The sequence below is a fragment of the Heteronotia binoei genome, chromosome 6, assembly GCF_032191835.1.
Source record: "Heteronotia binoei isolate CCM8104 ecotype False Entrance Well chromosome 6, APGP_CSIRO_Hbin_v1, whole genome shotgun sequence".
Taxonomy (NCBI): Eukaryota; Metazoa; Chordata; class Lepidosauria; order Squamata; family Gekkonidae; genus Heteronotia; species Heteronotia binoei.
The window spans coordinates 24,036,787-24,325,144 of NC_083228.1; positions in this window are offsets into that span (position 1 = coordinate 24,036,787).

The following is a 288,358-nucleotide window of genomic DNA, read 5'->3' on the forward strand; positions in this document are numbered from 1 at the left end:
TAAATACATAAATAAAAGTTGATGGAGTTTTTAAAAAAATGAACATATAGAGAAACAAAGACAAAATCATCTTGAATAAAAAAAAAAAAAAGATTTCCCCACTTCTTAGGACTGAAAATATTTTGGGAGAGGGGACAGCTGTGGGAGACCCTTGCGAAAGCACGCATACCCAGATCATCCTTAATTTAGATAGGTCATTGTGTTTCCTACTAAACAAGGCAGTCATAAGTGAAGGAGGAGATACTTTGTGTATGTAAGGCACTTACAATAAAATGTAAATATTTTATGTACTTAAGGAATGTGGCCAGCAGTATATGAGCAAAGGGGTGGCAGCCACACATGAGGGGAAGTTGCAGGAGTGCAGTATGAGAACATGCACATACAATAGTGTGTTTGGCATTGCCGAGAATGTATGTGAATAACAAACAGCTTGTAGAGCATTTGACTGTGCTGAGTGCAACTTGTGAACTGAAATACCTGGGCGATCTCCCATAGATTCATTTTGAACCATTTGGTCTATTTTTTGACACCCTTGCTTTAGATCCTATAATTTTTTTTTTTTGGGGGGGGGGTTAACTTCAGTTGATGAGTTTATTTTTGTTTAATAGGAAGACCTATGGAAATTATTTTAGGGTAAAGATGTCACCATTCTCTTAAGACCATTTCTTAGCTGTGCTTTATTCTATGGCTCCAGTTGAATTTTTTTTTTTAAAGTTAATGCATACTATACTGGGGAAGCAGTACTTTTAAATGTGGTTTACTTTATATGGAAAGCCAAAGAAATGACAATCCACTTTTTTAAAGCTCACAATCCTGGTGCTTCCAAAATTTATGCAAATTCAGACATTTCATTGTTGTTCAGTCAAGTTTTCATAGCTAGTTTTGTCAAGAAGTCATAAAATGTAACCAAAAGGACAGTTTTTCTTCTTGTTTCCATAAATTCTAGACAGCTTGAGGGGCTTCCACCCCTGTTTTCAATTTTGGTTTTGCAGCTGTCATCTGTAAAGGTAAGAGAAATGAACACCCCCATGATTTGCAATAGTACTTCTGCAGACTGTAACAAAATATGCAGTATTTTTGGCACTACTGATTAATGTTTGTGACACAGACACTTCGTTTGTTCTGATTTAGTACAACTAGAAAAATACTTTCTCTAAACAAAAAAGAAAATGATCTTAAAGGAAATTATCAATTTTGGTCAATACTGATTATTTACTTCAGTTACTACACTGTGGAAGAGATGAATGATTTTTGAAATGTTACAAGTTTCAACAATCTGTCTTTTACGCAAAGGAATAGGTTCAAAAATCCTAATTTCAACCTACAGGGACGTTTGCCCAATACATATTCAAAGCTGATTTAAGAATGCTGCAGGAATGAAAAATAGTCTCTGCATGGTGTTGACCTACATCCTTGAAAAATATAATGTACATTTTAAAATAAATTATATATCTGATTATACTAAGGACTCAGCTCTCAAGGCCCAATCCTGCTCTTGAGCAATTCTTTTTGTTAGGGTATTTATATGTTCTGAGCAGAGTATGTGTTCCAACCCCAGAACTTCTGTATTCCCACCAAATAATATATATTTTTTAAATCTTGTATTTGGGACATGTAACTTGATGCTAGGTGTGACCTGGATAACCCAGGCTAACCTGATCTCATTAGATCTCAGAAGCTAAGCAGGGTAGGCTCTAGCTAGTATTTAGATGAGAGACCACCAAGGAATTCCATGGTCATTACGTAGCAGCAGGTAATGGCAGACCACCTTTGAATGTATCTTCTGAAAGTCCTTTGGGATTGCCATGTCACAACAGCACTTTACACACACACACACAACTTGATCCTGCCCAAAACAGCACATTTAAGTCTAGTCGGTTTCACTTGCTGAAGTTTGAGTGGATTGTGTCCATGATTTATTTTGTGTACCATAAGTACTAGGCACAGAATTTGCATCTTCAACAGCTGAAATGCCACTCAGTCACTCATAGGTGCAGCAGTCCCATAGCCAGGGCAACCAAATTATGTGAAGTTTATCATTAGAAAGGAATTGATATTTCATTGCTTGCATTAGAAGCCTATGGCAAAGAGTTGGCTGGTTAAGTGCAAATTAACGTGTGAAATTAAGTTTTGGGACAATTATGCATGCACATAATCCAAGCAGTCAAGCCTTTAAATTTGACTTTAGATTCTGTGCCTTCCATGTTGCCTTTCTTTTTTCTCTGGTGTATTTATTCTGCTGCTACAACCAAATAACACCGTTTTCCTTAACTGGGGTGGGAAAAGGCAGCCCTGCCAGAATTGCTGTACCTGGGTGGCAAGAGAGGACAACCCAGCTGGGATCGCTGTGCCTGCAGGGAGCCAATGGCTCTCCCTAGGTGCAGCTCTGCACTGCCTTCTCCCATTGTTCAATTTAAACCAGCGTTCGGAAAGGGCAGCCCAGGTGGCAGCTGTGTTTTTTTAACCAACATCTGAGACTAGCGATAGTTTCATATTGCTAGACTTATGCTGCTTGTAAAAAAAAATGAAATGTAAAACAACAGGGGACACACTGATAAATGGTGGAAGGTACAGAGTGGGCAGAATGTCCTGGATGTGGCTGTGGGTGTTGCACAAACCATCAGTGCCAAGAGTTGAGTCCCCAGCCCAATTTAAGGGACTCAACAGCCAGAGGTCTAAGTGAGGTGATCTGGAGATCCTTTTATTGTGTATTGATAGGCAAGGAGGAAAAACAACTCTTATCTCTTTATATCAACAACCATCCTTGAGTTTTTCCTCAGGTTTCCTTCTCAAAACATAACATATTTATACAGTTTTGATAACAAAGCAGGTCTAGTTGATTAGTCACAAAGTTCTCACTTCTGTCTTTTGGTTCAACTTATTGGTCCAAAGAATCCTCGCCTCTAGAGAAGGAAGATTGCCAGGATGACATAATTCCCTTTGGGGCTCCGTTGATCTGTACCCCAATGGTAGCTCACTGACATTAGGATGGAGCTTTGTGGTTTTCTAAGTCAAGGGAGTTTTTGAGTTCTGTATATTAGGAAAGGCCAGTTCTGCAGTGAACCCCCAAAGTGACTTTGGTTTGTTACCCTTTTATTCTAATACTGGTGATTTTCCTAGAGATGATATTAAGGCCTGTTTTTATTGATTTACCGTTCTTGCTGATAATATTCTTCTATCTTTTTATGTTTTTAAATGATGTTTCAGATATTTTTCAAATACAAAATAGTTAGTTTTAATTGTTAATTTTAATTCTAAGTTTAAAACCACTTCAGGCACATGTTGCTTGGAGTGCAAGGTGCAACCTTTTAAAGGTTTATTTAAAAAAAGTTCTGAAATGATATTAAAACAAAATGATGTTTACCTAATAAAACTAGAGAACCTGCTCCACAGGGCTAACAGAAAACAAATTGTGCCACATTGATACAATATACCATCTGGGGGGAGTTATTTGTTAATATCCAAATAAATCCACAAATTCAGACAAAATATCACTATTGCTTATTTTTTAAAGGCAACTCTTTCTTTTTCTGCAAGGTCCAATATTGCTTCTGTCCAGATTGCAGAGCATAGTGTAACTGTCACTTTTCACTTTTGAAGAGTTATTTGTTCTGTTTACCACTAAAATGCATCCCTATGAGTCCATCAGGCCTTATCCAGAAACTCCCACTATGATACCAAAACACGAATTTGATGGAGACAGAATAGTAAATCCTGCAGTGTTGTGGTGGGCACCCTCCTCTGCTGCACTCACCTCACCACAGCATTTAATTATTTAGTTAACTCACACTGCACATTAGCAATTCACTCACTGCATCTTTTTGCCATCCCATTAAATAAAGCATTCCTTAAAGCAGTATAAAGTAAAGCAATAGTTCTCTACCTGCAGATCTAATGCACTTCAGTGAACTTTAAGGCTGTTTTGGTTAATTGTAACTTATTCGGAGTGATGCCACAAGGTGAGTTGTTAATGAGGTGTTGATAACCACTGCAAAAGCACTGATGTGCAGAGGAGAAGAACCAAAGTAAAGCTGATTTAATCAGGAAGCAGTCAGCTATAGATCACTGTACTTAAATGTGGGGGTGCGAGGGAGAATTTAAGCTGTAGGATTTGAAGAGCACTGGTCCCCTTCCTGCAAGTAATTTTGGGACTGTTTATTTAAGAGCCCATAAGCCATACACCAAATACTCTTTTCATTACTGACTTGCTTTATATCATCATTAATAATACAATATAATGGATAGCAAATTTAGATTCATTTGCCTCGATAACAGATTCAAATAACATGTTGCACTGGGTCAGAAAATGTATGTATGCTGTATTGGGAGGCTAGCTGTTACTTCTAAAATTAATCCAGACCAATTTCACTCTAGACCTTTAATCCTTGTTTAGCCCTGTCCCTAAAATGACATTCTACACTAAAATCATAGAGTTGGTTTCTCTGATTCTATTATTCTAGTGTAGAATGTCAGTTTGGGGACAGGGCTAAACCAGGATTAAAGGTCTAGTGTGAAATTGATTTTCTTGTTTCTTCTGTTATCTATTTTCTTATATTTGGGGTGGTGGTATAATACATTGAGGCAAGAATCCTTATGTTTAACACTGATGGGATGTACTTTTTTTGCATCTTCTCATTATTGTCTGCCTAAACAGATATATGTAGGAGCCCTGTGGTGCAGAGTGGTAAGCTGCAGTAATGCAGCCCAAGCTCTGCTCACAGCCTGAGTTTGATCTCGGCGGAAGCTGGGTTCAGGTAGCCAGCTCAAGGTTGACTCAGCCTTCCATCCTTCCAAGGTTGGTAAAATGAGTATCCAGCTTGCTGGGAGTAAACTGTAAATGACTGGGGAAGGCAATGGCAAACCACCCCATAAAAGTCTGCCAAGAAAATGTCCTGATGTGACGTAATCCCATGGGTCAGTAACGACCTGGTGCTTGCAAGGGGTTACCTTTTCTTTTAAAACAGATATCAAATATGTATGCAGATTAGAAATAATTTAGAAATTAGGGATAAATATTTCTATTTTGCTCTGATTAGTTGATCAGTTATTCTAGCATCCCAGCTACACCTTTATTTAAAGGTTTCATTTTTAAGAGCTCTGTTTGGTTCTATTGGGAGCCACATTGCCTCTTTAACTATAAGTTACAGTCTACTGAAATAAGGGAAAGTTTTAAATTAATTTCGGAACTGGATGATGCACAGTTTGTTACAGTGTTACGATCCCTCTCTTCATTTGTATCTTTCCTCCTCTGCATTACTAATGTATAATGTGGCTTTGTAAAACACTACAAAAATTTTATGAAATCATATGTAGAACTCCAATACAGTTTCCCCTGAAACCCTGAAGGAAGACATGAGATGCTAACGTACAGATTAAATTGGGTTTATTAATGGCTAGTCTTCATCACACACACAAAAACACACAACATTCTTGGCAATGCGGCTTTGGCTCCAAAATCAGCTGGTGCTGCTTCCAGTCTTGATTAGCCTGAAAAGAAGACCTGTGCCAAGAGATGTCAAGATTCATTCACCTCCCTCCAAGGCGTACACCCTCTAATGGTTCTGTTGATATTGCTCAGCTCTAGGGCATCCCCTCCCTAGTCCCCATTGCTTGCAGCAGGATTGAGAAAAATCTCTCTTCAGCTGCAGTGCTCTGTGAAAATTTGGAAATAAAAAATGGAAGAATGGGGGATTTGTAATGCACTGTTTCTACATCCCTAATCCAAACTAAATTTCTGCCCTCTATTCTTTTTTGGGGTGGGTGGAATGCTATTATCTAAGCCAGTAAAAATCAGTGAGATTTCTATTCCAGAATGTTCAAGAAAGAAGCAATTTTCCTTGTGATAAGAATAGGGCTTTTACATTCATCACAGGAGCATATTTTACAGAGGAGACACTCTAGGACAGCGATGGAAGCAATCATGGTTACCTGGGAAAAGTTGTGGCATGGAAAGGGGGGTGAGAGAGCCTGCACTTAATATAGCCGTAGGCTACATTACAGAATGAGCGAGCACATCTGATTTCAGTGCAGTGTAGAAAATACAGGCTGCCCTCAGTGGTCACATGTAGGGAACTGACATTTGGTTGGGGTGACTGAAGCATGAAGGGGAGCTCTGCTGTTGCCAACAGGTGTTATGTGTTGGCCTCAGAGGTAGGCTGGAATGGAACTGATGTTATTGGCCTGTGCCCCCACCAGGAAAGGCACCTGCACTGTTCAGTTGTGTACCTTCCTAGCCACAATATGCTTCTGCAGCCACAAGGAGATGCCCTTTAGTAATGATGGCCACCATCCCCTTCTCTCTGTGGCTTCCAGCTCTACTCATACTTCTGCTGGCAGCACAGAAAACTGAAAGAGGCTATACAAGTTGGCGAGGAATCTAGATTTATGAAATCAGTTGCTCTTTGTCAAAGTTGATAACTTGAGCAGGCTTGACACTAGATAAGAACGTATAGATGGAGCTGAATTGTGCAGAAAAATAGAATTGTGGCCTTCCTAGAGGGTCAAATATTAGCTCCATATGCAGATTGGAGGTACTCAAGTGTTTCTTCTGAACAAAGGATGCACAGTGCTCTTCAGAACAAAGAATGCTCATTTGAGTGTGCCCTGTGTGTGCCTGGTTATAATGATTAAGAGTCCAGCCAGCACTCCAGCTTCCCCTTGAAACACTGAGCTAAAAAGAGAAACATCTTGTATTGAGCAGTCAAGGGAATTTATGGAAGATGTCTTTTTCATTATCATGCTTTTAAATGAATTTCAGGAGCACTCAAGAAAATAACCCACCTGGAGCTTGGTTTGGGTGGGGGGGGGAGGGGCGGTGGGAAGCCAGGCTAAAAATGCTCTAACATAAGAGACACAAGCAGTTTTCACCTGCACATGTACCTGTGGGGGATATGTCACCATATGCATTAATATGGACCTCTGGATGCTGTCTAGATGCATCTTTTGATATGAATGAAGATATGCATCTCTGTCTCAGGAGCACCAGCTGTTACACATGGCTCTTCCCACCTCCCATCCTCATAACCATGCTCTGATTCATCTCTTATTGAAAAGGTTGAAGGCTGGGGAAGGAAGTTATTCTCTTGGCATGCATTCAGTCACTTTGCAGCTAGACAGAAGTGGTATTTACAGTAAGAAAAAAGCAAGCAAATATATGGATGGAAACTTAAGATCTTGGCAATACATGGTACATGACTGGTACCTACAAGTGACAGGCTCTTCATGGAATGTGAGACACCTGTGAGACTTGTAAAGCTTCAGGGGCAGAAGAAGATCACTTGGTGATGGACTTGATGAAAAGAGGTGTTAGCTCCCCCTTGTAGACAATACTAGTGAGAAAGGGGGCAGTGCTGAGGAAGACGTTCAGATCTCAGAGGTGGACTTTTTCTTTACAGCTGTTAAATGTCATTCTTTTTACTTGTATTGTTTCCCCCTAGCAAACAGCTCCAATGCAGCCGACCCGGCACTTCATTTTGGCACAAAGATGAGACTTGTTACATGCCTGACATTAATTTCTCTTTATTGAGTTTCTCTACACAAGGCAGTTATAAAATGGCTCGTAGCAATCAAGATTCTAGTTGCTTGCCGGCTTTTCAACAGATAAGCACTTTTAAAAATAATTATTTTTAATAATGTCATTGAAATAGAGGTTTTTTCTCCTTCCCTCAGTTTTCCTCTTAATTAAATAGACATTTTAGAACTGCAAAATAGGTCGCAAACACAACGAATACATGGTAGCATATGTTTCTTGTATGCTTCTAATAGTGTTTATTTATGGAGTCATTGGCCTGTGGCATCTGTAAGTGATCGGGTTTGTTGTAATTTGTGCCTATACAATGATAGATTTTTCTGTTGGCTATATGAAAATAAATCCTATTGGTGTGTGTGGTGTGGGTGTGTATGTGAACCAGTCAAATAAGCTAATGAGCAGAATTTGATATAATAGGGATGAGCAGATTTCCCCCATTCCAGTCCTTTATTGGTCCAGAATGTCTGTTCTTCATTGTGTTCTACTCTTACTTCAAAGGAGAATTTCTAAAATTAACTTTAAAAATAAATCATACTCAGTTTTGCATAGTTTCCAGTTCCTCCAATATGTATTTCCCCCTCTGTGTGGCTAATACACTATTATTATTATTATTATTATTAGCCCTCCCCCTAAAGACTCAGGGTGGTTAACAACTCATAAATACAATTCTAATATATAAAGAGTGTGTATATATTATAAAACAACAATAATTAACTAGTCAGATGTCATATCACCTAAGAGGGGAGATAAGGAGGCCAGGTTTGTTGGCAAACCATTGCTCTCCTCAATCATAGACCTGGTGGAACATCTCTTGTCTTTGTTAAAACTCTGCAAAAAGCAACCTTTCCACAATTGCATATTGTCTCAAGATTCATTTCGCAGTGTGCATGTGCATTCTAATGAAGTGGTAGGAAAAATGCATGAAAAGAAACTTGTTCCAACTGTATATGCAATCACATTAAGATGGCCTTTTTGCAGGGTTTTATCAATGTGAGTGTACATACTGATAGCACAGAAGGGAACGGAGTGTATATGAAAAACTGTGGCAATCTGTGCATGCACAGCACTCTGTACAGAATTCAGAAATAAAACTGGAATGGAACAGCGGATGATTCATGATTCCTTGGTTCCATGTTGGAAACAAGACCTTTTGATCTGAAAAATGTTAAGGAGAAATTTGGGAAAGGAGAATGTCAATTTTTTTTTAATTTATATAAACTTATCCAATGCAATGTACTCTTCTTTAAAGATGCCTGGTAGTGGTACATCTCACATACCTCATCATAACCTCCCTATTAGAAGAGCTCTGCATCATTAAATTCCACCATCATAGACAGCTTTGGAACATGATTAGACAAACACATGCAAGTTAAGCCTTAGCCACCGCTATTAGGCAGGATCATTTCATATACGGAAACTATCAGCCTCTAATGTCATGTGATGTGCATGTGTGTATATGTGTGTGAAGTATTGTCAAGTTGTTTCTAATTTATGGAAACAATATGGATTAATGTCCCCCAGAACGTCCTATCATTAGCAGCCTTGCTCAGGTCTTATAAACAGAAAGCCATGATTTCCTTGACTGAGTCAATCCATCTCATGTTGGGTCTTCCTCTTTTCTCACTTTCTTCAGCTTTTCCTAGCATTATTGTCTTTTCCAGTGGCTCTTGTCTTCTCATAACATGACCAAAGTACGATAGCTCAGTTTGGTCATTTTAGCTTCTAGGGAGAGTTCCCGCTTGATTTGATCTACAAGCCACTTTTGGTGGTCCACAGTGTATCTGTAAAACTCTCCTCCAACAACACATTTTAAAGGAATCAAAAGGATGCCATGTACTAGGTACTAACTGTTAGGAAGACTTGTGGTCTGCTTGTGGTTTTATTGAAGGTATCCAGCTGGCCACTGGACAGAGTGCTGGATCTGAAGGACTTTTAATTCTTAAGACTGATATGTATAGTTATAGTAAACCTATCCATCACTTCCCAAGTTATTGTTCAGACTTTCTACCTGGGATATCTTAAAGTAAGACCAGGGCTTTTTTTGTAGCAGGAACTCCTTTGCATATTGGACCACACACCCTTGATGTAGCCAATTATCCTAGAGATTACAGAAGACCATGTACTAAAAGACCTGTAAACTCTTCAAGAATTGGCTGCATTGGGGAGGTGTGGCCTAATATGCAAAGGAGTTTCTGCTACAAAAACAGCCCTGAGTAAGCCACCAGAATATATCTGAGAAGATACCACTAACTGTATTTGAAGAAAACGTAATTCATCTACTTAATGAGTGGGGCTGTGTGTCCTTAAAGGAATAGTTTGGCTTAAAGGACACATTAACTGAGATATACTTACAGTGGAAAAGAGCAAGAGTCCAGTAGCACCTTAAAGGAAAAAAAAATTGTGGCAGGTTATGAGCTTTCATGGCCCACTGCTCACTTATTCAGACCATTTCCATTAATTTGGGCCCCTCCTGGTCAGGCTGCTACCACTGCTAAGGCCAGGGGTCGGGTTTGTCTCCCCGGAAGGAAGGGAGGCTAATGAGTCTTCCCGGCCATCCAGGGCTTTGGGAGGGGCGGAATAGAGCATGCAGTTGCTCAAAGCTCTTGGCCCACCCTCCCACCCAGCAGTAGTGCAGGCTTGGCTGGTCACCTGTTTCATGGTGCCGGGTAGGAATTTTTTCACCTCCAACTAGTTGGCTGTAATGGAGGTGTTTTTTGCCTAGCTTGCACTGCTCGTTAGAGGTTTGGAGTTTTAGAAGGGTGGAGCTTAAGTTCGGTCACTTGGCAGGAGTTAATGAGGTATGTATATTAATACCTGTGAGCACCCAGGGTCCATCCCAGTTTTCAGGGTAGGTGGTGGGCTTGACTGGCAGCTGGGCTCTGCGGTTCTCTGCTGGAGGTGCCCGCCACGGGCTGCCCTCCCCTAAGAAGGCTCCTTCTGGGTAAGTGAGGCCTAGATGGAGGAGGGCATTCCCAGAACCAGCTGACCAGGCGTTAGCCATTGCGTATGGCTCACGCCGGCAGGGTGGCTCGCCCTATGCCTGGCAAGGAAGGGTGTCATACCCTTGGCTTGCCCGGACTTAGTTTGCCCCCCATGCTGTTTAAAATATGTTTACTACAGTGGCCCTGTTTATTGTCCCAAATATTGAGTGTTTGCCTCATTATTCTGACGGAGGGGGGGGGGGGACAGAATCTACTGTAGTCCCAGAAAGAATAATGAGAGTCTGGAGAGGGGCTTAGTGCCCACTCTCTGTATAACATTCCATTTTAATTTTTGAAGTATTATGATACAGGTAATTAGGGCATCACAATGTACTTAAGTTCCTGTTTATATTTATGGTGTCTGCCAAAAGCTTTTTCTCCCCAGCTTAGTCTCTTAAAGCCTTTTTTCCAGTTAATCCAAATTATTTTGGATGTTGAATTATAAACACAGCTAATGCAGATATTGTTTTGTCTGTTGAATTCACTGATATTAACATATTTGATTCTTTGGCGCTATTTCCATTTCTAAACATTTGTGGAAAGGAAGGGGGAAAGCTGTTATGGCAACCAAAAAGAATTAATAAGGAATGCAAGCAGCTGAATTCAAATTTATTTAAGGAAGCATACCTGAGCAATAACCAGCAAGATAAAAGCACGTAAGAGAATATGTATACAAGGGTTGGAGGTTCCAGATTGAATAAGTTTTTAAGATGAAAGTCAGCCCTTTGAATTTTCCCCAGAACCAAATTGGTAGTTAACAAAGTTCTTTGCTGGTGAAAAGTGTTCACTTCCACCCTTGGCAGTTTGCAGCTGGCTTCTAAGCTGATGGTAGTTTCAAAACAGTTTTGATAGGCAACCAAATGGGATATATTGTAGGCAATACCAGCAGAAATATCATCAATGTATGGGTTAATTGGGGTGCAGATCATCCTTCTCCAGGACATAGGGTGACCATAATGTCTGAAGGCCAGCCAGGGACACCTGGGGGGGGGGAAGGTAGGGGTGCGCGCGCGCCGCCGGAAACAGGAAGTGACGTCACTTCCGGTGACGTCACTTCCGGTGATGTCATGCCACCGCCGGAAGCAGGAAGTGACACCACTTCCTGTGACATCATTTCCCCGCGTCACCGGCAGTGTTTCGAGCCCGTCCCTGTGGCATCGGTCTCATCATTGTGGGACCCAGGGGGCCGGCGCAGCGGCCCGCCGAAGCAGCCTGTCACTAATAACACAGGTCGAGATGCAGGACAGGAACCCGGAAGTGACCGACAGGCTGCTTCAGCAGGCTGCTGCGCCGGCCCCCTGGGCCCTACAATGATGGGACCGATGCCACAGGGACGGGCTCGAAACACTCTATAACCCCTCAAAAGAACAGCAGTCTAGCTGGCTTCCCCCGAGCCCTGCCGCCATAAGCCTCAAGGGGGCTCATTTTGCGGCATCTCCCGGCGGGAGGGTGGCACCCGCACGGGACACATATCAAATGAAAGAGGGGGCGCAGGGCTATCAGAAACAGCCGGCGGAGGGAGTCGGGAGACCACCCCACTGGGGGATCCGCACCCCGAAAGTGATGAAGGTGGCGCAGATAGAGCCAACAGAGCAAACAGGACAAAATAAATAGGCTGCATTATGCAGCACAGTTGAGAAAGTGCCTTATCCCATATACTGATGAAGTAAATACAGGATCTGAGAACAAAATTGCACCAGAAGACACAAACACAAAGCTCCCTTACACTGAATCAGTGCTTGGGTCCACCAAAGTCAGTATTGTCCACTCCAGTCACAAACACAAAGCTCCCTTACACTGAATCAGTGCTTGGGTCCACCAAAGTCAGTATTGTCACATAAGAACATAAGAGAAGCCATGTTGGATCAGGCCAATGGCCCATCCAGTCCAACACTCTGCGTCACATAAGAACATAACAGAAGCCCTGTTGGATCAGGCCAGTGGCCCATCCAGTCCAACACTCTGCATCACATAAGAACATAAGAGAAGCCCTGTTGGATCAGGCCAGTGGCCCATCCAGTCCAACACTCTGCGTCACATAAGAACATAAGAGAAGCCCTGTTGGATCAGGCCAGTGGCCCATCCAGTCCAACACTCTGCGTCACATAAGAACATAACAGAAGCCCTGTTGGATCAGGCCAGTGGCCCATCCAGTCCAACACTCTGCGTCACATAAGAACATAAGAGAAGCCCTGTTGGATCAGGCCAGTGGCCCATCCAGTCCAACACTCTGCGTCACATAAGAACATAACAGAAGCCCTGTTGGATCAGGCCAGTGGCCCCTCCAGTCCAACACTCTGTGTCACATAAAAATATAAGAGAAGCCCTGTTGCATCAGGCCAGTGGCCCCTCCATTCCAACACTCTGTGTCACATAAGAACATAAGGAGGGAAGGGAAGGGAAGGGAAGGGAAGGGAGGAAGGGAGGAAGGAAGGAAGGAAGGAAGGAAGGAAGGAAGGAAGGAAGGAAGGAAGGAAGGAAGGAAGGAAGGAAGGAAGGAAGGAAGGAAGGAAGGGGCCGCCCCCCGCCCCCCCCGCTTTCGGCTCCCTTACCTGATTCCAGGGCGGCATCCAGCGGCGGCGGCGGGGAGTCCTGCGGCGGCGGCCTCGCGGCGAGGGAGGGAGGGAGCTGCCGGCGCTGGCCTCTGGAGGCCTCCAGGGACCAGCGCTGGCCTCTGGAGGCCTCCAGGGACCAGCGCCGGCTGCTCCGCGGCTTCCCTGCGGCCTCCGCTGGTCCCTGGAGGCCCTCCAGGGACCAGCGGAGGCCGCGGGGAGGCCTTCGCTGGCCGGCGCTGGTCCCGGAAGGCTCTGGAAGGCCTTCCGGGACCAGCGCCGGGTGCTCCGCGGCTTCCCCGCGGCCTCCGCTGGTCCCTGGAGGGCCTCCAGGGACCAGCGGAGGCCGCGGGGAAGCCTTCGCTGGCCGGCGCTGGTCCCGGAAGGCCTTCCAGAGAGGCCTCCACCACTGCCGCCGGGCCCCGCATGCGGGTGGGGAAGGCGGGGAGTGAGGGAGGGAGCGTCCCTGCGCGTGCGCAGGGACGCTCCCTCCCTCACTCCCCGCCTTCCCCGCCGGCGCCCGCGGCGCACCGGCTCCGGGGCTGCCTAAACCGGGACCTTTAATGGTCCCGGTATAGGCAGCCCGGGAGCCGGGATTGGGTGGCCAGAACCGGGAATGTCCCGGGAGACCGGGACGGTCTGGCCACCCTACCAGGACATATGTTGCTGGAGACATTCTACACAACTCCTGTTTTCCATGTTAACTAAAGATAGAGTGTTTGTGGATTTAAGTAGTGTCAGAAAACTGAAATAAAAATGTTTCCACACAATGCACAAAATTATAGAATTAATCATTTCCCCCCTTGTTGAAACAGCTCATCCAACAAAACACAGTCAATGAAAGAGTGCTGTTGCGTAGCTTCAGAAGTTTCAGTCCCAGCCACTAGGTCAGTACAAGCTAAATATCAGAAATCTTTCCTGGAAGGGGACGGACCTCATTGTCAGCCTTAAGGTAAAGGTGATAAGAAATCACTGCCATTGGAATATCTTATAGACATTCTGCAGTCTTGCAATTATTCCCACTTCAGACTGGAACACTGCTTGTGTCTTGTCACTTCTTAGGCAAGGTTCTTTTTTTTTTTAGCTCAATGAAGGCTCCCTTTTTTTTCTTGAAAGGATTGTCATCCCTCTATGGGCTAATATGGGGGGGGGGGCAGATCATCTTACTCCAGGACACATATTAGAGCTGTCCAGTCTCTGCCTGTTGTTGATATGACTCCCAGTGTTAGTCCTCACTATGTATTCAGTGTTGGAAGTTTTACCTCCCCTTTTCTGTGGTTACCCTTGAGGAACCAAAAGGTGGTAGTGAAGGTTGTGTATGTGTGAGCAGGCCTGGATTTTCCCCTAGCCCTCCCCTCTTGTCTTACTTGGGTAGCAGCCACCATGCAAACCCCGCCCTTTCTTTTACTATCTGCTGTTTGAGGCCAGTAGGGGCTATGTGTCTTCATGTGAGCTACTACACAGTGCATCCCCCTTCTAAAGGTCTGTAGCCCAGTCAGCTGTATCTCTCCCACCCATAATCAGACAACACATTGACCACTAATCACGACCACTCAACACTGCAAGAAAAAGGACTCTACATGGACCCCTGGCCTCAATGCCACACTAGATCTTTACATATGTTTTTGCTGTGAAGCCCAAACTTTCAGGAGAGGCCAGCCTTTTCTTGACTTGATGGAGTGTGATTCTAGTGAAAGCAGTGTATTGATACGAGTGAGTCCCTATTCTGGAGCCTGAAGAAGCAACATATTCTAGCTAGTGGCCCCATTGTGAGAGTGGTGTGACCAGGTTGCAAGGGACAAGCAAGTCCCTGTTCTCTTTTGTTTTCCTGGGTCAGTCTGAAGAAGTTGGTTGAAATACAGCAGATCATTACATTCAGCAACTCCTATGAATAAAGCAATCTATAACATTGCCCCAGTGGAATCACAAAAGTGTCGACTTGCAAATTGTGTGTTTATTTTGGCTGCTTTGTGAGTGTATGTGTGTGTGTTCACTTTCGTTTAATGGCAATGCAGCTACTGGGGCAATTATTTTGGGAAACTACACTGCTGTATTTTTATTTATTTTAGGGAATAGGGAAGTCTCCAAGCTCCATCCCCAAAGTCCCCAGATATTTTCTGAATTGGACCTGGCAAACCTAATCAAGGCTTAATAGCCTACATGGAAATCATGCCTCTTCTTTGGAAGCCATTCCTTCAGTGGTGCTAGTTGCAATTGAGAATTTAGGAAGTGAGGGGCTAGTGTCATGGTGCACAGTAGTCCATGTAACCATGAAAGCAAAATGGAAGACCATTTTCCTGTTTGCAGTTTTCTTGCTTCAAAACACATCCTCTTGGATCCCCCCTTCCCAGTGTTTTGTTGCTCAGATTGCTAGCACCTGAAGTGGCTTTGCTTTGGTGCACTTTTACATTTATTACTATAGTTTGCCCCTAAGAAGAGCTGCCTAAATCCCACACTCAACATTAGTGCAGATGAGAAGAAGACAAACATGATTGCCTCCTTACAGCCCAGACTATGAGAGCACTGCTTAGGTACAAATTAACAATTGGATGTGTGGATTTTGGCACCCTTGTTTAAATGGCATTTATTTGAACAAATTTTCATTAATGAGAGAGACCTGCTTCAGATAGCAAGAAAAGTTAATTTAGGTGGCCAAATAATAAAATAATGATTATAGAACGAAACCATGACCCAGCAAATGGTTAAATATGAAGCAAGTTTATACAAATATTTAGTTGCTCAACCCAAGCCTCTAGTTTCTAGTAATTGAATGTATGCGTAAAGCTGCTGTACATGTGTGTGTGTGTGTGTGATCATATTCCCTTTGGTACATTTTTATTGCCTATGAAACATTGTAATTATGGGATGGCAGAAAAATGTTATCCATTATTTATTAACATTGATTTTTTGTATAAAAGTCCATTCCATTTGTACCCAGAGATTACCTCACAAAATAGTGTTTACCTTGGTTTTTTTCCTGTGTTAAGAAAATGAAATCTTTAATTATTAAAGAATCGTGCAGATGATTTCAGATAATAGAGTCTGAGAAAGGAATGAAAAATGGGTGAGAACTAGCCATAGGGTACAACCTTTTTTTTTACTGAGGCTGGTTCTACTAAATTGCCAAGGAAAAGGAAAGTATGGTATTGATGCTACTTTACACATCAAATTTACTATGTGTGCTTCTCCTGATTTGCTTGAACATCTTCTGCAAATGTGACTCTTGGTAGATTCACCGGAGCATGGATGTGGGTAACTGGAAGTTCATCATTGTGGCTTCTGTGCAGTTCCACATTGGGACTGCATGTGCACAGGCCAGCTGTGGAAAAGATTCCCAGTGCTTTCAATAGCCTCGGAGCACCCCTCTCGTCTCTGGTGTTTTCCCGCCAAAACACCATGTGTGAAAAGAAAGAGCTACTTCTAAGCCATCCTGCTTCAGACTGCAGGTGGGGCTCATGTTAGTCCCATGACAACACAGAGCAGCTGTGACCAAAAATACTGCTTGTCGAGAGTTTGTGGCTCTGACGATATAAGCTCTGTGCAGATGTTAAGCTGAATATATGTAGGTGGGAAAAGGGGCTAGCAGGAACAAATCTGTTCCCTTACCACAACCATCGTCTGCACACACACATCTTCTCCAGGGCCTGGTAGTTTTTTTAAGTGTAGGAAATGGTTTCTTACGCAGGAAAGTCCCAGCCAGTTTGAGGGGTACTGTGGTGAAATGACTTCATCACACCATTTTGGATATGTTTTATTGGGTTTTAAATAAGTTTTGGATTTTTCAAATGTATATTTAGAGTAAATGTTCTGTTACTTGAAACTGTTATATGGAAGTTTATGGGTTAGGAAGTTGATGGTACAGGAAGGGTTAAATAGCTAGTTCTGCAATGAGGTAGGGAGACCCCTTTTGGAATCTTGAGGAAAGGAGATGTAGAAGATGACAGTTAAGAAGCTACCAGTTGAAGAATGACAGCTAAAGAAAGGCAGTTGGCAATACAATAGTTACAGCACAATCTTAGGCAGAGCTATTCCAATCTAATCTCATTGATTTCAATTAGAGTAACTCCACAGAACTGAACTGCTAGAGAGATAGTGTACTTGCTGTGGCTGAAAACTACAGAGTTGCAAAGTCGAAGGAATTAGGTTGGAAAGGGTTTACTGTTAAAAACAGTACTGCACAGAAATTGTTCAGTGTCTGTTAAGAGTATTGAGGCTACAGTTCATCAAATGACTTCAGTGAAGGTGACCTTTGCATATGAGGTGCAGATTAAAGAAAAAGCTCGGAGTAGTGACAGCAGAAGTGGAAGAGGCAGTCGGTGGGCAGGTAAGAATCAGTGAAGTGCCTTATCTGGATTGGCTACCTAGGCAAATCAGACAGTTGCAGAGTGAGATGCTCCTGGTCGGTTTTACCATATTTGGTGGCAGTAGTGGTGGGATAAGGCTTGTTTCACCGCATACAGTGGCAGTATGGGGTAAAACCAGGCCTCGAGTTCAGTGGGAACTCACAGGAGCGCAGCTCCTGAACCTTTCTGAGAGTTCCACCTCCTCCTTCTGAGAATTCCACCTCCTTGTCCATTGAATAGTAGGTGCAGCTGCATAACAATCCCTGGATGAGCTCCACCACCTTTTTTTCTACAAAATGACCCCTGCGTAAAAACATTTTGCCACAGGTACAGTCCAGAAACCGTTATACTTCCTCCTCATCTAATCTTTGTGTGAATTAAAATGTAAATCAGTTCCTTTCACACACCTAGGGTTTCCAGCTCTGAACTGGGAAATTTGGGGGGTGAAGCCTAGGGATGGTGGGGTTTGGGAGGAGAGAGACTTAAGCGGGGTATAATGCTAAAGAGTCCAAAGCAGCCATTTTCTCCAAGGGAACTGATCACTGTGGTCAGAAGATCACTTGTTATAGCAGGAGGTCTCCAGGTACCATCTGGGGGTAGGCAACCCTACTCACACCCCATCGCCCATTTGCTGTTGTTCTGATTTCTTCGACCCCTGTGCAATCACCCTCCCACCTTTCATTCCCATGCCATGTATGATGAAGATGAAGATGAAGATATTGGATTTATATCCCGCCCTCCACTCCGAAGAGTCTCAGAGCGGCTCACAATCTCCTTTACCTTCCTCCCCCACAACAGACACCCTGTGAGGTGGGTGGGGCTGGAGAGGGCTCTCACAGCAGCTGCCCTTTCAAGGACAACCTCTGCCAGAGCTATGGCTGACCCAAGGCCATTCCAGCAGGTGCAAGTGGAGGAGTGGGGAATCAAACCCGGTTCTCCCAGATAAGAGTCCGCACACTTAACCACTACACCAAACTGGCTTATTATGTTCTAATGCTCCCCTTTTAAACCCTTGTTTTATACTTGCTGCCAGCATGGTGGCTGAAAGTTATTCCTGAGGGAAGGAAGTGATAGAGAGCACCAAGAGAGCTGCCCCCTACAAGCTTCCCAGCGCTGCACTGTAAGATGCTGCAGAAAACAGGTGCATTAAATGATGAGTTGTGTGTGTGTTTACTTGTGATACCTTGCATTTGCACAGATGTCAGCTTTTATCCTGGAATGTTGAACTTCCATTTTTTAACCTTTCAGGTTTTTTCCCTTCAAAACTGAGAGCAGAAATGCTCAGCCTTTCTCTGAATGGCCCCATTGTACAGATTTTTATTTCTGTTCAATAGGGACTAGTCGGGAATTAGATGTGACCTTATATACAGAACCATCTGTGAGTCCTCAGCAGCTGCCAGTGGTTCTAAAAGATGATGCAAGTGGCTGGAATAAAGATTCCTGTTCTTCCCTTATCCATGAGACCTCCCCTTACTCATGAGAAGTATACTATCAATAGAGCTCTCTCACTTTCGTGATAGGAGTTAAGAAAGGTAGGTAAGTAGCAGCAGGAGCAGAGGGGAGTTTGTGTGCTTGCTAGCAAGGCAATCATAGAGCAAGGGGAGGCCTGGATTAGCTGTCAAAACTAGCAGCCCTATTGATGCACAGAGGGTCTCATTCACCTTTTAGAAGCTGCTATATGAATCGGACTCCAATAGAATAAGCCTAAGAAATACGGATAGCTTCAACATTTATTGGTCATAATTAGTGCATGGGTTAGAATTTCTTGTTCACCCAATTTCACACAAATTACATTGCTTGGTGTTTGATAAAGGAGTATGTGAGGAGAAGGTAAGTGGTCATCTAAAGTAATCTGGATAGAAACGAGAGGACGCTTACTGGGTTCAGCCAATAGTCTCTGCTATCATCTGCCTAGCATGTTATTATGCTAACCTTACACCAAAGCGTTCAAGGTGGCATACATGGTTCTATTTTTTTTTTTATTTTACCTTCACAACAACTCTGTGAGATAGGGTAAATTGAAAAGGCATGAGTTGCCCTAAGCCATGGAAGAATGGAGAATTCAAACTCTGTCTTCCAGACTTCAGATGGATGCTCTAGCCACTGCACCATATTGACTCTCAACCATAACTTGGGATCTTGCATATACATGGTAGGAGACAGAACTTTGCAATAAGAAACAAGGGATATAAAGTAGGAAAGGTAGCATCCATAAGAGTTTGGGCATGGTTCTGGATGCCTCTTTACCTGTGGAGACATAGGTCACGAATATTGCCAAGCTGGCGTTTCTCCACCTGTGCCAAGTGCAGCAATTAGCCCCTTTCTTGCCATGCCCCAACCTAGCCTTAGTAATCCATGCAGTAGTCACCTCCAAGCTGACCTTGTGAGTGATCCAGAAGCTCCAACCGATCTAGAATGTGGCAGCACAAGTCCTGACAGGAATGCTACACTGACTCCCAGTAGAGTACCGAGTCAGCTTCAAGGTTTTGGTGTTGACCTTTAAGGCCTTGGTACCCATATATCTTTGGGACCACCTCCTCTAATATGTCCCTGGGAGAATGTTACACTTTGCTGAGAACAATCTACTGCTGATCCTTGGTCCCAAAGATATCTGGCTGTCCTTGACCAGGGATTTTTCAGCTGTGGCTCCAACCTTGTGGAACTCTCTGCCAAATACTGCCAGGGCCCTGCAGGGATGTTCTGCCAGGCTTTTGGCTGAGGACAGTAACGGTTTCCCATCATGGGTGGCATTCTTTTCCTGTCTTCCATCTTTGTGATTCCTCCTCCTCCTTACACTGCCTGCCACAGTTTGGAATGGGCTTAAGAACAAATTATTGATGCCATCTGAAGATTATTTTAGGAATCTATTAATTTTAATAATGTTTTGTTTTGATGTTTTAAACTTCTGTTGTATATCAGCCAGAGCCTCAGGGATTAGATGATTCATAAATTTAAAATACCAGTCAATCAATATGCAAAGGCCTGAATGTGAGTTGAAATATGATTATTGTTAGTTATTCTTCATTACTCTTGATTCTGTTGAATTGTGAGAGGTTTTATTTATTGCGGAGGTTTAAAACCTTCTTAATAGGCCACACTAGAAGCTAAAGGGGGATCTTGTTAGTTGTGTTCTGCAAAGCTATCTGGGATGATGAATTTTTCAGCATCAGTGTTTCAAAAAGGAATGATGTGGGATCTTCTTGGGAACCAGAGAGAGATAAAAGTAATTACAAGAAGAGATGCTGAGAATTTCAATGGAAGTTTTGCAGAATGCACATAAAAATAGAAGGGCCAGGACTGGAACAGGCACCTTAAACAATATATTTTTTTCTTTTCTAAATTTACATTATTAGATGCACAGTAAACAATAATATTGCCTCCTCACATACATTGGTACAGTGAATGATTATTTTTCTTGGCACAGTAATAAGTTTGAATAAGCTCTTCTGCACACAAGACTATCTTTTTCATATTTTAATGTTTTCACAATTAGCTAAGGTGAAAACAAGTGTAAATATATTTTGTCCTCTGGAATGTGATCTCTGTTAATTTTTGAATTGCCTCTTTTTGGGGAACATATGGGGTGATATATTTGGTTTGTGCTTTTGTATTATATTTTAATAGGTTTGGTTTGCTCTGTTGGTCTGAATCATCTGTCCTTTGGCTAGTGTGCAGGATGTAAAAATACAATAATTAATAAAATATAAATAAATGTGAAGACAACTGCTATCTCATTTAACTGAGGGTGATAGGAATTGAACCTGGGAACTTCTGTATGCAAAACACACCACTGAATCTCAGCATCAGTTATGATTTATGACTAAATAATAACAGTATTATTTCAAAGGTGGGTTGGAGTTGATGGGTTTGATATTTTTCTTAGGCTCATCGAGATACCTGGACAAAGGTTACAGACCTTCCTTAAGATTTAGATGACTTTCTTAATCTGTGAATTCTATGCTCAGATATGTACTTTGTTAAATAGTAGTTATACCAAAGTGCCAGTTCAATATTAACCAACCCTTTAACTATACAAGGATTTTCTAAGTTGCAGGCTGTGCTGTTGTCCATAATGATGCCTATAACTCCTACCTCAGTATCTAATTAAACTCTTTGACACTCCATTAGTCTCTGGGTGGTATTTGCTGCAGCTGCATGGAAATTTTTTTTCTCCTGGACTACAAAACCCACAGATTAGTAGAGGAGGGAGGGAATTATAATGTACCCTGTTTTCAAAATGTAAGATCAGTTCCCAGAGGAAATATCAGCTTGATCAATTTTCCATTAACGGTGACTAGTAGAGGAGGAGAAAATGTATTTCTGACCTTTATTTCCTACTTCCCAATCGGTTGCAAAGGCTTTGTATAAAAACCAGACTTTCTCTCACTATAATCCTCATAAATAGCCCACTAAAAAATTTCTGATGGACAAAATACAACTTTCATTCCATGTATTATTTGTACATGTATTTTACAGGTAGGAAATGGAAATAAACAATGGTCTACTCCAGGGGTCATTTTGTAGAAAAATAGGTGGTGGAGCTCATCCAAGGATCGTTATGCAGCTGCACATACTATTCAATGGACAAGGAGGAGGAACTCTCAGAAAAAGGTGGAACTCTCAGAAGGAGGTGGAACTCTCAGAAAGGTTCAGGAGCTGTGCTGCTGTGAGCTCTCCCTCTGAATCCGAGGCCTGGTCTACTCACTGTAGTCCAACACACCTGTAAGTGAGCTGAGATTTGAACATAGATGGCCAGTTTCAGTTATCAGAGGTCATAGGAACTGTATCTTCTTTTTCTAACTAGGTTAAAACCCGAAGGGATTGAAAGGTCATCACCAGACTGAGGTAGAATCACATCTTGTACAGCATCAGGCCAGAGAACAAACAGTTCACATTAACATTTGAATCATGAATTAATCCTCTTGGAGGTGTGAGACCACTCAGGCAAACTGCCCCTATATGCTGTCTTTTAGTCTCTTGGCTCTTCCTGCACTGATCATCCATCTTCCTGAGTCAAGAATACATGCCATACACTCTGTGCCATCTGAGCAAGTAAGTCAGTGGCAACAGAGGGATAATGAGTACTCAAAGACCCATTGTGTCATCACACCAGGAACAGAGTAAGAAGAAAAAAGGAGAAGGAGGAAAGAATAAGAAATGTTATACAAGACCATCATGAGTGAAGTTTGAGGACACTCATGGACTGACATACTAATAGGGGACAGGTTTTGAAAACCCTAGAAAGAAATATAGGGCAATTACCAATACTTTTAATGGGCAAAGAATATCTTATTATTCAGCATCTTTAGTGCCCTAAATGAAATACCCAAAATAAGTTACATCCAATGGGAAGAAAAAATGGGGTGAATCTATCTCTGAATACTGATGTCAAAATGTGAAGGAAATATCTCCCAGACTGCAGTCATAAACAGATTTATACCCTTCTAAAGTCAAGAGTAGAACTTTGCTTAGAATTGCACTACACATGCCATATTTCTACCTTTGCTGATAAAATAGGTTTGTTTGGTTTTTTGTGTATGATAGTGGTGGTTATGCCAACTGTGTCAGAACTTCCCTGTAGTAGGACTAGAACTCAGTTATAGAGTACATGTTCTTCATGCAGAAGATTCAGTCTCTTTCATTTCCACTTGTAAAAGGATCTTGGCTAGCAGGACTGGAAGAAATCTGTAGCCTGAGACCTTAGGTTGAGTAGATACTACTCATGAGATGAGGCAACAGTCTGCCTCAGTATAAGGCAATTTCATATTTCATACCATGTAATGATTGTGCAAAATTATCTGTTGAAGCAAGTAGGTAGTAGCCAGGATGGAGAGACAGTACATTGGAGCTGGAGGAAAAAAACATTGCCGGAATGATTTTTAAGTTTCTTGCTTGCAAATCCTGATGACCTCCAATTTTATCTAAATGTTTAAAAACTTGGTGAATATTTAGTATCAACATGAGATGTGCCGTTCTATTTTGCCTTTGATTTTATGATCTGAGATTTAATGTTGATAAACTTAATGCAGGCATTTAGTGTTTGTTAGCTGACCAGCAAGGCTGTTTATCATGTTCTCTGTAGTTTCCAGATGACATGCAATGATGCATGCCTTTTTATTTTATACAAGAGCATTTGCTGTTTTATAGAACTTGACAGCTGGCATGCAGTGGTATTTGATATCTGTTATCCATGCATGGACTACTGACCGTTATTTGATAGTTGACATATTATGGCACTGGATGTTTAACACCTGTCTAAAATCAAATCAAATCAAGACTGCCAACAATTCTAAAGTACTCATATTTGATTTTTTTTTTTAAAAGAACGATGACAACTTCAAATTCTGAATTTGAAATGTGGCAACATCTCAAACACAGCATTTTAAAAATGGATTTAGGAATCTTTTTGCCTGAATGGTAACTCCTTAGTAGCACCAAGCAGCAGCCCCTTTTTCCTAGACTCTGCTGTATATCAGGGGTTGCTGGGCGGAAGATATAATTCCTGGCCACATCCTGTTGACTTGATATAATTCCTGGCCACATAAACACAAACAAAGCAAGGCTTCACTGGTTTTTATCTGATAATAAATTCTAAGATCACATGTGAAGTTGCTAAGTTTTGTGCATTAATTCACAAATTATGGCAACTGTACCTGAAGAGTTCGTAAAATTTTTATCATTGTATTACTATTGTATTTTATGCCCGTTTGAATTGTATGGTGGTCTAAAGACCATAATAAATAACAACAACTACTACATCCTGTTCCCTCATGGATTGGGTGGTCCTTGTTTAGCATGGGTGTCAAGTCCCTTTGGGGAACTTGCTCCCATCACTGTGGCTCAGAGGGAGACGGAAAGCAGGCAAGTAAACAGCGCTGCCTGATGCTAGTTGATGCAAAGCCACTTGCTCATTGAACTGAATAACTGAGCCAATGATTCCAAGGCCTAGTTGGCCCTCCTTGATTGCTTACTTTCCTCCCTGACTTTCCCCCCTCTGAGTTCCAGTAGCAGCTGCTTTTAGCTGCCATAGCTTTTAATACAATTGGATAAGTAATTGTAGGGGCAACGGCCATATGCCTTCTGCTGTATAGCAGAGGATGGGAAGGGGAGGACCCATACATTGGCATATTGGATAGCATCATCCACATCCATGGATGGGTAAGAGTGTCCTGTAGAGGGGGGATCCTACCCAACTAGTACGACAAATGCACAGAGTGAGGGGAAAGATGGTTATAACAACAGACTTTGGGTCATCAGTGGACCATCATGGGCTTCAGCATCTGCCAACAATACCTACCTACCTACCATCTATCATCTATTCATCCCTCCCTCCATCTATTTTTATCCTACCTATTTCCCAAGGAACTCACAGTGCCCCCTGAGGTAGGCTTAGAGAGAGCGTTGTTCACCCAATATTACCCTTTGATGCCAGCCCTGGCCATGTTTAGGGTCTATTAAGATTTAAACAATAATTCTTTACTTTAATTGATTTGATCTGTGTTCAGAGAGCCATGTAACCCATCCCATGCATCTGTACCCAGAAGTCCCACCAAATACCCTGAAGTTGTAGCCAAAATAAATATGCATCCAGTGTTGTTGCTACCACATGAAAATCAGCAGGAACAACAGATCCTTCATATCTGCTAGAACATTGAGTTGGGTGAAATAAATCAATTCACCGAAAAAGCTGTTTTGCAGGAGAAGGTTGATTATAATGTTTAGCTCAATTGCTAGGCAATTTGCACTAGGCATCCACAGATGCAGACTATGCTGTAGTGAAGGCTGACACCAGTGGGTAATGGTGTGAGAAAAGGGCATCCTCTGCTCACTTTGCAAAATGGCTGGGGAAATGGACGATGACAGAAACCACAGCTAGAGCATTTATTTCTGCTGTTGTAATTTTCTTCAGCTCATTTGCAAGCCTGATTTGTGAGGCTACAATAAGAATATTGTACACAATTGTACTAGAAATTCAGTAATGTGCAGGTTGAGAGTCAGAAAAAATGAACCTTATCCACTGTTGCCATTTACTCAAGTTGCTGCTGCATTAAGCCATTTACCTTCCTGCAGAGAATAAATACATATTCCCCCATAACCAGGGGTCATTTTGTAGAAAAATAGGTGGTGGAGCTCATCCAGGGATTGTTATGCAGCTGCACATACTATTCAATGGACAAGGAGGTGGAACTCTCAGAAAGAGAAGTTGGAACTCTCAGAAAGGTTCAGGAGCTGTGCTCCTGTGAGCTCCCACTGAATCTGAGGCCTGCCCATAACATTCACTGAAGAGCACCGGTGGGAAACAACTCTTATAACCTTGCAAGAACATTCAGAAAGGGAGAGAAAAGCATTTAAAAAAGATAAAACCCTGCAGATTATTTTGGGAGAAAATTAGGCATTTTCTGATTTTGTGATGAAACAATCCATTATATCTGTGTTGATTGTACAATGTCTAGTTTTTATGCACAAGTGTAATAATGTGAGAGTCCATGTGGTGTTGCGGTTTGAGTGCCAAGCTAGGATCTGGGAGACCCAGGTATGAATCCCTGCTCTGCCATGGAAACTTGCTTAAGTGACTTTGGAGCAGTCACACACATGCTCAACTTAAGCTGCCTCATAGGGTTCTGGTGAGGATAAAATGAAAGAGAGGAGAATCATATAAGCCAGGGGTGTCAAACTGAAAATGAAATTGCTGAGCAGTCGGGTTAGAACGGATAAAAGGAGGTACTTCTTCACCCAAAGGGTGATTAACATGTGGAATTCACTGCCATAGGAGGTAGTACCAGCTTCAAGAGGGGGTTAGATAAAAATATGGAGCAGAGGTCCATCAGTGGCTATTAGCCACAGTGTGTATATATATGTATATACATATATATATAAATTATTGGCCACTGTGTGCTACAGAGTGTTGGACTGGATAGGCCGTTGGCCTGATCCAACATGGCTTCTCTTATGTTCTTAAACACATTTGTTATAAGGGCCGAATCTGACATAAATGAGACCTTGTCGGGCCGAGCCATGTGTGTAGCAGAGATACAAACTTTATAAAGGACACAGACAAACACAAAATATTTTTTTTAAAAAGACAACCTTTAAACATCCTTAAAATATTAGCACTTGATCTTAGAGGTGCTTTCTTTTAATTTCTCCCAGGGAACTGGGGAAAGGAAGCTCTGGCTCTTTCCTTCCTTCCCCAGGGAACCAGGAGGGGGAGGAGCCTCAACTAACAGAAGGAAGAGAGGCTTGGCTCAGTAGGTCTGTTGTGTGATTAAGAGAGCCTGGCAAAGCAAACTATCCCTCCTCCCCAAGGCAGGAGCCTCAGTCAGTGGAGAAAATAGAGGTTTTGCTCTGTAGCTCTTGTGCTATTGAGCAAGCCTGGCAAAGCAAGCTGTGATGCAGAAGGAAGCAGATGACAGCCAGTTGCTCAGGGGCCTGATAGGAGCCCTCCAGGGGCCTGGTTCAGCCCATAGGCCGCACATTTGACACCTTTGATAAACTACTTTGGGTCCCTATTGGAGAGAAAAGGAGGATACAAAAAAAAAGAATAATATTTGCTGATAACTTTCGTCTGGTGTGTTTTGTGCATTTTCCACCACCAGATTGTTTTCTCATCTTAGTGTGGAGAAAGGAGAATACACATAAAGGAAACCAGATTTCTGAAAGTTATTTGCTCATTCAGAACCACTGCTTATCATTTTTAAAAAGCCTGTGGTTTGCATGCACAAGAATGTTTTGATGTCTGAGGATGAGCTGAACGAGGCACCTAGTTTTCAATAGCCAATGAGATGCCTCTAGGAAGGTAGACTGCATCTGTACGTGGAGGTTCCATATAGCTGATAGTAGCTGCTACACTTCTTTCCAAATTTCTTGAATCCTTGCCTGAGCCATTGGGGGGAGGGATGCGGAATTACTGGTGTCTTACTTGTGATTGACATGGCCTGGCTCCGCAACAAAACAGGTTACTTGTTTTTTCTTTATATTGCAATTGTCAAATTTGTTTGAAAAAAATTCTACAATTTGAGTGGTTTTGAGTGATCCAAACATTCGAAGGGAATGAGGAGGCACTGGGCTATTGAGCTACTGAGCTGTAGAGAGGCCAGCAGTGGTAAGGAGCACTGTCTGCCCTCTTCTCTTGGACAAGTAAGGAGCTGCTGCTCTCCATGGTGGTTGTGCCAAGAGGTGACAGGCCTGGCTGGGCACAGTCCTCTGAGGTGACCCAATCCTTGCACTGTCCAAAGAGAGAAGGTACACTTGGTCAGGAAGGGCAGTAGAGGCAAATTGTCCTAGGACAGAGATGACATGGTGGGCCCTTCTAGAGCATTGTTTCCCAACCTGTGTGTCAGGATCCTAAAGTGAGTCAGGATCCTAAAGTGAGTCGCAAAGCCAAGATCTGACCCTGGAAACAGTATCTTCCATGTCATACATTAGTGGGTATTCTTTTCTTCACTGCATTGTTGATCAAGTAAAACATGTATTGATGATTACTAGAGTGAATGTCTTAGAATCTGAGGAAGAATAAGAGGGAGTAATGAAGGAGGAGGAGTGGTCAAAGGCAGGAAGTAACCTCATATACAAAGGCTGAGTATGTCGGAATGCTACTTGCTTAGGATTCATAGTGGGGGCAGCTGCACCCATCGTGTGAGATTTTGTAGGTTTCTCAAAAACATTTGGTTAGCCATTGTAGAAAGTGGAGTGGTGAGCTGGATGGATGCCAGAGTCATAGTTTGCTTTGGATCCTCCAAAAAATCAGGCCAGCCTTGGATGGGTCACCATACAAAGCAATTTGGACTTGTGGGTCACTGTACTGAAAAAGTTGGGAAATGCTGTTCTAGAGCATTGGGGAAGGTACCTGAAATCGGCAGTCCCTCACACTGGCTAGGCTATGCATTCACAGCTGAAACTTTAAAACCCTGTTTCTGTGCTGTTCAAAAAAGAGCAAATAGTGCCCTCTGTGATCTGTAGACCTAAACAATAGTCTTGTACAGCATCAGGCCAAAGAACAAACAGTTTACATTAACATTTGAATAATGAATTAATCTGACAGAATCAATGTTTGTGGACATGCTGGGAAGACAGAGAGGAGATTAAATTAATCCTATAAATTTTTCATGATGAAATATACTCAGCACTGTGACGTTCATTATTTGCCAGTCTTTTTGAGTACCAGAACCGAAATATCGATCCAAGTCAATATGGCTGGGAAGCTCATAAATAGTAGTCACTTTTAAAAACTGAACAAGAGAAAGTGGGGGTGAGGGGAAGGAACGCACTGTATGTGCACAAAAAGTGGAACTGGAATCAAAACTGCATTTTGAATCAACGTATTGCTTCCTCTGACATACACTTACAGTTACACAGAGGACAGAAAATAAATGGAGAGCACTATTTTTGACACAACATTTCTGAATGGCAGTACAAAGTTTCCCATTTTAACTATCCCTTATTTGAGTGAAACAGATACAACATTAAACAGAACTCCACCAGTCCTTCACTTGCATGGGCCTTGCTTTGCAGTTTGCCTCAGATTAATACATATAAACCAGTCAGATGCTGGTTCAGGCATCCACTTTTATTAAAAATACAGATCTGAGTAATATATTGTCACTCCACCACAACCTGTCTGCCAGTGTTGATACAGCATGTGAACTCAAGGCTCCTTGGCCATCTTTGGATTCTGTATTTGACAACTTTGACTGACACTCCTAGGCTGACATTGACAGAATCCTGGATGTTGTTAAAAAGCCAGTCGCTTGTCTCTTGGGCCCATGCCCATGATTGCTACTGAAAGCCAGCAGTGAGGGAATACAACCCCACTGGAAGAAATTATCAATCTGTCCCTAAATTCAGGGGTTGATCCAGGGGAATTAAAAGAGGCTGTGGTAACACTGCACTTAAAGAAATCAACTTTGGATCCATTAGATCCTGCCAATTATCACCCAGTCTTGAATCTTTTGTTTCTGGCAAGGTAATTGAGAGAGCAGTGGCAGAACAGTTCCAGAGATTCCTGAAAGATACAGAGGCCCTGGACACATTCCAGTCTTGCTTCTGCCTTGGTCATGGGACTGAGACAGTGCTGGTCACCCTCACAGGCAGTTTTCTCAGGCAGTTGAATTGAGGCAGGTCAGCACTGCTGTTATTTTAAGATGTAATAGCAGTGTTTGATATGGTTGGCCACAATCTGTTGACCCCACTGCCTCACTGACATAGAAATTTGAGTGGTGGCCTTGAAGTGGCTGGATACCACTGGCTGGATATTACACAATCCATATTGGTTGAAGGGTTGGAGGCCATGTTGGGATAGTTGAGGCAGAGCTGACTGAAACTGAATCCTTCAGAGACAGAGGTTCTGTGGCTGGCTGGATTTCTGGGCCGGGGTAGCAACTCCCAGCTCTGGATGACATGCCTCTGACACCAGTACCTACTGCCATTAGTCTGGGTGTGCTCCTCGATGCCTCCTTTTCAATGTGGCCAGCCTGGCAGTTCTCCAGCTATGCCAGATCAGGCAACCAGTCCACTACCTGTTTCACTTTGACCTACCCATAGTAATCCATGTAACCGTCACCCTCAGGCTAGTTACTGTAACTGGCTCTACACAGGGCTACCTTTGAGGCTGACCTGGAAATTACAACTGGTCCAGAATGCAGCAGCCTGGGTCCTTACTGAAACTCCACCAACAGCATATATCCAACCAATCCCTGGTCTGAGGATATCTGGATGTCCTCGATCCAGTAACCTCTCTGCCCAGGACCTCTCTGCCCAGTAACATCCATGCCCTGTGGGACCTAACTCAGTTCCACAGAGCCTGCAAGACAGAGATTTTTCACCAGGCCATTGCTTGAGGGCCTGTACAAAAGCGAAAAGCTCATGGCTAATTACTGCAAAATGTATAAACTGTACTAGAAAATGCTGAATAAAACGCTTATGAAAAAGTTATTGTCACCGAATCATTATATACTGTACGTGTACACCTTAGTGCAAGTTACATACGACCCTAATCAAAGTTCACAAAAGAGCTATTAAAAATAGTAAAGAGCCTTTCCGTGTGGGACTTTTGGACCAAGTGTATTTTGAATCCACATGAGCAACAGAAGATAGAGCATGGCTCCTTACTATTTTTAATAGCTCTTTTGTGGACTTTGATTAGGGTCGTATGTAAGTTGCACTTAGGTTTGTTTGTTCGAGTCAGCATTGAATACTACTGTCTGTGTACAGTATATAATGATTCCATGACAAGAACTTTTTCATAAGCATTTTATTCAACATTTCCTAATACAGTTTATACATTTTGCAGTAATTAGCTATGAGCTTTTCGGTTTTGTACAGTGTCTCATTACTTTGCTTTTTCTTGTGTATTGGTTCAATGCTTGAGGGAAGCAATAGTTTAATGTTGAGCCTGGCCTGCTTCATCTCTCCACTCCTCCAAGGAGTAGGACATGTATGGTTCAAATGCCATCTGAAATAGTTGATTTTATTGTTGTTTTAAATTTTTAATCTCTTTGTATAACTGTCTTTATTGAAATGCTATGATGTATTCACTGAATGTTGTAAACCATCCTGAGCGCTATCTGGTGGAGGGAGATCTAGAAATCCAATGAATGAATGAATGAATGAATGTCCATGTATTAAAATATGTTTAAAGTTTTTAATCCCTTTAAACCATAGTGGAATAGATCAGAGGAGTATTGTTGGTACAAGTACGTGATCTCCACAGTTGGTATTTTCCTTATTCAAATTGAGCTGTTGGAAGGTTGCATACCTGGGTGATTCAAATCTGTGCCTTGGATAGAAAAGGGTGCTTTTATACCAAGCACACCTTCAAACTGTCTTGCATGCTTTTTTTTTTTTCTTTTTTAAAAGTCTAAACTAACTTTGTTTTTTCTATCCCTTTTTTGTTCAGATTATTTCATAGATTGTTTCTCTGATTCAAGTGAAAACATTGTTTCATTTGGGTAAGTCTTCCCCTTGCATTCACTATTTTATTTTCCTTGGAGAAGATAGAGATAGTGATAGGAATAGGAATTCATAATAGTTTTCAATTTGTGGATAAAAACTTAGAAACAGATTTCCTAGTTTTTGAACTGCCAGTTGTATTTTACCAAAGCTTTTGAATATTTTATCTGCTCTGCACATACATTCCACACAATATAAATAATCCTGAATAATCAGTGTATCGGGTGAAGTTATGTCACAAACTATCAGTTGCATATTTTACAAGAATTTTGCTGAAACCCTCTGGAACTGCTCTATAATTAATCATGGGTACAGTGTCTTGGGAACAGCAGCCTGAATGCTTTGTCAGTGTAAATGACCAAACTGACAGTCAGCTGATTCATGCATATTTTTGGTTTTATAATGCCTTTTAGCTCAGATTAATTATTTTGATTGATTTATAGGCAATGTTCTTTTATTAAATAGCTCTGAGTTTATGCATAACAAAAATGCAAACAAGATTTGACCTCTAACATTTCAGTCATTGAGACCTCAGTTTAGACTAAAGAATAAGCACTGTCCTAGCCTACATTGTGAGGCCTCCCCACCTAATTAATTCCTGGGGCCGGCCCTGCCACTAGGCAAACTAGTATCCCAACCCTTCTCAGTATTTTTAGTATGTGATCTTTAAGGTTTCTTTTAAAGATGACTTAGGATATTTATGATTTTATCCTTTCAATCTGGTGTCTTTTATTGCTGATTTTAAAACTTCAAACAGTTCCTTGGGTCAAATTCCATTCCAAGGTCTTCTCACAAGGAGTTTGACGGAATCTGAGACTCAAACTTGGTATGTAAGTGCCTGGATATCTTTGCTACACTTAGAAATGAGCCAGGCACTTAAAGATCTATTTCTAAACGCTTGGATTGAGTCTCAGAGGCCAAGGAGATACATTTCAAGGCTTTCATAAGAAAGCTAGGCACTTAGAGAACCATTGCTAAGTGCCCCCGTTAAATCCTGAACAGAGAAGAGGGATCAAACACTAAATGGGGGTGGAATTTCAGGAATCAGTTAATCCCTTATAATTCCCTGCTCTCCCCCTGGATTGCTTATTAAAATAGGTATGCTCTGCTACTTTCCAGTCCTCTGGTAAGGAGACAAATTTTAGTAAGATACATATCAATGTTTCCACACTTTAGTTCTTTAAGACCCCTCAAGTATATGCCATTTGGACCCTGTGACATATTAATTTTTAACATTCAAGTGAACCCTCCCTCAGACTAGCAATTCCAGTAGGGATAGCTGTCCAACATCTTCTGCAGTGAAGATTGATGCAAAAAATTAATGCAGCTCCCTGCAATTTCCCTTTCATCTTTTAGCAATTCTTTCACTCTTTTGTTGTCTAATGGCCCAACTGCTTCCCTGGATGGTTTCTGGCTTTTTGTGTATTTATAGTTTTTAATGGTTTCAGCAATATGCTCCTCACAGTCTTGTTTTGCTTGCCTTATTGTTGACTTACAATTGTTTTTCTGGAAGCTGTGCTCCTTGTGTGCATGGTGAGGGAACCAGAAACGGGAGGAGAAAAGGACAAGGAACAAGTCATCAGTTTGGATGAAAGCAGGGCCACCACTATATTTCTCTGCAGTTCCCATCAGCACTTTTGGGCATTAACTAATGCAGAGACTGCAGATGATCACTTGCTGGGGATCCTGCTAAGACAAAAAGCAACAGAATATGGACAGGCGAGTCTCTGTGGAAAAAGAGTTCCAGAGTTTCAGTACCACAACTGAGAAGGCCCTTTCCTGGTTGCCACCTGCCTAATCTCAGAAGGCTGGGGCACCTGAAGCAGGACTTTGCAAGATGACTGTGGAGATTGGGTAGGTTTGCAAGGAAGTAAGAGTCATTCAGATATGCTGGTCCCAAGCTACATAGTGCTTTAAAGTTCAACACCATCACCTTGAAGTCTTCCTGGAAACAGACTGAGAGCCAGTGTAGATGGGCCACAACTGGAGTGATATAGTCCCTACAACCAACTCCTGCCAACTTCCTAGCTGCAGCATTCTTTACCAACTGAAGGTTCTGAACAATGTTCAAGGGCAGTCCCATATAGAGTACATTGCAGTAATCTAATCTAGATGTTTCCAGGGCATGTAGTGTTGCCCAGGAAAGGTGGCATCTGGCTAACCAGCCAAAGGGGTAAAAGGCACTCCTGACCATAGCTGCCACCTCCTTATCCAACAGTAGGCCTGGGTACAAGAGCACCTGAACTGTGGATGTATCCTTTGCAAACTATCAGGACTAACAGGCATCACCCCCTGGCTTCTTATGGTTGCTGCCTTATGTGGCAGCCAAGGAGCCCTCAGTTGTCTGCCCCTTTGTGACAAGATTAACATAAATGTTATAGAGGATTAAGAGGGGATGCAAGTCCTTCTTACTAAGAACATTGCCTGGTTGAAAGTCCCAGAAGAGGTCGTGGTATGTGTGGGGGAATTAAGCTACCTTTATATAGTGGTGGCCCTCTCATGAATTGCTGCCTTGTCGTGGCAAGAGGGCTTGTGCGGTTCAATGAGGCTGTGGGCTATGCCATGCAGGGCCACCCAAGATGGACAGGCCACAGCTGAGAACCCAGACAAAATGCGATCCACTGGAGAAGGAAATGGCAAACCACTCCAGTATCCTTGCCAAGAAAACCCCATGAACAGAAACAAAAGGCTAAAAGATATGGTGCTGGAAGATGAGCCCCTCAGGTCAGAAGGTGCCCAATATGCTACTGGGGAAGAGTGTTCAAGTAACCACAGAAAGAGTGAAGCGGCTGGGCCAAAGCCGAAAGGATGTTCAGCTGTGGATGTGTCTGATGGTGAAAGAACAGTTCGCTGCTGCAAAGAACAATACTGCATCGGAATGTGGAATGTAAGATCTATGAATCAAGGTAAGCTAGATGTGGTCAAACAAGAGATGGCAAGACTGAACATCGACATCTTGGGAATCAGTGAACTAAAATGGACGGGAATGGGTGAATTTAACTCAGAGGATCACTACATCTATTATTGTGGGCAAGGGTCCCGTAGAAGAAATGGTATAGCTTTTATAGTTAACAAGAGAGTGAGGAAGGCAGTAATGGGATACAATCTCAAAAATGACAGGATGATATTGGTCAGTATCCAAGGCAAACCATTCAATATCACAGTAATCCAAGTCTATGCCCCAATCACTGATGCAGAAGAAGTTGAAGTGGACCAGTTCTATGAAGATCTACAATGCCTTCTAGAATTAACACCAAAAAAAAGATGTCCTCCTCATCACAGGGGACTAGAATGCCAAAGTAGGAAGTCAAAAGGTGACCAGAACAACTGACAAGTTTGGCCTTGGAGAACAAAATGAAGCCGGGCAAAGGCTAATAGAGTTTTGTCAAGAGAACAAGCTGGTCATAGCGAACACCCTCTTCCAACAACCTAAAAGGCGACTCTACACATGGACATCATCTGATGGACAACACAGAAATCAGATTGATTATATACTCTGCAGTCAAAGATGGAAAAGCTCCTTACAGTCAGCAAAAACAAGACCTGGAGCTGACTGAGGTTCAGATCATGAGCTACTCATTGCAAAATTCAGGCTTAAACTGAAGAAAACTGGGGAAGCTGTTAGGCCATTCAGGTTTGACCTTGATCACATCCCTTATGGATATACAGTGGAGGTGAGGAATAGGTTTAAGGAACTAAAGTTGATAGACAGAGTGCCTGAAGAACTATGGATGCAGGTTCGTGACATTGTACAGAAGGCAGCAGTCAGCACCATCCCAAAGAAAAAGAAATGCAAGAAAGCAAAGCGGCTGTTTGGTGAGGCTTTACAAATAGCTGAGGAAAGAAGGAAAGCGAAAGGCAAATGTGAAAAGGAAAGATTCACTCAACTGAATGCAGATTTCTAGAGAACAGCAAGGAGAGATAAGGAGGTGTTCCTGAAGGAACAATGGGAAGAACAAGAGATCTCTTCAAGAAAATTGGAGACATCAAGGGAACGTTTTGTGCAAAGACGGCCATGATAAAGGACAAAAATGGTAGGGACCTAACAGAAGCAGAAAAGATCAGGAAGGGGTGGCAAGAATACACAGAAGAATTGTACAAGAAGGATCTCAATGTCCCGGACAACCATGACAGTGAAATCGATGACCTTGAGCCAGACATCCTGGGGTGTGAAGTCAAATGGGCTTTAGAAAGCATTACTAACAACAAAGCGAGCGGAGATGATGGTATCCCAGTTAAGCTATTCAAATTCCTAAAAGATGATGCTGTTAAAGTGATGCACACATTATGTCAACAAATTTGGAAAACACAACGGTGGCCACAGGATTGGAAAAGGTCAGTTTATATTCCAATCCCAAAGAAGGGTAATGCCAAGGAATGTTCAAACTATCGCACCATTGCACTCATTTCACATGCCAGCAAGGTCACATTAAAGATCCTACAAGGTAGGCTTCAGCAGTATGTAGATCGAGAACTACCAGAAGTTCAAGCTGGGTTTCGGAGAGGTAGAGCAACTAGAGATCAAATTGCCAACATTCGCTGGATTATGGAGAAAGCACGGGAGTATCAGAAAAATGTCTGTTTCTGCTTCATTGACTACGCTAAAGCCTTTGATTGTGTGGATCACAACAAACTGTGTCAAGTCCTTAAAGAGATGGAAGTACCAGACCACCTCACGTGTCTCCTGAGAAACCTGTAAAAGGGTCAAGAAGCAACTGTGAGAATGGGATATGGAACAACTGATTGGTTTAGAATAGGAAAAGGAGTTTGGCAAGGATGTATATTGTTACCCTGCTTATTTAATTTATATGCAGAGTACATCATGCGGAATGCTGAACTGGATGAAGCACATACCGGAATTAAGATTGCCAGGAAAAACATCAACAACCTCAGATATGCAGATGACACTACTCTAATGTCAGAAAGTGAGGAGGACCTAAAGAACCTCTTGTTAAGGGTGAAAGAGGAGAGCACAAAAGTAGGCTTGACACTCAACATCAAGAAAAGTAAGATCATGGCCTCTGGCCCCATCACACCTTGGCAAATAGAAGGGGAAGACGTGGAAGTAGTGACAGACTTCACATTTCTGGGATCCAAAATCACTGCAGATAGTGACTGTAGCCATGAAATTAAAAGATGTTTGCTCCTTGGGAGGACAGCTATGGCGATCCTGAGCAGTGTAATAAAAAGTAGAGACATCACCCTGCCAACAAAAGTCCATATAGTCAAAGCAATGGTATTCCCAGTAGTAATGTATGGCTGTGAGAGCTGGATCATAAGGAAGGCCGAGCGCAGAAGAATAGATGCTTTTGAGATGTGGTGTTGGAGAAGACTCTTGAGAGTCCCTTGGACTCAAATCGGTCAGTCCTAAAGGAAATCAACCCAGAATGTTCACTGTTAGGTCAGATGCTGAAGCTGAAGCTGAAGCTCAAATACTTCTCACCAAATGAGAAGGGAGCACTCCCTGGAGAAGACTCTGATGCTGGGAAAGACAGAAGGCAAAAGAAGAAGGGGACGGCAAAAGATGAGATGGTTGGACAGTGTTGCTGATGTGACAAACACAAATTTGAGCAGACTTTGGAGGATGGTGGAAGACAGGAGGGCCTGGCGTGACTTTGTCCATGGGGTCTCAAAGAGTCGGGCTCAACTGTGCGACTGAAAAACAACATATAGTGGTGGTGGACCTGAGAGAAGACCCATCTCCCAGGATCAAGCCATTCCCAGCAGTAGTTCAGGTGGGATGAGCAGCAGGGCTTGTCTTACTTCCCCTTGTCATGCCAGCCTCAATGAGACACTATGCTGAATGCAAGGAATCCTCTTTCCTGATCTTGGGCAAGGATTCCATATTTTTTTCAGTGAAATGATCATGACTTTGACTTTCCTTGGCATTTCTTTAATTCTGATTGTACCTTATTAAAGGTAGGATACAAATGTCATTGAGTATTACAATAATTCATCTCCTCATTTTGTGTGTGTGGGAACAGGAAAATCCAGAATGTGAATGATTACCATAGCATAATAGCTAATAATGGGTGGGTCCCTCCTAATTTTTGTTATACTATCTACCTAGGTTTCTATTGCTGTGGATTTAAATTGCTTCCAAATCTTCTAACTTCCTTTTGACTAATCCCTTCATGTCTTAAATCCAATGAAGATATATTGGACTTCAGTGACAATTTTCTCTTTACATTAATGGAGATCTTAATCACACTGTGGCCACCATTTCCAACTGGTTCAGAAATATATTTGTCTCATGGCAGGTCCTGAGCACCATTAGGATTAAATCCAGTCTCATCCCTTGTAGTCTATTTCATGATTAACTGGTTAGAAGCACAATAATTTATTGCATCTAGAAATTTTCTGTCTTTGGCAGGGACAAAATGTGCATTTACCTAGACATTGTGAGTGCAGTTGAAGCTGACTTTCTCCTTTGTTTGCCTCTCCCTTTTTTCCCATGTCTCAAGACTGCCTAGACTTCTGGTCAAGTTCATGACAGTGGGTTCTAGCCACTGAAGGACTTTGTGGAAGGTATTGGCACAGCAAATCTTTCCACACCTTTCCTTTTTCGGATACCCTGCCATTCTTTCTTGAAACTCCTAACTGAAGATGGGTAGAGCTTTGGAAGCAAAATGAGCCATGAGGAGGAGATCCAGCAATGAGGGGAAATCACATTTCCCCCTCTCTTCTGCTTATGGAAGAGGGGAAAAGCCATTTTCCCTGATTCAATCTCATTGCTGCAGCCCCTCCCTCAATTGTGCAACTCAGTTTTGTATATGAAGCTCTGCCAATCCTGAGAGAGAAGTTTAAGGACAAATGGCAGGCTGATTGAAGAAGGGTAAGGTTGGGAAAGATCCCCTCAGTTAACTCTCTTCCCACAACACTTTTGGTGAATCCACAATCCAGTATGATCCCTGTGTTAAGTAATTTTGGGTCTGGATATTTCTATCAAAGCAATTCTGTAGAGCAGTTTGTTTCCCTTAACTTTTCTATTGCTGCCTCTTTAGTTGCTTACCTTCACGACTTCTGTTCTTGTACTTTCTATAGTGTTTATATCTAGGGAAAATCAGAGATATTCATCAATTTTCCCAATTTAACCAAGTTTATGAAATGCCTACTCTAGCAGAAAGCATTTCAGCTTCCTCATCTTGGCTTGGCTATAACATTAAAATGAATTCCTATTTTTGCTTCAGTTGCATATAAATAGTGTAAAGTGAAAAAAGGTTTTGTACCTCCAGTTTATGTCTCCTATGATTGTTATAATCCTGTGTATTTTGTTTGGTTTGGGCTATATTTCTTTTTTTAAAAAAACTCAGAAACCTCAAGATTTAACTGTAGCTCTTTCACAAAAGGACAAAATTCCTAGTTTCTTATAAAAGAAATGATGTCTGTCTTTAAAATCTCAAGAGACCCCAAAGGAGTGAAAGATGATTTTGTTGGTGGCCAAAATACATCCTTTATTCTACTGAAGCCCACATCACTCACACTACGAAGGGCAGCAGTACAGTACTAACCCCAGGCAACAGAACTGACTCAAAACAAAAAGATTTTAAACCTCAGAAAACTGCAGTCGACAAGTTTTGCACTTATCTGTTTGAGACATACTACTGTGAATGTATGCCAAAGACAGCGCACTGTGACTTGAGCTACATTCTCTTTGGATAGTTTTGTTCTGCACTATTAGAAACTTCAACCACATATGTAGTGGATGAGAAGGAAGAGTTCTAGTGGTGATTTAACTTATAAAGCAAAATCATATTGTTGTCCTGGTTGATAGTGCTGACTGGCACTCCAATGTCACCACACTGCACAGCTTGTCCACCAAAACCATTTTCAGATATATTACATTTATTTATTAACAGCTGGAAAAGACTGGGCAGTCATCCTGAATGAGTCATAAGTAGTATGTGAACATCCAAAACAGCCTGATACTGAGCCATTGACCTTTCAAGATCAGTAGTCTATTCTGACCAGCAGTGGACCGCAGCCCCACTGCTAAGTTGCTATTGAGGCTTTCACATGGCACAAAAATCAGGGGTCCCTTTAAACCCTTGCTTTCTGCTCTATCCATGAACTGCCACATACTGTTTTGAAAGTTTGTGAAAGTTTCTAATGGTAGACTCGTCACAACTTCTGTTTGAGAATCACAAGCAGGGCGAAATTTATGATGAATTTTGCTTTGTGGTTCGGACTATGTACATCCCTGCTCTCCAGGGTCTCAGGTGGAGGTCTTTCACATAATTTAGAAGATATTGGATTTATATCCTGCCCTGTACTCTAAATCTCAGAGCGGTCACAAACTCCTTTACCTCCCCCCACCCACAACAGACACCCTGTGAGGTAGGTGGGGCTGAGAGAGGTCTTACAGCAGCTGCCATTTCAAGGACAACTCCTATGAGAGCTATGGCTGACTCAAGGCCATTCCTGCAGATGAAAGTGGAGGAGTGGGGAATCAAACCCAGTTCTCCCAGATAAGAGTCCGTACACTTAATCACTACACCAAACTGGCTCTATTACCTAATCATTTTAGCTGGGGATTCTAGGGATTGAATACAGTTGCTAGGCCCCCACAGGGATGTGGGATTGCCCACCTCATCAGAGGATCTACCAAGTGAAAGAAACAGTTCCAGTATATGACTTGCTACCAGATCAAGATGAAGACTTTGATTTGTGACTTGTGAGACAGGACTTTACCTAAGCATGAGAAGAAGATTCTTAAGATGGACTTATTTTTTGTTCTGACTCCATGGTATGATCCACTGGACAAACAGTTGGATACCTTTAAATATATTTGAACTTTAATGCTTAAGGGTTTTTTAAAAAGATAATGCATGTTTGAGCATTCCATCTCTAATCCCTTTCACTCTGTATCCTGCTTTTATGCTGGGCATCCAATTCCACATGCGGTACAGATTTTTGAGAGCAAGATTCTCAAAGACTTGGAAATACTGGAAAAGAATACCAAACCCAGATGGAGGAACTTAAATAATGATGAGAGGAGAGCTCTTAACAACTTGGCTCATGATGGAAGTATTATTATTAAAGAAGCAGATAAATAGGGGAACTATTGTTATAAAGAACAGGCAAGACTTTGGACTTGAAGGTATGAGGCATACAATATACTCCATGCTATCATGATTCAGTTAGGCATGCAAACTGAAATTAAGAACAAAAGGGTTAAATTCTATGGGGTATATCTCTTTATGAGAGTGACAGTTTCTTGATAACTCTAATCCCAGAACTCCAATTTTTATGTTCTGCCTAAAATCTCTAAGACATCCCCTCACCTGGGGAGACCAGTAATATCCATATGTGGTTCCATTCAGGAACTGCTTACTGAGCCCATTAGGGGAGGGCGGGATATAAATTTGATAAAATAAAATAAAATATGTAGGTTTCTTTCCTGTACCATGTGTCCCAATGATACTTTCTTGCATAAAAGATATCACAGATTTTATTAACAAAACAAGATGAAATAATCAACTCGAGGTAGAAGTTGTCTTAGTCACTTTGTATGTCATCTGTTTATACTCACAGGAAAATTCATTTTCAGTAATAGGGATAACTTTGTAAAATAGACAACATTGTTACCCACCTACTTCTTTCTGGATAGATCTCCCTTAAAAAGAGTTTTTTTTTCATTCAACAACAAAATTTTATTGGCAGATTAAAGGTATTGCCGTAGGGTCTTCCATGGTGGCAGAGGTTGCTAATTTATATATGGAAAATTTTGATAAGCTATTTATACATTCTAGTGATAAATCACTTTGCAAACTGCATAATTAAATGGTGGCATTCTCTTGATTACATATTGTGGAGAGGAAACCAGGACCAGCTGTTGATTTTTCACAACTGTTTAGACCAGTGAGATGAGAATATAAAGTTTAAATTACATGTGGATGGGCAGATAAATTTCCTGGACATCCTGGTTAACATGAAGGACAGGAAACCCTATACAAGCCTCTGTTTTTTTTTAAACCCTACAGATAAGGGTTCTGTTTTAAGGTGTGACAGTCAGACCATGAGAGATTGGTTTGCAGCATTTTCCCCAACTATATAATGGAGAGTATAAAGCAAGAGCATTTTCAAAGTGTTTCAAAGAACGTCTCGTCTGAGAGATCTACCAGTACACAGTGATGCATATTTACCCTCATCACACCTAGTTGGTCTTAACAGGAGCTAGCTGGTGGCTGGCTAGAAAAAAGGAATTAGAGGTGCTCTCAGTCCCTCTCCTTTCTGTTTTCTGAGGGCTTCACCAAATCTTGGCTGACAATATGGGAAAGAATTGGAGGGTGCAGCAGCCCTGGACTCCATCCCTGGGAAGTAGACCTGGATATCATGTTTACCTTATGATCCTTAGCAAAATAGGAGGTTTTAAAAAAGGGTGTACAAATATATATTTTTCTGCTTCTTTTAATTTTTGTACATGGTCAGAAGATTGTTTTTATCTTTATTTAAAAACATGTTTATGCTGCCTTTCCATACAACTTAAACCAGGAAAAAAAGCTTTTAAAAATACAGATTATAAAACCAGTTTAAAACAACAGTTAAGCAAACACATAAACACATAGGCCATTAAACAAAATACATACACCAGAAGGAAAGTCAGCGAGGGAACATCAAAATCCCCCCAGGTAATTCTCTACTCATCGGAGGAAGACAATGATCAAGGGTGACAAATAAATCTCCCTGCGGAGGGAATTCATTAATTTTTATGCCAGGATTGAAAAGGGCCTTTTATTTCCCTGCCCATCTCTCAAATGAAACACAACACAAGTTATGGGTTAAACTGAGGATTTTGTTTTTACATAAGTTAACCTGCACCATCTCATTAACACATTAAAGCACAGGTTGTATTGTGCTTGCAAAGCAAGCCTCCTAACAGGGCAAACCCACTTTGGGTCAGAGCCCAGTCTGGGATCCTTCTGGACCTTACTTGACGTGACCTGCATGCCCGTGTGTAGAGGGGACATTCTGGCCCATAACTACAAAGCCTTAAGACACAGCTGATGGACATGGCGGGGGAAGATGTGAACATTTCTGGACTATCTTGTACCAGATGCATCTTCCTAAAGAATCTTCCTACAGAAGATTCATGGTTCATGGCTGACTTAGAAAGAGTTCTGTGCTCCCTCCAAGATCATGGCCATAATTATGATTCTCCAACTAGAAGTGGACATAGGCAGCCTCCCTGGAGATTTACCTATTTATAGCAACCTGCTTGCTCACAGCTTTTCTAAGTTGTAAATAACAAGAGAGCCAAATTTCAGGTGGACTACTGAATTCTGAATTTTGGAAGGCTAATGAACTGGGGCGGGGCGGTAGCCAAAAGGGGAATGAGGTAAGATAGCCAAAGATAGATTAAATAGCAAATCACAGTTAAGAAGGCTAACTAAACATCTAAGAATGGGAACATCATCACTCACTTGGATGGTCCATTTACACCTGTCAAAGACAGGGAAGAGGGATATTTCAGCAACTACCAGCTGTCTTCATTCAGAATGCCTTTTAAGGTTTCAACTGAAAGTCTCAGACCATGAAAAGAAATTCCTCAGTTCACAAATTGGTAAACAGACTTCAGACAAAACAAAATAGAGGAAAGGCTTTTTGCAAATAAGATTTTGAAGCCAGTTGCTCACACGTATAATGGGGATTCAAGAAAGCAATATACAATAAAACGTTTTTTTTTTCTGTTGCTAGTGTTCATCGTTTCATGACACTCCCTACCCTTTATGCAATTTATTTCATTCAGTTCTCACTGGGTTGTGAGCAGAGATGCTGAGAACTTGGATGTGAATGTGATTGCCATATAAACTTATTTTACCTTGGTGAAAATTCTTGGATTACGTGCATGGGAACCTCAGTGTTTTTTTGTTGAACTTCATTTGTAGCATCAAGCTAAGGAGCTTTATGCCTGTACAGTAGCTAAAAAAAAAGGTAGTCCCCTGTGCAAGCACCAGTCGTTTCTGACTCTGTGGTGATGTCACATCACGATGTTTTCACAGCAGACTTTTTACAGGGTGGTTTGCCATTGCCTTCCCCAGTCATCTACACTCCACACCCCCCCCCCCCCCAGCAAGCTGGGTACTCATTTACTGACCTCTGAAGGATGGAAGGCTGAGTCAACCTTGAGCGATCTACCTGAGCCCAACTTCCACCAGGACTGAACTCAAGTCACGATCAGAGCTTGGATTGCAGTACTGTAGTTTACCACTCTGCTCTACAGGGCTCTTACTTGTACAGTAGCTACAGGAGCAATAAGTTATGCCATGTTAATAAGTAACAAATCTGTGTTGCAAATTGTGGCTACTCTTATGGAGTCTGCAAATTACACCCTCTTGATCTTTGGAGAAGAGGCATGTATCTCATGATGTTGTGGTGTACAACCCAGAATCAATTGTAATTCTTTACCGCTTTGCACATGCACAGTTGGTTGCATCATTTAATTAATCCTACAGAAGATACTTGGCCTACTTTTGTTGCTTGAAAAGTCAGCAGCATCTATCATTACATGACTGCAAGAAGTTATTGCAAGATTAGTCATCCAGGTTCATGGGGAGGCATGAATTGGTTGTCTGAGAAAGCATGCAGAGATACCAAAGGAGTGAGTTGACTCAAATATCTTAAACATTTCTTTTAATGATAATGCCCTTTAGCAGTTGAAACAATGGCAATAAGAAACTAGCAGCTAGGAGAAAATAATCTTTCAAAGGCTGGGCATACAAATGGATACATCCGATCAAAACAACCTGTCGAAAAAATGGCTACCTGATTGAAACTGACATGTAGCACACAAATTGACCTCATAGCTGGATATGCCTGGTTGTCGTATTGTAAGCCAAAATGCCCTCAAAACGAGGTTGGGGAATTGTCAGGTGGGCACCTGGCTTAATCAGGATCTTTTACCTGTGTATACAGGATTCCATGTCCAGAAATTAATGCTTAAAAATATTAGGGACTCTAATTAAGTAAAACAATTAAAATTTATTCCAGAAAAATATAGGCTTCCATACAAGATAAAATACTCATAAAATCATACACACAGTCCTAAGAAAATTAGATAGAGAGATAGGGGAATACCTGGGTAGACGAACAGGGTGATATTTACCTATCGTAGTCTTCAAGGAAGGCTCCAATGGTGATGAGCGAGGAAGTGGGAGAGGGGATCCGAAACTTGGCCTTAGAATCGGGGATGGATCTAGGCAGCGGAAATTGGGATACTGCTAGAAGCACACCTGAGTGGAGTTATGGTCAGAGGTTAAATAGACTACCTTGGACCCTCAGGAGATGGGAGGTACGAGGGAGGAGAAAGGGGAGTCTCTGCAGTGACCATAAGGGCTGGACTTCTGCAGTAGCCAACAGCAAGTTAATTGGTGGCACCTAATTGGGTGCCCATTAAATCAGATTATAATTAATTTGCTCCTGATCCGTAAAGAAGTAATTGGAATATTTGGGCACATAGAGCCAGTAGTGATTTTAAAGCCTACAACAAATAAAGTCTGTCAACTACTAATCGTATCATCTATCAGTAAACTAATATATAAAACAGGTAACTGTATATACAGAAAATCATGGCACTGAACTGTTGCTATGCTTCTCTTTGTGTAGCACTTTTTAACTAGGTTGCAGATGTCTTCTCAGGTTAATTGTTTTGCTAACTGTTAAAAAGGCCTTTTGCTTGACCTTGATATGTACAGATCCTATTGCCATCAAATTGATGCTTAGGTCATTCACAGAAGTTTGGTTTAAATTACTTCCCCCTCCCCCTTTTCTGCCATCAACCCCGTGTATGGTGACCCCATAGGGCAGGGATGTCAAACATGGTCTGTGGGATGAAAGTGGCCCATCTTATCTGACCCATAAGAACTCTTATCTGGCCCATAAGCAACTGGTCATTACCTTTATTGCCATATGACAAAGGTTGTCCATTATGTCCCTGTATACTGTCCCAATGCTCATGAGTAATGAGAGGTGGAACTGGGAGTGTGGGCATCAGGCATTTAAGGAAATACTGCATGTTTTGAGCATGTTTGTATTTTGCATCAAAAATTATATTTTTAATTGAGTTTGCCTGTGTCCTTTATAAAGTTTATATCTCTGGTACCTGACATTACACTTTATGGCACACAGAGTGTGGCCTGACAAAGTGACATTTATGTCAGATCCAGCCCTCGTAACAAATGAGTTTGATACCTCTGCCATAGGGTTATTAAAGCAAGAGTTGTTCAGAGGCGGTTTGCCATTGTCTGTTGGTGAGATGCATAAATTTGTCTTTCTCATTAGTTAGGGGAAAAAAGGATGCTGGCTGATTGTTACTTGTTGATTACAGTGGATATTCCTGTAGCCTTTCATGCATCATGACTGAACTTCCTGCTTCTCTGTCAGGTTAGAGAAGTACAAATAGTCATCAAAAATGTACCTGTGAATAAGCTTACACTGTTTTTGGATTTATATCTGGTTCCAATCAGCATAGAAAGGCTGTATTTTTCTATTTTAGATATCTTTAGATTCTGATGATTTGAAAGGCTCAAATGGTGGTTTGCTCAGGGCTGGTAACACGTTAGAAAGGTTCCCACTAAGAAACTTATGCCTAATGGGAAATGCCAACTGCATGGTACCTTTGAGGAAACCCCTAATGTGCCTATGAAAAGAAAAAAATTACACAATCTTTTACAGTCCAACGAAGTGGCCACTGCTGCAACCTGTTTTTTTTTAAAGGTATCCAGTCTTAGAACCTGATTCCAGTTTTTGGGTAGAAAGGGAATGATGCCTTTGTAAGCAAGCAGATGTATCTGCCGTTGGCCAGTCTCTGATGCCAGGAACCTCAGGTGGGAGAGGCTTGTCTTAACCATCTCTTTTTTCTTTTTTAAGACTGGCAGTGGGGCTTGTCTTCAAGGCTTTTCTGTCTTCCATACCAATAAGGTAAGAGTCTCCAAGAAAGCCGAGCTAGGCTCAAGAGTCGTGATGGAGTGGCAAGGCTATCAAAACTGGAGGATCAGCCTCACTCCGAGCCAATACCGACTACACAAACATAGCCGGCACATCCATTAGGCAGCATGAGGTGGCTGCCTGGAGCGTGGCTCTGAGGGGAGGGTGCCAGTTTCGGCACTCCTGCCCACCCTCACTTCCTCAGCAAGGAAAACAGCAAGCTCAGCTGCAGCGTGCATGTATGCAGCTTGCTCACTGTCGCTTTGTCTCTGGTGTCTGTGCTTCTAAGCACAGATGTGAGAGGCAGAATGATGGTGTGTGGGGGTGTGTGTGCTTGCTGAAGCCATAGCCCTGCTGCAGCTGCCACTGAGCTCACCCTCACCTAGGAAGTGAGGGGTGGCAGGGGGTGCCTGGCCTGGGGTGCCAGACTTGTGCCGGCTCCCCAGTGCTGGTGCTGTACACAAATTTGCATAGCCCTGTCTAGAGTGAGAGGAGGTGTGTCTTGACCAGTTTGGATGACTTTCCGCACTGAAGGAAAAGCTCATACCCTGCCTCAGATGTTGTTAGTCTTTAAGGTGATACTGTACTCATGCACTTTTTTTTTTAATTGTGAAAAGTGAAATAGAAATCTGCATGGCATGAAGAACTTGGAAAGCAGAAATAAAAATAGCTGAATGATCTATCCAAGAGGAAAATATCCCCCCAAAATACTGTATAAATATTTTTGGGTATATTTCAGCTTTCCAAATGTAACTGAGTTTTTTCGGGGTGTGTGTGTGTGTGGAAATCACAGAAAATTCTTTGATATATTTGGGAACTGCCAGGTGAATCCAAAAACAGTGGAGAGGCAGTAGCAAATTACTCCTGCTTCTCAGCTGTTTGTCAGGCTTCTACTACAGTCTCTTTAAAGTTTAAAGAACTGCAGAAGACAGCCTGAGAATCAGCTGTGCTGGGGGAGCAGACTATTATCCCCAGTTTAGCATGGGGCTGGTTTTTATTCCTGTAAGAGACCCTATAGATTGGACCGGTTAAAATCTGTGGAAGCTTCATCTGGTAAGGGTGTGGAACATAATAGTGAAAGAATAAAAATAAAAATGAGGATCCCACCTAAGTTGTAGTTTAGGCATATATCCAGTACGGATGATTTATTGTTAACAAGGCATAGCTTGGATGGAGATTTCTCCATGTCTACAATCCTTCTGCATATCACACCTAATCCAATCACACCTACTATTGTCATTCACCTGCTATTGTCATTTGGCATCTGAAATATATAGGACAGAGGGACTCACATTCTAGCTGTGTCAGAAGAGGTGAATAGTAACTCACAAAAGCTCATACCCTGCCACAACTTTGATAAGTCTTTAAGGTGCTGCTGGACTCTTGCTCTTTTCTGCTGCTACAGTCAAGCATCTTGTTCTTTTTCACAATAAGTATCTTTACTGGTTGCACTCTGCCTAAGTGCAACCAGTAAAGATACTTGGATACACCTACCAGGTTGTTTGACTCTTAGGGCGTTTTCCCACAGAGCTTACCGCGGAGCGACGTCCCTCTTCACCGCGCAGCGTCTGCGCGGATTTCCCACCAACTGCTCTGCAGAACCAGGAAGAGCCACAGCTTTTGCGTCGCTAACGTAAACTGGTTTTTAGCGGTTTACATTTGTGACGCAAAAGGCCTGGCACTTCCTGGTTCTGCGGAGCAGTTGGTGGGAAATCTGCACAGACGCTGTGTGGTGAAGAGGGACGTCGCTCCGCGGTAAGCTCTGTGGGAAAATGCCCTTAATGTCAGAGGTTTTTTTTGATTATTTTTGAAAAATATCGAACAGGCATCTTTGGAAACATTTTATTATTCATAGTGGTTAGGTGTCTTCCAGCCACTTGAGAATTCCAATGTAATAGCAACATATGGTTTTTGTTGTTGTTGTTGGTTTGAGGCCCTTGCTCGACCAGAAGAGAGAGCCTGCTTGGACTGCAGGAATTCTGATTGGAAAGTGCTCCCATTGTCACAATTCCTTTTCACAGATCAAAATACTGAAAAACAAATAGGGGTAGTAAAGGCTGTTAAATGGATGGAAACAATTGTACAATAATATTAGTGGATGTTGGATCTGGTGAATCTCAGCAAAGAAAAACAGTGGGAGATAACTTTAGGGGTTCACATCTGCAAATTCATGTCTTTTATCAGGCTCCTAAAAAGCATTGTCAGCCGCATAGTCTAGCCTAGCCTCATCTTTTCAGCAGCTAAGGAGGGTTGGGCATGGTTAGGACTCTGGTGGGAGAATATTCAGGAAGACTGGGGTTTCTATGCAGAGGAAGGCAATGGCCAACCACTTCTGCTCATCTTATGCTATGAAAACTCCATTATTATTTTAGCTAGCATCATTCAGATCAACACATTTTAAAGCTGCACAGAAGAACAGTTTGATAGTAGAACAAATTCTGAGTAGTGTTGCTGACAAAACACAAGTTGGGGAAATCTGTAATGCAAACTCATCTCCTCAAAGCTGGGTCTGACCATATTGAGGCTATCAATACCCCAGATACCCCAGGAAACCAGCAAGGGTTGGGTAGGGGCAGGATTTGTTTGGCGGTTTTTTGGAGCAGGAACGCACAGGAACACAGTTCTGGCTTGCTTGGTCTCGGGGGCGTGGCCTAATATGCAAATAAATTCCTGCTGGGCTTCTTCTACAAAAAAAGCCCTGTGTGAAACAATGGTGACATCAGGAGAGGCCTAGACTGGCATTACCAGTGACATGCCAGCATCATTTCCACACTGAACACATGTATCTCTGAAGGTCAGAAGCAGTAGCCTGTTTCTACCTCAGTTTGAGATATTTTGCCACCCACTTGTTAATCAGGATTCACCCTCGAGGTGCCAGGCAAAGGCAGGCTGTTCCTATGCTACACCAGGTGCCAATCCACTGCCCCCGTAAGAGCACTATCAGGCTCTGTCCTTAATTAATGAACTTTATCCCTTACATATTAGAACCTGAGCTTCTAGAATCAGCCCTTTCTATGTTCTGTGGCATCCAGCCATACACGCATAAATCAAAGTAACTGCCTTTAGGCAGATTCTAAAATGCCTGTACCAGGTTAATAATGCAGCAGTGGAAATGCTTTCCTGGGACAAAGCCCCAAGTCACCAAGAATCCCAGAGCTATTAATGTATGATTTCTTTAAAATTGTCTTTAGTAAAGGACATAGATCGTTGGTAATAGTTTGGTATTCAGAGCAAGCAGCAGATGGATAGTAGATGATAGGTGACGTTTTAGCAGCATTACTGATGCTTCCCACCCATGATTCATGGTAGAACATTTGTCTGTGATATGAAGCACTTTTTTTGGGTGTGGGGGGGATATCTTTTCCTTCCTTGCCTCGACTGTTAATTGATGTCTGAAACAGGCTAAACAATTGAATGCTTAAAACTGTAAAGACTCTGGGCCAAGGAATTTGTCTTCTCGCATTTGCAAAGGGCAAGCTTTGCATTATAGAAGATGGTAGCAACGGTCTCCATCGCTCCGGAGAGGTTTCCACTGACTCCGTTCCTTTATAATTCTGAAAGGAAGAAAAGATCCAATGGAGTAATTTTGCTTTCAACATTATCCCCCTAAATATTCTAAGTACCATTTATTACAAAGGCTTCAATAGGAGAAAATTGGAAAGCCCTCACAAAAGAAAATAATAGGGAACTGTACTTTTATCAGCATGGCAGCTTTGAGTGTCCCTGAGCGTGGTGATGATAATTTCATCTCTGCTTTTTTGCAAACCTTCATTTTTTAACGTTTTCAGGACTGAATATTTCTGTAATGGTCAGAAACCATTTGTCCGCAATGTGGCATGGGTAGAGTTGTTCAGGCCACGAAACATTTTAATATTATCGCTATGGTGAGAAAACCTCTCATTATGTTAGTTTTGGACCCAAAATCACAATTTTCAAACTGTGTGTCGCAAGAGTCAGAAAAGCACATCTTGCAGAATTAAGCTATTAAGATGGATGCATTTGCCATTCTATTTATCTGTAGAAAACATTTAATGCCATGAATTCTCAATAAAAACACTTTTTAAAAGGCATACAATAAAACAACTGGGCTTAAAGTAAGAAGCAGTAATATAAAAATTCATAAGACCACAATAAAACCATTAACAAAAGCAGCAATAAATGAGAACTAGAGGAATAATTAGATGTGTTAGTTCTCTAATTTAAAACCAGTGGCAAAACTGGTAGAAAAGCCAGTGACGATAAAACAAGAAACATCTTAAGTGCAAAACCTACAGTAAAAGTAATGAGCAAGAGCCTGTAGGGCTAGGTGGATAATTTAGTAATAAGAAGTTTAGGACAATAAAAATGTTTTGCCAATTGCCTAAAGGCAACCTGTTTGGAACTGAATAAATTTCTATGGAAAAGAAAAGGCCCTGTCCCTTGTGCTCACCTGCTTTGATTCTGAAACTGGGGGCACATCCTCTGTAATTGATTTTAACTGTTGGGCAGGTTTATATGGGAACAGTTGCTCCTTCAAATACCCAAACTGGTGAAGCATTTTAGGTTTTTATAGGTAATGATCTGCACTTTGAACTGTGCCAGGAAATGGATTGTCAGTGTGAAGCTCTTTAAAACTGGTAGAATTGCCAACCTCCAGGTGTGGCCTGGAGATCTCAGGGGATTACAACAGATCTCTAGACTACAAAGATCACTTCCCCTGGAGAAAATGATTGTCGGGGGGGGGGTGAGTTGCCAACCTACAAGTGGTAAAATACAAAGAAAATACAAAATCTCCAACTGGCGGCTAGAAATTTTCTATTACAACAAAGATAAGTTGACCTGGAGAAAATGGCCACTTTGGAAGGTGAACTCTATAGCATCATGCCCTTTTGAAGATCCTCTCCTTGCCAAACTCTGCCCTCCTAACGCTCCACTCACAAAATTGCCAGGAATTTCCCAACCCATTGTCTGCATTCTGATAATACTTGGGTAGATGAAAGATTCTCTGATGCACATTACCTTACTAGCAAGAAGGTACAGGAGAATACTAGCAGTATTTTACCATTGCTCAGAAAGCCAGGTGGCATCTGTGAGTTCTGTAGGCCAAGTAGAGCACAAATTGTTGGGAAAACAGTGATAAATGGGCTGTTCTTCTAGGAGGATGTCAGCCCATTCCCCCGAGTCTTTTTGACTGCAAGTGTTAAGCATGTCTCCAATTTTAATCCAGAAAAAGAACCTTGCCTTGGGTCTCAAAAGTTCAGGGAATACTACCCTAGAACCTTGTCTTTCTGTTAGGCATTTATTTGCCATTGTATATCTGAATCTTGGGCCATTTCAACATAGGTTATTTGTCTCAGGTTCAATGCTTTAGAAAAGCTCCCTCCACCACCACCATGCACTTCCTTACAACATCATGGAGCAGTCATACACCTCCTGAGGTTTCCTAATCATCTAATCATTGTTTCTCAAACTGGTTAAATTGAAAGTTTTGGTTGAGATCTCAGCAAGGCCTGGATGACTACTGTGGAGGTGGGAAAATTCAGATTTTCTCACCTACACAGGAGCCATTTTCCCCTAACCATGTCTCCCTCCACCTTCTTCTGAGGGACTTAAAAAAAAATCAACACTAGAATATCATATCACCGTAATGTCATGCCAGTATGTGTACTAGTTTCTTCAAATTTCCCAGCTTTCTTTTTTCAAAAGATACATCTCTCCCTTCCATTGCAGAGATATAAGTAGAAAGGCATATCTGTTCAGTGGAAAAGCCTAGAGACATACTCCAAAAGTCCTGATGGCCAGGGCGGCAGGGGCCACTGTTGGGGCACTGAGGTGGGGAAACTGCCTACCATGTGGAAGCAGTTGAGCTGCACCAACAATGGGGAAACCCATTTATCAGCAGCTGCATCAGCAATGGGGAAAGCATGCAAGCCAGTCCCTGTGAGAAATGCACCCCCCCCCCAAACACACACACTTCACTAGGCTAGAAAGATGAAAGCATTCTTCAGTTGAATCCTCCAAAGAAGACTTCTGAGTCCATCCAGCACTACTGGGATTCAGTACTCTATTTCCTCCTCTTTCCTTTATGGAAACCATAGAATACTGATGCATCTCAGAATCTGCCCTGATGAATCTCTTATGAAGGGATCTTGCTATTTCTTGTCATTTTCTAAACTTGTTTCCTCTTCCTGTGTATAGGTGAAAATAACATTTAAAAATCCTTTCTTTCTTTTAGCTCATTTCTGAATAAAGCCTAATCTTTTGGTATCAGTACATAAGAACATAAGAGAAGCCATGTTGGATCGGGCCAATGGCCCATCCAGTCCAACACTCTGTGTCACACAGTCACCAAAAAAAAAAATTATATATACACACACACACACACACACACTGTGGCTAACAGCCACTGATGGACCTCTGCTCCATATTTTTATCCAATCCCCTCTTGAAGCTGGCTATGCTTGTAGCTGCCACCACCTCTTGTGGCAGTGAATTCCACATGTTAATCACCCTTTGGGTGAAGAAGTACTTCCTTTTATCCGTTTTAACCTGACTGCTCAGCAATTTCATCGAATGCCCAGAAGTTCTTGTATTGTGAGAAAGGGAGAAAAGTACTTCTTTCTCTACTTTCTCCATCCCATGCATTATCTTGTTAACCTCTATCATTTCATCCCACAGGCAACGTTTCTCCAAGCTAAAGAGCCCTAAGCGTTTCAACCTTTCTTCATAGGGAAAGTGTTCCAACCCTTTAATCATTCTAGTTGCCCTTTTCTGAACTTTCTCCAATGCTATAATATCCTTTTTGAGGTGCAGCGACCAGAACTGCACACAGTACTCCAAATGAGACCGCACCATCGATTTATACAGGGGCATTATGATACTGGCTGATTTGTTATCAATTCCCTTCCTAACAATTCCCAGCATGGCGTTGGCCTTTTTTATTGCAAATGCACACTGTTTGACATTTTCAGTGAGTTATCTACAACGACCCCTCTTGGTCAGTCTCTGCCAGTTCACACCTCATCAACTTGTATTTGTAGCTGGGATTCTTACTTTGCACTTGGCCACATTGAACCTTATCTGCCACGTTGACGCCCACTCACCCAGCCTCAACAGATCCCTTTGGAGTTCCTCACAATCCTCTCTGGTTCTCACCACCCTGAACAATTTACTGTCATCTGCAAACTTGGCCACTTCACTGCTCACTCCCAACTCCAAATCATTTATGAACAAGTTAAAGAGCATGGGACCCAGTACTGAGCCCTGTGGCACCCCACTGCTTACCGTCCTCCACTGCGAAGACTGCCCATTTATACTCACTCTCTGCTTCCTATTAATCAGCCAGTTTTTGATCCACAAGAGGACCTGTCTTTTTACTCCATGACTCTCGAGCTTTCTAAGGAGCCTTTGATGAGGAACTTTATCAAAAGCTTTCTGGAAGTCAAGGTAAACAACATCTATTGGGTCTCCTTTGTCTATATGTTTGTTCACCCGCTCAAAGAAATGTAACAGGTTAGTGAGGCAACATCTTCCCTTACAGAACCCATGCTGAGTCTTCCTCAATAACCCGTGTTCATCAATGTGCCTACTCATTCTGTCCTTGATAATGGTTTCTACCAACTTTCGCGGTATTGAAGTCAGACTGACTGGCCTGTAATTTCCCGGATCTCCTTTGGAACCCTTTTTAAAGATGGGGGTGACATTTGCTACCTTCCAGTCCACAGGAACGGAGGCAGATTTCAATGAAAGATTACAGATTTTTTTCAGAAGATCCACAAGTTCAACTTTGAGTTCTTTCAGAATTCTTCGATGTATGCCATCCGGACCTGGTGACTTATTAGTTTTTAATTCGTCTATCAGTTGTAGGACCTCCTCTCTTGTCACCTCAATCTGACTCAAGCCTTTCAACACCCCTTCCAATATAAGTGGTTCTGGAGCAGGCAGACACTTCTCATCTTCCACAGCGAAGACGGAGGTAAAAAATGCATTCAGCTTCCCAGCCATTTCCCTATCCTCCTTCAGTAATCCTTCTACCCCTTGGTCATCCAAGGGCCCCACTGCCTCCCAGGCTGGTTTCCTACTTCTAATATATTTGAATAAATTTTTATTGTTGGTCTTTATGTTTTTTTTGCAATATGCTCCTCATAGTCCCTTTTTGCCTGCCTGATCACAGTCTTGCATTTGATTTGCCACAGCCTGAGTTCCCTTTTATTAATCTCACTTGGACTGTTCTTCCACCGCTTAAAGGAGTCCTTCTTGCCTTTTACAGCTTCCATTACTTTGTTTGTTAACCATGCAGGCCTTTTCTTATACCTGTTTGTGCCTTTCCTAACTTGTGGTATATATTTTATCTGAGCTTCTAGGGTTGTAGTTTTAAATAGCCTCCAAGCTTCCCCAAGGGTTTTGACCGTATTTACCTTTCCTTGCAGTTTCCTCTTCACATGTCTCCTCATCTCAGAGAGTTTACCCCTTTTAAAATTAAACGTGGTTGTGCCGGTCTTTTGGGGCAACTCCCTATTTATACAAATGGTGAAATCAATAACATTATGGTCACTGCTCCCAAGCGGTGCAATCACTTTTACATCTCTCACCAAGTCTTGGGCATTACTTAGGACCAAATCCAGGTTCGCCCCACCCCTGGTAGGTTCTGAGACCATCTGCTCCATAGCACAGTCATTGAGAGCATCAAGAAACTCAATCTCTTTTGACCAGAACATATATTGACCCAATCAATCTGCGGGTAGTTAAAATCACGTATTACGACACAGTTTTTAGGTTTAGCTGCCATCTTTAATCCTTCCATCATATTATAATCGTCCTCTATCTTTTGATTTGGTGGGCGATAACAAACTCCCATAGTTAAATTTCCTTTTGTGCCCTCTATTTCAACCCAAACCATTTCTAGAAGGGAATCTAATTCTCTGACCTCAGTCTTACTGGACCGTATATTCTCTCTGCTATACAGAGCCACCCCACCTCCAACCCTTCCCTCCCTATCCTTCCGATGTAACTTATATCCAGGAATCACCGTGTCCCACTGATTCTCCTCATTCCACCAAGTTTCTGAAATTCCCACGATGTCTATGTTTTCTCCCAACACTAAACATTCCAATTCACCAATTTTATTTCAAACACTTCTAGCATTTGCATACAAACATCTATAATTTCCCAGGCAAGCTAGGCCTGCCGCCTCGAGACTTTGGCAGACAGTCCATACTGTTTGTCACCATCACAGTGGACAACTCTGATCCATTACCCGGTAGAAAAGTAACAGCTAACACTTCATCTCTTTGAGATGAGTCCTCCCGAACCAGAGACTTTTAATCTCCTGTCGGCTTTCCCCCAATATTTAGTTTAAAAACTGCTCTGCCACCTTTTTGATTTTAAGTGCCAGCAGCCTGGTTCCATCTGGGGACAAGTGGAGACCGTCTCTTTTGTACAGCTCTGGCTTGTTCCAGAAAGCATCTCAGTGCCTAACAAACTTAAACCCTTCCTCCTTATACCATTGTCTCATCCACACATTGAGACTTCTAATTTGTGTCTGTCTCTCCTGCCCTGCAAGTGGAACAGGTAGCACTTCTGAGAAGGCTACCTTGGAGGTCCTGGCCTTAAGTCTCCCGCCTAGCAGCCTAAATTTTTCCTCCAGGACCTCATGACTGCATTTCTGCCCATCGTTGGTGCCAACATGCACCACGACCATTGGTTCCTCCCCAGCACTGTCTATCAGCCTATCTACTACACACATAATGTCCGCTACCTTCGCACCAGGCAGGCAAGTCACCATATGGTCAGTACGTGGTTTTGCCACCCAGCTGTCTACTTGCCTAAGGGTCGAATCACCGACTATCAGGACCCCCCCCTCTCCCTGCCCAGGGATGGTTCCTTGGTGCGAAAGGATTCCTGCTCACCAAATGAAGAAGTGGTCCCTTCTGAGGGTGCTTTCCCCTTATTCGCAGCATGGTGCCCTGTTCCCTCTAGACCCTCACGCTGCCTGGCAGCAATGGGGCTGCCACGTTCAGAGCAGGGCTCATCTAATACGTCCCCAAGAGTCCTCCCCGAGTGCCTAACTGACCGTCTCTGCTTCTCCAGGGCAGTCACCTTGGCCTCAAAGGTACAAACTCGTTCCCTGAGGACCAGGAGCTCCTTGCATCAAGCACACACCCAAGAATTCTGTCCTGTGGGCAGATAGTCATACATGTGACACTCAGTGCAAAACACTGGAAAGCCCCCACCCCCCTGCTGGCATTCTACCTTCATGATAGCTTTTTTTTTTTTAAAATATACAGTCCTCTTTAAATCCTGTTTGTTTAAGTGGCTCCCCTTCTGGAAGGTCAACTTACCTTATTGGGAGAACAAGGAAATTAAGGATCTGGGTTCCTGGTCCTTACAGAGCCCCCAGGCTAAGAGCCACAGGCCAAGAGCCCTTTGGCTCTCGCCCTTTGGCTTTCGCCCTTTGGCTCTCGCCCTTTGGCTCCCACCAAAGGCTCGTGCCTTTGGCAAGGTGCAGCTTAAAATGCAAAGAGGGTGGGGAGCACAGCCACTCCTAATGAATCAGCACCAATCACTTTCAATCACCTTCACCTTCAACCCACTCAACCAAACAGCCAGCAGTTCCCCAGCTACCACAACTCAGCTGACTCAGCTTATCTCAGAGCTGCTCTGCTCTGCTCTCTCTCAGACCTCTCTGAGATGTGCTCAGCCTTTGGCAAGGCGCAGCTTAAAATGCAAAGAGTGTGGGGAGCACAGCCAGTCCTAATCAATCAGCACCAATCACTTTCAATCACCTTCACCTTCAGCCCACTCAACCAAACAAACAGCAGTTCCCCAGCTACCACAACTCAGCTGTCTCAGCTTATCTCAGAGCTGCTCTGCTCTATCTCAGACCTCTCTGAGATGTCATTGCTTCCCCAATAAACAATGTGAGTTCTTGGTTATACTTAATTGTTCTTGGTTATGCTTAATTTCAGTGCCTCATGCCATTGTGAGAAGCGGTGCTTCAGATTCTTATGGTGAACTTATATTGTGTTTGACAACCAAAATTACTCATGAGCTGTGAGACTATCTCCCCCGCTCCTGGACACTCCACCATGACAACCAAAATTACTCATGAGTGGGTTTTTTTTGGCTACTCTGTGACAGAATGTTGGACTGGATGGGCCATTGACCTGCTCCAAAATGGCTTCTCTTATGTTCTTATGAGTAAGGAACTGCAGAAGACAGAAAAAATTCTTTGGGTCACTTGGATCCCCTCTGTTTCTTAATCTAGTTGGAGGTTACTGTTTCTGAGATATTTTCATTTCTGATCCAGAGATAATTATTTAACTGGAAAATTATTTATGCCAGTCTTTGTTTGCACCTCACTGGAAAATGGAAGTGGAAAGGAGTTGAATTTTGAAAGTCACCTATTAACACTATATTACTTCTGAGTGAAAGAAGATAATTTGAAAATAATAGCAGCCCTTTAAAAGAGCAGTTCAGTTGCATGCTATGCAAACACTGGACTTGGAAAAGAAACAAGAAGCCATGCAGCAGAAGTGTGATATAAGAAGGCATCTTTCATGTTCTTATTTTAAACTTTAGTCACCGTATTTGTGTCTTGACTCATTATAACAGATGATACATTTTGGCTCAGTGGAAGCCATTAGGGATAAAGCCAGTGAACTACCTGCTTCATTTATTATCTGCTAGCTAGCAACATTCTCCATGGGAGGGGAAAAAATCTATATTCCCCATGAATCATCAAACAGAATATTAAGAAAACGAGTAAACAATGCTAAACCTGGTGCTCTCTTCTAGTCAAGTATTTGAGGAAGTGGATGAAACCATGGACCACTTTGTGTGTCTTGCTCTGGACGCAGCAGCATGCTTCCCACCGGATTGAACTGAGGAAACTGGGTCAGTTGTTACTGATGGGAAAGAAAATGGTTATATTTTGGAGGAGGAAGTGCTGTAGTCATAGGAGGCTAGTTTTTCTGTGCATAGCCCCCAGAAAGGAATGAGATTTTTAAAGACAAGAACATGTTAAACTCTATTATATTTGAACTGGGGGGTCTCTGTCTCTGTCTGGTGATACTCATGGTGGTGAACTGGTGAAAAACAACTGACAGTATTTTCTTTCTAGAACCTAATATGTCTCCATGGACCCATGGAGTCCTGATGGTTCCTCCTCACCTGTCTTGGACGTGAATATTTCTATGTCAGGCCGGGATCAATGAGTGTGTTCACACTACACTAAATAATACATTTTGCAACTGGAGTTTTGCTATTATTACACAGTAGAAATCCAGTTGCAAAATGCATTACTTAATGTAGTGTGAATGCTCCCTTTGTCAGAACAACTAATTTATCTAGTCTTATGCTGACGTACCTATTCTGAAGCGCTCCCTTTGTCAGAACAACTAATTTATCTAGTTTTATGCTGAAGTGCCTCTCAGTACTGGCTCTTCCTTGGACAGCCTTCTTGGCCAGTGATTTCTGTTCATCCCAGTTCTGGCTCCCTAATATTTGTTTCTGTATTCCAGAACCTAGCTTTCATAATCTCTGCTTCCATGTTTGCTCTCTTGTAGCCTAACTCCTGTGTTTCATCAGGCTCTAGTTCCTATTTGGCTGAGACTAAAGGTTCAGCTGGGACTGAAGCTTCAACTTCTGGACTTCTTACTGTCTGGTGCTTACAGCAGAGCTCCTCTTTATGTCACTGGGACTTACACAAATGATGGTGGCATCTGCTTTTCTCTATGATTTCTCTTTTCTCTATGATTTCTTTTAGGGCTGCAGTCCCCCAATCAGTTGGAACTGAGCTAGAATTTGCTAAGGGTGAATGAAGGACACCTTGAAGAAGCCTAAATGACTGTGAAAAAAAAGCACTTAAAGATAATGTGTTCATCCCGTCCCCCATCCCACCCCTGTCTTACAAGGAACAGCTGTTTATCTCAGATTCTCAATCTAGAATCCAAAGTACTGTACAAGTAGTTCTTCACATTCAAGATGACTTTGAACATCTTAAAAACTAGTCTCTCCAGCTGCATAACAAACTGCAACTGAATCTGTTTTTGATATGGTATCATAAACCTGACTGGATGTGATGAAACTCTTGGTCATGCCTTAAAATAGTTCTTTAAATATCAGCTGTGGTGGTGGAAAGTGCTGTCAGGTCACAGTTGATCTATGGTGACCGTGTAGGGTTTTCAAGACAAAAGATGTCCAGAGGTGGTTTGCCGTTGCCTGCCTCCACATCACACTCTTGTATTCATTGGAGGTCTCCCATCCAAATACTAGTCGAGGCTGACCCTGCTTAGCTTTTGAGATCTGATGAGATTGGGCTAGCCTCAGCTATTCAGGTAGGGCAATATCAGTTCTGGGGATCAACTTCATATGATATGCACATGCAGAGCTACTGAGAAACTTCCTCAGTTTTTCTCTTGCTCTCCTCATGCATTTAAAGTGTGTGATCATTTTCTAAAATGTGTGAGACAATTTACTAATCTTTAATGGGAGAGAAGAAAGGAATTGCCCGTCTAGGGATCCATAATCACTCACTTTATCCTTTTGCTAAACTGGAAAACATAGAAAGTGTTCTCTTGCTGCACTTGCTATGGTTTCAAAATGAGCAAAGGGTTAACAGGAGGAATAATGGATTCCAATAAAGGCTTCTGACTGTTGCTGAAGCCCCCCAATAAGCATCATCTTGGCTGAGAGCATGAGAGCAAAATGAAACAGGTGAATTGCCTGGCTTCTTCCCCCCACCCCAAGCCTAGGCAGAAGGACTTACGTAACCCTAGATCTCCTCACTTGATAGCTTTGTAGAAATGCATGTTAGAGCCCTGGTACCATTTTGTTATAGACAAGAATCTTGGAGGTGGGGGACAAGATTTGGAGCAGACTGAAGTGCTAATGACATGTCATACACAAACAGATTTTTGAACCCTGTGAGGGAAAGGCAGCTTGAGGGACTCTGTGCAGCAGTGAAGGTGTTGGAAGGAAGTGCTTAACTCTTTTGCTTCACACAGCTTCACTGCTCTAAATTTCCCCTGAAGTATCCTGAAGGGGTCAAACTGTGCTGTACCAGACATGGCTGACAATTTGATGGAAGCATTTGGGCAGTGGGGACAATTTCTTTGGCAGCATGCCAACACAAGATGTCAATTTGGGTGCAAAACTGGAAGTGAGGTCATTGTGTTGGGGCACTGCTCTAGGTTTCACTCAAAAGTCTGTGATTAAACCATAGAGTTTTGGATGAATCTTAGAGCATTGCTTCATAGTGATGACATAATTTTTGGTTTTACAATATTGAGCAGCCTTTCATTTTCACACCATAGGCCTGATCAGTGGTGGCTGGAAACATGGGGCCCAGGGAGAGAAGTCTTCTGGGGACCTGTCCTCCTATGTCCATTGTGCTGTTAGCTCCTCACTCTGCACATTCAATTGCAGTGTTTTCATACAAGATGTGTTATTAGAAAAAGAATAGAGAGCATTGCAGAGACAAGGCTCTTATTGTGATCTGGCTGCTCACAGATCTTTATATGGATCAAATATTTTTTTTCATGCTTTTGAAAAACTTATTGATTGATTCTACTTGCAAAATGCTATAATTTTGAATTTAATATCTCAAATGGTAACATATCAAGATGTATTACCCCAAAAGAATGTTTCTTAAATAGTTTTGTACTCCTCTTTGTATGCTAGATTTTTTTTTTTTAAATTGCAATCTTTCAGATATTTGGAAGGAGATAGTTATTTTATTGTATGTCATAGGAACATATGTGCTAAAAGCAAATGAGAAAGCTTTTCCCGTATGCAATGCAGAAGTTGCTCTCTTGTTTACAGGTACTAACAGGCATGATTGATAGGTCTGGCCTTGGTTGTACATGCTCATTGATTCTCAGAACAGTTGCTTAATATAAATTTTGGGATAAAAATCCAAATTACAAAAAGCTGTGATCATCAAAGGCGCCTGTGGAGTGGGATACCAATTATTTATCAGCATTGAAGACAATGGAATGCCTCTTTCCATAGGAGAAGCATAACTGGAAAGTACAAATGTTGAGATTTCAATATTCCAGACAGAGTCAAGAGAATGCAAATAAATTATATCATTGTCTAGTGTGCAAGAAGGTACAGTGGATCAAAATTGAACTAGTTAAAATTTTATTGAGAAAGGAAAAATTAGTGTCCAATTCTCAGTTAAGCTCTGCTGCCAGCCTCACTTTAATCGCTACAAAATTTGCCTGTGACCACCCACTAGCATAGAAGTAGAATGTCTGCGGAACACCAGTCTGGCTTTAAACCTGTGAACCAGGTGCAATGCTTCTGTTCCTACAGAGGGAGACCTGTTTGGTGTAGTGGTTAAGAGTGCGGACTCTTATCTGGGAGAACCGGGTTTGATTCTTCACTCCTCCACATGCACCTGCTGAGTTGATCTTGAGTCAGTCACCAGTTCTCATAGAGCTCACAAGAGCAGCTTCTGTCAGAGCTCTCTCAGCCCCACCTACCACACAGAGTGTCTGTTTTGGGGAGGAGAAAGGAAAGGAGATTGTAAACTACACTGAGATGCCTTTGGGTTGTGAAAGGTGGGGTATAAATCCAATCTCCTCCTCCTCTTCTTCCTGTTCTTCTTCCTCTTCACAGTCACCACCCCCAACCACCATGATTATTTTTTAGATTTACATCCCTCCCTTCTTCTGTCAGAGAACCAAAGGGAGCCTCTGTAGGATGTTCTCAGAAGGTCTCTTGTTCAAGCATTGAGCAGACCCAGATCAGTATAGACTGCTGTATTGTGTGCCTTCCAACCATATCCTGAGGCTACCTTGGTTATGGTAAACTCCTTCTTCAACTAAGGGACCAGTCTGGGGTTCTCCAAGGAAAGGGGATTGTGCAGAGATATGTGTGCTCCTGATAGAAGTGACAGGGGAAATAGAAGGTATAATGATGTAAACTGTGTATGTGTGTATGCATGGAGAGACCAATTCACATAACATTATGTAAAAATTGGTGGTGGGGATAGGGTTACCAGCCCCGAGGCACAAGTGGGGGATCCCCCACTTTTTGAGGCTTCTTCCTGCTGCCAGCCAACTGGCCGGCAGGGGAAACCCCACCCCAAACAGCAACATCCCCATGCAACATCCTCACCACAATAACATCATGTGGAAGTGACATCATCACGCCAGGACTCTCTGATTGAGGGCTTTTTTACCATAGAGTTTGCTCTCCAACCAGTGTCCCCATGTGACATCCCCACATCGGTGATGTCACTCAGCAACATTGCCCCCTCCCAGAAGGCCCCCCTTCCCTTGCCATTAAGAGGTAAGGACCTGGCAACCCTAGATAGGGAAGACCATGTGTCCATTTCTTTACAACAGGAACAGGACTGTGAGCCGGGCTGAACATGCTAATGACTTACGTTGAATTTTTGAGTGGGCTTCAGTGAAGAGTACTCTAGTTGGACGATAACCTAGCTGTGACTTTAAATTTAGACTACCTCTTTTATGCATGTTTGCGAGTTGGCTGTACAAGTGGATGATGGACACAGATGCTTTTTCAGTCTTAGCTATGAAAGTTAACTACTTCCTGCTCCCTGCTGGCATATTTAATTTATACGAATGTTCCATTTGTTTACTGTTTCAGCTGTGCTGTTCGTAGGTGAAATAAAAGATCATCCTCTTTGATTTTCTGGTGTTCTGCTGCAGCACTCCTGGCAGTGTAAACACCACCACTGCACACTGGCTGCACATATGGGGGAAACACACTTGTCAGTAGATACGCCCGTGAAGAAAATCAATATGTCCAACCTAAGTGAAATAACTGCTGGCAATACAGTAATTAGGTCATTAAATAGCAATGGATTTGCATTAAGAAGCAACAAAGAAATCTCTCAACTGTGTAAAATAGATGGTTGAAAACCACACTTGCTTCAGGTGGGGTTAGTTAGGAATATTAAAACCAATTAGATTAAGAAGATGGAGAAAAGAATAAGCTCATTTTTACTGATAAGCATCCTGCAAATCTAAAAATAACAGCAGCATTCTTGGCAGTTTTGTGACAGATCTGCTTTAATCTCTGGAACAACCTGCAATTAGTGTTAGTTTTGATCCGAAATACAAAGCTCAGGATAAATGCGCTCCGTATACATGGGAAATAGATTTGAAATAATCTAATTAACATGGAGGCCAAGTAATAAATACAGAAACCTTATCTCCCCATAGAGGGAGAATTAATCAAGGAAGACAAAACTGTGCCTCAAATCCTTCGGGGTGTTTTGCATTTTTGGAAGTAACAAAGGAAATTATAACACGGTGTGGCATTTTGACAAGGGAAGAGATGCATCTGATATGATAGACGGCAAGTTGATTACAGTACACTCTAGTACAGGGAGGATTGGTTTGCCTAATCAACAGCCAGTGGCCATTTTGAGCTGATGTATAAGTGATTTCTTAGCTTGCTCAAGTATAGGTTTTGACCTACAAATCTGGTTTTGTTTGCTCAGCTGGAGTAGAGCATGGATGTTGAGTGACAGGGGAATTCCAGAGGGGGGCAATGTGGAGCCTGAGGAAGAAAGGAGGCATTTGGGAAGGAAGAGAGTTAGGATGAAAGAAGAAGAAGAAGAAGAAGAAGAAGAAGAAGAAGAAGAAGAAGAAGAAGAAGAAGAAGAAGAAGAAGAAGAAGAAGAAGAAGAAGAAAGATGGCATCAGAGTTGGGAATAAAATGTAAGGTTATCAGGAAGGAGAACGTTTGTTATTTTGCTGTAGTATCATGAATTTGGCTTATGTGGCAGCTTGGACCCGCAGTCACTGTAGTCAAGTCTTTGCCTTCCCAGAAGAAGGGAGAGATGTCACATGTGGCACATTGCACATGGGCATCAGGCAGAGGCAATCAGTTTATATGCCAGTTCTGGCCCCATCCAGTGGACCTGAGCCCAAACTTCCTTGACCAACTTGAACATTCATTCAAAATGGCCCACTGTCTCTTGCTGCTATGTCTTAAGTTCTTTCTTGGCACACTGGAAGACATTTTTATGTTCCTTGGACTCCTTGATGCTTTGCAGCTGCTATATGAACAGTCTTCTCCCCATCCCAGCCACAATATTATGGTGCTATAATGTGAACACTCCCTTATAACGTGATATTTTATAGAGCAATCAAACATTTTGTTGAGCAATAAAATGTCATGCTATAAAATGCTCCCTTAATTAATGGATGTCAGTCAGGTTATATCTGTCATATTTTACATATCCAGAGCCCTTCATTTTTGTGTTTAATTTCCTGTGTGTTAGCAATATTCAATGGATATAAATGTTCTGGCTCCCCCCCTCCCCCGATCTTCAAAGGAATAAAAAGCCAATGTGCTAAAAATGGGCTGGAATGCACTTAATTCAACAGTGGAATGATCTATCAAAGGCAGTTCAGTATTAGGGATGTGCACAGAAATGGTATCTGGGTCCCACATGGTTTTGTCTGTTAAAAATTACATTTGGCTTCTTTTAATGCCATGATGGCATAGGTATGGGATAAACATTTGGGTTCTTTTTAGCCCATCTAATTCTGAAAGAAAAATTAGGGTTGTGCTGCATTGCTACAGTAAATGATTTTTATTTTGTCTGAATGCCCCACTTTTTGAAAGGTTTGATTAAAAAACAAATAAACCTGTCCAGCATTTTCTTCTTTAAAAGTAACTGGTGAGAAGAAGTAGGTTTTGAGAATGGTTGGTTTAAGGGTTGGGTCTGTTTTTTTGCACAACCATTTCCATAACACTCAGCATTGATGTGTGATATGTCACCCTGGCTCAATAAGAGTGCTCTCTATGCTATTTAAAGATGTGAAAGGTATTTTCTTTGTCGTCCTTTTATGCAGTGGACTATAGACTGGAAACTATAAACTTTCATGGGGTTGAAGAGTGTGTCAATTATTCACAGGATGTCCCCACATGGCAGAAGTGTTGGGAATCTGCAACCTGGCTTTGTCCCCCCCCCCCCCAAAGTTTTAGTTCCTAGCAAAGAGAGCAGGTGGGTTGGATTGGTCTGCTGGCTCCTGATGTCATAATGGCAGGTTACATGGCAACAGTTATTGTCCTCTCATTCGTAGGAGTACCCCACTGAGTGCTGGTTGCTCTAGACTTCATTTCAGCATCTCATGAGGATATAGTCACTGCATTTCTTCCAGTTCATGGGCATAAAATATTCATTATGCACAGCGAGAATTACAGTCACACTTAAGTATTCAGAGTAAAAAATACTCATCAGATCTGCTTGGCAGGACTTTAGCTAAGATGCTCGCCTCTCCATGTAGTCACAAAGAATCAAGGGCATCTCTAAATTGGTAATGAAAGTCATTATGTACCAGAAAAGTCTGAAATGATTTAGGACACATTTTTTTCCTGGTAATTTTGCTTTTGAGTCTGTGAAGTTCTGTGTTGGCTTTGTACTACTTTTACATCAGCTCCCTGAGGATGCTCAGTGTATTCTTGTCTCTCTCCAATGGCTTGAGTTCTGGAAAAGGAAAAGAGACTTTCTTCTTTCTTTTTTAAACAGGCTTTTATTGAAAAGGGCTTTTTGGTGTACTTAGCAAAAGACGATTACTGAACAAAAACATCCCTTCCCCCACAAGCTGAGTGATAAGGCCCAGAAAATCATTAGGTAAGTTTATCCTGACTAAAATACAAGGTAGACAACATAAACACTGAACAATTTTACTGAACAAAAACATCCCTTCCCCCACAAGCTGAGTGATAAGGCCCAGAAAATCATTAGGTAAGTTTATCCTGACTAAAATACAAGGTAGACAACATAAACACTATGAAAGCTATCAGACTAAAAGCAAAGTGCATTCTCTGAGGGGAAACCAAAGGATTTTTAATCAGTACGTTCCAAAGCTATAAGATGTAGTCTTCTTCTTCAAAATGCAATGAAGAAGAAGAAGATGATGATGGTATTGGATTTACATCCCGCCCTCCGCTCTGAATCTCAGAGTGGCTCACAATCTCCTTTATCTTCCTCCCCCACAACAGACACCCTGTGAAGTGGGTGGGGCTGAGAGAGCTCTCCAGAAGCTGCCCTTTCAAGGACAACTCTGCAAGAGCTATGACTGACCCAAGACTATTCCAGCAGCTGCAAGTGGAGGAGGGGGGAATCAAACCTGGTTCTCCTAGATAAGAATCTGTACACTTAACCTCTACACCAAACTGGCTCTGAGAAGGATCTCATTATACAGAAGTATATTTTAACTAGTCATTAGGGGCTATTGTTAAGCAAACTGCCCTTAAAATAGGATTTAGGGGAATTTAGAGTGGAGGGCAATCTGCCTTTTAGCAAGATCCAAAACCTATTTGTACAGAAGGTATCTGCTTTGAAACTTACCCAATAATGAGACAATATAATATAATATAATATAAAAAGGTTTATTATGAAATAAAGACAAACATGCAAGAGTATAAAGTCACACAACGCACATACAGTCCTAATAAAAATAAGATAGAAATAGATGGGTAAACACAAGGTTTGACAAACAGGGTAATAATTACCTATCGTAGTCTTCAAGGAAGGCTCCAATGGTGATGCAAAAGGAGATGAGGGATGGACCCTCAACTGATCAGGTATCGGGGGCGTAGCTAACAGTGAGGTATGTGGTACTGTCAGGTGCACAAGTGTGGGGAGTTGGGTTAGAGGTTATAAGAACTACCTTGAGCTCTTAGGAGGTAGGAGGTGCAGGTGCGGATGACAGCTGGTACATGACCTCAGAGAAGGGGAGGCTCTACAATGACCATAAGGGCTGGACTTGTGCGGTGACCAATGACCAGTTTATTCAGGGTACCTGATTGGATGCCCATACCAATGAGCGATTGATTGTGATGAGTGATTATGATGTCCTTATATAACTAAAATTAGGGGTCTCTTAGCCACACTATGGCTCATTGGAAATGCCTCCGCTTTTCATGCAGAAGGTCCCAGGTTCAACCTCTAGCACCCTTAGTTAGAAAGACCAGTCAGTAGGTGATGTGAAAGACCTCAGACCCTGGAGAGCTGCTGCCAGTCTGACTAGACAATACTATCCTTGATGGGCCAGTGTCCTGAGTCAGTATGTCAGCTTCATGTGCACATGTGCACTGCTTTCTTGAACTTTAGATTTTCCTGACATTTGCCAACTCAAACCCAGCAAATGAAACCTCTGCATGAACCAGAAAATGAGCTTTCTGTGACTGCTCTTAACTGCCTCTAAAGAGAAAACTGGAAACCTAATAAAGATGGCTCCCCCCCCCATACAATTCTTTCCTGTCAAAAATAATGTTCTCCAATTGCAGTTTCTTCAGAATGAAGAATAATTATTCGGTTGGGCATGAGCATACCAATACTGATTGAGGTTTCAGCGCTTCAGCAATGGAGCTATCCAGCTTCAAGAGCAGCCTGTCGCTCTAATCTGAAAAGACTTTTACTTAAATACATAGCATTGAATTTAGTTGGGCTAGCATTTAAGAAAATTTGCTTAAGGACTACGCTATAATAGCCACTTACGATGTTTACATATCTTGCAATTTTGGCTTTAAAAACTCACAAGTATTTACAGAATTAAGATACTATAAATGCTCAAAGTACACATGCAAATTCTGTTTATACATGCACTCCTAGATTTCAATGTCAAGGGGTCATTTGTCTATGCTTGAAATGAGTCCAAACTTGGGCAATATCTCAAAGAAGATATTGTCTGCTTGGAATGGCAGACAGTAAGGAAAATGAGAGCATTTTTTGTAGCAGGAACTCCTTTGCATGTTAGGCCACACCCCTCTTATGTAGTCAATCCTCCAAGAGCTTACAGGGTTCTTATAACAGGGCCTACTGTAAGCTCCAGGAGAATTGAGGAAAACAATACTTAAGCTTTAATGAGTATTGAACATACAAAATTAACAAAAGGAAAAGCAAGAAAATGCAAGATAATTGAAAGAGCAATATAAAACATCAAATTTGGGGAATTACTGAACTATAAATTATTTGGGGGCATTTTCTCCACTGAACAATTAGATGAAATTAGGAAAAAAACCCAAATAGCACCAGAATATATGAAACTGACAAGAAGAAGCTGATCAGAAGTTCCTAACTGGAAGTCATCCTAGTTATGCTAGATATTCCTCCCTCAGAGTTGTCTAGAAAGTCAGACCCCCCCCTCCAGTTTGTTACAAGCATACAAAGAGAGGGTGGGGTAGAAGAGTCGGAAATGCAAGTTTTCTCTGACTTGGGAAGAAAGAAGAACAAGATGCCTAAAGAAGCAAAGTAGAAATTTTCATACATTACCAGATCTATAGTCAACTGCAACTGGAGAAGTTCTGAAGGCCCAGAGACCAAGTGAAAACAAGGGTTCTCAGTCCAGTGATTTCAGTGGTGGGAGAGCAATCCTCAGCAATCAGATTGAATTTAATTTCTCCTTTGCTAGGATGCTGTTTTGTCCTGTTTTTCCTTTGCTGTATGCTGTTGGGGCCAGGGAGAATTGATGGTATTTGGGGGCCCTTATGAATGTAACAAATGAAAGGCATCCAATGCCCAAACTAGTCATAAGAAAGAAGAGGCAGAGGAAGATCCGTATCACAGGGCGGAGGGGCGATGGGATGATTTAGGTGGCATGATTGAATTACCTGAATGGACAAAGGCTAGTAGATGGCTGACGACATTGATTTCATTCATGATTCATTTTTCATTGAAGTCTGCATTGTAAGGAAGATTCCTGGGTGGTCCTCGAAGATCATTTATTGTTTTCCAGACCTCCATAGTTAATCACAGTCTGGAAGCCAGATAACAGAGCAATTGTTAAGGGAGTGCTCTGGCTCCCAGGGGAACCTTGCTGTTTCTTTGTGCTTCAGTCAGTATTTTGATTTCTTGTAGCCTGATCTTAATTTCTCAGATTCAGTTGTAAACATAGTTTCCTTCTTGCAATCTTATGGTATACAGTCTGAGAAGTAATGGAGATGGCTCAAAAAGGCTGGCTCCTAGCCCAGGGTTGCTTTTGGGCTGCAGTTCTGACATGTTAAGAGCTGTGATAGAAAACCTTGAATTCAAGGCATTTCAATGAAAGGAGCCTTGTTCTCACTCTTCTTCTATAGAATAATGGGCTTTTAATATTGTTTTATAGGGGAAGGTGACATTTGGTCAGTCAGGCTGATGGAAGTAGCATTGTTCTTTTTCCTTCTGCAGATGGCCACTGATGGAATCTGAGAGGGAATGGATAGGCAGGATGATGGAATTCAGCAGTGGCATTCAGAATTTTACTGCCTACATAATATGGAAGTTCCCTTTACTTACTATGACTAGTAACCATTGATAGGTCTCTCCACCATGAATCTGTTTTACTCCACTTTTAAAGCTATCTGTGCTCAAAGCAATCATTACATCCGCTGCTAATAAATCCCACAGTTTAATTTCTCATTGAGTGAAGTATCTCCTTTTGTCTGTCTTGTTTGTCTTAATCTATTGCCTATTAATTGTATTGGGTGCCTCTGTGTTCAAGTATTACTGGAGAGGGACAAAAAACTCTTTCCATGTGTTTCCTACTCTCCATGCATAGTTTTGTAAACCTCTTTTTTCTAAACTGAAAAGTCCCAGACTCTTAAGGCTTTCCCCATGGGAAAGGTACTGCAGACTGTTAATCATCTTTGTTGCCCTCTTTTGTACTCCCCCCTCCTAGTTCTGCAATATCTTTTTTGAGATATGTCAACCAGTACTGTACACAGAGACCACACAATCGCTCCACAGAAAGGCGTTACAATATTGACCATTTTATTTTCGCCTTTTCCCCTAATGATCTCCAGTTTGGAGTTTGCTTTTTTGAATGCTGTTGCACATTCGCTGCTAACAGATGGCCAACTCAGGGCAGCATCAAGCTAACCCGGAAGTGAGCCAGCTGGAAAAGGAGTGCCAAGAAGTGTCCTGACAGCTTGTGGAAGACGGACAGGCTGCAGGTGCCCCGGGGAGCATGGAGAGCGCTCATGCTGTGGCTCCCTGGCTGCTTTCTGAGTGCTTCCTGGCTATCCAGATGGCCAGGGAGGCACCCCAGTGAAAAGGCACCACTTTAAAAGTGGTGCCTTTTAAAGCCGGCTCCTGGTAAATCGAGGAGGGCTCAGAAATGGGACAGGGATGGCAGGCAGATGTGCACATGTAGACACACTTTTGGGGGGTGCTCGCCTGCTGTCCCCAGAGTGGCTGTAACCAGCCATTGAGCTGACATTTTCATTGAGCCATCTACTACAGTTCCAAGGTCTCCTTCCCTTTCAGTCTCAGCAAATTCAGACTCGTTAGTGTTTTTCTTCTCATGTGCTTCATCAACACTGAACTTCATTTGTCACATGGTTGCCCACCTGTTTCTTTCATCTAATACCTTCCAACTGAAGTCTGTGGAGTCCCAGTTATTTAATTCCTCAAAATTACTGTAAATGAATCATTAATACAAATAAGTCCTTATTCCTATAACCTGGAGAAAGCCAGATTTTCCTAACATTCAATTAAAAATTAATTGGAACCCCAATGGAACTCCAAAGATAAAAGCAAATAGGAAGAAGCTGCTTAAGGTCATATATTTCCGCTAAATAAGACTTCCATCACCAGACTTGATATCTCTCTCTATTCATGGAGAAAAGTATATCGCTCAGAACAAAAATTAAAAGGAACCAGATTTTAAAGTATTTGCAATGGTTGCCATCTTGCCAATCTTGTGCTACCTTAAGTCTCTGCCCACTCACCCAGTTTACAGAGATCCTCTTATTAACTCTTCACAATCTCCCTTGGGTTTTACTATCCTGGATAATTTGGTATTGTCCACAAACCTGGCCACTATTCTGGTCACCCCCAATTCCAAATAATTTATGAATAGCACCCACCCCAATACCAATCTTTGTGGGACCTAACTGATCATTTCCCTTCATTATGAGAGCTGTCCATTATTCCTGCTCTCTACTTTCTGAGTAACCAATTTTTAATCCATAATAGGATTAAATAATAATAATGTCTTTCTCCTTTGACTGCTTAGTTATTCAGGAGTCTTTGGTGACATTATCTTGTCAAAAGCCTTTTGGAAGTTCAAGTATATGATGTCTACAAGATTGCCCTTATTGACATGTTTGTAAACCTGCTTAAAGAACTCGATTTTTTTTTTTTGTAAGGCAGGTCTTTCCTTCACAGAAGCCATGCTGATTTTCCTCTAGTAGACTTTTTTGCTTCATCTGCTTAATAATTCTGTCTTCAATAACAATTTTACTGATTTAACTGGACCAGATGTTGGACTAACTGGCCTGTAATTCCCAGGATCTCCTCTTTTTAAAAGTTGTTGTGAGATTTGCCACTTTCCAGTTTTCTGGAATGGCGGCCAATTTTAATGATAATTTATATACACTGATCAACAGTTTCAAATGTGAGTTCCTTATAAAACCTCAGGTGTATGCCATCTGGACCTGGAGCCTTATTTGCCTACTAATTCTAAGATTTCATTTCTCAATACCTCAATTTGACTCAGTTCCTCAGACATCCTTTTCCGAACTGTAGCTTTGAAATAGGTACGTGCTCCTTTTTTTCCTCAGTGAAAACAGATGCAAAGAATTCTTTTAGTTTCTTTGCCATTTCCCAACTTCTTACTCAGAGGCCAGCCAGATTATACATCAGCCCCTAATAATAATAATAATAATAATAATAATAATAATAATAATAATAATAATAATAATAATAATAATAATAATAATAATAATAATTTTTTATTTATATCCCGCCCTCCCTGCCAAAGCAGGCTTATCTGTTGAATATAACCTATGCGAGACATAGATGGGCTTTCTCAAGGGCACGCCTTGAAGTTTTTCCATCTGCAGTATTAGTTGATAGGTTCTCCCATCTACCAATGCAGAAACAATGTTGTCTTTGCTCAGAAAAAGTAGTTAAAATAGTCTTTCCTATCCTCCTGCACTGTGAACTTTATCAAGAGGAAAGATTGTTACTAATTACCCCACTTTTATTTTAATTCAACCCCCTGAAGTTTTGTATACATTTTAGAATTGAGGTACTTCAGAAATTTTTGTTGGAAGATACACAGAGCTCAATAACTCAGTTGGTAGCAAAATTTTGTTACATTGTAATTTGTAAGGAAATATTTGGGACAACCTTGATTTCATTGACAGTTTGTACATTTATGAGTTGTCTTGTCTTTCTTTATTGCTTCAGCCATAATAAATATTGATTGATTGATCGATTGATTGATTATTCAAAGGCCAAACCATCTCCCTGGTCCTTTTCCTGCTCCTGGTATATTTTTTTTTAATGCTTTTGGTTTCTAGTAATGTTAGCAATCCACTCCTCAAATGTTCTTTTTCTTTGCCTCACTGTCAGCGTCCATTTGTTTTGCCAGAACCTGTGCACTTTTCCATTAACCTCATTCAGGAAAGCCTTCTACTTATTAAAGGAAGCCTTCTTTGCTTTTATGGTTCCTTGAGTTGGGTTAGTAATCATGCAGGCATCCTTGTAGACTTGGGAGTACCATTCCATACTTGAGGTATACATTCTACCTGAGCCCTCAGTTAGTGTGGCTTTAAATTCAAGCTTTAAGAGGAGATTGGATAAGCATATGGAGCAGAGGTCCATCAGTGGCTATTAGTCACAGCGTATTGTTGGAACTCTCTGTCTGGGGCAGTGATACTCTGTATTCTTGGTGCTTGGGGGGCATAGAGGGAGGGCTTCTAGTGTCTTGGCCCCACTGGTGGACCTCCTGATGGCCCCTAGTTTTTGGGCCACTGTGTGACACAGAGTGTTGGACTGGATGGGCCATTGACCTGATCCAACATGATTTCTCTTGTTCTTATGTTCTTAAAAAAATTTCCATTCACAGTGGAGGTATTTGATTCTCTTAATTCTCCCTTTTTAATGTCTTTTTGACTAGTCCCTGCATTTTTGCAAAATCCCCTTTTCTTTAAATCAAAACCGGTTGTTTTGGACTTGCACATCATCTGTGCTTGTTTAGAGAGGCTTTGACCTTTGCTCCCTTTCTGCCTCTCTTACTAAACTCCCACCTTTAACTTGGTCCATCAGCACTTCCTTTTCAATGCTCTGATCATTCACTTCACAAGCTGCTGCCTGATATCTTTGAGCTACTCCTGTATATGGCTGCTGGCTGAGTCTGAGGGGCACTGGACAGCTGGAGAGGTAGGCTGAGATGAAAGAATCTCCTCTGCAGAATGACTCCCTAGGTGAAGGCTGCTTTATGCTGCTCCACTTGGCAGTGACCGCCGCTTAAAAGAGCTGTGTGTTTGCAGGAGCCCCACCAGCATAGCTCCCTATCATTTGCAAGGAAACAGTTTACATGGATAGATATAAAATCATCCAACCTGCACAGTGAGCTATTACACGCAATTTCCCCATATGATAGCCAGCACATAAATGATTTAAAACAGCCTGTGGTGGCAATGACATGTGCACTAGGTATGAGATAACACTTTGTTCATACCGAGGCTACAGTCTAATGACTGTGGAGAGTAGCTCGGCACCAGTGACTTTTTTCCTACTACAACAAAGAGAATCATCAGCATGCCCTATGGATATCCTTGCAGAATTTTTCCTTCATATAAAAAGCCAGAAAGGCACTGAGTAGACTACCTGAAATACCAACAGAGATGTACATTTGTTTATAACTGAATTTTAAAAAGAAAAGCGCGGTCTCATTAATTGGTGGTGTTTAAATGTAGAAAGTGAATGGATGTATGCATTAATTTCTCTGAAGCCTGGCAGGTATAGGAGGAGAGGGAGAAGGGGGAGGAGTTGGCTTTATACCCCGCTCTTCACTACCCCAAAGAGTCTCAGAGCAGCTTACAATCACATTATCATCATCATCATCATCATTATTATTTATTGCATTTGATTAATTGCCCTATCCTGGCTAGTGCCAGGCTCAGGGCGATGTACAACAGTAAAAACACACACATATAAAATCAATTGCATTAAAATTTACAGACCCTGATGGCGTCTTTAAAGTGCTCTTAGTTATTACATCACACCAGGGGTGGGGGGATCCCCCCAAAAGGGGGTGGAGAAAATAAGGTGCCAGCACGGCAACCATTGCTGTCCTTATACAAAGGCCTTTCCTCTCCCCACATTAGACATTCTGTAAGGTAGGTGAGGCTGAGAGAGCTCTGAGTGAACTGTGACTGACTTAAGGTCACCCAGCTGGCTGCATGAGTAGAAATGGGGAATCAAGCCCAGTTCTCCAGATTAGACTCTATTGCTCTTAGCTACTACACCACAACTGGTTCCCCCAGAGTGTCCAGATTCAAAGGAAGAGTGATGGAGGCATGAAACTTAAAATGGAAGATTTCCAGTCATCAGAAACAAATAGCTGTTGCAATAAAAGATAATTGTTACTAGTGATAAGAACATAAGAGAAGCCATGTTGGATCAGGCCAATGACCGATCCAGTCCAACAGAGTGTCACACAGTGGCCAAAAACCCAGGTGCCATCAGAGGCCCATCAGTGCGGCAAGGACACTAGAAGCCCTCCCACTGTTCCCACTCCCCAAGCACCAAGAATATAGAACATCACTGCCCCAGACAGAGAGTTCCATCAATATGCTGTGGTTATTAGCCACTGATGGGCCTCTGCTCCATATGTTTATTCAATCCCCTCTTGAAGCTGTCTATGCTTGTAGCTGCCACCACCTCCTGTGGCAGTGAATTTGATGTGTTAATCACCCTTTGGATGAAGAAGTTCCTTTTATCCATTCTAACCCGATTGCTCAGCAATTTCATTGAGTGTCCACGAGTTCTTCTATTGTGAGAAAGGGAGAAAAGTACTTCTTTCTCTACCTTCTCTGTCCCATGCATAATCTTGTAAACCTCTGTCATGTCACCCTTCAGTCAACGCTTCACCAAGCTAAAGAACCCCAAGCATTTTAACCTTTCTTCAAGGGGAAAGTGTACCAGCCCTTTAATCATTCTAGTTGCCCTTTTCTGGACTTTTTCCAGTGCTATAATATCTTTTTTGAGGTGTGGTGACCAGAATTGTATACAATATTCCAAATGAGGCTGCACCATCGATTTATATAGGGGCATTATGATACTGCCTGATTTGCCCTCAAAGTCAGAATGAAGAGTTGGACACAGTGCATTGGTATAAATAATGGGACACTTTATTAATCATCATAATAAAATGGCAAGGGCACCCAAACTGCGGTCTGGTCAGGGCTAGGGGTCTCAACTTATGGACGGTCAACCGGTTTGCGCCCCAGAAAACCTAGATCGGGCATTACAGGCCGTGGCTGAGTGGCTCAGACTGAGTGGACAGACTGAATCCTGCGAAGACAGAGGTCCTTTGTTTGGGCCGTCGTGGACCGGGGGGGGGGGGGAAATCCCCCTGCCGGTTTTTGACGGTGCGCCGCTGACGGCGGCGGACAGGGTCAAAAGCCTGGGGGTGCTACTGGAGCCATCCCTAAAGATGGAGGCTCAGATAGCAACCACTGCCAAGTCTGCGTTTTTTCATCTTAGACGGGCAAGGCAGTTGGCCCGCTTCCTGGACCGCGACGACCTAGCAACAGTGATCCACGCTACGGTCACCTCGAGGTTGGATTACTGCAATGCCCTCTACATGGGGCTGCCCCTGTGCCGGACCCGGAAATTGCAGCTGGTGCAGAATGCCGCGGCCCGACTGTTATTGGGCCTCCCAAGGTGGGGGCACATTCGGCCGGGTCTTCGGGCTCTGCACTGGCTTCCAATAATATACCAAGTCCGGTACAAGGTGCTGGTCATTACCTTTAAAGCCCTATATGGCCTGGGACCTGCCTACCTGAAGGACCGTCTCTCCCCACATGTTCCCCAGAGAGTACTAAGGTCTGGGATGCAAAACCTTCTCACCATCCCCGGGCCCAAAGAAGTCCGTCTCAAGACAACCAGAGACAGGGCCTTTTCTACAATGGCCCCCACATGGTGGAACCAGCTGCCGGAAGAGGTGAGGGCCCTGCGGGATCTTACTCAGTTCCGCAGGGCCTGTAAGACAAGCCTCTTCCGGTTAGCCTACGCCTGACTAGATAAATGTAGCTTATCAGACTTCAGTGAAATATACTGTATAGTTTTAACGTTAAGATTTTAAGGTTTTTAGGTTTTTAAACGCTTCGACTTTTTAAAATGTAATAACTTTGCACTCTGTTTATTGTTTTATCGTTTATTGTGAGCCGCCCTGAGCCATTTTATGGGAAGGGCGGGATATAAGTCATAGAATAAATAAATAAATAAATAAACAGACTGCTCCCCTGCCATTCGCGGGCGAGAGACCCAGCCCCCAGCCGGAGCTGTGTGACACAGCTCCCGCCGGGCCAGCCCAGCTGGAAGGCATGCCCCAGAGGGCCCAACCACCAGATGCACGTCTCAATGGAAAGCACCCTCTAGTCGAGCCTCTGGGACAGTCTGCATTCTCCCCACCCCGGGTCATCAAACCCCAAGGTTGACCATGCCAGACCCCAAATTCCACAAAAGGGGGATGCTTCATGGTCCTCCCCTAGCTGCATAGTACCCTAATCCAGAAAAACCTGCCACTACTAAGGCCAAGTCTCTACTTAGGGCTTAGCACCCATCACTACCCGCAGCCCTTGCCGGAGATCCCTCAAGAAAAGCAATATAAGACCACTTCATGTATTTATATTCTTTCTGGGACTTTTCTGTAACTTATGCATGAGTTTTTCAGCATTCTCTTCCCTGTAGTGTTAGTTAACTAAACTCTATTTCTCTGTTGCTGTGATTGCAATGAATCAGTTTGTGCTGTATGTAATTTCACTGCATACAATTTGAATTCGCACATTTGTCTTTGTGTGTTACTAGTTGTCTCTGTGTCTGTATTTTTTGAGATATGCTTTTGGATTTCTTTGCAGTTGCCTACAACTTTTGCCTGTCTGTCACTTGTGTGTTATGCATTTCTTGAAGTGATATTTCTGCCAAGTACTGACAAGTTATTTCCCCCAGACTCTGGGATTTAGTGTAGCACCATGAGCTACAGATGGTGAATTGTGCCTACTTCAGTTGCAGGAGCCAGGCCTAACATGGCAGAGAGTTGTCCCCTCAGCTCAGGGGAGGATCAGTGAATGAGGAGTAGTCTTGCTGGCATCATAAAAACACAAGACGCGGCCTGCTGAATCAGACCAGTGGTCCATCTAGTCCAGCATCCTGTCTAACACAGTGTCCAACCAGTTCTTCTGGAGGACCAACAACAGGCCATAAGAGGTGAGACCCTTCCTTGATGTTACCTCCTGGCACTGGGATCCAGAGGCTGACTGCTTCTGAATGTGGAGGTTCCCTTTAGCTACCATGACTAGTAGCCACTAACAGACCTATGCTCCATCAATCTACCTAATCCATTTTTAAATCCCCATAAATCCACATTTTAATCACTCACATCAGCCACCTTTCTCCAGTTGAGTGTACCGTATTTTTCGCTCCATAAGACGCACCTGAACATAAGACGCACCTAGTTTTTAGAGCCGTTTGTGTGAATTTAGAGGCATTTGTGTGAATTTTTTGCAGTATTCGCTCCTTAAGACGCACACACTTTTCCCTCCACTTTTTTGGGGGGGAAAAGTGAGTCTTATGGTGCAAAAAATACTGTATATCCTTTTATATCAAAATGGAGAAAATAAACAAATCAGCCCTGCAGCAGTGCAGAAGCCCCCAGTCTGCATCTGTCCTCTGCACAAATGCTCACTCCGTATAACTCCCTGCCTTCTTGAGACATCTTCTTCTGCCCACTATGGAATGCTACCTATCTTTCGGGGGGGGGGGTACCCAATGCCTCCCCTCACTCACTGTGTAGCTGTGCTTGCCTTCATGATGTTGCCAGACACCATTCTGTGCTCATTCTGTAGTTATTCATGCTTTGTGAGTGCTCGTATTCTCTCTCTGCTTCCTCTGGCACAGGAGAGTTTTCATTTTTTTTTTTACTTCCTCAAATTTTATTATAGACTCATTACAATTACTACCTGTTATAACAGGTAGGTGTACCATAATAACAAATCAAAAACAAGGCAACTTAAAAATATCTCATATGTTACCATTCCATACCACTTAAAATATATATATGTCTATTTATATTTTCTATTTTTTTATAGCAGAGAAATAATTAAGCTTAACAATGCTGCTTTCCCTAACAGTTTTTTAAAACTTAATACCACAAGCATTCAATATAACTTCTTATTTTCCTTCTTCTTCTATATCTTGATTATTCCTTCTACTCTCAAAAAAAAAATCCATAAAGAATACATTCTAACTATATATCTCAGTCCCTGGAGAACTTAAAATTAAGGTCAAGAAGAAAAAAAACCCCCTCTTCTTTCTTCACCTGGACTGAATTAAACAAGGAGGGATGTTACCCAGGTGCTCTCACCAGCTGACCCCACCCAGCCTTAAATTCTGAAAGAAAAAACAATAACTATAAATTATAAGGTTCTTCAGCTTTTCCCTTTTCTTGTTGCTTCAGTGTCTTTTAAATAGAGTCCATATTTTCTTCCAGATTGACATGAACTTCCTCAGTACACACACGGGTTGTCCTTGGAGGAACGAGTGGAGAGCATTCCTTTCTCTTATTAACTCTTGATGTAGGAGAGGAAGGAATTAATTTAGAGAGTAGTATCTCACCCGAGGCTGCGTCATAAGCTGTAAACGAAGTGGATCCTTTTTGGACACATAGTTTGCCTGATTGTAGCCATTTATATTTAATTTTTAAGTCCCGCAATTTGGCAGTTGTGTCCTTAAGGTCTCTTCTGATTCTTAAAAATTCAGGAGGAAGATCCAGAAAGACCTGAATATTTAACCCCTGGTAGTCCAAGCCTCCTCTATCCCTAGCCTCTGCAAAGACTCTTTGCCTCATTCTATAATCCTTGAACTGCACCACAATATCTCTGGTATAAGATGAATTGTCTTCACATACCTTGCCAACACGATATGCTTTCTGAATGAGTGGGAGAATTTCGACTTCCAGGTGGGTTACTTCAGCAAGCCAATTTGCCATGAATATATATAAGTCCATTTCAGCTTCCACATCCGATTTAAAACCTCTAAATTTTAAGCACAGCTCCAGGCTACGAAAGTCCATTGTTAAAACTCGTTCCCTCGTCCATGCATCTGAAGTCATCTCTTGAGCTTTTTTTAACGCTTCTTGTGCGGTCTGGGTTGCCTGTTTACAAGAATTCTCTAATTCATCCAGACACTGACACATTGGTTGAAGCATAGAAGTTACGTCATCTCGTATTTCTTGTCTTAATTTAGACATAGCTTGAGACAATAAATTCACAGTGAGAGGGCTATCTTCAGTTTCTGGTTCCTCATCTCTCCCCAACCTTGCGTGGGAGGTGGACGGCTGTTCCAAGAAATTAGTTAAAGGCTGAAAGCTTTTTTCCTTCTGCTTGGTTTCCCCCCCCCCCCCTTTCGGAGGCATCTTTCAAAAGTTCAAAAAATATAGTTAAAGGGGTGAAAAAAAATATAACGTTGGAGACAGTTGGGAGAGCGTTAGGCAAAAGCTCCTGACCGGATATTGGTCAGAGCCTGAGTTTTCATTTTAACTGCTGGTTTAACTGGAACTTTTTCTTTTGTCACTCTAAATTTTACTGGGGATGATTTCTTGAGTGAGGAGCACAGCTCCTGAGCATTTCTTTCTCACTAGAGAGAAAGGAAGTTTCAGCCTAGCTGTGTGGGTTTCCCATTTAACTGTATTCCCCACTGTAGTCAGTGGAAAGAAATCAATAAAAAATGAAAGTAATAAAATGAATTAATGTAAAATGTAAAATGAAAATTTTGAAATGAAGAAAGTCCACATCCCAAGTGGTATTTATGTTTCTCTGTTAATTAGTTGAATCACTTAATTAACATTTACAAACAACAAAAATACAGTTTAAAATGATGACATAACCAATGAAAAATCTGAGTTGCTTTGCTTGAAGTGGAATAGTTCCTACTGAGAAATGCCTAATGAATATATTGAATTATCTCATGTCGCTATCTAATTATGCATTCCTTTTAACATTTTCTTGGAACAACTAATAAATCTTACTTAACAGAGTAACCCAAAATATAAATTAGCCATTGCTTTGTAGATAATTAATAAAAGGTTGATAAGTCATTAATTGATTTGGCAAGTCCTGATCCTATTGTGAAAGAAACATAAAGCTAATCAGGGCTGAGCTGAATGTTTTGAGACTGACATGTTCTGCTGCAATGGAGGCTTGGGATGGGATTATTCACAAAAATATGCCCCTCAGTCTTCTTGTTTACCCTCCACCAGCTTCTTGCAGACCAGACCGTGATGATGAATGGGCTATCCATTGCAGCTCCACCCCAGATGCATGACCCAACACAGGAGGGCAGAAAGCATTGCCCTAACTCTTTGTGATTTGGCCTTAGTATTTCACCTTGTGGCCAAATCTGATTGGCTAAGGGTAGGTGAAACCAGAGTAAGGGCAATGCTTCTTCCCCCCTTCTGGCATTGTGTTGCCCAGCCAAAGTGAAAAACAGCACTGAACCAGAGCACAATCCCCACCAGGGATGATTTAGAATACTCAAAACAGGTGTTCAGAAACTGAATGCACCTCTGGCTGTTGTAGATTTTCTGGGCTGTGTGGCCGTGGTCTTGGCATTGTGAGAACTGACGTTTCACCAGCAACTGTGACTGGCATCCTCAGAGGTGTAATCCAGAAAGCTGGAGGTTTTGGGGGGGCTTTTTTGACCCAGAGAGAACTCCAGTTTTCTGGGTTACACCTCTGAGGATGCCAGTCAAAGTTGCTGGCGAAACGTCAGGTCTCACAATGCCAAGACCACGGCCACACAGCCCAGGAAATCTACAACGGTCAATGGACTCTGGCTGTGAAAGCCTTCAACAACATATTGAATGTACCTTGTTTGCAATGCCTGTTGGCAGTCAAATCGAGCAGCTCATACAACCACTTGCAATTCAAAGCAAACAGAATTTCAAGCAATACTGTACATGTGAGAAGCATGTAATGTTAATTTGTAAATTCATCCCTCTCCCTTTGGAGTACAGGGTAATGTACACACTGCCGTATCTTACTATATATATAAAACAATTTTATTTTGTAAGTATAAAAGATAAAAGTACAATACACTCTTGTGCATACACACAACAAGCATCCAGTGCCATTCTCCTTGTTTTAAGTGTTGCTATATTTGAAGTTTCGAATTAGCATTTATCGTTGCAAGCATCATTTGCAAGCACTGTTACTCAGCAGCACTACTTTGCATCTTTACAAAAGTTGTTCTTTGCTCCTGCCCAGATATACACATGGATGACGGTGCATTTTTTATTCCTGCCACTTTGATGCCCAGATTCCTATTTTAGTTGTGCAAATTGAACCAGCAGCTGTATTTTCCATGCCATTTTCTGTTTCTTTGCTCTGAATTTTCCTTGTAAGAGGTACACATTTTTTCCAGTGTTATTTCTGAGTTACCAGAGAACTTGAATACCCAGTGTTCTTCCAGTGAGCTTCATTTGACCAAATACTGATTTGAACCCAGGTATCCCCACTCCAAGTTGGACATTCTAGCCAGTTATATGACACTAGAGATTTGTAAATAGCATTCATTTTGCCATCAGAGTTTTAATAAATAAACATATGACATCTTCACAGCTGTTTTATTAGAAGGATATCAGAAGTGGGGGACCAGTTTCTCAGTTTAACAGAGAATTGTGACTTTTAGCATTGTTTTTGGTAGCAAACCACTTGGAAGACATAAATACATAATTGGCTTATATTTGTCTCTCTGTCTGGCAGATGTTACTTTGTCCTCACAGATTTCTTTCTACTGATTAATTAGTTTTGGCAGTCAGCTGCCTCAAATTGCATTTCTGAATCATTACAAACATATTTTCTCCTTTTAACTGCAATATTAGGAAAGGACATAATGGCTGAAATATCTAGGGATGGGCACAAACTGACTCATGAATGTAAGTTTGTGAAGAATTTTAGCTGGTCCATGGTTTGTGAGCCAAAATTCCATGAATTTTAAGGTAGTTTTATGCTCGGAGCCATTTAGACCCTTGCTTTCTGCTCCCCACCAAAAGCAGTGGGGAGCAGAAAGCAGGGGTCACAAATATCTACAAGCTGGTTCAGTTCGCAGCCCAGCCTCCTAGTGTGTATCGGTGCATGGTTCAGTTTGTAGTTTGGCCACAAACCAAAACAAAATGTGGTTCATGCCCATCCCTAGAAATATCACTGGAGATAACAGCAATAATTTCTGATCGTGATGTATGAATTTATGTGTAATTGTGTCTGTAAGCACTAAGTGAAAGCTCAAAGCTGTGCATATTTTTCTTTTTTTGTTGAAGATGATGTGTCATTTTCCATTATTATTAGGAAGAGGACCAGATTATGGAAGGACAGGAAAGAACTGAGGAGAATGGGGAATTTATCTGCTCAGTTTCCCCACAAGCTCTAGTTGATTTTTAACAGGGATTAAATTTTAAACCTGGAAGAGGCTGAAGGGCCAGCAATATTGTCTCCACCCACTGACACTCCTATTTTATTTATTTAAATATTTATAACCTGCTTTTCTCATGGCTCAAGGAAGTTTACAAATCATGATTTAAAACATCAAAATTTAAAACATCCAAAATAAAAGCCAAATTAAAAGCTCTGGCAACTAAAATGGCCATGCAGCACCTCCTGAAATTTAGCGTTGCCAGATTCTAGGTGGGATCTGGTGATCTTCTGGAATTTAACTGCTCCCAAGTATACAGAGATCACTTCCCTTGGGGGAACAATGGCAGCTTTGGAGGATGGACTCTATGATAGCGATCCCCAACCTTTTTGGCACCAGGGACTGGTTTTGTGGAAGACAATTTTTCCACGGACCAGGAGGAAGGGGATGGTTTCAGGATGATACAATTGTGCACTTTATTTCTATCATTGCATTGCAATATATAATGAAATAACTACAAAACTTATGGCCTGGTTGTTAACAGGCCATGGCCTGGTACCGGTCCATGGCCCGGGGGTTGGGGACCTCTGCTCTATAACATCACATCCCTGATGAGTTCCCTTCCCTCTTCAAAATCCACTGTCCCCAAGACTCCATGCCCAAATCTCCAGGAATTTTCCAACTCAGAATTTCTAGAATTTCTAGAGGTATGTCAGATGACTGACAAACAAAAGCTTCCCTTCCAAGCTCAGAGGCCTTGCCTCAGTGTCTCCACCACCTGGTCACCACAGGGACAGTTTGCTGCCTTGGGCACCCCTGAGGAGTAGCCATTTGCCAACTGCCTGCTTTCCCCCCTTGGAGCCCCTTTTAAAATAGCATGTTTGAGTTCTATGTGGCACAGAGAACCACTCCCAGCATCAAAAGTTTAAAATATTTATTTAAAAGCAAATGTTTACAAGCATACTTTTAGCACAGCACCAGCTTGAGCAAGGAATACAAAAAGAAATTGGTAAAAACACAACTCCTCTGTCCTTTTCTCTATTCATGCCCTATCAGCTGTCAAAATATAGGCTCTTTAGCATAGATGTTCTAGTCCTCTACAGAGTTTTCATTACCTCAAAGCTAGCTCTGCCAGATGAGCACATGGTCAATAGCTGCCTGTTTGCAGACCAGAGCTCAGAATTCTCCTGGATGCACCACCCCAAAGAAAGAAAAGAGCTCCTTCCTGTTGCACATAGCTTTTATCATCTTCCAGTCCCCTCCCCCTTGACCTAGATCAGGCTAGGTCAAAGAAGTGTTTCATTCAGCTCCTTCCTGGAGATTATTCATGGAACAGTCCTCCAAACTCTGCTCCCTGCCTGGAGGGATAGGGAAGAAAGGGGAGATTTGGCTTTCCCATTGTCTTTAGCTGGACCCATTAGCATTTATTATGAGGAGAACCTGGAAAGCTGCTGATGAACTTCCTCCTTCCCATCCTGTTCTCTGCCCAGAGAAAAGAGGGGGGAGGAGCAAGTGGAGGTTTGCTCCTTGCCAGCCTCAAAAGAAGAAAATGCATTTTCTCACTTTTCCCACTATTTTTTGTTCCTTGTAGAAATGTGTAGTATTTAGCTTCATATTGCGTTAATAAAGTGAAAGGAATCCATCCATATGGTAAGCACAAGTTGAACAGGTAAGCTGCACCCCATGAGAACATGGCTGTGTATGAAGGAAGAAAACCACATAGGCTAGGTTTGTTTTTTTTAAAAAAAGCCTAGCCTAGCCTGATGTAAGGTAAACATAAGTTTTTGTTCTGGCACTCTGCTTCTAAACATGTCTACTCAGTAATAAATCTAACTGATGTTAATGGGAACTTTTCTCCAAGTTACTGTACTTAAGAGTGAAGCCTAACATCAGCTCCAATTAGAGTAGCAGAAGATCATACATCAAGGCGATGCAAATTCTATGAACGAAGGCAGCTGCACAATTTGAGCTAAAGCAGCAGTGAAGAGAAGCCCTAAGAGAATTTTACACAGATGAATTTTAGGCAGAATTATTTAGATCCTTAAAGCTTTTTCAAATGGAAACAAGTTGAGAATTCGTGGATTGTGATGAAAATGATCCTAATGGAACACTATATCCAGAAAAGAATCAGGCAGTAGAAACGAAGGTTGCTTTCAGTGCTTTATTTTCCCCTTTGCTTTAAACCTCCACCCCCGTCCCTTTTCAGCTTCTTCAAGTTAATGGAGGCACATCTGAAATCCAGCAAAAGAAATAACGGCAGGGACAGTGGTAGATATAATACACACCTTTTTCATTTTCTATAATGGGACTTTGATAATAATGTGGCATTATGGTTGATGCGCTGCAGTGACTGGAGGCAAACTAAGAAGAGGAAAATATTGTTCCTTTAAAAGCTTTCTCCATTTGAAGCTTTTCATTTTCCCAAGCCACATAGGGAAGAAGAACTGAATTGTGGTCATGAGCCTTACAGCCAACTCATTCAGAAGTTTCCTGTAGCAATCGCTTGATTAGAAAATGCTGCAGCATGAAGAACTGTGTGGCTAACTCCATGTCTCTGACCAATGCCATCTTAAATATATAACAATTTGGTCAATTTATAAATCTTGGATTTTTGATCCGTGTGATTGTGGCTTGAGAGCCACCTTTGCCTCTGGCCATCTCACTTCTTTTACAGTCTTCCCAATCCAAGTTGGACTAACCTTCAATATGTACACCCCTGGCTGGTCAAAAATGCAGTAGGTTCATTTTCCCAGCATGGGCTACCAGCTCCAGTTATACACTTTGAATACCAGCAATGGCTTGAGTGGTGGGGCTCAGAGAGGATTCCCATTCTTGCCACTAAATGCTGTTGAAAGGGGAGATTGTTGTACCTTAACTGGAAGGCAATGAGTGCAGAAACAATGAAGACATCAGAACCAGGGTGTACAGCTACTGAATGGACAGCAGAACCCAGTATTGGCAAACTAATAGCCTGTGCTCACACTGAGCTCTGCTCTCCATTCAGTAGCTGTGTGCCTACACAGTGCTTCAGCGGTGGCCCCAGTCTCTCCATTGTCATCTTTTGGATCCTCTCTGATAACCACCACCCAAGCTGCTGCTAACCATCATTTGCTGTTGAGGAGAGAAAGAAAATGGCTGGCTGTAATAGGTACCCTTTCTTCCTATCACTGACAAATACCTGATTGGGGAGATTTGCAGTACCTACCCAGAGCTGGGTTTGAATTGAGCCGCTATGGTTACCAGCAATTAGCTGGACAAGGGGTGCTACCACATGGAGGAATTCTCCATGGTGGGCTTCTTGCTGGTATGACTGTAGGCCCATTTGCATTGACAATGGAGATTCCACATGGCAGAGGGTCATGTGCACTTCTTTTCCTTCTCATTTTCTCTATAATTGTCCTTCAGCATGAATTGCCATCTATTCTGCATCTGCTCACATACCAACTGTTGTGTGTGTGTGTACGGGGGTGGTGGTGGTAGTTTGGCACAGTGTGGTCCTGTTGAAGAATTGTGCTATATCAGCATCCTTTTGCCAGATACATAAAAAACATTTATGTGTCTTTTGCTGTTTGCTTCCAAAAACTACACTACACTGCAGTGTTTGCTACTGTTGTCTTGTCAGTTGACATACAGTTTGGAAGGGGGCATGTCCAAAGTAGCGCTGTTAAAACGATTGCACTTTTACGGAATCCTTCCACATATATCTGCCTATACTTATGGTTGTTCAGTCAATCAGTGTACCAAGAGTTGCCCTCTCATTTGCATGAGGTCAACCACAGACTTCCTACATTATCAGCTGCACTCAGAGGTCGACTTTTGAATGGGTGGTGGTGAAGGGGTACATTAGCGACTAAAGATCAAGCAGCTGGGGTGTTTGCTTTTCTCACTTTGTGCTGTGTGGTTCAGATGCTGAAGAAAACCTTGGAACTTTCCATTCTGCTAATTAGTAACCAAAGCAGAAAGCACTGCTCAGTCAGAAAAGGGCAGTGGCTTTCTTTCACAACTGGAAAAAGAGAAGATGCCTTAACTCTACAAGGAAATTCTGGTATGCCCTTGCAGAAGCTGGAGCGCCCTGTTTCTGCTGAGTAGCCACTGGCATACAGTTTGTTATAGAAATCCGAGATGATGAATAGTGAACAACACCTTTCCATGTGACCTGCAGAACCCTGATAGAGATCACTGAGTTTTTAGACCACACATCACATGACTTCACACTATGATGAAGGAGCCACCAAGCAGCCGATTAACTTTCAGTGTTTGGGGACTAGCTAATGTCCCCCACTACTGAGATTTAGGAGAGCTGTTCAGGCTTGCTATATCCATTGCATTGGACCACTGAATGGAACACTCAGACCACAGATCAGACAAAGAGAACAGTTCACCAACAGGAAACATTACCACCCCATGCTATTCCAGAGTGTCAAAGACCACACCAGCTACTTCATTGATGTTGAGGCTGGGTGGACCTAAAGTGACACTGGATGTTGCAAAATTTCTCTGAGTCCTTATGTCCCTTAAGAAGTAGGTTTAAACAATTCTAATGCTCAAGATCTGTACATCGTTGCTTCTTAGGGATAAAGTAAAGGATTGGGTAGAGGGGATGCAACCCAGTGCTCATGTCTTTTATAACTAGGCCAAAGTATTTTGCTTCTCAAAAAAAGGCAGTTCTGTGCTAAGAAAATTGTCATAGTTATTTTCAGGGCTTTTAAAAAGCAGGAATGAACAGGAACGCAGTTCCAGTTGGCTTGCTGTTAGGGGGTGTGGCCTAATATGGAAATGAGTTCCTGTTGGACTTTTCCTACAAAACGCCCCGTGTGAAACAATGGTGACATCGAGGGTGGGGCCTAATATACAAATGAGCTCCTGCTGGGCTTTTTCTACCAAAAAAGCCCTGATTATTTTAAAAGGCAGAATTAATCCCAATAAATGGTATGATCTTCTTCGTGGTCTCTGTGCTTCACACTCAGCGCCAGCGCCGATCGGTAATTCCAAAGTCTGGCATTTTTCGCTGCCCGACCCCAGTAGACATGCCCGACAGCCTCAGTGTGCATGCCCACCCAGTGGGTGCAAATATTCCGCCAGTTCCTTCTTTACCGCCACGTCAGATAGACTTGTTTTCGTCACTCCAGTTGGTAGTTATTACTTTTTTCCTTCTCCGGGTTCTCTTCGTTTCTTTGTTTTTTCTCCTGTTCCTGTTTTTAGATATATACATATATATATATATATATATATATATATATATATATATATATATATATATATATATATATATATAAGTTTGTTAGTTGTTTCACCCCTTTGGGGTTTTTCCCCCCGCCCTTCTCCCGCCATCCCTGTCTATGGAAAAGCGTTGGAGGTTTTTTAAGCGGTGCCTCAAGTGTGGGTGCAAGATCCCTCTTCCAGATGGACATTCTCTTTGTCTGCTGTGCCTTGGGGAAGGTCATCGGGTGGAATCCTGCCATCACTGCTCAAAATTTCCCAAACAGACCAGGAAAAACCAAGCTGCGAGACTTTTGGTGGCGCTGGTGAAATTGGCTCTTGCACCACAGATGTCGACACCGGCAACGACAAGTACTTCGATGGCCACCCAGGCATCTATATCAGTTCCGGTCTTGTCGTCAAGCCAACTGACCCAATCATTCCAGGGAGTCAACCGCTTCCACAAGCGTGCGGGCTCGACATCCCATTCAGAACCATCGACCCCGACCAAGGAGGCCAAAGGGGCCCGGGACTCCACTGAGCCCAGGAAGCACAAGGAGAAAAAGAGGTGCCAAGACAGGCAGACTCCTTCTCCGCCACCGAAGGACCCGGCGATCGTTTCGGGGAGCCTCCGGAGAAAATCCTCGCTTCTCCGATTCGACCGAAGAGCCCCTCAGGTCCGACGGATGTTCCGCAGACCTCTCTCTCTGGCTCTGACCGGGAGGTCAACCCTATAGAACTGTTGGCAGACTTGAAAGAGGGCGGTGATCCTAGCTTGGCATTGGACTTAGAGGTTTCGCAGCCGAGGGACTGCTTGACACCAAAGATGCCCTTGATCCAGCCCAAGAGATTTGGGGAGCCTTTGGACCCTTTTAGGCATCCTCATCCTCTGCCCAACTGGAACCCGTGACCGTGGGCTTACTTGTTTGGTGGCTACCCTTACCATTCTCCATACCTGTGGTACCCTCCTCAGAACCCCGATTGGGATCAGCACTTGGAGGCTTCGCACCACTCTAGAGTCTCGGCGCACTCTCCACCAGGTTGCTGAGAGGCATCGATGCCGACTTCGACCCCGAGGTTGGTCAGGAAGCCGGCACACTCCAGCGGTCCTGATGTCGAGAAAACTTCCTCGACTAGGATTGCAATTGATGCCCCAGGTTTACCATTGGCTGAGAGTGTATTGTCTTCGCCATCGATCTTCGATGACGATGGGGAAGAACAATCAGGCCATCAGGAGGGATTGTCCTCAGAATCTAGAATAGCCAAGGACCTTCCAATCTCTCCTTTGGAAGATTTGAAGTCCTATGGGAACTCATTAAAAGGATGGCAAATTCCTTGTCTTTGCCCGTGGTCCAGCCTCAACCGGTGATTGATGATACAATCTTTGACATTATGCAGAAGGACACTTCAACAGCGGTAGCCCTTCCCATTACCAAGGTCATCTTGCAAGCCATCAAAGATCCTTGGTCCAAGCTTGCCTCAACCCCTATCTCGTCCAAGTGCATGGATCACATGTATAGGATCCAGGAGCAGGGCGCAGAGTTCCTCTTCAACCATCCATACCCCAATTCTGTAGTAGTGTCGTCCTCCTCTAAGGCTAAGAAGACCCATGCCTCACCTCCAGATAAAGAGGGGAAGAGGATTGATACATTTGGCAGGTGCTTCTATTCTGCAGGCACTCTGGGTATCAAAATTTCTAATTATTCTGCATGCATGGTGATGTACCAGTATTCCCTATGGGAGCAGCTTTCACTGCTCCTGGCTTCTCTGCCTGAAGATAAGCGCACTGTGGCCAAGAAGGCTCAAAGGGAGGGAATGCTCCTGGCGAAACAACAGCTGCAGGCTTCCAAACATATGGTGGACACTGCAGCTAAAACTCTTACATTGCATCGTCACTCTTGGCTTCGGTCCACCGCTCTCCAATTGGACACAAGGTCCTGGGTTGAGGATCTTCCTTTTGAGGGTGAAGGTCTATTCAGCTCCACTATGGACATGGTCCTACAGGAGATGGACAAGAGTATAAAGACGTCTCGTAATTTGTGAGTACCTTCATCTTCCTCTCACCCTGGCAAGTCTCACCCATGGTCGAAACAATGACCTAAGAAGCCCTACCATCCAAATCCCCTGAGGGTTCGTGGAAGCCGTGTACGGGACAGCATGAAGCTAAGAGTTCCTTCACTGCAGGAGGGAAAACCAAGTTTCTTCTTTTTCCTCACATATGAGAAAATCTAAGGCTGGCAGGAATCCCAAGCAGGGACTTTGACTCTGGTATCCCCCTTTCTCCCCCCAGTCCTTGGGACCCACCTGCCTCCACAGTTTCTTGCAAGCCTGGCGGCAGATTACCACCGACAAGTGGGTGTTGTCCATCATACAAGAGGGTTATGCGATAGAATTTGTTCAGCCCCCTTCGTATCCCAGATTGGTGATCACACACCCTACAGCGATTTTGCTCAGCAAGCAAGAGATAGAACCCGTTCCTGATCACCTCAAGGGCCAGGGGTTCTACTCCAGGTACTTCATGGTTCCCAAGCGGGATGGCGGACTTCGTCCGATCATGGAACTGAGGGGCCTGAACGAATTCATCGTTTATCAGAAGTTCAGAATGCTGACTCTGCAAAGCACCCTTCCACTCATCAACAAAGGAGATTGGATGGCTACCCTGGACTTGAAGGATGTCTACTTCCACATCAGCATCCTCCCCAGTCACAGGAGGTTTCTTCGGTTTGCCATTGGGATGCACCATTTTCAATATCAGGTGCTCCCTCTTGGGCTCTCTACGGCCCCCAGGGTCTTCACAAAGACCATGGTTGTTGTGGTGGCTTACCTTCGGCTCCAGGGTATCATCCTTTTCCCCTACATAGACGATTTGTTGGTGGTTGTTGTGTCCGAAGCTTCTCTCAGAGCGCATGTACAGGTGGTTTTCAGCCTCTTGAGTGCACTAGGACTTCTGGTGAACGAGAAGAAATCTCACCTGGTCCCAACGCAAAGAGTTCAGTTTATCAGAGCGATTTTGGACACCACCCAGCATCTGGCGTTTCTTTCAGATTCTTGGGCGTTGGATATCATCTCCCTCGTCCAGCTCCTTCAGATGGTGAGATGCGCTTCTGTTCTGCAGATCTTGGGCCTCATGGCAGATCTTCTGCAGATCTTGGGGCTCATGGCAGCTACTACCAATGTTCTGCGCTTTGCGAGGCTGAGGATACAAGTCCTCCAGCTCTGGTTCATCAGGAACGATAATCCGGTGAGAGATCTCCCCTCCAGGATTCTGCAAGTTCCTTCGCTGGTGCTTCAATCTCTGGATTGGTGGAAGATGAAGTCCAATCTGTGTGGAGGAACTCCATTTCATCTCTCTCTCCCCTCGCTCACAGTAACAATGGATGCCTCGCTGTGGGGGTGGGGAACGCATCTCGGAGATCTCTGCATAGGCGGTCCATGGCCCTCATCGATTGTTCACCATCATATCAATTTTTTAGAGCTCATTGCAGTTCATCTGGCCTTGAGGTCGTTTCTATCCCTAATCAGCCATCAGACCGTAGCTGTGATGTCAGACAACACGACAGCTGTCAGTTATATAAATCACCAAGGGGGGACTGTGTCCAGAAGGCTGTGTGCTTTGGCAATGCAGCTTTGGGAGACCTGCATAGCTTCACAGACTTTAATTGTAGCCACCCACCTACCCGGGGAGCTAAATGTTCAAGCAGACTCCCTGAGCAGGAGAGAGGTCTCCCATCATGAATGGGAACTGAACTGGAGATACCTCGAACCTCTGTTCCGGGAGTGGGGTCAACCCAGAGTAGACATGTTTGCCATGGTGAACAATCAGAAGTGCAAACAGTTCTGCTCCAGGGGAGGGACGGACCCAAGATCCCTATGGGACGGTCTTCTGCTCCCATGGGCGGACAAGTTCCTCCACCTGTTTCCACCCTTGCCTCTTCTCACCAGAGCGCTTCACAAATTGACCCAGAAACGTCCAGAGTGTATCCTAGTTGCTCCTTGGTGGCCTCGACAGACTTGGTTTCCTGTTCTCCTAGCCATGGCAGGGAGGTGTCACCCCAAGTTCCCGTCAGAACCAGACCTCCTTTTGGCTCAAGGTGGCCGCCTGTTGCACCACAGCATCCCTCACCTCAAATTGATGGCTTGGAGGGTCAACTTCTAGAATTTTCTGACAAAGTGCAACATATCATGTTGAACAGTAGAAAGCTGTCAACTCGCTGCTCCTATGCGGGAAAGTTCCTGTCTTTTCTACAGAACAAGGGTATCAATGCACATTCTGCTGGTCTTGACTTTGTGTTTGAGTTTTTACTTTCTCTTGTTGATGCTGGACTTAATCATTCTTCGGTTCGAGTATATCTGGCTGCCATCTCTGCTCATCATGACCCTGTGGATGGCTCATCATGACCCTGTGGATGTTTTTACCCATCAGCATACAAAACATTTTTTGAAGGGTCTTCTTTGGCTTCACCCGCCGTCTACGGTTCCTCCTCCTGCTTGGGATCTGCCGCTGGTCCTGGACCAGCTCTCGAGGAAGCCTTTTGAACCCTTGGCTATCTGCCCATTGCATCTTCTAGCCTGGAAGACTGCCTTCTTAGTGGCTGTCACTGTGGCCAGGAGGGCAGGTGGGCTAGTGGCTCTACGATGTGATGCTCCATACATCTCTTTTCGGGATGATGGGGTGTCCTTGGCCCTGGACATATGGTTCCTCCCTAAGGTGGTGTCTAGTTTCCACCTTAATTTGGAAGCGTTTTTGCCTACTTTTTACCCTTCTCCTTCTTCTGCGGAAGAGAGACGTCTGCACGCCTTGGATGTTAAGAGGGCATTGTTGTTTTTTGTGCATCACACCAAGCCGTTTAGGAAGGATCCCAATCTATTTGTCTCCTACGCAGCCCCTGGGTTGGGTTTCAAGATTTCTGCACAGAGACTTTCTAAGTGGATCACAGAAGCCATTAAACTTTGCTACCTGTTGGCTAAGCGTCCCTTGCCAGGGCCGCTCCGTGCGCATTCCACTAGGGCTATGGTTACGTCCACAGTGTTTCTGAAGAGTGCTTCCTTGGCGGACATCTGCTTGGCTGCAACCTCAGCATCTCCTCAAGTTTTCATGCGACATTATGCCCTGGATGTCCAGCAGCGTCGCAGAGCACAGCTGGGTACCCTGGTCCTTCTGCATAACTGCCAGCTCCCTCCTCCAGGTAAGCCTAGCTTGCTAATCTCCCATGAGTGTGAAGCACAGAGACCATGAGAAAGATAAACAGGTTTCCTACCTGTAACTGATGATCTTCGAGTGGTCATCTGTGCATTCACACTACCCGCCCTCCTTCTCCTGTGCTGCTGGTCATGGTACTCTTGATAGGTGGCAGTGGGAAGATATTCATGCCTACCGGGTGGGCATGCGCACTGGGGCTGTTGTGCATGCCTACCGGGGTCAGGCAGCGAAAAATCCCGGACTTTGGAATTACTGATCAGGGATCGGTGCTGGTGCTTCATTCCATGAGTGTGAGTGCTTCATTCCATGAGTGTGAATGCACAGATGACCACTCGAAGATCATCAGTTACAGGTAGGAAACCTGTTTTTACATGTTTTAAATGTATTCATGAGTGGGCCCTACTGAATCTGCCCAACCACGGAAAAAGCTTATATCCACCCAAGTCTGAAATGCCATCTCATCATAAGCACCAACTAAGTTTCTGAGATAAACCTGAGACATAAAAAGGCTATTCTTTACTGAAGATGCTGTGACTTCTTTACAGTCACTAACTACACTATGTCAGACTTAACTTTGAATATACAGCACCCTGCCATTTGCTTCCCAGACTTTACATTGCTCTGAAGTGGATTTTTCCCCCAGATTAGTTTTCTACACTGACTAGATCGTAGTTCAGTCCTCTGGTCAATGTTTAGTACAGGTATAAATATAGAAAAAGTCTATATTTCCTTGACAGAGCAATTTTGTTGAAATATTTTTTTAAAGAAATGTATTACACACTTTAACATTTAGAGGGCAATTGTTTTGATATAAGCACACAAGTGGGTCTGAAGGGGTCCTGTGGTTACTGAAAAGGATTTAGTCTCTTGCTGTTTTTTAAAAAATATATATTTATCTTTACCAACTAAACTGGCCCAGTGACTATATATATCTTCTTGTACTCTGCCTTTGTTCTGGCAAGTTCATATGAATTCTGTTCATATATTTGGGGAGGGAACTATGCAAAGAGTTGAACATGTTTAAAGTAATACTTACGGGAAGAGAGAGCATGAGGGTACAGGTAAACCCACTGCAACATATGTTGTTAGTTTTAATTACTATGGCGATAATCCTAAAAACATTTTCCTGGACGTCAACTCTATTGAATAAAATGGGACTCTATTTCTGAGTAGATTTGCTTGGAATTGTTCCCTACTTCTTAGGAATTTCATGCCTTGAGTCACCAAAGAACCGAGCAGCATCTCACGACCCACATAGGGTGTTTCTAGGTTTCTCCATTCAGCTTGTTATCCCTGGTCAGCACTGGGGTGGATGTGATTTAGTACTTGACTAAAAAAGTGTGTGGGTACAAGATTGGGAAACAATTGTGGTTGGTATCTCTTTTTCAGTGATTTTGACAGAATTAGATTGCAACAATATTGGTGATGATTTCGAGAATAGCTTTGGCATGAGCTTCAGAATTATATCTTATTTGCCTGATCTCTGCAACCCATGGGATAATGTCAACAGCTGACCCTTGACAGGCATGCTGGAATGTAATGCAAAATGGACTGTTTTGTTGCTTGAGAGGTATGTGTCTTGGCTCAGAGGTCTTACTGTATTTACCTGAAAGGAAGAATATGAATATGACAACTACCCACCCAAAGCTATACACTCACAAAAAAGATTTTTATTGTTGAGCATATCTATAACTTAAGAGCACACTCTTTTCTCTTTCTTCTTTTTTTATAGTACACCTGAAAAAAAAACCAGTCCTGCATTTGAGTAAATAGCGTATCAAGAGGATGGTAGTGAGTCAGGGGCTGGTACACAACACATGCAAGAGATCCAGGAGAGGGTTTCATGGACAAACCAGAAGCCAGCGAAAACAGGAAGACTGAACACTAGGCTTGTTCTGGTCTTGGAACCCTTTTTCACCTGGTGCTTCTGTCCAATTTCATACAAGTTGCCACAGGGCTGTGACTTTCTCTGCCTCTTTCCTATGGCAAGCAGGAATATGTTTTCAGAGGATCTTGCTTGCCATGGGGAAGAGGTGGGGCAAGTTGCAGCCCCATAGCAACTTGTATGAAATCAGACAGAATTGCCAGGGGAAAAAGGGCTCTGAGACTGGAACAAGTCTAATGAGAGTAAATATGTAATGAACGAAGCTGCCTTATACTGGATGCAAACATTGTTCTATCAAGAGTATGGTTGCCAGGTCCAACTCAGAAAATATCTGAGATTTTGGGGGTGGAGCCAGGAGACTTTCCCATTCCCTAAAATAAAAAAATAAAAACACAGCAGTAAAGTTCCCCTGAATACAGTCTTCATTTCCTCGGCCCGGAGAAGCTGGCTACATTTCCAATAAATGAAAATGAACATACACACACACACTCCCAAAGCAGCCAAAATAACAGTTTGTAAGCACACACTTTTGTGATCTCACTGGGGCAATTTACTCATGAGTTGCTGAATGTAACCATCTGCTGTATTTCCACCAACTTCAGCAGCCTAACACGGGAAAACAAAACGTTCTAGTTTACCCTTCACTACACAAACAATTTTTAAAAGGAATGTAAAACAAATGGAAGGACTGAGCTGGCTTCCCTTCCTTTCTCACAGCTTCATAGACACTGGAAACAGCCACATGGCTTTGCCAGCTCACCCCACCCCCATCCAGCCTTTAAAGGCACACACACCTTTCAAGTTTCCAAGCTCCTTCTAAGCCTTCCAAAGTTTGAAGGCACATTGTGGCTGTTGAGGTGGGGCTTCCCTCCACCAGCCAGCTGACTGGCAGTGGGGAGGAGCCTGCAAAACCAGGGGATCCCCCACTGGGACCTGGCGACTGGCAAGGCTAATCAAGAGCAGCGTTTGTCTATTCTGACTGGCAGCGGTCCTCTAGGTTTTCAGGTGGAGATCTTTCACATTATCAACTACTTTTACCTGGCGATGTCAGGGATTGAATCTGAGCTTCCTTGTGCCAAGCAAAATGCTCTGCCACTAAGCCATGGCTGAGCATCACTCAGCAAAAGCAGATTATAAACTTTATGTTGACAACTAGTATAGTGTAGTTGCTAAAGTATCAGATTTAGATGATAAAGACCAGAGTTAGAATCTGTCCTGAAACACAAAATCCCTACTGGGTGATTTTAGGCCAATTGCTCCCCTACTTATGTCTCCTCCTAACAAGCTTCTGTTGCATCGAGATGGCCCAGGCTAGCCTAATCTCATCAGATCTTGGAAGCTATGCAGGGTTGGCCCTGGTTAGTTCTCGGATGGGAGACAACCAAGGAGTTTAGGTTTGCTTGGTAGAGGCAGACAATGGCAAACTACCTCTGTCTCTTGATTTGAAAACCCTGTGGGGTCACCATAAATTGGCTACAAGTTGACAGCATTTTCCACCACCACTTCTAAAAAACCCTCAGTCCCTAGGTCTATTAGGCTGAAAGTTAATAATTCCCTTTCACATGCCAGTTTGTAATTATTTCTGAGTAATACAATTATTATGTCTATTGCAGTAGCAAACTGTGTGTGATGTAGTATCCATATCATTCTTGGGCACTGATCTCATGTTCCAAATTAGCACTGTTTTTTCTTCCTCTCGCTTGCCCCCCTCCCCTCAGCCTTCCACCTACTCTTGCTTACTTCAGCCAATTCTCCTCTGTTTGAGGAGCGAGTGGGAGGTGGATGTTCTGCTAAATTACAGTGCCAGGCTTAATCCTTTTGGAACAAAACCATTCATTCTCGTGTTGTGCGAGAGGGTAAAAATATAATGGTAGAGAGGTGCATTAATTTTTTTTTAGTTTCACAAAATGTTCCAGAAAGATAAAATGCTACTACACAATGAGTTTTAAAAGCACCTCCACTGCTACCGCGGGTGAATTATTACTACTTAGGAAAATCAATAATGACATTTGATTTTTGGGGACATTCAAGAGCCTGGATGATCCACTGTTTAAATACAGAAATCTGTCTTACTTGAAGTCATTAATAGTAAGAAATGTCAAGCAAGGTACTTTGTAATCAAGGAGGGGGAAAATGAGTTTTATCTGGGATGACAGCATACCACACAGAACTGGCACCGACACCCGTTATACCTCATCTGGCACGCATTCGCCCACCCTCCTAGCAATTTTTTATTTTCTAGCTGTGGTGTTTGCCTTGAAGTCCTCACTGAGAGTTTCTACTTACCCTCTCCGTGTCCATGTTGCTAGATTCAGGTAGGCACCCGTGTAGAATAAAGTGGGAGTCCAGTTTAAGACCAACAAAGTTTTATTCAGAATGTAAGCTTTTGTGTTAATGTACACTTCACCTGTCAGTGATATGGGGTATAGTGAGCAGAGTTGTATATAGTTGGTGAGCAGTGATTAAGCATGCAAAATAGTACCAAGTCAGAATCTGTGCCAGTCTATGTACTATTTTGCATGCTTAATCACTGCCCACCAGCTATATGTAACTCTGCTTACTGTACCCCATTTCCTTGTCTGATGAAGTGTGCATGCACATGAAAGCTTACATTCTGAATAAAACTTCATTGGTCTTAAAGGTGCTATTGGACTCCAACTCTGTTCTATCCATGTTGCTGTTTCCAGGGCTGTGGGGGTGGTCAGTAGCCTCTGAAAGTGACAAAGTACCTTATAAATGTTAATGACCCCCCCATTAGTTAGGAAAGATATTTTGATTGAATTGTGAGTTCAGAGCCCTTTCCTTGCTATCTTGTTTGTATTTAACCCTGAGTGGTGACCTTGATATTGCAAGGCCAAACAGCATGTGACACTGACTGAATCTGTGAATGGGTACTCAGACATCCCATGCTGTTGCAAAAAAAGAAGCTATGGGGGCAATCTGGGTTAGGCATGGTGCTGAAGAATGGGAAGTGGCAAGGAAAGGGGAGAACAGTTCTGCTGGTTTGATTGCATCAAGCTAGCAGCAGCTAAGATTCATTGCACTGAAGGGACTATACAAAATGGATGTGAGCAGGATGTGAGCTTTGGGTCAGGAGAAAAGTGGGACAGAAGTGCTTAAATAAATTTTAAAACCGCTCTGTCCCTGCATTATTTCTCTCAAAGCAAGTGCTCCCCTAGCTGCTTTGAGCTTGGCAAGAAAAGAGACATGTTACCCAAATTATGTTTGTCTGTTTTCTCCATGGAGGGTAAAATCACCCTAGGGAAGCATTTCTGCTCTTTGCCAGCACCCTGGACCCAATCCAGAAACTGCTTTTTAAATTAAAATAGATATTTAGGGATCCATTCACAAATCCCCAAACCCATGCTTGGTTTGGATTTTGATGTAGGGTTATATAAACGTCTACATGTTGTATTCTTATGGGACTCATGGCTTAAAAGCCCAAATTCTTTCCACTTACATTCTATTTTGTATGAGCTTGGCTATTTTATCTAATATTAGTCAGCCGATGTTTGTCTGTTTCTGGTTAATCTTAACTTCTGAGTGTAGAACATGCAGAATCTCTGAAGACATGTTTAGGTGGGTAGCTGTGTTGATCTGAAGCAGCAGAACAAAGTTTGAGTCCAGTGGCACCTGTAAGACCAACAAAGTTTTATTCTGGGTATAAGCTTTTGTGTACATGTATCTGAGGAAGAATGCATGGACATGAAAGCTTATGCCCAGAATAAAACTCTGTTGGTCTTAAAGGTGCCACTGGGTTATGCAGAATCTCTGTGTTAAATAGTGAGTTCAGCCATGGGTAAGATACAACTCTATTTTATTTTGAATCAGACTGAGGAACACACAGACAAACAGTGAATATATACACTCAGGCAACAGCAAACCATACCCATAAGGTTGGCGGGAAACCACTCTATTTGTCTCTCCAGGATCCTATTGTTTGCATACTGGAGATACATGCCTGAAGCCTTGATTGGCCGATTCTTAGAGAACGGCCAATCAGAGCTTAGGCATTAGTATGCTGGAGGGCAGAAACATGCTTCATTCCAGAACTATGCACAATACATAACACTCTGGTTAAATTCTCTTTGGTAACAGATGTTGCTGAAGGCCTATCTGGGTTAGGCATGGTGCTGAAGGCTCCTGAGAACTGCTGCCAGTCAGAGGAGACAATTCTGAGCTGGATGAACCCATGGTCAGACTTAGGGTGGCCAGACCGTCCTGGTCACCCGGGAAAGTCCCGGTTCTGGCCCCCAATTCCCGGCTCCCGGGCTGGCTATACCGGGACCATTAGAGGTCCCGGTTTAGCCAGCCAGAGAGCCGGTGGGCCGCGCGCACAGGCGGGGAAGGCGGCGAGTGAGGGAGGGAGCGTCCCTGCGCGTGCGCAGGGTGAATGTGGCGGGCTCTGCGCATGCGCGGGAACGCTCCTTCCCTCACTCGCCGCCTTCCCCGCCCGCGCTGGAGGCCCTCCAGCGACCAGCGCCGGCCTCTCCGCCGCCTCCCTGGCCTCCGCCACCACCGCCGGGCCCCGCGCGCGGGCTTCCACTGCAGGCGGAGGCCGGGGAGGCGGCGGAGAGGCCGGCGCTGGTCGCTGGAGGGCCTCCAGCGACCAGCGCCGGCCTTTCCGCCACCTCCCCGGCCTCTCCGCTGCCTCCCCGGCCTCTCCGCCGCCTCCCCGGCCTCTCAGCCGCCTCCCTGACCTCTGCCACTGCCGCCGGGCCCCGCGCGCGGGCCTCCACCCGCCCTGGAAGCAGGTAATCAGGGCAGGCAGGGAGGGAGGGGGGCGAAAGCGGGGGGGGCGGCTGGCGGGAGGGGCCTTCCTTCCTTCCTTCCTTCCTTCCTTCCTTCCTTCCTTCCCTCCCTCCCTCCTCCCTTCCTTCCTTCCCTCCTCCCTTCCTTTCTTCCTTCCTTCCCTCCTTCCCTCCCTCCCTCCCTCCCTCCTCCCTTCCTTCCCTCCTTCCTTCCTTCCTTCCTTCCTTCCTCCCTCCCTCCCTCCTTCCTTTCTTCCTTCCTTCCTTCCTTCCTTCCTTCCTTCCTCCCTCCCTCCTTCCCTCCTTCCCTCCTTCCTTCCCTCCTTCCCTCCTTCCTTCCTTCCCTCCCTCCCTCTGCCATATGAGCCCTGCCGCCATAAGTCTCAAGGGGGCTCATTTTGCAGCATCTCCCGGCGGGAGGGTGGCACCTGCACGGGACACATATCAAATGAAAGAGGGGCCGCAAGGCTATCAGAAACAGCCGGCGGAGGGAGTCGGGAGACCACCCCACTGGGGGATCCACACCCCGAAAGTGATGAAGGTGGCGCAGATAGAGCCAACAGAGCAAACAGGACAAAATAAATAGGCTGCATTATGCAGCACAGTCTCACTGGAATCTCACTGGAATCTGACTGGCTTCTCAGCGTGGAACCCGTTCTCTCTAGTCTTCTCACTTTGAAAAAAGTAAAAAAAGAGTTTTATTTAACTTTATTTCCCCCTTTCCCTCTCTATAAATAATCTTGGTGTTTCCGGCGGTGATATTTGGGGGATTTTTGGGGACGTCACAGGAAGTGCTGTGAAGTCACTTCCTGTTTCCGGCAGCGGCTTTTGGGGAAAATGATGTCATTTGGGGGAAATGATGTCACAGGAAGTGATGTCACTTCCTGTTTCCGGCAGGTGGCGCGGGGGAAATGATGTCACAGGAAGTGATGTCACTTCCTGTTTCTGGCGGTGGCATGACATCACTGGAAGTGACGTCACCAGAAGTGACGTCGCTTCCTGTTTGCGGCGGCGGCGCGCGCTCTGCGCGTGCGCACTTTCCTTCCGCCCTCAAGGTGTCCCTGGCTTTCCTGCAGAAATTATGGCCACCCTAGTCAGACTCCTTATAAGGCAACTTTAGATAGCTATGTGGTAATAATATGGATACTGATAATACAACATGAAGGATATGAGCAAATCCCATACATCTGCAACATAATAACTGCTAAGGACCAAACTACATGATTGGAGGGAAGGCAGCGCGGTATAGCCTGATCTCATCAGATCTCGAAAGCTAAGCAGAGTGGGTCCATGGGTGGGAGACCACCAAGGAAGAATCTGCAGAGGAAAGCAATTGCAAACTACCTCTGCTAAATCACTTGCCTTGAAAGTCCCTTGCTGGGGTCACCATAAGTCAGTTGTGACTTGGGGGCCTTTCCATAAATACATACATACGTAAACTACCTAGTGCATTTGCCCACAAGGCGAACATTGTTCAGTGCATGTGCAGCTCTTCAGCTGAGTAAATAATGCCCCCCAGACCATTTTGGCTTGGGAAAACCATGCAGAGAAGGCTGGAGTCTCTTCTCCCCAGAGATGACGTCCTGATTTGAATCAGACCCTGCGGCATTTGAATAAGTCCTTGTTGTGTGACTACAGGAAAAGTGAGTTGGGTTGGGGTTCCGACAATTTAACTCGTAGCCAAACAATTGTGTTGTTTGGCCATGTGTGGCCGCCTGTTGATGTTAAAGAGGTCAGCTTTCCTTCTGCCCAGGACCTGAATGTGCCTTCTGATCTGAACCACATGTGTGCCTGGAAATTCTGTAGGTGATCTCATCAGTTCATGGGGGAAAAGATCAAATAAATAATGATGCGTTTCTGAGTTTTTAGATTGGATGATTAATTCAGAAAGAGTAATTTGGAGAGAACTCTCTATTAGAGGGTTATTACATTTAAAGCGATCACATTAAAAAGTGTTGTTTTGAAATGCAGCTTCAATTACATTGCAGCAGTCTTCAAAGGTGAGCAACAACCGCCCCCCCCCCCCACTCCAGCTTTGAGAAAACCAAGCAATGCTTTGATTAAATATGATAATAGAGTACTTAATGCTTTTGCGCTTTTTTTGAGGTTTCCTTTGCAGCAATTTCATTGCCTTACCAATGGCTTTTGGAAAAACCATTTAAGGCTATCAACAGGCTAGGTGGGGGACGGAGAATGTTCTGGTGGTACAAAACTCCCAGTCTCAGAAACATAAAGTGAAGGGTAAAATGGAAGAGAGGACTTGACCAAAGCAGTGGGGATGACATGATCTGGCGTGTAAAATGGCAACACTGCACTAAAGATACAACTGTGATCACTGTGTAAGAGCCATTCTATCCATGAGACATACCAGGATAGTTGAATTCTGGACTATTCTATATCAGATTGTGCATGTGTTAAAATGCCCTTCATGGGAGAACTGTTTCCACATAGACAATTTCTGTAGCACTTAAGGACAGTGTTTCTGGGCAATTTCTGTTGTACAATATATATTGAATGTAGCATGATGGGCACAGTCCAGAATTCTACTGCATCATGTTTTATAAGATGTGCAATGTATGTACAATGGTTCTAATTTCCAACAGAAGAGATCTTACCTTAGGACCTGGAAGCCTAACTGATATGTATGGTGCTTCCATTGAGGAGACATGTTTAGTTTAGGTGCCTCACAGTAGTTTGACATGGGGCTTCCAGGAGGTCTTTCATGGTGAAGTTGAGAACTGTTTGAAGCTCTGTTCAGGCTTTGTTTTTGCACATACAATAAATATTGTAGAACAGGGGACAGGATTGCACCCACTGGCATCAACCTCTGAATTTCATACTTCCAGAAGGTTTGAACAGAGCCTCAATGATGTATATGTAGGCTTTTCTAGGCAAATAAGAACACTGGACAAAGAAAACAAAAATGTCAAATGCCTGGACAGGATAAACATTATAGCATCCTACATCCTCGGACTGTAAGTCTACATACTATTGTTTCACATGTTTCAGGTAGAGTGTAAAGCTGGAAAGAACATGGTATAGCTAACATGTGGAAGGTAAGCAGGTATAGATCTGGTTGGTACCTGAATGGAAAACTTTGTGAGAATCTTGTGTTCATTGAATTCTGTGATGTAAGGAACTGCCTGGGTATGGGGGCTTACCCACTTCTGAACGATGCTGGCTGCTCCGGGAGAGAGGTAGGGCAGCATCGAGGCATTGGTGGGAAAAGCGTTTGAGATCCCATGATGGAAGACGATCTTAGGAGAGGCCAGTAAGCCTTTAGGGCCTCCACAACATGCTCCATGCTCTTCAAAAGGCAGGTATGCTGGCTAAGGAGGACACAGAATCACTTGCTCCAGACAGTGTGGAACTAGAATTGACATGAAAAGGAGCAGCTGTGAGTTGTAAAACCCTTCCCCTTCTGACTGAATTCATGAAGCTAGTCAGGGTATGCTGTGATTGTCAGCCCAGGCCTAAAAGAGGCTGGTTCATTGGTGCAAGATCCACACCTCAGAAAGATCCAAGTGCTCTAAAGCAAGAAAGCAGAAAAGTACTGTAGGAGATGTGAAAGTTCATTGCCAGAGACCCTGGAGAGCCATTGCCTGTCAGGGCAGACAACACTAACCTTGATAGCCCAAAGGTCTGACTCAGTATGAGGCAGTTTCATATAATCATATAGTAAATTGCTGACCAACACTACTGGCGATGACCTTTCTTAACCTCTTTCTCACCCGACCAGCCACCATTTCCCACAAGGTAGCTTTGACAGTGAGTCTCAGCACAACTGGTTACATTTGGGTAAGGTAAATTGCCTAACAAGCACATGAAGCACAGAAATATGAAATCAAACCATGCATACTTAATTTAGTATTGATGTAAATGTAATCTATGATGCTCATATTTTGTTGACAAATTGTTTGCCTTTAAGCTCTGATTTTACTTAAATTATTTTTGCACCTTAATGACAGTATCCAATTAATAAATGCTTTATGGCCACCCTAAAGACACCAGTTCCTTTTCTTGCCCCATCTTGCAGCAAAGGTCGCAGTAATGCATTTTTTTAAATCACAGGGGCTGCTCCAGTGCTTTTCAGAGTAGCTGAGTGCTAAAAGTACTGCCCGTCATGTTTTCTGCTCCAGGGGAAGCTTCAACTGCTTCGGTATGCAATGGCACTTAAACACTTCAGGCATTGGGAGGAGGGGATTATTGTTGTTGTTTTTTAAACCCCTATACTTTGCATATTTTAAATTTGCATTTGTAAACCACTTTGAACAATAAAGAAAAAGTGAGATATCAATATTTTAATTAATGATGATTAGAAGATATTGGATTTGGATTTAGAAGATATTGGATTTATATCCTGCCCTTCACTCTGAATTTCAGCGTCTCAGAGTGGCTCATAAGCTCCTTTATCTTCCTCCCCCACAACAAACACCCTGTGAGGTAAGTGGGGCTGAAAGAGTTCCTCTAGAAGCTGCCCTTTCAAGGACAGCCCTCTGAGAGCTAAGGCTGACCCAAGGCCATTCCAGCAGCTGCAAGTGGTGGAGTGGGGAATCAAACCCAGTTCTCTCAGAGAAGAAGATGATGATGATATTGGATTTAGATCCCACCCTCCACTCTGAATCTCAGAGCAGCTCACAAACTCCTACCTCCCCTACAACAGACAACCTGTGAGGTGGGTGAGGCTGAGAGGGCTCTCACAGCAGCTGCCATTTCAAGGACAACCTCTGGAGAGCTATGATTGATCCAAAGCCATTCCAGCAGCTGCAAGTGGAGGAGTGAGGAATCAAACCCGGTTCTCCCAGATAAGAATCCGCACACTTAACCACTACGCCAAGAAGAGGCAGCAAGGAGACAGCAACCCTTTGTGGCTAAAAGTGCTGTTTGTATTTCTGTAATATCCATTCATTAATTTGTATTAACCATATCTTTTAATAGTCAGCATTTTTTGCTTTTCTTTCTTAAGTCAGTAAGAAGATCGATTTTAGGAGGCACCTTGTCCCTCCTTCAGGCCAGTTAATTTCTGGTGTATAAGCATCACTACAATTTCTCTGATGGGCTGTGCATCAATTCAGCTCCACTCTTGAACTGAAATACATTCCCGAGTCCCAAATAATATTGTAATTTCTAGAGCAAAATAACATTGTGACTATTTGCCGGTCGACTGGTCTCTGCTACCATCTGGTGAGGCCAGTAGCCTAGAATAATAGTCTGTAAGGATATCCTCTTTTTTGTTACACTAGTCATATAACAAGGAGGAAACTTTTAGAGGTGACATTTGCTAAATTATGTAGGCATTTTACACCATCCCGTTGTCTTTTGACACCTGCGACCTACTTAAACTACCCAAAAACCTGTGCAAGCCATTGCAGATTAGGAATGACATAAGGGTAAGTAGCTCACAGAATTTGGCATAATTTGACTCTTTTTTTAAAAAAAAGATGGGGATGACTGGTTTTTTACCGTTGCATTAATTTTACATTAAACAGGCGGAGAGAGCAAGGAACTACTTTCCGAGGCACTTTGCTAGCACTTAAGGAAGTGTTTCTGGGCAATTATATCTCTTTCTTCCATTCAGCTGAAAAGGCCAAAGTAGGTGTGACACATGGTCCCAACGCCTTCGGTTTGAACTGTCGGAGGAGGGACAGCTGAACTGTTTTTCCTCAGACAGTTTTTACACTCCTCCCCTGTAATGTACTGAGAACCGGGACGGTTTGAAGACAACATAGTTTATTCAGTAGCACATTACAAGAGAGAGAACACGCGGGCTGGGCCCCGCTTATATACAGCACCTGGAACAACCCCCCTCCTCCGACCGGGCCAATCCTGGTCGGTCAAACTTCCTGGCACAGATCTTGATGGGCGGGGCGAATGGCGAGCTCCATCCGGGGACCCAGGGGGTCGCCTTTAGTAGCGATCGCCATGAGGCTGGGTAACTTATGTTCAATACATAACATTCCCTCAGCTACTCTCTTCTGTGTGGGCACAAAAAGATACAGATACTAGATAGGGTTACCAGATTCAGGTTGCGAAACTCCTGGAGGGCTGGGGATTGGAGCCTGGGGAGGATAGGGGCCTCAGTGGAGCACAATGCCATGGAGTCCACCCTCCAAAGCATCCAGTTTCTCCAGGGTAACTGATCTCTGTAGTCTGAAGATGTAATAACAGGGGATCTCCAGTTCCCACCTGGAGACTGGCATCCCTAATACTGGCATCTTCTGGGAAAAGGGTGATTTGGACGGAAAAGAGGCAGGAAGTCATCCTGTTAAGTAGATTATCCCACTGCCATATCTCTGCTTAAACTTTCTGAGGTTGCTCTGGTGTTTTAATTTTAAATCCAGATTGTCTCTAAAGGTCAGTTTATTATATATGTTAATGAACCCGATGTGTTTTATCTTATATAACCAAGCAACAATGGTTGTATGGTGATAGCAGATGCTGAGTTTCAGGCCTGTAGCTATGGTGATCCAGGGCCCCAGCCCCACTATTTCAACACCGAGGCCAGAGTTCTGGCCCCACTACTTACCACCCCCAACTTCCAATTTGTTGCTGCAGCTGAGACAGAGAGGGAGAAGGATGGGGGTGGCATGCTTCACTCGGCACTGACAAGCCCAGAAGAAAGGGACTGCTGCTTCTACCTGCCCAGCTTCTGCTGCTGCTCCACAGCTCAGTTCCCCTCCCTCCTTGCCTCCCATCATGGCTGGCTGGGCTGTGGACAGGGCCGTAGTCAGGATTTTGAAAGTCAGGGGGCCTTTTAAAAAGTCAGGGGAGGGCATCCTTTCTCATTCACTGCGGGGTCTGCTGCATCTCCAAAGCTTTCTGGGGTAGGGGCAAAAGCTGGAGGCTCTGAAAGAGACCAAGTCGAGGCAGCTAACCCTAAAGCTTTGGAGTCAAGGAGGGACTGCACCTTGCATGCAAGCAGCGAGGTTCCTTCCATCTCCCTCTCCCCCAGGCCATTCCAGATGGCTTCCTCTGCCTCCCTCCTTTTCACCTACTGCTTTTGCTGTTTAAGTGCACTGTGCCCTTCTCAGCTCTCCTTGCTCCAGCTGCTGCTTATGAAAAAAAAAATGGCTGCACCCCACAGGACTCCCTGGAAGTCAGGGGCAGTGCCCCCACAGGCCTCCTGTGGCTACAGACCTGGCCGTGGAGGAGGACACGGGCTGGGTACCATTGGGGCTGCAGGTGAGTGCTGTGTTGCTGCCGTTGCTCTACCTGCTGGTGGGGTGGCGAGCAACTGGCATGATGGGGACTACCTTCCAGCACTGAGAGCCCAGCTCAGACCACCAAACCTTTGGGCAGGCCTCTGCAGGTAGACTGTGTCTTACAGGGCCTGAATCAGGTCCTTGATATGCTATGCTACCCTGGCTCAACTAAATAAAAAATTCTGGCTTTGTGCCCCCTCTTAAAAAAAAATCCTGGCTACAGCCCTGGCCCTAATGCTTGCTTGAAAATCCTATGGCTGGTTTTGCAGTCACCACCAGGCAGCATAAGAGATGCCCTGCTGGATCAGACCAGTAGTCCATCTAGTCTAGTATCTTTTTTCACACTGTGGCATCCTGTTTCTCAGATGAGACAATGTGGGGTGTAGTGATTAGATAGTCAAACTAGGATCTGAGAGACCCAGGTTGAAACCATTGCTCTGCTGTGATAGCTCTCTGGGTGACTCTGGGCTAGTCGCTCTTTTTCAGCTTAACATACCTCATAGGGTTGTTGTGAGTGTAAAATGGAGCAGAGGAGAACAATTTGAGCCACTTTGGATCTTCACTGGGGAGAAAGGTGGGGTATAAATGAAGCAAATAATAAGTAAATAAATCAGTTGCCCTAGAAAGCCAACAAACAGGGCATAGAAGCCAAGGCCTACCTCTGCTGTTGCCTCCTAGCACTGGTATTCAGAGGTTAATTACATCTGCATGTGGAGTTTCCCTTTAGTCTAAGAAAAATCCAAATAGGCATTCCAAACCCCACCAGCTATATGTGGCTCTGCTTACTGTACCTCATTCCTTGTCTGAAGAAGGGTGCATGCACACGAAAGCTTATGTTCTGAATAAAACTAAGTTGGTCTTAAAGGTGCAATCGACTCCTATTTTGTTCTAAGAAAAATGTGAGGGGTGTAGAACCATTGCTAGGCTACTCTAGAAAGGTAGCAGACTGTTGATTAATTGAGATACAAGTTGTGCAATAATGTTTTTATTGTATAAAACCTTACCACTCCGTTATTACTGATATATGTAGTAGAGAATAGCCCTTATTTAGGGTTGCCAGGTTCCCTCACCCCCATGGCAGGGGGATGGGGGGGGGGAGGGAGTATACCATGAGTGGGCATGACATCACATGTGATATCCCTGATGCGATGACATCACTTGGAAATGATATCATCATGTTGGCGATGCTGCACACAACACTCTGATTTTGGGGCAAAACTCTATGAGGGTTTTTTTTGCCTTCAAATCCATAGTTTACCCAAAAGCCAGAGTGTGACCATGTGGCATCCCTGGCGTGATGACATCACTCAGAAGTGATGTCATCATACATCCATTTGGGGGTGGGGTTTCCCCCACTGGCCAGTTGGCTGGCTTGGATTGAAGCCCCCCAAAGCAATGAAAACCTGCAGGCCAGCAACCCTACCCTCACCAGACATTACTTTCCTTGACAGAAGATCAGTTAAGAAACAGTAAGTGTCTATTGGGCTTCTGCACATTTCCCCTTGCCATAGATAGGTAGTAATATTTGAACTGGCTTGTAGCACATTTATTTGTAGGTGGGATCTTGCTGTTAATCAGAGGCCTTGAAGATCTTGCCTGCAGATAACTGGTAAATTGTTGGAAGCCGCCCTGAGCCACCCGTGGGAAGGGCGGGATAGAAATTCTAAATAATAAATAAATAAATAAATAAATAAATAAATAAATGGCTGCTTTATTTTCTGTGCATTTCATTTTCTGGAAATATGATGAAATATAGTTGCCAGCTTTTATCTGGCCCCTGTAACTGTGTCATTAAGTGCAAACTGATGTGTAAAAGTTAGCACATGATAAAACAAAATAATTCTATATTGCACAAAGGTACAAACTGTACATATGTTAATAAACAAAAGTGGTATTGGTTATCCCCATGCTACAAAATGCTTCACCTGCTGATCTCCACATATTAAACTGTATCTAAAGGCACAGGAGCATGTGTGAGTCAAAGCGGTATTTTGCCCATAAAAAGTCATAAGATCAAACTGTGAGCACTTCTCAGCTGATATCAATTATAGGTTACAGCTGTGTCTAATGACATCAGTGCAGAAATAATGAATATCCACGCCATAGAAGAGACTCTGCAAAGATCTAGAGAATGGAGAAGTAGATTGGGGAATGGTGTCACCTGATTGGGAGAGGGAAAAGTATGTTTTGATACATCCTCAACAGTAGTGGTTCTTAGTTGGAGTAATCAAGGTATGCTAGCTCAGGATTTCTGGTCAAACGTTTGCTGGAGGCAGGGCCATGCTGTTTGAAGGCCTGAGGTAAAGAGACTCTAATTTGCTGTGCACAGGTAAAGGTATTGGTTGTAGCCTAGTAAAGGTAGTCTTTCTGGTTTTGTGTTTGCTTGTCTGTTTTCTTATGTTCTTGGTCTGATGTACTGTGGTTACCATAGAATATTACATATATATAATATTCTAAGGTAACCACAGTACTTCAGACCAAGAACATAAGAAAACAGACAAGTAAACACAACACCAGAAATATAAAAAGTAAATAAGCCTAGTCACTTGTGCACTCTCTCCCTGAATGACCTGAAGAGTTGGCAACCCTCTTGCTTCAGAGTATGTCACGCCAGTTTCCCCCCCTTGTCATTTGGCAGCCTTAGGTTGGTAGAGAGGCATTATGAACTTGACAGTCCAACCTCCTGTACTGATGTTTTGTATGGGTAAGTAACATTTGATCAATATGTGTGGATCATGTATTTAGAAACTTAATGATGTCACTGCCTCTCTAGAGGCTTGCATTGTCCCTTAACTGCTTGTAAGAATTTTATGCATATTCTAACATTGGACTCCTCGGGTACTTTTTAGCATTTTGATACCTTTGGTGTCACTTCCTTCTTTAATGGCTTCTACAGTGGCTTGGAGCTTAAGATCCCTTTCTTCTTGTGGCAAGCAGTTCTGCTTGTGAAAAATGGGGTGATTTTTGCTGTCCACTCCTCTGACTGCAGCCCCTTGCTTTGATTTCCATGATGTTCCTGAGGTCCGCTGCCCACAGAGGCACAATATCGAGGGGCATAAGTGACAGCAGCAGGAGGGGAGTGGCAGGAAAGTTGCTACTTCCGCAGCACAGCCACATCCGTTTGCGCTGCAAGCCTCTCTCAACAGCTGCCTGGAAAGATATGAGCCATTTAGATTGTACCTGTATTGTTTATTTCTTCATTTATTAAGAATAGTTTATATACCCTCCATTCTCCCAAACATCTCAGGACTCAGGGTGGGTGTAAAAGCTTGGTCCAACAAAGTTGGCTGCAACCTGTGATGATGGAGCTTAGTTAGATAAGCCTGCTGAAGAACTCTTGAGAAAGTGAAAGGTTGCACAATGGATGGTGTTATTTTGGATGGTCTTAATTAAAAGTGTTGTATGGCTTCTGTTTTCCCATATGCAGTACCCCATTGTATAAGGCTGCTGACAACCAAGGTAGTATGCAAAGCACTTAGAGCCACAAAGCATTACATAAATAGGCCTCCAGTTTTCAGAAGTGATGGTGATAGTGGCATGATCACATCTTGGGATTTGCTAATGTTGGATAAAATGTCCATGTTTCCAGATCCTGGATACGCCTTTGAATCCCAGTCTTCAGAATGGGTCTCCTTTTCATTGGTGTCTTCCCTCTTTCAAGTATCCACTTGCAGCCATTTTTTATTTCTGCCCCTGCCTACACTGTATACAAGTTATACAGAGAGAGAGAGAGAGACGTGGTGTCAAAGGTGTGACTTATTTTATACCAGGTTATAATCCATTTGTGATTCATGATTTATCCGTTAAAAATAGATGAAGGATTTCTTCCATCATCTAGTTTTGTGAAAATATGTTACAGGCAAGGCTGAGCTGCAGAAGGAAGCTTATGCGACCAGATGGCCATAATTCTGAAAAATCTGAAATTTAAACCTAGATTAGATGCCACATTCTCTCTGCCTTGGGTTGGATTGATGTTGTGATGTTTAATCTAGCACATGTGCCATTAGTGTCATTCCTTCACAGAAAGTGGGTATTTTGCCACAATCAATTTTTATTTAAGTGATGCATGTCCTGTTCATGTGCCTCAAGATGCACTTGGCATCTCTTTGGTGACTCACACTGAAGCAGAGGGCAAATGTCCACCAGTTTACTGTTATTTTTTGGATGCTATTCAAGTAGAACCAGGATGCAGCAGAGGAACCTGTTAAAAGTTCATTGTGTGATCATGTGGTAAGGGCAAGATTCATAGCAAAGGACAAATAAATACCCATTCTGTAATTCAGATATGGTGATAGCAATTGCTGCCCAGTTGCTGGTGACCCCATAGGGCTTTCAAGGCAAGAGACGTTCAGAGGTGGTTTGCCATTACCCACCTCTGTGTAGCAACCCTGGACTTCCTTGGTGGTCTCTCATCCAAATACCAACCAGGGTTGCTCTGCTTAGCTTCTGAGATCTAATGAGACTGGGCTAACTTGGGTCATCCAGGTCAGAGCAGTGTGCATATGCATATGATCCTGAATAAAAGTCACATGGGTTGAAATATGGGGTAACTACCATCCAAATTGCCCTGCCTTAATGGGTGCCCTTGCGAGGTTTTGTGATCTATGGAGAAATAGAGTATGTTTTCTTGAAAGTGTTCTATCTTATGATGAGTACTAACAGAACTGGTGCACCACAAGATTCTAGGTTAAAAAAAAAACCGTGGTTAGCAATTTTCCATGTACAATTAAACAATGATATTTTTACACTAACAATGGTATGAGGTCACTGAGCAATCAGCTGTTTCCAACTGATTTCCAACTTGATTATACTAGATTATGTTTTGTCCCAGCTTTTAGTGTGATTGAATTGTCTAGTTTCCCATTTGTATAATTTTAATTTTGTATTTTTATACAAGTAAGAAAGGACAGGCTTAGGTTCCCTTAGTTTCAGTATTTACCAATCTAAGTGAATAACTGCTCAGGGAAATGTTCCATTCTTTTAAGGATCTTTCCTTAAACTGATTCATATTATCTCCTCCTTTACCATTCTTTTCTTTAATGGTAAAGGAAGAGATCATGTGAATCAGTTTTCAGTTTGCTAAGAGGTCTATGTCAGTTTTCTGGTGTCACAATAGTTTACCTGTTTTAATTATTTGTTTATCATTTTCTAAATTAAATCAATGAAATGACATGTCTGCTGCCTTATAATATTATTCTGAAGAAATAATCCCAGCAATATCTCTCACATGAAAGGGAGTAATGCAAACAATATTTGCATTCATTGACTGAAATACAAAATTAGCTAAAAATATTTTTGTGCTTAATTTATTTTTATTTCAAAATTAATTTTTAATTGTATTCAATGACTGAGATAAGCTTTGGGTAGACAAATCAGAAAATAAAAGCAACAATCGAGGCTTATTTAATTTAGGAACACCACCTGCTATTTTAAAAAAAAATGCCTGGGTGACGTTTTGGTTCATATTGATAAATCAGCAACGTAAAATCAGGTGAGCAGACTACTTGGATATGCTGCATTTTTGGTGAGATGATGAAACAGTTAAATGTCTGACCTGTTACTTATGGGGTTGATCATTTAGTATGTAGCCATGTGCTTCCATACTGGTGCATGGAAACATTTGTCAGGCTGAGGGCAAGGCCCAGACATGGAGTAGGGGCAGCCCAGTCTGCAAGGCCTTATAGGTTGGCCATCCCAACCTCACATCCTGATTTCTGCTGCTGCTTGACAGGACGATGGGGAAAAAACAGAGGTGGGCAATTCGGCATGTGTTTTGCTTCCAACGTTAACATTTTCACAATGGGCTGATGCAATAATGTCACTTCTGCTTTCACATTGGAAGCGATATTACATATTGGCCTGATGCTGAATCAGTTGCTGCCACCCCCAGATTTCCCATGGATGCTGCAGATGTTCAGTGTGAACCTCATTGGCGTTTGCTGCATCCCCACTTTAATACTTGAACACCATAGGCAGTCCCGGGCTATTACTACAATATGGTCTATTTACATCATTTCAGAAATAAATGTTAAAACATCTTTTTTATGACTCATGAAAATGGATGGGCATGAACCAACTTATCAACCAAAATGCATGATGAAATGGACTGGTTCATTGGTTTGTGAACTGTGATTCAGGCACTTGCATTGTATGTGAACCGCCCACAAACCACCATGTTTTTTTGTGGTGGTTCATTCAGTTTGTAGGTCTTTAAATGCCCCCCTTTCACTCACCTCAGCAAATGAAGGGACGGCATTTAAAGAGACCTACATGCCTTTCCTTCTCTTGCTGAGGTGCGCTGCCATGGCTATATGCCTCAGCAAGTGAATGAAAGGCATTTAAAAATGCCACCCCCCTGCAGAAGCTCATGAACCATGAACTGGTTTGGGAAACTGAAAAAATCATGGGGTTCATGGTTTCTCACAAACCATAAACCACCACGAACTTCATGCCCATCCCTACGCATAAGCTTATTGGCTGCTATTATGTCTGAAGTGTTACAAGTTTTGACCTACATGAGACCTTGTTGGGCCATGTTGGGCCGTGCCATGTGTGTACTTATTTCAGATTAGGTATCAGAGATATAAAGTTTTAAAAGGACGCAGGCAAACACAGCTAAAGATTTTTTTTTTAAAAAAAACTTAAAACATGCTTAAAATATTAGCATTTGTTGGCCTTAAAGGTGCTTTCTTTGTATTTCTCTCATGGGATCCAGGGAACTGGGCAAAGGAAACTCTGGCTCTTTCCCTCCCTCCTCAGGGAACCAGGACGGGGAGGAGCCTCAATCAGTGGAGAAAATTTAGGTTTTGCTCTGTAGCTCCTGTGTGATTGAGCAAGCCTTCCAAAGCAAGCTGTTATGCAGAAGGAAGCAAGAGAGAGGGAGAAGGAAGCAGATGACAGCCAGTTGCTTGGGGGCCGGATAGGAGCTCTCAAGGGGGCCTCATTCGGCCCCTGGGTTGCATGTTTGACACCCTTGCCCTGGAGCAAGCCCTACTGAGCAAGCCCTTGCTTCACAATAGTACAGTGCTATAGGATCACTCAGTTCAATGGCTCACCTATTGCCACTTTCAAAAAGCTGGTGGTTGTGCAGGAGAAGTCAGTTGGTGAGCTGATAACAATCATCATTGGCATTGAAGGATTTGAGGACAATGGCTTCTGTGGCACTGGCAGAATTACTAGGGTTTAGCTTTGCTTGCTGTATACCACCAGCAGCCATTTAGGGCAGCAGTTCACTGAGAAATTTCCCTGTAAGTTAAATTGCCAGTCTACCCCTGGACTGGTTCAAGCACTCACATATGTTGATTTCTTACCATGTTAATATTACGCAGTTGGAATGGACCATGAGTCAGTTGTCAGGCATCTGCATAGCATTCAGAATGTCCCAGGTTCAATCCCTGGCACCTCCAGTTAAAAGGATGAGGTCGAAGTTGAGGAGGAAGACCTCGCTACCTGAAACCCAAGCTCCTGCAAGTTTGATTAAACAATTGTGACCTCAATAAAGGAATGGTCTAAGATGCTATCTAATACCTTCTTGTGTTCATGTAGCATACCATGGCTGAACATGAAAGCAGAATCTGCTGAAAAGTATTGGAGATTGAAATGATGCAAGATGATGGACAAGTTCTATCTTTGGTGACCCATCCACACATGCAAATCCAGATGGTGTTGCAGTGACAAACAGGCATGTCTTAATCAGCCCTTTTTGGCAAGTCCTTTATGGTGCTCAAGTATTAAGGTGGGGATACAGTAAATGCCAATGAGGTTCACACTGCAGCATCCATGAAGGACCATAGCAAAGACAGCAATGGCAGGCTATCACTTTGAAGCAAAAAGCTGAATCAATACCACTGCTAAATACCAACATACCACCAAGGCCTGCAGATCCAATAACTGTTATGAACAGACCTTGTTTTCTTAACTTAACTTAACTGAATGTATTCCAATTTCTTTAGCTGCTAATCCAAAATGCTAATTTTGGGGAGGAGGGTCAAATGGTTTTGATGTTACCAATGTAAATTAACATTTTTAACTACTGCTGATTTTTATTTTATCAGTTAGGAGAGGTCTTTTGAAATTAATATCAATACCTAACTTAATTTAAAGCTAGAATTACTAGGCTATCCAGGACTTTGTGGTCTCCTTAAGGCAATTTTATGAGGTTCCAATTAGGACTATAATCAAATATCTGAAACACTTCAATCACATTGTGCTCACATGACCTACACAGAAAGTAACTGTGAATTCTCTGTGTTTATATTAATCAGACTCTGTTATCTGTTATTAGGAACTGGATCCCTGATGACTTCTTAACCATATTTGTTTTGTTCTTTGCCTATAGTTGTGCAGAATGTAAAATAAGAAACAAATGTCTATGATCAACCTTATTACTTTCTATTACTGTTCATTCAGCCCAGTGGACTCAAATGTGAGAGTGATCCAACTATGACATCTGTCACCCCAATTATCACCAGGGTTGATTCAGCTGATCATTCTTATTAGGAAAGAAAATCAAACCTACTTGTCATTCTGAAACCATTTTAGCCACAAAATATGCCTGTAATTTCTTCACGATACAATGCCAACCTAAGAAGCAAAGTGATTAGTAACTTTGAGGGATATAGATTTTTGAGGTGCTTTTATCGCCAAAATATGAAAAAAAAATAATAATAGAAAAAGCCCAGCAGGAACTCATTTGCATATTAGGCCACACCTGCTGATATAACCATTGTTTTATGCAGGGTCTTTTTGTAGAAAAAGTCCGGCCATAACTAATTTGCATATTAGGCCACACCCCTGATGCCATGTCAGCTGGAACTCCGTTCCTGTGTGTTCCTGCTCAAAAAAAGCCCTGCTTGTGTTTAAAAATCAAGAAGCAGTTAAGTGCCAATATTCTGAGGCCTCTAATAGTGCCATCCTAAACAGAGTTGTACCCTTGTAATCCTATTGACTTCAGTGGACTTAAAAAGAAGTAACTCTGCTTAGGATGGCACTGTTAAATGATTATAATTTCTGGAAACACGCAGGTTGATCTTTCAGTATTATCCTACCAAAACACTCTTCAATCACTTGCTCTCAATGACTTGTCATTGTGCTATTCATGCCCAGGTCTGTAGGAGTGTGGATCACATTACAAACAGGAGGACAAGTGTGATCAGTCTGAGACCTGCTGGGGAACAGATTTTTAAGGACTATTGTTATGACACTTCCTCCACATGAACTATCTCTAGCCTGGTACAGGCATAATGGCCCGTATCCAGCCACACAGTTATATAAATGTAAATTTTCTTAAAAGGGGGTGGCAATTTCTGTTGATTCTCTCCTGTTGTAGCCTATTGAGCCCCCTGGCATTTTGTTCTGGGAATAAGGTACATGATATTGTGGGTCATCAGTTTATGTGTATATGGGAATTAGCTGAAACTGGCACACACATATGTACCCGTGAGATAACTTAAGTGACCTTTAGGCTTCAGAATGTGATTGGGTACAGGCCAGCATTTTCTGATACCTTAACCATGGCTAGGAGATTGGGAGAACTCTTCTGACTTAAAGGATCTTCTTCCTAATTTTTCCTCTCCTTTGAATTTCCTCCTGTCTTTCTTTTCTTCATTAACCAAGGTTAGTATATCTTAACACAACTTAATGCTGATCATTTTTAGCCAAAGTTTGAAACCAGCTTCAGATTCTAATTTAATGATCATGACTGTTAAGCCAAATCATTGCATTCAGTGTGCCTTCAGTTGCCACCTAGATCTGTCTAGGAAGATATTTGAGACAAACCTTAGAGGAAAACTAAGGCCTAATCTACATCAATGCAATGATTTTAGAATGCTCATCTTTAAAAAAAAAATCCCTGCAAGTGGAAAACAAGGAAAGAGCTATGCTAGGAGCTTTGTTCTTTTACTTCCAAGGAGTTCTTGAAGTGAGAGTCCTAAGAGTGATAGAATGGACTGCACCACTTTAGAATGGTAGAAAGTTTAAAAAGGACAGTCTCAACATGTAGTCTTATATGGTACAGCCTATGCTAAACGCCTCAGGACATGCCACTCTTATGGGTGTGCTGACCAACCCTAAAAGGAGTGTCAGTAAACAGGTTGTCCATCTCTGTGGTGTGACTGTCAACAACAAAGTGGGCTGGGTCATGCATAGGGTTGTCAAGCTCTGTGTATGTGTGTGTATGAAGGTCTCATGGAATTACAACTTCAGACTACAGAGAGAAAATGGCTGCTTTGGAGGGTGGACTCTATGACATTATATCTTCTTGAGTCCCTTTCATCCCCAGATTCTACCCTTCAGTGGCTCCACCCCCAGATTTTCAGGAATTTCTCAACCTGGAGCTAGCAACATCAGCCATGCAAGGATTACAGCAAGAAATAAGCAAGATCCAAGTCAATGTATATGTTTGGAACTGGAAGCCCATGGACACAATTCAGTCCATGGAAAGCCATTGACTGGTAGTCAGTGTGATATTGAGGGTGGAAGAGTTGAGAGGATAATGCTCCTCTCCTCCCTATTGATTTTTGAATGGGAGAATGAGGGTTGATCAGAAAAAGGAGATGAGGGTGAAATAAGGGAAAGTCTCATGTGATGTTACTCAACAATCTCACAAGCATCCTCTTTCCTCCAGGTGAAGAGCCTAAAGTGGTACTGTCTAGATCAGTTCAGTGTAGATCAGTTTAGTGGCCAGGTTAGTTGCTGACCTTGTGAGCATTTGCTATATGAAAGCACTGTTTCTCAAGGCTTCACATCTTCACAAGGGAGGTGGGCGGCTAGAATGGACCAGCTTAGATCTCCCCAGCCAGCCATCACTCACAAATCATTAACAAAGAATGCTTGCATGGACCAAGTTCCGAACCCTAGCATCACTGTGTGTATCTTTAATTTATCTGGCATATTATGTTTGAGAGATATAGAAGAATACTAATAAAATCAGCAACCATACTACATACCAATTTTTTTCTAATAACTCAGTTTTATTTTCTTACACGAGATCTGTCTGGGCTTTGCATTTTGCTAAAACCAGCAACTGAGACGATTGTGATAATTAATGGAGATTGTTTGTAAAAGTGCTGGCTTAAACACTACCCGGTATCCCTTTTGAAACTCAATAATTTGTTTTAGCCAAATAACATGAAAGATACACAAACAGTATCCTTTGTCTGTAATTTTGAGTATGAGCAGTTTGATTGATTGCATGCAATTGTTAAAGGAAATTTCAGTGCTCGAAGAGTAAAGAAAAGCTCTTCTGAGTACAGAGCTCAAATCCAGGTAAAATGTGATTGATCTTCATTGTTATTCTGTGAGGCTCCATCAATATAATTAAATTAAAAGTGAAGAAGTGGATTGAAATTGTCTCATCACTCCTTTGAAACAGGAGGTTGATGGAGAGGGAGTCTTAACAAGGAAGTAACGGTTGTATACAACAAAAAATACAAGAGTGATTGGAAGGAGGGAAAGGACTCTCGGTCAATTGGATGCTGTTAAGCATTTCATCTTAATTCTTCTTTTTTGCTTCACTGCTGCAGAAGCAAGCTGGTTTCATGTAGAAATGATATGCTTAGTGTCAGAACAAAATAAATGTCTCATCCCATCCAAACCGGAATTTTTTTTCCACATCTTGTTTAGTTAATGACTAGAAATAAAAGCTTGTGTATGGCAAAAATTGCTGGAATTTGACTGAAAAACTGAAACAATTCCTCTTGGAAAGCCAGTTTGTGGTGAGGCATAATGACTCAAGACTGGCCGCATCATGTTGGTGTCCCGGATCATAGAACAGCCTAAGGAAGTACTAGCTGTGATTTTAGTATTCAGTATTCAATATTAGTTGGTCTTCCACCAAAAAAAGAAAAAGGCTGTGATGGATTGCATTCAAGAGTAAAGAATGCATATTCACAACTGCAAATGATGAAGGAACAAGTTTCTGAACTATTGTTGAAGGTCAGCATGCACAAAAAAGGGAAAGCATACAACTCCAAGTTCTATTCAACCCAACCTGGATGGCCCAGGCTAACCCAATCCTGTTAGAAAGTAAGTAGGGTTGGCTCTGGTAACTACTTTGATGGGAGACCATCAAGGAAATCCAGGGTTGCTATTCAGAGGCAGGTAGTGGCAAACCACTTCTGAATATCTCGAACACCTTATGGGGTTGACATAAGTCGTCAGTGATTTGACAGCACTTTCCACCACCAAGTTCAATTCCAGGGCAGATTTAAAGAAGGTTTAACAAACTGCAGAAATGACCAGGGGAGTGGGAACTGAATCAACTAAGAACAAGGGGAGAGAGAAATGACTGGCCCGTACCTCTAATGCTGGAAGAAGTAACGTCCAGAAATATGATCATATATCTCAACATTTTTTTAAAATGGTAAAATCTTTAGCATTGTTTACTAGTTTAGTCTCTGATTACTATCAAGTCAATTAAAAAGAAGAAACCTTGATTTTATTATTATTTTTTTATTTTTTTTGTAAGGAAGAGTGCCTTGGTCACAAAATACTGCTTAAGTCTGTTTCACAAAATGGGGCAAATTCCTAATAGCCTGGTCAGTTAAGGAATACCACGCTGGTCTGCACTTAGCATTGAGAATCTAGTTTGGTGATGCCAGGTAAGTTATATGAAAAACAAAGAAGTTAACCTGTTCACTTCCAAAGCTAAACCAAGGCATGATCGAGGCAGGTCCCTGAAGCTTTAAAAGGGGAAATGTGTGCAATAATTCTAGGATTCGAAGTAGAATGTAAATTGGCAATTAAGAACATCCTGCAATTAGGACATTTGCTTTTATCCATAAGCACGGTGGGAGTATCTGTGAAAAGTTTCATATACCCATATGAAAGGACATCAATCATGTCTTCTATGCTTTGATAGAAAATAGCATCATTGCAGCCAAGCTCTTAACGCACCACTCGGTTCTCCTATTTGGTACTAAATTTTGCCTTTAACTGTCAAAACTAGAGAAAGAGTCATTATACCAGTACTTGAAAGCTCCAGTGAGAGCTCAATTTCCAATTCAGAAACCAGGCACATAGGATCCTTGTATTTACTCAGTATTCCCACCTCACCATTAAACTATGTCTCTCTATGCAATCTGTTTTGATCTGTTCCCATCTGCTCCAACTTGATGGGGTCCCCCACAAAAAATAAAGCCAGCAGTGAACCAGTTGTTGCAAAAGTGTTAGTTGCCTAAATGGTAAAACTAGTCTGCCTGGTACGGATTAGTCCTTACCGTTTTAGTAAATTTAAAGGTAAAGGTCAGTTGGCAAGCACCAGTTGTTTTTGACTCTGGGGTGACGATGCATTATGATGTTTTCATGGCAGACTATTTTACGGGGTAGTGTGCCATTGTCTTCCCCCATCATCTACACTTTCCCCCCAGCAAGCTGGGTTCTCAATTTACCGACCTCGGAAAGATGGAAGTCTGAGTCAACCTTGAGCTGGCTACCTGAACCCAGCTTTCCCCGGGATCAAACTCAGGTCATGAGCAGAGAGCTTGGGCTGCACTACTGCAGCTTTCTCACTCTGTGCCACGGAGCTCATGTTTGGTAAATTTACTTCTTTTTATTGCAGTTCCCTCTGCCTTGGCAACTTTTGTATTCTGAAAACAGCAAAATGCTAATAGTATTGACTGAGGCAGGCCTATTCTCCCAGGCATAAAGACACCCAGCATCATCCCTCTCACCCTCTCCAGACTGCAGTTGGGTATGGTAATAGATGCAATGATAGTCTCCTTAAACAAAAACCCCATGCTTCAGTGATTGGAGTTTTTTAAAAATAGTTTTTAGGGGTTTTTCCTCTGATGATTAGGAAAATGCAAAGCTGTTGGGTGTCTGACCAGTGTAAGGTCCAAACTAGATGTTATCTGTAACTAGGTTGCCAGGCCATGCAACCGTAGTTACAGGATAGTTACAGGATCTGTATGCCTGGCAACAAGTGGGACATCTGGGGGAGGGCAGGTAGGGTTGCCAATCCCCAGGTGTGGACAGGGGATCCTCTGGTTTGGAGGCTCACCCCCCACTTCAGGGTCATCAGAAAGTGGAGGGGAGTGAGGAAAATGTCTGCTGGGCACTCCATTATTCCCTATGGAGACCAATTCCCATAGAGTATAATGGAGAAATAATCCACAGGTATCTTCGGCTCTGGGAGGGTTGTTTTTTTGGTGTAGAGGCACAAAATTTGCAGCATAGCATACGTGCTTCTCCTCAAAATACCCTCCAAATTTCAAAAGGATTGGACCAGGGGGTCCAATTCTATGAGCCCCAAAAGAAGGTGCCCCTATCCTTCATTATTTCCAATGGAGGGAAGGCATTTAAAAGATGTGCAATCCCTTTAAATGTGATGGCCAGAATGTGATCTGGCCCTTAGGCCACACATTTGACACCCATGGTCTAGAGAGCCTTGTGATAATACATGTTTGAAATGCTGGGGCATTATATTTAATAACAGGCTGTAATTTGATTTCATGTATTATTTAAAGATATTATAACTATGGTCCTCAAAAGTTGTAAGTGGCCTGCATCTCTGAGAGTACCTGAGCATATGCACATTAATAGTGTTGCTGTTTCTGTGCATGTGTTGTTTATTGCAGTACATGCAGATACTTGCTGTGATTGCACCAAGCACTTGCCTGCACTGACCAATAAGCAAAAATGGAAGAGTTTTTGAAATATGGCAGGGAGATTGAGAGATACAGACTCCTTAAAATATCATCCATTTGGATGAAGAATAGAAAAGCTATAGTCTATCTGTGTGTGTTTCCCAATGAAACCAAAGGAAAAAATAACTGAGCATTTTTAAAATAAAAGTCAATAAAATTTTAAAAATAAAGAAGTCAAGAAAAGAAGAATGGCCCCCCAGATTTGCGCACACTTAAATATTCTGTGACTTACATGGAGCTGTAGTAGGGTTGCCAATTGCCATTCCCTAGTTGGGGGTAGGAGATCCCCACTATTGCGGGCTCTTGCCTGCTGCTAGCCAGCTGGTGGCAGGAGGAAACTTCCCGCCTCAACAGCAACATCACTAGAAATAAACACAATGTGCTCACATCACCTGGAAGTGACATAGAAACCCTGGTGATGTTGGGGGGGGGGCAATGCTCTGGTTTGGGGGCAAAACTTTATGGTGTGAGGCTGATTTTACCATAGAACTTTCCCCAAAACCAGAGCATTGCCCTTGATGTTACTGACTTGCCTATGTCACTTCCAGGTGATGTGGGTGCATTGTGCGACATCATTTCCAAGTGATGCGTGTACATTGCTTGAGGATGCTTCTGGATCCTGGAACATCCCCCCATCCCCTTGCTATCGTCTTTGAGGAACCTGGCAATCCTCAGCTGTAGGCAGCTTTCAATCCAAGTATGGAGTGGGTTGAGATGGGATTAATGTTAAAAAATGAATAGTATCAGGCACATTTATATCACATAATTCACAAGTTTTTGGAGAGGAAGAATTAGGGTGGTCAACACAAGGCTGGAAACTACTTCACAAGGCTGGAAACATCCCTTTGGGTGGAACCACATGTAATATCGCTGTTGCCTGTAACATGCTAGCATTCGGCCAAAACTTTATGGTTTAACTATAACATCTTCACAGCTGGAGTGTCATTGGTAAGGTGATGTCATTGTTTTTGGTTGCACCAGAAGTGATGTCATCACATCAGGACACTCCCATTTTTTCCTGCTTCTAGCTGAACCATGGCAGGAAAGGTGAATAGGGCAGGAGATCTTCCACCCAAAATAAGAGTCTGGCAAACCCTAGGCAGCATAAAAATTTCCTAAATAAATAATTCATTTTCCCCCTTTCCATTATTCTTCATAATTTAAAGTGAGTGCTGTCATTTCCATTCTGCTTTTAATGTGCTTCGATTCTACCTCTTGCTAAGAGGCTTAATATGGGCATCCGTTTATGTGGTTACTTCTATCAATGGAAGACTCTTTAGGCAAGAATAGGACTTGAAACTTTGTGAAGTGGAGGGGTGGGATACAGGCTATTTTTAAAAACAGGAGTTATGGAGATAAGCGTCAGATTCTTTGGCAGTCCCCATTTTCTGTGCAAAAAAAAGCATGAAATATTGATTTTTTTTTTAAAGACAAGGGGGAGGCTATAGAAGATCACACTGGTGGTGAGGGCTGAGTGACTTCAAATGAACTGGACTCTTGAACTCATTGGGGTAGGCCTTGAAAGAGTTAGTGAATACTGAAACAGCCATCTAAGGCATGCTTGAGAGTAGGGATGGGCACAGACCCGACTTTACCTTGTTTGAGGTTTGGACAGTTCGGTTTGAAAGTCACATGTTTGGACCAGGAAGTCTCCGAACTTTCTGCCCAGTTCGGAACCTCTTGAGCACTCTTGGTAAAAAAACCACCCATGGAGTTTTGCGCTGAAAAGTGGGTATGGGTGGGATATTTTCAGCCATCAAGGGACCAATAGTGACAGTCTGAAGCTGACAGGCATGTCTGATTTCCATTGACAGGCATTGATCTGACTTCCTCAGGATGGTGGTGGGGGGAAAAATGTATGTAACCACTGGAGGCACATTCCTGTCCTCTGTTTACATCTGGGTTTTGCAAGTCTTGTTCTCCTTACGCATGAAAGAATATCTTTTGGTGGACTGAGGTGGAGGGAATTACTGGGGTGGGTGGAGAAACCTGTTGAATCTCCTGGGCTCTATACAAACTGGCAGAGTAAAAGCATCACCTCTCTTTTTTCTCCTTTCCTTGCATTGAGAGCTGCATTTCTCCCCCCCACCCTCTACCGCCTTTTTCTTTGCTGTGAGGAGTGGGAAACATAGATAGATTTTTTCTTTTAAAACATGTTTTTGATTTAATTTGGGGGTGGACTGTTCACTTTTGTGGGTTCTGAAAACTGCCCTTTCTCTGCATGCTGGCTGTGGGGTCCCCTTTCTGCTCTTCCAAAAAGCACTTTGTTTCTTCCTACATTGCTTGAGTCTCTGCCTGGAGGGTTTCCTCTCTCCTCTCCTGCTCAAGCACCCAAACTATCTACAGATTTCTGGGGGGCTTGGCTAACTGCCCTCTTCCCCGGCTGTGGGATACACTTTCTGCTCCTCCAAAAAAGCACCCTTTCTCCTCTGCCACATATTCCCACACATTGCTTTAGCTAGTCCACGAGTGCCCCCTCCCACAGCTGTGCAGGGAGTCCCAGTTGCCAGGCTTGGTTGTCCCTGTCACTTTCCCAGGTATGATGGAAGCCTTGGCCCAATCAGTTATCATGTCGCCAGGGCTGGGTGGCTGGTTCCAGGAAGACACAGCCACCTGCAGCCATGTGGGTGGTTCCTGGGGAGGTACTCTGTGAGTCTGATGCCTGTAGCTTAACCAGGTCCACACTGTAGTGTCTCAAAATGGCACTGGACAACTCCCCCAAAAACAGTTTCCTAGAGACACCTTGCTTGGTGGTCTGCTACTTGGACCCCCCAAAATCTGACATGCATGTAACATGCGGGCCATGTGGAGGGTCACCCCAGGGAGGAATTGTGTTTTTGTTGAAGGCCCTCTAGCTCACCCAGGTCAGTTTTTGTCACTCCTGAACCAGGAGGTGACATCCCTTTGAAAAGCATTGCACTGAATGACCTTTTTAAGGGGTCTGTAACTCAGCTCCCGAAGTCCAATATGGACCAAACTTGGTGGGTACATTGAAGAGGGTGATCTGGAGACAACCTGCCATTTTGGTGCCTTGAAGCCCTGTGCAGGGCTTTTTAAAAACCGGACCAGTTCACAAACTGGTCCGCAAACCAAGCTGTGGTTCGGTTTGTGAACTGGTCCGGGAACCGGTCCAGTTCTATTCGTGAACCGAACCAGCATTTTCTGGTCTGTGCCCATCCCTACTTGAGAGTAAGTTCCACTGATCTTAGCTAGGCTTAATTGTGTGTAAACATGCCTTGCGATCAGTGTTTCCTCTAAGCTGAGTTAGTGTAAGCTAGCTCACAGTTTTTTAGCCTCTGGCTCACACGTTTTTTGTCTTAGCTCAGGAAAAATGGCCCCAGAGCAAGCTAATTTATCCAGTATCTCCCAACTTTAATGCCAGTAGCTCACAAAGCAGAAATTTTGCTCACAAGACTCCACAGTTTAGAGGGAGTATTGCTTATGATCAGATTGCAAAAGTGCTGTTTTGTATTCCACCTTTCCATAGTGGGAAAGTAAACCCTATTTGGGCAATCAAGAGAGTCGTAAGCATGCTTTTAGTGTTGTGCATGTGAAAACGCCTTTAACAGCATGCAGTTAAAAATAAGGCCCATCAGCTCAGTTGACTCTTTTGACTTCTGAGATTATGGAAAACACACAGTCATTCTTATATTTTGTTTGCCCTTGCTGCTGTGGGGGTCAGAAGAAATTTATTTCAAGAGGAAGTTGGATATTCATCACTGTGAAGCTTTTAAGTGTTCTGAAATTATGCCACCTGCCATTACATCCTAAGAGTGGGCAAGCCCGGTGTCTCAAGATAATTTGAAAATCATTCTCTTTTGTTTTGAAAGCAGGCATCTCCTTGCTTTTATCTGTCATTTTTTTTAAAAAAGATTCCTTTGGGGAGAGCTGACATCTACGCTCTGACTTTTGGATATTGTAGCAGTGAACATGTTGATGTGTTCTGTTTTCTTTGCGTCTGCTCTGTGATTGGGGAGCATGTCAAAAAAGGTTGTCAGGAAGGAGAACTCATCTGAGGAACTAATTCTCTTCTCTCTGCATTAGGCTCTGTGGCACTAAGGAGGGAAATCACAAGCCTGGTGAGGCTGTTATCCAGGTTCATAGTCAAAACTCTCACATCTCAGCTATGAAAACAATCGTACTTTGTTCACAATGGAGATAAAAAAGTTCCGTTTTAGCTTGGCTGAGATTCTAGAGAACGAGTAATGCTGTTCTATGGCACCTGAGTATTCTGCTATTGTATTCCATTAAGCCTCAGATAAAATAAAAGGCAGAGTGACATCACAAGTTCTCAAGGGCTTAGCTAGGCAGCTCCTACTATTCTGTAAGTAGCTAAGTAGCTGGAATTTTTGCAGAAAAACTTATTTAAGTTTGGATTCAATGGCAACTCGCTAGAGCAGCGGTCCCCAACATGGTCCCTGTAGGTGCCATGGGGCCAACTGACATCTTTCCTGGTGCGCATTAAGCACTTTTAGATAGTGTACTGGACCATGTGAACCTTGTCCCCAGCCTGAGATCTGATTGGCTGTGCAGATTTTTTAAAAAATGTTGCTTTGGCAGCAGCTGCTGCCCTACCACCAAACTCATTACAGTGTGACTGAGGGTAAGCTGTGGCAGCCGTTTCGTGGTTAGGTCCACCTCCTGCAGCAGCCACCATACTCTGTCGGAATTTCAGGAATGCCCACAGGCTCAGAAAGATTGGAAACCCTTGGGCTAGACTCATTTGTCTCTGATTTTCTCTCCTCCCCTCTGCAGTAGCCTGTGGCATAATGGGCTTTAATGGTAGGATCCACACATGATTGAATACTGTGTTATTGTAATCATTCACCAGTAACATAGCTTATTAGTGAACAAAGTTGGAATCCAATAGCTCCTTTAAGACCAACACAGATCGATTTTGCACTAGGCTTGTTCCAGGTGGAGAGCCCTTTTGCCCCTGGTACTTCTCTCTGTTTTCGCACAAGTTGCCGCAGAGCTGCGAGCTGGCATGCTGCTTTCCCACAGCAAGCGAGATCCTTTGACAAGCAGTTTCTGCTTGCCGTAGAAAAGTGGCGCACCAACTCACAGCTTTGTGGCAGTTTATGCGAAAACAGAGAGAAGTGCCAGAGGCAAAAGGGGTCTCCGCTCAGAACAAGCCCTAGTGCAAAATTGGTCATAGTTGTATTCAGGGTGTGAATGTTCTGTCTGAGGAGGTGTGTGTGCACACAAAAGCTCACACCCTGAATAAAATTTTGTTTGTATTAAAGGTGCCACTGGACGCAAACTTAATTCTGTTGCTTCAGTCCAACATGGCTACCCACCTGGATCTATAGTTTGCTACTCTTGACCTTTACAGTGATATAATTTCTAGCTGTTTATACCGTATATTATGATATCACAGTATCCAATGATGCATGGATCCAGCCAGAATGTCACCAAAGTACTTTGGGACATGTTCTGATTTTGAAACAGGAACTGGATGCAGCCAGGCTGAAGCTGCAAACTCAGCCAGCGGGAAACTGCCTAGCCTGTTGCCCTAACTAAACCTCTCAGAAAACTCACATTTCATCAACTGTTTTGAAAATATACCTCATTATTCAAAAAAAGAAAATCTGTATATTGCATGACAACGAAGCCATGCTGTGCTTCTGTCCATGTTGCTCCTAGGGCAGAAGTTCCTATTGCTCCCCGCCCCCACAATCTCATGATTGCGGCTGGTCCTTGTACTGTGGTTACTATGACAACCCTTCCAGTGTAAATATAGCCTGGCAGGACTGGGAGCAAGCCAGGATAATGCAGTTAATATGTCACATTCTCAACAAGAATTCTCTGTCTGTGTAATCCTTCCATATCCACGAGTGAGTCATGTTACATAAAGGAAATGGACAGGTGTTAAGAAACACAAATGAGCTACTGGCAGAAAAATCAGAGAAGCTAATATGCCATTGAAGAGATTAAGAAATCTGCCCATGTATCTACTGTATAATCCTGAAATTGTATCAGTATTCATTATGCAAAAAGTCTGGAACACCAATCGAAGCAGTCTGTAGTGGCAATATATTAAATATTATTGCTTTGCTTATCAGAAAATTAATATCTTGTTTAAAGGATTTGTAAGGTTCCTCTGTACAACACTCCCCCCCTCCCCGAAAGTTACTTTGGGAAATAATTATTTATGAATACAAAGTTTACATGTTTTACTCTGAAGTCTCTGGCAGAGACATTTTATCTGTTCCCTTTGACAGCACCTCACTTGCTTATTTTTCTCCATTAATCTTCCCAGCTTCATATATCTCCATTTTGTTATCACGTTCTTGCATATTGACTTCATTTAAAGACTGCTGCATTGAAGATTTGTGTGCGCGTGTGTGTGTAAAGGATGGGGGAAGGAAGCTTCCTGCTTTGATTTGTGCAAAACGACTTATCTGTTTCCCACTCTCTTCTTTTTTCCTCCCCTTGTAGGAAACAAGTGAGAAATTCTTAGAGGTGAGAAAAGTAGATCAGTACCAGAGGGTGGCACTGGTCTTTCACATCTAGAGAGTTTAGGTCAGGGAGTGAGACAATTTCTTTAGAAGTTTTATGTAAGTTGCACACATCCTAACATTTCCACCCCCAAGTGCTGTGGCTGAAATGAGCAAAGAGGCATATTCATGTCTTGTATCTCTAGAGACTACCTTTAGTTTAGAGCTTGGCTAGAAGGTTGAAGGAGCAGAAGGAATAAGCATTAAAACGGGCAACCTTTATTACTACATGTTTAGTATCTGCCATCATTATGCCAGTGTTTCTCAAAAAGCAGTTTTTAGATTTAACTTGAAAAATCAATAAGCAAGCTGATATGCTAGAGTTCGCGATGGGGCTCCTGTGTGCAAAGAATCACTTCTCATTAATATTATCTGAGGGTGTCGCTTCTATTTCCGCCACCATCATGCCTCACCCCTAAAAAACAAACTGATGATGCATTCCTGGTCTGGTTCAACTTCGCAATGGCACCGTAAATGTTTATACTGGTGTATTTTGCCCGCGGTGCAGTTACAATGTGGGTTTTGGATGTTGCAGTGATGCAGTTGTTGGGACAGGCTGTTTCACGTAAGACTGTGCAGTCATAGGCCTGCCACCAGAAAAGAATTCCAAAACTTCCTAGATTATTTGGTGAACCAGGAGTGCTCCCCTCGGTTCTGCCTCATGCTGAAGTATTCCCCTCCCCAGTGGGCATGTGATAGAGGTGAGGATAGTGCTCCTCCCTTGGTTCTTTGCTGCCATGGGCAGAGGATGTTTTTTTTTTTTTAATTTTAAAAAATTGTTCATTTATATTCCACCCATTCCCCCATAGGGGCTCAGAGCAGAGTACATCATAAATAATAAGATCACAATAAAATCACAACATCATAATAAAAACCAATTACAGTATTCAGTACAACAGGATAGTCCAAGCAGTACAGCAAATCAGTGCAGTAGGATAGTGAACTGAACTAATGGATAGATGCCTGCCGCCTAGGGTTCCCAAGTCCAACCCCAGAAATATCTGGGGACTTTGGGGGTGGAGCCAGGAGACACTGGGGTGCAGCTAGGGGGGAGGGGGGGAAACGGCGTCGAGGAGCGTGGCTCAGCCTGAGCCCATCTTGGAGGAGCAGCCACGGCGAGCGGAGAAGAGGCGGCAGCGGCACGGCGGCCTCGCCCGCTCCACTTCTGGGGTGGAATGGAGGGGGGGTGGTGGAGGTGGGCCGGGGGTGTGGCGAGCCACGATTCCGGGTCCATGCTCCTGGCCTGCCTCCACCCTTCCCTTCTCTGGTTTTGCCTGCCGCCTCTTGGCTGCTCCTCCGAGATGGGCTCAGCCTGGGCCCATCTCGGAGGAGCAGCTGCGTTGGGCGGGGAGGGGGCGGCAGTGGCGCGGCAGCCTCGCCCGCTCGGGGATGGGGCGGCTCGCCATGCTCCCCTGTGCCGTTTCCCCCTCCCCCCGCTTCCGTTTTTTTGGGGAGCGGGGGAAGAGGGTGGAAATCCTGGGGTCCCCCACCAGGGTGGGAGGGTTGGGAAGCCTACTGCCGCCTCACCCGAAAACCTGGCAGAGCAGCTCCGTTTTCTGAAACTTTTGTCATCTCAGGAATATTTTTCTTCACAGATTGCCATTGAATTTGTAAAATGGCTTTATTTAAGAAATGTGGGATGAGAGTGGCTCAGAATGATGAGCATGACTCGTGTCTGCTGTCTGGGGGTATGATATAATACCACAGCCTGTGAATCTTGCCACTTGTTCACCCCTTAAGGTTGCCCTGTGGAAGAAAGTCTTAGAGGCTTTAGATGTTCATTCCAGGAAGCAGCCATCTCAACCAGAAAAAAAGAGCCTGAATACCCTTGGTTCTCTCTGTGCCCACTGCACAGAGCTCACTCCACCAGGGCTCAGGCCTCCTCAGCTGCATCTTTTGAGTTACATCTGCAAAGCTGTTACCTGATCCACTCTGTCCATATATTCATGAGGCATTACTCCATTGACAGGGGCTGGAGTCATGCTGGGTAGCAGAAGCAGTTACAGTTCTCTTGCTTAGTTGTATTCCTTAGGACAGTTCTCTCAGTTGGACCAATTATTATTGGCCAGTGCATTGTGGTGGTAGGCTATTTGATACAATGTTGATAAAGATTGGTTGGGACACATATGTGCAGGCACTAGTATGAGAGGGGGGAGGGAGAGAGAGAGAGAGAGAGAGAGAGACTGATTTCATGAAATCCTGGCTGGTTCAAGGTATTTTGTTGTCTCATGCAAGGTATACCCATCCATTTTGGGGCCTACACCAACACCAACTGGTGGCTCCAAGTCAAACCAAACCAAGTATGGACCCAGCCAATGACAACAGAGGCCCAAAAAGAGAATCACTGGCCACCTACTGAGCTGTTGATGGCTGAACTGGGCCTTTCCGCTAGATTCTCATGGTGCTGCTTTGAGCAGTTGCTTAGGTGTCTTCACTGGAGAGTCCACCTTGCATGAAATGAGTGCTCAGTGAATCTCCTGGATTATGGGTGTGCAATTTTTTAACCAATATTTTCTTGGTTCAGCTTTATTGGAACTGTAAAAATTTCAGGATTCCTAAAAAATCCTGGATTCAAATACTGGTACAGTAATTGGATCTGGGATTTTTCAAAAAATCCCCAATTTTTTTGGGTCCAATAGACTGAATTGGAAAATGCTGATAAAAATATACCAGCCTGATCCTGGGGCTGACTTCTTTTGCAGCAAGGTGAAACTGAACATCAGAAGAAGGCAGTGTAGAGCTGTGCCAGCAGGGAACAATTAGCTCTCCACAGGCACAGCTGGGTTGCCCTCTCCTGCCACCTGGTTTAAACTGGGCAGCAGCTTATCACAGACACAGCCATACTGGCTAGGCTGCCCTCTCCTGCTGCTTGGTTTAAACTAGGTGGGAGGAGAAGGCAGCACAGAGCTGCACCTTCAGGGAACAATCAACTCCCTGCAGCCAGAACCATTCCAGCTGAGCTGCCCTCTCCTGCCACCTGGTTTAAACTGGGAGGCAGGAGAAGGCAGTACAGAGCTGTGCCTGTGGAGAGGTCTCAACTCACCCACCTACCCAGGTGATCTTTTTTGCTGGCTTCTCTTGCAGTTTAAACTGGGTTGCAGTGAAGCCAGCCATAGCCGAGGTGGCGGGGAGTTCTCAGTTCCCTGCTACTCCAGCTTATCCTTGGACTAACTTCTGCAGTCCCTTTAAAGTTTAAAGGGACTACATAAACCAGCCCAACAAACAGCTCCCAACAAATGCCTCTCCACTGTTTTCAGATCTACCCCAAATCCCCCAATGTATCTGAGATTTTCTCAGGATGTTTTTCCCCTGAAGAAAACTTTGGATACATTTTGGAAGCCCAAATATACCTGAAAAATACCAAATAGGTACTTTTCAGGTATATTTTCAGCTCGAGTAGATCCAAATGCCTACCTCTATCCTAGATGCAGTGCTGAAGAGTACTTAAAAGAAGAAATAAGTCGCAGTGTAGCCCAAATGTGGTGTTATCTTGCAGCTAAAGCTCCGGTGTGAATTTGCAATGGCAGACAGAAGCATGTGGGAGTAAATCTCTTGCACTTATTCTTTATTACAAGTAAAGTGCACAGCAATTTTTCTGGGAAATCTTAAAGCTTTAACCACTTCTCACTTTGATCCTGACAAATAAATGGAAGGGAACTCAGAGTAATTCCACAATTAAAAGTCATAGAGAAGAAAAAAAGAGCAGGCTAATATTCAGTGGACTGTGGACTAAAATTTACCTTTCTTATCTGATGCCAGGAACAGAGTGGCATGATCTTCGATTAAAATGCTTACTAGCACTCCTTTTGCTTCTGGACCGTATCATGCTTTCCTTTCATGCTCATGTTTCTATTGATCAAGCCCTAGGTAGAAAAAGGCAAATAGCAAAGTACTGTAAATAATTGCTATAACAATATGGGAAGGCATGGAACAGAGAGCAGGGTTCTGTCAATGCCTGATATGTAGGGGAAAAATTGTTTCAGAGACATTGTACTCACTCCATGAATCTTGACTGCCCATCAGAAATGTAAAGATCTGCATCTCTTCTAAATTCTCCAGGCAGATGTCTCCTCTAACAGAGAGTATAAAACAATCTATATTTTCTTCTGGTCTTCAAGGTGCTGGGAAGGCGATGGGGAAGGTCAATTAGAGGTCACAGGTCCAAGACTGAGCTCCACAGATAAACGCCGGGATTGGGAGGTGCCAGACTGTGCCCCAAACTGCTCTGATGCAGGAGTTGGACATGATTTAGAAGCGATGGCCTTAGAAGTGATAATTTATTACATTTGATAGTATAAATTGCATAAACTGTGATAGTCTGTGGCGCCAGGTTTCCCAGATGCCTAGTTAGACTGTTCACGATGGTGGACCTCTCCAATGGACAGTGGACGCAAGCCATTAGAGGACCCTGGCACAAATCACCCAATAGTGAGACATTGTTTTCTGTGATCACTTTGGATTGAAATTGCCAAACAGCCAGTTATAATTTGCTCTCAAGGTGAGTTAAGAAGAACCATGTGCTTTTGTGGTAGCCAGGCCTTTTTTTTGTAGCAGGAATTCCTTTGCATATTAGGCCACAACCCCTAATGTAGCCAATCCTCCTGGGGCTTACAGTAGGCCCTGTACATCAGTAGGCTACATCAGGGGTGTGTGGCCTAGTATGCAAAGGAGTTCCTGCTATAAAAAAAGCCCTGGTGGTAGCACAATGACACTTCTGCTGGTCAAAGATGGGGGGTATGATTTTCACTAATCCCCCTTCTTGCTACAGATTGCCATTTTGTTCCCATAGTATTCCTGGGGATCCCTTGACCTCAAGAGCTGTGGGCTGTGGTCAGAGTGGTGAGGCAAGAAGCCCATTCCACTAGCTTCATTCCACTGGTAGCCCTTTGGATTTAGCCCATGACAATTAAACCATACTAAGGGTTAACTCTTGTTAAAACGATCTAGATAAAATGTCCTAATACATAGATTGACTGTAACCCAAAGTGATGACTTTCAGGACAGAATCCAGAATAACTTTTACTGGAAATTTCTTATTCTGCAATAATAGTGTATGAGTGTGCTTACCTCGCTAAAGAAATGTAATCATTGTTATCTTAGGACTCAGTTACATCATGTTGATGATGAGGAAGAGGAGGAGGAGGATAATGATGATTTGTATCCCACCCTTCACTCTGAATCTAAGGGTCTCAGAGTGGCTCACAGTCTCCTTTACCCTCCTTCCCCACAACAAACACCCTGTGAGGTGGGTGGAGCTGAGAGAGCTCTCACAGAAGCTGCCATTTCAAGGACAGCTCTGCAACAGCTATGACAGACCCAAGGCCATTCCAGCAGCTGCAAGTGGAGGAGTGGGGAATCAAACTTGGTTCTCCTGGATAAGAGTCCATGCACTTAACCACTATATCAAACTGGCTAATTGTATGTATGTTGCTAAAAATCAACAGTTCATGACCCTAGATGACCCTAGAGGTCCCTTCCAACTCTATGATTCTATGTATCCAGCTTCTCCCTCTCCCCTTACAACTCTAGTAGCACTATCTGGGCCATGATGCCCTGGCTGCCTGTTATTATTAGCCCACCCATAGGACTCATCATGGATTGACTTGGATGTGGGAAAGCAGGGATCAATGTAATGTTACAACAGCAGCAAGTACCATTATGGAGTGGGTGGGATGAATGAGTTGCATTGCTGCTGTTTTTGGCCAGGAGCACGCATGTAACATTCCATATTTTTTTGAGACACAGATGGATCATTGCTGGTTTCTGTTCCTGGGCAACTCGATTTGCATGTATGGCTGAAGCCGGCATTTTGCATTTTCCTTGGAAGTCATTTGTAACAGCATTTTAAAAGTTAGGACAATGCTACACAACTGAAACTTATGGAATGCTGTTACACACATCATCCCCCTTCAGAGTGGCATATTGGCTGCGTCTGCCACACGGAAGCTTAGAGCAATTGGTGATTTTTAGTTACGCATTGAAATATATTTAAATCCAAACTAAATTACAGGTTATGCAGTAAAATGGAGCCTGAAAAAATGCTGTGTAAAATTATGTGTATCCCATTTCATTGATGGAGCTGAATAGCAGCTTTTAAATCATATCTTCTATTGTTGACCTGCATCACCTGCCATTATATGGAGTTAAACCTGGAACAGATGTTATCAAACCATTTCTAAACTTCCTTTCCCTACTCCACAAATCATCCTTATTTCATCATCTAGGGAGGCAGTGAAACCACCTTCTGGCATGCAGGGTACTTTATCCAACTTACCTGACAAACACCCCCGGACTACCTGCCATACTCAGTATTTATCTATCACTTCTTTATCCTGCCTTTCTTCCAAGGTGCTAAAGGCAGCATACATGGCTCTCTCCCATTCCATTTTAGGCTCTCAACAACTCTTTTCAGAACTGGGCTCAGAAAGAGTATCTGGCCCAGCCATAAACTACATGGTGAAGTGGGGATTTGAAGCTGGGTACCCTTCCTACACTAACACTCTACTCTACATTTGTTCCATCCATAATTGAATGTAAAATTCAGTAAGAGCCAGTTTGGTGCAGTTGTTAAGTGTTGGACTCTTACCTGGGAGAACCGGGTTTGATCCCCGCTCCTCCACTTGCAGCTGCTGGAATGGTCTTGGGTCAGTCACAGCTCTCACAGAGCTTTCCTTGAAAGGGCAGCTTCTGTCTCTCTCAGCCCCACCTACCTCATAGGGTGTCTGTTGTGGGGGAGGAAGGTAAAGGAGATTGTAAATTGCTCTGAGATTCAGACTAGAGGGTGTGGTATAAATCCAATGTCGTCATCGTTATCATCATCATCCAGTTAAGAGCAGCAGACTCTAATCTGGAGAACCAGGTTTGATTCTCCACTCCTCTACATGCAGCCAGCTAGGTGACCTTGGGTCAGTTACAGTTCTCTCAGAGCTGTTCTGTCAAGAGCAAGTCTCTCAGAGCTCACTCAGTCCCACCTACCTCACAGGGTGTCTGTTGTGGAGAAAAGAAGGAAAGGAGATTGTGAGCCAACTTCCAACTTCTCCTCCTCGTTCAGTATGTCTCAGAACACTGGATGATAGGGGCAGAACTCCTCTATGCATAAGCTTTATATGTAGTTTCATAAAAATCTGAAGCTCACTAAATCAGAACAGTTGTCTTCTTTCCCTCTTATTCCCTTCTAAGTATTACCCATTGAGTGGCTGTTGCACTCACATACTGCCATGTCCCCTTCTCCACAATTCATTATGAAGGTATGGGGAAGCATTTCTGGGGGATTTGGGGGATAAACACTGTTATATAGGGTTTTCTAGGGTAATAGATATGAATATTATCGGTTGACGATATCGTGATTATTTATGTACTGCTCAGAAGAGATACAAGATTTTTTTTCTGGCATTATTGGAAGTGAAATTCTCAAGACTCAGACATTAATTCCTCTTATTCTTTTTTTCTTTCAAAAGAAGACTTTACCGTTCATTTCTGTTGTGCCTCTATGCACCCTTTTGTAATTTTACCCTTTGAAGTTTTTTTTTATTTTAAATGTTACACACCAGAGGGTGCTCTAGAAGGATTTTGGAAGGTTTATGAAGACTTTGCAGAGTGAAATTCTGAAATTTTGTAGAACTACCATTGTTGCTGCTCTTCTCTTCATATTTCTCTTTTTGATCATTTTTGAAAATGGAACAGATGTCAAATTCCTAAAAAGAGGGGAAAGAAACAGATTATTGTATTGCAGAGAGAAATCAGATGAAAATGGATTTAGAGAATCTCAATAACACTAATATTTTCTTCATCATTTCTTTTTCAACACCGGCATTCTCCCTCCAGCTGTTTTACAAAAATGGGGGTAGCTGGCCTTCAGGTGCCTCTGGAGCTGATGAACATGGCCTTAAGCTAGCCTTTCCTGTTGACTCTGATATCCTTATTCAGATGTATGTAGTTCATAAAGCTTCATTTCAATTATCTATCAGTTTCCTTTGGTTTGTAGGAACAATGTAACTTGGTTCTTCTCATCCAGTCTCTATAGAAACCTGAATAGCACTATGGTTTTTGGAACATAATGCATGAACCACCCCATTAACATCATTTACATTGTCCTCCTCTTTGGAAGAGCCCCGTGGCACAGAGTGTTAAAGCTGCAGTACTGCAGTCCTCACTGCTCATGACCTGAGTTCGATCCCTGGTGGAAGCTGGGTTTTCAGGTAGCCGGCTCGAGGTTGATTCAGCCTTCCATCCTTCCGAGGTCAGTAAAATTACTCAGCTTGCTGGGGGAAAAGTGTAGATAACTGGGGAAGGCAAACCCACCCCATAACTTTGTAGATAACTGGGGTGGCAAACCACCTCATAAAAAGTCTGCTGTGAAAACATTGTGAAAGCAATGTCACCCCAAAGTCAGAAACGACTGGTGCTTGCACAGGGGACCTTTTTCCTCCTCTTTGTAGAGATTTAATTTAGGCTGCTTATATTCTGTATTACTATTGTTAAATAATGCATTTGAAAAAAAACACAGATACACAAAAGTTGAAAAACGTATATAGGTGACAGAGGTCTGGACAACTAAAAAGAGTCTGTGCCAACGAATGATAGGCTTGGCTGATATAAGGGTGTTTTTTTTTGTAATCGAAATAATTTATTCCAAGTTTATTCCAAAAGTTGAACTTTGTTCCTTTTCCTCAAAAGGATGAACCTGATCCCCCCCTCATAAGTTTCTAAGCCCTGATTTGCCATGCCCTTCCTTTTTCCTAAAACCTACCTGGTAGGGATGACAACAGCAATAAGCAGCCCTCCTTCGCAGCAGGCCTTCTTCCCAGGCACCTTGAATGCTGGAGTAGCAGTGTCCTGTGTTCCCAGAGAACTAGATTTGCCTCGCTTCCTGGTTCTTGGATGCTGCTATTTTGGTGCCAGGACTGAATGAAAGCCTTACAGGGACAAAGTCTTCTCATCAACACTACCAGGAAAGTGGGAAAGGGATATGTGTGATGTCATCATGGGAATATAATGGCAGCAACAAACTCATTACAGGTGTGGCTTCAGCTTCACTGAAATTTGGGTTCAGTTTATGGTGAGTCTAATGCAGGGTTTCCCAAACTTTTCTTTCCAATGGCCCAGTTATTTTTACGCTTCTCCTTTGTGGCCCACTAAAATTTAGGGGTAGAGCTAGGAGACTTAGGGGTAGAGCCGGGAGACAGGAATTATGTCATTTTCTGTGGTGTCAAGGACCAAGTGATGTCACTTCCGGGGCACACTGAACCAAAACTCCACTTTTTCCTGTGATGTCACTTCCAGGGCACTCCCCCAAACCTGCTTCTTCTTTGGAAGTAAATTCATTTTCAGAAAAATCTCTCTGAAACTCATGCTGAGCCAAAATGGGGGTGGAAAGTGGGCGGTCCTCTCTTTTCACCCCCACACCTGCATGCGCCTATCTGTTTGTGTATTCTTCTCCAGCTTGCAAGCACTCCTAATGCCTATGTTCAATTGCCTGCACCACCTACACATCCCTTTCTCAACAGCACTGGCCAGTGTATGCAATTGGGAGTGCTGTTGCCATTGTCATCAGGAATGCCAGCACTGTGTACCACCCACACTGGGCCCTGGCAGCTGCTCTATCTCAAGATATGCTGACACATTTAGTAGGCCCTTCCTTCAGCTGCTACTACTGGAACCCTGCCTCAAGCTACAACTAAGCTTGCTTGGTTTCAAGAAAATCTTTCGACAGCTATTTTTCATACTTTTCTTTGATTGAAACACAGGGAAATTGCTGTGAAAGGTAGCAGAGAATCGTATGGCAATTACTGAATTAATTTCATGTTATATGAAGTTCATACAAGCTTTTCTGCAGTTATCCCAAAAAGGATATTTATGAGGGGCTTGCAGCATTTTACTGGCTGTGTTTCCCATGCCTTTAAAAGCAACCTGTTGTGCAGATACTTAGCCAGTGAACTACTTTCATCCTTTTTAATATCTACAGGAGGAGTTTAATTTTGGTATCAGACAGCTGTTAAAAGCAGGACCAGTAAAATGGTGCCAAGTTCATAGTACCATCTCTTCCAGTGCTGTTAAAATATACCGCAGTAATCTCCAATAATCTCTTTCTGCCCCACACCTGTTACTCTCACTCACTCACACAGAAATCTCATAGAAAGGCCATCTGGCTACAACTGGGGATGCCAGCTTTTCATTGGCAGAGCTCCTATGTCTGCAACAACAGTATGATGAATAGAAAAGTTTCATCCAGTAAAAATGGAAGGAAAGAAAGAAAAAGGGAAAGAAGGAAAAAGGAAAGAATGAAATGGAAGGAAAGGAAAAGAAAGACATGGAAAGAAAAAACATAAACATAAGAGGAGCCATGTTGGATCAGGCCAGTGGACTACCCAGTCCAAAATTCCCTCATACAATGCCCAAAAAGCACCAGAATGTCCACCAGTGGGCCCAGGGCACTAGAAGCCCTCCCACTGTTGCTTCCCCCTCCTCCCAGCACCAAGAATACAGACAGAGCATCACTTGCAGGGAAAGAAAGAAAGCTACTGGAATGCCCATTCCCCGCCCCTCCCGGCTGAAAAAAACACACCCACCCTTCTTTGCCGCCCAGGCCTCCTGGGGAAATCTCCCCGAAAGAACATACTGCAAGGCACATGAAAGCTCATACTCTGAAGAACATTTAATAGGTCTAAAGTGCCAGTGGATGCTAGCTTTTCTCTCAAACACTGGGAGTGGGGGAGAAGGAAGGAGACACAGCCCAGCTCCTCTCTGCACAACACAGAGATGGGGCGGGGCTAGCTTTAGCTTTTCTTGTGACCCGGTAGTGAGGCTTCCTTGGCCCGATACTGGGTCACGACCCTGCAAATGGGAAACACTGGTCTAATGTATATTAGATGTCCTCCTTTTCTGCACCACCATGCCATCAGTAGCTTTCAGGGATGGAGGACAGCCATTCTCTTGCAGTATAATTCTAGGCACAATTACACTTTTCACAATCTATTGAAGCCAGTGGTTTCAGAAGAGTATAGCTCCAGTTCTTCATTGTAGTCTTCTTCAGGATGCTCCAGTTCTTCACTGCAATCTTCTCCTAGCACGGTCATAGAAACATGGCTGGGGAAGAACTGGTATGGACCAAGGAATTCTTTCTCTACCTCTTTGGCAAATGTACATGTTCATGAACACTTGGTGCAGGGTGACATTCAGGATCTCTAGAACTCCAGAACATTGATTCATTTCCTTGGTCATAAGGTTTGCATCACCTTTAATTCTAGGAATTCCACTACTCTTAAAGGTTGTCATATATTAGAGTCTATAGCTTCTCTGCTTTTCCATGCTCTGACTTTCCACTTTTCTAGTTTCTCGCCTCCTCTTACCCAAGAGGGTTAGAAGGCAGAGAAGGAGGGAGATTGAAGAAAGGTGGCCTGGAGGAATCTGAGCCAGTTTGGTGTAGTGGTTAAGTGTGCAGACTCTTATCTGGGAGATCCGGGTTTGATTCCCCACACCTCCACCTCCACCTGCAACTGTTGGAATGGCCTTGGGTCAGTCGTAGCTCTCACAGGAATTTTCCTTGAAAGGGCAGCTGTTGTGAGAGCCCTCTCAGCCCCACCCACCTCACAGGGTGTCTGTTGTGGGGGGAGAAGATATAGGAGATTGTAAACCGCTCTGAGTCTCTGATTCAGAGAGAAGGGAGGGGTATAAATCGGCAGTCGTCGTCTTCTGATTACCAGTTGAAGAAAGCAATCCTGCCAGGGAGCTGTTAATGCTACTGCATGGTTTTCAAGATGAAACTCTTGGCATGATCAGGACACAATCTTGGCATTATTAGGACACAAAGACTCCACCCAGCACCCTGAAACCCCAACCAGTCACAATCTCAAAGAGGTACTACTTCTATGTCGAACAGTGTCATGAATTTGCTAGTTGGTGCTCTATGGTTTCAAATAAAAGAAATAATTTCAAAAGTGTGTAAGCTCAGATGTTATGGAGAAGCCCTTAAAGTTTGGCTTTGGTGTCATAAATCATTTGAAATCTAATCAAGACAAAATGATGACAAACATTCACAGTTATTTTATGGATGCAAAAGCTGACTGCTTCAGGCTCACAATGCAAAACAGAGTGGGGGCCTCTACCTGAGGAAATGATTAGCGTTTGTAAAAACCGTTAAACTATAGGACCTTGTCTGTCAGTTCAGATCTATATCATAGGCTCTATATGAGTGTATCTCTGTCTGACTACATTTTTATAATCCCCTTTCTCCAAGGAGATGAGAATGCGGTGTACATGGTCCTCTGCCTCTCCATTTTATCCTTTCAACAACCCTCTGAGGTAGGTAGGCTGAGAGACAGTGTCAGGCCCAAAATCACCCAGCAAACTTCATGGCAAAGTAGGATGAATGTCACACTGACTCTGTGGCATGTAGTCAACTGAGAAAAGTACCCAAACAAATTTGCCTGATGATTACTTTAAAAGAATGAGCAAATAGGATGGATTCCACATGGAGAATAAAAGCTGTTGTTATCAGACAGATTAAGGGCAACTACTGCTGTTATCAACTGTGGACTGCTTCATGTTGCATATATTACATTAGTTGTAATAGTTTTAGATTTCTGAATGTGGGATATGGTAGAAAATGGAAGAAAGAATACTCAGAATGAGTGAATGGAGATGATCTATCAGTGACTATTGGCCATATTCATAAAACGGAACCTCCATCTTCAGGGACCATACACATCTCCAACCATATATATCTGAGGTGTGGGAGATGAGCAAGAGGTAACTTTCTGCATCATTCCGGGCTTGACGGTTTCATGGTCTATGACTGGCCACAGCTGGGTACGGAATGTTGGACTAGAGGGGACCTTGAATCTAATTCACAAAGGCTCTTATGTTCTTGCTCCAGATCTTTAAGTATCCAGCGTAAAAGATTTTCATGGGAAGTTGCACCCAAAGTTTTTTCAGTGCACTTTTGTGAAATGCAAAGCACTTATGCAGTAATGTAGAGAGACGAAAAGGTCAGAAGTTAAATATTCTGTTTTTCACTCAGATCTGTCCTAGAAACCTTGGCAGGATAAGAATGAGATCAACCATATTATAGGCATAACCTTACTTCTCTAGGAGGTCACTGAAGATGACAGGTGAATCATTTGCTTTAAAATTAAATATGCAAACAGTTTACCACAGGGAAATGCTGGGCAGTCAGTGGCATGCTAGGCAGTAATTAATGCAATCTTCCCTCCTAAATATATGACTTGTCTCTTTGATATCAGTGGGGAAGCCCATTAGGAGTTAATTGTGTGCCTTGAAGTGTAATCTAGATTAAAGTCACCATGTGGAAGTAGTAGTTACTTTAATGTATTCAGTCATTCTGGCCCAGTAGGCTTCACAGAATGTTTGTATGCAGCTTCTGTGACCTTTCTCTTTTAGTTCAGTGCTGAAGGTGTAAAGACACCTATGCAGTTCCTCCTGACGCTGGAGTGACTGGAAAGGAGAAAGTTGGAGTCCAGTAGCACCTTTAAGACCACGGATGTTTTAGTTATTGTTTGTCTTAAGGGTGCTACTGGATTCCAACTTTGTTCTTTTGCTTCAGACCAACGGGACTGCCCACCTGGATCTTTCTACATGGAAAGGAGAGCAGCAGCATTTCCATATGGAAAGCTTCATGTGTGCTTCAGAGCTGCCACATACTTGAGGAGCTCCTGGTTTACACTGAACATCTTTTGAATTGGAAAGGTCACATTGGGAACAAAAGAGTTAATGGGAGAGATTAATTCATGGGAGAATCTGAGACGGTAAAAAGAGTCTTACATTTAGACAGTGCGAAGCATCAAGATTATAGAATCAATCATCAAACAGACTAAAAAAGATTTCATTTAGCTCCTGCATTTCAAGGGGGAATAGGATAACCTTAGGATCACGCTGATAAGGACTTTGCCTTAAGTGATTTAGCAACTAGTGTCTCTTTGGTAAATGTATTAACAGACTCACGTCAAAGCATATTAAAGGCTTACATGCAGGTCCTTCAGCGTTTGTACTGTCTGGAGCTCCAGAACAGTTTTTCTGCATGCATGATGCTTGTGTAGCATTAAGGCTTGTAAGGTGCTAGCAGAGCTATTGGCACTTCCATCATACATACCTATGTAAATAAGTGTTAGTATTAGTTTGATTCTGTATTTGATGTTTACTTTCCGGTGCTAAAACTATGCAGCACAGTATACTGATTGACTCTATTATGGGAGTGGTGCAACTGCAAACCAAGAACAGTAACCGGCCTTCCTTCTGACATTAGCATGGCCCTGCCATGACCTGGATAGTCCAGGCCAGCCCAATCTCATCAAATCTCAGAAACTAAGCAGGATCAGCCTTGGCTAGTATTTGGAAGGGCGACCTCCAAGGAATACCAGGGTTGTGACACAGAGGCAAGCAATGACAAACCACCTCTGAAATGTCTCTGGCCCTAAAGACAAGTCAACACCTAAAGGTGGATAATGCTAAAAGAGCTAGAACTTCTGGCTACCAGACAATCTTAGGCTCTCCTGGCTACTTTATACACAATGCACATAATTAGTTAATTTAGCATATCCCTTCCCATATGATCCCCTCCCTTCCCCATGCAGATTCCTTGAAAAGTATGCCTTGGTCACATTTTTCATCTGCACAAGGAGAAAAGTATGTATCAAGTGAGTTGTGATAGACATTGCAGTTTTGCAACTAAACAATGAATCCAGGTTGAAGATAATTTCAGAATTCTTTACTTAACTTTCAGACACACAGAACAGATAATTGCCCCCCCCCCCAGTCAGAATAAAGAGGCTGACACAGAATATTGGGAAACGGGCCACTTTATTTAATTAACACAACAAACATGGCAAGGGCACCTGCAGTGGAACAAGCCCTGGGGTAGAAAGGCTCATGATGGCTGTTGAGGTGGGGCTTTCTCCTACCTACCAGCTGGCTGGTGGTGGGGAGCAGCCTGCAAAACTGGGGGATTCCCTGCTGGGACCTGGGGACTGGCAAGCCTATTCCATGGTGAGAGCTGAGTTTTCTCATGCTTTCTGCTATTGTATAAACTGCCTTGTACCTCAGCCAAACTCTGAAAACCAGAGATTAAGATTGTAGGGGATGAAAAAAACAAATCCCTGGAGAGTCGCTGCCAATCATAATAGATGATGCTGATTTGGCCTGACTCACTATAAGGCAGCTTCCTATATATTCACAATGTGTGCTCCAGAGAAATAGCAAGATCAGTCAGAACTTTTGCATTCCCTAGTATATGCACAATGCCACAACTCCCTCAACCTGGAAGCCTATTGGAAACACTGCATTAGAACAGACTTCCTGTATGCTTGCAGCCAACTTTAAATACAGAATCTGCGCTCACATGTTTTTTTAGTCAAGAAGGCAGTCCCCTATAAGAACAACCAACTTCAGTAAGCCTCTTACCTTCCATGAACCCCAAAAACTAGAATTTGTGACTTGGCAAAGTAGGATGGTCCCTCAAGTGTTTGGACCAACTCTCAAGAAGTACTACATAAGAAAAGTTGGGATAGACTTCTTGTTTCCTGCTCTGTATCTGAAGTGGTAATTCTAAGGAAATGCTCTGACATTATGAACTGTGCAGAGAAAAAGACTATTTTTATCTCATTTGTGGCTCTTGCAGTTTTCTTTCCCCAATGAAAGGGCTGTTATGTAGAAGTGTTCCTCCTCTTGTTCAAAATGAGCTTAGTTCACCTTTTCAGTCTCTATGACTTTTTATTTTTTAGGGAAGACACTTAAATGCATTAGTCCTGGTTCCCTCTTATAGGCCATCATTCATCACAGTAACTCTATTGGTATTAATAGGGTCATCCTGTGGTGTGAAAAGAAAAACAAGTCTGTGACTGTTTGAGTAAAGGAAAGCTTTGTAGTGAGAAAACGCAAAAGATTGCTTTTTATAACCATGAAATTCTTTTTGTGTGTGTGCTAGAGTGAGAAATATGATATGGCTTCTTTTCAAAGCCTCAGTCTCTCTGCACAGACGTAGAAAAACTTCCCTTGAAATATCAGAGAGGCAGATGCGGTTCTATAATTTTTTGCTCAATATCACAGAACTGAACGATCTTCAAACTCTTTTGAACATCACTTACAATCTTATTGTAGTGGAAGTGGAGTGGAAGTGGAGATAGAAATTTGAAGGTGATCTAAGGCAGGGAAATCTAATGCTGAGGAGACCCACGCCGTGCTCATTGAGTCTGTATTGTATGACTATCACTCTGTCTGCAGAACTGCCATGCTATACAAACTGACTTTCTGGTACCTGAGCAGTGTTCCCTATAAGCTGAGTTAGTGTGAGCTAGTTCAGTTTTTTTAGCCTTCAGCTCAGGAAAAATGGCTCCAGAGCAATCTAATTTATGCAGTGCCCAAATCGCTCGCTCATAACTTTGCCAGTAGCTTACAAAATAGAATTTTTGCTCACAAGACTCTACAGCTTAGAGGAAGTATTGTACCTGAAGCAGTACTTTTTAGCCATTGCAGAGGACAAGGTAACCTAAAACAAAAGGGACAAGTTCAGCCTATTGATGGATCTCTATGATCTGAGAGCCACTGTGGTGTAGTGGTTTAGGACTCTAATCTGGAGAACTGGCTTTAGTTCCCCACTCCTCCACATGAAGTTTGCTGGGTGACCTTGGGCCAGTCATAGTTATCTCAGGGCTCTCTCAGCCCCACCTATTTCACAAGGTGTCTGTTGTAGGGAGAGGGAGCAAGGCTGGCCCTGCTACTAGGCAAATTAGGCAATTGCCTAGGACACCAGCCTTCTGGGGGTGCCAAATTGGGTGCCACCATGTGACTTGGTGACTTTATCAGTGCGGGGGGGGGGGGGTTGTCAGAAGTTAGCCTTACCTAGGGTGCCTATAGAAATCATGAATAACTCTTCCTATTTATGATCTCTATAGAATAGGTTAACAGCTCCCAGTTGGGAAATTCTTGGAGGTTTGGGGAGTGAAGCCTCAGGAGAGCAGGGTTTGGGAGGAGAGCTTCTTTAATGCCAAGAGTCCACATGCCAAATCTCCGTCCACCACCTGATGGTTGGCCACCCTACTATAGGGTACAGGTAGGGGAGATATAAAGCATTAATGATGAACTCAGAGAAGGGAGCCCAGGCGGCTTGCTTTCTACATCACCATCACAGTTTATGAAGGGAGGAGCCTGTTGGCCTGTTTTTATTTATTTAATTCAGTTTTGTATCCCACCATCCCTGAAAGTGGGACAATTGACAGATGTGCGCATCTGAAATAAAGAAAAAGAAAATAATTAATGCGGAACAGTGGCAGGCAATTTGAATACTCAATAACTCTGGATCAAAACTGAATGTAAAAGCACCCTATATTTCATGGGGATTGTCATATGGGAGACCAAAGCTTTTTTTGAGCAGGAATGCACAGGTACACAGTTCCGGTTGGCTTGGCATCAGGGTGTGTGGCCTGTTATGTAAATGAGTTCCTGCTGGGCTTTTTCTACAAAAAAGTCCTGTGTGAAACAATGGTGTCACCAGGGGGTGTGACCTAATATGCAAATGAGTTCCTGCAATAAGGATTAGGCAATTAGGATTAGACATTATTTAGGATTAGGCAAAGAGTGACACAAAAGGGTTACTTTTCAATGGATAAACATATTGTGACAATTCAGAAGGCTATGTTGGTGAAAATGGCTAAAGTTCATCTTAAACAAATGAAATGTTTGACCATAATCTACATATCTATATATATAGTAATTCTATTTAATTAGGTAGTCTGAGAACCATATTTTAGGATGGGGGGAATCTGTAATGGCACCCTGACCAAAGTACAGTTGCTAAGGTTCTTTGTTGAAAACCTATGACAATAAATCAGAATGAAGCAAACACTTGCTTGTGGTGTTAGGTCCTATTACAGGGCTGTCAAACATGCAGTTCGGGGGCCAAATCAGGCCCGGAGGGTTCCTATCAGGCCCCCGAGCAAGTGGCTGTTGTCTGCTTCCTACTACCTATATCTTGCTTCCTTCTGCATAATAGCTTGCTTTGCAAGGCTTGCTCAATTGCTACAGAGCTACAGAGCAAAACCTCTATTTTCTCCATTGGCTGAGGCTCCTCCCTTGAGAAGGAGGGTGGGGGGAGGCAGAGCTTGTTTTTCCAGGCTCTCTCAGACAACAGAGCTACTGAGCCAAGTCTCTCTTCCTTCTATTGACTGAGGCTCCACTCCCCCAGTCCTCTGGAGAAGGAAGGAAAGCGCCACAGTTCCCTGGATCCCATGGGAGAAATACAAAGAAAGCACCTTTAAGACCAATGTTTTAAGTTTTTTAATATATATATATATATATATAGATATAGATATAGATATATATAATTGTGTTTGTGTTCTTTATAAAGATTATATCTCTGCTACCTAATCTTAAATAGGGACACATACAGCCTGGCCCAACATGGCTCGGCCGAACCCGACATAGTCTGGCCCAAGAAGGTCTCATTTATGTAAGATCTGGCCCTCGTAACAAATGAGTTCGACACCTAAGTTCTATTGGATATTTTAAGCTGCAATTCTATGTATGCCCTTTGGGGGGAGTATGTCCTGTTAAACTCAAGGGGAATTACATCTGAGTAAAGATGTAATGCTTAGGCTGAGCAATGCTTAGGCTTGCGTTTCTGTACAACTTTAACAGAATTTCAGGACTCAATGTTCCTATTTTGTTTTATCAGAACTTCCCAGTAACCCTTTGTTTTGATACCACATTTTACAAATAGTAAATATAATGGCAAACACCATTTAAACTTGAGTTTACACTTCCCTGTAAGGTTTGCCAATATTGACAGAGTTTGACAACCTTTCAGCGATCTACAAAAGCAGACACTGAGTTCCTTACAGGAGTAAACACCTTCTTGTGAGCCGTGTCATCCCTGAGTAGCCACATTACCAGTTTAGAGGATTTCTTCCCCCCAGATGTATTTGTCATGTCCTGGCTGTTTGGTCTCACAGAGCTTTACAAGCCTCTTAAAACAAAGAAAAGTGCTAACACAGGCTTAAATATAGTGTGGCCAGTGAAACACTGTAATTACTTTTATCTATCATCAGATTGAGTTTCAAGGATCTGGCTGTGTGAATGGGGCTAGTGATGGAATGCTCTGTCATGCTGAGATTTTTGTTGTTGTTGCTGTGGGAAAATACTGCTCCAAAATAGAGTTGCCAATCCCCAGGTGGGAGCAGGGGATCCCTTGGTTTGGAGGCCCTCCTCCTGCTTCAGGGTCATCAGAAAGCGAGGGGGGGGGGAGGGAAATGTCTGCTGGGCACTCCATTATTCCCTATGGAGACCAATTTCCATAGGGCAGGGGTGGGGAACGTCTGATCTGAGGGCTGTTTATGACCCTTGAGATCACTTGGTCTGGCCCTCGGGGATTGCTGGGCTGAGCTGAGCCACATGGCAGCCTCTCTGGGGCCTGGCTGGCTGGCAAGGATTGTGGGGCCTAGCTGCACCATTCAGTGGCCTCCCCGGGACCCGGCTGAGTCGAGGTGTGTGCTAAATTAGGCTCTCTCCACATGACTTCAAATAGAAAAACAATTATTTGCATTAATTTTGCCAACCTGAATCATTCTCCCTCGGTGGAGCACTTTTTAAAGTTGATAATTTTGTATAGCCCGCGAATTATGTTATAAATATCCAAATGGCCCTTGGCAGAAAAAAAGGTTCCCCACCCCTGCCATAGGGTATAATGGAGAATTGATCCATGGTTATCTGGGTTTCTGGGGGCTGTTTTTTGAGGCAGAGGCACCAAATTTGCAGCATAGCACCTGTGCCTCTCCTCAAAATACCTTCCAAGTTTCAAAAGGATTGGACTAGGGGGTCCAATTCTATGAGCCCCAAAAGAAGGTGCCCCTATCCTTCATTGTTTTCAGTGAAGGAAAGGCATTTAAAAGGTGTGCAGCCCCTTTAAATGCGATGGCCAGAACTCTCTTTGGAGTTCAATTGTGCTTGTCACAACCTTGCTCCTGGCTCCACCCCAATGTCTCCTGGCTCCACCCCCAAAGTCCCCAGATATTTCTTGAATTGGACTTGGCAACCCCACTCCAAAACATGATAACAGCACCTTTATAAGTCTGCACTGACAGTCTTTTGAAAGTTGGGGAACAGAAAAGGCACAGGATTAATTGCCCACCAAGGTCGGAATAACGAGTCGGACACGATATATTGGATTGAAATTGGGCCACTTTATTAACTTACAACATGAACAGCAAGGGAACCCCACCAGCGGCCTGGCCAGGGCTAGGGGTCACCGCGACCGCTCCCCTGCCATTAACAGGCGAGGACCCAGCCCCCCTTCCGGAGCTGAGCTGCTCAGCTCCCTCCAGGCAGGCCCAGCAGGGAGGCCCGCACCAGAGGGCCCAAACCCAGACGCACGTCTCGGCGGAAAGGCACCCTCTAGCCGAGCCTCCTGGACAGTCTGCATTCTCCAACCCGGGTCTCCAAACCCCAAGGCCGATCATGCCAGACCCCAAAATTTCCCCCAAAGTGGGGGATGCTTCACAGTCCTCCCCTAGCCGTTGATTCGGCTAAACCCCGCCCCCTGTAAAGCGCGCCCAAACAGCGCGCAGTCCAACTCTCCCGCCCTGGAGGGCAAACAGCTCTAAGCAGCCTAGCAGCTACGCTGCAGGCTGCAAGATTACGATTGTGTGGAGTGGGAAGTACTAAAGCTGGCACAACTACATGTTACAAAGTACACCAGGGTGCCATTAACAGTAATGACTTCATGTTGAGTTCCCACCCTTTCTGTATAGTGTCTGCTTAAACATGTCCCATATCCTGATGTCACTGCACTGTGCTTCCCCCTCCCCCATGCAGAAGCCAGTGATGTCTGACAAGCATGGAGAAATGTGCATGGTGTTAGGATGAAAACACTTCTAGCTGCAGTTCCATATTGTTCTTTCTAGCATGCAGGGCTTTTTTTTTGACAAGGAACGCAGAGGAATGAAGTTCCAGCTGGCTTGGCGGCAGGGTGTATGGCCTGATATGCAAATGAGTTCCTGCTGGGCTTTTTCTTCAAAAAAGCCCTGTGTGAAACAATGGTGAGTCAGGGGTGTGGCCTGATATGCAAATGAGTTCTTGCTGGACTTTTTTTCCCGGCCTGAGTCTCTGATTGTGACTAAGATGCAAATTTTGATGACTCAGACCTTAGATAATAAGCTTTCATAAAGCAACCTCCATTTTTGTTTTTACAGGGATGTGCATAAACTAACCAGTAAGGCACAGTGCACCAGAAATCTTCAGAAATAATATAATCAAACCTGCTAGTTGTCTATTTTTATAATCTTTCCTGCTCCTCTAATGCAAATAGAAGCTAGTTGAATGAGATGAGAGAGAGAGAGAGAGAGAAGCTATATAACCTGTGGTGTCTCCTCTCTCAGCAAAGATTAAAGGCATACTTTTTCATTTTACCTTGATTTTTAACTGTTAGAAGGGAATCTTCAGAATTCTCAAATGTGCAGCCTGAAGGCTTTTGCCTAAGTGGGGGTAACATGTAGCCAGACTCTTTAACACCAAATGTTTCTTAATTGCTACAGAGAAATTCTGGTGTAACTTTAATTTTTGAAGAATTTTAAAAGGGTGATTTGTAATGTTTTACATGGTTTGTTGAGTTCTTTTTTTTTGTAACAACTTTGCAAATTGTTCGATATGAACTTATAGATAAAATGAATGACTGTCCTAGTATGAGGACTATCTGATCTCATGTAATTAAAAAAATACTTGATCTTAATTGGTTTCCTAGCCGATGCCAGTGAAAATGGTTCCAGAGGAGAGGCGTAGATGTATAAGACATTGTTAAAAAAAGAGTTCTCTTTTTGAAATATATTTTACTTTTCTGGGATTCTGTTAAATATTGAAGGGTTGAGTATTAGACCTGCCCAGGTACAATGAATTGGAAATGTTAGCATCCACCTTGTTTGAGAGGGAGAATCAAGCATCAGATTTATCAAATACAGTCAATATTGTCCTGTGGCAAACGTATTAAAATTATTACAATTTACCCAATCATTCTGTTCAATGAAATTTTAGCATTTCAGTGATAAGGACCTACACAAATTGTTACCATTCCTGCAGATACATCTAATTGGGAATTATTAATGGAGTATTTACGGTATTCTGAATAGGTGCCATCCGACTCCATGGGCCATTGACAACAGATGCTGCAGCCCTAAAAGAACATTCATAGGCTCTGAACCCTGAGGCAATAGCATGAAAAATAACTTTCATTGGAATTAACTGGATGTAGTTTCATATTACGTTTCTGGGATGAGGAGAGGGTAATGGATGGCTCCCCACCCCCATACTGCAAAGCAGTTCAAGGAACAGCTGAGTGTCAAGCTTGTCTAACACTGAGAGACCAGACAGAGCCAGTTTGATGTAGTGGTTAAGAGTGTGGACTCTAATCTGAGACAACTGGATTTGACTCCCCACTTCTCTACATGCAGCTGGTGGTGTGACTTTGGGCCAGTCAGCTCTCTCAGCCCCACCTACCTCAGAGGGTTTCTGTCATGGGGAGGGGAAGGGAAGGAGATTGTAAGCCACTCTGAGTGGAAGGGTGGGGTATAAATCCAATCTCTTATTCTAGACAAAAGCTATTGCAATTTAGTGTGATTAATTAAATTAGATTTCTGGATGACACCTGTCATGCCAGCCCAGCTACAATGAATTGGAAGTGTTAGCCTCCCACCCAGATGGAAGATAAAGATTCCATTTAAAATTTATGCTATTTTGATTGTAATGTTGTGGAAGTCAATCTATGTTTTGAGATTCCATGGTTAAAGCTGAAAGAGTTGAGGAAATATCCTTCAATTTTCAGTCATCCCTGAAAACATAGCTCAGGTTGCAACTGCACAGCTTTTTTCTCCTTCTTTAATAGAAATGTGATTATGCATAATATGGTCATGGCTGTTTTTCATACAGAACCCATGACCTGACACACCACAGTGTATTTATAATTTCATAGAAAATGTTCCATACTGACAATACACTTCTCTTTGGTGAACATAACTGTTATTCTGAAGGGATTTCTCCCTTCTAAATTTGACACTGTTGTTGCCAAACTGTGAATATTCCAAACTGATAACATAGCTCTTGAGGGAATAGCTAGCACTTAAGGAAAAAGCAATTTACGCTGTAGTATTGCTAGTAAGGTAGAATTTACTTACACTGTTTTTTATCTCCTGTTAAATGAGAAATGTAATCTTGTTTCCTAGCATCTTGAGAAATGAAGTCCAAACCAATGTACAACTTTCATTGACTGTCTATGCATTTAGTTGTATGAATCACACCTTGTGGATGGTCTGGGCATATTATCATTATTTTCAAATGTAAAAAAAGGTCAATTGCTGAGGAAGGAGCAGTTGAGCAGGGATATTTAGAGACCAAATAGATAAACTGGTTTATCATTTTACCAATAATATGTCACTACTCTGAAGAACTGGAAACACACAGTATATATGGCAAGGACAATTAGATATAACTGTTGCATTGAAAATGCCAGTATGATAAACATGAAACTGTACCATGAAACTAACATCTGAGAAATAATAATGATGGTATTGTTTAGTGTCAATTAGATATTTGGTAAATACTACATTAATACAGGATGAAGTGGCTATCTGGCTCCATGGTCCAGTTTAGTCTTCTTTTTTAAACCACCCCTGGGTTGTCTGCATAGGACCATGTTTGTTTGTCTTGTTACTTTTTAAAGCTTGACCTTTCCCTGTCATGGACTGGGAAAATTTAATATTTTAATCAAGCTCTGATTATTCTAGGCCTAAGGGCTTCTGAAGTATTTATTGCAAGAAATGTAATTCAGCTATTTGCAATGCTCCGCAAACAATCTTTTATTCTAAGTGTTTAATCAGGGGTTGGGCTTATGACTCCTTGCAGTGCTACCTCAATGGCACAAGAGTGCGTCTTATCCCCACACTCTTCCATGTTGTACAGGAGGAGTCCATAGTGAAAATCTTTTTCTTCACCAATACTGACTCAGGTCCCAGGAGGTGGAGGGGCATGCTCAGGGCTGCAGAGAGGTGGCCCAGGGCAAAACATAGCTTCGAGGTTCTTTCCTGCAACAGCCCTCCATGCTTTCCTGCAACAGCCCTCCAATGATGCCATTGTGTATTTGACTATATGGAATACTAGCATAATACATTTATTTAGGATGTGAATTAGAATTGCTATTTGATTTTGTAAGAAGATACTCTGAAAGTCAAAGATGAACAGTTTAATGGGTGAAACCTTGTTTACCAGCGGTTGTCAAGTAATTCCCAAGGTGGTGTCCTTGGGCACAGTGGCAATGCATTTCCTGGTACACACTTCTTCCCCAGAACAATAGCCTTTCTTGTCTATTTTCCCACTTCACTGGAGTAGGAGGTGTTTTAGAACAGCCTAGGGGGCATTACCTTTGTGTATGTGGGGGGAGCACTATATGGAAACAGCTGTTCCCATCATAAGAACATGCTGGACTTGAAATTTCCTAACATTTTGTAGAACCCCCCAGTGTTTCATGATTAGATTAATTTACATGGTGCCATTTTATGATTGGTCCCACTCCCTACAGCAGCCATTTTGTGGTTGTGCCAGCCATGATCCACCCCCATGTTCTTCTTGCCCTGAAGTGTCTGAGAAGTGGTGGGGGACTGTGTGTGCATGCAAAGGAGTTTGCATTCACTTGTCCCATTCCCTACTGCTGTACAAGGTTGGAACCTGCCATCACTCAGATTTAATTGCCCTCTCTTGCTTCCAGCAGTTTGAGGAACTGACAACAGTGCTCTGTGTGTCTTTTGGCTGCTGCATGTCTTCTCTTCCCTTGTCTGCTAACCCACTAGCTTATCAGGTTATTGGGTCTCTGTGTTGCTAAATGGCCAGTCCAAGATATCTAGAAGGAAAAAGAGTCATCGATATACCTAATTCTGAACCTCTTCCTGTGGATACTTAACTATGTGGATCAGGGCCAGGGGAAAATAAGGGAGATTTCCTTTAAATTGCTTCCACCATTACTGCCTCTCCTCACCAGCCTCTTAGGCAGCAACACTACATACAGGACCACCCCTCACCATGCTGTTAGTGTCGATGCGCTTAGAGCTCAAGAGGGTGATCTTTAGTGACGCAAGAATGAAGGTTGCACACAGTAGTTGTAAAACCACTATATACAGTTTATTTACACACCATTCACTCTCCACTCCGACAATATGCTCCGCTGCTCTCCAACTTCCTTAACCCACACATAGCAAAGTGTCTTTGTACATTTATACATCAAGTAACCAATCAGCATCTTGCTGAGTCATGCTGACTGTGCTTCTGGCTGATGCAACCTCTGGCACCCAGCCACCTACTGTCATTTAGATGATCTAGCTTCTAGCATCAGTTTCACTTTCCCAGCATGTGCTATAAACTGTCACTTCTGTCAATTATAAGCGACAGTTAGAACAGGAATTGTCCCTCCTATTTTAGGGCCTGCCCACCCTCCCCACCCCACTGTGATACCTGCTGCATTTCCCCTGCTGCAGTCTCATGAGGGGGAAATGGTGGCACTGCCAGTTGGGTGAGATTCCAGTAACTGATGGGAGGGGGGGAGAGAAGTGGAGAGAGAGGGAGAAGCAGAAGGAGTGACAGTAGGTATGGGGGGTTGGAGAAAGAGAGGAGTGACAGTATGCATGGGGGTAGGGTGAAGGAGAGAGACTGAGGTGGTGGGAGAGGGGAGGAAACAAAGGTGGGGGGGAATGGGGCTGGCCTTCCCTTCCTTGCAGGTCCCAACTTGTTCAGTACAGTCTCCTAGGAGCACAAAGCTAGTATCAGAATATTAGCACAAATGCTACAGAAACTAATCAAAAGAAACAAAATGGAGAAGCTAGCTAGGTTGTACAAATCACTGGTTACACACCTTAGCATTCCTTTTAGAGGCATGGGCAGCAGCAAAGCTGGAACTTTGAAACAGAGGCTGGTCAATGCAGACTTCTTGCTGTTCCCCTGTCTTTGGCTTTTGTGCCTTTCACAGACTGCGTGAAACCTTTAAAACTCTTGCTGTCTCAACTGGGAGGGTTTCTCTCTTTCCTAAAATTGGGTTTGAGTTCATGTACGTGCTGCCCTTCACATTTACTCAATCATAGATTTAGGCGGAAAATGAGGTAAGAGAATTGGTTATATCTGTGGATTATCAAATGTGAACTAACACTTGGCTCATCTTTGGTCATTATTTTTTTTTAATCAGTGGTCTAAAGTTTTAGTGAATATGGGGGACACCATCCTATGCATAGTAAAATGTATCTTTAGAAAAAAGTTGCTGTGCAATACATAATCATGTTTTTTTCTTGTGATACTCCCTATTGAAATACAGATCCAGCACATTCTGATATTTTATTCTGATATTTCCTATCACTACCTATAGACCAGCTATGACAATCTTGATTTGTAGCAATAGTTAGTAGCAATGGATGTAAAATATAAGAAAATAGGTGAGGTGGAATGCTTAGGCAAATAGTTCCTTTTAAAAATATTCTTCAGAAGCTGGCCCTTGGTTGGAGAGAAAAGGGGGGGGGGTGGAATTCCACCTTTGGCACCAAAGCTCTGGGTTTCCTAGCAACACCATAAAGGAAGGCATATGTCCTGGGAAACAGGGCAATTTAGAGATACAGAACATCCTTGCAATACATTGATGTGGGCATCAATCTGCATTCCTATAGGGAAGAGCCTGGATTGTCACCAAATGGTCCAGAGATCAAAAAAGCAGGAAAACAGGAAACCAGTATATTTTATTGCCCCTTGTAGGGTGTCAGGCCATCCCTCCTGGGTGGGTAAACAAGATCTAGTTTCACCAACCCCCCCCCCCCCCCCCGCAAGTAAGTCCTGCCAATGAAGAGGTGCCAGGACTATGAGGCCTTATTTTGGGTCCAATAGTGCTTGTTTAAATGTTTAATGTATTCATGCATCACAAGTCGTACAAAAACTCTTGTAATCCTTCGTTTCATTGAGGAGTTTGGGATGTCCTGGGGTTCTTTACACCCTGTGAGCTCAGACTTCTCCTATCAGTACTGGTATATTCTTATTAATAAAGCTTTTTAGATATTTTTCTTCAGGATCTGTCCGTGTGTTCCTTGATTGGGCTGAGGAATCACAACGAAACACAGACTTTCTGTGTATCGCTATTGAACCCAAAGACATACTGAAGAAAAAGAATCAAATTCTTAAGAGTTTTCTCACATGATATGTTTAATCTAAAGTCTGATTTTGTATGGCGAGTGTAATCAACAATCCATTCACTACTGAAGCAGAAACGAACACTTTGAATCAATTGCATATTCTCCACACAGAGAAAATAATTTTATGAAGATATTTCTGAAAGTGTGTTGTGTTAAGAAAATTCACTGTGTTTTAACAGCTCTCAAATGCAGTGTTTCATGTTAATTGTGTAAGGATATTGAAATCACAAAGAACTTTTTAACTTCTCTGTAAACAAATCTCTCTCTCAAAACTGAGGATGATGAGAATTTTGATGTGAAGGTGATTCCCGTCTGAAATTATTGAAATGAAACTCCTTGTTGACATGTGGGTTGAGCCCCTTCAGGTCACTTTGTACCCTGGCCATATAGCTTTGGGCCTGTCTAATAGCTTTTTGTGTTACAGAGTTACATCCAGGCTGTGCCACAGCAAGTAAGATACAGTCGTAACTTACACATTCAGATTTGGGCTACTTACACACATGCAAGGTTGCTGAACTGAATCTTCATGGTCATTGAAAAATGAGACATGTCCAGCAGAGTTATGTCTGGATTATTAGAAGCAATTTACTGTGGCTCTCATTTCACCCTTCTGTGTGTGGACACAGATGAACGTATAGTTTAAATGACCCTCAGTGAAGGTAATGTGAGAATGCATATGAGCAAATTTGTTGTTGAATACTGAGTGATCAACATGATGGTTGCCTGGTAACCTGTTTGCAGTTCCATGCATCAGGGGGAACCAACAGGGTGATGGACAGCCATGGTGGACATGTTCTGCAAGACAGGACAGGCTGCATGGGCAGCTTGGGGGCCGGGTAGCGGCAGAAGTGGAAAAACCTGGCTCTCCCCTCCCCAGGTGGGCCTATGATGGACCTATGGGAGGGGGAAGGGGAGGGCCTGTTGGGGGGATAAAAATATGCCACATCTCCTGGCCACCTCGTCTGGCTGTGATGATTTTTAATAACCAGTAACTGCAAGGTCACATGGCTTATACCTGATCCTGTCATATCTTGGAAGTGCTAAGCAGTGTTAGCCTTGGCTAGTGTTTGGAAAGGCAACCTCCAAAGTGTACCAGGGCTGAGATGCAGAGGCTGGCAATGGCAAACCACCTCTGAAATGTCTCTTGCCTTAAAAACAAGTCTAGCTTGCTACCTAGTGGCAGGGCCAGACCGCTCACTGGTGATTAGGTGATTGCCTACAGCGCCGATGGTCCAGAGGTGCAGAATTGTGGCACCCCCTACCCCCCCCCCCACACCTCTTGGAGTCTCCAAGAGGCATAGGCAGTGGGGCTTTCTTGCTTTTGCACCCTGGGGTGCAAAAGCAACAAAAAGATCTCCCTGCCCCCTGTGTCTCTCAGAGTCTCCAAGAGGCACAGGCTGGTGGAGCAACCCCTTCTCTGGGGTTGAGCTGCAGTGGTGACCTGATCTCTCCATTCTATCCTATGGGCCCATGTATGTGTGTGTGTCTCTCTCTGTGTCCACGTGTGTGTCAGTTAGCTTTCCCCAGGCTGCCAAACAGTGTGGGTCCAGCCCTGCCTAGTGGTGCATCCCGCAAAAAGAACTAGGATTTCCAGTTGCCAGACAATCTAAGGATATATGTCAATATAGTCAGTTTATCTATACATATCATGACTGTCGTGCTGCAAATCAGTTGTGTTAGATTGGCTTAATGTGGGCTAGGATAGTATGGACAAGCCCCAGTGTTTGCACATGGTTCAGACTTGTACACAGTGTATTTGTCCTCTTTTGCTAACAATGTTTGTTTTTTTCTAACATTATTTAAATTATATATTTAAATTTGAATTGAAAAATGTTCCTGGCAAGCCCACATCACTACCTTGAGTCAAAAGGGGAGGAATCTGCTTGTAAGTCTCTGATGAGATGATGGGAAAACCCTGATTCAGAATAAATGTCTATGATGTGTGGAACACTATGGATGGTATCTGTTACTATTGTTTTATTCAAATTAGTGGCCTACTGTACACATGGCTGAATGTGTATAGTGTGGCTGCTTGTGTAAGCCAGGAGGGCCAATACACTGCAGTCTGTATCCAGCCATTGCCTGAAAACTCATGGCCTGAATATTCACGGGCAGCTGGGGTCGGCAGCCTTCCTGCTCAGGAAAAAGCCGGCATCGTTAGAGGCACCCCAGGAAGGTAAGACAGTGGACACCCCACTGCCAGATGCGGGATGGGCTGTGCATGTCCCAGAGCAGTGGTCACACCTCTTGTGAGCTTGGGAGGTTCTTTCCTGGTGCTTCCAGCCATTCAGACAGCCAGGAAAGGCAACAGGGAAGTGCCTCAGAGATTTGGTGGTTAGTTTTTGGAGCAGCATAGAGGCACCAGAGGATGAGGTAAGGCAAGTGCCGTCTGGGGCCCAGATGTAGGTTTGCCAGGTTGTAACATGGGGGGTGTTTGATGCCAGCAACTTCACTGTGTCACTTCTGAGTGCAACCCAGAAATTACAACAGTTAGGTTTAGGAACTGCCAGACACTCTGTGGTAAAACTGTAGTATGGTATAACTAGGCGATTCCTAGAGGTACACATTGTTGCTTCTTGTCTGTACCTGGAAGTGATATGCTGACACAGAATTTTAAAATGTCTACCACTGTCCTTTGGCCATGGGCAACAGCAGCGGGAGGCCTAGCAACTCTAATAAGAAGCTCAAGCAACTTACATTAAATCCTAAACTATCTACATAGTCCTGTTCCACTAGTCTGATGCAAAGATTTCAGCTTGCTTAAAATGAAGTAGAGCAAGTAACAGTTAACATGAGCAGCTTTAGATAAGCATCTCTTTACCAACCCTTAGAAATTGTGCTTCACTGTTTAAAACTTTTGGGATTAGATGTCTCATTGTGCCTCTTTGGACGTGTCCCTCAGGACGTTGGTCTTTTTTTGCACAGAAGCTTACTCAAGAATCTAGACTTTTCTCATCTTTTTCTCCATTTATTTAATGGAAGAATATTGGATCTCTCCCTCTCTGACATAAACTGAAACCTTCTCCCTCAAAATCTGGGAACCAAGGGACATTTACTCCTACACACTGTTACTTAGCAACTTGATGGGAGGGAGAATGCAGTCTTCAGAAGGGGGTGAATGGAAGCTTAGCCACAGGCATGTTAATGTAACTAATGCCCTGACAGCTGCAAAAGCAAGTTAAGGAATGAACTTGGAGTGGTGCATGTGTGTGTGTGTATAGACCAGACTACTGTCACTTGCTTTACATTGGCCTGCCCTTGAAATTGACCTGGAAGTTCTAGCTGATCCAGAATGCAGTGGCACAAGTTCTGACAGGAACGTCATAGGCGGCACACATGCAACCTGTGCTGCACCAGTTACACTGGCTTCCAGTGGAGTACTGAGTCAAGTTCAGGGTTTTGGTATTGACCTTCAAGGCCTTGAGCAGTCAGGGACCAAAGTATCTATGGGACCGGCTCCTCTGGTATGTCCCCAGGGGAGTGTTGTGCTTGTTGGATAGGAGATTCCTTGTGATCCCTGGCCCCAAAGACATCTTGCTGTCCTTGATCAAGGCCAGGGCCTTCTCTGTCCTGGCCCCAACCTAGTGGAACTCTCTGTCAAACACCATCAGGGCCCTGTGGAATCTTGCACAGTTCTACAGAGCTTGTAAGGCAGAGATGTTCTGCCAAGCTTTCAGTTGAGGACAGTGATTGTTTCCATCTAAGCTGGCACCCTCCTTTCCTCTTTGTACTTGCCCTGCTCCTCCCCCCCCCCCCGCCATTCCCGCTATGAAGCGGCTGGCAGTCTGATTTGGGAAATAAGTGGAATTCAACATCTGATTCTTTTAGGTTTGTGGAACTAATGTTATATGTTTTATTCTATGTTTGATGTATTTATCACTATTGTACATTGCCCATAGCTCTAAAGTAGCAAGGACTGGGCAATCTACAAATATAACAACAACAAGAGCAACAACATGCATATGCATGTGTGTGCCATTTGCCTAACCCTGTCTCCATTCATCACTTCTCTGCTGAAAATCTTCCATGAAGCCATGGCTATCTCTGCTTGAGACAAAAATGGTGCTTATGGATTCTCTGTACCAGACAGTTGTAGCATGTATGCAATAAGGAATCCTGAGTGTCCCCTTTCTATCTAGGGAGATGTTGTTAATCACATATGGTCAGATAAAAGATGAGTGGTCCATAGAAGTTCCCAACTTATAACAAATCCAGTGTTGACTCCCTTTGTCACATACAGAGTATCTCTGAAACCTGTGTAGTAGATATATTGTCATAGATATACCATGTATGGTGGTTTAATTTTAATGACACATTTTCAGCGCCTGTATTGTTTCGAAACTACTCTAAAGAGAGCGAGTTGTACACACTGTTGACTTCATGGGGCTGTGGCACCAACCCAGCTAAGCAAAATTTATAAAGCCTTTGAGCACAAAACAAAACCCCCTTTTAAGCTTTTGTTCTTTGCAGAAGATTTTTTTTTATTCCAGATAATGATTCTTTTCTATTATTTAATGCCTTTTTCTTGGCTGCTTCTGTATAATGAGAATAACAGACTACTCTCTGGAGTTGTCTCCCCCTACCTTGTCTAATATATAAGGTTAACCTGCACAGAATTTTATAAAAGACTCTTCTGCGTACAGTGCCATATTTTATCTCCACTTCTGTAGTTTTTCCCCTTCAGCCATTAATTTCTGATGTGAAGCCTTGTCCAATTCTATTTTGAAAATTTATCTTCACTACATCAATTGAATTCCTCTTCATCTGCTATGGCACGAGTTTGTTAAAAGAACTCCAGCAGGCTAGTTAGCCATGACTTCTCCTGCGTGAATCCACACTGCCTAGCTTTAATCTGCATGTCACAGGCCCACACTCACGCTTAGATCTTTTAAGATAATTAATCCCTTAAGAAAACATGAATTTTAATAATTCTGCCACAAATAGCATTTGTACTGTGGCCAAACTGAATTGTTGAAGTGATGGAATGGAAGAATCTTCAGGGAGAAGAACCCACACCATGAGCTGAAACTGGTTGAGCTGACCTTTCTTGTTCTCCAGGAATCATAGGGAATCGTGATTCTATGACAGAGGGAGTATAGATGTCTAATGGAAAATGCTCAGCATCTCCTTGGACTATAACCAGGGCTTTTTTTTTAGCAGGAACTCATTTGCATACCCCCTGAGGTAGCCAATCCTCCAAGAGCTTACAGTAGGCCCTGTAATAAGAGCCCTGTAAGCTCTTGGAGGATTGGTTTCCTCAGGGGGGTGTAACCTAATAGCAAGGGAGTTCCTGCTACAAAAAAAAGCCCTGACTATAACTCCCCAGATGCTTTGAGGGAAAGCCATGGAAATTAAAGGTAGAAAAGACCCAAGTTCCCCAAGCCACTTTTCAGGTGGAAAAGGAACTACAGAGTATCTCCTCAGCGCATCTTCATAGTAAAAATAAAGCAGTCTTATGAAAGTGTCCATGGCAATTTTAAGGATGTAGTAACGGCATGGGAAGGCCACTGACAATACAATTTTACCATCCTGAAAGCTGAAGGTTGAAATTTAATCTGGGGGGAAATTTGTAACTGAAGGCTTGCATGTTAATTAAGTTTCTTTTAAATATTCCCATGGTTTTTTTATTATTTAGAAACAGGAAGGAAACAAAGAAGGTAAATAATTAATTTCAACAAGTTAATATGTAATATTGCATTAAAAATTAGGAAAAATATTAGTGCTCACAATACAAGGGGAAACACGTCAGAGTACATATATTTATTCTATGACTAAATTTTCCTTCCCATCAGCATGATGTAGCGGTTAGAGCAGGGGTGTCAAACATGCAGCCTGGGGGATGGATCAGGCCCCTGGAGGGCTGCTATCAGGCCCCTGAGCAAGTCTGCTTCCTTCTCCCTCTCTTTTCCTTCTGTGTCACAGCTTAATTTGCCAGGCTTACTCAATCGCAAGGAGCTACAGAGCAAAGCCTCTATTTTCTTCATTGGCTGAGGCTCCTTCCTTGGAGAGGAAGGAAGCTTTGCCAGGCTCTCTCAATGGCACAGCAGCTATTTCCTTCTATTGGCTGAGGCTCCTCCCCCTCCTCGTTCCCTGAGAAGGGAGGGAGGGAAAGAGCCAGAGCTTCCTTTGCCCAGTTCTGTAGATCCCATGGGAAAGATACAAAGAAAGCACCTTAAATAAGAAACAAACTTTGGTGTCCTTTATAAAGTTTGTATCTCTGCTTCTTGGCTTATATTTTATGACACGCATGGCCTGGCCTGACAAGGTCTCATTTATGTCAGATCTGTTCCTCATAACAAAAGAGTTTGACACTCTTGGGTTAGACTGCTGGACTGGGGTCTGGGAGAGCCATGTTCAAATCTCCACTTTGCCATGGAGGCATGCTGGCTGGCTTTGGGCTAGGCACACCCTCCCAAAGCCTACGCTCTCTTTCAGTGTTGATGTGAGAATAAAAAAGGAGGATAGGAGAACTACATAAGCTGCTTTGGGTTCTCATTGGGGAGAAAGAGGGGGCATAAATGAAGTAAGTAAAGTATATTCACTATCCCAATATTAAAGTATCTTCACTATCCCAATATTAGAATACATTTGTGAGGATTCCCAGTGTATTTGCGGGGGTGGGATGTTAATTTAGAAAGCAAACAGAAGACAGAGGTTAAAGTCTTTGTCTCTGATTCCCATTCACACTCTAAGCAAAGGAGAATATATTCGAAGCTTCCTTAAGGGAACCAGGCTAGTTAACCCCTTCCATCTTATATAAACAGCAGAGGCATTAGTTGAATAAACTGCAGTGCTGGGAAGGGAATGAGAAACATTCCACTTAGACTGGGAATGTCTCACCGTTCACATACTTGCAGCTATTAAAGACACTAAAGCATAGGCACAGTATGGTTAGAGGCTAGGATGTAATAAATTAGGCATGGATAGGGTTGCCAATCCCCAGGTGGGGGCAGGGGATCCCCTGGTTTGGAGACCCTCCCCCCGCTTCAGGGTCATCACAAAGCGGGGGAGGGAAATGTTTGCTGGGCACTCCATTATTCCCTATGGAGAGCAATTCTCATAGGGAATAATGGAGAATTAATCTGCAGGTCTCTGGGACTCTGGAGGAGCTGTTTTTTGAGGTAGAAGCACCAAATTTGCAGCAATTTGCCAGCAAATTTTCCTGGCTCCACCCCAATGTCTCCTGGCTCCACTGCCAAAGTCCCTAGATATTTCTTGAATTGGACTTGGCAACCCTAATTAGCTAGGAGTGCACTGGATAACTTGTGCCTGTAGTCATTTAACAGAAAACTCCATAGGGCCTGTAGGGCTGCCAAGTCCCTCTGCATTGCAGAGGGGGGACTGCTCTATCTCGCGCTTTGTGCATATGGCATGATGACATCACCCAGAAGTGACATCATTGCTCAGGGCACGTCACGCCGGGCATGGTCTAGGATTCACAGTTAAACCTCTATGGTTCTGGGTGATGTCATCATGCAGAGCATGTTGTGCGATGAGGGAGTTCTTTGGGGATGGTGATCCCCCTGGCAGCCTGCTCCATGCTGGCGTATTTTGATCTCCCAACCCGGGGGATCCTTCACCCCCAGTGGGAGCTTGGCAACCCTACCACCAAGTGTTTGACTGTTAAACTAGAAATCACCCCCGAATTGTACTGTACATGGAGCTGGGACCTTAGATTCTTCTTCATATTGGCTGCATTTTACCATCATAGATATAACACTTTATAATGTTTTATTGTAATAATTGTTTTAATGATTTTTATTGTTTTAGTTTATGCCAGTTAACCTTGAAAGCCACCCTGAGCCTGCTTTTGTGGGGAAAGCAGAATATAAATTAAGTGAATGAATAAATGAATAAACAAACGCTGTAAATAGTATATTGAATAGCTGCAGAGATCTAGGGGGTACCATTCGAGGCTGCAGTAATGATGACTAATGATAGAGCTATCAACTGTTGACTCTTTGTTAAAAAGGATCTATATAGAGAGTTATCACTATTAATTACAAAAAAGGTAAAATTATAACCCAAAATCTTTACTCAAATTTTGAATATTAAAAACCATGCATCACAAAACAATATTTGATTACATGCATATGTACCTTCCCCAACTCTATAAAACCTTTTTAGTAAAGTTGCACTTGTATACAGAGGAATGTCACATAGTTATAAGCATCATTGCTTTGATCACATAAAACATGCATAAGCCAAACAAAAACAAACATCCTTCGGCCATGAGTCCTGCCTCAGTGGTTCAGATCTTTGCCATACACACCATATACTGGGGTTTTTTTGGGCTGAAATTGAAGGAAGCCTGACCAAGGCTTCCATACTGAAAAAGAAGAAAAGGAAAAAGAAAACAGTTGATTTGAATTAGTTATTGTGTATTTTCAAAGTAAAATATAATTATTAAGCTTAGTAACTAAACCTGCTAAAATTACCTGAATTATGGCGACTCTGTTGGGTTTTCAAGGAAAGAGATGTTCAGAGATGGTGTGCCATTGCCTACCTCTGTGTGATGCTCCTGATGTTTATTGGAGGTCTTCAGGGATGGAATTCTAGCAGGAGCTCCTTTACATATTAAGCCACACAACCCTGATGAAGCCAATCCTCCAAGAGCTTACAAAAAAACTCCTGGAGGATTGGCTACATCAGGGGTGTGTGGCCTAATATGCAAAGGAGCTCCTGCTAGAATTTCATCCTTGGAGGTGTCTCATCCAAATACTAGCTTGCTTAGCTTCCAAGATGTGATGAGATCAGGCTAGCCAGGGCTGCCCAGACCTACCAGATGTAATTTTTTTTAACAAGGACCAAATGTCTCCCTTTGTTGTTAATTAGGATGATTGAAAATAACTATCCGGATGCTTGATGTTAGTGGGCCAAATTAAATGTCTCCCTTTGTTGTTAATTGGGATGATCAAAAACTATGTGGATGGTTGATGTTAGTGGGCCAAATTTCTAAAATACACAGAGAAAAATACTGTCTATAATTCCCAAGAAATAGGTAGGTACATTTAAATTACAAAAATAATTTTAAACTGGAGAATATTAAAAAAAAAAAAAATTACCTCCATAAGCCAGGTCATGATCAAATGTTTCCCAATAGTACAAGAAACCAAATGCATCAAACTTATCACTACTGTTATCCCATGTTTATAGTGTCAAGTACAAAGAAGGTGGGGCTGGAATTTTTCTCCCCTCCTCTGTTTTTCTTTGTAACTCTTCGTTAAAGCCATCTAAGTTAGTGGTTAGTACGTCATTCTACCTTGTCGGGCCCCTCCACAGAAGTGTAAAGGTAGTCCCCCATGCAAGCACTGTCATTACCGGACATGGGGTGATGTCACATCGTGATGTTTTCTTGGCAGAGTTGTACATAAATAGTATAGCACCATGTGTTGTATGTTCCAAATATAGCACCATGTGTTGTATGTTCCAAATATAGCACCATGTGTTGTATGTTCACCAGTTTATTAGGCTAACAGGCCTAGTCAAGACTCTGCAGACTGGCACTAGCCAATGGGATTAAAGCATTGAAGAAGTATGCAAAAAAGGCAGTTGATTGTGATGTCACAGCTGAGCACATGATGACTGTTTTTAAAAGTCAGCTCTACATAGTGAACTTGGTAAAGGGGAAGCCAGAGGTAATTTTACAGAAGTTTGTTCTGCTTGGAAGTTAGTGCTGGAAGAGCCAATAATAGAGCTTATGCCACCAGCATTTTGGGTAACTATTCTGTTAAAAAAAATATCTCTGTATTTCTGTCCAAAATCTCAATCTTGGAACCATTTGGTGATATTTAAATACTAAGTTAAGCATCACTTGCCTTTCTAGGTGTGGAGGGATTTAAAAAAAAAAATATTTATAAAGGAATAACTTCTGTTTCCTATGACCTTACTCAACTTGCATAAAATTGAGTAGCTTCTTTCCTGCACCATGGACTTTCATGTCAAAGCGGAATGCTCTTCCTGGCAACTGCACTCCAACCATAAATGGTAGGTGTATTTATCATATATTTCTAGTTAATTATCAGGATCAAAACTGCTCATATCAGCGAGGAAAATGGTGGTTTTTGCTTACTGTTGATCTCAAACTTTCAAGCAAATATATATCAGAGATACTTTTATCGTAACAGAGAACAGTATAGCTGCATAAATGTGTTGTTTTTTGAAGGCCTGATTCAGACATTAGATTTCCACGTACCCTTCTTAAAGAAGTTAAGCAATTCCAATAGATATGCATGTTGTTAATAAAACTTCTAAAGAATAAATTAGCATCCACTATGAGATTAATTAACTGTCCCCGTTTTTATACTCCCAGACTTTTTGTTTTTATGTCTGGGAACAGTAGAAAGGGTTACATTGTGGCACTTCTGTAATTAATCTGAAAATAACAATGCAAAAGAACAGTCTTGCTTTGTATGCTGGAAAGGCTGTTGCAGGCTTGTTTTCATGGATCTTTGTATAATGCTTAATAAATATGTAAGTAGTTTGCTTGTAGAGCCATTTGCTGTTTCGGTGAATCACTGTGATCGTTCATAACAAGTGTGATTACATTTTTTGCTTTGCCGAACTAAAAAGTCATCCTACATTAAATAGGAAGGCAGTGTAGAGCAGATGTGACAAAGTAAATGGTCTGCTGAAATGAGCGGCTTGAGTCACAAGCAGAGTGGATGCTACTACCACTCTTAAGCACTCTCGTTTAGGACTAACTTCTTGTGGATGTCCCAAATAATTTCTGGGAAGTTGTTTCAGAAAGATGTTGATAATTCTGTTCTCCTACACCACAAAAATGAGAAGTCCTGGGAAGTTGGTTAGAGATGACTAGGAATTTCTTGTTCCTGCTGCTTCCACCAGAATATCTTTATTTCAATTTTGTCTCCTTTTTGTTTGGATAAATCTATGATTCCTTTACCTTTCAGGCTATTCCCTGTTTCCCTATATTGAATGCCCTCCATAAAAAATTTCTGAGTTTTGAAAGACTTCATTCTGAGGTTTGTGGGGCTACCTAAAATTCTGAGTTGTGATAGCTGGGGAACTGCTCTTTGTTTGGTTGGGTGGGCTAAAGGTGAAAGAGATTGAGAGTGATTGCTGCTGATTGCTTAGGAGTGCCTCTGCTCCACCCTTTTTGCATTTTAAGCTGCGCCTTGCCAAAGGCTGAGCACATCTCACAGAGGTCTGAGAGGAGCAGAACAGAGCAGAGCAGCTCTGATAGCTGAGACAGCTGGAGAAGTTGCTGAGAATTTCTGAGTTTTGAAATACTTCATTCTGAGGTTTGTGGGGCTGCCTAAAATTCTGAGTTGTGATAGCTGGGGAACTGCTCTTTGTTTGGTTGAGTGGGCTAAAGGTGAAAGAGATTGAGAGTGATTGCTGCTGATTGCTTAGGAGTGCCTCTGCTCCACCCTCTTTGCATTTTAAGCTGTGCCTTGCCAAAGGGCGAGAGCTAAAGGGCTCTTGGCCTGTGGCTCTTCGCCTAGGGGCTCCCTAAGGACCAGGAACCCAGATCCCTGATTTCCTTGTTCTCCCAATAAGGTAAGTTGACCCTCTAGAAGGGGAGCCACTTAAACAAACAGCATTTAAAGAGGACTGTGTGTGTGTGTGTGTGTGTGTGTGTGTGTGTGTGTATATATATATATATATATATATATATATATATATATATATATATATATATATATATATATATATATATATATATATATATATATGATAGAATGCCAGCAGGGGGGTGGGGGCTTTCCAGTGTTTTGCACTGAGTGTCACATGTATGACTATCTGCCCAAAGGACAGAAGTCTTGGGTGGGTGCTCAATGCAAGGAGCTCCTGGTCCTCAGGGAACAAGTTTGTACCCTTGAGGCCAAGGTGACTGCCCTGGAGAAGCAGAGACGGTCAGTTAGGCACTTGGGGAAGACTCTCGGGGGCATATTAGATGAGCCCCGCTCTGAATGTAGAAGCCCCATTTCTGCCAGAGAGCGTGAAAGTCGAGAGGGAACAGGGCACCGTGTTGAGGATAAGGGGAATGCGCCCTCAGAAGGGACCTCTTCTTCGGTTGGTGAGCGGGAATCCTTTCACGCCAAGGAACCATCCCTGGGCAGGGGGAGAGGGGAGGTTTTGGTAGTTGGTGATTCAATCCTTAGGCAAGTAGATAGCTGGGTGGCGAAACCGCGTACTGACCATATGGTGACTTGCCTGCCTGGTGCGAAGGTAGCGGACATTTCGCGTGAAGTAGATAGGCTGATAGACAGCGCTGGGGAGGAGCCTGTGGTTGTGGTGCATGTTGGCACCAACGATGTGGGGAAACGCAGTCGTGAGGTCCTGGAGGAAAAATTTAGGCTGCTAGGCGGGAGACTTAAGGCAAGGACCTCCAAGGTAGCCTTCTTAGAAGCGCTACCTGTTCCACGTGCAGGGCAGGAGAGACAGGCCCAAATTAGAAGTCTCAATGTGTGGATGAGACGATGGTGTAAGGAGGAAGGGTTTAAGTTTGTTAGGCACTGGGATGCTTTCTGGAACAAGCGGGAGCTGTACAAAAGAGACGGTCTCCACTTGTCCCCGGATGGAACGAGGCTGCTGGCACTTAAAATCAAAAAGGTGGCAGAGCAGTTTTAAAACTAAATCTTGGGGGAAAGCCGACAGGAGATGAAATGTCTCTGGTTCGGGAGAACTCATCTCAAAGAGATGAAGGGTTGGCTGCTATTTTTCTACTGGGTAACGAATCAGAGTTGTCCACTGTGATGGTGACAAACAGTATGGACTGTCTGCCAGAGTCTTGAGGTGGCAGGAGGAAGGTGGTGGGCCTAGCTTGCCTGGGAAATTATAGATGTTTGTATGCAAATGCTAGAAGTGTTCGAAGTAAGATTGGTGAATTGGAATGTTTAGTGTTGGGAGAAAACATAGACATTGTGGGAATTTCAGAAACTTGGTGGAATAAGGAGAATCAGTGGGACACAGTGATTCCTGGATATAAGTTATATCAGAAGGATAGGGAGGGAAGGGTTGGAGGTGGGGTGGCTCTGTATGTCAGAGAGGATATACGGTCCAGTAAGACTGAGGTCAGAGAATTAGATTCCCTTTTAGAAATGCTTTGGGTTGAAATAGAGGGCCCAGAAGGAAATTTAACTATGGGAGTTTGTTATCGCCCACCAAATCAAAAGAGAGAGGATGATTATAATATGATGGAAGGCTTAAAGATAGCGGCTAAACGTAAAAACTGTGTCATAATAGGTGATTTTAACTACCCACAGATTGATTGGGTCAATATGTGTACTGGTCGAGAGAAAGAGATTGAGTTTCTTGATGCTCTCAATGACTGTGCTATGGAGCAGATGGTCTCAGACCCTACCAGGGGTGGGGCGATCCTGGATTTGGTCCTAAGTAATGCCCAAGACTTGGTGAGAGATGTAAAAGTGATTGCGCCGCTTGGGAGCAGTGACCATAATGTTATTGATTTCACCGTTTGTATAAATAGGGAGTTGCCCAAAAAGACCGCCACAACCACGTTTAACTTTAAAAGGGGTAAATTCACTGAGATGAGGAGGCATGTGAAGAGGAAACTTCAAGGAAAGGTAAATACGGTCAAAAACCTTGGGGAAGCTTGGAGACTATTTAAAACTATAATCCTAGAAGCTCAAATAAAATACATACCACAAGTTAGGAAAGCCACAAACAGGCATAAGAAAAGGCCTGCATGGTTAACAAACAAAGTAATGAAAGCTGTAAAAGGTAAGAAGGACTCCTTTAAGCAGTGGAAAACCAGTCCAAGTGAGATTAGTAAAAGGGAACGCAGGCTGTGGCAAATCAAATGCAAGACTGTGATCAGGCAGGCAAAAAGGGACTATGAGGAGCGTATTGCAAAAAACATAAAGACCAACAATAAAATTTTCTTCAAATATATTAGAAGTAGGAAACCAGTCAGGGAGGCAGTGGGGCCCTTGGATGACCAAGGGGTAAAAGGATTACTGAAGGAGGATAGGGAAATGGCTGAGAAGCTGAATGAATTTTTTGCCTCCGTCTTCACTGTGGAAGATGAGAACTTTTTGCCCGCCCAGAACCACTAATTTTGGAAGGGGTGTTGAAAGACCTGAGTCAGATTGAGGTGACAAAAGAGGAGGTCCTAGAACTGATGGACGAATTAAAAACTAATAAGTCACCGGGTCCGGATGGCATACATCCGAGAGTTCTGAAAGAACTCAAAGTTGAACTTGTGGCTCTTCTAACAAAAATCTGCCTCCATTCCTGAGGACTGGAAGGTAGCAAATGTCACCCCCATCTTTAAAAAGGGTTCCAGAGGAGATCCGGGAAATTACAGGCCAGTCAGTCTGACTTCAATATTGGGAAAGTTGGTAGAAAGCATTATCAAGGACAGAATGAGTAGGCACATTGATGAACACGGGTTATTGAGGAAGACTCAGCATGGGTTCTGTAAGGGAAGATCTTGCCTCACTAACCTGTGACATTTCTTTGAGGGGGTGAAAAAACATGTCGACAAAGGAGACCCGATAGATGTTGTTTATCTTGACTTCCAGAAAGCTTTTGATAGAGTTCCTCATCAAAGGCTCCTTCGAAAGCTTGAGAGTCATGGAGTAAAAGGACAGGTCCTCTTGTGGATCAAAAACTGGCTAAGTAATAGGAAGCAGAGATTGAGTATAAATGGGCAGTCTTCGCAGTGGAGGACGGTAAGCAGTGGGGTGCCACAGGGCTCGGCACTGGGTCCCATGCTCTTTAACTTGTTCATAAATGATTTAGAGTTGGGAGTGAGCAGTGAAGTGGCCAAGTTTGCGGATGACACTAAATTGTTCAGGGTGGTGAGAACCAGAGAGGATTGTGAGGAACTCCAAAGGGATCTGTTGAGGCTGGGTGAGTGGGCATCAACATGGCAGATGCGGTTCAATGTGGCCAAGTGCAAAGTAATGCACATTGGGGCCAAGAATCCCAGCTACAAATACAAGTTGATGGGTTGTGAACTGGCAGAGACTGACCAAGAGAGAGATCTTGGGGTCTTGGTAGATAACTCACTGAAAATGTCAAGACAGTGTGCGTTTGCAATAAAAAAGGCCAACGCCATGCTGGGAATTATTAGGAAGGGAATTGAAAACAAATCAGCCAGTATCATAATGCCCCTGTATAAATCAACGGTGCTGTCTCATTTGGAGTACTGTGTGCAGTTCTGGTCGCCGCACCTCAAAAAGGATATTATAGCTTTGGAGAAAGTCCAGAAAAGGGCAACTAGAATGATTAAAGGGCTGGAACACTTTCCCTATGAAGAAAGGTTGAAACGCTTGGGACTCCTTAGCTTGGAGAAACGTCGACTGCGGGGTGACATGATAGAGGTTTACAAGATAATGCATGGGATGGAGAAAGTAGAGAAATAAGTACTTGTCTCCCTTTCTCACAATACAAGAACTTGTGGGCATTCAATGAAATTGCTGAGCAGACAGGTTAAAACGGATAAAAGGAAGTACTTCTTCACCCAAAGGGTGATTAACATGTGAAATTCACTGCCACAGGAGGTGGTGGCAGCCATAAGCATAGCCACCTTCAAGAAGGGATTGGATAAAAATATGGAGCAGAGGTCCATCAGTGGCTATTAGCCACAGTGTGTGTGTGTGTGTGTGTGTATATATATAAAATTTTTGCCACTGTGTGACGCAGAGTGTTGGACTGGATGGGCCATTGACCTGATCTAACATGGCTTCTCTTATGTTCTTATTGATTTTTTCAAAATAAATTAGCATTATATTATGAGCTGCATCATAGTGGGATTTTAATATGCCTTGCTGTAGTAGATCCATAAGGTCGCCAACAAGCCCATGTAGAAATACGGGGAAAGGCATATGAGGAGTCTTGTATACAAAATTCCATGAAGCATGTTATGTTTTTTTGGCCCTGTAAATGTATTGCTTAAATTGTGGGGGTTCTAATCTGTGTTAATAATAGAGAATAGAAGGTAGTTCAGTTTGACAGGGGTATGGCTCATGTATATGATCTCTACAAGTTACATTGAAGGAGGAATGTTCATTCTTACATGGACACCTATAAGCAGTCCTTTAAATACTTGGGCTAAACTGGGCTGTGACTCAGTCTTTTTTTATCTGCCATCATCTCCCTGGTAATGGTAGTAATATTAGCAAATGTTTCTATTATGCCTATTTCAAATGTTTATCCTACCTTCTTTACAAAAAGGTGATACCAAGCACCCTTGGAGATGCTCTGAAACACTTTAAGGATACTTATTTCCACTGAAAACTTCCATCCCTCTTTTTTGGGGGGGTGGGGGTGGGATAGATGATTGGCATACTCATACAACATTTCATAAAAGCTTAATTCTTATCTCTTCTACGCATATAATAGATTGCCCTTTAAGGCTTCTAGTTTAATTCAGTAGGAATGATCAGAATAGTGACAAGAATGACAGACATCTCAGAGGTTGCACATATAGATTATTATTTTATTATTAAACTATGAAGCTGTATTATCAAACTATAAAGAATCTTGCCTCTCTCCCCATCACATTTGTCACACACATTTGGGAAGCTGCTGAGGATGATGAAGATGAAATATTAATGATAGCTAAAGGAAATGGAACCTCCAAATATAGATGCAAAGTATCACTAAAAAACAGATAATGGAGACAAACATGAATGGGGAAACAAACACGAATGGGGCCTTGATGTCCTGCTTGTGAGTTCCCTGAGGCATCTAAGTGGCTTATACTGGAAAGAGAATATTGGAATAGTTAAATATTGGTCTGATGTAGAATTGGTCTGATGTAATTATCAGAATATAAGACATTAAACAGTATTGTGAAAGACTGCCATTGTGGGAGTCCACAGCTGACTCAGAGCTGAGAGAGTAGGGGGGAAGAGAGACTGGCTTGGGGACCAGGATGAGGGAGACCCACGGAAGAGTAAGCATTTCCAGCAGAGTGGAGCAAGTGTGACTAGGCACTAGGGTTGCCAGGTGGGTCCCCTCTCTGTTGTGGCAGAGGGATTTGGGGGACCTTCCACAGGTGGGCGGGATGTAGCATATGATGATCCTGACATGATGATGTCACCTGGAAATGACATAATTGTGTCATCAACACTTCAGACAATGCTCTGGGTTTGGAGCAAAATGCCATGGGTTTTTTTGGCTTCAAAAGCTTAAGAGTTTGTTCAAAAACCAGAATTTCACCTCATGACATCCTTGTAATGATTACATCACCTGGAAGCGATGGCATCACATCAGGGATGTGCAGCAATGTCCCTGTTTGAAGCCCCCAAAAGTGGGGGAACCCACACTGCGACCTGGGGACTGGCAACCCTACTAGGCACCAGCAGATTAAGGTGGAGATCATTACCATGGGACATGTTCCTGGGAGAGAAAGGAAATGCCTTGCCAAGCCCTGTGACACTGAGCCCCAGGAGAGTAAGAATACGAGGTCAGGTGCTGAAGGAAATAACTTAGCACATTTTGGGTTTAGAACACGGCTGTCCCTGCCACTAGGCAAATTAGGCATTTGCCTAGGGTGCTGAGCCAGGGGGTTCCATATTGGGCGCTTCCCCTCTCCCGGTTCTCTAGGCAAATGCCCAGTTGCACAGTGGCTGGTAGCTTCGCTTTGCTTCCTTTCCCAAATGCCTTCCCCACCCTACTTCGCCATGTGGGCAATGGGTAGGGTGCCATGGGGCAGCACTGCGGAGGATGGGGGTGGTGTGGCAGGGGTGGGGGTCGCGGGTCTACTTGGGGTGCTGCATGTTCTAGGGCCAGCTCTGGTTTAGAGTAGGCACCTTCAGTAGCACATGGAACAGAAATTGTGTACCCAGATTATCTGATTAAAAAAGAGCATTGTGCTGTGTCTTCATATATGTTCCTTCTTGGAGACAGCACAGATTTATGACTCCTGCCCAGCCTCCTACAACCAACCGCAATTAGAAAAGAGACTTCCTTTTTTTAGAGGAACGTGATTTTATTCTTTCCCATTTACTGTTTGTCATCTTTTCAAAATAATATTACCCACCGCAAAACAAAATCAAACAGCTTTTAAAACTGCTTAAGACAGGTGGTTAGTTGCTAACTGGAAATTATTAGCTCTCTAATTAACCTTTTCCCTTACCCAAAGGGGAAAATGTTTCCATTTTAAAATGATAAAAACAGGGCAAAAAATTATGAACTAAACTCTGCAAATCATTTGTATTGATCTGTTTTGTTTCACCTCTGTTGAAGCTAATGAAAATCGTTTGTCACCTGGTTTGTCCCCAATTGATTTGAAAAACTCCTGTGTCATTTATCAGGCTGGTTGAAGGCCTAGTACAAGTGTGTGTTACGTCTACAATCACAGTGATGTATTTAACTCCCAAAAAGGTAAAGCATACTGAGAGAGAGAAAGAGAATGTGTGCATTATTTCTTTTTATCATTTTTACATTGGATCCCATGCTGGAAGTTAATGCCATACTGAATTAAAGACATATGGTAATTGTGAGTCCAATTTTTGTGGTCCCAATGAAATACCTGCGCTAGGTTCATTTTTATTAGATGTTCACAGTTTGATTCTCAGTTGCCTTTTAACTAGCTCAGATCAAAATTTCAAAAATAGTCATAGGAAGCTTTTTCAGTTACAGATATCCTGATGGGATGCATATGAAATTGCTATATATATATATATATATATATATATATATATATATATATATATATATATATATATATATATATATATATATATATTGTCAGGTCTTTGCTACATCTGTCTCAGTATTGTTTGCTCCGATTGGCTGGCACTCTCCAGTGTTTCTGGCAGAGAAAGGTAGGGGTTTTTAACTGGTGATGGCATGGGTTGAACTTGGAACCTCTTCATGCAAGAGAGCTGGCAGGGCTTGGTGGTTTGAGTGGTGGTCCTAGGACAACTGGGTTCAAATCCCCTCTCTGATCCAGCATTGGTGTGTGAGTACCATTTTGAAACAACTGGGGAAGGGAAGCCTGACTGTTTTTGTTTTTGAGCAAAATGTTAGCAAAGTTGCTTCTTCTCTCTTCTATCCAGTGTCCCCTCCCCTCCCCCCCCCACAGGGTTGCTGGCTCCAGGTTGGGAAATACCTGGAGATTTTGAGGGTGGAGCTGCAGGAGGGCAGGGTTTGGGGAGGGTGAAGAACTTCAGTGAGATGTAATGCCATAGAGTTCATCTTCCAAAGTGACCATTTTCTCCAGGTGAACTGACCTCCATGGCCTGGAGATCAGTTGTAATAGTGGGAGATCTTCAGCCGCCAACTGGAGGCAGGCAACCCTAGCTCCCTCCCCATAAGCCTCAGAAGTGCAGGAACCATTTTTCTTCAGGCTCCTCCTCCAGACCTGCCAGAAACCACTGGATTCTTCTGCCCCTTTACTCCTTCCTGATCGGGCTCTCTCTTTACATCGTAGAGCAGGGGTGTAGATAGGCTTTCTAATCCCCAGGTCCTAGTGAGGGAATGCCTCGGTTTTGCAGGCTCCTTCCTGCCCCCAATCAGCTAGCTGGTGGGGGAAGCCCCACTTGAATAGCCACCCCGTGCCTTTCCACTTTGTAAGGCTAGAAGATGCTTGGAAACTGCTTGCTTTTTAGAAGGTGTGTGTGCCTTTAAATCTGTAGGAGTCAGGCTGAATGGGGGTGGGGTGAGATGGCAGAACAACATGGTTGCTCCCTGTGAACTGCTAGAAAGGAAGGGAAAACAGCACAACAAATGGAGGGTTTGTTTTACATTCCTTTCAGAAGTTGTTTGCACAGTAAAATAAAGAGTAAAGTGTAAACCAGAACCTTTGGTTTCCCTTTGTTAGTCCGAAGAACTTGGCTGAATATTCAGCAGATGGCTCTTTTCAACAACTATGTGAGTAACTTGCCCTGCTAAGATAACAAAAGTGTGGGATTGCAAACTTTTTATTTCGACTGTTCTGTGTGTGTGAGAGAAGGGGGGGGGAGGACATGCAGCTGCTGGGGAATGAGGAAATGAAGACTATTCAGGGGAACTGCACTGCTGGATTATTTATTTATTATTTATTTTAGGGGAAGTGAAAATCTCCTGGCTCCACCCCCAAAGACCCCAGATATTTTCTGAGTTAGACTTGACAACCCTAGGTGTAGAACTCATTTCTTTTGAGGGCTGGATCTGACATAAATGGGACTTAGATGGGCTGGGCTGTAAGTAGGATAGCCAACCTTCAGGTGGGGTCTGGGGAACTCCTGGAATTACAACTGACGCCCTCTGGAGAAAATGGCTACTTTGGAGGATGGGGTGCACAAAGTTAGACCTTGCTGATATCCCACCCCCTCCTCTAATTGTGCCATTCCAGGGCTCTGCATCCAAAATCCCCTGGTATTTCCCAACCCAGTGATGGCAAATAAGGGAACTTCCACACATGGGAAATAATGTAGTTTCAGCCCTCTTCAGCTACCGTTTGCAAATGGGTTTTGCCATTTCACCCAGTAAAATCCAGTTGCTAAGTGTGTTATTTAGTGTGTGTGGATGTGTCATTATAGAAGGGGGGACATGCAAAACTGGCAGGAGGGAGTCCCATATCCCCTCCCCCATTGCTGAGCCTTCCCCATCCTAGCCACCTACCTAGAACACCGGCAATGGCAATGTCTCAGCTTGTGCAGAGAACACTACTTTTCTCCAGCATGCCCTCAATACTCTGAGCCTAAAACCAGGGGAAAAGATGAAATGGCTGGGCATTGTAAGCTTCTCTCTCTCCCTCCCCCGGTCTATTCAGAGTGGCAGTGACTCTTTAGGGTCTTAGGCTGAAGTCTTTATCATAATAAGCTGCAGCCTGGTTCTTTTAACTGGAGGTGCCAGGGATAGAACCCTACAGGCCAAGCAGAGGCTCTTCACCTGAGCCATGACCTGGATAGCCCAGGCAGAAACATAATGTTAGCTAAACCAACACTACCTCTTTTATTGTTTTACTATACAAACAACCAGGGATGGCTCTAGGGGAGTTCAGAGGGGGGTGCTTCCCCTGGGCGCTGACGGAGGGGTGTGTGTGCCAAATTGTGTATGGAGTCCATTGTATTCTATGGGACCATAAGATAGAATGGCCCGTAAGGGGACACCATTCCACCACCCCCCCCCCCCCAAAAAAAAAACCAGGCCTGCAAATGTAAATCCGGGGCTGCAAATGATTTCTGAAACCACTGCAAAACAGAGGAACTGCGCTCTCTTTCTTTCTCACACTCTTCACACATGCACTTGAAAAGCCACATGACTGCCTGCTCGCTGCCCACCCCAGCTTTCTTCTTGCTGAGATTTAAAGGCACATACAATCCAAAACACAGGGCGTTTGCAAGCATATTCTAAACCAGCAGAGAGAGATTTAATGGCACATCATGGCTGTTGGGGTGGGACTTCCCCTGCCAGTGGGGAGGGGGGGCTGCAAAACCAGCTGGACCTGGGGACTGGCAAACACAAAACCATCTGGAAGCACAATAATGTTAAGGACCAAGTTTGCTCCCCCTCACACAGCAAACAAAGAAATAAACAGCTCTGCAGTCTAGCAAACTCATGTGGCTGGGAACTGGAAAGCTCGGCAGCCCTGGCTTCACTCAGTGGTAGCTCAGAAGTTTGATAACAGGCAGGGGAGGGGGTGGAGAGGGGAGGGGATAGAGAGACCTGGAGGCCAGATTAAAGCTTTGAGCATGCTGGTTCCAACCTGTGGGCTTTATGTTTGACACCCCTGTCTTAGAGGCTGTATTCCAAGGCTCTTCTAGATATCATAGGGGTTTTTTTCCCTTTTCTTTTTTGAGAGCTGGCAAAGCTAACTGTGAGGGCTTGGAAGTGTGGAGCATTATTCCCAGATTTGATTTAGCTCTGCTATGCAAATAACTATCCTGTGCAGTGGCATACAACATAATTTCCAGAACATATTAGAGCAAGGCATCCACTGCTGCAGAGCATTACACTAGCTGCCATCATAAATGACTTTTAAAGAAATAAGTTCTCAGATGACAGATGCATCAGTGGAGTTTTCGTTTTAGATAGTCCCTGTGCTCTGCCAGTAATCTGTGAGTTGGGAGCTAGGCCAGTGTTGGAGTCAGAAATGTGAGTTAGATGGACTGTTCGCTTGACAGACCATGGTATGTTCTTAAACAATGTTTCGTTGTAAGCATGTGAGAAATTCTTGGGTTTTTTTAAAAATCAAGGTCTTCTGCAAAATCATAGATGGACCGAATGTAGTCTCACTAAAATAAACATTATCTCCTCCCATTCCAGTAAAGATGCTCAAAGCTTGCACTAATATTTAAGAAGGATGGCTTTGCTTTTAAAGATGAGTGTATTTATGTACTTCAAATTGAGGAATGCCTTGTAGATTTCCCAAAGCAGCTCTTCAGAAGCGTATTAGCATTGCAGATTTATGTAAATTATACAATGGCATTTCCTCTTCATTCTCATTAGTGCTGTTTAACCATCACATTTTTGTGTGAGAGTGATTGTCTGTGTGAATGGCTTGCACAATACCAATAGAAATGTTAAATTAATTACATTTGCATAAATGATACTGCTGGTGATGTATGGGATAGGCATTTTGACAAGGCCAGTTGCTGATAATATTCCTGAAATGGAACCTAAATAAGGACTAGTGATGATTACTATAAAAAACTTGAAATCACACACACAGTTCTAGAACCTATTTCCCACAGGTTAGAACTGAAACGGCCATTTCAATGGTTACTTTCAATTCAAAATCCACTGCTTTTTAGGGTTGCCAATCCCCAGATGGGGGCAGGGGATCTCTCAGTTTGGAGGCCCTCCCCCCACTTCAGGATCATCAGAAAGCCGGACGGGGGGATGTCTGCTGGGCATTCCATTATTCCCTATGAGACAGATTCCCATAGGGTATAGTGGAAAATTGATCCACGGGTATTTGGTCCCTTTAAATGTGATGGCCAGAACTCGCTTTGGAGTTAAATTCTGCTTGTCACAACCTTGCTCCTGACTCCACCCCCAAAGTCCCCAGATATTTCTTGAATTGGACTTGGCAACCCTGCCTCTTTTACATAAATAGCATGTGAGCTCTTCTTGTCCTTCAAAAGCCTCATAAATTCTTCATATCCAGAGTGTTCATGGTGTGTAGGCAGTGTGGCTGCAGGTTTGTTTTTACATAGGTCTGCTGATGAAACTTGGCAGGATTGAAAGGGTCTTTGTGATAATGCCAGAAGTTGATACTGTGAAAGCACAACAACTGAGTCAGTGGCATCTAGGGAGGGGGGGGGGGGAACACAATGTCTGTCTGGCATCACTGTGAAATCAGAACAGTCATGAGAGAGAGAGACAGCGTAAACCCTGTAAGAGTGCCAGGAAGAGTTGATGACATTAAGGGGAGGGGCTTCTAACTTGGTAAACTGCACAAATACATCATGTTCATTTTGCACCTTCTTCGGGGAGGGGGGAGCCCATAACTCTGTATGGGTGCAAAGTTGCCTCCACAAAAACATTGAAAGTGCAGTTTAGAGCCAGTGTGTTAATCCCCCAACTCAGAAGTCATTCGAAGTGCCTTAAACTGTAAATTGCTTTCAGTCCTTAAATTCATTCAAGGCTTTAAGTGGCTTCAGTAGAGTTGTGGCGGTGGCCTCATCTATGGAATAAATGTTGGATATAAAATATTTAATAGAGATCATAATGAAATGAATTCTAAAATAATCCAGAGGTTATCATGGATATATTTAATTTCACTCCCCAGTGTCTTAATAGCCTTGCTGTGATTTCCGCTCCTTGAGATGGTGTTCTGGTTATGCCCACAGCAGCTGAAGAACTGGCAGAAAGGTTGTAGTTGTACTTGCTGATAAACTTGTATCCTTATGGAATGTAGAAGAGCAATGCGGTTAGAATTTATAAAGCACTTCGGGTGTTCAAGATAGTTCTTGTATATTTATCTCAAGGAATCCTTACAAGATGCTTGGAAGTTACCACTGGGGAGGGAGCAGAGGTTGAAAAAAGAGCTTCTGCTGAGTTTTTGGTAGAAGATCCAGGGACTTTCCAGTCTACATCTCATGAGTATAAGCACTGTGCTAAATCAGCAGTCAACTGTACGATTTTATCAAGATTATGTTTTATGCTTACTAGGTAAACAGACAACACAATGACCAATTGTTATATGTTGGGTTAATCCCTGCTTCATTGATGCATTGATGGATTCGGTATAGAGAAATACATTGTTGGACAAGAATGGTCAGCTCATTTAAAGGCGTTCTAGATGCACCATCTTCAGTCCTTCCTGAGAGTCTGATGTTTCTGCTCATCTGCATACTTTGATAAATCTCTAATAGATTTCTGAAGTGAGCCCTTCATATTCACAGGTATAGTGCTGGGAAAATTTCAGCTGGTTCAAGATGGAATGGCTTTCTCACTGTCCTTGGCCGCCATCTGAATTTTTCATTAGTGTATACATTTAGACTCTGCTTTTCCATCAGTACGGCCCCGTGGCGCAGAGTGGTAAAGCAGCAGTGCTGCAGTACTGTGATCTGAACTCTCTGCTCAGACCTGAGTTCGATTCCAGCGGAAGCTGGATTCAGGTAGCCGACCCCAAGGTTGATTCAGCCATCCATCCTTCTGAGGTCAGTAAAATGAGTACCCAGCTTGCTGGGGGGGAAAGCATAGATGACTGGGGAAGGCAATGGCAAACCACCCCGTAAAAAGTCTGCTGTGAAAACGGTGTGAAAGCAACGTCACCCCAGAGTCAGAAACAATTGGTGCTTGCACAGGGGACCTTTCCTTTCCTTTCCTTTCTTTTCCATCTAAAAGTAGGTCACCTAAGCAGCTTGCAATCAGAATGGATAGAGTATCCATAGCAATAAGCACAGAACAATCAAACTTTTTAAAATGATGCTATAGGAAAAGAAAGCAGAGGCATCACCAGCCTGTCTAGGAGCGGTATTCCTTATTAAGTTGCTGTATACCAGCAGGCCATTGGTCTGTCTCTCTCAGTATGGTCTACTCTGACTGGTAACAGTTCTTAAGAGTTTAGGTGGAGAAAAATCTTTCCAATGTTTGCTTCCTGAAAACTTTTCAGCTGGAAATAGCAGAAACTGAATATGCCCCTTTGGAAAATCTTGATATTACCCTGGAACAGATCCAATTTCCCATAACTGCCTACCTTACTTTTTAAGGTGGGTCTAAAAGGCTAAGGCATTTGTGGCTTTTTATACGTAAAGTGTGCCATTGAGTCACAAACAACTGTGCCGACCTGTGACATTCCACCGCATGTGGGGAGATGGGGAAAAGTACCATTGCCTTCCTCAGCTTAGTAACCCTAGTCTTCCTTGTTGGTCTCCCATCCAAGTGCTAACTATGGCTGACCCTTCTTAGCTTCTAACATCTGATGAAATCAGTCTAGGCTGGACTATTAGTGTGGCTTTTTAGTTCAGGAAAAAAGGCCTACTGATGGATAAAAGTGATTATTATGCTATGAATACTATGGAGAAAGTAATCAGAGGGAACCCAAGACTTTCTATCCCATGACTTGAAGTCACTTAGAAATTGACTATAGAATCAGGGCAGATCAAAGACATTTCAGTTTCACAAAACGCATAGCTACCTTAAGGAATTCATTGGCATAAAATGTGGTGAAGACCACTAGCTTAGTTGGCTGTAAAGAAGGTCCTGACAAATTCATGGGCTCCTAGCCCTGCTGGCACAATAATAATAATAATAATAATAATATTTTATTTTTATATCCCGCCCTCCCCGCTAGGCGGGCTCAGGGCGGCTAACAGACACGGGAGTCTCATGATTCACATTAAACAATAATAGACATGGGAGTCCCGTGATTCATAAAACATAATAACTTAAACATTAATTACAATAAATTATTTAAAATACATAAAAACATATAAACATATAAGATATAAAAATAGGTGCTAAAATGATGTATTTAAGATGGCTGAGTGTCTATTCATTCATTAATCAGGTTCCGTCTTAGTTGCCACATGGTGACTCAAATGCTAACTGAAAAAGAAATGTTTTGCAAGCCCTGCGGAATTGGTTCAGGTCCTGCAGGGCTCGCACCATCTCTGGGAGATCGTTCCACCAGCGAGGGGCTATCACCGAGAAGGCCTGCTCCCTAGTGGCCTTCAACCTAACTTCTCTTGGCCCAGGGATTGTTAATAAGTTCTGAGAACCAGACCTCAGTGCTCTCCGGGGTACATATGGGGAGAGGCGGTCCTTTAGGTAGGCAGGTCCTCGGCCATATAGGGCTTTAAAGGTAATGACCAGCACCTTATAGCGAACACGGTAGACAACCGGCAGCCAGTGCAGATTGCGCAGCCCAGGCCGTGCAGGCTCCCACCGTGGTAGTCCCTCCAGCAGCCTGGCCGCCGCGTTCTGGACTACCTGGAGTCTCCGTGTTCGGTACAAGGGCAGCCCCATGTAGAGGGCATTGCAGTAGTCTAACCTCGAAGTGACCGTTGCGTGGATCACAGTTGCCAGGTCGGTGCGTTCCAGGAAGGGGGCCAACTGCCTCGCCCTCTTGAGATAGAAGAAGGCGGATCTAGCAGTGGCAGCTACTTGGGCCTCCATTGATAGGGAGGACTCCAGTAGCACCCCCAGGCTCTTGACTTTGCGCACCGGTACCAGTGGCACACCGTCAAAGGCCGGTAAAGTAGTCTCCCCTCCCGGTCCGCCGCGGCCCACGCAAAGGACCTCAGTCTTCGCCGGATTCAACTTCAGCCCGCTCAGCCTGAGCCAGTCAGCCACGGCTTGTAGTGCCCGGTCCAAATTTGCTGGGACATCACCAGCCCGGCCGTCCATCAATAGATAGAGCTGGGTGTCATCTGCATATTGATGGCAACCCAGCCCATACCTCCGTGCAATCTGGGCAAGGGGGCGCATAAAGATGTTAAACAGCATCGGGGAGAGGACTGCCCCCTGAGGCACTCCGCAATGGAGTGGATACCTCTGAGACAGTTCCCCCCCGATCGCCACCCTTTGTCCCCGACCCTCAAGAAAGGAGGAGAGCCACTGTAAGGCTAGCCCCCGAATTCCTGCGTCGGCGAGGCGGCGGGTCAGCAGCCGATGATCAACCATATCGAACGCTGCCGATAGGTCTAACAACAGCAATACTGCCGAGCCGCCTCGATCCAGTTGCCGTCGGAGGTCATCCATGAGGGCGACCAGGACTGTTTCTGTCCCATGGCCCGGGCGAAAGCCGGACTGGCATGGGTCTAGGACGGAAGCGTCCTCCAGGAATTCCTGTAACTGCACCGCCACGGCCCTCTCGATTATTTTGCCTAAAAAGGGCAAGTTTGAGACCGGCCGGTAATGTGCCAATTCGGCCGGATCTGATGACGGTTTTTTCAGGAGAGGGCGGACCAGTGCCTCTTTCAGAGGTGTTGGAAAAACACAATACCCATCCCTAGGGCTTTTTTTGAGCAGGAATGCACAGGAACACAGTTCCAGCTGGCTTGGTGTCGGGGTGTGTGGCCTAATATGCAAATGAGCTCTTGCTGGGCTTTTGCTTCAAAAAAGCCCTGCCCCTCCCCAATATGCCAGAGGGGAGGGGGTACTTTTCCTTTCACACTTTGCTTGTGGCTTTCTAGAGACATCCTGCTGAATGCTGTTGGAATGGCAGCAGAGTGCTGGAGTAAACAGACTCTGATCTAACAGGGCTTTTAAAATTTTCTTCTTCTCTGTTCTTGAGATTCTTGAGATGTGTTTTGTTGTGGTTATTTCGCAATGTTTCATGAATGTGCCTGTATGTGTTGGTAGCAAAGGGTTAGGAAATGTGAAAGAATATGATAAGAAGTTCATGCGCCAGTTCTGGAACTGATTTGAGAAATTCTCTTAATTGAACAGGAATTATAGATGAGTGGAATTCAATGCAGAGTGAAATTTTCAGACAATAAAGAAGTGAAGCGGGAGGGAAAAACATTCATCTAATCTGAAGGTAGAACATAAGGATACATTTTCAATACAGCTTTCAATATGCCATTAGTTAAGACAAAGCTTCATTGTGATATTTTGCTTTTCATTTGAAGTTACAAATCAGAAATGTGGAAGCTAATTATGACAATTAAAAACTGTGCCAGAGTCAACAAGCCTCTGTTACAAATCATGTATTTTCAATTAGATATTTACACACAGTCTGGAGCTGACTTCAGATGGGCCAGTGTATCAGCAGCATCAACAAAAAAATATTCATCATCATTATCACTTTCATCTGGCTGAAATTAGTAGCAGATGTTATGGAGCTTTTCCACATCTATCCTCGAATTCCACATCTCCCACTGAATACAAAACAGAAAAACCACCATGAATTCTGGAGACCAAACTATATAGTTAGGAAAGGATGTCTCATAACTTACTACGTAGAATTTTAGTGCTTGCAATAATGTGCAGTCAGTGCTGGTAGACCTGTTTACTGTGCATAGGTAACAGGAAATCAGTCAGAATACAAGTTACTCACCAATTACTAGAAACATGTTTTCAGCATTCCAGTTCTCATAATTATTGTATATTAGCTTTTCAGCAGCAGCACCAAATTATAACTCTTTGTTTCTGCTGCAAGCTGGTTGGGAAACAGAGACCCATTTTAGTATGACAGATTGTGTCTTCAACTGGTATACCCACTAGGATCTCAACTGGTTTTAGGCAAGCATTCCTACTGAGGAGTTAGCCATACATTGACTTCAGTTTTGTATGAAAAGGTTTGCTAGCTAGTGAGTGTCCACACTTAATTACAGCACTGGTTTTACAACTGCATTTGTGCGGCTTATTGGAAACTTACCAGGGAGTTCTCAATGGAGATATAAGTATTGACAAACACGCTTCCCTAAAAGACAAATTGCCCTGTATACTTGATGTCTCCCTTCAGTGTACAGTTTTAGGGAATAGTTGGCCATGTCTTCATCTCAGTCCAACTAACGCTGGAGTTGTAAAGCTTTGAATTCCCATCTGCCAATAAGACAGAGGAACAGTCCAGCTGAGCAATGAGTAGGAGATAGGGCAGTGTTGTGAGACAGCTTGGGAGCTGTCCGGCCCATGGGTTGGAAATGATTTCTGCTCTTTAGGCCACTGAGAATACTCCACAAATTGGTGACACTTTGCTCTCATGATATGCTTTTCAATAAAACACTGATAGATTTGAGAGTGTGAGATACTACTTAAAATAATGCCTGCTTTATTGGAATTTCTCTCCTTACCAATCCATGTTAATTCTGTGTTTGTTGAAGAGGACACTGTATGTTGAAACCTTTTGCTAGATTCTGTCTGATTGAGATTTAGCATTTGAAGCCTAAAGCTCTACAATTTAGAATAATTGCATGCATATTAACAACAGCTTCTAGGACATTTGTCTTATGGGAATTGGGTAATTACAAGGGCTGCTGACCAATTATAATGTTTAGTTAATTAACTGTGTTGCTTTTAATCAATTAAATGACCATTTAATCTATTAAGTACGAAGATGCTACAACAGTCATTCATGTTACATTGCTTGTAAATTTATCAAACTTTCAATTTTTATCTTTTTAAACATATTTTTGATTTGGATGCATTTGGATGTTGCAATAAAAAAAACCCAGCAGCACAGCTGTCATTTGACACTTTAGTCAACAGACAACAAAACTGCATGCAGCCAACAAAAGACTTCACCACCCTCTGATATGTTGGAGGTAATTTTGCATGACCAAAACTCATAGCCCAATATGAGGTTTATGTTGCCACTCTTGCCAAAGTAATTGGGGTGGGGGGGGGGAGTCCATTTGCAAACCACAATTCACTTAAATGTTGGTACCTTTAAAATGGCTCATGGGCTTAGTCTGAGAGTAAACAAAAGAGAAACTGGGAAATAGAAATACGGATGGGTGAAAAAGTGACCCAAATGGAATTGTGTATCATGCAACTACCCAATCCTGATGGGCCAGTTTGGATGCTAATACAGGCTGTACAGGGAATTGCTGTAACAAAAGGGAGGGTTGCGCAACCCCCAATCACTGCTGACATCTTGTAGGCTATGCAGTCCACGTGGTGGGGTGGGGAAGGTTGGTGCAAGGAAGATTGCTGGGATGAATAGGAGCAAGTGGCAATAATCAGTCTTCTGAGTGCAACCAAGGGATGGTGCTGGGGGAAAAGTTGCCACCCAAAATGATTGGGTGTCCTACATGCCAGTCAGCCTGACAACCCATCACAAGCAGGGGTGGAATTCTAGCAGGAGCTCCTTTGCATATTACGCCACACCCCTCTGATGTAGCCAATCCTCCAAGAGTTTACAAGGCTCTTTTTTGTAAGCTCTTGGAGGATTGGCTACATCAGGGGTGTGTGGCCTAACATGCAAAGCAGCTCCTGCTAGAATTCCACCCCTGATCACAAACAATTGTGTTTGATGGTTCAGAATTTCAGCTGTGGCTGGGACTTCTTTCAGGGCTGTTGGATAGCTTGCCTCATGCAAAACTTGAACCAGTGTAGTCTTCTCAAAAGTGCTGCCTGTTCCACATACAGGGCCAGCTAGACAGGCACAGATTAGGAGTTTCAATGCGTGGGTGAGATGATGGTGTAGGGAGGAAGGGTTTACGTTTTTTGGAACAAGCAGGACAGAGCAGTTGCAGCACAGCTGCTGGTGCCTCTCCTCAACCCCCTCCTAACTTTAAAAATGATTGGACCAAGGGGTCCAATTCAGTGGGCCCCAGAAGAAGATGCCTTCATTGTCCATTGTATCGGGTGGAGGAAAAAAGGGTGTTTAAAGGGAGACAGTGTGATTCTGCACCATGGCAAGTGAACTCCAAAGGCATTTAAAAGGACCACACTCCATTTCAGTACCTGAGGGTTCACTCCAAAGGCATTTAAATGGATTGAGAGCCCTTTAAATGTGCTGAAACTGTGCCTATCCAGTGACCCTGCAAAATCCCAAATATTTTCAGGTTTTTTTCAAAGTGACCATTTTCAGATAACTGAATCACCAGCCCCCTTGATGACTGCCTGAGCAAATGCCCAATAAATACTAATAAGTTATTTATCAGGGGAGGAGGGAGATTTGGCTCGGTTTATACACAGTGCACACCCCAGTGGTAAGCAGTGGGGTACCTCAGGGCTTAGTCTGGTGCTTTTTAACTTGTTCATTAATGATTTGGAGTTGGGAGTAAGCAGTGAAGTGGCTTTGCAAATGACACTAAGTTGTTCAGTGAGAACCAGGGAACACTGTGAGGCACTCCAAAGGGATCTGTCAAGGCTGGGTGAGTGGGTATCAGTGGCTGGGATGCTGAGAGATTCCTTACTTGGTGTCTATTACCATGTTAAGAGCAGTCCTCCAACCACACACAAGAACATATGAAGTGTGGGTTGTAAGCTTGCCTCCTTCACCTGTTTTGCTGGTGATTGGCCTGTTGCAGGCCAAAAGGTAAGCTTTGCATACTTGCTAGCCAGCCCCCTTGGTGGAATACAAAGCCATGCTTTCTGTTTGTCAGATGGGTGCTTTTCTCCCTGGGAGTTATTGAGGAGTTGGCAGGAATGCCTTCTGTCCAGTTGTGTGTCCTTTTATTGCTGTCCTAGTGATGGCATCCCCCTTGCTTGACAAAAGAGAAGAACTCTTTAGCTCTCCCACTTGCCCACACCAAAGGAAAAGTCTTCAACCTTTTATCATGGTTTTCTCTGCTTAGTGAGCTGCAGAAGCCAAGGAGTAACGTGGATATAAGTGTGAGTCTGTTTTGCAAAAGGAAACATGGGTGCCGGGCATTTCGTTGGTGTACTGGCATCAGGGTTTGTTGTTTGGCTTAGTCCATCTACAGTCATCATGGTGGCATTATCACCATGCTGCTCCATTACTGGCCAGTTGCAGCAGGATTAATATGTAGATGGGTAGGGTTGCCAGGTGTGTGTTGGAAAATACCTGGAGACTTTGGGGGTGGATCTTGAAGAGGGTGGGGCTTGGGGAGGGGAGGGGCCTCAGCATAGTAGAATGCCATAGAGTCTACCCTTCAAAGCAGCCATTTTTTCCAGGCTGATCTCTGCCACCTGGAGATTGGATGTAAAAGTGGGAAATCTCCTGGTCCCACCCAGAAGTTAGCAACCCTAACATGGGTGCAACTGCTGCACTCTCCGAACCATTGAGTGGGACAAATGCATAATTCCCCTCAGCTAAGGGAACACTGGATGCAGATTAATGGCACCTGGAACTTGGGTGTGGGTTCTTCATCAGTCTTTATCATATTGCAAAAAAGTTGCCTTACTATGTTGCCAAACAAATCCATAAGGATAGTGAGAAAGCACTTTGTGTTGAATTGTTCTTTTAATGTTTAATCCTTATGATGCAGTTGTTTATTAGAAATAATGACCAGCTTTCAAATAAAAGAAAATAACTCACTTTAACCATGGCAAAAGCTGCCATCATTAAAACAAATGCTTTTCTACTTCAAACAACTTTGAAAACAGGCACACACTGGTGAGCATCAAGTGGGCACAAATTTATTCTGCTTTGCTTGTCTAGTTTGTTATTAATGTAATTATCATGGAAGTGACTCTCTAAATGCTGAGATGTCGTGTTTTTTTAATCTAATTTTTGTGATCATTAGTGCAAGACAATATTTTTTTTCCTACAGTAATCATCAGGTCTTCTGTCATCATTTATCAGTTGTGGACTTGTAGATACATACTTTATTAATGTTGTCAATGTGGAAGTGCTTGTTAGTTCAATTAAAAATATTTATAGGTACAGGCAGCATCCTAATGTTACGGCACTTCCTAATGTTAAATTAGTAGACAGCTAAATTTGACAGGTATTAATCTGGGATGCAAGGGGGTCAACTGACTAAAAAAGATGGGTTGGGAAGCCAATGAAGCTTTATGGATTTTGTGTCTCTCACTTACATCTATGCCTAAAATACTTAGTTTCTCACATGCATAATGAATATACGCATACTCTTATCAGTAATGACTAAGGCTTATACAAACTTGAAATCAAGTTCCAGTGAGTTCAGTGGGAATGACTTTTTGAATGAACATACACAGCCTGCAGCAAATCACAGATATTGCAACAGCCCATCCTTCAACTAAATCTTCTGAATGTCAGTTTGTTTTTACAGTAAACCGGGCACTGTCCAGCCTGTACTAAATCCAGTGCGAATTTTTATATGCACAGCAGATAGCTTTTGCTTGCTGCCTTTAATGGTGTACACAGGGTATTAAAATATCTTTAACTTCAGTGGTTTTTAAGTAGCCCAAGTGCATGTAGAACTGCTGCTACTGCTTTCACATAATATAGTTCTGGGTCAGTTATTTGAAGCTATCTCCAGAAGAGCCATACCTGAAGAGGACCTAGGGCAGGCTGTCCATGGGAATATTGAAGATGATAGTAAACATACAGTGGGGATCTCTGGTGAAGGTGGGTTAAAAGTTTGGAAGGAAGCAAAATATCATCTTGGATCTCAACTTTTTTTTGGTGGACTTAGTCCTAGCATTCATTGATGTCTTAGATCAGAGTCCCCAACCTTTTCGAGCCTGCAGTTACCTTTAGAATTCTTGAATGAAAATGGGACCATTGGGGTAAAGTATTAAAAGAAACAAAATAAACCTCACTTTGTCAAAAAATCAAATATATATCTCTGAATAAATTCTTTCTAATATAGTACCAAAAATGTTTCTGTGTCTTATTATAGTTATTAACACAATTCCATTCCCGTTAAGATCACAAGCACCAAAGTCTCTGTTTCAAAACATGCTGATGCGCAAAACAACTGTCTTTTTTGAAAACACATTTAACATATTGTCCCATCAGTATCCCCAAAACAGATATATTTTAAAGTATTATAGTACCCTCACAGGTTTTTCTTAACTACTTCGTCTGTTTTGAATCCTTTGTCAAGGGACTATATCTTATATATTGATGGATTGTAGATCTGGCAATATGCTGACTCCCTAAGAGCGGCTCTGCCAGTCTTAGAAGAAGAAGAAGAAGACTGCAGATTTACATTATGTCACAGAAGTGAGTACACCCCCTTACATTTTGTAAATGGAGAGCCAGTTTGGTGTAGTGGTTACACAAACTGGTTACACGAAGCAGACTCTTATCTGGGAGAACCGGGTTTGATTCCCCACTCCTCCACTTGCACCTGCTGAAATGGCCTTGGGTCAGCCATAGCTCTAGCAGAGGTTGTCCTTGAAAGGGCAGCTGCTGTGAGAGCCCTCTCCAGCCCCACCCACCTCACAGGGTGTCTGTTGTGGGGAAGGAAGGTAAAGGAGATTGTGAGCCGCTCTGAGACTCTTCAGAGTGGAGGGCGGGATATAAATCCAATATCTTCTTATCTTCTTCTTCTAAATATTTAAGTATATCTTTTCATGTGACAACACTGAAGACTTGACACTTGGCTACAATATAAAGTAGTGAGTCTACAACTTGTATAACTGTGTAAATGTGCTGTCCCCTCAAAATTACACAACACACAGCCATTAATGTCTAAACTGCTGGCAACAAAAGTGAGTACACCCCTAAGTGATAATGTCCAAATGGGGTCCAAAGTGTCAATATTTTGTGTGGCCACCATTATTTTCCAGCACTGCCTTAACCCTCTTGGGCATAGAGTACACCAGAGCTTCACAGGTTGCCACTGGAGTCCTCTTCCACTCCTCCATGATGATGTCATGTAGCTGGATGTTAGGGACCTTGCGCACCTCCACCTTCTGTTTCAGGATGCCCCACAGATGCTCAATCTGGAGACATGCTTGGCCAGTCCATCACCTTTACCCTCAGCTTCTTTAGCAAGGCAGTGGTTGTTTTGGAAGTGTGTTTGGGGTCGTTATATTGTTGGAATACTGCTCTGCGGCCCAGTATCCTAAGGGAGGGGATCATGCTCTGCTTCAGTATGTCACAGTACATGTTGGCATTCATGGTTACCTCAATGAACTGTAGCTCCCCAGTGCCAGCAGCACTCATGCAGCCCCAGACCATGACATTCCCACAACCATGCTTGACTGTAGGCAAGACACACTTGTCTTTGTACTCCTCACCTGGTTGCCGCCACACACACTTGACACCATCTGAACCAAATAAGTTTATCTTGATCTCATCGGACCACAGGACATGGTTCCAGAAATCCGTGTCCTTAGTCTGCAGCAAACCATTTGTGGGCTTTCTTGTGCATCATCTTTAGAAGAGGATTCCTTCTGGGATGACAGCCCTGCAGACCAATTTGATGCAGCGTGTGGCATATGGTCTGAGCACTGGGAGGTTGACCCCCCCACCCCTTCAACTTCTGTGGCAATGTCAATGTCACTTTTTTTGCCAGCAAAACACACATTAATGGCTGTGTGTTGCATAATTTTGAGGGGACAGCACATTCACACTGTTATACAAGCTGTAGACTCAGTACTTTACATTGTAGCCAGGTGTCATTTCTTCAGTGTTGTCACATGAAAAGACATACTTAAATATTTACAAAATGTGAGGGGGTGTACTCACTTCTGTGACATACTGTGTACCCTGCCCTTCTCTCTGAATCAGAATCTCAGAGTGACTTACAATCTCCTTTATCTCCTTCCCCCACAACAGACATCCTGTGAGGTGGGTGGGGCTGAGAGAGCTCTCCCAGAAGCTGCCCTCTCAAGGACAACTCCTACAAGAGCTATGGCTAACCCAAGGCTATTCCAGCAGCTGCAAGTGGATGACATAATGTTTCCAGTGTCTCTCATCAAAATCTCTACAATGAAATCCATTTATTTGTGCTTTAATCCAATTTACAGGACATAATAAACATATATGCCCACCACCTTGGAGTCAATATGTATCACTAATCGGATCAAAAATCTTCTTTGTGGTCTCTGTGCTTCACACTCATGGGATAGTGCGCCTGCGCCGATCCCCGAATCGGTACCTGAAAAAGCCCGGGATTTTTTCGTGCTCGGCGCCAATGGGCATGCGCAGGCGTCCCAATACGCATGCTCACCAGCGCCAGCGCGGGGATCCCGCCAGTTCCTTTCTGACCGCTGCGCTGAGAGGTTTTTCCTTTCCGTTTCCCCGGTCGGTGAGAATCCTTGGCTTTGCCTTTTTTCTCGTCTTAGCCTGTTTATCGTTGTTAGTTAGTTAAATTTATAGTTTAGTATAGTTAGTGTTAGTGTAAAAAAAAAAAAGCGTTCTTTGTTTGTCTGGCGAACTGCCCCTTGGGGTGCTTCGCTCCCGCTTTCCCCCGTTTTTCTCTCAGATCATTCTGAGTAGTTTTTTCTGTGGCTTCTTTCTATGGAAAGTCGCTGGGGGTTTTTCAAGCGCTGCCGTGCTTGTGGAAAGAAGATCGCCCCTCCGGACGGCCATTCCCTGTGCCTGTTGTGCCTGGGAGAAGCGCACCGAGTTGAATCCTGTCTGCACTGTCTCCGCTTCTTGAAGCAGACCAGAAAAAATCGGGCGGCTCGTTTATCGGCGGTGCTCACCGAATCGGCGCTTCAGCCTCATAGACCGATGGAGTCGTCGGTACCGAAATCGACCGACGCCCCGGCACAGGAGCTTGCATCGGCCGATGCTGCTCCGATACTGACTCTGACCGATCCGCCGGAAGATCGTGGCTCCACAAAATGTTCCCGCGAGGGCTCGGTGGATACGCCCGCTAAGAAGCGCCGAGAGGACTCGGGGACCCGAGCTCCTAAGAAGGCGAAATCAAAGGAGAAGCGGAAGCGACCCCGCACTCCTTCCCCATCGGCCAGTACATCGGCGTCGGCGATCTCTAAGCCGCTGAAGAAGATCTTGGCCTCTCCACGCCGAAGCCCTGTGAGTCAGCAGCATCTGTCGGCATCGGAGCAGGAGCAAGAGATCGACCTGACCCAACGCTCGTCATCTTCTGGGTCCCGTCGGCGGTTGGCTAGCGAATCGGCCTCGGAGGTGGAACAGTCGGCATCGATAGTCCCGTTGGTTCCGTTCAGACCTCGGGACAGACGTGCACCGGAGCCGTTTCATGCGCCTCAACGCTTCCCGATACCACCATGGGAGCAACGCAGGTGGCAACCGCCCTACTCTCGGTACGACTCCTGTCATTGGTACCCGGAGGACTACCAGGACTGGGAGCGAGCGTCAGAATATTCCTCCGTGTCGAGGGTCTCGCATCGATCCAGGAAGGTGTCGGCTTCGGTGTTGGTCCCCCCGGATCGACAGTTGGTTCCGGTTGAAACTCCGCGTAGACCACTGCCGGTCCAGCTGCCACCGCAAGAGTCGACCCCGATCCTGTCAGAGCATTCCACCCATCAAGACTCTTCATCGGAGTCGGACGGTGAAGTCCAGGACTTAGACCCTTCACCGGTCTCCCAGACGGCTGAGGATCTTCCGATTTCGCCATTGGAGGATCTAAAGTCTTATGGGGACCTTGTGAAACGCATCGCTGCCACCCTCCGATTACCCGTGACCCAGCCAGAACCCGTAGTGGACGACAACGTGTTCGACATAATGCAGAAGAACACGTCCACTGCGGTCGCTCTACCGGTTACCAAGGTGATCCTTCAAGTGGTCAAGGAACCTTGGAACAAACCATCTTCGACGCCGGTGTCATCCAAACGGCTGGACCACATGTACAGGGTCCAGGAGACGGGGGCTGAATTCCTATTCACCCATCCACGCCCTAACTCGGTGGTAGTCTCCTCCTCCTCAAAGGCCAGGAAGGTTCACTCCTCTCCACCGGACAAAGAAGGGAGGAAGATCGACGGAATGGGCCGCAAGGTCTACTCAGCTGGGGCACTCGGCATAAAAATATCTAACTATGCAGCCTGCATGGCTAGGTATCAGTATGCCGTGCTGGAACAACTTGCCCCGTTCCTCTCTTCTCTAAGTGAGGACAAAAAGGCCGCTGCAACCAAGCTGCAGAAAGAAGGTCTCGCTGTGGCCAGACAACAACTGGCTGCAGCGAAACACATGGTGGAAGCCTCAGCCAAACAGATCACCTCTGCAGTCTGCATTAGGCGTCACTCCTGGCTTTGGTCTACGGCACTCCACCAAGATACAAAAACCTTTATCGAGGACCTGCCTTTTGAGGGTGACGGGCTCTTCAGCACCACAACTGACACGGTGCTGCAAGAGTTCGATAAGAGCGTCAAGACCTCCAAGAACTTGGGCGTCCAATCCACCCCCAAAACTTCTAGATCCAAGCAGTGGCCTAAGCCCTGGACCAAGAAGCCCTATCAAAGGTTCTCCCCTGAACAATGGCGTCCCCGGCCTGCACAGCCTGAACGACCCTCCTTCTCTGGTAACGGCAGGAACCGTTACGGGGCCCAGCCCTCCAATAAGTCTAAGGGGGCTCGTCCCCAGAAGCAGGGGGTTTGACTTCCTGCGAGCACACGTCATCGCTCCCACTGTTGGCTCTTCCATCCGCCTACGCCCTTTCCTGCCTGCCTGGGAGTTGATCTCCACAGACAGGTGGGCGCTGTCCATCGTAAAAGAGGGCTACAAAATAGAGTTTGTTCAGACCCCAAACCAGTCCGTGGTAGTTACCACTCCCCCTTCCCCACCTCTGCTGGCGGAGGTGAGCAACCTCCTACAGAAACAAGCCATAGAGGTGGTTCCGCCGGAGGCCAGGACAGGAGGCTTCTACTCCCGTTACTTCCTGGTCCCCAAACGGGACGGGGGTGAAACACTGTTTCCAATCTCAAGATGAGGGCTGGAGATCACTCAGAATTACAACTGCTATCCAAATAGATGGCAGAGATCAGCTCCCCTTGAAGTGGCGGCAGGAGAGGGAATGCCTTCACTTGGGTCGGTGGGAAGACAGCAAGGGAAAGGCAGTTGACTGGGTGATTTTGGATCAGGCATAGACTTCCAGCCTAACCTGCCTCTCAGGGTTGTTGTTCAGATCACATAGGGGGAGAGGAGAATGATGCAAACTGCTTTGGCCATCCCCCCCATTCGTGCAAGCTGCAAAGTAACATTGTATTGTAATGTGTGAGCAATTGCAGGCTCAGAGTGGCTAACAGCATTTCATAAACATACAAAAATAAGTATAAAACTTTAAATTTAACAAATATAAACTTTAAATTTAACATCATTTAAAAACCAGTCAGTGTAATTAAAATTATATAATTTAATCTGACAGTGATGATGGCATTTTGACGCTAATTTCTGTCAGTTTGCACGATTTACATAATGACATAGGTCCTTAGACAGGACCGTGTTGGCGGATCCTTGATTAACGACCGTATTCAGCAGTCCGTATATGCTAGCTTGAAGAGGGTGGTCTTGCAGGCCCTGCGGAACTGATCAAGGTTCCGCAGGGCCCGCACCTCCTCAGGGAGCTGATTCCATAGGGCAGGGGCCGCGATTGAAAAGGCCCGTGCTCGGGTGTTCTGAAGCTTGATCTCTTTCGGCCCAGGAATAGTCATTTTATTTTTCCTGGCTGACCTCAGTGCTCTCTGGGGTTCATATGGGGAGAGACGGTCCCTAAGGTAGGCCGGTCCTCGGCCATATAAGGCTTTAAAGGTAATGACCAACACTTTGTACTGGATCCGGTATGTAATTGGCAGCCAGTGCAGTCCACGTAGCCCCGGCTGTATATGCTCCCACCTCGGGAGTCCCAGTAGCACCTTTAACACCAACAAAGTGGTGTATATAGCCCCTTCAGGAAAGAGGTGTTTGTGAATTTCCTGCATTGTGCAGGGGGCTGGATTAGATGACCCTAGAGGTCCCTTCCAACTCTGATTCTATGATTCACAGTGCCTTCTTACCTTTTGATATTGTTTCAGACTCTAGAGTTTCTGTTACACAAAGACACAAATATTTCTCTGACGTGAGGCATGGATTTTTTTTTGCCAACAGACACCAAACATATTTAAGTATTGATGTGTTCTGCATATCAAAACCTTAGTAATTAATATAGAAAGTTCAAAGAAACAGCAAAAATGTTTGCAGAAAACTTACATTTGCAATGTCAATTGTCCTCCTTCAGCCCTCTAGACAGGACAGATGAAAGGATAAAAAAGCACCTTTTCTTCGTAGATCTGTCCCTATTGATAAGTGGACTCCACCCCTGTTGCCTTATCAAAGTTCTCTTTTCCCACCCACTTGACTGCTCAGGTCAAAACAGCTTTTCCCAGAGACAAAGATTCACACATATGTGTTTCCTGGGGAGATGTTTACTGTAGCTCAATTAGCATTCATAAGGAAGGTGCAAAAGAGTCTCTGACAACTGACTTCCTTCTTGGCAGCCAGAGGAAAAAACACAGGGAGAATAGCTGCTTTACCGCTTCACATGCCTTTGAAGGAGATAATTTCAAAGAAGTATTCCCAGCGGGGGCTTAGCCCCAAGGGAAAAAAAATGGCGGGCAGGACCCCCAGAGCCTCCACGTACATTATGCCTATGGTGCCATGGCACTCACAGACACCATGCTTGGGGGACCCTGTCTTAGATGCTGTCCTGATACCATGTCACAATTCAGAATCCTGATACTGTTATGGTTCCTTAATTGAAACAAGAACTTCGAAGGGCCTGAAAGGCCCTGAAAGACAGAGTGGAGGTGCTGGGAATGCACTGAATAGTCTGTTTATGTCTGCTATCCATGATAACTGAATGAAACCTTCATGTTAAGGTGATATACATTAAAGTACAATTGCTCGGGACAAACCGGGATTGGTTATGCTTCTCTTTTGTGAGCTTCCACATACCAAGTACACTTGCATTGGATCCATACCTATGATCACTAATGTTCAAAGAAGTGGTGTTCTCAATAATGGGTTGGAGCATATGTGCATTCACTTTTCATAGACATAGTACTCACAGTCCAGTGACTGTGTGTGGCAAGGGCCTGTACACTCATAGGTGCTCCTCCGCATTTATTGATTTCATCACATGCTGTGTCATCTGCAGAGGGCTAAAGGATGTTACAAGCTGTGTTGGGCTAGAATACCTTTTTTTTTTCCCCGGCCAGCTGTGTCTTCAGAACAGTGGCGGACTGGGTCTAAAAATATTGGTTGCCAGGAGACTTAGCGGGCCCACTCACAACTATAAGGCTATCATTTAATTTTTGTATGAAATAAATAATGTTTTTGAAAATTACATAAGTGAAAAAGGTACAATTAAAACTTTATATATATATATATTAGTGATTACAGTGTACATACATTGTACATATCACTGGCAGTATACAGTAGATACTAAATGTAAATACAGCTTGCATTTTGTCTCCAGGGGAGCTGATCTCTGCCAGCTGGAGATCAGTTGTTAAAGTGGGAGATCCCCAGGCCCCACCTGGAGGCTGGCAACCCTAAATACAATGTAAATTTTAGTTGCATTACAGTAAAAATACTGCTACTATATTTTCAAGCTACTAAAAGGTCATTGACATTTTTAACATATTGCCTAATGTTTAAGGGGGCCCACTTCATCAGGGGCCCACAGGGCCCACTTGCCATTGGGCAAGCTGACACCCTGACCAGTCTGCCACTGCTTCAGAAGCACCTTGATGAACTTCATGCTTTTAAAAGGTTCACTGATGATGCCTGCACATCAAGCTGACATTATTCACCCAACAAGAAGCCAGATTTTCTTCTTTTCAATCAACTGGAGACTATACCTTGGATGTTGATTCTGCATGGGAATCACAAGCTGATAACTAACTTGCATTGCTGCTAATGTGAGAAGCTGTAGCAGCAATAAAATACTGGACCATGTTCTGAGTTCCCAGGCAGAGCTGTTGTTTAACATGTTGAGTCTCTGCTAATATAACAATATACTTGCAATTTGCAGTTGTCCCTTTCCTCACTATCTGGACTATGTAGTTTCAAAGTAAAAGCAGAAATACCATTCTCTTTCAAGTAACTTCCTGTCGTCTAGTTGGATGACCTCCTACCACCATCACCAAAAAAAGAGAGGAGGGTTAGGAAAGGAAGGAAGACCTTTAGTTAAAGAATCCCTGTGGTGAGGCTGCAGTCTAGTAGCATGGGAAACGTTAAATAGGAGCAGCCTCTGCAACTGGATTTAGAATAGTATTTGCATTGCAGTTTTTATAACGCTAGTAATTTGTGACTCCGAGTGAGAGAACAGAAGTTGCACTTAAATTCCACCGAAGTTATAGAGGCTTAGATTGTGGCAGATGTCACTTTATTCCACTGAATTCTGACTTATGTGTAAGTAAGAGTGAAGTGCTATGTTCATTTTTGTGGGAGAAGCCCCTCCCAAATTTGGTGGTGCTTATGTCAAAGTAAATATATATATAAGACCAAACCCAACCTCTCTGAATTGAAACATCATTTTATAACTTTCTCCAGTGTTTTTGGTGATATGTTTCTGAGATTTCACCTGACTTTCAAAAGAACTTTCTAAAATTTGTTCCTTGTCTTAAAAGAAACCTTTCACTTTTTCTTTGACCCTGAATAATTGAACACTTTAGAAGGTTTTGATGAAGCTTTAAACATTCAATACAGTTTAACCTTTCCTTTATTATGATTATGCTCCTCTGACCAAAGGTTTTGAGCAAAGTAAATATAGATACAAAATAAAATGCAAAGCAGTAAACATTAAAATACAGCATGGCATATTAAAACCCAAGTGCTAAGAATTTGATGACAGAATGTATTCTTTCTGGAGTGGTGTCTACCAGCAAAAAAGAGATCTCATGACATTCTTTAGGGAGCTGACATTTACTTGGGATAGGTATAATTCGGAGGTCTCTCCCTCAGATACAAAATAAGAAGAAATGATTTGTGGTCTCTGTGACTCTAGATGCCCAGCAGCAGTACCAATCGGAAGGTGGAGTTTTGGCGATACCCCTGAGCTCTGTAGCTGGCAGCACATTCAGTCTGCCTAACATGAAAGTGCATCTATGATCAGGAGTTGTAAGGAGGCTTAGATATTGGGGGGCATAAAGAAGGCAGAACCCACTGCAAAAGTAGAGTATACACATTTTGTACAGGCCTGTGTGCTGGCACAGTCAAATTCAGTAACCATTTTCCTAACTAACTTTACAACTTTGATAGCCCATATCCCTATGTCAGGAGAGAAACCAAGAAACTCTGATTATCCACACATTTTCTCCATACACTTCTAAAGTGTACTGAAGGAGAGACCGCCTTAAATAAACGTAAAAGGTTCCCCTTCCCCAAGTGTTGGGCATTGAAAAGAGGGTCTTCTGTCATAAATTGAAGGCATCTGTTCAAGCCCTGTATTCCAATGCCCTGCTTAAACTCCAGTCAGAGTTCAGTCCCTGCCACACAGCTTGGTACACCTGCTGTCTAGAGTAAAAACTGAAGATGTGGACAATCAGTGGACTCAGACCCCTTTAATCCAAATGCCTGCCACCAAATAAACCCCATGGGATAATCTTAACAATGAACGTCTCAATAACTGCAGGAATGTACCTCTCCATTTGCAATAAAGGGACCATGAGAGCATTTGCCCCTGGCAGTTTTTATAGCTGGATAACCATGAGTTTTCTAAGTAAGGTGGTTACTAAATATTGCACCTAAGTATTTAAAATGTATTACTTGTTCTCGGGGCCTTTTTTTGTAGAAAAAGTCCAGCAGGAACTCATTTTCATATTAGGCCACATCCCCTGACATCACCATTGCTTAGTATAGGGCTTTTCTGTAGAATAAACCCAGCAGAAGCTCATTTGCATATTAAGCCACACCCCCAATGCCAAGCCAGCCGGAACTGCGTTCCTGTGCATTCCTGCTAAAAAAAAAAAAAACCCTGCTTGTTCTGTTTCCTCCCCTTGATAATCTATACCCTTTGTTTGATATATTTTTTAAAAAGACCATAATTTTGGATTTTTCATCGTTCACTGATGGTCTTTCCTCGGAACAGTGTTTAGTAAATGTGTTCTGTAAATCACATAATCCAGCTTCTGATTTGGATAATAACACAGTGTCACCTGCATAAAGCAGAACTGGAATCTCATGGCTAGACAGCACAGGAGCCAGCGCAGGAGTCCTGATTTTTGCAGATGAGGAACTGTATCATTAACATAGAGACTGAACAGCAGAGGACCTAAAAAATCCTTGTTTTACACCTTGCAAAACAGAGATGTGGTCAGAGAGCTGTCTTTGTGATCCGCAACAGATCTATTTGGTTGGATTTTCATATAGTTTATAAATTAATCCAAGTTGTCTTTTGTCTATTGATGTGTGTCCTGAGTTGGTAGAACCTTACTCAGGGCCATAGCCAGAGTAGGGCATTCAGGGGCAACACCCGCTCACTCAACTCCCATACTGCACCCGCCAATGTTTCCTCTAAGCTGCAGAGTTTTAGGAGCAAAAATTCTACTTTGTGAGCTACTGACATTAAAGTTGTGAGCTACTAGAATTAAAGTTTTGAGCTACTGCATAAATTAGCAAATCCCTCAATGTCTGTATTTCATTGTTATTAGTAACAATGACAAGAAGTTTATTCCTTACATAGAACATTCCATTTTTTATACCTTATTAGAAGCCTAAAACATGTTTCAGTGAAGTAAGGTCTGCCAAGTGAGCACATGATTTGGTAGATTTAAAAGATTGATGTTTAGCTCTAATTTTTCCCAATATGCTTTCTATAGCCACTGTCAAACCAGGCGTTCAGTCTTCTAGGCCTAGAGAACCTTGTTAGTTTAGTACAAACTTGCACCAGTATTTTTGGCAATGCTTTCCTAAAGTTCCACCTGCCTTTCAAAAGAACTTTCTCAGATTTGTTCCTAGTCTTAACTGAAACCTTACACGTTTTTCCTTTGACCCCAAATAATTGAACACTTTAGAAGATTTTGATGGAGCTTTAAACATTCAATACATTTTAACCAGTGTTGAAAAGTGTCATATTTTACTTTCATACTCTTCCATCTCTGGCCAAAGGTCACGTCTGAAGATAAAATTGTATCTTCATTTCAATGCATTTTAATAACTTTTAAGATTTAGACTTTTAAAAAAAGATCTCAGTCACCGCTGGAATATATTAAATGCATGATGATCTTAAAGCTTGCTATACCAGGGAGTGAGCGGGGGGGGGGGGAGTGCATACAAGGAGGTGTGCTATGAATGCTATATGTGCAACATTTCAGAATATGGTATAAAACATAAAGCCACAATTCTCAGAGCAATATGAAGATGATTGGATCTAGCGAGTTGGATCCTAGTGATGATATCCACTAACAAAAGGTGCTTCTGTTAATGCAGTGGATCTTCCCTGCTTTCTTCTTCAGCTGTAGCTTGCTGATCTCTCAAAATGTTTCTCATGGGGGTCACAAGACCCTGCCAAGAGCAGCATGAGGGATAAATCAGTGGGAAGAAGTAAATGGCAACCTTTCCCCATCTGTTAGTGGGGAAAAAATAATTTTGGATCTCATCTATTGTTCAGCATTTGTTGTTCATCTGCATGATTTTCAAATATACATAGGTGTCAAATGCTTCATAATAATACTGGAATTTAATTAGGGATGATTTTGAATTTCTCATCCCTGCTGTTTCAACCTAACCATCTTCTTTATGATTTTGTGCAGGTTTGAAATGCGGGGAACAAATTCAGCCCACCAATCCGCCTCGCTGGCACTCTCTGACATTCAGACACCCAGAAAAGCAGATGGTGCGCAGCAAAAGAATTTGCTACCATGGTAGCTTTTTGAGCTGCCTCAGAGCCACTGGATGATGGGGTGAGTACATGAGCCAGATGGGAGGCAGATGTGCATGCTTGGACTTGATTTGTTAATCCGTCTGTGAGCCATCCCTGTGTTGGCTTAAACTGCTGGTCTGGACCCAACCATAAAGTGCTTTCCAAATACATGGCTAAATTCTCTCTCTCTCTCTCTCCCTCTCTCATGCTAAGGGGCTTTTTTACATTGTCTAGGGTCTCAACATGTTTTCATGTGACCCTGCTTAGAGCTTTAGACCCTAGGCAACCTGCTGCTCTGGTCCATTGTATTCATTACCACCCATTCATGTATTTGCTAGAGTGCTTAGCGACCTATTCTTATAATATGGCCTTGGTTATAATAAAACTAGGTATTCATTGCTTAGAGTTTGTCATAAGGCAGAATAAAAAGTCACAAAAACTTCTCCTTCAGCAAATGAAGAACATGATTTCTTCCCAAAGCTAGACTGATTAATTTCACATCTGTCCCCATCCCACTGAAAGGAAGCCATTTTGCAGTACCTCATTTGCCAAAAGAATTCTGTGAGGGTTGGTTCTTTTTTTTTTCCTTTAGTGATTAATCTAAGCTTTGCAAAGCACACACACCAAAACAATTTGGTTAATTCAAATGCCTGGGGAAAGATTTGAACATAAAACTCATTGAGCTGCATAAAGTGAGTGCTTGCAAAACCATGCCAACATACTGTGTATTCAGGTCAGTTAAAAAGGTGACTGTAAAGCCTGCTCAGAAGACAAACCTAGCAGAATTTTCTTTCCCCTGGTGTGTAGGGTTTAAGGGAGAAATGGATGCGGTAATGGTAAGCTGGCTGAACATCTTATGGATGCTGCAGTTTTGTATTGTAAACAATAACAAGAAACCCAGATTTATTGTTTCTGGGTTTCTTGTTCTGAAGTCTTTTTTTCTTACTGGCCAGTCTGAGCATATTACTTTACTCAATTGTTTGAAGCTAATTTACTTATACAACATTTGCCGTTTGCTCATGAGCTCTTCATTGTGCACAAAACTTGCAGTTCAACTTTAAAGATGTATTAAAAATCCAGGAAAAGTCCTGCAGGACCAAGCCAAAGGTCCAGATTGTCTAGTGTACTGTTTCTCAAAAGGACTGATCAGATGCTCCAGAAAAGCCAACAAGAAAGGCACAGAAATCAAAGCCTGTCCTTATTGTTGCCTCGTCTAACAATCTGGTATACAAAGCTACACTGTTTCTGAGCATGAAGGTTTTATTTAGTAGTCATGACTAGCACAGCTAGATTTTAATTTTCTTCTTTGTTCTCAGTGTTTTCAGGAATTCTTGACTGATGATGGTTTGTTGACTTTTAATGGTAATTTGATTCTGTGCCAGCCACGGAGTCCTAGTACATGTTAAGTGCTAAAAAGAAAAATGTTGGCAGAATGATATTGTATAGGGAATATCAAAAACTGGCAACTGGCACTAGGGTGAAGGATAAAATAAGGATCTGGATTTAAACCTGGGAATATATATTAATGCTTTGGATCCTGCAGAGCTGAATTTCCTGAGAGCAGCATGGGCTGTAGTGGACGAGGGGAGGGGAGGAAGTCTGCTGGGTCCAAGCCATTGACCTTTATTATAGTCGCCTTGTTTGCTGCTTCCAAAACATTAAGAGCTCAAAGGCTAGTGAATATATACATCTACGCATAAATTACTGCGCACACTACCTTAGCAACTAATGTTCATGTGGCACTGCTGTTGCCAGAACCAGTGAATGGGAGAAATACCAAAAGTCTGGTATGTATAATCTGATAATCCTGATGGATTTGTGATTGTGTACTTTAGGTTGCAATCAGCACGTTTCCTGGAGAGCACAATGTTGAAATCATGGGGACTCATTTTTCATTAAGCATAGTTAGTCCTGAGCTGGAAGACTGTAATCCTTAGTATATTTACCTGCAAGTAAGCGTCATTTGAGTCCACAGGGGGTTATGTGTAGGATTTATCATACCAGAGTGCAATGCAGAAATGGTGATTGAAACTCCTGAGGGTGAGAAAAATCACAGGTATAAAATACTTGTACTTTTGAAGTTATCAGTTTAACCTTAAAGTTGTTTAACTTTCTGGAGTTGATAAAAGCCCCAGTGGCTGTCTGTATTCCACGTAGATGTTTTCCCTCTATCGAATTGATAGGGACAAACCTATTAAAAAAGAGAATCCACACACATGACCTGTTCATCATTATAGGGTTGTTTAAATTCTTAGAATATTTGTAAATATGGGACCACGAGGGCTTGTATTCAACTATTTGGGTGGTTATTTTAAATCAATATGTGGAATTCTTCCTGGTTTTGGCTGCAAAGTGCCATTGATTTCAGTGATAGAGAGAACACAGGACGAAGTGTCCCACTGAACATACAGCCCAGTTCTAATCATGGTTACTTGATAGTAAGCATCTTTTATCTCAATGTTGCTTATTTCAAAGTAAGAAAAAGGTTTAACTTTGATGGGATCTTGGAATCAAAGCATATTGAAAGGCAGGGGTCATTTTGAGCAGGAACACACAGGAATGCAGTTCCGGCTGGCTTGGCATCAGGGGGTGTGACCTAATATGCTGGGCTTTTTCTACAAAGAAAGCCCTGTTGTAAAGTATCAGGATCATTACGGTCAGGACCATTACAGGAAGCATATGATGCAGTTTTGAAGTCATGCTTCCCTCTGATCCTCACCTCAGAACCTTTCATGTTATATAATACCTAGGTTGCTTAGTAGCTGAAAATCTGGCAACATTCAGAGGGGAAATAGTTTATGTAGCACTAACTTCCACAATGCATATACTGACATAATAAGCCATTGATTTTGTTTTTGTAGGTGACTAACCATCTCACTTTAGGGTTAGAGAGGTTCTTGGGTTAACTCAGTCATGCATTTCCCCTTTAGTATTATATGTAGTATATATACATGCATTTGATATATGTTAGTAAACCTTCCATCATGGAAAAGTTGTCAATTTCATTATATACACAAACCCTTCCCCTAAATTTCCATATTTTATTAATTCTTGGTTGATTTAATGATGAAACAGACGAAGCACAAATCCAACATTCACTGTAGATTAAGTACTAAAGAACTAATTGCTAATCAATATAACAGAAATGTAATGACTTTCTTGAACGTAATTTTGGCTATCATCATGCCTGGTTTCTTGAATACAATATTGGTTGCCATAATTTAATTGCATATTTGTACAATAAGAAGTTATTTTGATATAAATTATATGAAATGGAATGTACTATTCAAATTTACAAATTAGCTCCAGGGCCTTCAAAATTTTATGTGCAGAACTGGGTGGCTCCCAATCAATAACTTTACTAAGGCAGAAGATGCTGGCAGAGCAAAGGCACATGACTTACAGATGGCTTGCATCTTTCCCCTTGATCATAACTGCATAGGGTTGCCAGGTTGACTTACCTGGCCAGCAGGGGTCTCCCGTTGCCTTCTGGAAGACTGGAAGTGGTATTGGGCATTTCCAGGCCTACTTCCGGTTTCAGGCGTACTTCTGATCAGAGGTGACACTCTGGTTTGGGGGCAAAACTCTATGGTAAATTCAGCTTGAAACCATATTTTTTTGCCCAAAAGCCAAAACATTACCCCTAACCAGAAGCAGGCCTGAAAACTGGAGGTAAGCCCAAAGGTTACTTGGGGGAGGGATTCCTCCATGCTGGCCAGCAGCAGGCAAGAGCCTGCGAAAGAAGCATTTCCTCACTCCCACCAGGGGGGATCACAACCCAATAGCTGCACTACTGGAGAAGGAGAGGGAAGAGAAGGGATGTTATGATTTGGCTTTGTCCATGATTTCAGTGCAGTGAAAGTTCTGACAGAATATGAAACATTTGGCAGCAACAGAATGGATCTGCAGATCACAATGCAGTGAGATTTTTTCTTGCAATATGGAAATTCTGCTCTACCTGGCTAGAAATACTTGCAGGTTTCTTACCTTCTTTGTGAATCTCTGATGATGATGATGATGCTGGACAGGGATCTTCACAATGGCTCAGCTAGATTCCAAATTCCACCCTAGAGCCACTAATCTATGGATAAATTCTAAGTATATTATTACCACATCTTCAAAGCACAGTATTTCTTTTTAAATACAGTCAAGAAAATGAATGTACATTAAAACACTGTCAGTATCTTAAAATATTTAAAATGCTAAAAAAAGAGAACTTTTTATTGTCCTCCTAAATGGGCTTGCATTACCATTTATCCGTGTATATTTTAGGGTTGTGAAATTCCTGGAGGTTTGGGGGGTTGGTAGCTGGAGAGGGCAGAGTTTGGTGAGGACCTCAGTGAGATATAATTAAATAGAATCCAAATGCAAAGTTGCTGTTTTCTCCAGGCCCTTGGACAGGGTGGGGGTTGGAGTGGGATTGGGATTGGGAGGTGGATGCAAACATTTGGTCACATTTTTTGGTCTGCCCACGTCCCATCCGTCTACTGGCTCAAAATTCTGGTCTGGACCCAGCCTGTACAATAGTTAATTTGCTCTCGGGTTGGAAAAATTGAGAGCTGACCCGCTTCTTCCAAGAGGAGCGGACCAGAGCCTTTGTTTTGGGCATAAAAGGTGATTCCAATGCCTGCTGCCTACATTTTCCAGAAAGGGAACTATCCAAAACATGCTTGAAGAATTTTGAGGGGGTTTACTTTGGCAGGCGAGGAGTCCCAGAGGGATTCCTTTTCTGCTTTGAAGAGCCCCTGGTGAAGAATTGCATTCCATCGTCTACAAAGGGTCTCCAGAGTCATTAAATTGACATAAGCTCATCAAGATTCCAACTTTCTATGGATTACAATAACATCTGAAAGGGAAGAGATCGGTGTAAAGAAGAATAGACTTTCATTAAGGTAAAGATCTTTATCTACCACTCCAGGACTAAAACAAGCTTTTTAAAATTAAAAGATTAAGATCTGGGACTAACTGTAAGAGCATAAAGTCAAAAAGAAAAAGAAGGGGGTAAATTTGGAACTTTCGGGACTTAAGATAAGCAGGAAAATGCAGCAAAATAACTGTTGTTTGACATACCTGTGGTTTTGAACCCCCCCCCCGACATAATAGAGTTGCTGATCTTCAAGACAAAACAGGAAGTGACGTTTTACAAATATCGTGAGACTACTAACCATCGAGAACGAGTCTTCACAGCCAGGGAGTCATGAAGTAAATACTGGAAGAAGGAAACCTTCAAGCCTCCAGGCACATCTCTAGAGCCAGAAATCATAGAGAAACATCGGCAGCCATTAAAGAAGGGTCAAAGGTTTTATATTTTTAAATAAAGAACGGGACTTTAAAAGTTTATAAAACTGGCAGGAATCATCCTAAAAAGGAGAAAGATTTTGGACTATATGAGCAAAATTAAATTATAAGCATTATTGAAGAAAGGAAAACTTTTTGAAAAAGGGGCTTGAAAAAGTCACGGCCACCATTTTGGATTTTATAAGAACTTTAAAAATTAATATCTTGAGCTAGGAAGCTCAGAGTATGGCATTTTGGGGCTTGAAAAATGACTTTATTTTATAATGACTTTAGAGATTTTGCTGATGCAAATCAAAGAAGATAAAGAAATAGTGGGGCTGAAATTGAAAGGTTTCTCTTATAAATATAGGGCATTTGCAGATGATGTGATGTTTATTAATGAAAACCCATTACAAGTGATGCCCTTGTTGTTAAAATAAAATTAAAGAGTATGGAGAGTTGGCAGGCTTCTATATAAACAAAGAAAAATTGAAAATTCTAAGTAAGAATCTGTCATTGAGCAAACAGAAACAACTAGAAAGTATAACTGGATGTGAGGTTACCTCGAAGGTAAAATATCTAGGTGTTGAGATTATGATGAGAAATATTGATTTGTATAAAAGCAATTATGAAAAGCTTTGGCATAAAATTGAAGAAGATATGTTAAAGTGGAACAAACTGAATATGTCTATGCTGGGTAGGATCTCTGCAATCAAAATTAATGTTCTACCAAGAATTATGTTTCTTTTTCAAACAATTCCAATAGTGAAAGATAACAAACAATTTAATCATTGGCCAAAAAAGATTTCAGAATTTGTATGGGCGGGTAAAAAGCCGAGAATTAAAATGAAAATTCTGACGGCTGCGAAAGAAAGGGGTGGTTTCCAGCTGCCTGATATTGTTATATCATGATGCAGTTTGTTTGATATCATGATGCAGTTTGTTTGATTAAGGACTGGATAACTTTGCTTAATAGGAAATTATTAGTTTTAGAAGGCCAAGGGAATGTTTTTGGTTGGCATGCTTATATGTATTATGGGAAGGAGAAGATGGATGGTTTTTTCTCACATCATTACATAAGAAAAATCTGTTGAATACCTGGAAAAACATATGAGAGAAAGCCATTATGGATTGTGCCAACAGAAGTCATAAAGTTGTCTTCAGATCCACAGGAAGATAAATGACTATCATATAAACAACTGCTAAAAATACAGGGAGGCAAGGTGGAACGAAAACCGGTGAAAAAATTGCAGGACAAACTTAATTGGTATCAACTGCAACAAATTAAAAGCTTGGTGGAGCAAGATATTAGAAATACAGGAATAAGACAAGAGCAAACAGAATTGGAAAAAGTGCTGTTGGGTGAAAATGAAAAATTGATTTCAAAAGTTTATAAGTTACTATTGAAATGGTCTACAGAAGATGAAATAGTGAAACCTCAAATGATGAAATGGGCAATAAACATGAACAAAGAAATACAAATGGAGACATGGGAACACTTATGGAAGAACTCTGAAAATATCGATGTGTTACAATATAAAAGAGAACTGTTTCAAAATGTTGTGTAGATGGTATATGACACCTAAGAAATTAGCAAAAATGAATAATCAAATATCAGATAGGTGTTGGAAGTGTAAAAAACATGAAGGTTCTTTCTACCATATGTGGTGGATTTGCGATAAAGCGAAACAGTTTTGGCAAATGATTCAACAAGAGACCTTGAAAATTTTGGGTTATGACATTAAGAGAGCACCAGATATCTTTCTGGTGGGATTACAAATGGAAAGTTTTCCGAAACAAGATAGGACATTGTTGTGGTATTTGCTTTCAACTGCAAGGACATTATATGCGCAAATGTGGAAGCAAGATATAATACCAGAGAAATGGGACTGGATCTTAAAAGTGTTACACTGGAGTAAAATGGATAAACTGACTAGAATCTTAAAAGACTGTAAGTCAGAAAAATTCAAGGACGATTGGAAGAAATTTCAAGAATTCGATGAAAAACAGTGGAAAGTCAAGAGACACTTGGTAGTTTTTGATACTATTTTCTGAACTTTTAATGGGAAGATAAAGATGTAAAAATGGATTTTTGATTTGACATGCAATTTAGTAGAGGGTTAGATTATGAGATAAATAGAGGGTTAATTTTAATAATAATTAATACATAATCTTGGTTTATTTTGTATTAAGGTAAATTGGAAGTGAAGATTCTATAAGAGTGAATTTTACCTTTTTTTCTTTTTAATTATTTTAGACACCGGCGGAGGTCAAGAAAAAGAGGGGTGGGGGGAGGAGGAAACTTTGTAATGTATTGGTTAATATTTTGGAATTTATGGTTGATAAATATTTTTCAACATGTTACAAAAATAATAAAATTGGTTTAGCAGAATAGTTAATTTGCTCCCTTGTAGTGCAGTGCCCATACCCTTCAAAGCCCATGAATTTAGAAGGGTGTAACTCAGCCTGCTCTGTCTTGACTACTTACTCAGGAAAGGGATGAGATTGCATAACACAGAATGGAAGGAGCCATTCCTGTAACTGGGGTAAAAAGAGGGCCACAACTTTAATTACAGCAAAAGGATATTCACCAGGCAGAATAACTATTTAATTCCCCTATTTTGCCTTCAATTTGGTTAAGAGAAATATTAAAGGATGAGAGATCAATGTGGGCAACCATGTTAATCTAACTGAAGAAGTGAGCAGTGACCCATGAAAACCTCAAGCTCTGCCACAAATTTTGTTAGCCTTTAATAGGGCTGCCAAGTCCAATTAAAGAAATATCTGGGGACTTTGGGGGTGGAGCCAGGAGCAATGGTGTGACAAGCGTAACTTAACTCCAGAGGGAGTTCTGGCCATCACATTTAAAGGGACAACACACCTTTTAAATGCCTTCCCTCCATTGGAAATAATGAAGGATAGGGGCATTTTCTTTTGGGACTCATAGAATTGGACCCCCTGGTCCAATTTTTTTGAAACTTGGAGGGTGTTTTGAGGAGAGGTACCAGATGCTATGCTGCAAATTTGGTGCCTCTATCTCAAGAACAGCCGCCCCTCCAGAGCCCCAGATACCCACAGATCAATTCTCCATTATTCCCAATGGGAATAAGAACATAAGAGAAGCCATGTTGGATCAGGCCAATGGCCCATCCAGTCCAACACTCTGTGTCACACAGTGGCCAATATGTGTGTGTGTGTGTGTGTATATATACATATATATATATATATATATATATATATATATATATATATATATATATATATATATATACACACACACACACACACACACATATACATATATACACACACACACATGCGCGCACACACACACTCACACATATACATACATATACACACATATATACTCACACATATATATACTGTGGCTAATAGCCACTGATGGACCTCTGCTTCATATTTTTATCCAATCCCCTTTTAAAGCTGACTATGCTTGTAGCCGCCACCACCTCCTGTGGCAGTGAATTCCACATGTTAATCACCCTTTGGGTGAAGAAGTACTTCCTTTTATCCATTTTAACCTGACTGCTCCGCAATTTCATTGAATGCCCACAAGTTCTTGTATTGTGAGAAAGGGAGAAAAGGACTTCTTTCTCTACTTTCTCCATCCCGTGCATTATCTTGTAAGCCTCTATCATGTCACCCTGTAGTCGACATTTCTCCAAGCTAAAGAGCTCCAAGCGTTTTAACCTTTCTTCATAAGGAAAGTGTTCCAACCCTTTAATCATTCTAGTTGCCCTTTTTGTGCACTTTTTCCAATGCTATAATATCCTTTTTGAGGTGCGGTGACCAGAATTGTACACAGTATTCCAAATAAAACTGCACCATCGATTTATACAGGGGCATTATGATACTGGCTGATTTGTTTTCAGTTCCCTTCCTAATAATTCCCAGCATGGCATTGGCCTTTTTTTATTGCAATCGCAAACTGTCTTGACATTTTCAGTGAATTATCTACCACAATTCCAAGATCTCTCTCTCTTGGTCAGTCTCTGCCAGTTCACAACCCATCAACTTGTATTTGTAGCTGGGATTCTTGGCCCCAATGTGCATTACTCTGCACTTGGCCACATTGAACCTCATCTGCCCACTCACACAGCCTCAACAGATCCCTTTGGAGTGCCTCACAATCCTCCCAGGTTCTCACCACCCTGAACAATTTAGTGTCATCTGCAAACTTAGCCACTTCACTGCTTACTCCCAACTCCAGATCATTAATGAACAAGTTAAAGAGCATGGGACCCAGTACTGAGCCCTGCGGCACCCCACTGCTTACCATCCTCCACTGTGAAGACTGCCCATTTATACTCACACTCTGTTTCCTCTTAATTAGCCAGCTTTTAATCCACAAGAAGAGCTGTCCTTTTACTCCATGACTCTCAAGCTTACTAAGGAGCCTTTGATGAGGAACTCAAAAGCTTTCTGAAAGTCAAGGTAAACAACATCTATTGGGTCCCCTTTGTCCACATGTTTGTTCACCCCCTCAAAGAACTGTAACAGGTTAGTAAGGCAAGATCTTCCCTTACAGAACCCGTGCTGAGTATTCCTCAATAACTTGTGTTCATCCATGTGCCTACTCATGATAATGCTTTCTACCAACTTTTCTGGTATTGAAGTCAGACTGACTGGCCTGTAATTTCCCGGATCTCCTCTGGAACCCTTTTTAAAGATGGGGGTGACATTTGCTACCTTTCAGTCCTCAGGAATGGAGGCAGATTTCAATGAAAGATTACATATTTTTGTCAGGAGATCCACAAGTTCAACTTTGAGTTCTTTCAGAACTCTTGGATGTATGCCATCCGGACCTGGTGTCTTATTAGTTTTTGATTTGTCAATCAGTTATAGGACCTCCTCTCTTGTCACCTCAATTTGACTCAGGTCTTTCAACACCCCTTCCAAAAATTAGTGGTTATGGAGTGGGCAAACACTTCTCATCTTCCACAGTGAAGACGGAGGCAAAAAAATGCATTCAGCTTCTCAGCCATTTCCCTATCCTCCTTCAGTAATCCTTTTGATCCCCTGCCCCCACCCTAGACTTTAAGGTGCTGTTGGCCTCTTGCTTTTTCCTACTCTTAAGGATGAGATGGTGCCACTCCTCCTACTTTTGGCATTCCTGCCATCTGGGCAACTCCACTCTTTTACTCATGTTCCTCCCAGTAAACAATTATTGATGATATGCCAGGTCTCTTCCCTTAGTCACAAGCCTTTGATTTAATGGGATATGACTGACCCAGAGGGGGTTCCTGTCTTAGCTGATCAACCCAAGATCTTAAGGAAGGCCACCATTACTGATGCCTTAGGGTGCTCACCAGCAGTGTTCCCTCTAAGCTGAGTTAGTGTGAGCTAGCTTACAGATTTTTAGCCTCCATCTCACAGATTTTTGTCTTAGCTCAGGAAGGATGGCTCCAGAGCGCACTAATTTATGCAGTAGCTCACAACTTTAATGCCAGTAGCTCACAAAGTAGATTTTTTTGCTCCCAAGACTCTTCAACTTAGACGGAATATTGCTCACCAGAGGAAACTCTAAGATGAGTTAATGTGAGCTGGCTCTCAGATTTTTAGCCTCCAGCTCACACATTTTTGTCTTAGCTCTGGAAGAATGATCCCAGAGCACAATAATTTATGTCATAGCTCACAACTTTAATGCCAGTAGCTCACAACTTTAATACCAGAAAGTCATAAAGTAGAATTTTTGCTCAGAAGACTCTGCAGCTTAGAGGGAACATTGGTGTTCACCAAACTTTTTAACATCAAACTTAAAGCTTTTACATGCATTCTATCTGTCATAGGATTAGACTAGCTGTTGCATATTTCCTATTCCTCTGCCCACTCGAGATGTATTTGTGCACTCTGGTAAACCACCACACAAAAGAAATCCTGACTTAGTTGTTCAAACCATCACAACTAGATAAAGTTCCTATTTGAAAAAAAAAAAAGCTAGGTAATTTAGAAAAGAATATTGGAAGCATCCCTATCTCTGTTCATAATGCAATAAATAATGATATCTTATTATAATGATCTTATTATGATGATATTATTTTGCTGGGCATGTGAGGAGTGTAGTGAGGAATTGGAGATTTTGCTCAGATTCTATTAATGGGAAAAATCTGACTATCATTAAGAACATAGCTGTTATTGCAGCTGTGGTTGCCAAAATTAGATCAGTTCCTATTTTTAAAAGCATGGTTTTCTGTGCAAATGGAATCTTGAGATGTTGTATGGATGGGAGGCTGTCTATTTTTTTCAGATCCTTCCCACAACGATAGTATGTTAGTTACCTTCAGTCTCCTGTGTGTCTTTTTCAGGCTTTTGTTACCATGGTATGAATTCCCAGCTTTCATTTTTAAAGATTGGTCTCTAGCTCATTTGGTTGTGGAGTTATAAGAGGCAAGACATAGGCTGCACATATCTCCTTATTGCTCCACAACCAAAATGCCTTGAGACAAACATTATTTTTTTATTTTAAAAAACTAGGAATAACTACGTGGTCACAATAGATTGATGTAATGGTACAATACTACAGCAGTACAGCAATTACTTTTTTGTTGTTGTTGTAAGCTTTTTAATGGTGGGGTTGGGGTGGAAATGACAGCTACAGAGAGCTGAGGTAAGAGAAGTACGGTGAAAACTTCATGGGAATGCTCCTTTGCTCCTGCAAATGCTTCTGAAGTCATAGCATCTCCACATGGAAGCAGTCCAGGCTGTTACGTGACAGTCGTGTAAAATGGTTTTTGAGCCCCTAAAGAACACCGCCAAATGTCTGTAGATTCTAGAAGACTAGACTATCAGGTCTTCTTCTCATATAGGAATGTAGTCCTTCCCCTGGCTCCCAGTTGTGAAGGAGAATAAAGCTGAAAGGGAAAAAAGAATGTGCAAATCATTATATGAGCATGTCTCCAGAGGAGGAGTGATATTTTTAGGGCAAAGGAGGTTACAGCATGAGAAATGTTCTCTCGCTGGAGATGATCGTGTTTATAATCTAAACAGGATGTGTATGCTCGCTTCCTGATGAACAGATCTTCCTCCTCCTTTTAGCTGTAAGGCCAAATATTATTACCATTAATGCTTCTTTAGCAATGACAGGTTCCTTAAAATTTCCTATAAACTGATGACCTCTTCCCCTCCCTTGCCGTTTTGTGACCTCACGGCTGAAGCTAAATAGCACTTCACCCTATCCTCATGCAGCCATGAAGTTGGTAGGGTTAACAGAGCAGCACAAATTTGAATGTGCCTGTAATACTGTGTTAGGAGTCCAACATAGATAGTTTGGCCTCTCCCTCCTCTGACTGGGGCCCAAGGGTTTGTGCACATCTAGAGGGACTTCTTGTTTTCATTCTCAAAAGCAGACCTGAAAAGCAGACCTCACTCCAATGCTCTATTACAAATTACTTTGAACTCCTCTGTAGCAGAAAAAGAAATGTGAGCAAGAGCTTTTTTTGTAGAAGGAACTCCTTTGCATATTAGGCCACATACCCTAGCCAATCCTCCAAGAGTTTACAGGATGTAGCCAATCCTCCAAGAGTTTACAGGGCTCTTCTTACAGGGCCTATTGTAAGCTCTTGGAGGACTGGCTACATCAGGGGAGTATAGCCTAATATGCAAATAAGTTCCTGTTACAACAAAAGCCCTGCATTTGTCTCTTTAAATCCCTTCTCCAAGAGAAGCCAGCTAGTGGCTTGGAGAGTACATTTAAAATTGCTTTCTTTCCACCTCTACCTCCTCCATCTTCCTCCCTCCCTCATCTAGTCTCTCTCCCCCCCTCCTTTTCTCATTTATTTCCAATTGAGGGAACTGGAGAATGCTTGCCAAAATATACCACTTTCAAGAAAAAAATCAAGAAACAAATAGTTCTAGTTATTTAGTAGTTCAGTTTATTACTATCAAAGATCAGTTAAAATTGAAATAAATAAGATGTTGTGCCAGTAGGTCAAGGCTGCTTTTATTCTTGCCTGATGCTCTCGCTCTCTATGTGTAATAACATACAATTGCACAGTAAATCAGACAGGGGTATGGTTGGCATCTCGGGAGCTGGCAGGCCAGAGTGAGTCCAGCAGTGTTCATTTCTTGGGGTTCTCAAACATCTGATATTTATTCTATGTGGCTCCTATGTTAAGCAAGCTTGGCCACTTCCGATTTAGTGTGTGTGTGATCACAGGCATGTCTGACTTAATCATTGGTACCCATTTCTTATTGGACCCATTTTAGTGTTTTATTTGCTTTGGACATAGCTTAAAATCAGTTGCTTGCTTTCTTGTTTGTTACATTTTTTTAAAAAAAAAATCAGTTAAGAGGATGATGTATTAAATGGTTATAAGAAATGTTTATTTCTAGTCAAGTGTACTCAAGAGCCATTCTTCTGCAGTAGCAATGTCACTGCATATTATCTCTCTCTCTCTTAATGAACAGCCCAGCTCTCAGCAGATAAACATCCTTAACAGTCATTAATTTGCTTACTGGGATGAAAACCATAAATACAGTCCAGAATTAACTATTTAAAAACACCCTGTTACTACAGAATAGTATGTAGATTCATGGGCATGTGAAGCTTTAAAAAAATATAATAGTGAAACCATATGGGAGTTTAATTTGTGTGGATTGAAATTTATGCAACTAGGGAGGTAGACAGAGAGAAATTGCAATCAGTAGTCCCAATCCAGCTCTTGTGAGCAGGGGTAGTTTTAGTGATTCTTGGACCCTCGGTAAAAGTTGAAGATGGGGCACCCACTCACATCTTATTTTCACCCAACCTACTCTGAATAAGAATAAAGCTCCCAGTTTTCACAATCCATGTCCCCTCAGAAATGTACCATGTTACATTTTGATGTTATTTCCAATATTTACCAAAGCGGTATATAAAACTCAAAGTCTAACATTACTGCTGGTGGTGGTGATTTCAACTTGGTGTTGTACTGCTGGTAGATGTGTGGGTTTATTCTAGTTTTCACTTTTGAAGAAAGTAGTAACTTTTTGTAAACTTGCATGTAGTCCCCCCCCTCCCCAAATTGTCTGCTCCATTTAGTGCAGTGGTGGTCCCAACCTTTTTGACCCTTTAGGCACCATTGGAATTTTGACAGAGCGGTAGTTGCAACCGTGAAATTACACTTGATTTTAGCCAAAAGGCCGAGAAGTGACTGTGAACTGACTGCCTCAGGAGGGACACACACACAGAGGAAGATCAAGTGCAGGAAAGAAGAAGAGGGGTAATTAAAGAAGAAAAAAAGAAAATAAAACCAACAATGTAACTGCCACCAAAGCAATGTTATTTTTATCTGCACAGCCAGTCAGAGTTCCAGTGGCCTGATTCTCTGTGCTGGCAAGAGCCCTGCTGGCCCCACTCATTCTGAAAACACTTGATGGGCACCAGGTAAGGTGTTGGCAGGTACCCTGGTGCCTGTGAGCATCACGTTGGGTATCACTGACTTCAGTCATTTAATTTCATTTCTCCTGGCAAACTTTGCCTGGGTAAGATATAAATTGAGTTAGCTAGCTTGATGACTGACATATGTGCATCAATTTTTGAAGAAAACAATGACAATCGACAAATCAAGTTACCTAGAGAAGCCAGCGTGGTGTAGTGGTTAAGAGTGGTGGACTCTAATCTGAAGAACCAGGCTTGATTCCTCATACCTTCACACAAAGCCTGCTGGGCAACTTTGGGCCAGTCACAGAATTCTTTCAGAACTCTCTCAGCCCTGCTTATCTCACAAGAGGCCTGTTGTGGGGAGAGGAAAGGAAGGCGATTGTAAGATTCTGTGAGTCTCCTTAAGATAAAGAAAACCAACATCACTGCACAGACATAATTTCCCCCCCTCTTGCAACCATATTTAAATCCATCTTCTAAAATGAATTGATATTAAAGTAGGTTCTACCTTTTGTTGTTCTCATTAATGAATTCTGAGTGGCCAGCATGGTTTTGCTGCTTACAACTTGGTTGTTACATTTACTCATAAAACCAGGAATGGATTTGAAATAACAGGGGAATGGAATAACAGACACAGTATGGTGTCTGCAAGCAAAATGAAGTTGAATCCATCTGAGTAGACCTGCTTAAAGCTGGACTGGGAGTCCAAAGAACCTCTGGAAAGATCGTCATGGAATGGAGGCCAGTTCATAGAATTATAGCATTGGAAGGGATCTCAAGGGTCATCTAACCCAACCCCATTTCATCATGAACCAGAGACCAGTTCATGCTCCATTTGCCCAATCCATTCATTTGTGGTTTTGACAGAACACCCACAGACCACAGTTTTTTTTAAGGTGGTCCATTTGGTTCGTTGGAGCAGTCCATGGACCAGACGTGCTGGCACATAGGAAATTCTTTGAAGCACGAGTGAGCTCAGGAGGCATTTAATGCCTTCTGAGCCCACTTCCAGGTTGTTCTGCTGCTGTGGCGCAATGCCATTGAGCTCAGGAGGCATTGAGCTCATTTGTGTTGCACCACAGTGGCAGAGTGATCTGGAAGTGAGCTCAATCAGAAGGCATTTAAATGCTTCCTGGGCTCACTGGGGTGCTGCAGCAGCAGCATGACATGGAATTGGACACTTCTGGGTTGTCTCACATCATGGACCTCACAAACCATGAACTGGTTCATAACCAGGAAAATCCATGGAAGTTCATGAATTTTTTCTTCCATTTTTCCAGTCTGTGCCCATCCCTAGTCCTGAGTGAGTGGCTTTTCATACTGTCTACTAATAGAGTCCATATGTTTGATTCATTATCAGCTTTATTGTGGAATTCCACAAGGTATATTTTTGTTCATAATGGTCATGAGTATTTATACAAGAGTAGTTTCATTTTGGTTTGTCCCTGCTGCTTTTTTCTATGTTGGTTCTTTGGATTATTTAATGCGTTATATTGTAAACGGCCTTAAATTTATTTATATATTTATTCAGCTGGATGAATTACCCTATCCGGACTCATGCTGGGCTCTAGGTGATGTACAGCAGTAGATAAAAACACAGTCATTTGACCAATAACACCCTGGGTAAAGTCATTTTCTGGGTAAAGTCATTTTCTGGGTAATGTCATTTTCTGGGTAATGTCATTGAGAGGGCAGTGGCAGTACAGTTACAGGGATTCTTGGATGACGCTTCCAGTTTGGTGCAGTGGTTAAGTATGTGGACTCTTATCTGGGAGAACCGGGTTTGATTCCCCACTCCTTCACTTGCACCTGCTAGCATGGCCTTGGGTCAGCCATAGCTCTGGCAGAGGTTGTCCTTGAAAGGGCAGCTGCTGTGAGAGCCCTCTCCAGCCCCACCCACCTCACAAGGTGTCTGTTGTGGGGGAGGAAGGTAAAGGAGATTGTGAGCCGCTCTGAGACTCTTCGGAGTGGAGGGCAGGATAGAAATCCAATATCTTCAATATCTCCATCTTAGACCCATTTCAGTCTGGCTTCCGGCCAGGCCATGGGACGGAGACAGTACTGGTCACCCTCATGGATAATGTCTTGAGACATCTGGATCGGGGCGACTCAGCAGTGATGTTGTTGTTAGATCTGTCGGCTGCGTTCAACAGTCAACCACCAGCTTCTGTCCCGCTGCTTTGCCAATGTGGGGATTCAGGGGTCTGACCTTCAATGGCTTACCTCTTTTCTTCAAGGCCAGGAACAAAGGGTGGCTATAGGGGAGCAGTCGTCCCAGAGGCATCCTCTGGTATGTGGGGTCCCTCAAGGGGCAGTCCTCTCCCTGATGTTGTTTAACATCTACATGCGCCCCCTTGCCCAGATTGTTCGGAGATATGGGCTGGGTTGTCACCAGTATGCAGATGACACCCAGCTCTATCTATTCTTGGGAGGCCAGTCCAGCTGCACCCTGAAAGGTCTGGACCTGGCATTACAAGCTGTAGTGAAACGGCTCAGGCAGAGTCTATTGAAATTGAACCCAGTGAAGACAGAGGTCCTGTGCCTGAGTTGCAGCAGCCTGGGTAGAGAAATCCCCTTGCTGGCCTTTGATGGGATGCTATTAGCACCAGCGTCGAGAGTCAAGATCTTGGGGGTGCTCCTGGAGCCTTCGCTGACAATGGAGGCCAAGATAGCAGCCACTGCCAAATCTGCATTCTACCATCTTAGGCAGATGGCAGTTGGTTCCATACCTAGTACGTGACGACTTGGCAACAGTGATCCATGCAACAGTCACCTCGAGAATAGAGTACTGTAATGCCCTCTACATGGGGCTGCCCTTGACTCAACTTTGAAGGCTGCAACTGGTGCAAAACACAGCAGCCAGGTTGTTAATGGAGCTACCTGTAGGGGAGCACATTCAACCTGTGCTGAAAGCATTACACTGGTTGCCTGTGACGTTCCGGATTTGCTTCAAGGTGCTGGTTATAACCTTTAAAGCCCTATATGAGCTGGGACCTGTCTACCTTTCGGACCACCTTTCCCCATATGTACCCCAGAGAGCACTATGTTGAGGGTCTCAAAATCTCCTTAAGATCCCTGGACCGAAAGAAGCTCGATTGACCAGCACTAGAGCCAGAGCGTTCTCGGTAATAGCACCACTTTGTGGAATGCCCTGCCCGAAAACATAAGGGCCCTGTGGGACCTGCCACAGTTCTGTAGGGCATATAAGACCGAACTATTCAAACTTGCCTTTAATGGTTAGGGGGAGGTGGCTATTACCTTCAGCATCAACAATCTCACTGAACTAATATAATGGAAATCAGAAGCTTGCCATCTGGGATTTTTAATATGTACGGAAATATTTTTATGTATTTAATTTTAATATGTTTGTAAATTGCTAATGTTTTTAAACAGTTGTTAGGTGCCCTGAGCCTGTCAGGGTAGGGCGGGATATAAATCTGATAAATAAATAAAACCAGTTTTCATCTAAAAAACAAATTACAATCCCGATGGCATCTTATTCAATCACTGATGGTCCAGATTTCAGACATTACATTGGGCGTGGGGAAACCCTTGAAAAGGGTATTGAGGAGAGAACTGTACTAAAAATATTTTAGATAAGTACATCTCTAATTGTGCATATTTTATGGTACTCCTGCTGCTCTTTGTGCATTCATTTTGATGGATGTTATGTTGCCACTGTTTCAGTTGTCTTTGTTGTTTAAATTATGTTGTACACCTCTTTGCAGTGTGGACAAAAATCAATGATTTTTTAAAAAAATAAATAAAAAATGGATTTTTGAGATTTAAATAAAGTTTTTAAAATTTAAAACGGATTTTTTTAATAATAGATTTTTTTGAAGAAAAATCTATCCCAAGATAGTTTTGTTTAAAATAGATTATAATCCAAAGGTTATTATTCATCATGAAGTATGGATTAGTTTTTAATTATGTTGCATGAGGCTGTATATTCAGGCAGTGTTTAATTTTTTTGTAAATGATTTCCATTAATCCATTAACAATGTCATGATCTCCCAGAGGTTCCTGTAAGATTATTTTGGGTAGTTTTTCTATCTAGAACATATTATCACAGATGCTTGGTTTTGCAGTTCTCATAACTGTGAATTTGTGTCTGCAGAGATAACATGCCTCTTCTTCACAGCAAAAATGTTATAAACTAAACATACAGAGTTAAGAGACCTCAGTCCTATTGGCCCTCTACAAATCTGTGCACACAGAATCAACCCCTTAAGTGCCAGGTTTCCAGAAGTTCAATGAATATAAGATTGTTTGGGGGTGGAATAGGTCTGGATAAGGAGCAGCTATTAAGAGCTAAGCAGGAGGAGGAAGAGGAAGAAGAAGATGATGATTGCTGATGATGATTGATTGATGATAATGATATTGGATTTATAGTCGACCCTTACTCTGAATCTCAGAGTGGTCACAATCTCCTTTACCTCCTCCCCACAACAGACACCCTGTGAGGTAGGTGGGACTGAGAGCTTTCTGCCCTTCAAGGACAACTCTTACGAGAGCTATGGCTGACCCAAGACCATTCCAGCAGCTGCAAGTGGAGGAGTGGGGAATCAAACCCAGTTTCCACAGATAAGAGTCTGCACACTTAACCACTGGAGGGCCTCCAGCGACCAGCGGAGGCCGCGGAGAGGCCGGCGCTGGTCCCTGGAGGCCCTCCAGAGACTCTGGAGGGCCTCCAGCGACCAGCGCCGACCAGCGGAGGCCGCGGAGAGGCCGGCGCTGGTCCCTGGAGGCCCTCCAGAGACCAGCGGAGGCCCTCCCCAGCCTCCGCAGCCGCTGCCAGCCCCGCCAGCAGCACCAGCCGCCGGGAGGAGAGGCCGCCACCCGCCCTGGATGAAGGTAAGCAGGGAGGGAGAGGGCCAAAAGCGGGGGGGGGGGCGGCTGGCGGGAGGGGGCGGCCTTCCTTCCTTCCTTCCTTCCTTCCTTCCTTCCTTCCTTCCTTCCTTCCTTCCTTCCTTCCTTCCTCCCTCCCTCCCTCCCTCCCTCCTCCCTTCCTTCCTTTCTTCCTTCCTCCCCTCCCTCCCTCCTTCCTTCCTTCCCTCCTTCCCTTCCTCCCTCCCTCCCTCCTTCCTTTCTTCCTTTCTTCCTTTCTTCCTCCCTCCCTCCTTCCTTCCTTCCTTCCTTCCTTCCTTCCTTCCTTCCTTCCTTCCTTCCTTCCTTCCTTCCTTCCTTCCTTCCGTGGCTCTCAAATATCCGATGTTCATGTCTTGCGGCTCTCAAACATCTGACCTTTATTCTTTGTTGCTCTTTTGTTAAGCAACTCTGGCCACCCCTGGAGTAGACAATACTGACTTTGGTGGACCCAAGCACTGATTCAGTGTAAGGGAGCTTTGTGTTTGTGTCTTCTGGTGCAATTTTGTTCTCAAATCCTGTATTTACTTCATCAGTATATGGGATAAGGCACTTTCTCAACTGTGCTGCATAATGCAGCCTATTTATTTTGTCCTGTTTGCTCTGTTGGCTCTATCTGCGCCACCTTCATCACTTTCGGGGTGTGGATACCCCAGTGGGGTGGTCTCGCGACTCCCTCCGCCGGCTGTTTCTGATAGCCCTGCGCCCCCTCTTTCATTTGATATGTGTCCCGTGCGGGTGCCACCCTCCCGCCGGGAGATGCCACAAAATGAGCCCCCTTGAGGCTTATGGCGGCAGGGCTCGGGGGAAGCGAGCTAGACTACTGTTCTTTTGAGGGGTTATAGAGTGTTTTGAGCCCGTCCCTGTGGCATTGGTCCCATCGTTGTGGGGCCCAGGGGGCCGGCGCAGCGGCACGCTGAAGCAGCCTGTCGGTCACTTCCGGGTTCCTGTCTTGCATCTTGACCTGTGTTATTAGTGACAGGCTGCTTCGGCGTGCCGCTGCGCCGGCCCCCTGGGTCCCACAACGATGGGACCGATGCCACAGGGACGGGCTCGAAACACTCTATAACCCCTCAAAAGAACAGCAGTCTAGCTCGCTTCCCCCGAGCCCTGCCGCCATAAGCCTCAAGGGGGCTCATTTTGCGGCATCTCCCGGCGGGAGGGTGGCACCCGCACGGGACACATATCAAATGAAAGAGGGGGCGCAGGGCTATCATAAACAGCCGGCGGAGGGAGTCGGGAGACCACCCCACTGGGGGATCCACACCCCGAAAGTGATGAAGGTGGCGCAGATAGAGCCAACAGAGCAAACAGGACAAAATAAATAGGCTGCATTATGCAGCACAGTCTCACTGGAATCTCACTGGAATCTGACTGGCTTCTCAGCATGGAACCCGTTCTCTCTAGTCTTCTCACTTTGAAAAAAGTAAAAAAAGAGTTTCATTTAACTTTACTTCCCCCTTTCCCTCTCCATAAATAATCTTGGTGTTTCTGGCGGTGATATTTGGGGGATTTTTTGGGCTGTCACAGGAAGTGCTGTGAAGTCACTTCCTGTTTCCGGCAGTGGCATTTGGGGGAAATGATGTCATTTGGGGGAAATGATGTCACAGGAAGTGATGTCACTTCCTGCTTCCGGCAGGTGGCGCGGGGGAAGTGATGTCACCAGAAGTGACGTCACTTCCTGTTTTCGGCAGGTGGCGTGGGGGAAATGATGTCACAGGAAGTGACGTCACTTCCTGTTTCCGGCAGGTGTGTGTGGGGAAATGATGTCACAGGAAGTGATGTCACTTCCTGTTTCCGGCGGTGGCATGACGTCCCTACCTTCCCCCCCCAAAAAAGGTGTCCCTGGCTGGCCTTCAGACATTATGGCCACCCTACACTACACCAAACTGGAGGTAGGAGTAAGCCAGTACAAATGAAAGTGAAACTTTCTGAGCAGAGTACTCCAGAAATCTTGAGATCCTCATGGATGTTTGAGCAAATACAAAAATACATGTGCTATATAATATTGTTTTAGTTAAATTTTAAGAAATAGTTATATTGTTAATGATTATTTTTCTCCTTCCAACAAAATACAGCAGAAAAATTGTCCAAATATGAAAGATTAACCCATTAAACTGGAGATAATTCACTTTGCAGTTATTTCATAATTATCTGTTTCAAGTGGTAAATAACAAATCATTAATTTCTGATATAAGTAAAGTTAACCTGAAAAGTTATTATATTAAAAAGAAGTCTTCATCTGAGTTGAAAATATTAAGGCCAGCAAGAATGAGCATTTATATAGAAAACCATGGTTTAAATGAAGTCTTACTGACTAGTAATTTAAATTGTGATGTAAATAAAATCCACCCTGCCTGTTTTGGAACTCTTTTCATAGAGCAGAAATACTAAATAGCCTGTTAATGTTTTTCATAGCCAGTAAAGTTTATTTATGGTTCTTGTATATTTGGATGGAGTAGGCATTGTAACTCAAGAATTAATAAATAGAATAATTTCTGGAGAAGGCTCTCCATTAAAGGTGACTATTATATAGTATTTTTGGAGATCAAGGAACCACTGAGAATTGTAATATTCAAATTAAGCATAATTTTCTGCACATTCACAGTTCAGTGACTGAGAAAATAGCAACAGGATTTTAATAGCAATATCTGTTGCTTGGGTAGGCTAACTGGCAGCCAGTTAACATGTAAGAATTGACATTCTTAATAGCAAGATTGTCAAAAAGTAATCATACATGGATTATCCACTGACTGTAATAAAGGAACCACCTAATTGTGTGCAGGGGCATCAGCATATGCTGTCTTGCATTCAGACCAACATTCAGTTGTTGAATAATTGCCCATATTATATCTAGATGAAACATTGCTGTAGCTGCTTGGAAAGATAGATCCAGATGTGTTGAGCTTTATTAGTATAATTGTTCGTATCTGTGATTTATATTGGTTGCCAACATTAACATACTTTTATCAGGGAGTCTTTTTGTCCCAGTTCTAATATCACATTCATGGTTTCAGGCAATTCCATTGTGATTTAATCTCCACATCAATGAAAACAAATGGAGCATTATGTATGGGGATCAGATTATGAGAACAGTCATGGGTGTTTTGAGACACCCATACAGTAATAATTACAATTGTAAAAAATATAAAGGGAATAAATATAATTATTTGGATACACAGCTGGCACAGAAAATAAATTCCTGTTTCTCAGACTATAACCCACATGTTCATAATCAGCCTTTGCTTCATGCCATACACTACTGAGGTTGTGTGACAATCTGAAAAACACTTTCCAGTGGTTGGATGTCACATTGATTTATTGTTTATTTAAACTATTTTTATGCTGCATCTCCAAGGGCAGGTTCCAAAATAAAATGTATTAGAAATACAAAAAATTAAAAGTCCTTGATTAAAATCCAGAATTTAAAAAACCAGGCAGATAAAAAAACATTGAGAAGCATAATATAGCAGTTCTCAGGCTATAAAACTATGTTTAAAGACAAACCCTTTACATTTAAGCTCTCAGTGAATTGAAACATTTTGTCCAGCTACCAAAAACAGAGCAACAGAAGTGCCAGATGAGCATCAAGGGGAAGTGCTATGCATAATGAAGTGACCTTTAGCCTGGCTATTGGTCAATTAATTGCTGGGTGATTTACCTAATATTTGACTAATAGGCATTTTGGGTTTCTTTTTCCTCTCTTTGTTTAGAGATTAGAACAAAGTAACCAGTGACTAGAAAGATGCAGCTAGTCAGACCTCTTATTGTTTTATTCTTATCATGTAACCCTTCCTGCTTTTATTACTAAACTTTTTTTAGCTAATTTACATGTGCTACTAAAATATCCAATACGTTTTCTAGTGCTCCCCAGAATTTCCCAAAAATTTTCAATTTGAAAAATGGGTAAAAGTATTCAGAGGAAAAAATAAACCTCCCCCTCCAGTTCTTTTTTTGGGTCGATCTTAAGATTCCTATTGGCTTAGGAATGAGGTCTCCTTTTCTTTCTGTGTCATCGCGCCAACTCTCTTTACGATCTTCTTTAGCATGATGCTTCAAAGAGCTGCAGTAGATTTAGATGACGATGATGGTGTCTACATCCGCTATCGCACCGATGGCAGCCTGTTCAACCTGAGGCGACTAAAGGCCCACTCCAAGACAATGGAAAAACTTATCCGAGAGCTACTGTTTGCTGACGATGCTGCACTTGTCTCCCACTCGGTATCAGCTCTGCAGCATATGACGTCCTGCTTTGCAGAGGCTACCAAGCTATTCGGCCTAGAAGTTAGTCTGAAGAAGACAGAAGTTCTCCACCAGCCTGCACCCCAGGAAGATTATCACCCTCCTTGCATCACTGTGGGTGAATCAGTTTTGAAGACAGTCCAGCAGTTCAGCTACCTGGGGTGCATCATCTCCTCAGACGCCAAGATCGACAAGGAGATTGACAATAGACTGGCAAAGGCAAACCGTGCATTTGGCCGACTGCATAAAAGAGTGTGGAGCAACAAGCATCTGAAAAAAGGCACAAAGATCAATGTTTACAAAGTGGTTGTGATGACAACCCTCATCTACGGCTCCGAATCGTGGGTTTTATACCGTCATTACCTGCGACTCCTTGAGCGCTTTCATCAGCGCTGCCTTCGCACCATCCTCAACATCCACTGGAGCGACTTTGTGACCAACACTGAAGTCCTCAAGCAGGCGGAGGTTACAAGCATCGAGGCATTGTTGTTGAAGACGCAGCTGTGCTGGGCAGGGCATATCTCCAGGATGGAAAACCACCGCCTTCCCAAAATTGCCCTGTATGGCAAACTTTCCACCAGCCATCAAAATAGAGGGGCACCAAAGAAGAGGTACAAGGACTCCTTGAAGAAATCCCTTGGTACCTGTTGCATTAACCATCACCAGTGGTCTGTCCTAGCCTCAGATCGCAAAGCATGGAGGCACACCATCCACCAGGCTGTCTCTTCCTTTGAGAAGGCACACGTAGCTGGTCTTGAGGATAAAAGGAGATTGAGGAAAAATCATACTGCTACAGCACCAATCCCAAATCAGACTTTTTCCTGCAGCCACTGTGGCCGGACCTGCCTGAACTGCATTGGTCTTGTCAGCCACCAGCGAGCCTGCAGCAGACGTGGACTACTGCACCTTTCTTAAATCTTCGTTCGCGAAGTCAAGCCGAGAGAGAGAGAGAGAGTGCCTTCAGATTTTGCAACTTTAAAAGAAAAACATGATATGCAACAACAGTTTAAGCGGGGAGAACCATCAAAAGGTATAAAATATACTACTATAATGTGCACAATACTGACCTTTGCCCCACTGCTCAACTCTTCTCAGATTTATGTGGAAGAGTGTTTTGATTGTCAGAATTCTCCAAAATTTTGGGTTGTTTCATTCTTGACCTCATTATATAGTACCAAAGCTATTCCATAGCCACATCTTTGAGATGTGGAAGTAAAAATAAATAACGTCTCATATTTGTAAAAGCGAATGAACTTTGTTTCCAATCATAACCAAATCCAGCTTCCAGTTATTTCAGTCCTGTGCAGAAAAAAACAAAAAAGCATACAACCCAGTCCATTCTGCCAAAATGTAAGAATACATTTTTTTTTCTCACATAAAAAAAAGGTGATGAATATCGCAATATTCATTAAGAACAGTTGGGTTTGAAAATACATGTATGTTTTGAAATATTAAATTCTAGCATCATATTATTCTGGAGGAATTTGTGAACTTGATAACAGAAATTAGTTTGGAAGGTGTCATGACTTCTCTCTCAATTTGTGTGGTTAGATAGGATGTATCTTTCTATTTCTCTCACTCAAGGTGTGTAATCCTGCCACCAGGAATTTAATTCCAATCTGTTATTTAACCCTTCCCATAGTATTGTGCCCCAGCTCTAAAGCACCCTCATTGGACTATGTGGTCCTGAGGATGAGACTCTTATATTTTAATTGCATAAGACTCCAGGTTAACAGTAAACACAATAAAACTTTATTTGCACAAGAAGCCTATTGGTTTCAAGATGATTTGTAATTTATCTCTTTAGTGAATAAAAGTGTATATTAATGTCTTCTGACTGAAGTATCACACTTTTTCACTTCACAAACTCTCCTCACTCTCAAATTCTCCTTTCTCTTTAGAATATACTTTGACCTGTCTTTATCTTATTTAACTCAGTTTAATCTTTCTCTTCTTAACTCAGGTTTCTGCCAGCTTCTTTCTCTCACACTGTTATAATATGTTTGACGATATTAAGAATGGATTCTCTAGTCCCTTAAATGTCCTCTATTATTGCTGTTTTCTTACCTGGAATCTTAATGCCTTTTGCAGCACAAATTTGGGATTCTAATCAGAAGATTGTTTCTCAGACTATGTAGACTGCTGACTGACCATAACTGACTGTTAACTGCTGACTGACTTCTGCTTCCCCCCTCTCTACATACTTCTAAGCTCTGCCCATACACTCAGTCACCAACCAATCACATTACATACTCATCCCTCTTGTTCTTCTGCAACTTATCAAACATTTAAAGAAACGCAAAGTTAAAACTTTAAGCCATTACAGAAGCCTTCAGAAGGTAATAACATTTTATACAGCTGGTTAACACAACTGGCAAAAAAACTATTTTATTTTAATAAACTATATTATAATGGCAAATAAATTATACTGGGTTTGCTGTGTTTTGTTTTGACACTTAACAGATACTGTCCTCTTGGAAAGAATAATTGATGGAACCTTTCTAAAAATAAGGAAAAACTGACATAGTTAATTTGTTTAAAATGGAGAACTATAAGTGGCATTTTTTAACTTGTCATAATATTTCTGTACTAAGGTTGATTATGGGGCAGGCACTGAGGAGCTGAGGCAAATAGTAATCTTATATAAATGATGTTTTGTAAAATGTTCTTGTTTCTTATAATGCAGATGGGAATAGATTTGTTCTTATTAAAAACTGCATTCAAATATTAATTTCAGCTCATTCTAAAAGCATAATTTAGAGCACTGAATATTAATTTTTCTGCTTATGATGGAAAGCTTTGTGTGACTTTCTAAGGAAGCAGCTTTCACAAAGTAACTGTCACCATTAGAACTAAACCAAAACGACTTTTTCCCATGTTGTTTTTGACACTGCTGAAAAAGTCCCTCCCCTTCAGTATTTTTTTCATGTTCATTTGCATTATGCTGGCTTACATAGCCAAATCTATGTGTCACATTGTGTAACTTGATCAGGAAATAGAATAAATAAATCTTGCACTGTACTGCTTTGATATCAACCTGTTCGTTGTGTGATCCCTGATTAGATGGGATCAGTGATCACCTATGGGACAGATCCAGGAAGGAGAAAAAAATGGCAGCCAAAGAGAACATGGCACTGAAGCAATCAATACCTGCCTCTCCCTATATGTGCCCTAGAGATTGCTGCGTTCTGCTTCACCGCATTTTTGACCCCAAAGGATGTTTGGCTTGCCTTGACCAGGGCCAGGGCCTTTTTGGCCTTGGCCCCGGCCTGGTGGAATCAGCTCCCTGCAGAGAACCAGGCCCTACCTGATTTGATGCCATTTCATAAGGCCTGCAAGACGAAGTTGTTCCACCAGGCCTTTGGTTGAGGCAGCAGACATCCTTATTTCCATCTGCTTGGCCTCCCTTGCCTGCCATGATGCTATACTATTTTATCTTAATTTATTATTTCATCTTTGGGCCTGCTGCTGTACTGATATACAGAATGTGCCCAATGGGAACCACCGCCTTTGATATATGTGTTATTTGTTTTATTGTATTTTATGGATTTAGCTTGTAGTTTTTAATTGGTTTAACTCTTGCGATTTGCCCTGAGCCTGCTTGCGGGAAAGGGCAGAATACCAATTAACAATAAATATATAAATAAATAAATTTTACACCTTTCCTCTGTTGACCAACCTTATTTGGCAGAAGAAGGCTTGCAAGGCTCCTTACTTAGTGGGTGGAAGTCATAGGATCCATCAGAAAGGCTACCAACCACATCAAGAGAATGCTGAAATGGATGGGAAGTCACATAAATGGGGCCCTTCTGTTTTACAAAGGGAAAAGACATGGTGGGACCAAATCTTCACAAGCCAATGATGGATTTTTTGGGCCATGATAAATTTTTATATGTGCATCATCTTCTTCTTCCTTTGTGAGTCCAGTCCACCCAACCACCTTTAAGCCTAGTAGTGGCAGTGTCTGGGAGCCTTTCTGAGGAAGGAGCATCTCCCAGTGCCTGGCACAGCAGGGCCCAGAGCAACTCCTGGCATCTACTGAGGCAGGGCTTGAATGGCTTCCAGTGTCCACCTCTGTGGCAGGGCCTGGAGCAGCTCCCATATGGCCACTGTGGCCCCCAGGCTCCAGTACACAGATAAGGAAAGAGTGTTCTCTGTGCAAGTGCAAAGAATGACCCTTTACTTTTGGGAGGATTAACCCCTCCTGTGTGTTTTTCTTTTATTTTCAGATTTTTCTCCAAACCTGGGGAATCCCCCAAATGTGCAGGAAGTTGTGTTTAGCCTCTGTGTGGCCCTGATCTGCAGATTTAGCTATCCATGGATGGGGGCCATGAGTGGTTATTAAAATATAAAGTATCACCTATACTAAGATTTAAGAACACACAGGTTCAGGTGGTTCACTGTGGTTCTAAAGGTGACCTTTCCTTCTAAGAAAAAGTGATAGCTTTGGTTTATTACATTGATATTTTCATCATGTCTGGTACATAGTTAGGCTGCTTAAATTCCCTTGGCTAAGTGGGATCTAAAAGAGCAATCCTGAACAAGTCTACTTAGATCAATCCAGGAAACTGTTTTTGGGATTGCATTGTATGCAATATTTTGGTTGAATTCACACGTGCTTCTTATAACGCAGGCATGTCCAACTTTGAACAGGTCGTGATCTATTTTTTCCGGACAAAAGTGCTGGTGATCTACCACCATGAAAATTAAGTTTCAAATTAGTTTCGAATTAGATTTTAACCCACCAAAGTTGGGTTCCACCCCCCCCCCCATTTAAAATGCACCTTCTGTCATTTACTGGTAAGCAAAAACAAAACAGAGAGACGAAGATCCAGAAAGAACTGCGAACAGTTTTTCTTAATTTTTTATTGTTATAACTTTCTTTAACTGTCTTAATAACTTTAACTTTTAATGAGTAATTTGTGTTAAATGTAGGTCAAGTATTGATCCAGGCTGATCTTGCTCAATCTTTAAAACTTCGCTCTTGCTAATTAGTGAGACGTCTGAGTCTGCATTTCATCCAGCAGCTTTTTGAAGTTGGGTGAATATTGTGTGAGGGCCAGTCTCAGGGAATCCTGGAGATGTTCATCTGTCATGTTGGACTGCTGTGTACTCTTTGTCATTTTCAGATGGGAAAACGCAGTTTCACACAAATAAATTGAACTGAAACAGGAGTGTACAGCTTCACTGCATCTTCTTAAGTTGGGAAATTTGTCTCTAGGCACTAGCTTCCAAAACGATTCTTTCTCAGCACGGGTCTTGAGAAAAATGTCATTTTTAGGGTTGCTACTTCGTTTTCAAGAGATGCCTTGTTCAATGAGTAATTTTCACTGATAGCAGCTGCAGTTTCCTTAATGTCCATATCGGCTTTGAATGGGTATGACAAGCACTCCACAACTTTTTCAATTCTTTGGAAGTCACAGAATCTTTTTTCGAATTCCTGGATAACAGAGCAGATTTCTGTCACATACTTCTTGTTCTGAAAAACAAAATTTGGATATTGTCCCAGATGGTCCTGTGTATTAGGAAAATGTTCAAAAGTGTTTGCAAGGTCAGTCATCATTAGCTCAAATTTGCTCTTGTAAGATGAAACTGTACTCATCATCTTACCAATGCATTCGTTTTTACCTTGTAGTTCAATGTTCATATCACTTAGTTCGCCTGTAAAGTCAGCGAGAAATGCCAGATCACATAACTGCTTCTCATCTTCCAACTCTGCTTTGTCATCTCCCCTCTCCTTAAAAAAACTTCTTATTTCATTCAGCAAATCACAAAATCTTTGCAAAAATTTGTGCCTACTTAGCCACCTTACACCTGTGTGCAAAATGATTTCCGCTGCCCCTTCATCAAAAGTAAGAGTGAAAAGCCGTCTTTGAAGTGATCTTCCATGAATTGAATTTACAATTTTGAAAGTAATGTCCATGACAGTCTTTGTATTTAGTCTTTTGGTTGCCAAAACTTGCTGGTGAATGATGCAGTGGTAAGAAAGGAAATCTGGAAAGTCGTCATGCTGTCTACAGAGGCCTATGAAATGGTTAACCTCACCTGTCATTGCTCTTGCTCCATCAGTAGTGATGGAAATAAGTTTATGCAATGGAAGATTACACTTTGTCACAAAAGAATGGAAAGAGCTGAATATTTCCTGACCAGTAGTTCTCCCTTTTAAAGAAATCATTCCAAGTAGTTCTTCTTTAACACTGAAGTCTTCAAAAACCATCCGGATAAAGACTAGTAACTGGGCTATGTCTCTTATGTCTGTAGATTCATCCAGTTGGAGTGAGAAAGCAACACAAACTGAAACATCCTCCAACAATTGTTCAGTTGTGTCTCCACACATCTTTTCTATTCACCGCACGACGGTGTTTCTTGACAATTGTACATCTTGAACAGCGGCTATGATCTCTTTCTTATTCTTAAATCCTTCAAAGAGATTGTCTGCTGCTTCAAGAAAACAATCTTTTACAAATTCTCCTTCATTGAAAGGTTTGCATTTCTTTGCGATCAGGTTGCTGACTCTGAAGGATGCCATGGTTGCATTGACCTAATGTGACCTTGGCTTTGCCATCAACTGTTACTGTGCAGCCAATTTAGATTTAAGTTCTTTGAGCTTCAGTTTGCGAATTTCACTTTTGGGTAGAAAATTAGCATCACTTATTGCTATGCAGAGCCTTATAATGACGCTCCAGATTACCCTTTTTGGCAAGGATACAGAGGCGATACAAAGAAGACAACAACACTTGATTTTCACCATGATGAAGAAGTAGTCCATTTCCCGTTCATCATGAAATTGGTAGGTTTTGCTCTTCTTTGGAACACTCATCTTCATTATACTAGGGTGGCTGGGGTGCTAAGTTAACACTGGCTGAATCTGGTCCAAAACTGTCACTGTCCCAAAGTATTAAAGATCAACAGGAACTGAAGACCTCTAAATGATGCCAAAACCACACATGCAGTTCTAAAAGTGAAAATAAGAATTCATCATACTGGCACCAATAATCAAATACCACCACACCCAACAATCATCAAAAAAACCCAAACACCTGTCCAGCAAACCATGAGACCAAGTGGGGCTGGTGATCTACCTCTGACCCCTCCGCGATCTACTGGTAGATCGCGATCGACCTGTTGGTCATACCTTTTATAACGCTTCTTAGTCTTCTCTAGGTATGTGTGAAGTACAGGAATGTGATTGTTAACAAAGTATCAGTTTTTTGAATCAATAAATGTCCATGCAGGGAAGTTAGTATACAGATGCATTCCAACTATTGTGTGTTAATGATGTATTTGTAATTTTAGTGTTAGTCTTTATGCTGCTGCTGCTGTTCTTCTGAAGTATGGTGTGCAGCTAGCCAAAAATGTCCACGAATTCACTTTGCCCATCCACCCCTCAAATGAAACACAACACAAGTTATGGCTTAAACTAGGACTTTATTTACACAAAAGCTGCTCTGCATCATTACATACATCAGGGGTGGCCAACGGTAGCTCTCCGGATGTTTTTTGCCTACAACTCCCATCAGCCCCAGCCAGCATGGCCAATAGCTGGGGCTGATGGGAGTTGTAGGCAAAAAACATCTAGAGAGCTACTGTTGGCCATTCCTGACATACATCATAAAGCAAGGGTTGTCTTGAGCTTGCAAAGCAAGCTTCCTGACAGGGCAAATCTGCCCCGGCTCAGGGCCAGGTCCGGAAACTTCCAGACCCTAACCGTCACGGCCCGCACACCAGTGTGTAGAGGGGATGGGTGCACATAACCCTGGTCCATGACTGCGAAGCCTTAGGGCTGGTCGTATGCTCCCCTAATCCCAAAGAGGCCCCCAACCAAGCCACCCAGACTGCCAAGCCTCTAGGTAACCCAATTGAGGACCCCTCTCCATAGCTGATATTTGGGGATGCTTGCCAGTTCAAAATCCTTTTAAACCCATATTTTTCCCACCTTCCCAGTCAGGACCTAACCAGTGACACCAGGCCTATTTGTGCCTCACCCCCTATGACCATGTGGAGCAGGTGAAAAAAGGTCCCCTCTATGGCCAATCAGAGTGAGGCCCCAAAAATTCCTGCTCAGCCCCATAACTAGTGACTAGCTAATCTCACATGGATTTACCAAGAGGGTGGGCAGGTAGGAAGCTCGCTCCAAGAAAGATTGATCCAATGATGGCATCTGCTGCCTTACCTGTCCAGCCAGTCACCTCCCAGATTGGCTAGATCTCCTGCGCCTTCCCTGAATAGGCTCATCCCACCCCTCATGGTTTCATTTGAGAAAATAGGGTGTGGTCAATCTCCATGGCTGCTCCATGGCACCCACTGGTTTTGTAGTAGGAATACTGCAAACTTTGATACAAATGAATTCACCAGATGAATTTACCATAATTGAACGTAGGGAATATGGTGGCCCAATCTTAGGTGTTAGTTCATAGGTGTGACAAACTCCCCAATGCTAAAGGCAATTGACTTACCCCCTCCAATTGCAAAGGGACAAGAAAGTAATGGATCACCAAACACACACACACACATAACCTCCCCCCCACCCAAAGGATTGGATCAAATACAGTGCTTGAAAGGAGAATGAATTGCAATCCTACTTGTTAGGAGTAAGCCTCATTGAATAAACTACTACTGAATAAACCAGTTTAGGACTGTACCCTCAGTTCCCAAGTTCTGGAATGACAGCTCCCAGACTAGAATGATAGCCTCTGAGATTGGAAAGAGTGTTTTTCCCAGTTTGTTTTGATCTCCCAGACCACCCCTACACATGTCCTCAGATGCAAGTTCCTTTTTTATTCAATGAGTTTACTCCCAGGAAGAAGAACTGTATCCTCATTCTACATGCAGAAACCATATTAGACTTATTCCCAATTTTTTCTTTTGAGGATTGTTCTCAAGTAAGCATGCATAGATTTTTAGTCTGCAACTTTTATTAGCAAAGCTTCTTAGTACTTTGTATAGACAACAATATATGAGGTCGGTAAAATGAGTACCCAGCTTGCTAGGGGGGAAAGTGTAGATGACTGGGGAAGGCAATGGCAAACCACCCCATAAAAAAGTCTGCCATGGGGGGCGTGGCGTAGCACCGGGTGATGGTGGACACCTAATGCCAGAGCTCTCTCCCCAACTCCATTAAAAACTATCCCAACTCGAAAACAAAACTCGTTTTAATGCCTCAATCCAAGGGGAAGCAGTCTAGACTAAAACAGAAGTGAAAAGAAGGCTCCCGAGGCCTGCTAAATTCTTATTTTCGACCTGATAGAGAGGTGGCCCAGGAAGAGCAGGAAGAGGCTACATCCTCCAAAATGGCCACCGGAACACCCAGTGCTGTGCTAGAGGGCCTTGCAAAATCAAGAATGGAGTTCTTTGACACTATTCAATGACTGGAAGAAAATATTGCTTCTAAAACTCAGACTGCAGTCCTCCCTGTGACCACACAACTGCAAACTAAGGCTGAAACCTTGGCAGAAGTAAGCAAAACGGCTGAATCTGCAATGGAGTTTGAATAACAATCTCCTTATGGCTTTAGACATAGAAAAAGCCTTCGACCAGGTGGAACCTACCTTTTTGAAATCTGTTATTAGTCTAATGAATTTCGGCACAAATTCTTAAATGTTATTGCTTCACTTTATACAGCTCCTAAGGCACAAATTACAATTAATAACTCTTGTTCACAAGACTTCGGATTATCTAAGGGCACAAGACAGGGCTGCCCCCTGTCTCCCCTACTTTTTTGCAATATCCATTGAACCACTGGCTAACCTAATACAAAATTCCAGGAGTATACAAGGTATCATTATAAACCAACAGGAGCTTAATCTCACATTATTTGCAGATGACATAGTATTATACTTATCTAATCCCATACAATCCTTTCCAGTCTTAGAATCAATCTTAGCTGAATTTAGATGTCACTCTGGGCTCTCAGTTAATGCTAATAAAACATTGTTATACCCCATAAAACTCTCAGTACAATCCCACAACTATATTGAAACCCATTTTGTTTACCCATTATCAATGGGTAAACAAAATTTGGCACTACTTGGGGGTCAAAATTCCTGTTAGACTTTCTCTTTAAAGTTAATTTTCTTGATATAGCACAAGAGTCCAATAACATATTAAAACAGTGGAATTTAAAAAATCTCATCTGATTAGAAAAACTTGACACTATTAAATCATTTATTTCCCCCAGATTTTTATATCTTTTTTGAGCTCTCCCTATACAACTCCCAAGATACATCCTTAAAAAATGGCAACAGGACTGGTCCTGTTTTATTTGGAATAATCGAAAACCTAGGATTAGTTTTTTAACAATGAGAAGGCCCACAAAATTAGGAGGCCTCGCAGTACCAGATATTACTTTACACCACGAGGCCACTGTGTTTTCTCCAATTATCAAGTTACTGAACCCTGAATTGAATTTGGACTGGAAATCAATAGAAGTATATCTGAAATCAAAATCATATGCTGAAGTTATTTGGATGAACAAAACAGATTATAAAGGGCTGGGAAAGGGAAACATTTTCCTAGAAGCCATATTGAAAATCTGGCATAATAAAAGAAAATGCCTGGCCCCCGGCATCTCTCTGGCCTCTACATTTACTGGTCAAGAGTAGTTTAAACTGGCTCAACATAGGGACTTATTCAAGGTATAGAAGCAGGCTTCGCTAACCATACTAGCAGATCTAACGAAAAAAGGCAGAAAAATCAAAACTCCATGCCTTAGCCCAAGTTCCTTTGCCTTGGTTTGAGTATCTCCAAATTCAACACCTGTTTTCCACTCCAGAAGTACAAAGTTCTTTGCATCAAATGCCAACAGCTTTTGAAAAACTTTTTCTGGTTCAGGAACCTAGGAAGAAAGGGATTATTTCTAATATTTATGATTTATTATTAAAGACAGAAACTATTACCTTACCTTCATATGTAGATCCTTGGCACAAAGACCTGTGGTTTTCCTTGTCAGAAACACAATGGGAAAAGGTATGGTCTTCTTATACACTCTCCAGTAATTCTATAAATATACGTCAACAAGGTGTTAAAATATTAACCAGGTGATACTTAACTCCTGTTAAATTACATCATATTACTAAAACAATGTCACTTTTATGTTGGAAGGGATGTGGGGAGGTGGGGACATTTATTCACTGATGGTGGGACTGTAAGATTATACAAACTTTTTGGCAACTAGTCATCTCCAAAATTAAAGACATTACTGGATATACAGTCCCGGGGAAGCCAGAGACTATACTCCTGAATTTTTGGAAAGAAAGATCAATTCCACCAATCAGAAGGGACCTTATTGCTTTATTATCTGCTGCGAAAACATCAATTGTGTCGTATTGGAAAAAACAAGACCCACCCCCACACTTAAAGACTGGTTCATGAAAATTTGGACTCATCTATTAATGGACAAAATAACAAATATCAAAACCACAGAAGTCTCAACTCAACATTTGGATTATCCTGCTCGGTGGTTCCCTCTACTCGAGAACATTGATGAACTATTGGAAAACTACAAACCTTTAAACTTTCAATTTTCGCATTTTTTGAAAGCCAGTTGGTTACTTTAATCTCCAATGGGTATATTGTTGGAAATAAGTAGTCAGCAAGAATCTGTAAAGTTAGGTTTTCTTTTGTATGTTTTTATTTGAATTATTTGTGTTGTTATTAAAATAAGAAAATTCAGAAAATTAATAAAAAATTTCTATTTTAAAAAAAAAGTCTGCCATGAAACGTGATGCGACATCAGCCCAAAGTCAGAAACGACTGGTGCTGCACAGGGGACTACCTTTAAAGAGCCCCATGGCACAGAATGGTAAAGTTGCAGTACTGCAGTCTGAGCTCTCTGCTCATGACCTGCGCTCGATCCTAGCAGAAGCTGGGTTCAGATAGCCAGCTCAAGGTTGACTCAGCCTTCCATCTTTCCAAGGTCAGTAAAATGAGGACACAGCTTGCTGGGGGAAAGTGTAGATGACTGGGGAAGGCAATGGCAAACCACCCCATAAAAAAGTCTGCGACGTCACCCCAGAGTTGGAAATGACTGGTGCTTTTTTAAAAATAGAAAACAAAAGTATAGAATTACAGAGAATCCTGACTCGGTGGAATGACCTAGTGATTTGGAGGGTTGGTGTGCTGTTGCCCTCTTCCAACCAACTAAATTGAGATTGTGGTGGGGATGGTGACAGCATCTTTTCAAGGGGATTTTGGCCTCCCAGTCTCTTTAAGCAGGAAGGACCCAGCCTCAATCTACTTGCAGAGAGGAGACCATATTAAATCCATTCCCTTGTTCTTCCAAACCATATCCATTCCTGGTCCCCCCCCCCCCTCTTTTAGTAACTCTAACTGCTAGATCAGCTAAGTTGTTAGCAATAAAACCCATGCTGGGTGGCTGCGCTCATAATTCATTACCAGGGACAACAAAAGGTAGAATCTACTGTAAAAGAAAATCATTTTGGAAGACAGATTGAAACATGGTTGCAGAGAAAATAATTATGTCTGTGCAGTGGTGACATCAGAATGTAATAGACAACATGTATCAATGACAAGGTGATCTGAACCCACAAGAAATTGAGTATCCCTGCTTTATAGCTCTAGCCATGCTATGAGGCAAGGTATGCATCATTTGAATATTCCAGTTAGTTTACTGCATGGAAGCCAATCTGAATAGTATTTTTTTTAAAAAAAGATAATATAGCCATGACATTCATATAGCTGCATGTCAGTAGAGTTCTATACTTTTAATTCAATATTCCCCCCCCCACTTCATTTATATCCTTTGATAATTTAGTTGATTGTATTATAAACAGGGCTTTTTTTTTCAGCAGGAACTCCTTTGTATATTAGGCCAAACCCTCTGATGTAACCGATCCTCCTGGAGCTTACAGTAAGATCTGTACTAAGAGCCTTCTAAGCTCTTGGAGGATTGCTACATCAGGGGTATGTGGCCTAATATGCAAAGGAGTTCCTGCTACAAAAAAAGCCCTGATTATAAATATTTTAAAACATAATTGCACTGCTATGTAGGCATCTTTAACACTTCTCTTCTGTTACTATTTCCTGAGATGTATTTAGTGATGTTTCTGCTGATGCACAAAATAATGCTAAACTATAATATTCCAGAGCAGTGTATACATTTCATATTATTTTGATGACAACCCACTAGAAAGTGTTACAATAGGGAATGAAATTGCAACAGGGATTGCCATTCAAAAGAAAATGTGTGCACAGATCTTTGTAGTTATCTTTGTATTGGAATGAACCTGCTCCTGGTAAACTAATCTACAAAGATTATTCAAGTGTTAAGAGAATATAATTTCAACAAGATTGGATATTTAGTTGAAAAGCACCATGCAAAACACAACCGCTAACTGATAGCATTTCCAGGCCATTTATTACAAAATGCATTACTGATTTTGTCATTAGGACAAGATTTATATTCTCTGGTTAATTGCTTTCACTTATTGTTTTAAAGGCCATATAGTATATAAATTGTATTGTTTTAACTTTAAAAAATGTATAGAACCTTTCCATATATGCAGTGGAACTGATGAAGGGCAGAATGTTTTTTTGTTTCATTTTAAAGTTAAGAATTCAACCAAAGGTTTTAAATAAGGCTGTGGCTACTGTGCCATTAAAAAAATCCATACCTTTGGAATCAATTTACACCTTGAAGAGGGAAGGATGGGATTAAATAACCATGAAGGTTGAATTACTTTGAAATATAGTTTGGTTTATACTGAATGGCAAAGCTCTGTGGATACCCTCTTATTGTAGCTGTCAGCACTATTTCAGGATTGCTGTTTAATAAGGCAACAGTTAATAGATTTAACATATCTCTTACCCACTATTTATTTCTATGGGTTTATGCTCATGTAATGATATCTGTGGCAGAAAGCACCCTTGGGGAAAAAACTGAATGCTATGCTGTTCTGTTAGAGTGGGGATTACAGGGATATTGGGTGGCACTCTGAGTAGCCTGATCTAAGGAGATGGCTACAGGCTGGTAGTTACAAGAAGGAACTGGTGACCAGCAATGAGATCACGGCATTGGATTGCAGGCAGTAGAACATGAAGCAGTATCCCCACCACCAGGAACAGCTTCAAGATAGCTAATTCAGGAAGATGTGTAACTTGTTTGAACTGATAAATAGACAGACAGACAGACAGACAGTATATTGTTTCAAATTATGTGGTGTACTTTGCCCAAAGCCTGGAGCAAGCCAAGATGGGGTGATTAATTTGTTGTTCTTGTTGTTGTTAATTGGTACTGTCTTAGATGTCCAGGTCCTACCCCTTTGTGAATGGTGAAAATTAAATGAAAGTGGTGCAACTCTTATATCACTCAGTAGTCTCCTGGTAGATTTTTGGCAGGTAGGGGGCTTATTTTGACTTTGGGGCTTTGGACAGTGAATTGTGGGGCTATCCCACCAAGTACCAAGTTTCTGTTCCCTTCTCTGTCTTATTTAAAGTACGACTTATCTGTAAGATGATTACTTTTGTTGGTTGAATATACTCTATGAATCATGGCAGCTTTGAATCCTTGTTTAAAGGGTTCTGTTAAAATTTTTCTTATTATCCAATATGATTACTGTATCTTCACTATTTTCCTCTTAAGATAGGAGATATCAGAATTCAGCACCTCGTCCTTTCTCTGTTTCAATGAATCTCTCCGCAAAGAGTGTACTCAAAACAAAGGATTGTGAATACACCCCTTTTTACTTTTGTATGTTTTTTCTCCAAATTAAACAGTTCATTCAAGTAATAACTACACAGATTTACAGTAATATTCCAAAATTAAGCTTCTGAAATAATACAGAGCTACTAAGGTAGAATAAATTAAACAGTAAACATTGGATAACTATCAATTATACAGTAACACAGTCAAATGAACATGTAAAGAAGATGCCTTATAGTGAGTCAGATCTATTGGTCTATCAGGAATTGTGTTTTCTAGGACTGACAGCAGTTCTCCCATGGTCTTTTGTATCAACCATCATCTGGTTATTTCAGCTGGAGATAACAGGGGTTGAACCTGGGACCTGCTGCATGCCAAGCAAATACTTTACTGCTGAGCCAGCCCACCCCCCCATGAGCCTTTTTATTCCAGCTATTGCGGGTGTCGTGTTTTGTTTATTTGTTCATTTCTTGTATACCTTTTATATGCCACTGACAAGTGAAAAATAGTGTCAAAATAAAAACTCAAGGCTTTGATTAAAACTGAGAAGTGAATGAAGAATGGAGATTTTGAAGTCACACTAACAAGGATGGGCTTTGGTTGATGTATATAACATTTAGTTAATGCAGTAGACCACTAGTACTTACTCTTGCTTTCAGAAAGCCATGTTCCACAATTGCCATCAACTCAACGAGTCACATGGGTGCTGTATACCTGTGTGTCTCCCCATCAAACACACATGCACAGTGATATAACTATTAACATTAAGTACACAACAGTACGTTTTTTAATTACCGAAGTTCCTCTGCACATACAGATCTGAACCCTAGCCAGCCCCTCTTTACCTGGAGTGAGGGGATGGGCTTCCAGCTTTGTCTTCTCACATTACCCTTCACATGAGGTATAGTAGCTCACTCTAGAAAGTGACATTGTCAAGGTGCCTAGAGAGCCAGTTGGCCATGAAAATAGAGGAGTAAAATCTCCACCAGCCTCCTGCGGCTGGCTTGCTTTTTTCCTGAGAGGATGCATTGTGGAGGTGGGGGTAGGGGTGGTTTTATTTCCTACTCTCTGTGGCTTGCTTGCTCTCCAGTTGCTAGGGTGAGAGTGCAGTGAAGAAGGGCTGTAGAGAGAGGGTGGATATGATGGAGAACTTGTTAGAGAGGATGAATGTGATGGATAGCTTCCAGCTCCATCTTCCAGGTGTCACAGCCAATCTCTGATCCCCTGGAGTATATGTAAAGTCCTAGAGTTTCAAGCCAGTGAGAGGCCATGGATCCTTTATGGAAGAGAGGGGGAAGGTTGTGAGAGGGGGTTAGAAGAAAAGGAATGTTGGCAAATTGTTATTTAGGGCTCTTTCAGATATACAGAGAAGTAGGAATCTGACAGTATTGTATAGTGGGTTCTTTGCATTGATGAGTCGAAGGATAAGTGATAACAAGCTCTTTATTAGGTATGGCATAGTGGATGGCTGCACTACAAGGCTGAGGACTAGGCCAATGGGGCCAAACTTATATACATCCCTGGGTTCCCGCGCAAGAACTTTAGTGGGTCATTCAAACTGGAGGGGTGATTGGTCCAGGGCAGCAGAGATTTGGATCCTGCAGCCCATTGTTCCCAAGTCCCCAAGCTCCATCCATATGGCTCCAGTGAGCCAGGCAGGAACACCCAAAGTCTTCACATGAGTCCACATACATAATAGACAGAGATAGGACTAAGTATCCTGTGTGACACAGGGTAGTCACTGCTTACCATCCTCCAGTCTCTCTGGCAGTGGCTGTTTCAAGGTGTGAAATACGTGGCTGCCAACCACAAGCTCTATAATATCTGACCTTGCTCACTTCCATGAAATATGGGCCAGGTGCTGCATTGGGGAACAATGCTCAGAAGAGCCACGTATAGCTCCCAAGCTACCGACTCAGCATCCCTATACCATATGTCCTTGAAGCATGACTTTTCAGATGTCAGCAGAGACACTGAGACAATTGCAATGATTCATGAATATTGCTCCTGTTTTCTAGAAATGGTGATTGGTTTAGCTTCAGCATATGTTTGCATCATCCTGCTTTGCTTCCTTTTTTCTGTATTTCTTGATGTGATTATTTATATGCTCAGAGTGTTGTCTCCCCAGTTATCATTTGTATACCTTCTGGCCAAATGTATCTTTCTTGGGAATAATGTTTAATTTTTGTGGTTTACTACTAGGCTTTGTGAAGGTGTTTTTGATGATGCCATCCCCAACATTTCTTTTAAAATTACTTTATATCTGTTGCACAACAAAGATTGATTTGGAATATTGGGTGGCTAATCATTTTATTTTATTTGCTTTATTTATGCCCTGCTTTTCTCCCGAGTGAGACCCAAGGTAGGTTACATCAATCTCATCTCCATTTTATCTTCACAACAGCCCTATGAGGTAGGTTGGGCTAAAAGTATGTGTCTGGACCAATGGCAGATGGGGGTTCAAACCTGGGCTGGTTTCACACTTTGACACAGTATTATCCCATCACCAAAAAACCTGCTTCAGTTTGGTCTGTTTCCAGGCTATCAGATAGCCACTGTTGAAGCAGCAGGATCCCAGCAGTGGTCCATGGTTGCCCATTGACGCTGCTCAATCACAGACCTGCTGCAGAAAGGGTTGTTTTTTTAAAAAAAGTCCCTCGTGTGTGTGTTCAAGCAGAGAAGCTCACAAGCGCTTCTTGGAGAGGGTTGGTGGGGGTGGGGGGTGGGAATGCCGACCGTGCAAGAAAAAGCTTGGCATGATCACACAGCTCTTCCGCTTATGAGTCACTCCTTGGCATTCAGATAGCTGGCGATTATGCAACCTGAATGCAATTCAGGGGGATACTTTTTAATGTGGATGGGAGGTGTATGGAGATAGGGTGAGAACGGGTGCAGCTCGGAGGCAGATGTGCTCATGTGATTGGGTGCTTTTAATCCAAATGGGAGGGTGGGCTAAGTTGGGCCAAATCTCTTGTGTGAAACCACCCCTGGTCTCCCAGATCCTAGCCTGACACTCTACTGTACCACCTGGTAGAAGAATTCTGCTGAAGTGATTGGTAATTGGTTTTTAGAATATTTTTCACAGATGAATATTCTTTTCCAAGCAGTGAAATCATTATTAGGAATTTAAAAAAATATGTAAAGTTTCCTATGGTGCCATTCTTTTCCTTTTTGGCATATTTGGGGCCATATCAAATATATTAAGCATCTCACTCTGGCCAGTTCAGGGAACTCTGTTCTTTTTTCTAGGTACATATACTAGAAAAAGCCACAGTCACTTTACTGAATTCCTTGAAATAATTTTGGGACCAATCAAATTCTTGAAAATACTGATTTTGGCTTCTTTGTACTCCTAAATGTGACATACCTAAATAGCAAATGAGTGCCACCAAGTAATCCATATTTAGTTTCCAGGATGTTATGGGATCTTTACTGTAAATGAAGTCACCAGACATGGAGAAGGAATTAAGGTGAAAGAGAAAATGAAGAAGTCACTGAAAGTGACAAAAGTGAGAAACCCACACCATTACCACATTTAATATGTGAATTTGAGGACAAAGGGAGCTGTGTTCCTGAAGGTGGATGGAGATTTTTTAAAAGGACACAGTGGGGATTCTGAAGAGCAAGGGAAGCATAAAAAGTGAACAGGGAAGAAGAGATTGAGAATCTTGGCCCTTTGGTAGGAAGAAGACTGTGGCAGGAATAAATAATTACCAGTTTCAACTTTATTGCAGCACTTATTTAAGTTTGTATCTGCACCCTTTCAAATTTTTCAATACATTGATTGCTTAAAAAAAAAAAAGGCTGAAAAGAAGTCAAATTTTTCAATGAATTGATTATTTAAAAAACAAGAAATCTGAAGAAAGGACTAAATAGGAGTGTGAACATGATCAAGAATACTTTGGACATTACTACAGGAAATCAGGGAAAGCAGGAGGGGACTCCCACATAGATTAAATAGCCACCAGCAGATATCAGTGGCTACCTCAGCAAAACGCTTCCATGGTGGGTTCCTGGGCATCTGATTGCCTGGGCATGACATGGAAATGCATGAGTGGTGTGATTGTTCCACTCCATTTCCAGTGGATCCTCCCCCCCCCCCCAACCCCTCTCCAATGTGTGCTTCAGTGCCCCTATAGAATGTGGCTGGGAGCACGTGTGCAGTTGTCTGTTTCAGTGCAGGCAGAGTGGGACTTAGGAAAAAACCAACCCATCCACAGGTCTGTGGTTGCAGCACATTAGTGATGTGGATGACCAACCATGGGCTCGCAGTATAGGCCAGTTTAGGAGGTGCTATCTGATTGACAGAAACCACCCCAAACTCAAGCAGCTTATTTAATGTCAAGATACTGTCATGGCAACCTGTTCGACTGACCACATCCATTGTCTTGGTTGAACATAGTGGCAAGGAAGAGCTACTGCTGTACCCAGCAGAGTCTTTGATTCCCACCAGCCTATAAACAACCATAATGTCCCTGTACTATCTTATGGAAATCCCATTACCTTTGAAAGTGGGTTGTGACGGGACCTGGGAGGCTTTGTTTGACAAACTCAAGCCCAAAGTCTTGTTGGGCTTGTAGAACTAGTTTTCTGAGTTTTTTGGATACTGGTGAGCACACCTAGTACACTTCTATAGAGCAAGGGAAAAGGAAGCATATTTGTAAAGACTACTGGACTGAAGTTTCACATATTTGAGCACCTCTTCAGTAGCTAGGAAATTTCATTGTTCTTTGGTCGAGAAAAAGGGCAGAAATGGCTGAACTGATTACACTTCTGTCACCGTATCAGTTTTACTGATTAAAATACAACTTGTTCAGAGGGAACCTACTCAGATTTTAGCAGGCTGATTAGTAAACTTGCAGCTCAGCAGGGATGAAAGTTTTAAAAATTTAACTGGGATTCTGATTTTTTTTTTTGCAAGAAGAAGTGCAGTGCTCAGGCCACCTGTGTAGGCTTCTGAGCAGAATTTTTTACTTTTGTCTGTGAGCATTCTTCTGAATGTTCAGAATACTCCCTTATGAAATATCCATAAGACAAGGGGAAACAGAAATAACTGACGTTTCAACAGAAGTTGATCAGTAAGTAAAATTCAATTTTGAATATAGGAGGAAAGGAGACAAGAACCTGAATAAAGAAGAAACTAATTTTGTTTTCATATGAATTTGTCAATATAAAAGAATAGGACTGTAATTTTGGGTTTGGGTGAAATATAATTGTGATAAATGAGGCTTGTCTAAAGAGATAATCTGATGAAAACATAGAAGATGGAGATTATGGAAAACAATTATTTCAGAGAATAAACTCACACAGTCAGACTCAGGAATCAGTCGTTGCAGAGTCAATACTGTATACTCTATGGCTTTCATGATATATCTTTAATAATGAACTGGTGCAGAACATTTATCTCTAAGTAAAACCTCCTGCCAAACTGGCAAACGATCAATATGGCCTCTGTGGTGCCTACTTCATGTTAAATCAATGTGGTTGTGTTGTTGGACTACTGCTGCAAAGGTCTGGAAGAGAAACCTTCTCCCTATCAAAAGAGATTCCCGAAATGTCAAGGTTTTCTTCTCCCCTCAGGTATTCTCTATTCTCTGACATGGAAGCTGTGAGTTTTTTGCAGTTGTAGCATGAAATCTTTGTTTGTTGGCTCATTTGCGGCTTTTTGTTGTGCTTCATTACTTTCTCTTTTGTGTGAAGCCTTTGAAATAAAGATGCCTGGCACCAGGGGTGTAGACTTTTCAATTTTGGGGGGGGGGGGGCTGGGGCCCAGCCGGAGGCATTTTATCCAGTGACATCATAGGGAGGAGCCAGTGACATCATAGGGAGGGGCCTCCATTATCAGTACCTATGGATTTATAGAGAAGCTCCCTCCCTGTAAATTTAGGGTGCACCCCCCCCCCCAACAATGCCCATGAACTGGACCAAACCCAGGAAAAGGTGGGAGTTTGCCAGTGGTTATAATGTTATCTCAGAGGTCTCTTGCTGTGTCCTGTTTTTGAAATTCACTTTTAGAATAGTCACTTTAAGATCTGCAAATATACATATGTGCATAGGACAAACCAATGGTCACAAATCTGACAATAAAAGGCAATACAGAAAAGCTTTAGGGGAACATTTTATAAGTTTTGCTGGACTTTCACTTACAGGTGTCTTGTTTCTGCCTCATTAATAAAGTAGGATTGTACTGAAATTGACAAAACTATGGCATCACAGATACCTTTGTTTGATAAATTCATGGATCTCTGACCCAGGGCAGAACACAAAACAGTTTCTGGGTGCTCAATTTCTGAGCAATGTATAAAGTTCAGAGTTAGTTTATACTATAGCAATATGTATTCAACATAGCAATACAGTGTTATTGTATTAACTAATTCTGAACTTTGTACAATATGTATGCAATACAGAGGACATGCAAGTTAGGGCTTCTGAGTGTGATCTGCCAGACCCAGGTTCTTGTTGTGGAAGCTGACTGGATGATTTTGGACCAGGCATAGATTTCCAGCCTAACCTGTCTCTCAGGGTTGTTGTTCAGATCACATGGGGGGAGAGGAGAATGATGCAAACTGCTTTTGCTCCCCCACTGTAGAAGCTGCAGGGAGGGAGAAGGCAATGGAAAGCTTAAGTCAGAGGGGCAGATAAAGGAAAGGAGATAGGGTTGCCAGCTCCAGGTTAGGGGTGGGGCCTGGAGAGGTTGGGGTTTGAGAAGGGATAGGACCTCAGACAGGTACAATGCCATTTCCCTCTAGGGAGGCACTGGAGATCACTCAGATTTACAACTGTTCTCTAGATGACAGACATTAGCTCCCCTTGAGGTGGGGGAGGGGTCAATGCCTTCACTTGGATGGGTGGGAAGACAGCAAGGGTGGCAGGCACTCGCCCAGAGCCTCCTTCTACAGCCCATTGTATTTTTCTTCACAACAGGCCTTACTCATAGTACAAATAATAAAGCAGTCAACAAACATGAGAACTGAGTTGGAGCCCAGTAGGACCTTTAACTATTCAAAGTCCTAAAAGCTGATGCTGTTAAAGTGATGCACACATTATGTCAACAAATTTGGAAAACACAACAGTGGCCACAGGATTGGAAAAGATCAGTTTATATTCCAATTCCAAAGAAGGGTAATGCCAAGGAATGTTCAAACTATCGCACCATTGCACTCATTTCACATTCCAGCAAGGTCATGTTAAAGATCCTACAAGCTAGGCTTCAGCAGTATGTTGATCGGGAACTACCAAAAGTTCAAGCTGGGTTTTGGAGAGGTAGAGGAACGAGAGATCAAATTGCCAACATTCACTGGGTTATGGAGAAAGCACGGGAGTATCAGAAAAACGTCTATTTCTGCTTCATTGACTATGCTAAAGCCTTTGATTATGTGGATCACAACAAACTGTGGCAAGTCCTTAAAGAGATGGGAATACCAGACCACCTCACATGTCTCCTGAGAAACCTGTATAAGTGTCAAGAAGCAACTGTGAGAATGGGATATGGAACAACTGATTGGTTTAGAATAGGAAAAGGAGTTCGACAAGGATGCATATTGTTACCCTGCTTATTTAATTTTTATGCAGAGTACATCATGCGGAATGCTGGCCTGGATGAAGCAGAAGCTGGAATTAAGATTGCCGCGAAACACATCAACCATCTCAGATATACAGATGACACTACTCTAATGGCAGAAAGTGAGGAGGACCTAAAGAACCTCTTGTTGAGGGTGAAAGAGGAGAGCACAAAAGTAGGCTTGAAACTCAACATAACCCCCCCCCCCCCCCCCCAAGATCATCGCATCTGGCCCCATCACACCTTGGCAAATAGATGGGGAAGACGTGGAAGTAGTGACAGACTTCACATTTCTGGGATCCAAGATCACTGCAGATGGTGACTGTAGCCATGAAATTAAAATATGTTTGCTCCTTGGGAGGACAGCTATGGTGAACCTGGGCAGTATAATAAAAAGTAGAGACATCACCCTGCCAACAAAAGTCTGCATAGTCAAAGCGATGGTATTCCCAGTAGTAACGAATGGCTGTGAGAGTTGGATCATAAGGAAGGCCGAGCACAGAAGAATAGATGCTTTTGAGATGTGGTGCTGGAGAAGACTCTTGTGAGTGCCTTGGACTGCAAGAAGATCAAATCAGTCAGTCCTAAGGGAAATCAACCCAGACTGTTTCCTGGAAGGTAAGATGCTGAAGCTCAAACACATGGCCACCAAATAAGAAGGGAGCACTTCCTGGAGAAGATCCTGATGCTAGCAAAGACAGAAGGCAAAAGAAGAAGGGGATGGCAAAAGAGGAGATGACTGGACAGTGTTACTGATATAACAAACACAAATTTGAGCAGACTTCGGAGGATGGTGGAAGACAGGAGGGTCTAGCGTGACTTTGTCCATGGGGTCGCAAGGAGTCGGACTGTGCGACTGAACAACAAAAGCACCTTTAACACCAACAAAGTGTGTCTATAGCCCCTTCACAGTGCCTTCTTATCTTTTGATATTGTTTCAGACACTAGAGTTTCTGGGGTTACACACAGACACAAATATTTCTCTGACTTGAGGCATGGATTTTTTTTTTGCTAGGTGGTTGGATGGGGTATAAATTGAGATGAGGAGGAAAAAGAGGAGGAAGAAGAAGACCGTAGATTTATAACCCGCCATTCTCTCTGAATCAGAGTCTCAGAGTGGCTTACAATCTCCTTTATCTTCTTCCCTCACAACAGACACCCTGTGAGGTGGATGGGGCTGAGAGAGCTCTCCCTGAAGCTGCCCTTTCAAGGACAACTCCTGTACTTATGCACCTTGACTCTAAATTCTGTTTCACCTATATCTGATGAAGTGTGCTTGTACACAAAAGCTTATACCTAGGCTAGAATGAAACTTTGTTGGGTCTTAAAGGTGCCACTGGTCCAACTTTATTGCTTCAGAACAGCATAGTTACCCACCTGGATCTAAATAAAACAGTGTGCATGCACATGAAAGCTTATACCTAGAATTAATCTTGTTTGATCTTAAAGGTGCCATGGACTCCAACTTTGTTCTGCTGCTTCTGACAGATATGGCTACCCCACCTGATATCAAAACTTTAGTAAGTAATTTAGAGAGTCCAAAGGTACAGCAAAAAAATTCAGAATTACCTTTCAAGCGTTCTCCTTCAACCCCCTAGGCCGGCCAGATCTGTTTCTCCTCCATGGAAGGAGAGGAAAGGTCCCCTTGTGCAAGCATCAGCCGTTTCCGACTCTGGGGTGATGTTGCTTTCACAACGTTTTCACGGCAGACTTTTTATGGGGTGGTTTGCCATTGCCTTCCCCAGTCTTTTACACTTTACTCCCCCAACAAGCTGGGTACTCATTTGACCGACAGCAAAAGACCTTTCCTTTCCCCAGTCCCCACCCCTTATTTTTCCAGTCTCCAGAGATAGTGGGGGGAGGGGAGTTTATTCTATTCCTGCTCTGCTAGCTCATTAGCATTTGTAAGAAGGTGTAGGAAATCACACCACACCACTGACTGTCTTGTTTTCAGCCTAGAGGAAAAAACATCAAAGGAGTTTGTCACTATTTGGTTGCCGAGCCCTAAAGTCCTGTACTGATTGCTGGCGGGGGCTGAGCCCCGGGTGGGAAACTTGGGGGGGGGGTGCTTGAGCCCTCCAGCTCCCACATAGTTTATGCCTATGCCTGCCACCCTGTCTGAGATTATTTCCTTTGGATTTTCTCAGTCAACTTTCTTTTCCCCCTCTCTTTCTCTGTAAGTAAAAACCAACCTGTATTCATTTTAAATATAAAACTGCAGACCAGTCCCTGGATGAGATTTGAATCATGAATTCAATTGTACATACATTGAATGCAATTTAAGAAATACTTAACACAAAGAAAAATAAAGTGCCCAGAGCTATGCTTGTGTACAGGAAAGAGTGAATCCCACTTTCCCACCTTTGTCTCTCTCTGTCTTTGAGCAAGAATACTTCCAAACCAATGCATATTTTTTTTCTTTTTGGGTTTTCCCTCAATTCCAAAGCACACTGGCCCTTTACACATTACTGTTCTAAACTGGCTGTTATCTGTTGTTGGCCCAAGCAATACAGGAATGGGATTTCATACAGCAAATTTCCTTCCATTAATGAGCCATTTCTGAAGCACTATGGTCATTTCAAACAGTGCCATTTCCCCCACACACACCCTTTTTCGCTTCATGAGCTTCCTCAGACTTTTTTTTTTAAGTTCTAAGGTGAATGCTATTGCAGCACCATTGAGATGCATTGACTCAATGGAGTCAGGCCTCATTTTGAGCAGGAGCTCACAGAAGCGAGCTCTGGAACCTCTAAATTTTATTGTGCTCTTTCTTTCTTATCCCCCCCCCCCCCCCAATACTTGCTTCTGGGCTCCATTGTTCAACCCCCTGTGAAAATTTTGCTGAACTCTAAAATTTGACAAACTTTTGAATACTTTCCCCCCACAAAAAATGGGAAAATAACCAAAACATATAAAGCAGACAGATGGAAATCTTCATCATGCTACTGTGGCCACACAGGAGAAAGTCATTTAAAAAGTATGATGGGAGTAAGGTTTTATGATGACAATTATAATTCAAGAAGCATTTTGTGGTAGATGCTGCCCTGGTATAATTTAGTACACCTTCTGATGATGACAGGGGTGTGTGGCATATGCAAATGAGTTATGCAAATGAGTTATGCTAATGAGCTCCAATACCTCTTTTTCTACAAAATGACCCCTGCAGTGAATGGATGCAATGAATCTCAAGGGTGCCACTGTAGCAGTCCCCTTAGAATTTTTTTTTTTTTTAAATCCAAGAAGATTGCATGGAATGGAGGAAAGCAACATTATAGGAAGTGCTATGGACATTTTAAACAGCACAGCCCAATGATTCAGAAGCACAATAAAGGGGTTGAAAACAGAAAAAAAGGCCATTTCCCTGAAAAGAAGCTCGACCACATTTTGCTAATCTAATGCAAGCAGATTTGTATAAACAGGTAAATATATTCTGCTAGCAGCCAGTTACTAAAATGGATGTGTCTAAAAGACAGGGAAAAAATCCATTAGCAACCAGTTACTAAAATGGAATGCAAAGGCAGTTTGAAAAGGGCCAGTGTTTTTTCTCTTCTTAAAATGCTATTTTGTGTGTGAAAACTGCTTTTTTGCTTCTGGCAATGATGCAGTGAATTACTGAACTCCCAAGCTAACTTCCCCCCGCCATGTATTCATGAGAACAATTAACAATTGATCAAGCTGTCATGAGCCACTACAGTGGATGAAGAGCCAGAGGGTGATCTAAGTTCTTTCTCACTTCAGGCATGTGATGATCACAAAATGACTTTGGGCCTGTCCCTATCTCTCAATCTAACTTTTCCTAGTGGGAAAAACATCCATCGACCCAGCAACACCAGCCAAACCATCTTGGGTTCATCCTCTAATGTGATTTATGCCATCACATGTTAGCAATGCCCTTTCGCCCTCTACATTGGACAAACAGGCCAGTCCTTGCAACAGTAGAAGCCACAACATTAAAAAACTGGGGTGGGGGGAGGGGTGGGGAGGGACATTTTAATCTTACAGGAAATTCAGTTGCAGATTTAAGTGTAGCAGTTGTCTTACAAAGAAATTTTAAAGGAAAATCAGAAAGGGAGATTGTTGAATTGCAACTGATAATGAAGCTCAAGACAATGCATCCTCCTGGACTGAATCAAGACCTAGGTTTCTTGTCTCATTACCAATGCTGATTTCTTCATGCCTACTACCCCTCTGCATGTCACACCTAATCCAATCACACTTGCTATTGTCATTCACCTGCTACTTTCCTTTGCCTGCTGTTGTCATTTGGCATCTGAAATCACTCCACTCTCTAAGACAGAAAGACAGATAGACTGTCTATTCTAGCTGTATCTGAAGATGTGAGTAGTGATTCAGAAAAGCTCATACGCTGCCACAAATGTTATTAGTCTTTAAGATGCTACTGGGCTCTTGCTCTTTTCTACTTTCCTAGAGTGTTCTTTTGATGGTATTGTAGAATAACTCTCATGTATTCTGGACTCCTTGAAGGAAGCTCCTTGAAGCTACAAACATAATAAGGCCATACCATCAACTATATTTTAGGGTTTTTTTAAAATTACATCCACAGAGGAAGACTGAAACAGTTCTTTTTTTCTGTTAGGCTCTTGGGTAACTTGTGTGAACCCACTTCCTAATTTTGATGCTGCATTGTAGATGACCTTTCATTCCTAGATAGTTGCTGGGATTTGCCCGCACTGTAGCCTTCCAGAGATAAAATATCATGCATTGCAGGGAAACGCCATTACTTAATTCTGGATGTGTTTGTTGTTTGGTGGTGTTAACATCAGGCACATAAAATCCTATAAACCAAAACTTGTATTAATTATATCACATCAGACAGTCCTAATACCTCTGTTATTACTGTAATATGACTATGTGTTTTGGTTTTATTGATAATCTATCTTTCAACCTGTCCTTTTAATGACTACAGAGTAATTTACAGTGTGCTTGCAAAGCTATTGGATTTCCAAATGAAATGAAATAAACAGTTTTTACATTAAATTATTTAACCTGTGGGTGAAATGAGGATTGCAGATAACATTTGTGCTTTGTATAAAGCATAAACAATGAAGTGATGCATACATTTAACCTTTAAGTCAACATTTAAAATCTTGAGAAGGGGGGAAAAACACAGCTTAAGAGGGGATATTTGTACAGAAATGTTATGCAAGTTATTTTCAGTTAATTTCCCCCATAATATTTTAAAAGATTTTATTTAATACCGTAATTAGTCTTGTTTTCATATTAGTTGGCTTCAGTGGGAAAAACATTTTTTAATCCCTCATCCATGGGGTGTTTCCTACTGAATGCAAGACAGCTAGTAGGAAGGGTCCCTCTTTTTAAGAGGAATTTAAATTGTCACTTGCGCCACAGGCACAGAAAGGCATAAATGTGCAGGAAAGTTTTTCTGGGATCTTCAGAAAGGGCGTATGTGAGTGGATGACTCCCTCTTTTGATACAAAAAGGGTGATTACAGACCAGCACTTTGGAACGACTCAGAGATGGTTCTGAAATCAACCCAAAGAATCCTTCCACATACAAACATCTGCTGTCCTACTCACTCTGGCTTCCAGCCTCTGCAGGCCGCCTCAAAAAGCTACCACTTCCGAAGTGGTAGCAAATTCCTGAGCCAACAGCCAGTTGCCCAGTCGGCGTCTGGAAGTGTCAGGGCAGATGCGAGGCAACTTGACTGTGTGAAAGCACCAAGCTGCCCCAAGCCACTTCCGCTCCCCCCCCCCCAAAAAAAAACCTGTTGGGAGCGCTTGAGTGCATGAACGCTTAACTTGTTGGGATAAGAAAGAGTGATCCGGCTTCTGAGGTGCCTTGGCGTTTGGAGGCACCCAGCCGCCTGGCAGATGGGATGCAGGCACTTCACAGGGGAGCATGTGGAGGCTTCAGGATGGTTCTTTTTGAGTCGGCCCAACTTGGGACGGTTCCCAACCACCCCAAACTGCTCATCTGTTATCACCAAAATGCATAGCAAGTGAGGCTGTCAGCATTTCTCTCTCAGCCTAGCTTTCTGCTTTTGGTGTATGCTGGGAGAGAGAAATTTTTTTTTCAGAGTATAGCATGGCGGAAATCAGGGTGTAGTTCTCTTTGCCTACAAGCTCTGAATGTCCTTCATCACTGACTTGTTGACCCTCAACTGATTTGCTTTGCATGTATGCATTTGTTGTTGAACAAAGAATTAACGTATCTCTTGAGTCACTCACCTCTTACTCGATCTCCTGCTGATGAGGAAACTTTACATAAACAGTGAGGAGCTAGAATAGCAGTCAGATTTTAAAGTTTCCTATCCTAAGTGATATAAATTATTTTAATTGGATTAGCTAACTATATTAAAGAATGGCTGGCTGTGATTTGGGTGTGGTTCTGATTATTAAAGCTACGCTTGCTGTATGCTTCTGATGTGTAAATGTGTAGCTTTACCTTATTGTCTTTGTGTCAACAGGGGAAGCTGCAGGAAAAGCTACTTTCATCGAAAAGACTTCCATTTTGAACTCCCTGAAGGAGAGAGGCATTTTACTCAGGTAACTTGGAGAGCGGGGAATTGGTCAGCAGATGAAATGGTCCTCCCCTTTTATACCGATAGCACCTTTAAAAGAGATTGTTCCAGTTAATAAGAATCATTGTCTCTTGATTTCATTTAGTTTGTTGATAACCTTGATCCTACTGGAGTGAGTGGATGTAAGGAGGCACACTGTATAGCTTGGCTTCCTGCTGTGCAAGCCTTTCTTGTGTTGCTTGCCTGGCTTTCAAGGGTTCTGAAATATAACTGACAGCATTTTTGTGCATGCTCACACTACCATTAGGGTTGCCAGGTCCCTTGGAGCAGCCTGCTGGGGATGGGGGGGGGGGGCGGTTACAGTTACCGGGAGCAGAGAGGAACACCTGAAATTAACATGACATGCCTATGTAACCCATAAATGACATAGGCATAACAGGGGGTGATGCTTTGGTGTTTGTGCAAAACTCTGTGATAGAGTTTTTCCTCAAAACCAGAGAGTAACCCCCTGATGTCTCTGACATGCTTACATCACTTCTAGTTCACGTAGGCACATTTCATTATTTTGCAGTTCCTCCCTTTTTTTGGGGGGGGGGGTAATTTCCCTCCATGGGTCAGATGGCTAGCATCAGAGAGGTGGGGGCTGAAAGTGGGGGACCCCCACCGAGGGGTCTGGCATCCCTAGCTACCACTGCTGAATAGTGATTTTGCTTGCTGCATTCAGGAATGTGTGCAAAGTTGTTTTGTTCCAAACGGGATTTGGTGGAGTGCAAAATGTGTTTGGCTGCGTTGAACTGTGTGTGTTGGCTTTTAACAGTATTTAATTAGTCTTGACACGTCAAGACACGAGATCTGTGTCCTGCAGCTTTCCCCTGTTTTGTTAACTGGCTTGAGTCTGTGGCAATCAGGTGGGGCCCACGCCCTGCTGTGGTTGCTGCTGACTACACAAAGGGAATAAAATCATACACATTCACAATGGAGCTGACTTTCATTGATGGGTGGCCCGCTTGTGCTGACTCTGCAACATACATACCCAGTAAACTGTGCACGAGGGCCAACCAGAGCACACTTGTGGTCACCTGCCGTGCTGAATGCCACACTCACTGCACAGATGGCATAACCTCTTGAAATAGTATAGGTTTAAAACAATAAACAAATCACCAGTGCTGACGCATGACATGTGCAGCTTGAGAGGGGTTGTGTATTCATTAAGGTCATGTTTCAAATACGTTACTTACTGAGATTATGGTATTATTACTCTTGTTAACAGTGAATAAGTAGAAACATGAGCCTTGAAAATAGCAGAAAAGGATACTGATGGTTTAGCGACGCATTACATTGGAGATCTGTAACCAAGAGTGCATCTCTTTTGAAAAAAATCCTGAAAAGCAGCTGAGGTGTGTGTGCATATGATTTCGACCACACTGTAAACCTGAATAAGAGAGAGGGCACCCCTTTTCTTCATGCCATTTTCCTAATCGAACCCCAACCCAGACTGCAATTGTGCATGGTAGGAAGAGTGGCAATGTCAGGATTTATTTCTTCATTTTATCTATTTGATTTGATTTCTATACTGCCCTCCCTCACAAGCAGGCTCAGGATGGGTCACAACAAAAATATGAATATTAAAACCACATTATAAAACTATAAACAGTTGAATCCAATTTTTAAAACAGATGGCAAGCCAGTAATAATCCATTGTGCTTCAATGACATTGAAGGTCAGGTGGGCAGAGATGTAATAATAGTCTGGTTACTACTGATGAAACCATTGCCCTCTACACCGGGGTGGCCAACAGTAGCTCTCCAGATGTTTTTTGCCTACAACTCACATCAGCCCCAGCCGGCATGGCCAATGGCTGGGGATGATGGGAGTTGTAGGCAAAAACATCTGGAGAGCTATTGTTGGCCACCCCTGCTCTACACCATTGGGCAGACATGAGGGCAGTTTATCAGGAGGGGCCTGAATGAGCAGTCACCTGCCGGCTAGACAAAAACCTGTGAAACAGTTCCATTTTACAGACCCTGGCTGCAGAACTGCAGAACTGTAATAAGTCCTGCAGGGCCCTGATGCAGTTTGGGGGAAGGTGACTCAGTTTCTACTAACATTTTGGCCTTGATACAAATTGATACAAATTGTGGCACCAGTGGCAGCTTTTTATGGTTAACCCCAGGCCCGTAGCTACAGGGGGGGCTATGGGTGCCCCAACTCAGGTGCTCTTGACCTTCCTTCTCCCCTCCCTCTGAGAGGCTGGAGGCTGCCCCTCCCTCCAACATGATTTAAATTGCACAGGAGGAGTACCCAGGAGCAGCCACTGCCCCTCCCATGCATGGATATAGACAAGCTGTAAAGTTGAAGGAGCTGGGCATGTTTAACCTAAAGAGGAGATGACTGAGACGTGATATGATAATCATCTTCAAGTGCTTGAGGGCTGTCATGCAGAAGATGGTGCAGTTGTATTCTGTTGCCCTAGAAGGTCAAACCAGAACCAACAGGTTGAAATCCAAAGAGTTTCTGGCTAAACATTAGGAAGAAATTCCTGACAGTTAAAGCAGTACCTCGGTGGAACAGGCTTCCTTGGGAGGTGGTGGGTGGGAACAGGGGCCACTGGGTGTGTGTGTGTGGGAGGTATTTATGAATTTCCTGCATTGTGCAGGGGGTTGGACTAGATGATACTGGAGGTCCTTTCCAATTCTATGATTCTATTAAGAATAATTATGTAAAATATGCACATTAGGCAAGGACATTCTCATTGTATATAGTACATTATATCAAGATGTGACACATTTTATTCCCTTTTACAATTTTAGCATAACAAAATAGATTATATCATCACCAAGGGAATACAAGGAATCATTAAAAATAAAAAAAAATTAAATGCATTCCAACTATCTACCATATTTGTAGAGGCTTATTACAAGTTAAGGCTAATAATATAACATCTCCAATATAAATATTAATGAAAATAGTAATTTTCTGACCTTCAATTTGATCCTGACACAACCTTTATCATACTTTGCTTTATAAATCTAATTAATGCAGACTACATTTACTAAGAAATAAGTATGTTTCCCATATTTCCCCACTTATCTAACTCCTCAATTATGCCCACAATATACATAGAGGCTTTCCATTTTTCCTGATGTTATTGGTTGATGTTTTGTTTACATAACTTATTAATTTTGTTATTATGGCATAATCAGTAGTTTGGCTTTTCAGATCTCGATAGTTAGACACTTTTCTGTCTTCCATTTTATTGCTAGCATTACTCCAGCTGCTGTGGGCATTTATCTAAATAAGTCTTGCGAAGTTCTTTCCACATTATCTGCTGAAATTCCTAGTACCATAGTGTCACGTTTCATTGGAAATATTTTTAAGATTTTTTGAATTTCAGGATGTATTTCTTTCCAGTATTTCTTTGTCTTTTTACATGTCCACCAGATATGACAGCATAGCTATTTTTATTAGAAAATTTGAAACCTTTTATATGTAGGAAGTTGCTGCAAGATGCGTTGATTGGCAGCAAAATTCATCTCATCTGAAACTAAAGGTTTTTACTTTACAACTTCTGGGCTTCAGAGTACAGATAGCATTTAGCGTCTCAAAGACAACTGACTTTATCTTGGCTATAAACTGAGGAATTTCTTATGAGAGTGCTTTGATTCAGTCACACTGATTGCAGAAGCAATCTCTGTAGACTCTTAAAAGTTTACAAAAGGACCCCAAAAGGTATATTCTTTGAGTGCTTATAACTTGAAGCTCAACGGTTGTCATTGTCCAGAAGTTCTTTTTGTATGATTAATAACTTGCAGATGAAATCCCTATCTGCTGCCACCTTGTTGAAATGTTTAGCTCTGTAACACTGAGAAAGTTTCCCATTGAATTTTCAGCATGCTTTTCTTTTTCAGTTTTTTTTACTGTTGTTCAAGCACTGCTGCTACAGATTGGACTGCTTCATATATTTTATAGTTGCCTTCCTTCCTTCCTTCCTTCCTTCCTTCCTTCCTTCCTTCCTTCCTTCCTTCCTTCCTTCCTTCCTTCCTTCCTTCCTTCCTTCCTTCCTTCCTTCCTTCCTTCCTTCCTTCCTTCCTTCCTTCCTTCCTTCCTTCCTTCCTTCTCAGTGGTCCCAGCAGCCACTGAAATTTTAAGTTTAAACAACTAATGGAAAGCTACCCACATAATGGGATCTCCCTAACATGATATGTTTTAGAATGTTTCCATGTTTCTACAATGGCAGCCAAAAATCTATCATTCATCCATCTACATTGCTCAGTAGCTTTGAAGTCTCAGCAGTTGAAGAAGCAGAGTCCTTACTTAGTAGGGGGCAAATCAATTCCTATCTAAATTTTAAAAATTCAGGGCAACTTAAAAATATGTGGACAATGGATTTAATGTGATTAACATCACAAATTATTACATGTTCATAATTGTGTTTTCTGTGCAGTCCCTCATGGGACTGACCTGATGCTTGTTGCCTCAACCTTGACAGTCTCTTCCTTGGGGACAGTGTCTTCCCATCCGAGTGATGCTTCAACATCTCCACCTCATTGTTGGCCATGAAGTACTCTTCGATGCCACACATCTTCAATGATCCCATCTCAGAGGTCTGTTTCATCTTGACGTCGAAGGTCACCCTCAATTTGAGGCTGTTCCCCTGTTCCATTACACAGAAGTGAATTTCTAGAGAGTTCAGATGCAAAAGCCTAGGACACCAGCACCATCCTTGGGTCAGACTGAGGACCAATAATCTGAAGATGACGTTGTAGAAATCCTATCAGAAATGATGAGCTCCCAACCCAAACTCTCAAGTCTGACATGCCCTCTTGGTCCATGGAAACTTTTCACTCTCAGTGAGCAATATACCTTCCATGGGTGCCTCCACCATGGGCCCAGTGGGATGCAAGTTTCCAGTCACAAGGCTGGCCTAAGCAGGGAAGGGCAGTCAAGAAATCCAAATAAATAAATAAATAAATAAATCTGCAACTTTGCTTCACCATACCTTTCACAGCCAGTCAACCAGCCAGTCAACCTTGATAGTCATCAAGGCAAACCTGGGGCTGATCCCTTAGCTCTGGAACCTGACAGACCCCACAATCCTGCATTGGACATTTCATCTGACTGTACTTCCCTCCTAGAAGAGGGTTCTATGAAGCCCTGAAGGCAGTATATAGTCCATCTTATCAGGCTCAGAGTCCCTTGCGTAGTGCAGACGGCCAAGTGCTCCTCACAGACAAGGCATCCATACTGAACCGGTGCTCGGAGTATTTTCAGGTTCTCTTCAGTGCCAATCGCATAGTTCAAGATTCAGCAATCCACCTCACCCCACTTCAACCAGTGAAAACAGAGTTGGATGAGATCCCCACCCTAGAAGAGACTGTTAAAGCCATCAAGCAACTGAAAAGTGGCAAGGCAGCAGGAATTGATGGAATCCCACCAGAGATCTGGAAGCATGGGGGCACAGTACTACATAGCACATTTCACAAAGTACTTGTCACCTGCTGGGAACAAGGCAAACTACCACAGGACTTTCGCGATGAAATCATCATTACTCTACATAAGAACAAAGGGGAAAAGTCAGACTGTTCCAACTACCGGGGGATAACCCTGCTCTCCATCGCAGGCAAAATCCTTGCTAGAATACTCCTGAACAGACTGGTGCCCACCATTGCAGAAGAACTCCTCCCAGAGAGCCAGTGCGGCTTCAGAGCTAACAGGAGCACCACCGACATGGTATTTGTTCTCAGACAGCTCCAAGAGAAATGCAGGGAACAGAACAAGGGTCTATATGTGACTTTTGTCGACCTTACCAAAGCTTTTGATACCATTAGCAGGAACGGCCTGTGGCAAATCTTGGAACGTTTAGGATGTCCCCCAAGGTTCCTCAGTATGGTCACCCAGCTACATGAAGACCAGCGAGGCCAAGTCAGACACTGCAACGATATCTCGGAGCCCTTCCCAATAGGCAAAGGTGTAAAGCAAGGCTGCGTTCTCGCGCCAACTCTCTTTACGATCTTCTTTAGCATGATGCTTCAAAGAGCCGCAGTAGATTTAGATGATGACGATGGTGTCCTACGTCCGCTATCGCACCGATGGCAGCCTGTTCAACCTGAGGCAACTAAATGCCCACTCTAAGACAATGGAAAAACTTATCCGAAAGCTACTGTTTGCTGATGATGCTGCACTTGTCTCCCACTCGGTATCAGCTCTGCAGCATATGACGTCCTGCTTTGCAGAGGCTGCCAAGCCATTCGGCCTAGAAGTTAGTCTGAAGAAGACAGAAGTTCTCCACCAGCCTACACCCCAGGAAGATTATTACCCTCCTTGCATCACTGTTGGTGAATCAGTTTTGAAGACAGTCCAGCAGTTCAGCTGTCTGGGGTGCATCATCTCCTCAGATGCCAAGATCGACAAGGAGATTGACAATAGACTGGCAAAGGCAAACCGTGCATTTGGCCGACTGCATAAAAGGGTGTGGAGCAACAAGCATCTGAAAAAAGGCACAAAGATCAATGTTTACAAAGCGGTTGTGATGACAACCCTGATCTACGGCTCCGAATCGTGCGTTTTATACCGTCATCACCTGCGACTCCTTGAGCGCTTTCATCAGCGCTGCCTTTGCACCATCCTCAACATCCACTGGAGTGACTTTGTGACCAACACTGAAGTCCTTAAGCGGACGGAGGTTACAAGCATCGAGGCATTGCTGTTGAAGACGCAGCTGCGCTGGGCAGGGCATATCTCCAGGATGGAAAACCACCGCCTTCCCAAGATTGCCCTGTATGGCGAACTTTCCACCGGCCATCGAAATAGAGGGGCACCAAAGAAGAGGTACAAGGACTCCTTGAAGAAATCCCTTGGTCCCTGTTGCATTAACCATCACCAGTGGTCTGACCTAGCCTCAGATCGCAAAGCATGGAGGCACACCATCCACCAAGCTGTCTCTTCCTTTGAGAACGCACGCATAGCTGGTCTTGAGGACAAAAGGAGATTGAGGAAGAATCGTACTGCTACAGCACCAACCCCAAATCAGACTTTTCCCTGCAGACACTGTGGCCGGACCTGCCTGTCCCACATTGGTCTTGTCAGCCACCAGCGAGGCTGCAGCAGACGTGGACTACTGCACCTTTCTTAAATCTTAGTTTGCGAAGTCAAGCCGAGACTTCCCTCCTGTCGCTTAATGACAAGATCAGGGATCTGACCCCAGCATCACCAACAGAAGATTTACACCTGTATTCAGAACAACTTAATAGAATGGCCAAAGCTCTGAAACTGGACTATATCACTACAGATCTAAATTCTTCTGATCCAATTATGAATGTGATATATGCATCTGAACAGGGGCCAGTGGTCCTACCTATGGTTAAGGGCATTAAAGATATAGCCATCAATGTTTTGGCTAGGCCAGTGACAGGTCAGGCCTCCATTAGAAAAGTAGAGAATCTGTATAAGATTAGGGAAGATGATTGTGAGTTTGTTCCAGCACCCTAGTGCCAACTTTCTCATTATAGAAGTTTTGCCGTCCAAGTAAAGAGGGAGCTCCCAGCACTCCTCTCTATAAGGAAGGTTACAAGTTACCATACAGTGAAGACTTAACTATGGGTGTTGTCATTTGACATTTGAAAGGCATTAGCGCTTACAACATAAGATCAAACACTGAAGGACAAAATGACTACCAGAAAAGGTCAGTTTCTTGACATACATACAACAAACTGTGTCTATTAGAATTTCTGGTGTGTTATTCATTTCCTTATCTCCCCCTAAGAAGGGACAAAGGATGTCTAAATTGGCCACAAGTAGATCCCTCAGGGCTTGCATTGTCAAGGCTTACAAAGTGCTGAAAGTGCCCATTCCTTCAGGCAACACAGCTCACTCTATTAGGTGTGCTGTCACCAATGTAGCTCTTATTCCGCATGCAATAGTCAAATAAATTTTAAAAATCCGCAACTTGGTCTTTTCCGTGTATTTTGATTAAGCTTTACAAAATCAGCACCTACAGCTCAGTAGATGTCGCCATCAGAAGAAGAGTGCTTCAGAATATCATGAGCTATGATAAAATGAGGACACTGCTCTGGGAGGTCCAACTCAAGATGTCCTTCACCTCAGAGGGAGAAAGGACCATTGGATACTTACCATGAAGTGTCCTTCTCCTCCAAGGAAAGGATGACATCTTATCCCCCCCAGAATCATTTTGAAGGAACAGTTAAAGCAGGTTTCACCCTTATCTTATCTGTATTTTACTGTCTTTGCTACTTTAGCTGTCATTTTCTCCTCCCTCTTATTCACCTTTGTTCTATGCAGACAGCCGAACAGAACAAGGTAATTCTGTTGACCCCATTGTGGGCCAGAAATAGCTGACTCCCCATGCTTCTAACTTTGTCCAAGGGAACTTTTCCTATGCTCCCTTGGAATCCCACCTTCTTCACACAAATTCTATGTTACAACACCATGTTCCCAGCCTGGCTGGTTCACAGATGATTCTGCCTTTCTCTGTACCAGTACAGGACATTCTAGACAGAGATAGGGAAGGAAATCATCCAACATAAAATCTTATACCCTGAAATGGGAAAGGTTTGTTGCTTGGACCTCCCTCCGGAACTTAGCCCCTAAGTTGTGTTCTCTTAACTGTGTATTTGATTATTTGCTAAAGTTGATGCAAGATGGCCAAGCCTCCATTTCACCTAACATCTATCTTGCTACCATTGTGACATTCCAGTCTCATAAGGGTTGAAAATTTGTTTTCTCTGCAAGAATCCAAGGCCTTTTCGGAGGACTTATTTGATGCGGGCTGCCTGCCTCGATTGCATATTCGCTTAGAAGCACTGAAGCAAACAGTACCATGTCACCAGCTGTAGCACAGGCAGCTTGATGCCTGTGGCTGGCCTGATGAATTGGCCCAGGTGATGGGCAGCATCCCTTCCCCCACACTGTGAGCCCCTGACAGTATGGGCCAGCATGCTACAAAGACTCAGAATTTCTTTGCAGTATCCATGTGACTGCACAGTGGACCACACAAACAGCAGTTACAGGTAAGCATAAACATATTTTCATTAGCTCTCATATCTTTCAGACTAAGATGAAAGACATCTTGTTTAGCTCAGTAGCTACCCATGCCAGGTATTTTACTTACGCTGTCAAAATATAAATGCGCTATGTAAGAGGAGAGAGTGTTACGGGTTGCAAATCAGAACTCTATTATGGTTATGATTATTCATCAGTGGATGCAGCTATGCAATCTCACCCTGAATAGATTGCAATTTATGATGGGATGTTCAACTGGAATCCTAGTTTAAAGTTGGAAAAGTCTATGTCTGTGCATGCCTGTTATCACGGGATCAGTAAACTGGCCAGGCAGAAATAGGTTCATATAAAATATATATTTAATAATGGAAAACTACAGTGTGTGACTCACTCTTATTTTAAGCTTGTCAAACACCATGTAAAGGAATTGTTTTTTAGGAAACTGTTCCAACAGTTTGGGATTTCCCCCTGATGCCCTGTCTACTGTAACCCAGACTGCACAGTGGATCACACAAACAACAGTTACAGGTAAGCATAAACATATTTTCATTAACTTACATATATTTCAGACAAAGATGAAAGACATCTTGTTTAGCTCAGTAGCTAACCATATGATCTATGGTTATCTATAACTTATGATCTTGTCATTCTTGGGAGCTAAATGGAGTCAGCCCTGGTTAGTACTTGGATGTCTTTTATCTTGAAAACACTGTGGGGTCAACACAACTCAGCTGCAACTTGACATTCTCTTCAATCAAATGTATCAAGTTAATGTCAATATATAGGGTTTTTTTTGTTTGTGTGATGACAGTATTCAGAAATCTGTGCTGCAGGATCTGATGAAAACAGATTGATCTGTGTTTCCTCCCATGTTCACAATTACCAGGGTTTTTGTTTTGTTTTGTTTTTAGGAAGTCATATTTTTATCTGATCTGTGCTTTTATATTGTGTGATAGCTGTGGCATTTCTTGTATTGGGTAAAAGTTTGGTGGCTGCTGCAACTCAAGTTTATAACCTCCCCCTTCCCAGTTCATAAAACATTATCGTAACTTTTTCATGTCTAATCTTGGGAGGGTTATTTATGTCCTAAATAGTCTAGGACCAGGATACTAGACTTCTTGCTTCTGGATGAGCCTACCTACTGGTTAGGGTTGCCAAACTCTAAGTGGAGCCTGAAGATCTCTTGGAGTTACAACTGATTTCCACACTACAGAGATCTCTTTGGAATCCCTTGGAACTGAGATATTTCCTGTATGAAGTTTCCTATATACTTTATTTCATTATTAAAGTTCTTGTTGTAACCACCTGTTGAGAAAGAAGTTGCTAGCCCCAAAGTGCCTTCAACTTGTGCCCCTAATCTTGTTTGCACTCATATTTATTGTTCTTAGAACCATTAGCTATATTGAATGTCTTATGGAAGGTGTCTAGACCTTGAATGGTAGAAAGGTTGGAAGAAACAATCCTTAAAGAAATGAGTCAAATGAATGAGGGACAAACTAAATTTGGATTGTCAGGAATTTCAAGTGAATGAGATTTGAGGTTCTGGGGAGTGCCTAATGCCGGATACCCTGAGGAATAGCTGGAGTATGTGGGTTGTAGAGGAGGAAGAATTGTTCAGGTTAGCATTACAATCCACCATTGTTCATATTTTGAAGATGGAAACACTGAACTTTGCAGCATCTCTATTCCAGCTGCCCTAGTTCCCCTTCACCCCATGGTGGAACATTCAAACATTTGATTTTCTACCTGAGATATAGGTAACATCATTACAGGGTGCTAATTGCTTTTGTATTCTGGAAAAAAATGTCCATAAATAGTGTTTCAGCTGCCTCCTGATCTGCATGAGAAGAGACGTACCTTCCACAAACCATGTTAAGTCACAGGGAATACAGGTGCTTCCCTTTGTTTAGGAAGTAGGCTATCTAGAGGCCCACTTGCACAAATAGCCACCACTGCTGCTTTCCTTCACAGAGGTGACCCACTTTTAATTAGCCTTGTATCTCTAAGTAATTTATATGCAGTAACTTTAATAAGAAGCCTGAGTAAAGAAGCTTGCCACAGAAAACTTTTACCAAAGTTCACAAATGTGTACTCCTATATTTCCGGTGGCTGTGACTGGTACTTGTACAATCAATGGGGAGCATAGGATTTGCTTTGCATCTCAGCGTTTGTTCTCTAATTCTTTCTATTAAAGTTAACCTCAGTGACATTAGTGGAATTTAGTTCCAATAGAAGGGGCTTAGGGTTAAGTCCTGTTGTAATTGTAATTCAGATGCATCCTTAAGCTCTTCACAGACTTTGAACTTTTTTTTAAAAGTCTGAAAGTTTTAGGTTATTTTATACAGAGTTTTGACCAGCATTAAGACTATTTACAGAGAATATGTTTCCTCTATGGAAGAAATATTATTATGATAGTGCAAAGAGGGAGGCATTGACATTGTGCTCACCCCCATTAGATGCCTATCTGCCTTCCTTGGGCAAAAAAGAGAAGAGCAAAAAACATCGCATTCTTCCCACTGAAAAACTTGTTGCACCCACTTTGGAGTGGGGTGCTGCACTGCAGCCAGCAGCTGTAGCACAAACTTGTTTTGCTAGCCTAACATAAGGATTTTGCTGTTAAGAATTTTTATCAAGCAGAACTAGAAATTGTACTAGGACACTGTTGTTTGGAACTATGTATAACATGTTTGGGAAGAAGTTACCCACTATTAGGAAGCAGTTGGAATCATGTAATCTGGGAGGGACTGGGACTTTATGACTATCTGTTGCCAAGATGTTTGAGAAATATGCTAGCGCTTCCAATCCAAGCTGTTGGATATTTGATAAAATGTAGAAGATTGGAGACTACAGGGGATTATCCAATTAAGAGTCATTTAATTTTCTTTCCAAGTATACATATGGTTTGGGGAAAACTTGGATCTGGGGACTGTTCAATTTGAGAAACTGAACAAAAGAACTTAATTCCTATTACTAAATATTTCTGGGACTGAAAAAAAATATCTTTCAAGCAAGTAATGTTAAAGAGGCCATTAGGAATTATGCAATTAAAGTCTTTTCAAAGAAACTTTAAAAAGAGAAATGTAGGTTTTCTTTCTGAACTCATTCAGTATTTTGTAATTAATATTTTCTCCTTGGATTATTTATCAACATGAGGCCATTGGGGATAGAACAAAAGACTTGTTTAAATCTATACTGATTTTTGCTGCTAAAAGTAATAGGGATTGTGCTGTTATCTCTTCTGAAGCATTGGTAGGGAGGCCATTTGGGACTCTTTAAATAGATTTTATCTTTATGTTGTTGATGCAATTAAACTACAGTAGCTTGTGTAATACTAAAATCTTTCGATGAGGCTAAATATTTTTCTGTTGAAGCTGAGTGCATAGTGGAACTTCTTTGGAAGAATGCTGGTCCTTGGTGGTATTCCAAGAAAGGAGAGAAATTAAAACGATAAAAGATAATTAAATGCATTAGAAGCTGTTAGAAGGGGGGAGTTCAAAAAGAATATAAAAGCATAACTCTGATAATATTATAGAAGTTTATGATAGGGAATTGAAAATGAGTTAGATAAATTAGTTAAGGAAAGCATAGATGATGAAAAGATTAGTTTTAAAATCTTATATTAAAATTATTGTAAACCAAAGAAAACTGGTAAATTTCAAAATTAATTTGAGATAGCAAAATATGAGGTAAAAGAGTATAATCTGAAATTAAGAATTCTTGAGTTGAAAGAGTGGTCAAAGTTGGTAGAATATCTAGAACAAAAGTTTATGCTGGCCTTCAGCAGGTTTGTTCAGGGATACAGAAACAGTATCTAGAATTAGCTGACATAGTACAAAATATTACAGAAGTCCAGAAAATTGTATCTGAATGCAAGAGCTGGAAAGTGGGGGAGGAATGTTATTTTAGTTGGGTGGAAAGGAAAGGTCCCCTGTGCAAGCACCAGTCGTTTCCGACTCTGGGGTGATGTCGCATCACGACGTTTTCACGGCAGACTTTTTTACAGGGTGGTTTGCCATTGCCTTCCCCAGTCATATACACTTAGTTGGGTACTTTAAATAGAAAGTTATCAAAATTCTGTAACATTTAAATCATTCACTTTTGCAAAAAAAGAATTATTGCATTCAGGGCAGTTTGACTAAAGCTGGGTCCAGATGGCCGGTTTAAACCAACACAGACAAGGCCCCCAGATGGATTAAAAAATCAAGTCCACATACGCACATCTGCCTCCTGTCCTGCTCCTATACTCACCCTGTCCTCCAGTGTCTCTAAAGTGGCTCAAAAAGCTATCATGTTGAAAGTGGTAGCAAATCCTTCTGCTGCATGCCATCTGCCTTTCCGGGTGTCTGAATGCAGATAAGGCAGATTGGCGGTGTGAACCCACCAGGCCATCCCAAGCCTCTTCTGGCTTTTTTTTAAAAAAACATAGCCACAGAGCACTTGAGTGCATATGTGGATGACCACTAAAATGTATGCGTGGGAAAGAAACCCAAACCGTGCTAAGGGGATGGTGCACAACAGCCATCTGACTGCACCAAAGCGTCCCCGGCATGGGATACTGGTGATTTGCATGGGAGGTCTGAGCTGGTATAATCCGCTGCATTTTGAACCGGCTCAATTTGGGACCCCTCCATTGTGCCCAAAGCTGCTGGTCTGGACCCAGCCCAAGAGAACATTATTTGTTTCAACTTTGTGCTCCCATTGGAATTGTTGCTTTATTTTGAAAGATGAATGCATGGAGATGTGAACAGCTGATATTTTATTAAGCTTATGAATAGAAATAAGGATAATAATATCTGTTGAAGTACTAAATTCACCAAATAAAGGAGATAAAAGAATATTATAGTTGTGAGGTGGACAACTGAATTCGCCAATGTTATGAGGCATGTGAGAGTAAGACATGTGAGAGATGTATGTGAGTAATATGAAGAGTTCAAAAGATCTCCTTCTTAAAGAATAAATGTACTCAGAAATGACTAAACTAAAAACTGAGATTCATGGATCAGTACCTATTTTTAAGAGACTTGGTTCTATCCAAACTTAAAATACCTGATGCTAGCAAAGAAGAATGTAGAATTAAAAATGTGAGTGGGACACATGATATTTAAATCCAAAAGACTTTGGAGAAAACAAACGTGAACTGAAATTCTTCATAGAAGGAATTCTTCACAAAAGGTTATTGAAAAATTTACCTAGTACTGTTATAGTCTAATGAAGTGGAACTGGTTCTCCAGACATTAAAAAACACCCCCCCCCCCAAAAAAAAAAATCCTATGAAGCCCAGTGGCTCAATTTATACAATGCAGAGCACAAGAAGATTTTTTTCTGAAGAACTTTGTGAACTAATTAATTTTCCCATGGGATAACGTAAAATGCCAATGATTTGGGATCAAGCTAAGGTTTGCAGCCCCATCAGTGAATGGGTGGCTGGTTGCTGGTGCAACTGAGACAACACCATGTGTGAGTATGACAGGTCACAACTTTATTGATTACAGCTGCAGTAGTTTAACTTGACATAGGGCAATGATCCAAGGCGTCAAGAGACCTGCCTGCCACCCAATGGGAAAAAACTATCCCTCAGCCCACCTGCTGAAGGAAAAAAGAACCTAGGATGGCTGCTGTAAAGTACTGAGTTGGTTGGATGGGAAAGCCACAGGATCTTCATTGCTGTCAGATGAGGAGAGAAAGGGCTTCATCCTTATTCCTATGCCATTTTTCTGACCCAAAACTGCTGCAGGGAGCCTTATTTACGTGGGGCAGTGCTGCATGTCAAATGCATGTGAAAGAAATGTGACCTTTTTTTTAAAAAAAGTTTAAAGCTAATTAGGAGCTCCAAGTGGTTACTTTAAATGTTAGAGAGGCTGTGAAATAGGAAAAAAGACTGGCTCAGGTGTCTTCATGCAGAGCTAATGCATCATTTGAGGAGGGCATTTTAAATCATTGAAGAAGTAGGGAAGTAAAAGATGAAACACCCTCTCATCCAATGATCAATGCCCTTTCCTTGATCTCAAAGCAGCCACCTGAGGCTAATAATTAATTAAACATTTTTTCAGACAATCCCCATTGTGATTCTGTCGATTCATCTCTTTTTGACCCTTTTTGTATCTCTTGACTGAATCAAGATTTTTAAGAACAATCTTAACCAGAGGACTGAATAATTTAATATTATATATGTGTGTGTGTGCGTGTGCACGCCTGTGTGTATGATTAAATAATGTAGTAATAAATTTTATATATATACACAGACACATATACTGGGTTTATCAAAGGGAAATCATTTTTGTATAGTAACATTAGAAGAAAAACACGCACCTCATGTGTAATAAAACAATCTAAGGTAAAGGTACAGAAATGGAAAGCTGCATTTTCTTTCCTGCACAACTGGCAGAAATCTAACAAGATGTTTTGGAATTTGATCTTGAATCCTGTTAAGCAGATTATTGATAATTATATTTCATCAAATGTTTTATAAATAAACTAACGAAAGATTTGGTAAGATATATGGATTTGGAAATGTCGATAAATTTGCTAATTATAGTGAAGTGATTGCTAATAATAACTGGATGACAGTTATTCCTCTTGTATCTAAATAGTAGTTTATTTTAGGAAGGTCACATTAATGAAAATTTGCCCAGAAACTATCTACTTTTATTGGATATCAGAATATATTCTCATTTAATACTAGTTTAAATTGTTTAATGGTATCACATGCATGTGTGTGTGTGCACATGAGTCTCTCTCTGTGTGTGTGCAGGTCTCCTAGAGCAGTAGTCTCCAACCTTTTTGGCACCAGGGACCAGTTTTGTGGAAGACAATGGACCGGCGGGAGTGGGGGTGAGAAGGTTTTGGGATGATACAATTGTGCGCTTTATTTTGGTGTGGTGGTTAAGTGTGCAGACTCTTATCTGGAAGAACTGGGTTTGATTCCTCCACTTGCACCTGCTGGAATGGCCTTGGGTCAGCCATAGCTCTTGCAGAGCTATCCTTGAAAGGACAGCTTCTGAGAGAGCTCTCTCAACCCCACCCACCTCACAGGGTGTCTGTTGTGGAGGAAGAAGATAAAGGAGATTGTGAGCCACTCTGAGTTTCGGAGTGGAGGGCAGGATATATAGTATGTCATAAAAGTGAGTACACCCTCTCATATTTTGTAAATATCTAAGTATATCTTTTCATGTGACAATACTGAAGAAATGAAACTTGGCTACAATGTAAAGTAGTGAGTCTACAACTTGTATGACAGTGTAAATGTGCTGTCCCCTTAGAATTACACAACACACAGCCATTAATGCCTAAACTGCTGGCAACAAAAGTGAGTAAACCCCTAAGTGATAATGTCCAAATGGGGCCCAAAGTGTCAATATTTTGTGTGGCCACCATTATTTTCCAGCACTGCCTTTACCCTCTTGGGCATAGAGTTCACCAGAGCTTCACAGGTTGCTACTGGAGTCCTTTTCTACTCTTCCATGACGACGTCACATAGCTGGTGGATGTTAGATGCCCCAAAAATGCTCAATAAGGTTATGGCCTGGAGACATGCTTGACCAGTCTATCACCTTTACCTTCAGCTTCTTTAGCAAGGCAGTGGTCATTTTGGAGGTGTGTTTGGGGTCATTATCATTTTGGAATACTGTCCTGCGGCCCAGTCTCCGAAGGGAGGGGATCATGCTCTGCTTCAGTATGTCACAGTACATGTTGGCATTCATGGTTCCTTCAATGAACTGTAGCTCCCCAGTGCCAGCAGCACTCATGCAGCTCCAGACCATGACATTCCCCCCACCATGCTTGACTGTAGGCAAGACACACTTGTCTTTGTACTCCTCACCTGGTTGCCACCACACACGCTTGACACCATCTGAACCAAATAAGTTTATCTTGATCTCATCGAACCACAGGACATGGTTCCAGAAATCCATGTCCTTAGTCTGCTTGTCTGCAGCAAACCGTTTGCGGGCTTTCTTGTGCATCATCTTTAGAAGAGGCTTCCTTCTGGGACGACAGCCCTGCAGACCAATTTGATGCAGCGTGCAGCGTATTGACTGAGCACTGACAGGCTGACCCCACACCCCTTCAACCTCTGTAGCAATGCTGGCAGCACTCATATTGTACAGTTCATTGAGGGAACCATGAATGCCAGCATGTACTGTGACATACTGAAGCAGAGCATGATCCCCTCTCTTTGGAGACTGGGCCACAGGGCAGTATTCCAACATGATAACGACCCCCAAACACACCTCCAAAACGACCACTGCCTTGCTAAAGAAGCTGAGGGTAAAGGTGATGGACTGGCCAAGCATGTCTCCAGACCTAAACCCTATTGAGCATCTGTGGGGCATCCTGAAACGGAAGGTGGAGGTGCACAAGGTCTCTAACATCCACCAGCTACGTGACGTCGTCATGGAGGAGTGGAAGAGGACTCCAGTGGCAACCTGTGAAGCTCTGGTGAACTCTATGCCCAAGAGGGTTAAGGCAGTGTTGGAAAATAATGGTGTCCATACAAAATATCGACATGTTGGGCCCCATTTGGACATTATCACTTAGGGGTGTACTCACTTTTGTTGCCAGCAGTTTAGGCATTAATGGCTGTGTGTTGCATCATTTTGAGGGGACAGCACATTTACACTGTTATACAAGCTGTAGCCTCACCGTAGCCAAATGTCATTTCTTCAGTGTTGTCACATGAAAAGATATACTTAAATATTTACAAAATGTGAGGGGGTGTACTCACTTCTGTGACATACTGTAAATCCAATGTATTACTACTACTACCATTACAACTACATTGTAATATATAATGAAATAATTATAAAACTCACGGCCTGGCTGCTAACAGGCCATGGACTGGTACTGGTCCATGTCCCAGGGGTTGGGGGCCCCTGTCCTAGAGAGTCCCTGAAGCTAGCATCATGCTGTATTCATAGAATGCATTGAAAAAAAATCTAATGCATTTCTGACTGTAGCCACTAGGGGCATAGGCAAGGCAGAACATAGTAAAGAACTCAGCCTTTTTGCAGAGTTTACTATGAGGTTGAAGGAACCAAACCCATGCTTCTTAGGCCCTGCTAAACCCACCAACCAAGCCAGCAATGAGGCAACGCAAGATCAGCCAGGACAAGCCACAGTCAATGCCAGAATGCAGCCTTCTAACAAGGTTGATGGTTTCCTTTTCCCCTTTGTTCCACCTAGCTTCTGCACAGCCAAGTCTTGCAAACGGGCAGCCTTGTTAATGTGCTGTAGCAAAATTAAAAAAAAAAAAAAACACTTTTGTTGGATTTTTCTATATTTCTGTAATTCTTTTCTGCACTTTTCTCCTCTCTTCCTTTCATGATCTGCCATTCCTCTATTCCCACTTCAAATTTCTCTCACCCTGCCCTGTTCATAATATTAACAAAGGCTTGCTCCTATACTACTATTAAATATGATAGAAGTTGCCAACCAGGATGGGTGAGGAGGAACTGAGTTCCTCACCCATCCTGGTTGGCAACTTCTATCATATTTAATAGTAGTATAGGAGCAAGCTTTTGTTAATATTATGAACTAAAGGGGGAAGTTAATATTTCCCCGTGATCTATCAAAGTAGTAAAAGAATGCTCCCACTCTTCACCCTTTAACATTCATGATAAAAAATGTTAGTCTGCCTCAGTGGTGACAAATGAGGAACAGAAGTTAGAATTTATTTATGTAATTACTTTATTTATATCACAACTTTTTCCCCAAGGGGGACCCAAAGCTTACATTGTTCTCCTCCTTTTTGTTTTCTCCTCACAACAACCCTGTGAAGCACGTTAGGCTGAGAGTTTATGAGGGGCCCAGGGCTCCCAGAAAGCTTCCATGGCAGTATGGGGATATGAACCACGATTTCCCAGTTCCTAGTTTGACACTTGAACTACTACTCAAGCTTAGGTCCCATTGCAAACAGCAGGGGGCGAGGTTGGAGATAACCTAGACCAGAATATTGTATGATCATCCTGAAGCTGGTGGCCAGTTTTGAGATTACTAGTTTTACCTGTTTTATTTTCTGAGTTATGCCTGCCACAAATGGACAGACAGATGGACATGTGAATCCTTTTATTATTATAGATGCATGGTATCAGCCCTTCAGGGAGAGGCAAGAAATAAATGTGATTAAAAATAAATAAATAAAAATATCTGGTTTGGATTAGGGTCATATGGGAGGGGCTCAGATGGTATCTTTGTTGTGGGGGGCATGGTGACTCTCAGCAGTCCTGTGTATATGTATGTTTTTGTGGTGATGGGAATCGTCTATTTTTATGTTGGTAATCAGTAGGGTTGCTGACCCTGCACTGGCAAATCCTGGGAAATTTTACAGATGGTGCTGGGAAAGGTTAAGAGTCTGGCAGATTTCATCTGGGATATCCAATCATTACAGGCTAGATGCAGAGGAAGGGCGTTTTGTTTGTTCGCCATGAAACTGGATGTTTATACCATTCTATATATAGTTGGACTGGATGGGCCATTGGCCTGATCCAACATGGCTTCCCTTATGTTCTTATGTGTACATTCACCTGGCTTTTAAAAAAATAATACCTAGAAAAAATTGGAAGAAAATATAGCACTCTCTTTGCTGAGTGAAATTGGTCCCTTGCTGAGTCATCGTTCCTCCAAACACACCCACAATTAAGTACATGTATTCTAACCTTCCGTGGTCCAGAGCAGATTTTTCTCTGGGAGGACAGTGTAGTTGGATTTTCTAAGTCAAGATACTCTTCTTATTTGCTTGGCAGGTTGTATAAGTTGTAGCTATGATGCTGTGCACCATGGGATGCTATACTATCTAACTGCTGCAGAGCCAATTCCAACTCACCCCTTACAATCCTCCACATATACTTTTTCACTGTACTTGTGCACTATGGCATGAGCTGAAGGCAAAAGAGCCAGTCATGTTTGTGCAGAAAAGAAGGGTCTTCAAGCCTTATCCTGAGAGTTGGATCCAGTGTGCTTTTTCACTTTGCCGTATTCCCCTCCTTATCCCACATAGCTTTTATCAATGCAAACCCCATAATCTCCAACATAGTCTTCTTCTATAGTGCTTAAAGGGGACCTTCTCTTTCCTTTATCACTCCCAGGAAAGGTAGCTGGTTCCAATCCTGTGTGTTCCTATACTAATAGAGGACAATCAGATTGCTTGGCATATACAAGTCCATTTATTTGCTTGGAAAATAGAGCTAGCCCCTAGATCAACAGACCTGAAATTATTTACCTTGAACAATCCTTTGGGCATTTATCATCCTTAGGGCATTTATCACAAAACTAATATGTGACATCACCCAAAGGACTGGCAATTTAACAGAAGAACTGGTCTTTGAGTTTGGTTTGAAGATATGAACTCCTGAAATTGCCTTATGCTTAATCAAACCCTTGGTCTATCAAAATCAGTATTGTCTACTCAGACTGGAAGCAGCTCTTCTAGGGTCTTGGGTTGAGGTCTTTCACATTATCTCCTGACTGGTCCTTTTAACTGAAGATGTTGGGGATTGGAACTGAGACCTCCTGCATGCCAAGCAGATGCATTACCATTCAGTAACAGCCCCTCCCCACAAAAAGTAAACCTGAAATATTGAATACTTAACATGGGTTTGCAGTGCTGTATGCTATGCATGCATGTTTCCACCCAGTTGCATTGCATCACATTGAATGTTTTGTGCTTTGCATTTATTGCATACATGGTTTTCTTATATGCAAAGAAAGTAGAATGAAGGCTGGGTCCAGACAGCAGTATAAGCCGCCCCAGGGATGGCTGGCAAAAGGATATGTTTATGTTTTATTCAATTTATACCCATGAAAGACTACATTAACTATGTCTATGGATAAAAAAGCATGTCCAAACGTGCACATCTGGCTCCCATCCCGACCTTGCCCTCACCCTGTCCCTACCTTAAAAAGGTATCACTTTGGAAGTGGTACCAAATCAGTGAGGCATTTCTGAGGCATCTCCCTAGCTGTCTGGATGGACAGGAAGCACCTGGGGAGCGGCAGACAGACACGTGAGCACTTTGGACACTTCTCTGGGGTGCCCCTGGCCCGTCTCTGTTCTGGCAGTGGACCATGTGCTGTCTGATCATCCCAGGGTGCTTCTCTTCGTGCCGACTCAGTTCCAAGTCAGCATGCTGCCGCCCCAAACCAGCAGTTTGATCCCAGCCAAAGACTAAATTAATTGTGTCTATGGATGCTTGTATATCATTAATTTAAAGAATAAATGCAGCTTCTCAATTTGATTATTGCCTATACTTTTTGCATCTTACCTTTACAAATATGGCTTCATCCAAAGAACATGCCTGCTGCTGGATTCATGTTGAACTGAGAAACCTTTATCTTTTTTTTTTAATCCTTACTTCAAAATAACTCTGTTGCCATTCATTTTATGTTTAACGCTATGTATGTGTTTTTTTCTTAATTTTTCAAAGCAGTAATTCTTGGGAATTACTGCTATTTTTATGTTCAGTAGGAATATCCAGGGAAATGGTTTGTGGGAAAAACAGAAATGGAAGTAACAAATGAATTGTTGTAAAAGGCATTTCCTGCGAGAGATTAATGCATGTACCGAGAATCTAAACTTTCCTCACATCCAAGCACTGAAATATCTTTGTTAGCCAGTCATTTTTCATTGCTTCTGTTCTAAACTGTTAATGCTTTCAGCTCCTGAGGGAGGAGTTCTGCTTCCCAATTGTTACATCTCATATTTATTGGGCTCTCGATGAGGATTCTATTACCTTGGCACAATACAAATAACTCATATTTCAGATTAGTCACTTGTGGAAAAAATGGAGACATGTCACATTAAAAAGTTTGATAATGGGTCCGTTCCTAAATTAGAAAAGGGACTCTTCACTCTGGGGACTGTAGTACTAATGGAAAGCGTCTAGCAAATTACATAATTTGTCAGACTTTGCTGTCATAGGGAGAGCCTTTCTTCTTTCATTAACTCAAGAGAGTTTAAAGCAAAAGAACAATAATGTAGGAGTGTCGCTGGATGGTGGAAAAAAAAATTGTAAAACGCTAATAACGTGGCAAGTCCCCATAGCAACAGTAGGCACTAGGCAGTGTGTTGGTACCCAGACCAAGCTTAAGAAAATTGTTTCTGATTGCCATAAATATCTGACTTGAGCATAGAAATAATGTTAGCAAGACAGCTGCATGTTTACATGTTCCATAGAAATTGTGAGGGAGGAAGTGTGAGTATGTTTCACTTCCTCTCCCCAATGCTTCTGAGTGTACTGCAAAGTGAGGGGGGATGTTCATGACTCCCAGGGCCAGGAAAGTGGATGTTCTGCCCCCGCATCAGAAGGAGAGGGCTATCTTCTTTCCCTCAGTAATGATGCTTGAACTATACAATGCTCTGCTGTTGTTATCTATCTTGTGTTACTAGAAATTGCAGCTGCCTCCTCTTTGGATAGGAGAATTAGCAAGTGGGAGACTTAGGTATAGCCAATTTAAGCAGAGATCTTTCCACCAGTAATACGAAGGTCCAGTATCAAAAGGGAAACTCCAGAGTTAATATAGTTTTAAATGTTTACTGAGAAAATGTAGGAAATACAATCATATACCCAAGCAATACAAAAACACATCATCAAGAGCTAGGAAAATAGAGATGAGTGATAGAGAATTTCAGGGATTGTTGAAGAAGGCGATATTGTCTGTTCCAGATTGCAGATATCTGAATAGAAATGGAGATAAGGGAATGCACAACCAGCATGACACACCCAAGAGACCCAATTACAGAAGAGTAATGGGGGGTACAAACTGTATATGGCACTGTACAGAATGCACAAGGTAGTGGGGTTTGCATTTAGTTTATATGTGATGGCTCTTGATGGCCATTGATGTGTCTTTCCTGGATACCTGAATGGTTCTCAATTCAAGACAATAAGTGAGAATGACACTTGATGTTTGCCACAATGGGCCATAATGGACTTAATGTTTGGTATCAATTTAGTTTCGATACTCTGCGGAGGAGCCAGGATGGAAAACAAAATATTTGTGCAACATGTTTTGCATTAGCAAAGCCAAAGAAGCTGAGTTGTGACAGAAAGGCAGGAAGAAACCTAGACATGTTTGGTGTAGTGGTTAAGTGTGTGGACTCTTATCTGGGAGTACCGGGTTTGATTCCCCACTCTTCCACTTGTACCTGCTGGAATGGCCTTGAGTCAGCCATAGCTCTGGCAGAGGTTGTCCTTGAAAGGGCAGCTGCTGTGAGAGTCCTCTCAGTCCCAACCACCTCACAGGCTGTTTGTTGTGGGGGAGAAAGATAAATGCCACTCTCTGGCATTTTGCAGAGAGTGGCTTCACTTGGCCTGTTTCTGACAAGTGACTTCCATCTTTGTTCCAAAACTGGGAACCCCACCACTTGTAGGGTACTCCCATAGAGGCAGGCTGCACTTGAATGTAACCTTCAGAGTTTTGGTGCCTGGTTAAGTTTTAGTTTTGTGTAACTTTTTAAAAAAGTGTATTTAGTCGTCCCCAGCCCGATTCTCCTTAGTCTGTTTATGATTATCACGTGGATTTATGATGGGCTATTGTATTGTTAATTTGCTAGGGTAAATGTTTCTGAACTTTAAATCTATGGTTTATTGGCCAACTGTTACGTTTTAAATCAATATGGTTAACTCCTTTTAAAACCTTTGAGTTGAGAGGTGGGGTATAATTTTTGAAAAATCCATTCCACCTTGGCATCTGATCCAGAAGTAGGAGGATGGGGAATGTGCAATTCGTGCTTTTCTTCTTGCTGTTTCTGTAAGGTGCACAAAGTATGACTAAGCACAATACTAGAAATAAGACATTTGCATACTCATTTTTGTGTGCTGTAGGAAGTGTTACATGGATGGCCCCAAACCTATAGATGTCAGTATGATTGACATAGGCATTAAGCTAATAATGAAACAGGTTACGGGGATCTTTGTATTATTGAAATCCTGTGTGAATAAAGTACTGATCAAATTAGTATAATGATGGTAGCTTTTCAAATAATGACTGTACATTGCATTGTGTGCTAAAATAAATCATGTTGTTAAGAAGAACTGTGTCATGAAATATGTCTTGAAATCCTGATAAAATGAAAGCATATTGAAGAAGAGGAAATTGCTAAATGTGTCTCAGATACATTTGACAAAAAATTAAATCTCTGCTTGGAAATAAGCTGTTCTTGTTTCCTCTTCCAAAAAAGCATGACAGCAATACAAGGCATGTTTACTATATTGATATGATTATTAATTTATTCATGACACCATTAAATAAGAATGATAAAAATTCTTCATATGGCAATTGTGTTTATTAGCTTTGTGCAGCAGTTATCCTCAGAAGGGATCCAGGTATGAAATTATTCTTTGGAAATTTTGCCGATGGGTGGGTAATGATGACTAATGAAAGATGTAATGAGAAACATAATTTATTCATTCTCTGTTTCCCAAGACAGCATTAACTTCTAGTTGCTTTTCCAGAAATAGGATCAGTTTTATGACATCTCACATGCAGCCTGCAGAAATATGTGGGATTGTTTGGTTGCACCCTGGGGGTCTATAGCATGAATGTATTGGCATTACATGTAAATTATAGGTGTTGAAGGGTTTCAGATGTTCTTTCCCACATGGTATTTCATCAGCCCTGGTAAGAGCTTTTTGGTGGTAACCATAACTGGCTGTGCTTTGATTAGCATCCAGACCTAAAAATATGTTACTGGGATAAGAGAATTGCTTTGATCCCATACTGAGCCAGCGTTGACCTCAGTAACTGGTTGTGTGTGAGACAGGGAATTGATGACTTCTGAGAAGAAGTCTAAGTTTCCCACAACAACATCCCTTCTTCTTTAAAGACTGGCAACACTGTTGTAAGAAGTAATGATGGAAGTAGTGATGGATGTCCTTGAGCTCCATAGTTTTGATGTACAGACTACCAATGAAATGTGAAATTGAATCTATTATTGACATGACTAACTAGGCAATGGAAATAGCTGCCCCAAAGTTCCCAAGCTATTCTGGAAAATCCTCATGGGGTGACCACAACTGCACCTTCCACAGAACCTTGTGAGAATGATAGCTGTTCTCTGCTTCCCTCATAAAACCCATTCCCTTCCCATCTGCAGTCCTTTTGTGTTACACCATTAATTTGTAGAGGAGGGGATCATAACGATGATATTGGATTTATATTTATTTTATTTATATCCCGCCCTCCCTGCCGGAGCAGGCTCTGGGCTGCTCACAACATAAAACGCCACAATAGTAAAATATACAAGCTATAAAACAATAATTCAATAAAATTGTACATTCAGAATTAAAATCAGCATTAAATGTCATTTGGTGCTAAGATCTAAGTATTATTCAATTTTTCCAGTGTGACAGCATTCTATCTGCACTGTAGGCACCATGTTAATTAAAGGTCAGCTTGAAGAGGATGGTTTTGGAGGCCCTACAGAACTGGCCAAGATCCCACAAGGCCCGCACTTCTTCTGGCAGCTAGTTCCACCAGTAGGAGGTGGCGATTGAAAAGGCCCTTTCCCTGGTGACTTTCAGTTTGGCCTCTTTCGGCCTGGGAATTACTAGTAGGTTTTGAGAGCCAAATCGAAGTACCCTCTGGGAAATATATGGGGAGAGACAGTCCCTAAGGTAGACAGGTCCTCGATCATATAGGGCTTTATAGGTAATACCCAGCACCTTGTAACAAATCTGGTACACTATTGGCAGCCAATGCAGTTCCCGCAGCCCTGGCTGTATGTGCTCCCACTTAGGGAGCCCCAATAACAGCCTGGCCACCATGTTCTGCATTAGCTGTAGTTTCCAGGTTCGGCACAGGGGCAGCCCCATGTAGAGGGCATTACAGTAGTCCAACCTCGAGGTGACTGTTGCGTGGATCAATGTTGCCAAGTTGTCGCGATCCAGGAATGGGACCAACTGCCTCACCCGTCTAAGATGAAAGAAGGAAGATTTAGCAGTGGCTGCTATCTGGGCCTCCATTGTCAGGGCAAGCTCCAGTAGTACCCCCAAGCTCTTGACCTTGTGTGCCACTTTCAGTGGCTCACCGTCAATCTCTGGTAGGGGAATTTCCCTTCCCGGACCACCCCGACTCAGGCAAAGCACCTCTGTCTTTGCTGGATTCAACTTCAACCTACTCAGCCTTAGGCACTGTGCCACAGCCTGCAGTGCCAGATCTAGATTTTCTGGGACACAGTCAGGCTAGCCGTCCATCAGTAGATAGAGCTGGGTATCATCAGCATATTGGTGACAGCCCAACCCATACCTCTGGGCAATCCGGTCAAGGGGGTTCATGTAGATGTTGAACAACATCGGGGACAGAACCACCCTCTGTGGCACCCCACAATTAAGTGGGTGCTTCTGGGATTGTTCTCGCCCAATCGCTACCCTTTTTCCCCGACCATCAAGGAAAGAGGAAAGCCATTTCAAGGCCAGCCCCTGAATCCCCGCGTTGGTGAAGCGTCAGGTCAGTAACCGATGGTCGACCGTATCGAATGCAGCCGATTAGTCTAACAGCATCAGCACCTCTGAGCCGCCTCGATCCAGATGCCATTGGAGGTCATCCACCAGGGCGACCAGCACTGTCTCCATCCCATGATCAGGGCGGAAGCTGGATTGGTAGGTGTCTAAGATGGAAGTGTCATCCAAAAAACTCTGTAACTATAACACGACTGCCCTCTCAATAATTTTACCGAGACCGGCCGGCAATTTGCCAATTTGGCCGGATCTGATGTAGCTTTTTTCAAGAGGGGGCAGACCACGGTGTCTTTAAGAGGCATTGGAAAAAGCCCCTCCGAGAGGAATCTATTTATGATGTCCTGTATAGGACATCTAAGCTCCCTCTGGCAAGTTTTAATTAGCCAGGAAGGGCAAAGGTCCAGATCACAAGTTGCTCAGTGTACAGTGGAAAGGATTCTGTTGACTTCCTCCAGACTGAGCATGTTGAAGCAATCCAGAGCTGGTCCAGAAGACAGGCACAGGGCCTCGAGTTCACATACTATTTCCAATGTGGCGGGGAGGTCGTGATGGAGAGACAAGATTTTATCTGCACAAAATTCTACAAAAGCCTCACAGCCTATCTCCAATTCCTTAGCATTTGGCCTGCCTTGTGGCAGTATTGTAAGAGTCCGAATTGTCCTAAACAATTGTGCTGGGTGCGAATTTGCAGATGCAATCTTGGCCGCAAAGTAAATTTTATTTGTGGCTTTGACTGCCATCTCATAGGATTTCATAAACTCTCTATAAGATGTTCTAGTCTCTTTGTCTATGCCACCATTGCCTCTCTAGCCATCTGAGCCCTCGTTTCAGCTGCATAATTCCAGGGTGTACCACGGTGCCAGCTTAACATGAGGGCACAGAGGGTGATATCTCATCAATGACTCTGGAGAGCCGGCCATGCCAGGACTCAACCAGGTCATCGAGAGAATCACCAGGGGGTCAGGGAACCCGTAGAGCCATCTGGAACCGCTCTGGGTCCATCAGGCTCTGCGGGCGAGCCAAAATATGCTCGCCACCTAAACGGGCTTGGGGTGGGACATCCACACGAGCCTTAAGGGCAAGATAGTCTGACTACGGCACTGCTTCCGCAATAATATCGTCCACCAAAACCCCTGCCACAAAGATCAAGTCTAACATGGTGGGTGGGCGATGTAACAAATTGGGAAAGTCCCAGTGTCCCCATGGATGACACTAGGTCCATCGCCTGGCTCGCGTCGTCAGCATGGACATTGAAGTTATCCAGGATCACTAGCCTTGGGTACTCCAATGCCTAGCCTGCTGCGGCCTCTATCAGGGATGATAAGGTGCTGGCCGGTGCGTTAGGCGGATGGTACACCAGCCATATTGCCAACCCCTTCCCAACATCTCACGCCAGACCAGCACATTCAGTGCCATTGATCTCTGGCATTCAATGCCATTGATATCCCACCCTTTACTCTGAATCTCTGAATCTCAGAGCAGCTCACAATCTCCTTGACCTTCCTCCCTCCCAACAGACACCCTGTGAGGTAGGTGGGGCTGAGAGAGCTCTCACAGAAGCTGCCCTGTGACAGCTCTGAAAGAGTTATGGCTGACCCAAGGCCTTTCCAGCAGCTGCAAGTGGAGGAGTGGGGAATCACACTCGGTTCTTCCAGATAAGAGTCTGTACACTTAACCACTACACCAAACTGGCTCTTGAGAGTTGTACTTGGTCAAATCCTTCAAGCGGGAACCAGGAAATGCTTGAGGGAAAATATAATCTTCCCTGCCAGCGCACAGCAATATATAATTGTGGCAGTACCCCTAATTTTTGTCAGAGGCAGGTGTATACTTTTAGCCAGCCAAACCAAGCAAAGTAGTTCCTATCCTGTATCCTATGCATTTGACCACAGTCTGGTCTAATTGGATGCTAAATGTATGTATGATAACAGTGGTAGAAGGAACTATATTGATTCACTGGTATTAGGAATAGTAGAAGACTTCATATGGTGGTTAGTTAATCCATTTTCCCCATATTTTCACAGTAATTCAGGTAACAGCTGTATGTAATCAAGTCATTTGGCTAATGTTCTTATTTTTGAAATATTGCCTAACAGCTTTAAGACATCTATTTGTCAGTATTAACAGGATGAAAGAGATGTAAGCTGGCCCCATTAAATGTAATGTAATGCAAACAGAATGCTAATAAATCTGGCAGATTGCAGGGGATATTGGGCAAGATCCAGCAAAAGTAAAGCATTTTAAAGTCTATTTATTTCACCAGAACTACACTCTTCTGCAAGCTTGGGAATAACCTCTGTTGATCTCTGTAAGACTTATTTCTGAGTAGATGTGCAAAAGATTTCTGATCTCTGTAAGACTTATTTCTGAGTAGATGTGCAAAAGATTGGGCTACACATCTCTTCCAATGTTAAAAAGGTAAAAGTAGTCCCCTGTGCAAGCACCGAGTTGTTACCGACCCATGGGGTGACATCACATCATGACATTTTTCTTGGCAGACTTTTTACGGGGGTGGTTTGCCATTGATTTCCCCAGTCATCTACACTATACTCCCAGCAAGCTGGGCATTTGTTTTACCGACCTGGAAGGATGAAAGGCTGAGTCAACCTTGAGCCAGCTACCTGAACCCAACTTCCACTGTGATAGAACTCAGGTCATGAGTAGGGATGTGCATTCGGCTCGGCCGAGCCAAAAATACAGCCGAATCAACGCTGATTCGGCTGTATTCTGCATTGCCCGCAGCCGAAAGCCATTGCCGCCCATTATGCGGCTCCCGAACGCGGCCGCCGTATTCTTCTGAACCTCTATTCAGAAGAATACGGTACGGCTGTCAAAAGGCTGCTCAGTGTGTCAACTTCAATAGAAAAGGCGGGAAGTGGCTTTTGCAGCCTCAATGGAGCTGCTTGCTTAGCTTCCCGCCTCTCCTATAGCCTCCCTGGGATCAGGGAGGGGGGGGAGGGGGAAGAGGAGCCCCAGCAGCCAATCCAAAGCATGCATTTGCAAAATGCATCGCAAATGCATGCTTTGCTGGGCTGTTGTTGTGTACTGTGTAGCTGATGGCCCAGCCATCAGCTACATTGTTATTTTGATCTTTTGCTTACTTGGGTATCCAAGTAAGCAATGTTCTCTGGCCAATCAGAGAGAGCAGTGCTATTTTTTGAAATTGCTCTCTGTAGGGCCAGAGAACCTTTTAAAGGAGTCTTCCTGCTGGACTCCTCCATTTCTGTGTTGGTGTATGTGGTGTGGGTTGGTGTGAGAGAGATTGTGCTGCTGCTGGTGACTGGCTGGCCCTTGGCTTCAGCTCCTGCCTGCTGCTCTGTGCTCTCTCACTGCCTTACCACCTCCCTGGACTCAGAGAAGACAAGGTAAGACAGTTTTGGGGTTCTTGTTTTAGTTTTTGTTGGTAAAAGGACTAGAGTCCCTTTACTTGTTCAGGTTTGGGTGGGTGAGTGCTGGGTGGGTAGGGTAGCCTATTTGGGGTTGAGGTGAGGTTCTGCTGGGGGTGTGGGGGCCTGGGGTGGGGTGGTTTTGCTAATTTGCCCATATCTTAATTTAGTGAGAGGACTTTTTAAAGTGCAGTGTCCTTTTACTTCTCCTGATTTGGGTGGCTTGGATTTATTGGGGTTAGGGTGAAGGGGTTTTTTTTTGGGGGGGGGGAGTTCCTGTATTATTAAAAGTTGAGTTTTTTACTGTTTCATTGTTTGATTTGTTGCTGCTGTGTTGTGTTGCTGCTTTGTTACTTTTATCTTCAGGTTATTGGGGGGGGGTGCTGTTTGGCCTAATTTTCATTGTTTTGTCCCTCTTTTCTAGTTCTGGTTTTAGGGGTGGGGGTGTTGTTGTTGACTTATTGGTGAAAGGCCACTTTTTAAAATCTTGAGTTGGTTTGCTTGGCCTCTTGTGATTCTCTGGTTTTGTTTTGGTTTTTTAAAATTACCTCTGGTTGGTGTGGGGGTTGGCGAGGGTGTGTGTGGGCTGGGTCACTTTCTTGTTGTTATAGAGTGATTTTTGGAATCTGAGTGTGCTCTCGGTTTGGCTAGATTGTGTTGTTTGGGGCAGGGAAGCTGGCACCTGGGTGAGAGACCCAGAGGCAGCAAGCTTTTTGTGGTTTGCCAGCTCTCCCCGTGTTGTTTGGGGCAGGGCTGGAGAGCTGGCACCTGTAGATTGTGTTGTTTGGGGCAGGGAAGCTGGCACCTGGGTGAGAGACCCAGAGGCAGCAGGCTTTTTGTGGTTTGCCAGCTCTCCCCGTGTTGTTTGGGGCAGGGCTGGAGAGCTGGCACCTGTAGATTGTGTTGTTTGGGGCAGGGAAGCTGGCACCTGGGTGAGAGACCCAGAGGCAGCAGGCTTTTTGTGGTTTGCCAGCTCTCCCCGTGTTGTTTGGGGCAGGGCTGGAGAGCTGGCATCTGGGTTTGCTGCAGCCAGGTCTGCAGAGCAGACCTTGAGCAGATTGTGTTTTGTACTGCCACGACGTTGGCAACTGGGTTTTTATTGGTGCCAGGCCTGCAGGGTTCATAGATTAGATAGAGGGATGTAGTGCATTTGGGGCCTATAGAGATTCTCTGGTGTGAAGTTAGGTTTGGCTTTGGGTGCCCCAGGAATTGGACCCCCTGGTCCAATTTTTTTTTGGCCTTGTGGGTTTTGTGTGGGACAGTCCCCTGAAGCTGCACAGCACTTTGGGGGGCTCTCCTCAAACCCCCTCCCCTCCAGGCGGCTTCAATTATACCCTATTTGCCATTGATTTCAATGGCCCATAGGGTATAATGATGGAATAGGGGCACCCTCTTTGGGTGCCCCTGGAATGGGACCCCCTGGCCCAATCTTTTTGGGACTTGGAGGAGTTGTAGGGGAGAGTCCCCTGCAGGTCCCCTGCAAATTTGGGGGCTCTCCCTCAAACCCCCTCCCCTCCAGGCGGCTTCAATTATACCTATTTGCCATTGATTTCAATGGCCCATAGGGTATAATGATGGAATAGGGGCACCCTCTTTGGGTGCCCCTGGAATGGGACCCCCTGGCCCAATCTTTTTGGGACTTGGGGGGTTTGGAGGGGAGAGTCCCCTGCAGGTCCCCTGCAAATTTGGGGGCTCTCCCTCAAACCCCCCCCCTCCAGGCGGCTTCAAATATACCCTATTTGCCATTGATTTCAATGGCCCATAGGGTATAATAGGGCCGTATATTCGGAAATAGCCGCGCATTACCGTATATGCGGCTATTCCGAATACAGCATTCAGAAGTACAAGGGGAATCCGAATTTTTTCCCCCCGTGTACTTCCGAATCCGTGTATTTCCGAATTTTTTTTTTTTTTGCACATCCCTAGTCATGAGTAGAGCTTGGACTGCAGTACTGCAGTTTACCAATCTGCACCACGGGGCTCTTTTTCTCCCAATGTTACTTGGGTTTATATCTAATACTTAATTGTATGTGGATCATTCCCATTGTCTTTGGATTGGGGAAATCATGGGGCAATTATATTGATGAGTATATTTCTTCAGTACACATGTTTCTAGATTTATCTGTGCATGCTCAAAGTAATTGAGGTACATATGGTGGTTCTGTTCCAGTAGCACATGTACATCTTGAGCGATGTATGTCTTACGTACACAACCCTATTAAAAAACTGAACTTTCTCAGGTGTGTGTTGGGGACTGAATCCAATCCCTCTCTCTTATAGCCAATGGATTTTCAGTTTTTAAGGTGGAATTGTAGGATAGGGGAGCAGAACTGCAGGTGCAAGACTCATTTTGGTATGCAGTTCACTGAGTTAGAGTTATGCATATATCTCCTACTTGAATCAGGCAAAAACAAGAAGAGCCTCAAAACAAAGTGTGGGTCAGTGGTGTATACTGCATTTTTCTGTTACTAATACTTGATTCTTCAACTATTTGCAATGCAATAATTCAGCAGTTGTGGGTTATTTTGCCCATAAAAGTCAGGCAAAGCAACTTATTAACAATGTGTATTATTGACAAGAAGGGCAAACCATTCTCTAGGTGAATGTTTGTTATTCATGTATTGCTGTAAAAATTGAATTTGGTATTGCGATTCCCCCAGAGCCAATTTGTCTAATTTCAGGATAAAATCATAACCAGCCAGGCAGCAGAGCAGTTTTGCTTTTTGCAATATATAGTGTATGGTCATAACTTTAAAAAAGATGAGTGACTTATTGAGGCACATAATTGAATCCTGTGGAATCTCATGTATCATGCCCACTTCACACCCACACTTTCTTCCAGAGGCCTGTAATAGCCAATCTGCTGACTGAAATATGGTTCAGTGATCGTGAAGATGAGAAAGAAAAAAAAAATAATTAAAAGAAAAATAAAAAGTGCAGATGTAGAAGAAAAAGAAAATTGGTTTAGATCTGGATCTAGATTTTTTTAAGAGACTGCTTACTGTTTTTCTATCTGTTCCTTTGACCCTTGCAAGAAAAGGGAATCTAAACAACATTACAAGAAAAAGGCAAAAAAAAAAAAAAAAGAAGAGGTCCGAGGTTATAAGACCATATTCTAAATGTGTACCTTAACTAAAATCAAAACTGATCTCTTCAGTAGGACTTTGGCTGGTAATCTTTGTTGTCATCCACTGCCGACTAAGCCAGAGTACTTAGATTTAAGGCTGTTGTACTGTGAAACAGTCTTAATGCACTGGAATAAAGCAATATATTAAAGAAAGTTACATTCTGTGTACACTAATCTCCCGTCTTGATTTTACACTGAAGATTTAATAGCCATTGCTTGTCTGCTCTGGTTTCGGTGGCTGAAAACCCTGGCTTGGAGTGTTACCCCATTCTATTGGATCGGAGTTATACAAAAGTGCAGAGTCCATAGTGCTTAAGAATGCAGAGATACTAAAGCACTACATGCGGCATCATGGGATTTTTAGTGGTTGCAAGGTGGATGAGTTTACAAACAGTGGTTTGCTGTGAAAAGATGCCTGTATCTCATTAAAGTGCATTTGATTTGCTTATATTAAAACCAGTGGATACCATATAAGGAGCACCAGAAATAAAGGTTAACACCAATCTTCCTGTATTTTATTACTATGTTAGCCTCCCCAAAATCCTAAGTACTGTATTAGGGCACTTGCCAAGGTCTCTACATAGAAAGAACACTTTTCATAGCACTTTGGGAAAACAATTGTATTTTTTCCTCGTCAGTATCCAGGGACATGGGAGGTGGAATACCCCTTCCCTGGTTGTATTTCTCATTGTGCCTCCCAGTAATCAGAAAGTGATCAGGAACAATTTGAGGGTGGTAGTGGTGGGCAATGCTGATGGAATTGCCAGTGTTAGTTTAATCAGACTGTGTAATCATTGCAAATAAAAATAGGTGACTGTATTATACTATAAACTAATCCTTTGGAATGTGTCCATGCAGAAAACTTTCACAAAAGCTACTAGCTGGGGGCGGGGCGGGGGGAGTAGTTTAGTTATCTATTCACAAACAATGTATAACAGCAAAAAAGACAAATCATGGTGTGTGTCTGTTATACCAAGGATACACAAATTGTATCAAAGGGGTGACCGGAACATTTTTTGAGTTTAGGTCATAAATACATAACACACTCTTGTCACACCACATAGCAAACATATTGTGATGAACTCACTGAGCTTTATCTGGAGGCAATTGAAGATATAATTTCAGTAGTTCTAGTGCTTCTATAGAGTGCAGCAATTGCCTAGGAAACTAGTGATGTACAAAACCTATAAAATAGAAATCTGGTAGAACTAAACATTGAAGTACCAACTCTCTAAGTTGCAGAGGTTTGTTCTGAATTGTAGCCAACCACTACATTTTCTTCAAGGCTTCCTATACATTTCTCTCTCTCTCTCTTTTTTTTGTATTTCTACCTTTCTACCAAAGGTGGATATGCAGGGCTTTTTTTAAGCAGGAATGCACAGGAACACAGTTCTGACTGGCTTGGTGTCAGGGGGTGTGGCCTAATATGTAAATTAGTCCCTGCTAGGCTTTTTCTACAAAAAAGCCTTATGTAAAACAATGATGCTATCAGGATGTGACCTAATATGCAAATGAGTTCTTGCTGGGCTTGTTCTACAAACAGCCCTGGATATATGTACCTAAAATTTAAACGTTCTTAGTGGTCCTATGACTTCAAGTCAAAAGGTTGTTTGGTGGTAACAGTGCTGCCAACCTCCAGGTGGTCCACAAAGGAGACCTGGGGTGATCTTTCATTCTTTAACCTCCAGGTGGTGGCTGGAGATCCCCCGCTATTACAACTGCTCTCCTGGTGACAGAGATCAGTTCACCTGAAGAAAATGACCACTATTGAAGGTGGATTCTATGATATTATACCCCACCAAAGTCCCTCCACTCCCTAAACCCCTCCCTCCTCTCACTCCGCCCTCGAAATTTCCAGGTATTTGCCCAAGTTGGAGCTAGCAGCCCTAGGTAATGGTGGTGGTGGTGAAGAAGTCTTCTCACCATTACCATTGTGTTTACTGAATCTTCTCCAGCAAATATGTTTCATGCAGATTCTTTTGACTCCAGCCGGATTTAGCTTGCTGAAGAGGAGTATATGGCCATTAGCTGTTTTTTTCCCTCGATTCTCTGTAGAGAAAATCTTCTGTGGTCTGACTTGGTCTCCAGTTTAAATTCAGATTATGCAGTGGCATTGTTGTTAGCATTGTCCAATCAGATTGTTATGGATAGATTCAAATTAATCTTTCCATCAATAGTGACAGAGTTGAATAAGAAGTGCTG